The sequence below is a fragment of the Dermochelys coriacea genome, chromosome 3 (assembly GCF_009764565.3).
Source record: "Dermochelys coriacea isolate rDerCor1 chromosome 3, rDerCor1.pri.v4, whole genome shotgun sequence".
In the NCBI taxonomy this organism is placed as follows: domain Eukaryota; kingdom Metazoa; phylum Chordata; order Testudines; family Dermochelyidae; genus Dermochelys; species Dermochelys coriacea.
This window is the reverse complement of record NC_050070.1, coordinates 161,353,937-161,642,294: the sequence shown is the minus strand read 5'-3', so window position 1 is coordinate 161,642,294 and position 288,358 is coordinate 161,353,937. Positions and strand designations below refer to the sequence as shown.

The 288,358-nt window shown below is 42.8% G+C and overlaps 5 protein-coding genes and 3 long non-coding RNA genes across 18 annotated transcripts; 4 read left to right on the top strand and 4 right to left on the bottom strand.

The window, feature by feature from the left end:
* Positions 1 to 16,715: 16,715 nt before the first annotated feature.
* On the bottom strand, positions 16,716 to 59,204 carry LOC119852993 (calpain-8-like). The gene is made up of 21 exons (XM_043511715.1): positions 58,902 to 59,204; positions 56,552 to 56,621; positions 42,246 to 42,364; positions 40,976 to 41,109; positions 40,460 to 40,628; positions 38,912 to 38,995; positions 38,111 to 38,196; positions 36,544 to 36,618; positions 35,292 to 35,452; positions 34,036 to 34,190; positions 32,043 to 32,054; positions 29,419 to 29,630; positions 27,788 to 27,824; positions 27,053 to 27,118; positions 26,025 to 26,082; positions 25,017 to 25,081; positions 22,224 to 22,292; positions 20,489 to 20,567; positions 19,634 to 19,750; positions 17,770 to 17,828; positions 16,716 to 16,867 (listed from the first exon to the last, which is right to left on the bottom strand). The coding sequence occupies exons 1-21, from the start codon at positions 59,139 to 59,141 to the stop codon at positions 16,844 to 16,846; spliced, it is 2,091 nt and encodes a 696-aa protein (XP_043367650.1). The 5' UTR covers positions 59,142 to 59,204; the 3' UTR covers positions 16,716 to 16,843.
* Positions 59,205 to 79,767: 20,563 nt separating this feature from the next.
* CAPN2 (calpain 2) lies at positions 79,768 to 132,108 on the top strand. The gene is made up of 21 exons (XM_038394368.2): positions 79,768 to 80,171; positions 84,579 to 84,648; positions 100,615 to 100,733; positions 102,371 to 102,504; positions 103,400 to 103,568; positions 105,694 to 105,777; positions 108,015 to 108,100; positions 109,042 to 109,116; positions 109,544 to 109,704; positions 110,446 to 110,615; positions 112,128 to 112,139; positions 113,014 to 113,225; positions 116,203 to 116,239; positions 117,481 to 117,546; positions 119,846 to 119,903; positions 122,476 to 122,540; positions 123,766 to 123,834; positions 125,300 to 125,378; positions 126,938 to 127,054; positions 128,521 to 128,579; positions 131,150 to 132,108. Exons 1-21 carry the CDS (start codon positions 79,875 to 79,877, stop codon positions 131,171 to 131,173), a joined length of 2,163 nt encoding a protein of 720 aa, XP_038250296.1. The 5' UTR covers positions 79,768 to 79,874; the 3' UTR covers positions 131,174 to 132,108.
* Positions 132,109 to 133,639: 1,531 nt separating this feature from the next.
* On the bottom strand, positions 133,640 to 202,700 carry TP53BP2 (tumor protein p53 binding protein 2). Of its 5 annotated transcripts, none has more exons than XM_038394364.2 (18): positions 202,410 to 202,700; positions 176,396 to 176,543; positions 170,909 to 171,022; positions 168,104 to 168,183; positions 166,652 to 166,753; positions 163,303 to 163,477; positions 161,467 to 161,648; positions 160,895 to 161,059; positions 160,318 to 160,555; positions 157,609 to 157,737; positions 157,005 to 157,153; positions 155,712 to 156,204; positions 154,522 to 155,294; positions 152,258 to 152,395; positions 151,205 to 151,338; positions 148,190 to 148,356; positions 144,137 to 144,336; positions 133,640 to 134,512 (listed from the first exon to the last, which is right to left on the bottom strand). In XM_038394364.2, exons 1-18 carry the CDS (start codon positions 202,434 to 202,436, stop codon positions 134,471 to 134,473), a joined length of 3,456 nt encoding a protein of 1,151 aa, XP_038250292.1. In that variant the 5' UTR covers positions 202,437 to 202,700; the 3' UTR covers positions 133,640 to 134,470. The 5 variants fall into 5 exon arrangements, with proteins under 5 accessions (XP_038250292.1, XP_038250293.1, XP_038250295.1 ...); XM_038394365.2 differs by lacking the exon at positions 202,410 to 202,700 and adding an exon at positions 202,092 to 202,306; XM_038394367.2 differs by lacking the exon at positions 202,410 to 202,700 and adding an exon at positions 202,103 to 202,302.
* Positions 202,701 to 204,160: 1,460 nt separating this feature from the next.
* Positions 204,161 to 216,980, bottom strand: LOC122459493. 4 transcript variants are annotated; one of them, XR_006280223.1, is made up of 3 exons: positions 216,849 to 216,980; positions 207,216 to 213,363; positions 204,161 to 204,832 (listed from the first exon to the last, which is right to left on the bottom strand). It is a non-coding gene; the product is annotated as an uncharacterized LOC122459493 (long non-coding RNA). The 4 variants fall into 4 exon arrangements; XR_006280221.1 differs by having other exon boundaries at positions 207,216 to 214,318; positions 216,849 to 216,971; XR_006280222.1 differs by lacking the exon at positions 216,849 to 216,980 and adding an exon at positions 215,979 to 216,017 and having other exon boundaries at positions 207,216 to 214,318.
* On the top strand, positions 216,854 to 249,144 carry FBXO28 (F-box protein 28). Of its 2 annotated transcripts, none has more exons than XM_038394166.2 (5): positions 216,854 to 217,393; positions 240,521 to 240,630; positions 242,043 to 242,181; positions 244,012 to 244,207; positions 247,401 to 249,144. In XM_038394166.2, exons 1-5 carry the CDS (start codon positions 217,178 to 217,180, stop codon positions 247,793 to 247,795), a joined length of 1,056 nt encoding a protein of 351 aa, XP_038250094.1. In that variant the 5' UTR covers positions 216,854 to 217,177; the 3' UTR covers positions 247,796 to 249,144. The 2 variants fall into 2 exon arrangements, with proteins under 2 accessions (XP_038250094.1, XP_043367646.1); XM_043511711.1 differs by lacking the exon at positions 216,854 to 217,393 and adding an exon at positions 223,731 to 226,032.
* LOC122459494 lies at positions 232,934 to 237,652 on the bottom strand. Its single transcript, XR_006280225.1, has 3 exons — positions 236,792 to 237,652; positions 233,545 to 233,560; positions 232,934 to 232,944 (listed from the first exon to the last, which is right to left on the bottom strand). It is a non-coding gene; the product is annotated as an uncharacterized LOC122459494 (long non-coding RNA).
* An 11,148-nt stretch (positions 249,145 to 260,292) lies between the features above and the next one.
* Positions 260,293 to 272,470, top strand: LOC119852667. Of its 3 annotated transcripts, none has more exons than XR_005291777.2 (3): positions 260,293 to 260,490; positions 265,178 to 265,358; positions 272,260 to 272,470. It is a non-coding gene; the product is annotated as an uncharacterized LOC119852667 (long non-coding RNA). The 3 variants fall into 3 exon arrangements; XR_005291778.2 differs by having other exon boundaries at positions 265,166 to 265,358; XR_005291779.2 differs by having other exon boundaries at positions 260,477 to 260,520.
* Positions 272,471 to 276,315: 3,845 nt separating this feature from the next.
* DEGS1 (delta 4-desaturase, sphingolipid 1) lies at positions 276,316 to 283,633 on the top strand. Its single transcript, XM_038396512.2, has 3 exons — positions 276,316 to 276,474; positions 279,139 to 279,881; positions 283,008 to 283,633. Exons 1-3 carry the CDS (start codon positions 276,393 to 276,395, stop codon positions 283,152 to 283,154), a joined length of 972 nt encoding a protein of 323 aa, XP_038252440.1. The 5' UTR covers positions 276,316 to 276,392; the 3' UTR covers positions 283,155 to 283,633.
* Positions 283,634 to 288,358: the final 4,725 nt, after the last annotated feature.

The window sequence follows — 288,358 nt, the reverse complement described above, 5'->3', positions numbered from 1 at the left end:
GCTGAGCTGGCTCCATGCTTGCCATGGTATGGTGTCTGCACAGGTAACTCAAGAAAAAAGGCACAAAACAATAGTCTGCCCTTGCTTTTATGGAGGGAGGGAACGGGGGCCTGACAATATGTACCCAGAACCACCCACAACAATGTTTTAGCCCCATCAGGCACTGGGATTTCTACCCAGAATTCAAATGAGCGGTGGAGACTTCAGGAACTGTGGGATAGGCTATCCACAGTGCAAAGCTCTGGAAGTTGATTGTTGCCTCAGTACTGTGGACACAGTCCGCCGACTACATGCACTTAGAGCATTTGTGTGGGGACACACACACTCGACTATATAAAAATGCTTTCTAGAAAACCAACTTCTATAAATTTGACCTAATTTTGTAGTGTAGACATACTCGTAGGCTAGTTCATAGATAAGGTGCCAATAGATGGCAAACCAACCAGTGGTGCTGGAACAGTTTTTGGAGTGGGGTTGCTGAACTGCACCCCCGCTTTACCCCTGTCCGAGACCCTCACCACTCCCTAGAGCTGGGGCTGGGAGTAGGGCCATGGCTCCGGGAAGGCGGGGGGAGAAGAATGCAAACAGGGATAAGGCGGCGGAGGCTGGGGCCACAGCTGGGGGTGGGTGTGGAGCCCCAGGTGTGGGGTCAGCGGCCGGAACCCTGCATGCAGGACCACATCTGGGCAGGACCACCAGGGCTGATAGTGGAAACCTCAGACATGGGGCCAGAGGCCAGGCAGGACCCCACATGCAGGGCAGGCAGCTGGGCGGGGGGCAGGGGCCAGCAGCTGGGGCACTGGGCACAAAACCTGGGGGTGCTGCAGCACCCCCCGCACCTCTACTTCCCCTGCCTATGAAACTAACAATGTGGCATAATTGCAGAGTTTTGTAGGACCAATAAAACTTGAGCACTACAAATGGCTTCCTCTTTACATCGGCTCTTAACACCCTTACTCATACTGAGTGGCATCTGCAAGTTGTCCATTGATTTCACTGGCACTACTCAAGGGGTAAAGTGATCCTCAGTGTGATTAAGGGTCTCCTAATCTCACCCTTGCAGTTTTAGTTTTCCATCAGTTGAAGGATTTATTAAAGGGTTTGCCAAACAGCTTGTATTCACTTACATAGAGTTAGCTGGTACAGAGCCTACCAGAATAATTTGAGAAACATTAAAAAAAAAAAAAAAAAAAAAAACCATTACAACTTGAGTGTTTCCCTGCTGTAATTACGAAGTACACTGTAATTCAGTTAAGAAAATTAAATTCGAAGTAAAATGTTTAGGGAGTATAGGTTAAAGGCAAGCTACAGCACAATTTTGTCTAACATCTGTATTATTTAAAGGTCTACTGGTGGTTTCAGATTGGTTTTAGTGTGTCTCTGGATGACTTTTATCCCCAGCCTTCTCCAGGAAGAACTCCAGTTGCAGATATCTTAATTCACGACATACACTTGATCACTTTGACTTATCAAAAGCTGCAGCAAAATATGCAACACATCCTCAGCTTAATACAAAGGGCTCTTCTCAAGGTTCATTCGGACCCTAGCTAACCAAATGATTCTAAAGGAGGCACCTGTTTTGTTCCAGTCTTCTATGTCCATCCATTCTGTATGCCTCACTCACAGATTCTAAATTTGGGTATGGAACATCTTCTTTTAGGCCCCATAAAATGGCCTCAGGCTAGGTAATCAGTAACATCTGAAGGAAATCAGACAACCAAATGAAAAGTACTTGACAAAGCAAATGTTTAAAAGGATCCCAATTGACAGCATTTTATTCACAGTGCTAAATCAAACAGTTGTATGACAAAGTGTGATCTTTCACTCAGGGAGTGCAGATGAAAATGTGTTTTCAAACCACAGTCATGTGCCTAATAAATGTCATGATATTATAGCTTGAAAACATACTTGTTACCTGATCAAACGCTTCTAAGTAAGTCCTTATTGGGCATCAGACACTAAAGAAGAAAGCCCTTTCAAATCAATGTCATGCTAATAGTGCTTATAGACAGGACCCCATCATATCCCACTACTTCCCAGGAAGCCAGGAGGCCCAACAGAACCAAATCATGGCAAGTGGCATATAGACACCCTCCTTCCCACTCCCTAGCAGCCTTTTAGCCTCCTTCCACCTGAAAGCATGGACCATGCTCAGTCCTCCTGCATCTCACACATTCACTATCTTGGACATAAAAGAGATGGTGTCAAGTTAAAAACAAAAAACAAAAAGTACAATTTCAAAAGTCCTCACTGAGTGACACTTACTATAATAGTACAGTAGCACCTTCAGATCGCAACCAAGATTGTGGCCCCATAGTGCTAGCCACTGTACATACTGTAACAGCATGGCACGTACATCTCCCAAGCACCCCTTCTGGTCAGGTGTGGCTGCAGTCTTTAAACAGTCTCTGCCTTGGTATCAGGCTGTAACCCAGGGCTTCCTCCCTGGAGGCAATGGTTTTGCCCTAGACCCAGCTGGGCCACTTAGTAGTTCAGATCCCTTGCTGGGGGCTTATTGCTGCCCAATTATAGGACAGGTTTCAGAGTAGCAGCAGTGTTAGTCTATATCCGCAAAAAGAACAGGAGTACTTGTGGCACCTTAGAGACTAACAAATTTATTAGAGCATAAGCTTTTGAGGGCTACAAAAGCTTATGCTTTAATTATAGGACACTTCTCCAGTGGCCTATTGGGGGGGGGGGGGGAAGAAAACCCAGGCCCACCCACTGCTCTGGGTCCCAGCCTAGGGACCCTAAGAATAGCAGCCACCCACCCTCCCATATCCCTTTAACAAAACTGCTTTCAGTTCCCTAGGCCACTTCCCCACAACCCCAGCCATCACCAAAGCTTCACTCTTACCTCAGGGCTCCTCTATGTTCAGGCCCAGACAACCAGCAAGGAGCTCTTTCTCACTCCCTGCCAGTACTGAGCTGTCCATGGTGCTGCAGTTCCCTTTTGCCAACCAGGAGTACCAGTAATACTCCTCTGGCTCCAGCAAAGAACTGACTGAGGTTTGCACTGCAGCTCCTTTTATACTAGCCTGCAACACTCTGATTGGCTAGTTCCTTGTTGCCTCTCCCTTATTGGCTGCTTCCTGTGCAGTCTCTATAGGTTGCTTGGAGGATTTAGCTCCACTGTTTCTTTCCTGGGATGAGTGTGGCAGGATCCTGAGGCCTTCAGCAGGGGACCTCTGGGCCTACTCCACCCCATCACACATACACATAATAAAAGGCCTTAAGAAGCCGAAACTCTCAATAGAAAAAAACAGATAAAAGGTAGGAGAAAGGAGATATTATTAACTCCACTTTATAGATAGGGAACTGAAGCACCAAAAGATTGAATGAAGGATATTATCCCTTTTTTAATCAGACGGGGAACCAGGACACACAGAGAGTAAGTGACTTGCCCAAGGGCACACAGAAAGTTAATGATAGAGCAGGGAATTGAACCACAATCTTCTGACCCCAATCCATTGCCTAAGGCACAAGAGACCCCTTCCTTTTTTTACTCAAAGACCTCCAATTTGGCTCATATAATTAAAAGTGATCAAAGTCCCTTATTATCCGAGTTAGCAATAATACCACAGAATACTGACAATGAATTGTGAATTTCCTATTCTGTTCCACCGTTATACAGTTTATTTACTTACCTTTTGTACTTCTCCCAGCTTGGACAGTGGAACTTGTCTAGTCAGCTCTTCTTTCAGGTTCTCATGCACTCACCAATCGTTGCAATGTTTGGGGTGCAGATGGTTTGGAGGGGGATGTACAAAAGCAATCAATAGGGAAAAACCTGTTGAACTGAAATTAAGATTGAAGAAGGTGGGGACCACTGTTCCCTCTAAGCTGTGCGCATGTGCACACAGATCCTAAACCCCACTCACACGGCGAAACACCATGCACGCAAAAATTTGCACAGAAGCATAATTTGCACAGAAGACATTTTTTGTGCACACGGCCTGTCAAAAATTAGACGGAACATTGGTGGGGACACTTTATTACTATTGGGATTGACCACACCTTCACTATTATTACGGTCATCACCTCTGGTGGCTCATCTCAAAGGATTTTGACTAATGGTGTTTACGAATTAAAGAGATAATTGCTTCTTTATCATTTTCTCTTGTTTTCCTCTTCTCTTACTCTCCTTTCCCCATTTAATTTACTCCGTGCTAATTCCCTCTGAAATCACATATATTTTTCTAATCTCCATTTCCACTGCTACTTCACTTCTTACTGAGCAAGATTTTCACAGCAGAAAGGTGTTACTTAATGAACAGTGTAACGTTCTTCCGGGCCTTCACTGACAGCCTAAAACCAACAATATTAAAGCAGGACCAGCTGGTCCTGGCTGAAGTAACGGTTTCTACTACCCTCTAGCAGGAACATGTGTGGAGATACAGCAAACTGCTCTTGGCCTGGGGTGCAATAGGGTAGTAAAATTAAAGAATAATCCTCACATGTGAGTAATCCCTGGTTCAGTGCTAATCATGCTTTCTGATTCCTAGCTAGTTCCGCTGAAAATTAATGAACAAGTATTATGTGCAATTAAATAGTAACAAATGGGAATATGCTGTAAGCTATACTGGATCAGCTGGCCATTGTGGCTCTTAAACCTCCAATGATCACATTGGCTTTGAGACACACTTCATTGCTGATGCACCTCTAATATCTCAGACACCTCCAACTTGAAATGACTTCTTGAAAGATGGTCAGGTAAAGCAACCAAAGTAAAGAGAAAGGGTCACCCTCTCTCTGACTACTGCCAGCATAGGGATTTCAAACCAAAATTGAGGTGGATGTCTCTAACATTCAGGTATTTGGGGGAGGTGTAGGGAGTGGTGGTCCTAGGACACTGCCCCATTGGGGAACTAAAGTGGGCAATCCCCTTCTCCTACAGGTGAAGGATTTTTGCCTGCAGAAGAGAAAGACCCCTGGAAGTCATAATTCTGCTGCCATCTGCAGCTGGACTATTCCAAAAGAGGTTTAGTTCTTTATCAAAATAAATAAATAAATGTCAACCTTTATGATTTTATAACCAGCTGAGTATTGTGCTTCCCTCTCCCATTTCTGTGCTTTCCTTTCTTTAAAGGCTTCAGCCAACATTTTAAAACCTGGGCGCACAAAAATAAGTGGCCTGGTTTTTCAGAGGTGCTGACTGCAATGGGACCTGTGGATCCCTAGTGAAAACTCAGCGCAGGTGTCTAGCTCTAGACACTCATAGGCTCCAAAGCGTATTAGCTTATCTCTGACTTGGCGATCACAGCATTGTGTTGCCTGGGCTGCCTACTGGACCTGTGTGCTCTGTGATGCTGTTGCCCTACCAGATTAGACGGGGAAGTGTGTTAATGCAAACCATCCAAGTGAAGCTAAAAGACACGTATGCTGCTTTCTGCGTGGTACCTCCTAGTGGCTTCACTGGTGATCCAGCACTCAGGTCTCTGAGCCACTGCTGAAAGTGCAGCCTGGGGGACAAGTCAGGTAGCTGATCACATGGCTACATCTGTGTCTTCACAGGCTCGTGAATACTTGTGAGTGGTGCTTCCGTCATCCTTTGTTCACAGTGCTCTGGAAGACTGAGAGTGGCCATGAACTAGTTAATGCCTGGCTGGCCTCACACCACAGGTCATGAGGTTAAAGCAGCTATAACGTTAGAAGGAGATTCTACAATGTGAACAAGGGAGACAATGAGGGAGTCCCTTTGGACAAGGGGGAAACAGTTTCACAACCATACCTACTGAAGAAGCTAAAAGGAGCCAGACTAGTCTAGCTTGGGTAAACACGAGATCCCGCTGAGATCGGAAGCAAGTGGGTGCATCTCCCACTGAGATGAACAGGAATTGTACCCATTTCTGCCAGGACTGGATTTGGACCAGACTGCCTCACAGAGATGCACTACTGTAGAAAAGGGTAATATCCCAGAACACTGCAGTGTCACTTGGAAGTTAGATTGTTTGGAACTACTGCAGTCCAATCCCAATGCTTTTTAAAAGTAGGTATACAGTGTAGGTGTAACCATGTCAGTCCCAGGATATGAGAGAGGTTAAGAGGGTGAGTAAACATCATTAGTAGTGGGGAAACTTCAAAAGTGAGGGCGGTTGGGTTCCTCTTGCACCCAAACACTCAGTTGATTTTATGAAATTTATCTGAATCTCCCGAGGCTGTAAAGTTGCACTGGGATTATGGTGTCAGGCTGAGATTTCAGAAACTGCCTGTCTGGGTTGGAAATAGCACAAGGAAGGAAGTGCTCATGTTCTTGCAGCACTTCCAGGCCTGGCAGGCAGTCTGAAACTATGTGGAAATGCAGACCCACCAAAAATTAATTGGAGTTAGGTTCAGCAGCATCCCTTTGAGTGAATGGTTGGGGGAAGAGGTTTCTGGACCACTCCTTTTCTGAGGCATAAACCAAGGTCTATAGCCTGAGATGACAGGGAAGATGAAGGAGAAGCCCAGTAATTCCCCATGGAAAAACTCTCCTGCACTATGCGAGCAATCACTTTACAGTGTGGGCTCTCCTTTGACTGCTAAGGCAGAAGCTGAGGCAGCTATTTGCACTTGCTGGACCTGATTCTCCTGCCGACAAACCAGCTTTATTCAGGGCCTGATTCTCCACAGTGTTGTACCTCACACCGTCATTCAGTCCTGTGCAAAGTTGGTGTAAAATGCTTCTTTGGTAGGAATTACTGCCATTTGAACTAATGTGACTACACAAATGTAAAACAAACTGGCCACAAGTGAGTATGGCCATCTGGACCTTGGCCAATATTTATAACACTCTACCCCAGCAACACAGAGAGAGATTTTGGCTTTGCAGGGCACCATGATGCATGGGGCTTCAGCACAGTCAATGGAAACATTCCTGCAAAGTATGGGAGGGCAGGAAGAGAGTGGATGGACTAGCCACTGCATTGCTCCCATGGATAAATTCTTCTTTGCCATCCTACATGCGAAGCGCTAGGAATCCCAGCCAGGCACAGTCAGGTTTCCCTACTAATACCGCGCACGTTACAAACCTGAATTAGCGAGCCCTTGCAACACTCCTGCCCTATGATCCCCATTATACGGCGAGAAGAAATGACATGAAGCGATGAAGGCACTCGAGTTACATGGAAGCTATAGGTGCTTGACAACAATGAAGCCACGGCCACACAACAAGGGATCAGAACTCAGGAGTTCCTGACTCCTAGCCCCAGGCTCAGTCCACCCCTAACCCTGGCCTGCATCCCCCTAATAACAGCTGCAGGCATTTTAGTCAACAAGCAAATAGGGCCAAGGGAGAAGAGGGACTGATGTGCACAGACACTTGTTTGGCTTGTCGTATGAGGAAGAGAAACAAGATGACCTCAATCATCTTTTTGCAGATGCAGCCAAGTGGCAAGGAGAAGTATATTCAATGACAAGGCTTACTTTTAAGCAGTTGTCTGGAGACCAGATACCAAGTACTGTGCTCAAAGAACAAATAAAAGAGGAAGTAGCTCCACTAGAATGGCCTGCCTCCTACAGATAAAGGAGGATGGAGTGCAGCACTCTGCCCAGTCTGGAAAGGTGAGTGAGAGACACAGAGATAGGTAGGAGGTGTATTGAAATGGGGGCATTTTGCCTGAGAAGAGGAGAGGGGCAGGAGGAGCATCCAGTGGATTTCTCTGTCTATTTGATTTACCCGGTCCTGTTGCGAGACACCTCTGTGATCATGCGTAACTGGACTAAATTGATGACTAGCGGATGTGAGCAGAAAGCTAATCCAGAGCTGCATGCTGTTAGCTTACTGTGCTGCGTGGCTGGTAAGGAAATGTGGGACATACTCAGGATTCTGTGCTGGGGGGAGACATTGGTTTGGCTCAACTGGCAGAGAGCACTTGCTGGAGAGAGCTAGAGCCTCTGGGAGCTCCATCCCATCCTAACTTCTCTCTGTCTAGACACACAGGTGCATGCAGATTATTACGCTGTTTTGTGAGGGATAGTAGCACTGTCACAAATCCCTGGCCCCGTCAGACAGTTGTCACTATGCTGTACATCATAGCCAATCAGATCTCCAGGGATGGAAGAGAAAGACCTAAGACCCGTTTGCTCCAAAAACTTAGACCCTGCTACTTGAACTAGAGGAGAATTTTTTTCTGTTACTGGTATAGGTCTATGGTCTATGGTATATGGTCTATGATACCTCAGTGAGCAGTTCATATGCATCCACTAGGGGGTAGTGGGCAGCTGGATCCAGCACCACCCTGGTTTTGGTCACACCCATTCTGCTGGGAATTGAAGTCTAGAGGGACAGCTGAGCATTAGAGGCTATCACAGCAAAGAATTCTGTGAAGGGGCCAGAAGATACCACCAGTTCACTTCCCACTTAAGAGGAAAAACTGATAAGAGGGTCTGTTAAATGGCCATGCGAGGCCAGAAGGCTGAAGAAGAAACCCCAGGAAGGGGAAGCTTGTTTAGTCTGGATTTTGTTATTTATTTGGACTTTTGCTCCTGGACGTCTAAGAAAGCCTGAAGACAGCACTCCCAACGAGGGGAAGTTTGGCTGGAGAGCCAGAAGCTGATACGCAACAGACCGTGTAAATCCTTCTGGGTCATGAGGGAAGTACCTTGGGAAGAGGTGAAAGAAGTGGCCTTGGGGCAAAGAAGCTGAGAGGGTTTGAGCCTTATATCAGTCATCCGCTTCTTTTTCAAGGTCCAAGGCTTGACCTCCCAATAGTGGGTGGGTAGGAGCTCCCCTTTCATTCCCTCTGCAGCAAGGTGGGAGCTTGTCGCATAGACACACACTAGCCAGGTCATTACAGTCCCTATAGTTACAGTGAGATCCCTTAATTGCCAAAGGGGCTGCTGGGTAGCTACAGTGTATAACACACTGCAATTAATAGAGAGGAACTCTCTCAAGGACAGAGATTTTACTGGACCTTAGGGAAGACAGCTGCAGCAGCACAGGAGCTAGCAAACAGAGCTCTAAACAGGGGAGTTTGGATTGTGGTGCTTGTTTGGGGTTTGCTTTTGCTGGGGGTGGTCTTTTTGGTGTGCCTTGTGTTTCCCAGATTAACAGGATTTAGGTGGGAAGGTGATGACAGATATGGAGGCAGCTGTGGGAGTGACTCCTGTAGTGGAAGACACATTGAGGATGACTGGATGTGGAAGCTGTGGTATGTACATGATCCTGGAGGGGGGAACCGCTAAGAGTTTTTTCTGAATGAAATGTCGTCTGATAGAGCTGATGGAAGAAAAGATCTGAGGTTTGGAGATGCAGGTGGAAAGTCTGGTTGAGTTTAGGAAGGGGTTTGAGCAGATGATGGAGCAAAGATATGAGGTATCAGAAGGGAAAAGCTCAGACTCACGGATGGAAGCAGGGCTGGGGAATTTTGAGGGGAGACTGGGTGAGGAAAGTGGTCAGTGGAAACACATGACTCAAAGAACCAGGCAGAGGAAAAGACGGGCTAGTGAAGGAGAAATAGAGCTTAGGAACAGGTTTGCAGAGTTGGAAAATGAAGAAGGGGCTCAGCAGGTACTTGTTGAAGGTGGAGAGGTAAGGAAGAAGAGAAGAGAGGCTAGTCCTATAAGAAAAGCGGAAGAGTCAAGGGAGACTAGACCAAATATGAGCCCCAGGAGGATACAGGATGGGTTGAAGAAGATTATAAGGGAAAATAGGAATGGAAAGAACATGCAGCCAGAGGGAACAGGGGAGAGACTGGAGAATAGCATAGTCACCAGGAAAAGGCAGGTCTATGTGATCGGGGACTCTTTATTGGGAAGAATAGACAGGCCTGTAAGTAGAGCTGATCCAGAGAATAGAAGGGTGTGCTGTCTTCCGGGTGCTAAGATACGGGATGTAGACCTGAGGTTGAAAAGGATCCTAAAGGGAGCAGGAAAGAATCCCCTAATTATACTTCATGTGGGAACAAATGATACGGCTAGATTCTCGCTGGAAAGTATTAAGGGAGACTATGCTAGGCTGGGGAAGATGCTTAAGGAAATTGAGGCTCAGGTGATCTTTAGCGGGATCCTTCCTGTTCCTAGAGAAGGGCAACAAAGGTGTGACAAGATTATGACTGTCAACAGATGACTTAGGCAGTGGTGCTATAAGGAGGGCTTTGGGATGTATGGCCACTGGGAGGCATTCACGGACAGAGGACAGTTCTCTCGGGATGGACTTCATCTGAGTAGGGAAGGAAATAGACTTCTAGGATCGAGGCTGGCACAACTGATAAAGAGAGCTTTAAACTAGGAATTAGGGGGAGATGGATGGGAGATGTCCAGGAAATCTCCACGCCAGATTTTAGCATTGAGAGGGAAGAAACCGAAGTAAGAAAGGATCCAGCTGTGGGTAGGAGAATGTATATAAGGAGCGAGGGCGGTGTGGATACTAGTCTAATAGGTTATACTGGCTGTAGAATGACTGTGCCTAATAGGGTACAAAATGTGAGCGAGGCCAAACAGCAAAAATTAAGATGTTTATACACCAATGCGAGGAGCCTAAGTAACAAAATGGAGGAACTAGAGCTACTGGTGCAGGAAGTGAAACCAGATATTATAGGGATAACAGAAACATGGTGGAATAGTAGTCATGACTGGACTACAGGTATTGAAGGGTATGTGCTGTTTAGGAAAGACAGAAACAAAGGTAAAGGTGGTGGAGTAGCATTGTATATCAATGATGAGGTAGAATGTAAAGAAATAAGAAGCGATGCAATGGATAAGACAGAGTCCATGTGGGCAAAAATTACATTGGGGAAGAAAACTAGTAAAGCCTCTCCTACGATAGTGCTTGGGGTGTGCTATAGACCTCCGGGATCTAATTTGGATATGGATAGAGCCCTTTTTAATGTTTTTAATAAAGTAAATACTAATGGAAACTGCGTGATCATGGGAGACTTTAACTTCCCAGATATAGACTGGAGGACCAGTGCTAGTAATAATAATAGCGCTCAGATTTTCCTAGATGCGATAGCTGATGGATTCCTTCATCAAGTAGTTGCTGAACCGACTAGAGGGGATGCCATTTTAGATTTAATTTTGGTGAGTAGCGAGGACCTCATAGAAGAAATGGTTGTAAGGGACAATCTTGGCTCAAGTGGTCATGAGCTAATTCAGTTCAAACTAAATGGAAGGATTAACAAAAATAAATCTGCTACTAAGGTTTTTGATGTCAAAAGGGCTGACTTTCAAAAATTAAGGAAATTAGTTAGGGAAGTGGATTGGACTGAAGAATTTATGGATCTAAAGGTAGAGGAGGCCTGGGATTACTTTAAATCAAAGCTGCAGAAGGTATCGGAAGCCTGTATCCCAAGAAAGGGGAAAAAATTCATAGGAAGGAGTTGTAGACCAAGCTGGATGAGCAAGCATCTCAGAGAGGTGATTAAGAAGAAGCAGAAAGCATACAGGGAGTGGAAGATGGGAGGGATCAGCAAGGAAAGCTACCTAATTGAGGTCAGAACATGTAGGGATAAAGTGAGACGGGCTAAAAGTCGAGTAGAGTTGGACCTTGCAAAGGGAATTAAAACCAATAGTAAAAGGTTCTATAGCCATATAAATAAGAAGAAAACTAAGAAAGAAGAAGTGGGGCCGCTTAACACTGAGGATGGAGTGAAGGTTAAAGATAATCTAGGCATGGCCCAATATCTAAACAAATACTTTGCCTCAGTCTTTAATAAGGCTAAAGAGGATCTTAGGGATAATGGTAGCATGACAAATGGGAATGAGGATATAGAGGTAGATATTACCATATCTGAGGTAGAAGCGAAACTGAAACAGCTTAATGGGACTAAATCGGGGGGCCCAGATAATCTTCATCCAAGAATATTAAAGGAATTGGCACCTGAAATTGCAAGCCCATTAGCAAGAATTTTTAATGAATCTGTAAACTCAGGAGTAGTACCGAATGATTGGAGAATTGCTAATATAGTTCCTATTTTTAAGAAAGGAAAAAAAAGTGATCCGGGTAACTACAGGCCAGTTAGTTTGACATCTGTAGTATGCAAGGTCCTGGAAAAAATTTTGAAGGAGAAATTAGTTAAGGACATTGAAGTCAATGGTAAATGGGACAAAATACAACACCGTTTTACAAAAGGTAGATCGTGCCAAACCAACCTAATCTTTTTTGAAAAGGTAACAGATTTTTTAGATAAAGGAAATGCAGTGGATCTAATTTACCTAGATTTCAGTAAGGCATTTGATACCGTGCCACATGGGGAATTATTAGTTAAATTGGAGAAGATGGGATCAATATGAACATCAAAAGGTGGATAAGGAATTGGTTAAAGGGGAGACTGCAACGGGTCCTACTGAAAGGCGAACTGTCAGGTTGGAGGGAGGTTACCAGTGGAGTTCCTCAGGGATCGGTTTTGGGACCAATCTTATTTAATCTTTTTATTACTGACCTTGGCACAAAAAGTGGGAGTGTGCTAATAAAGTTTGCAGATGATACAAAGCTGGGAGGTATTGCCAATTCGGAGAAGGATCGGGATATTATACAGGAGGATCTGGATGACCTTGTAAACTGGAGTAATAGTAATAGGATGAAATTTAATAGTGAGAAGTGTAAGGTTATGCATTTAGGGATTAATAAGAATTTTAGTTACAAATTGGGGACGCATCAATTAGAAGTAACGGAAGAGGAGAAGGACCTTGGAGTATTGGTTGATCATAGGATGACTATGAGCTGCCAATGTGATATGGCTGTGAAAAAAGCTAATGCGGTTTTGGGATGCATCAGGAGAGGCATTTCAAGTAGGGATAAGGAGGTTTTAGTACCGTTATACAAGGCACTGGTGAGACCTCACCTAGAATACTGTGTGCAGTTCTGGTCTCCCATGTTTAAAAAGGATGAATTCAAGCTGGAGCAGGTTCAGAGAAGGGCTACTAGGATGATCCGAGGAATGGAAAACTTGTCTTATGAAAGGAGACTTAAGGAGCTTGGCTTGTTTAGCCTAACTAAAAGAAGGTTGAGGGGAGATATGATTGCTCTCTATAAATATATCAGAGGGATAAATACAGGAGAGGGAGAGGAATTATTTCAGCTCAGCACCAATATGGACACAAGAACAAATGGGTATAAACTGGCCACCAGGAAGTTTAGACTTGAAATCAGACAAAGGTTTTTAACCATCAGAGGAGTGAAGTTTTGGAATAGCCTTCCAAGGGAAGCAGTGGGGGCAAAGGATCTATCTGGTTTTAAGATTCTACTTGATAAGTTTATGGAGGAGATGGTATGATGGGATAATGGGATTTTGGTAAGTAATTGATCTTTAAATATTCAGGGTAAATAGGCCAAATCCCCTGAGATGGGATATTAGATGGATGGGATCTGAGTTACCCAGGAAAGAATTTTCTGTAGTATCTGGCTGGTGAATCTTGCCCATATGCTCAGGGTTTAGCTGATTGCCATATTTGGGGTCGGGAAGGAATTTTCCTCCAGGGCAGATTGGAGAGGCCCTGGAGGTTTTTCGCCTTCCTCTGTAGCATGGGGCATGGTTGACTTGAGGGAGGCTTCTCTGCTCCTTGAAGTCTTTAAACCATGATTTAAGGACTTCAATAGCTCAGACATGAGTAAGGTTTTTCATAGGAGTGGGTGGGTGAGATTCTGTGGCCTGCGTTGTGCAGGAGGTCAGACTAGATGATCAGAATGGTCCCTTCTGCCCTTAGTATCTATGAATCTATGGAAGGTGCCAACCCTACCCAGCTGATCATTAGCACAGGTTTCTCTGTACATGGCACTTTTCATCTGCAAGGATCCCAGAGCATTTTATAAACCAGAGGTGGTCAAACTATGGCCTGTGGGACCCTCCTGCCCGGCCCCTGAGCTCCTGGCCCGGGAGCCTTGCCCCCGGCCCCTCCCCTGCTGTCCCCCCTCCCCCGCAGCCTCAGCTAACTGCGATCCCGGCACAATGCTCTGGGTGGGGCGGCTGCGAGCTCCTGGGGCCAGGCAGCTGCAGAGCCCGGGCTGACCCGGTGCTCTGTGCTGCACGGTGGCATGGCTGACTCCAGCCAGGCTCCAGCCACCGGTGTTCCAGGCCGCGCAGTAAAGGGGCAGGGAGCGGGAGAGTTGGATAGAGGGCAGGGGAGTTGGTGGGGAGGGGGGAGACGGACGTGGACAAGGGCTAGGATAGTCAGAGAGTGGAGAACAGAGGGGTTGAATGGGGATAGGGTCCTGGGGGGGCAGTCAGGAAGGAGAGGAGGGGTTGGATGGGTTGGCAGGGGGCAGTCAGGGGTGGGGATTCTGAGGGCAGTCAGGGAACAGGGAGAAGGGGGGGTTGAATGGGGGCAGGGGTCCTGGGGGGGCAGTCAAGAAGGAGAGGGGGAGTTGGATGGGGTGGCAGGGGGCCGTCAGGGGACAGGAAGAAGCGGTGGTTGGATTTGGCAAGGGTCCTGGGGGGGGTAAATCAGGAAGGAGGGAGGGGTTGGAAGGAGTGGCAGGGGCAGTCAGGGGGCAGGGAGTGAGGGGGGGTTGGATGGGGCAGGCCAGGCCTGGCTGTTTGGAGAGGCACAGCCTCCCATAACCGGCCCTCCATACAATTTCTGAATCCCGATGCAGCCCTCAGGCCAAAAAGTTTGCCCGCCCATTATAAACCAAGGGTAAAATGTTCTGTTCTTACATGCCAAACAACCCACCAAATGCTAATTTTGCCCTTATTGCAAGAATGGTGTTCCTGTGTCAAACAAATTCTGAACATTACAGGCAGCAGAGATCCCCACTTCAGTGAGAGAAGAATTTTGTCCTGTACCTGTATAGAGTTGTATAGAGTTCATTCACATCACTGGAACACAGCCACCTCCGGAACAGATCATGGCAGCTATTCTGTGCTAGCAATACTATAGATCAGATTTATTAGTGTGATGACAATTAAGAAGGGGAATGGAAAATAACTTCTCCAAATGAAGCTGCAGAATACAGTGAGTCAGGCAGAATGCAATTCTTCAAATTAGAAGTTGGCCAGTCAGGACGCTGGAGCTTTTAGAGAATCTTTAATTAATTAATGACCAAGAGCCCAACTAACAGTTCAAAGCAGGAGCAACTCCACTGATTCTAAAGAAGCTGCATCCTCTGTCACTGTTGTGCATTTGCTTCTGTGTGGGTTGCAGGTAGGACAATCCCTAGCTATTCTGGGGTGGGTGGGGCCCCGGCCTCCATGTGGAGGGGGCTGGCTTGGGGGACAGGAGGGAACCACCCCCCAGCCCTCACCAGCGGCGCAGCTAGGGCCAAGTCTGCACTTCCCGTGGCTGGTGAGTGCAGGCCCAGCCCTGCTGCAGTCCTTAGGGGATGGGGGCGGGGATGGGGCAGAGCCGGGGTGAGAAGAGGCAGGAGCAGCATGCAGCTGCATAGGGCACCAGGAAATGTGCATATGGGTAAGGATGGCCCTGATTGCAGGCCTCAGTTTCAAAAACTGGCACTTCCAGTGATTCCTTGTTTGGAAACTTTACCTCCAGCTGTAGTTACAAACCATCCTGCAGGCTCTTTCAGGTTTCTACTATGATGAGCTAATAGGACTCCTTCCCAGGCTGCACTCTCTACTTTTTTACCTATTAAATGTAAATATCCATTTTTGGACCGGCATGTGGATCACTGACAAGGTTTATCATCAACCAATGTGCCTACTGAAAGCACAAACCACATTGTTGGGGACACCGGGCACAGCCACTAGGTAACTCAAGGGGATGGAAGACCACGAGTGTCAATGAAGCCCCCCCTCACTCTAGGCCCTGGTGATCCCCCCCCCTCCCTTTTCTGCCCTGAGATACTCTCAGCAGTCATGCTGAGGATTTCACAACAGTTTGTTGCAGGCACAAACTGGCTGAAGCAAGATTAGCCAAACAGGACAAAAATGCTAGACAATGCTAAACAAACAACTCCATATATGGTGAAATAGATAAGAGGAAAAAGGGAACTGGCTGATATACTGGATTGGCTATATGGGCACTCAGGGCAGCTTGCTATTGGATAAGTATGCTAAGGAAAGAATGTATAAAAATATGTGTAACTGCTTGCACTGTTGTGCAGGATTTGAGGTTGTGGTCTCCCTGTACTGCTTGAAGCTTCAAATAAACTTTTCTACCTCTCCACCCCGTTGTGGTTATTGGGCAACGAATCCAGCTGTTGCTTTCCTCTGGCACTCTGTGCCGGCAACAACATTCTTTCCTTACCACCTTGCCCTCTCCTTCTCCTCCTTGAAAATATACAAAAAAAAGCCATAAATGAAACATGTTTTTGTAAAAAGGGCCTTCAGATTCCCTCCTCCTTCTCACTAAAACTACAATGACAGATGCAATCCTCCTTGTTTATTCTCAATCTGGAAGGGACTCGGGTGTTATGGTATAAGAACCTAGAGGGAATAGACTAAACCAGGTCACTAAATGAAGTCTTAGAGATGGGCCCAAACCAAACTCCTAGATTCAAATGCAGGATATGTGTGGATGCTTCAGAATCTGATACAAATTTTGTAGCTGATCCTTTCTATCCAGACCAGCTGTTTGGATCTGAACACTGCTGAATATTGGTGGGGAGCTGGAATTTGAATCTAAGTTATGCCCTTTGGGCCTATCTGTAGTAATTGTAATTCATGACATTTCAGTATGACATAAAAATACTCCTCAGGCAGAAAAAAGGTTTTTTGTTTGTTTGTTTTTTAAAGTATCATTGCAGTGTTTGTTTTCCAAATGGCAAGGGGTCATTTTATTTTCATTTTGGCTTAAAATAAGTTGCTGATGATTGAGAGGGGATTTTTTCTCCCCATAAGGGGGAGCAGGAGATTGAGAGTCACTCAGATACACAGGAAATAAATATCTTCCAAGCTTCCAGGCATATGAAAATCACAACACGTTTGCAAGCGTCACAGGGATCTCTACTCAATTCAGATGCAATGGCTCAAACCATTGTGCAGCACAGCCACTGTGGGAGGAAGAGAAAAAAAGGAGTTTGTCTAGAAGGTCCATTACATGTCTTTAGTGGAACTACATATGGGCCCTGAAAGGAAACACCACGGGACTTTGGGGAAGATTGGATCAGCATCTAAATCTCTTTTATGGGGTAAACCAAAACCCACAGATCCAATTGTTCTTGAACTTTGGGGAAGTTCAGAACTGGCTTCAAACTTTGCAAATAGGCCACTCTTGGGATGAGAGAATGCAACAAGAAGAGATGCATGATTTAAAAAAAAAAAAAAAATCGTGGAGCCAGATTTCTCCCACATCTTAACAGGATATGATGAACTGCCACTGGAATCACAGTGGGGGACTGCCATTCATTCTTCCACTTGGATTTTCCCTGCAGAGGAAGGACTGGGCCTCATTACTTTTGAACAACTTTGGTTTGAATAATGAAAACCCTCATTTTAAAAAAAAAAAAAAAAAAAAAAAAAAAAAAGACATGACATCTTAAAAGGTCTTTTCTAGGTGCTGTTAGGTCATTTTAGTTCACCCTCTGCCTGTGCAAGAATTGTTCCCTGCTGTGCATTTTCTAGTGGTTTGCTCCACTTTAAAAAGAAGAGAATGAAAATACCTATAAGGATTTAATCTCCTAGACAAATGGAGGCATTTTGAATAAATTCTCTCTCACTGTATGAATGATAAGTTCATTCTCTGGAACAACTGCTGGCTTAGCAAGGATTTTAGTAAGAACTTTTTGTCTGAAAATCTCTCTTCCGCTGCTGAATCTTCAGTAGGTCTCCTGTTTGAATCGCTATTTCATTTGTTTATAAAGCTGATAATGGACATCCTGAGGAAACATGTTTTAATTGTGACCAGTCATCACAACAGTTTAACCATAGGGTAGTTTGATGTAACTAGCCTTACCTCAGCCAAAGAGAGCTGGATGACTCCATTCTTGTCTTTGTCTAGGAGCTGGAACATTTCTGAAGAACAAAAGAAGGGAAGAAATAAAATATAAGTAACACAGTGTCTGACAAAATATGGAGACCTCCCACCATGGCCTGTTCAAATCTGGATTCAGATGCAAGTTTTGAGTCACAATTGGATAGGGGCATTACAGATTATTTCCCTCCCTTCCTCTTAAGTATCATTCTAAGCCACTGCATGGGATAGCATATCAGGCGGGACCCACTAGGACACATTCCGTGTTCAGAACAGGACAGCCACAAAGCACTGGCCATTTCACATGATATGTAGGGATTCACCCATGAATCTGAGATCTGACCCAGGTGTAGATAAGATAAGCTATATCACTGAAGTGAGCTGTAGCTCATGAAAGCTTATGCCCAAATATATTTGTAAGTCTCTAAGGTGCCACAAGTACTTCTTTTCTTTATATCACTAGCGTGAGATGACTAACATGGGGGAAGAGCACTGGAAACATAGTGCATGTGATTATAAGTCATAGGAAGACATCTCTATCAGCAATCCCCGAAAGAATCAGACTGTCCTTGATCTATTATTATACTGGGTGTTTCTTCAGAATTTACAACAACAGGAGGTTAGATGGCTACTCCTTTTCCTCCCTCCCATAATCCTAGAGTACAACAGCTTCTTAAGTGGCTGATTAGATACAAAATCTGATTTTTATAGCCATACAAACCCATGAAACTCCTTCACTGCCCTGAAACAAAAGCATATTCTAGATTTCCACTGTCTTCTCAATGTGAACACAGTTTATTTTTAAATTAACCAAGCCTCAATACAAGAGAATAATCTGCATCCTTGACCCTTTTACAGACAAAGGACTTTGAACTGGTGCTGGGCAAACCTTAAAAAGGGTTCAGAGGTTCATTTGAGATAAATGGCACCCAGAAATCATTTGAACAAGTTAGAGAAGTTGGTTTGGTTTCGGTTTGACTTTCAGGTGAAGATTTGGGCCAGTTCTTATTTTTAATCAGAACAGCTTTCACCTTCCCCATTTTGAAACTTTGCCATTCTCAGAACTCATTGGAGTTGCTAAATTCAGTGTGGACTAGAGAACCGAGGAAAGGGCAGGCCATGGTGGCAAGCCTCCAGCATGGATACATTTGATTAGCTGAGCTAGGGATGCCCAACTCCTATTCCCAGTTCTGCCCAGTGGCTTGCTGGTTGGCTTGAGGCAAGTCTCTTAACCTCTCTGTGCCTTCCTTTCTTCGCTTCTGAAATGGGGCTAATGGGGGTGCTGTGAAGATTAAAGAGATACGGCTTGCAAAGCACAGAGGGACAGATTTTTAAAGTTATAAAGTGCCTAAAGATGCAGATAGGTACTTAGTGAGATTTTCAAGACTAACCTAGGCACCTAACTCCCATTGAAAACCCCACTAGGCACCCATCTACATCTTTAGGGACCTAGAACCTTTAAAAATGTGTCTGCAAGTGCTAATTTATGGCTAGATTGCACAAACCTTACTCATTTGGTTGAGCATTTACTAACACAAATAGTCTCATTGAAGCCAGTAGCCTACTTGCATGAGTAGGAGATTCTTCCAGGGTGAGTAAGTGCTCCACAATCTAGTCCATGACTATTGTCTAGAAGAAAGACGATTAAGGTTTTGATCTGGACTGAATTCCTCCAATTTTTGTCTGGGCCTTCTCTATTGGTTTGCGAAGCAGAGCCAGTTTTGCTGGCTCCCTTACACTTCCACACGGTGCTCTGAACTCAGCACTCCGATTTAAACAAAAACACCAACCCCCCCCCCCCAACATTCAGCAGTTCTGCTCAGCTGCTTCGAAAGAAGGAACTTACTGAAGAGGGTCTCTAGGCGGATCATACAGGCCACAAAGCCGTCAAAGTCAATGGTCATCTTGCTGCCAGCATAGCGGATAGCAATGATGTTTTGCAACTTATTGTTGAGAGTGAAACCTGAAAGCACAGAAATCACTCAAGCAGCAGTTACATACACTTTTTAACACAGGTTGCACAGAGTTTTTGCAGCTGCAGAAAGACATGGCTGAAGGATTATGAGCTATTCCCGAGTTGTTGGTCTCCATTGTCTCTACCGTGTACTCTCCTTTCTATAGCCCATTGTGCTATGGTGGAGACAGGCGTAATTCTCCTCCCAAAGCCTTGACAAACTGCATATGTTCCACTTGTTCTGCAGAGTTTCTTAGCCCTATATTCCTTAGATAAGCACCTAATTAATAAGACTTACTGCACTCCTAGGGCCTGAGCCAAACAGCAGCAATTGCAGCAGAGTCCATTACCTACATAACACGCTGGTGTTGAGTTTTAGGGCTTGATTTAGGATCATGTTAATGAGACGTCTTCTGGCCTAATCCAGAGTGCAGGGACCCACCCACAGAAAGTCCCCCAGGAAAGAGCTTGCAGAGATACAAATCATCCACAGAAAAACTGCTCCTGCAGAGGGTCCAGAGCTGGCCAGCACCACCCAAGAAGTGGACAATACGGCCAAGGAAGAGGCGTGGCCAGGGGATATATGCAGGGATCAGGAAGAGAGAGTCAGTCAAGTCAATGATGTCACCATGATTATGAGGCTAGGAGGCAGGAGGGATAGTGGAGTAGTCCGAATGCCTCAATATTTTCATTTTTTTAAAATACGGAATACCACATTAGGGCATCCTTTCTACACGTGATATTTACCTGCTTCCTGGAGGGCATTTCGCATCTCATAAGCATCTATGGTACCAGAATAGTCAGTATCCACTTTCTTATAGATCTCCTGCAGCAGAAGAAAGAGGAAGTATTGAGTCTGCCTTTAGACTGTTAGGAGCCCTATCTGATTGACTGGGAGATGCATTGCTGCTGCCAGCCAATGCATCTTTTCTCTGAAAGTGTAAATTAGCTAATGGCAAACTATGCCCTGGGAAACTATTCCCAGTGGTCTGGCAGCTTGCCCATCGGCATGTTGTGCTGTAGCAAATAGACCTTTAAGGAATATCCCCCTCACTCAGCAAACACTGTAATATACAGCTTCCATTTTGGTTAGCACTTCAAAAGAAACAACAGGCAGTTCTCACAGCCAATTGATCTGCTAGCCAGCTCTAGCTGAGTAATTAGAAACTATTCCAGCCTGCAGCTCAGAGGGGAAACTGCATTTGGGGCATGTTTTCATTTACGCAGGCCATCTAATCATTGCATGCTGGTGATCAGAATGTGTCCAACCTGTGAGGAGCTGAGCACCTCCTCCTTGGCTTCAATGGGAAAGGAGGGAGCGCTGCACTTCACAGGAGCAGGCCTGTAACGTGTACCATCCCAAAAGCTTATCTTAAAGGGGCATTGTCAAGTAGATTAGGTCCAAACTTTGGCCTTCTTTAAACTGATTCTGCAGAAAATCTTCTGGAAATTAAACGTTCTATAAGGGGGGGGGGAGCACTTTTGTGGAAACTGACACTGCACCCTATATTTGTCATAGTAATATTATATAATTATGGCATAATTATGATGCATTTTGTACAAGGTAAGTCATGTGAGGTGTGATTGGAAAAGTTATGATTTGCTGAATAGGATTATCCTATATGTATGCATGTATCATTTTTGTATCTGACATTATTAATATTATGCATCTATTATGAATGTAGTTATATTCATAATAGATACATCATACTATATTATTGGAGCAGGACAGGATGGTAAAGCTCTGGGGTCCTAGGCTGGGAGACTGATGGTTATTTTGACTGTAGCCTCTATTGTTGGTTCATGCAGTGGCTGGTCAGAAAGCCTGCATGTAACTGCAGCTAGGTGCGTCCATATCTGTGCGTATGCTGGTGGAAGCGTAAGACCAGGAGCGTGTCTGCAGCTTGTCAGAAACACAGTGTGAGCAGGAGCCCAGGCTGGTGGGTCAGAGGGCTCAGTGGTACCCCAGTTCCAGGTGGCACCCAGGGGAAACCCTTCACAGAGGCATTTAAAACAAAATTTTAGTCAGCCCTGCAAAAATAGAAGTGCTTTGTATTCTACTGCAGCCGTTAATAAACTCTGTTCCAGAGCAGGTATTAGAGTTTGGTGCACAAGTGATTATGTTACACAGCACTACAACAGAGCCATGTTTATTTCAGCTGTATTAAAAATATAAGAGGTGGGGATGAATCCATATTTGCCTAGCAGGTAGGAATGAAATCACCAAGCAAAAGGAGTTGTTCAAGCTTCTAAAAAAAAGTGTTCCAAAATAGAGTGAGAGGGGCTGAGGTGGAAGAGGAATTGACTGTCTCTTTAAATCAGAAATGTATCTGAACTAGAGCTCTGATCAAAACTTCAAACATAAAAGGGGAAATTGGGACCTGTTCCTGACATTGGTGGTTTGGACCCATCTCTGTGTAAATCTGTTTACATTTTCATAGAGCTAGATAGGGGCAGGGAGACAATGAAATAACTTAGTTACCAAATATTTTTGAATCTTCAGCCAAAGTATCTTGAATTCTACAAGTCCCAAGGTGCCAGTCCCATTGATCTGGGTATGTTAAGGCCTGGTTCAAATTCAGAATTGATCAGTTTCTACCCATAGCAAAGAGGAAGAGTAACCAACACTGGTACAAATAAATGACCCTATTGCAATGTAATGTACTAATCATAGTAATTTTCATTTGTAATCCACCCATTGGAGAGCCACCTGCAGTTTTAAATTTGCTTAGCTAAGGGTGTGTTAAGAATTCCTGGGCTATCTGCAGTACTGTAGTGGATTGTTAAAAAGGTACTACACCTATTAGATTACACTCCCATTTCATACAGAGAAGAGTAACCCACAACTGAAAGCTCTTTTTAATAGATTAAGGGTATGTCTACATTATGATATTAGTTTGATATTATACAAGTCAATTTTTAGAAATCAATTACACAGTCGATTGCGTATGCCACACTAAGTGCATTAAGTCGCCAGAGTGCGTCCATGGCTAGCAGCAGCTTACAGAGCTGTGCACTAGGGGTAGCTATCCCCCAGTTCCCACAATCTCCACTGCCCATTGGAATTCTGGGTTAAGGCATCCCAATGCCTGATGGGGCAAAAATATTGTTGGGGGTGGTTTTGGGTACATGTTAGTTGCCCCTCCCTCTGTGAAAGCAATGGCAGACAATTGTTTCGTGCCTTTCCCCACCCTATGCGGACACCATTCTGCTTTCAGCAGATAGTGCAGTAAGACTGCTAACCGTCATCATCCACCACTTCAATGCTGCTCTGCTACTATTGTCTCAATAGTGAATTTCTCCATGTTGTCTGTCACAGGCTCCTGCATATGTGTGTTCTTCCTTGGGAAATGTGCGTGGTGCTAACCGTCATCCTCCACCACTTCTGCTGCCATACTACTCTCCTGAATCTACCTTGCAGGTCCTCTCATCGTTGTCTATAAATATCTATTCTCGTTGCATCAGTTGTCAGCCACCACTTCTGCTGCCACTCTGCTCTCCTGCAGATGCCATACCATGGCAAGCATGGAGCCTGCTCAGATCACAGTGGCAGTTATGAGCCTTGTAAACACCTCGCGCATTATCCTGCAGTATGTGCAGAACCAGAACCTGCAAAAGCAGGCAAGGAGGCAACGGTGACAAGAGTGATGAGGACATGGACACAGACTTCTCTCAAGGTACAGGCCCCAGCAATGTGGACATCCTGATGAATGACCTTACATTGTGATTGACCTTACAATAAGTGATTGATCTTACATTGGACGCTCATTAGCTATCAGGATCAGAGGCTGCCCTGGTCTATGCTGATTACAGCTGTGCTGAGCCAAGAACTTCTGACTGCTAAAAAGAACAAAGGTTTCAACTAATAAGAGATTCTGAATTAAAGTTTGTAGGTGACAAAAATTGGCGCAGTGGTAAATCATGAAGAGACCAGGTCACTGATTCAGAGCAATCTGGATCACTTGGTAAACTGGGCATAAGCAAACAATATGTAAAAAGTATACATCTAGGAATAAAGAATGGTAGCCTTATTTACAGGATGGGGGACTCCATCCTGGGAAGCAGGGATTGTGAAAACTGTTTTGGGGTAGTGGTGGGTTCAGCTAACATGAACACCCAGTGTGATGCTGCATCCAAAAGAGCTAACGAGGTTGTAGGATGCATAAACAGGGAACTTTCCAGTTAGAGTAAAGAGGTTATTTTACCTCTTTATCTGGCACTGGTGTGACCACTGCTGGAACACTTTGTCCAGTTCTGGCCCCCACAATTCAAGAAGGATGTTGGTAAATTGGAGAGGATTCAGAGAAGAGCCATGAGAACGATTAAAAGGATTAGAAAACATGCCTCCTAGCGATAGACTCAAGTTGCTCAATTGGTTTATCTTAAAGTGAAGGTTAAGGGGTAACTTGATTCGTCTACTTGGCTCTTCAGTCTAGCAGAGAAAGGTACAACACGCTCCAATGGCTGGAAGTTGAAGCCAGACAAATTCAGACTGGAAATAAGGTGTACATTTTTAACAGTGACAGTAATTAACCATTGGAACAATTTACTAAGTGTTGTGGTGGATTCTCCATCATTGACCATTTTTAAATCAAATTTTTAAATCTCACAGCTCCCATTGGCCAGGAGTGGTGAACTGTGGCCACTGAGAGCTGTGGGTTGCCATGCCTGCAGATGGTCAAGTTAAACAAATTGTCTCACGGCCTGCCACTGGATTACCCTGACAGGCCGCAGGTTACCACCACTGTTGTAACCCTAGTCCTCTGGCCATATGAAGCTCATCTACCACAGGGGGTATGCAATGGGACATAGGCATGCAAAGCCTTTCCCCATCACAGTTCCTCTGATCTTTCTCTGCACCTTTAGGGCTATACTGTGTAAAGGGAGAAGACCATATGGCCCCGCAGAAGGAAGTTCAGTGTGTATAACCACCATTGCACAGCTTCCCAAGCACACTGGGTGTATCTACCCTGAGCTCCCATTGCTGCACTAGGTGCATTCAGGCAGAATGCCCCTGCTGTGCTGCAGAGAAGACCAGACCAGCTGTGTCTAAAGAAAACATTAACATATGAGAGCTGCAAAGCTGGGATGGTGAAGATCTGACCACGTAAGGGTTAATGTCTCTGCCACACTTTCCTGAATTTTATGCCTACAGCAAGTAAAGGCAGATGCACTGGGAAAATGGGAAGTATAAATCTAGCCTTATCTAGTCCAAGTTCTTTGCCAGGGAGATCTAGGAACTTCAGAGAACAGTGACGTGACATTTAAAGGATACATCTAAGAGACTGATCATCTCTCTGCAGGTGTTTATGTTAAATCCATCACTTTTAATGTCTGCCCCTGAACAAAAACAAAGTCAGAAATACTTTAGACAAATATTTTCTGCAGCCTGCAGAAATACAGTCCACTCACAGTCAGCATCTGCTACTAGGGCAAATACACTTTCATTACTACCAACATTTCTTCTATGCACCTCCTCTCCCAACTTATTAAAAAAAAGTTAATATTTAGTACAGGCAAAAGGGTTTGGATTCAAAAAAATACCAGAGAGGAAAGGCCTGTTTATCCACAGAACATATACAGCATGGGTAATTGCAGTATATGCTTTTTGCAAACTGCCCTGGCAAGGATCTATGTTGCATCCATTGTAAAGAAAGAGCTTCTGTGTTTGCACTGAAAAAAAATTGATCTTTTGTAATCAATGTAGGTTACACAGAATACACTATAATGAACTGGGTAGCGTGTATGTGCAGGTACCCTCTACTGATAGAATTAGCGTTGCACATTCTACCATAAATCCTGTACTGCTAATAGAGATTTCCCCTTAGCCCATGTGGCAGATTATTGTGCTTTTGGAGCAGGAAAACCAGATTACATCTGTGTTGTCAATATAGGGGCCATGGTGTGCCACACAGCAGCACCTCTGGAGTCCTCCTTAGGCATGGATTTCAGACAAGTAGCTGTACAGTTTGTTAGGCTGGATCCAAATGTATAAACACACAGGGAGTGAGACCCAGTCACTTCTCCCAGGGCTCACCCTGACCTCTCTATTCAGATGCCACATTCCAGTCCCATTATTTTGGGGTGACAGTTATCTTACAGAAACATTTGTTATCCTGAACTGATCCCAGCAGTTTTCCTTTAACATTATTACTTGTTTACGTTCTATCAGAAAGGACCATGGTACAGAACTTCATTGTGAATCAAAGAGAGATCCTGTATGTCTTACTTGCAGCATCTGCCTACTAGCCTTGCTCAGTGTGAAACATCTAGTGTCACTTACTCTTTGCTAATACCCTATTCAGAACAGTTTGAAGTTCATTTGCAGCCATTTCACAGTCCTGGAAACAAGAAAAAAAATTCAGGTGATAACAAATGTTTGAGCATTCATTCAACTGAGCATTCATTCAGTGCAATACCCCTACAGACAACTCCACTTCTAATCCTTATTTTAAGGCTTGGGACTCCAACGCTAAGGTCTCCCATGTAGCCGCTCTATACCGACAAAAGTTTTGCCAACAAAAGTGCTACTGTAGACAAAGCCTGAGACACCACAGATATTTCCTTATACTTAGAATGTGAAATGAGTGGTATCTCAGGTACCACAGTGTGGCAACCCACTAAATGTGATGTGTCTACAAGCAACCACTGGCTCAGTTCCTCAACTAAGGAGATTCAGAAACACATCCAGACTTACAGAAACAAAGGGAAGCAGCTAAAATTCACCCATCACAACTCAAACAGGCTTCTGTGACTAAAAATTATGCTCTCACACTTAAAATTGGCCCCAAGTATTTGCTCCTTAAGAGCAAATCCAATGTGACAGCTACAAGCTAGTTTGTGCAGCAGGATCCTGCAGATGTTAAGGTCTCCTATGCAGTAGAGTGCGCAATACTACCCTCTAGCTAACAGATTCCTGAGTCCAGCAACTTCTAAACAACAACAACAACAACAAGGAATATAGTCCTAATATCTATTAGTACAACACTCCAAATTATGCACCGGCACCAGGTAGCTGACTCCCCAGGTAATTTATATCACCACATAGTAACATCACTCACTTCCACCATTCTTAAAGGGAGGCTACACCTTGAGAGAATCACATTCTGCACCGATATGAGGAATAACGTAGTACAACTGTTCTATTGTAAGGTATGTTAAATTGGACCAAAATGGTAGCTGAGAATTAATAAAAGGGGAAATCCATTCTATGCTTCAGAAGACTAGATAAACAAGAGAATTGGTACTCAAAATAGTTTTCTACCTCTGTACTAAGATGTCACTATCTTTTTCTCTCTTTAAACCACTCACCTCTCCAGAAAGGTTCTGAAACAGGCTCTTGAACTCCTCATCTATGCTGTTTTCATCAACATGAGGCTAAAGGGAAGAGATAACCAATAATGTGGTTTATTATTCCAGACACAGGTGCCAGGAAATGGATGGATGTGTTTGAACTTGCCAAACAAGATTTCCTAAATAAATGGCTTAATTCCATTTGGAAGATGAGCAGGGTCGGAGAGCTCGGGCTCAAGCCTAAGCCTGAACGTCTACACAGCAATTTTATAGACCCGCAGCCTGATCCAAGTCAGCTGCGGATGTTTAACTACTGTGTAGTCAGACCCAGATTGGAAAGGACTCTTGTGTTATCACATTAGGATCACAAAACAGATGGGGAGAAAATTATATTGAGCCTGTCTATAGCAATTAGACAGTTCCTTGGAGGTCTGCTTTTGAGATGTATTTTAAGATTCTTCTTCTTTATGGAAAGGATCACACTATACCATGGTATTATATTGTGCTTGGGTATATGTATTCTGAACTGATGTACTACAGCTCAGTTACACAACTGCATGGGCAAAGTTTGCCCCAAAAATGCACATGGAACCTGTAAGCCAGATAGATAGGGAAAGGAGGTTTTCAAATACAGGGCTTCTTTACACAAGTATGGATACTCTGAGTTCAGCTCAAGCCAACAGCAACAAAATCCCAGATCAAATGGCTGCTTGCCCAAGAAGCTGTTCATTTAGACCTAACTATGGCATTTACCTCATATGGTTTTGCAGCCACTACATCACCAATTTCCCTGAGGAAAAATAAAAATAAAAGAAATGACCAATCTAGTATTTACAAAGCAATGGATTCTTGTATAGGATTGCGGTTTCCAACATGGTAACTTGAGCTTTTCAGTCTGCAATAATCCTACCTCAGCACACACCACTACATTTTTAAAATCATGTACACCAGATGACCTTTTCTTTTGCTGTGTATTCAGCTCTCCAGCTTTTTCTTTCTACTGGCCACTTTGTAGGATATTTTATATATATATATGCTTGAAGATCATCTCTTCCCCCACACTTCTGATCCTTCCTCTGAAAACATCTGCTCAATGTGCAGTAGCAGTCAAAAAAGCTAACAATACTATGAACCATTAAGAAAGGGACAGATAAAACAGAAAATATAATGCCACTATATAAATCCATGGTACACCCACACCTTGAATACTGTGTGCAGTTCTCATCAGCCCATCTCAAAAAAGATATTGGAATTGGAAAAGGTGGAGAAGGACAACAAAAAAGATTGGGGTATGGAACAGCTTCTGTATAAAGAGAGATTAAAAAGACTGGAACTTTTCAGCTTGGAAAAGAAACAACTAATCGGGGATATCGTAGAGGTCTATAAAATAGTTATTTACTTTCTCCACACCACTCATGAAGCGTTTACACCTTCACATAACACAAAAACCAGCGTCACCCAATGACATTAATAGGCAGCTGGTTTAAAAAACAAAAACCACAAAAACAAACAAAAGGAAGTACTTCTTCACACACACAGTCAACTTGTAGAGCTCCTTGCCAGGTGATATTGTGAAGACCAAGACTATAATGGGGTTTAAAGAAAAAGTTCATGAGGATAGGTTCATCAATGGCTATTAGTCAAGATGGTCAGGGATGCAACTCCATGCTCTGAGTGTCCCTAACCTCCGATTACCAGAAGCTGGGAGTGGACAACAGGGGCTGGATCACTTGATAATTGCCTGCTCTGTTCATTCCCTCTGGGGCACCTGGTATTGGCCACTGTTGGAAGACAGGATACTGGGTTAGGTGGACCTTTGATCTGACACAATATAGCTGTTTTTATGTTTCCCGTAGTACTTTTTGGACAAAGAACTTTTACTCTGTAGACCCCGGGTGGTATTCAGATACTACAGTAGTAGGTGCTAGTACATAGTGGACAAGCCATTGCCCTATAATGTGGGCTGGAGCACCCACAGAAAAAATAGTGGGCCCTGCCAATCAGTTCTTCCTCCCCCCACCCTCGCCTCCAACCCACTGTGGATCAGCTGTTCAGTGGCAGGCAGGAGGCGCTGCGGGAGGGGGCAGAGCAAAGACAGGGCATGCTTGGGGAAGGGAGCGGAACAGGGTGGGAAGAGTGGGGTGGAGGCAGAAAGAGGGCAGGTGGAGCGGGAAGAAGAAGGGTGGGACTGAGTGGGGCTCGAGCATCCCCAGAGAAATGAGAAAGTTGGCACCTGTGTGTGGATGTATCAACTGACACAAGTAGCCCTTGAGTTGGGGGCCTTAAAGGTTCAACTCTCAAGTCTCCCATGTAGTGTGGAACATTCCACCTTGCTCCTTGCATGCCTCACCTTGAGCAGAGAGAATTATGAAGAAGATACATACTGAGCTTTAGCCTGTTTCTCAGAGAAAACTCTGAGGCAGAACTCTCCATCTTTGAAAGGCTCAAATGTGGATGGCACAATGAGGTACTCTCCTTGGGGCAGTTTGAGACGGCTGGAGACTTCGCGCAGGTTAACATAGGTGTCAGACCGGGCTGCTGGTTGGTGGGTTGTGAAGAAATCTCGGCTCAGATGGACATCTGTGTGATTTTTCAGCTGGCAAAAAATAACATTCTATTAAAAAAAATCAACTGGATAAAGTCACCAGAAAGCCTAATTTCTCAAGTTCTATTTCATTGTTTAAAAGCCATCCCCAGAACTTTATGCTAGTTGGAAGCATTATAACCTCTGAGTGCAGGCAAGGGAGACAAGCACGAATGTTCTGCCATATCAACATAAAAAACAAACCCAGAACAGGCTGAACAATAGAAAGGGGATGGTGCTTAACTCTAGCAGGATCAAACTTATGTGTCTCTAATGTCAGAGACAATAGCAAATAGTACCATGTTAATGTGCACTCACAGCTGGACAAATTTGTGGTGAATAAGTTGTTCCATTAATTTAGCACTTTCTTTTCATGAAAAGACTGATTTTTACAAATTTTCAGCCTATGGGGTGTTTACAAACTGTTCACTTTGACTATTCATGGCATGTGATTGGTCCCCTAAGCCACATAGGGCTGCCAGCCCTCCAGGATTGGCCTGGAGTCTCCAGAAATTAAAGATTAATCTTTAAAGATTGTCATGTGATGAAATCTCCAGGAATACATCCAATGAAAACTGGCAACCGTAAAGTCACATGCTGTTTCTGCTCTGTGACTGGAGGATTAATTTTTTTTTTTTTTAAAAAAGGAAAAGAGTGAATAGCAAACATGCTTGTTCTCATATGACTGACATTCATGAGCACAAAATATTCAAGAGGACAAAACCCTAGTCATGAGAGTGTTCCTATATAGCAATAAGGGACACAAATGTGAACAAGCCAAATGGCCATTCTGAATTCACAGATGTTTGCTAGCATTGCAGCTCTAGCACCCATGTGGCATGGCTAACTCTCAGATTTCTTCAGTCACCTGTTTCACCAGCCTCACAGCCTTATCTATTCCTGCTTCTGACAGTATCCATAATCCAAAACTGTGAATGAATGCAGGTTGTCCTTCAGCAATACTACAAACAGAATATTCTTTTTATTGGCTATATTATGTGAGCTATGAGCTGCTGCAATGGAAACTTCAAGCACCTTCTACCTCTAACAGTAGGCATAAAGATAACATGGCTTGAGGATTTCAAAGCCAACTAGGGGATTTGGCCACAAAACTCCCCTTCATTTCAGTGGGAAATGTGTGGCTAATCCCCTATCTGTTTTGAAAATCCAACTCAACAGTTCCATGGACTGATAATCTGGTTACACTCTACAGAGTTTAAGCAAATCAGCCACTCATAGCTGAATACAATTAAAAAACAAGATCCCAGTGCTAAATACACCTTTAGAAATCTCATTCAACTTACCTTTACTCCATAAACTTTTCCTTCAAAATGTGTGACTCATCAAGGCAATGATACAAGAAAGGTGGAGCATGTTTGACAGAGGGTGTGCAGATTGCTACACTTATAGTGTTTCTGGCTTGACTATAAAGCCAGGTCACAGGGTAAATGTGCTGAACTCATTTGGAAGGGTGATCAGATGTAACTTCTTATATAAAAGTACTATATTTAACAATAGCCCTAAATACTACAGCATCTCTGTTGTAAGCTATAGAATAATGTAATACCTTTTCTCTTTTTTTAAAGTAAAGATTGGGTTTTGGTATAATCAACTATTCAAACTAGATCATTTCTCCCCACCCATTCTGAAGCTAAGCTACACTGCAATGAAAAATTCAGAAATCAGATCCAGCATTTTTTCAATGTACAAGTTCCCATTTCCCTTAGTGTCTGAAGCTGTAAACAGAGCAGATAATTGGTACATAGCTGCACGTTATGTTCTTGGGCAAGAACAAAGGGGATGAAAAAACATAGCAAAATTGGCAGCACAGAATGCTACACTATAGTAATGAATATGACTCCATCTAGCTCCAAACACCCCTTTGTGGTCCTAATTTTAGAAATGGAAAGCCTCTATCTTAACATTTACACTTGATTGAGGAGAGAGTTGGATAAATTGAGGACATTGTGCCACTACCCTGCAAAGATAGAGGGACCAAAAAGAGTTTGATATTTCTTTAAATAATGTAAGCTGGGTTTTCCTCTAAGCAGGAAAGGAAAACACAATATGGACCCTGTTCTGCCATAATCTTTACTAGACACATAGATCCAATTCTGATCTTAGTTATATTAAGATCAATGGCAGTCACTGGAGTCACTCCATATTTAGACTAGTGTAAATGAGATCAAAATCTGACAGGGATGAAACCTCATCCTACAATTCCTTTAAAATGGCTATTCAGAAGGTGCAGTGTTGGTCTTCAAATATCAATTTATGATTAAAAAAAACCCCAGTCAAAGTTCTCCTGAAGGTTTGTGGTCAGTTTAGAAGGCACCATGCTTTAAGCAGCAGTCATATTAAACTCTCAACCCTAACAGGTGATGGCCATCTGGAGGATGGAAGTCTCCAGCGGAATGTACATACCTCTTTAGGGACCTGCAAAAGAGAAGTTAATAATGAAAAGAGGCTGCTTAGTATCTTCTCAAGTCAGTTGAGTGACATGTTAACTAATGCCACATTTTATGGACTCAGGTAGTGTGTCTTTCATTCCTATTTACAACCATTTAATGCAATTCTAGTCCATGCACAAAGTTTCCACTTGTGCTAGCACTGTTCCAAAGGAAAATTAGTTTCAGGATTTGGCCAAAATGTTCTGGTTTTTACTCAGTCAATGAGAGCTTAGTTCAAAATTGTTTTGAAAATTTATGAGAACAGGCATAAAATCTATTTGCCTGCCATTACCATGATACTGATGAAAAATGTAATGATATCTGTTTTGACTTGTGATTAAAATATTTGCCAGAAGGCAAACAGTTTTGCAAAGCAGTTTTAATCTGTGTAATTTAGCCCTTGATAAGTTAATAAAATAGCTAAAAAGCACTGCTGCAATTTGCACTTACGAGTATAGGACATGATTTTCAAAAGCACCCAAGTGATTTGAGAGCACAAATTTCAATGGGACTTGTGCTCTCAAGTCACTTAAGTGACTTTGAAAAAAATTCACCCATAGCCTCTTGTAGAATATCTTATGTCTAGTTTAGATAGGAGTGCATTGGTTGGAGACTCATACCGTATAAGAGTATAAGCCTGTGCACTCACTTGTAGGAGTTATTACTACTGTTGTCTTTCAATTAGCTTCAGTGACATGACTTATAAAATTCTACCAGGCAGGTAAGCTTCAGTATGCACATTCTCTTTTCTTGTTGTACACATTTGCTTAGCATTTTCCTGACTAGAGTAGGTCTTCCTTGGCCATAGTCTCAGCTGGAATAATATCCATCCATAGGCGAAAGCGCCAGTGGCAGCTTGTATCATGGATGAGTGTCAAGGTTAGAGGATTTAGCAGCCCTTCCTTTCAAGATAGAGTTCATTTGTTAAGAGTTTACTAAATCTACCCTCACAAGTAAAAGATTATAAAGTAGTCAGGTGAGTGAGATCTCCCAAGATAGGAATACACTATGGCAGAAAGATTGTGTTTTGGTCTGTCTGTGGTGATAGATAAAGTATAGAGAGCCATTCTTTAATGTGCAAATTCTAGAATGCAAATGGATTGGGTTGCCTGGTATCATGCAGATGGCATGGCAAACACTGAGAGCTAGCTGTGTGCACAGACACGTAGGCACCAGGGAAAACCCTTGCTAATTTTGTACCAGTGCCACATTTTCAGCCCTGAAGAAAAGCTATCCCACACGTGCAGGAGATAAGGGAAGCAAAATGCACAAGCTATTTTAGCAAAAGTTAGGAATTCCCATTAAAGACCTTTGCCCATGGGTTTCTATGCTACACTTCATGATCTCATATCTGCAGAAAAGCAATGAATGATATCAGCTGGAGTTTCCGATTTTTTGTTTTGTTTCCATGGCATCACAGAAGTTAGAGATGGAAAAGTCCTACTCCCATCTCTGGCCTCTGCAGAATTGTTCCCTACAGTATATTATCCAACTGTTTACACAGACAGTGGTGACGCAAGTGTTATATAAAACCAGAAACCAACAGAACAATACTATGGTAGGTAGTGAAGCTAACACAATTTGCATATTCAAAGAAAAATAGTTCAAGCCAACAGCAGGAACTAGTGATGGGCCTAAAACTGAACCATTTATCTGGAATCTCCTTCTATTATGAATCAGCACTGTTTAGGCTTTGCAAGAGAAAAGACCTGAATGAGACTGTTGATAAATTAGCCACCTCCATTTTTGCAGCGCTCGGTTAGAAACTGAATGGTACAAACCCTGAACCATTTATCTGAACAAACCCATGCTATGGGGTTCAGATCAAATGAGAGAAGGATTTGAACCATCTTGCAAAACCAAGACCTGACTGAGGTGATGCTGAAAAGTCAAAAGCCTCCCTGAGCGTTGCCCATCTCGAGGGGATCACAGCATTGAGTAACCCCTTAAAAAGAAACTTACTATACCTGATAGAGAGAATAGCCAATACTGAGTAGACCTTCCCCCATCTTCTTCTCTCTCCTGCGGTTCTTCTGCATAAGGCCCACCAGCACAGTGCTTCCCTCATCATCATCAGGCTCATCCAGCTTGATTTTAAACTGAGGATTGGTCCAGTACGTCACTAAAAAAATCCCAAGGGAAAAATGAAAGGAAAGAGCATTTGCTTTCACTGCCACTGAGCTCATGCTCATGAGAGATACAGAAATAGCACTTTGGAAAGACCTTCTTTGGGGTTCAGTAAAACCTTTCTATTACATTATATGGTTCCATTTTTTCCAGCTGTGCTGTGTATTTATTTAAGCAACAACAAATTACAAAGACATCTCCTAGGGAGTAATGACTAGCTGGGAAGAGCCAATGCCAGGAACACCAACTAGTCATTTAGCCCCAGGAAATGTCCTCTGCTGAGAGACTGTTGTTATAGGGCCAAATCCCAGAGGGCCTCTTCAGGTTTGACCTGAAAATGCAAGGCCAAATTACAACACTCTCTGTCTTTGCAGTGTTGAATTGTGACTGTATTGTGGCTTCCACAATCCACTGGCGATTAGTCCAGTGGAAAGCATGAGTAGTACAGACAGGGAAAGTGCATAAAGAAAAAAGAGACTGTACAGTGAATTAACTGCTCAAGTGAGGAAAAAACCCTGATGAGAAGATGGGTCTGAATCAGGTTTTGATTTAGACTACATAGGTTTGGGTTAATATCAACATGAGTAGAAAATAGATAAAAAAACCCTAGAGAAGGAACTTCAGATCCTAACCCTTCTGGCTTTTAACTCATTTCTAAGCTTCTGGTTCCAAATTAGAAAGAAAAAGACTTGACCCATTTTCTGAATCAGGCACTGATGCAACCCAAGATGGCAGAAATCTCATGAAAATTGCTGATCTAAGATTCCCAACCAGTCCCAATAATGGAAATCTCCAAATACCAGCTGATCTCATGAGATTTCAGCCAAAAACGGCAGAAATTTCATGAGAGCACTTGCAAGTTTTCAACTTCAAACCCAAACAGACAGCCCTGATTCAGCCTTGAGCCGAGACCCTGGACTAAACCAGTCCAGATTTTTTGCTTCACCTCTTTGATCCAACTATAAAAACACCAGAATATACACCTCCATGAAGCAACCCACACTGCTGCCTCAACAGTGATACAACATGGAACCTGTGTTGGAAGAAATTGTATCTATTTCTTCACCACACAAACAAGTTTCACCTGGGTCTTTACCTGGATAGTTCTGGCAGCCGCCAGCAGTAGAACCCCGTCTCCACTGACCATTGAACAAGGTCAGACTCCATTTATGAACCTTGTCACTTGTCAGGGCGTCAGGAGTCAAGTTGCAGATCTCAAGCCGTATAAACTGCCTTTGAAAATCTGAGAATGCCATCCTGACAAAGAGTCAATGGTGAATTCATGAACTTGAAACATGGCCAGAACCACTTTGAATTGATCCCTTCTCTAATGGAGCAGAAAATGGCAGAACCACAGGAGAATTCCCTGAAATTCAGTCTAATTGAACTTTGGAACTAAAATTGGCTTCTAGGAACCCCAACCACCCATTTAAGGCAACAACAGTTCTCAATGGCCAATATTCATTAAGGGCTCAACTGTGCCATCTTTGCTCATGCTGAATCATACCTTAGTACCCAAATAGTTTCACTGAAATCAGTGCAGCTATGTGGGGAATGAGCCAAACATCCAAATAATCCCAGAGATTAAAAAAATTGGCTATCCTTCCATTATTGATGTTTCTTACCCCCCCCCCCCCCCGATAGCTCAGCTTGGGCAACATTCTCATTATTACATTAGAAGATAATCAAGTCTTGTTGCCAGCTGCCCAGGAAAGCAGGACACTGCCAACAGATATTCAAGCACTTGTGGGGACTGACACCATTCCTTGCACTCCGACCGATTCTGATTTCACTTCCACTGGCATAAATCAGGCATAACTCCATCAATGTCAGTGGAATTAACATTGAATAAATCGACAGCAAAGAAAATCTGAATCAGATCCTGGACACAGCTTTGTCCGCAATTCTCCACTGTCTTGCACCTGGTGTAGCTATTTACATTTGTACAAAGAGGACAACTGCCATTCTAATTGAGGGTAGAGTTCTACAAAGATCAATTCAATATTAATCCATGTAACTGAATACTGGGCTGGATTTTCCACTCACTCCTGGTAAATAGATGCTACCAAGCTATAAAGCTGAACTTCCTCACTACTATTTAGGCAAAATCCAAGCCACAAAAATGTTGAGCATCTGAGCTACATCCTTGCCACCTCATGCTATAGAAACCCTAATATACAGGTCATATTTGAATGGGAAGGGAGATAAACAGGCTAATAACTCTCACACATCATGGCTGTGTTATTAACCCTTTGGATAGTGGTATTTTCCTCAACCACCATCCAAAGCAATGCTGTACATTTCCATGTACACTTTCCTAAGGATTAATCCCACTAAATGATTCTTACCAAAACTCTCCATCATCTGCTTGCTTATCCAGAGCCTGTTTTTGTTTGGGGTCAATATAATTCCATTCTGGAGCACTGCAGGCAAAACACAAAAGGCAATAAGTATAGTAGTTACATTTTACTTTATAAAAACTTCAGGGAGTTGCAATGTTTCTATACTTACAGAAGTAAGTATTTCCTTCAATGACTGGATCCTTTACTCATTCCAAGGACTGTGAAAAATGCAAATTAACTCTATATACAGTTGAAAATTTAGACAAGCTGGTCAATCAGGCTTTACATTTAACTGTATTTGCGGCAAATGAATCTCACATTTAATCATAACTACAAGATGCAAGTATGCACAGTTATCACTAGGACTATCAGGAAATGTTCTCTCAGTGTGAGATCTATTCTAATGTCTAAGTCTCCCAAGCAGAGTGGCGAAACCTCCATTTGGGACATTTTAAAACAAGAGTCAACAAAGAGCACTAGAAAAATATACTACAGGGAGCAATCCTGCACTGGTCACAGGGAAGGACTAGGTATCCAGTGCTTCTATTCCATCTCCATCATACTACCGTACAGTAGGCCAGATTCTGATCTGATCCCATGAAAATCTGGAGTAGCTTCATTGATTTCAGTGGTGATGATCCACATTAAAACGGGTGCGATTGAGATCAGAATATGGCCCTGTAAGTTTATATGAATCAGACTACTTTTAGGGTGAGCAAACCAGGTCCAATAAAAATAAGATTCACCCTAGAGCTTTGCTCAAGTTGCACACAAACTCAATGCTATAATTTCAGCCAACCCGGATGAGAAGCAGATATATCAAAATACTGCATGAGAAATTGTCATGGTATTTTCAACCTGACCAAACCCAAGAAAATCTTAGAAACGTTGTGACCATACTTCTCATGAGATACCAAGCCCACCTTCCAGCCCAGAGTGGTTCAGATGGGTATTCAAATGTTTGGGTGCTTAGCTGAACACAGTCTTTTGAGCTTCTCCAGCAGCAGTCAAACATTGCCCTTTCTTAGGCCTTGCAGTCCCATCGATGAAGTTGCACAGCAATTTGGCCCCATTGTGTTTTCTAGGAAATTGACTGAATACTATACTGGTATTTCACCAGCATCAGTAGCATACAGGCAAGAGGAGAGTCACCTTGCGAAATGACATGCGTCTGACTTCCTTGGTTCTGTTCACAGCAACAACTACAGACTACTCTCCACAAATAGAGAGCCCTGCCTAGGGTGACCAGACAGCAAATGTGAAAAATCAGGATAGGGGGTGGGGGTAATAGGAGCCTACATAAGAAAGACCCAAAAATCGGAACTGTCCCTATAAAATTGGGACATCTGGTCACCCTAGCCCTATCTGGGGTGAGGAGGTAAATGATGAGAACAGATCAATAGCCAGCACTGCTAATTTATGAATAATGCTTTATTTCTGACAAGTATCAATTGATTTAACACCTTTTCCAAATGTGCTGTGTGGCTTATTAACTGCAGATATTACCACTTTAATTTTTAAAAGATATTGGGACACAGTGAGGAGAGGGATGTCCCAGTATATAACAACCTACTTATCACTCCAGGCTCCAGTCCACTCCACTTCACCCCAGGGATTTCTAATCCTGACTAGCTTCTCTGGCTGCCCACGGTAGTTTACCTGTAGGATGCACAGCAAGCAGAGTCTGAGCATTATGTTAATTTACACATTATCCTGTAGTATGTGCTTTTACAGCTAGAGAAAACAAAAACAAAAAAAGACACCACCAAATGTCTCCCACCCCCATCATCATTTTACTCTCCCCTTCACCAACCCAGCACTACAAAAATAGCATTACTTACAGGCCTAATGGTGAGTCATACATTATATGGGTAACATGCAAGGATGAGCATCAGCTACAGCACAGCACAAGATGTGACATTTCAGAAGATTGTACCAATTATGCTGCTGCACTAAGTTATTTAGCAGAATCTCCTCTATAATCACAATAGCTTGTGATATGTAGGGAAAGCTTGTGAAACGTAAGGTTCAAGTGAGTTTATAATATAGTCAGTTAGTATAATGCAGGTTGCAGGCTATGCTAATTTGCTGAGGAAAACTGGTTTGAATAAGGTATCTGAGAGGTTATCACCAAAGGGAGAGATTTCAAGCTAAAGAACCATTACAGTCAGTCAATCTGTCTCTGTGGCTGTGAAGATATTAGCAACATTTTCATATAGAGTCAAATGTAGAGAGCCATCAGCAAGTTGTCAAAGGCAGTGTAGTATCACAAACTCAAAGTTATGTTGTTTGTTAGACTGGTAAATCATTCTGTGTGATGGCAAGTTTCATCAGCCCTGTATAGGTCAGGTTTACCCATTATGTATGAGCTTACCTCTTCTGCTCCAGTGAGAGAGTAAGCATGTCCCTTTACCAATTTCTTACTTGTGATAGCTTCAGTTTCAGCTGCACTGGTGATCTAGGGCAATAAAAATACTGTTCTATATTGCGCGCGCGCACACAGAGTTTTAAAGACCAAATTAATACAGTTGCAGATATCTAAATGGTATTCTAAAAAATTCAACAATACAAACTGTGTTAAACAGAAATGGACCCTAACCCTGGAGCTCTACTTTGTATCTCCAGAACCCCAATTCCAAACACATCTGTGACTTGGGGTGAGGGAGCTGAAATCTGAATCTAAATCCAAAATTCTCAATTTCAAATATTCAGGTCCAGTCCATTATAGAAAGAAGTTTCAGTTACAAACTTTTATGTGAACTCAGATCCAGAGCTCAGCTCAGTGGTTTTGGTCAGAATCCAGTAAGTCAATAATTATATTCACCAGAGGCTGAATTTAAGGGCTCAGTATGCCAAGATTCAGATATACAACACTGACCTTTTTACTGTGCAACTTTAAAAAAAAAAAAAAAAAGAAAAAAAAGAAGAGTTGAGGGACAAGAGGAAGAAACTAATTTGAAAGATGTGGGCTTCTTAACACCTATCTAATGTTTTCTATAACTGCTGAAACTGCTTATTACAGATGTCAGTGATTTATAGGATTGAGAAATGGAGCCAACTCCAGGGGAAAAGGGGGAGTGTGGGTCTCAAATGACTGACCTAGAGTACCTCATTTAAAAAAAAAAAAAAACAAAAAAAAAAAACACACACACACACACCACACTTGAAAGGCACCACAGAGCAAATGTAAGACATTCTCAAAAGAGTTTGAGTCTGTCACCTTCTCCCTATTTGGGTGTCTGGGGCTGTAGGCAGGCAGCATTTGAATCCTAACAGTAGTTAGGATTGCATTTTAGAAGCTGGATGAACCAGGCAAATTACTCATTTCTTTTCCAGTGTCAAAGGAATGTGGTCAGAGGGGAAATATCGTGGAGGAGTCTGAGCTGACATGTTGTCACTAGGTAAATAAGGCTTGGGGCAGATTGCCACAACTCTATGAGGGACTCATGCCATCACTGGTACAAGAGATGGTCAGGGAGTCAACATTAACCTAACATTTTTCAAGAAGTTTGTGCTGATAATAGCACTTTATACATCTCTAGCTCTTTTAATCCAAGGATCTCAATAGCCCCAAATAAATAAAACCTCACACAATTCCTGTGAGATAGCACTGCTAATCTATACCTATTTTACAGATGAGATGGTAATCAGAGGCAAAGTCAGGAATAGAACCCAAAAATATGATTCCTAGTTCCCAGCTCTAATTATTAGGCTCTTTCCTGAGCAGGGAGACATGATGGGTGGTTGCCCATTCAGGACCTGAACCAAAGCCCACTGAAATCAGTAGAAAGTCTCCACTGACTTCAGTAGGCATTGAAACAGGCCCTTCAATAGTAGCAATGCCTGCTGCTGACCTGAGCTTTTCCTACTACACAGATCAGAGTTCTGATGGTGAAAGAGTAAAATACTGGCAGTATCTCACATCAATGGAGCAGCCAAGCAATGACCCAGCTTGAAGGGCCTTCTGGATGATCTGGTATAGGTTTGGTGGGGCCTTCCTCAGATCGTAAGACTCAGCGATGCCTCCTGTGAAATCCTCAAACCCTTCTATACTGGAGCCTCCTGCGAGAGCCTCATAGGAGCCATTCAATCTATGGGGGAAAAAAATAAGATAACAGAGATGCAACAAGGAGCATCCAGCCAGTTTCCACCCCCCCACACACACATTTGCATTACAGAAATAATGGTGTAGAACCCAATCTGTTCCTGTACACATAAGTGTTACTTGTGAAACTAGTAGATAAAACATTTGGGGCAAAAGATTGGCAGTTCTCCCTGAAGTGTTTGTGGGAAACAAGAAATGGTGTGGAGAGAGGAAGGAGGAGGAATAAGAGACCGACACTAAGGCAGAATGTGTTGGGCCTGGCAACGGCATGGGTTGAGACAGTCACATTCCTTGCACTTATTATGGCCTCTCTCAGAATTAAACACCACTTACTTAGCATAGGCCTTCTCCAGCAGGGCACTCCAGAACTCATTGCCTTCCTCTGAGTGAAGGAAGAGCAGCTGCCCATTTCTGGTGGGCAGCCTGTCGTCAACAACAACATCCACCCATTCCCCAAACTGCCAGAACTAAGGAAAGAAAGAAAGGGTGGTTAGAGCGGTGTGCTACAGTTACCTTCCTGCTAAAAAACCTCCTGCCATTCTCTGCTTCTCACTGCCCCCTGTGCTATGGGACAGTCTCCCACTTCTTGCTGGCCATTCATCTTCTCCTCTTCATCTTCACATCCCTCATGAAAACCCACTTTGAGGAATCCTTCCAACACTGGGCTCCTCCCCACCGATTTCTCCTCAGTCTCCCCTATTTGAAAACACATCTGCATTTTGTCCCATGGATATTATGCTGCACATCATTTGGAACAGAGACCAATGTGTTTTCTATGCTCTGCTTTACTATGTTTTGTAAGGTTTTGGTACATTTACAAGCACTATGTGAAGGTTTATTAATAGGTAATGTTAATGCTGCTGTGGAAGGAACATCTAGAACATTCTCGTAGTGTGCTCCATGAAGTACTTTTGGTGTCCACAAAGAACTGGCTGGCAGCTGGGATGCCTTAAGGCCTAAATTTTGAAAAGTACTTTAGGGTGCCTAATTTGAGGCACCCTGAAGAGGCTTCATTTTCAATAAGTGCTGTGCACCCACCAAAAAAATAAGGCCCCCTTAAAAAGTACTTCAAGTTGGGGCACCCAAAAACACTGGTCACTTTTGGAAATGTAAACCTGTGTACTTAGCTAATATTTATTCTCTGTATAAGCAGCTGCTGGAGTTGCCACAAGGATGTTATGTGATCACAGATGAGGGGAGAGATAGACAACCAGACAAAGACTGGGAGGCAGCAGGCAAATCCACAGGACAATCTCCCTGTGGAGATGAAATGTGGCCTATACTGTGAAAAAGTTGGCACCTGATCTAGAACATTCTGCTCTAGATCACAGTGGTATTAATCTGGAGAACTTTCTTGCCACCATTGATGCAGCTCTGGGTTTACACAGGTGTAAGAACAGAATTCTAGCCCACTGAGTATGTATAATTGCATTTTGTTATAGTCTCCTCTATCCTCCCCCGCCCGGTCTATCTCACTTGCACACCTTAATTGCTGAATATCTAACTTGTCATCAGCAATGAGACAAGCTACATTTACCTAAATATTGGATCTTTCTTTTGTTCCTCACATTTTGATCCTGTTTGATGGATTAGCAAGAGTTACCTGGAAATGAAAGATCCCAGCGTAGTTCTTCTGGAAGCTCTGATCCTTGGGAACAATTCGATACAGGATTTCTTGATCTAAGGTAAGAGATGCAATGGCTGCTAGGAGCCAGCAGTCACCTGGGAACATTTAAATTTCAAGATAGAAATGTGCATCAATAAAATAGGGCCTTGCAGTTCCTTCATTTTGTCCTACACCACTAATTGAAATACCCTTTGAATAAAATGCCAAAGTAGAGTGCCCTTTGAGATCCTATTGGAAGTCTAGTTGCTGGATGGTTTTGTTTGTTTGTTTTTAAATATATCTATTTTGCTTATTTTTTGGGGGGGGGGGAGGAGGCGGCAGCAGATTCTCGCTTTTGTATTTTTACTACAGCTAGGCCCAAATCTTGATTTAAATGCTGCCAAAGTTTCCAGGGCTACTGACACAGGTGGATTTGGTATTCCAGTCTGGGGCCTGTAACAATGCGATGACTCACCAGCACAGCACCTCCTGCTGGTCCTCCTGGGAATTAGCTTCTGCAGGCCAATGTCTCACCTGCACTGGCCCCCATGTCCCTCTCAGACCCTGGTGTCCCTTTACCTTGGGGTGCTGCCCCCTGCAGTACTCCCATAGTCTTCCCTCCCAAGGGAACCCCCACCCTCTATCTCCACCTTGCCTCAGTGGCTACTGCCAGTCACCATCTAGCCCCTGCTCACTAGGGCAGACTATAGTGTGTAATCCAGTCATCATTGGCAAGGAGGGTTTGAACCTGCTACCTTTACCTAACCCTGGGCTGCACCTCTGCAACCCCAATATCTTTCCCAGCCTTTAGTAAAGCCTGCAGGCTGGAGCTCCCACACTCCTCTAGCTTTTCCCCAGCCCTGCTCCACACCAGGTACCTTTCTCTCCACTGCTAAAGAGAGACTCTCTAAGTGCCTGGCTCACAGCCCTTTTATAGGGCCAGCTGTGGCCTGACTGGGGCATGGGCCCAGCTGTGGCTGTTTCCCCAATCAGCCTAGGCTTTTTTCTCACCCCCAGCACTCTCCAACGGCTGACTTTTAACCCTTTGAGGGCTGAAGCGGGGTGACAGGGGGCCATTTCCAAGTTTTATTTGTGTTTAGACCATGTTTTTACATGCTTTTTAATGCCTTCGGGGAGCAATTTATGTGGCTGAAGCAATCCAAGATCTGGGCTTCCCACAGAATTTTAATTTCTGGATGATGGAAATACCATGGGGGGAAAAAAACAGAATTCATGTTCTTTCATGGCCCCAAATGGCTCCCTGAGGCATTAGAAAAAGATCAGGGAAACAAATACTATTTCTGAGATATTTGGGTTTAACCCAGCCTTAGTTTCATGTGGACACACATAGCAATATCATCAGTTGGTGTAAATCAGCAGCTGAGGATCTGGCCCAAATAGTCTAAACTGGTGTGTACTTTAACATCAGAGGGCAGCAGTTTAACTTCTTAAAAATTAGATAAGTGTATTCACCGTAGCAGAAGGTCCAACCAGTCCTGCGAGAGGCTGGGAGCCGCATGCCCTCGACTGTCACTAGCTTGAGATTAACCTTGAATGGGAATGAAGGTGGCCCAGCACCTCCCAGTATCAGAAGCCTAATTAGGAAACTGCTGATGGTTAAACTGCCCCCAGGAAGTTCTGAGACATGTTTGTACCAATTCCCATAGACGTGGCCATCATTTAGCAAAATGTAACTCTCAGACTAAAACATGCATAGCTCTCCTTAGCATTGTAGTTCATGTTTTAAGGCCTGGCTCTTAAAAAAAAAAAAGTTAGCTGATATGAGCGGAGATGAGAAAGATATCTCCCCACACACACACACAATGCTGGTCCGAGGGGTAAGGAAATGCCATACTGGTGTCACCATGTTTCCAGGATACCAGCATGCAGCATGGGAGTATTTCAGTACCACTTTGCATACATGCAGGGTCCATACATGTTGCTAGCACTGAACAGTAGTATCACACATGTTTTGCCCCACATGAGCACTGTTGAAGAAGCAGAATTAATCATGGTCCTTGTGGTAGTAGGGGAATGTGGTTGAGGAGGGGCTCCCACTGTGGAGAGGAAAAGAACAGCTTTTGAAGTGGGAATTTAAATCCTCATCTTTCTAGGTATCTTTGCTACTGGCTCCCCTGCCTCCCAGTTCCTTAGCTGGGGCTGCTGGCCTGCTCTGAAGCACACAGTGCTAGTTTTGAGGAGATGGCGGAGCAGCTCTCCTGGTATTCCTGCTATAACAGCATCCAGCGGGGAACAGACACAGCCCATTGGTAAGGACAAGTTAGAGTTCTCCCCATATGTGATGTCTGGAAGTGCCTTCTTTGTGTTACATGCCAGGCTGTTGCAACTATTGAAATAGAGCCTGCTCCATTAACTACTGTGTGGCAGCAGCTGGGAATTGCTTGACCTCAAGGATGGCCACCTTGGGAATGTTTAGTCAGCACAAAACTATATAGACTCTTCAATTAAATGAGAAGCCTTCCCTGTGCTCATTCTGAGTCTTACTGTAGTAATATAAGGTCCTGTTCCCCTAGGACAGCGCACGTGCCCACGGAGTAAAGTCCTTCACAAGAATTCCCCAGGGGAAATCTCTCTCTGTCCTAGCATTTAGGCGAATGCCAGGAATTCCATCACTCAGTCATTTCTACTTCCTTCAAAAGAGGCTAGATCACAAAAATATGGGGTCTTGCATGTTGTTCCAGTTAAGAGGAAAATTTTGTGATGGAGTCAGGGACTTTTGATACATCTTGTTTATTTACAAGGAGTGTACAAAGTCCAATTTCTCTGAACAGAGGAAGAACCAAACAATAGTTTCCTTGCTCACAGCAGTAAACCTCTTTTAGCCAGCCCCAGACTCAGTGGGGAGGGATAGCTCAGTGGTTTGAGCATTGGCCTGCTAAACCCGGGGATGTAAATTCAATCCCTGAGGGGGACATTTAGGGATCTGGGGCAAAAATTGGGGAGTGATCCTGCTTTGAGCAGGGTGGTTGGACTAGATGACCTCCTGAGGTCCCTTCCAACCCTGAGATTCTATGATAACCCCTCTTTCTAGGGTTCTCTCAGGGCCACACGTCATTATTGTCCAGATTGTGTGTGGAGCCTCATTCTCTGTCTGTATGTGTTTTTTTCTGCTTCTCCCCACACACACAAAACAATACCAGCAAAGCCCTCTGCCCACATACTATAAATTCCTGAGTAGCCTTTGGTGAGCCTTTGTTTTAAGCAGTGCTGTGTGCCTGTGCTTTGATTTGGAGACGACAATTCTTTCAGAACGACACTTAACTTTTTCTACTACCTTAAATGAAGAGCAGTAGTTACACCCACCAGCGTGCGACATGAGCTTTAATCCAAACAGTAAGTATATTTTAGATAGACATTAGGGGATGGCGTATCCACCCACAACTCACACCAAAAGAACCACAGTGCTTTTAAGTGGCACCATTTGTTAATTTTGGCACAAGTCTGTATGTGGATATTCTTATTTCAGAATAGAACACTCCTATTTAAAATGAAACTGTGTGATATCCATGCACAGCCTGGCACTGAAATAACAAAAAATGTGAATCAAACCCCATTTAGTTATTTTGGTACAAGTCTGTGGATAGATCAGCCCTCAATAAGGTATTCTCAGATAAGGAATCATGGTTCAACACTGACCTCAATGCTGCCCGTCAGACCCTTCTCATCGTGCAGGGTCCTACAGACTTGAATGTGGTTCAATGAGGGTGCTGGAATTAGCAATGTCAAGGCATTTTCAGGATTGAGCCTAATTAGATCAAAGAGCTAGGCTTACTTAGAATGTAAGCTTTGGGGGCAAGGACCATCTCCGTTTGTACAGTGCCTAAACAATGGAGTCCTGGTCTTGACTGAGGCTGTTATGTACCACTGCAATAACAATAACAATACACGGATAAAGAAAAGGAATATTTGTGGCACCGTAGAGACTAACAAATTTATTTGAGCATAAGCTTTCATGAGCTACAGCTCACTTCATCAGATGCATGCAGTGGAAAATACAGTGGGGAGATTTTATATACACAGAGAACATGAAACAATGGGTGTTACCATACACACTGTAATGAGAGTGATCCGGTAAGGTGAGCTATTACCAGAAGGCGAGAAAAACACACACACACACACACACACACACACACACATGCACCTTTTGTAGTGATAATCAAGGTGGGCCATTTCCAGCAGTTGACAAGAACGTCTGAGGAACAGTGGGGGTGGGGGGGGAGAGGAATAAACATGGGGAAATAGTTTTACTTTGTGTAATGACACATCCACTTCCAGTCTTTATTCAAGCCTAATGTAATGGTGTCCAGTTTTCAAACTGATTCCAATTCAGCAGTCTCTCGTTGGAGTCTGTTTTTGAAGTTTTTCTGTTGAAGAATTGCTACTTTTAGGTCTGTAATTGAGTGACCAGAGAGATTAAAAGTGTATTCCAACTGGTTTTTGAATGTTATAATTCTTGACGTCTGATTTGTGTCCATTTATTCTTTTACGTAGAGACTGTCCAGTTTGACCAATGTACATGGCAGAGGGGCATTGCTGGCACATGATGGCATATATCACATTGGTAGATGTGCAGGTGAACGAGGCTCTGATAGTATAGCTGATGTGATTAGGCCCTGTGATGGTGTCCCCTGAATAGATATGTGGACACAGTTGGCACCGGGCTTTGTTGCAAGGGTAGGTTCCTGGGTTAGTGTTTTTGTTGTGTGGTTGATGGTGAGTATTTGCTTCATGTTGGGAGGCTGTCTGTAAGCAAGGACTGGCCTGTCTACCAAGATCTGTGAGAGTGATGGGTTGTCCTTCAGGATAGGTTGTAGATCCTTGATGATTTGATGGAGAGGTTTTAGGGAGGCTAAAGGTGATAGCTTGTGGAATTCTGTTATTTTCTTTGTTGGGCCTGTCCTGTAGTAGGTACTCTGGGTACTCTTCTGGCTCTGTCAATCTGTTTCTTCACTTCAGCAGGTGGGTATTGTAATTGTAAGAACGCTTGATAGAGATCTCGAAGGTGTTTGTCTCTGTCTGAGGGATTGGCACAAATGCGGTTATATCGTAGAGCTTGGCTGTAGATAATGGATCGCGTGGTGTGGTCTGGATGAAAGTTGGAGGCATGTAGGTAAGTATAGCGGTCAGTAGGTTTCCGGTATAGGATGGTGTTTATGTGACCATCGCTTATTAGCACTGTAGTGTCCAGGAAGTGGATCTCTTGTGTGGACTGGTCCAGGCTGAGGCTGATGGTGGGATGGAAATTTTTGAAATCATGGTGGAATTCCTCAAGGGCTTCTTTTCCATGGGTCCAGATGATGAAGTTGTCATCAATGTAGCGCAAGTAGAGTAGGGGCATGAGAGCTGAGGAAGCGTTGTTCTAAGTCAGCCATAAAACTGTTGGCATATGATGGGTCCATGCGAGTACCCATAGCAGTGTTGCTGACTTGAAGGTATACATTGTCCCCAAATGTGAAATAGTTATGGGTGAGGACAAAGTCACAAAGTTCAGCCACCAGGTTTTCCATGACATTATCGGGGATACTGTTCCTGACAGCATGAAGTCCATCTTTGTGTGGAATATTGGTGTAGAGGGCTTCTACATCCATAGTGGCTAGGATGGTGTTTTTAGGAAGATCACCAATGGACTGTAGTTTCCTCAGGAAGTCAGTGGTGTCTCGAAGATAGCTAGGAGTGCTGGTAGCATAGGGCCTAAGGAGGGAGTCTACATAGCCAGACAATCCTGCTGTCACGGTGCCAGTGCCTGAGATGATGGGGCATCCAGGATTTCCAGGTTTATGGCTCTTGGGTAGCAGATAGAATACCCCTGCTCAGGGTTCTAGGGGTGTGTCTGTGCAGATTTGTTCTTGTGCTTTTTCAGAGAGTTTCTTGAGCAGATGGTATAGTTTCTTTTGGTAACCCTCAGTGGGATCAGAGGGTAATGGCTTGTAGAATGTGGTGCTGGAGAGCTGCTTAGCAGCCTCTTGTTCATATTCCGACCTATTCATGATGATGACAGCACCTCCTTTGTCAGCCTTTTTGATTATGATGTCAGAGTTGTTTCTGAGGCTGTGGATGCTATTGTGTTCTGCACGGCTGAGGTTATGGGGCAAGTGATGCTTCTTTTCCACAATTTCAGCCCATGCAAGTCGGTGGAAGCAATCTATTAGAAGTCCAGTCTGCTGTTTCGACCTTCAGGAGGAGTCCACCCAGAATCCTTCTTTTTGTAGTGTTGGTAGGAAGGTCTCTGTGGATTAGTATGCTGTTCAGAGGTGTATTGGAAATATTCCTTGGAGTCGGCGATGTCAAAAATAGGATTCTAGGTCACCACAGAACTGTTTCATGTTTGTGGGGGTGGTGGGGCAGAAGGAGAGGCCCCGAGCTAGGACAGATTCTTCCGCTGGGCTAAGAGTATAGCTGGATAGATTAACAATATTGCTGGGTGGATTAAGGGAAAAACTGTTGTGGCCCTTTGTGGCATGTAGTAGTTTAGATAGCTTAGTGTCCTTTTTCTTTTGTAGAGAAGCAAAGTGTGCATTGTAAATGGCTTGTCTAATTTTTGTAAAACCAGCCATGAGGAAGTTTGTGTGGAGGGTTGTTTTTTTACGAGTATCCAGTTTTGAGAGCTCATTCTTAATCTTTCCCTGTTTGCTGTGTAAGATGTTGACCATGTGGTTCCGCAGTTTCTCTGAGAGTGTGTGGCACAATCTGTCAGCATAGTCTGTATGATATGTAGATTATAATGGATTTTTTATCTTCAGTCCTTTTGGTATGATGTCCATCTGTTTGCATTTGGAAAGGAAGATGATGTCTGTCTGCAAGGCACTGAATTTAGCCGTATGAAGTGGAAATCCATCAACTTCATGAAAAAACTCATACAGATACAGATAGACATCATCTTCCTTTCCAAATGCAAACAGATGGACATCATATGGACAAAATATCTGTATAAAACTTATCTGCTCACCATGTGCCTTCAGGTCATATCTGTTTAGTTTACAGATGCAAGAAAGTTTTTACTATTGTGATCTTTACAGAGCTAACCAAGCTAGGGCAGTATGAGCTGGATTCTATCTGTCTCATACATCCCAAGCATGCCCTTGTGTCCTGAGGTCGCACTGCAAGCACCCTGCCTCAGTTTCCCCTACACCCAGGCTTCTCAGTAACTCCACAAAGGCCAATAACAATGCCCCTTCATGGGGTCTGGTTTATTAACATAAATCCCAAGCATGCCCTTGTGGCCTGAGGTCGCACTGCAAGCACCCTGCCTCAGTTTCCCCTACACCCAGGCTTCTCAGTAACTCCACAAAGGCCAATAACAATGCCCCTTCATGCGGTCTGGTTTATTAACATAAATTTATTAACATAAATTCAAAATAAAATCTCTTCTCCCTCCCCCTCCCCTGCATCTCACACTGGGCACTGCCCCTCCTCTCTGAGGTTTGTCTATCTAACACTGAGAATGGAATGGAAGTTAAGGATAATCTAGGCATGGCCCAAAATCTAAACAAATACTTTGCCTCAGTCTTTAATGAGGAACTTAGGGATAATGGTAGGACGACAAATGGGAATGAGAATGAGGATATGGAGGTAAATATTACCACATCCGAGATAGAAGCCAAACTTGAACAGCTTAATGGGATTAAATCGGGGGCCCAGATAATCTTCATCCAAGAATATTAAAGGAATTGGCACATGAAATTGCAAGCCCATTAGCAAGAATTTTTAATGAATCCATAAACAGCTGTACTGTACAACTGGAGAATTGCTAACATAGTTCCTATTTTTAAGAAAGGGAAAAAACATGATCCGGGTAACTACAGGCCTGTTAGTTTGACATCTGTAGTATGCAAGGTCTTGGAAAAAATTTTGAAGGAGAAAGTAGTTAAGGAAATTGAGGTCAATGGTAATTGGGACAAACTACAACATGGCTTTACAAAAGGTAGATCATGTCAAATCAACCTGATCTCCTTCTTTGAGAAGGTAACAGCTTTTTTAGACAAAGGAAACTCAGTGGATCTAATTTACCTCGATTTCAGTAAGTAAGTAACCATCTGATATGGTTCCACATGGAGAATTATTAGCTAAATTGGAAAAAATGGGGATCAATATGAAAATTGAAAGGTGGATAAGGAACTGGTTAAAGGGGAGACTACAGCGGGTCACACTGAAAGGTGAACTGTCAGGCTGGAAGGAAGTTACTAGTGGAGTTTCTCAGGGATCGGTTTGGGGACCAATCTTTTTATTACTGACCTTGGCACAAAAAGCAGGAATGTGCTAATAAAGTTTGCGGATGACACAAAGCTGGGAGGTATTGCCAATACAGAGAAGGACCGGGATATCATACAGGTTGATCTGGATGACCTTGTAAACTGGAGTAATAGTAATAGGATGAAATTTAATAGTGAAAAGTGCAAGGTCATGCATTTAGGGATTAATAACAAGAATTTCTGTTATAAACTGGGGACAAATCACTTGGAAGTAACAGAGGAGGACAAAGATCTCGGAGTATTGGTTGATCACAGGATGACTATGAGCTGTCAATTTGATGTGGCTGTGAAAAAAGCTGATGTGGCCTTGGGATGCATCAGGCAAGGTATTTCCAGTAGAGATAAGGAGGTGTTAGTACTGTTATACAAGGCACTGGTGAGACCACTGTTCCCTCTAAGCTATGTGCATGTGCGCACGCACACAGATCCTAAACCCCGTGTACACGGTGAAACGCCGCATGCACAAAAATTTGCACAGAAGCACAATTTGCACAGAAGAAATTTTTTGCGCACACGGCCTGTCAAAAATTAGAGGGAACATTGGGTGAGACCTCATCTGGAATACTGTATGCAGTTCTGGTCTCCCGTGTTTAAGAAGGATGAATTCAAACTGGAACAGGAAACGGCTACTAGGATGATCTGAGGAATGGAAAACCTGTCTTATGAAAGGAGACTTAAAGAGCTTGGCTTGTTTAGCCTAACCAAAAGAAGGCTGAGAGGAGATATGATTGCTATCTATAAATATACCAGGGAGGGAGAAGAATCATTTAAGCTCAGTACCAATGTGGACACAAAAACAAAAGGATATCAACTGGCCATCAGGAAGTTTAGACTTAAAATTAGATGAAGGTTTCTAACCATCAGTGGAGTGAAGTTCTGAAACAGACTTCCAAGGGGAGCAGTGGGGGCAAAAGACATATCTGGCTTCAAGACTAAGCTTGATAAGTTTATGGAGGGGATGATATGATGGGATAGCCTAATTTTGGCAATTAATTGATCTTCGACTATTAGTAATAGATATGCCCAATGGTCTGTGATGGGATGTTAGATGGGGTGGGATCTGAGTTACTACAGAGAATTCTTTCCAGGATGTCTGGCTGGTGAGTCTTGCCCACATGCTTAGGGTTTAGCTGATCGCCATATTTGGGGTCAGGAAGGAATTTTCCTCCAGGGCAGATTGGCAGAGGCCCTGGGGGTTTTTCGCCTTCCTCTGTAGTGTGGGGCATGGGTCACTTGCTGGAGGATTCTCTGCATCTTGAAGTCTTTAAACCACGATTTGAGGTCTTCAACAGCTCAGACATAAGTTAGGGGTTTGTTACAGGAGTGGGTGGGGAATATTCTGTGGCCTGCGTTATGCAGGAGGTCAGACTAGATGATCATAATAGTCCCTTCTGACCTTAAAGTCTATGATTCTATCTTAAAGTTTGTAAGCTGGAGCCTTTTGACCCATCCCAGTCTCTGCCCTCAGCCTACCCTGGGATCCTTTAAACACTCCCTGCTCTTTTCTGAGCCTTTCTACCTGGAGTCTTCTCACAGCATCTCTTCCCAGGCTTCTCTTCTGGTTTGGGCTCCCAGCCCTTCCTAGCTTGAGTGTTTTTTTTCAGACCCAAATCCTTCTTCCTGGTCAAGGGTCTCCTGCAGGACTCTCCTGCTCACTGCTGCTCTGCTCTAGCCTCTGCCCCAACTTCTTCTTCCCTTCTGGCTCTTTACAGAGACCAGTTGCCCTCTATCCACAAGGACAAGTGCCTGTACAGGACCTTTACTACTGGCAATAAATGCACCCGAAGGATTCCAGCTTGACTCTCAGATCCTAGGTTGAATTTGTGATGCAGGCAATATGCAATTTTTTTTACTTGTGAAGTGAGCAAATTGATCTCTCAAATTGTAAGAAGAAATAAACATGAAATCCCACAATGTCATTTTTATAATTACTTTGACTACACCCTACATTTAAACCAAATTGTTCCTTCTTCACAACTGTACCGTGCTAACTGATGTTCTCTTAGAGCAATGCTGTCAGCTTCCTGGTTTGATAAAATAATCTCAGTGAATGCTAAATCTGTGGTAATCTTTGTGGCACCTTAGAGACTAACAAATTTATTTGGGCATAAGCTTTCGTGGGCTAAAACCCACTTCATCAGATGCATGGAGTGGAAAATATAGTAGAGAGGTATAAATACACAGCATATGAAAAGATGGGAGTTGCCTTACCAAGTGGAGGGGGTTAGTCCTAATGAGCTAATTCAATTAAGGTAGAAGTGGGCTATTCTCAACAGTTGACAAGAAGAGGTGGAAATTACTTTTGTAGTGCTAATGAGGCCAATGTAATGAAGGTGACCCATTTCAAACAGTTAACAAGAAGGTGCGAGTATCAGCAGGGGAGAATTAGTTTTTGTAGTGACCCATCCAGTCTCAGTTTGGACACTATAATTAGGCCTGAATAAAGACTTGTTTTTGCTGATACCGACTAACATAGCTACCACTCTGAAACCTGTGGTAATCTTGGAACTCGACTCAGATTCCTGTATAATTATATGATATTTGCTCACCTGTGCTGCACTCATGGTGACTATAAAATAAAATCCAAAAGAAATATTTACTTAGAGTCACACAGAGCTTCTTTCGTTAATGCTAAAAGTGTCTAAACTGGTAAGAATTTAATTCTCTAGTCAATGATCTAATCAAGTAGAGATGGACCCAAACTGAAAACCCATCTTGGAGGGAGGGAGAGAGAGAGAGAGGAAGAGAGAGAGACACTCCCCAAATTAGCTATCAGAAACCACATAGCCTATGGAGATGGGCTTTATGAGGGTTATAAACATATTATACAGTGAAACCTGTCACAGAAACCACTAGTATTAAGCAAACTCCTGTGTTAAGAGGCCAAAAAGAATCCCCAAATATACGGAGTACAGTTCAGATCCACCGTTATTAGAAGACATCTCTCACAGCTAAGTTTTTGCCTGAATGGGCACTTTATCTATGCATATATAATTGTTACACATAGAGAGAAAGTGTGGATGGGACAGATCTTCAACTGGTGTAAACAGGCATAGCTCTATTGGCTTCGATGAAACTACACCCATGTATACTGGCAGAGGATCTGGTCCTCTGTTTTTGAAGCGTGTACAGTGCTTCAGGAGCCTTCAGGATGAACGGCACTTTATACATGCAAATGGCATGGATCTGGAAAGCTATTTTAAGTGTATTTTTTATCCCAGTGGATGTAAAATACTATTTATTTTTCAAAAATAAATCTCTGCCACTTGCTATTTGAGGCCTTCAGCAAATAATGTTGGGGTTAACTTATTTGGATAGCTATAAGGAAACTTCACAGGTCACCTTTAAATAATAGAGTGTGTGTGACTCTGCATTTTAAGTTGTAACGAGGCCATCAAAATTAAATGGTTCAAAGAGTGCATTTAAAATATTTTCAGTCTTTTAAGTTCCCATCAAACTCACCACGCTGATATTCATCTAACTTACGCTGTTGTCAACAAAATAAAGTTTAATGGAGTGAGACTGTAACTCTGGATTTCCTGCTTTTGTTCCTATAAGCCCAGACCTGTAGTGTTCTTTTTAAAAGCAAAACATGTCACAAAGAAATATAAAAAATGGGGTTTATTCCCTTAAGGGACTAGTCACACAGTTGACTTATGTAAATATGTAACCAAGGTTTGTTTCAATAAAAGTGTTTTACATACAGGGCTTAATAAATCAGCACTTTGATATTCAAGCTATTAGATTAAATAACAAAAAGGTCCACTGCGGCCTCAGCAGTGTTAAGCAACTACCACCTGAACATTAAAAGATATGCTCCTTGGTTATACTCCAAACTCAAGTCGATTTTATTTATGTATGTATGTATTTTTATAAAGGGACAGAGTACTGTGGAGCTGATAGAAGTGATTCTATTCAGAGATGCAAGCCGCCCTCATTATATTATTAGCCTAATTTTCTACCCTTCCCACAAGCCAAAGAGGATTGTTTTGAGAGATGGGCTCAACCCAGACAATTTTGATTCCGATTTCAAGAACCTCCCCAAAAGTTAGAGGGTGATCAGCTCCCAGAGTTTGGGGTTCTGCCTACAGGACTCTGTTTGGAAATCTTAGAAACATGCCCCACCCCATAGTTCAGAGGAGGGGGATTAGTTTTGGCCCATCTTTATTATTCCTGCTATGTGATTTACTTTGGCATTAGTCCATGGTGAAAGTTTCCGTTTACAAAATGCCGCAAGGCCATCAGACTTCCACGCGGCGGCTGAAACGAAGAAGGTAAAGAAGGAGCTGGAACAATTGGCCCTGAGGGAGCCTTCATTCTATTTAAGGTGTTAACTAAAACGATGTTTGTTATGTCTGTATGTCAGACTAGACAAGGCTGGAAGTATGCTCCAGTCCCTTAGCTTGTAAACTGCCATGGAAAAGAGGTTTGTATTCTGGGCATGTAAAAAAATCCACATCCATTACAGAAACTTCATAAACTGTGATGCTGACAAGAAATGAAGCCTTTACTATTCTTACTGAACAACCCTCTGAAAACGCAGTAAGTAATCTCCTATGCCCAGATCCATAAGTGAGTAAATATTCTGGAGCAAGTATAGGATTGTGCCTCTTATTTTTAGCAATTGGAACACACCACACTGAGGGATTTTCTAGCAATTGCTTTAATGGAGCTGTGTTTACTGGGGCAGCACTTGTATCATTTACTGTCAATGACTTGCAGAAATGGCATGAATCTTATTTGCAGAATTGATGAGACTGAGATAAGGTTAGAACTACTGCAGTAAGCACCTTGGAAGGGAGGGAGCTCAGATGCAATCTAACTAATCTATCAAGTTCTTATTACAGGGCTTTCAGAATTTTAGGCTGTGTGTGTTGGCAAGAAAGCCTGTAATGAATGCTGCTGTTTTCCAAAGATGGATCTTATCAGTTGGGCAGCAAAGAAAGAAAGCAAGCATGTGTTGGGTTAGAATAAGGCCTTAAAAAGGAATTTAAAAAATAGTTAAAGCTCCTATTAAAGTTCTATGTAAAGCAGCATTGGAAAAGCGGGTAAGGAAGAGTCAGCTTTGCTGTGATGGGTGATAAAACGTCTTCCAAACATTAATCAATGTTGCTCTGCCATTCAAGGAGAAATGTTTGATGCCACCTTGCCCTGCTATACTTAAACTGTGTGCCTGGTGTATGGTCTCCCTTTTCTTTCTCCAATATTTGCTACTGTTCTGCACCAAATGCTGTAGAAATAGAATGTTCAACATGAAATTGGAACAAATTACTTGTTAAGGGTGACCCTGCTGAGCTGATGTGCTCCGTTAATTTCTGAACGACGTGGTCAGCATTCCTAACTCATGGCCATGACCAGATGGATTGTCCTGCCAGTATGTCGATCTGGCAGATAATAGCACTGACCACTGTTGTTCAGGTTGTAAAACAATTTCCATTTTAACCCCTTGTTCTCACACATTCAGACCTTTCGGAAATATTGAGTTTCTGGGATGAAATTGTCCATGCTCACTACCTGCTCTAAGGTGAAATTGTTTGGAAAGCCTGAATAAAATCCCCCAATTATTTTAAATATATGACAAGGTTTTTAAAAAACAAACAAACAAAGAAACACATTTTTATTGTAAAGTTATGACAGGGTTAAAAACATCCCACAAACACATATTTTTCCCTAATATAAAAAATTCTTACATTTTTTAAGTGATAACTCAAAAATAGCTGAACTTCAAACTTGCTATATAAATAAGAATGAATGAGCATTGTATGTGCTGCTGAGTTTGGGGGGAAATGATATAAAAATACCTCCTGTTGATCATCAGCAGGGTTTGAACCTGAGACCTTCAGCACGGATTTCAATTATTTGATCTAAAAGAGTAATTCCATTAGCTGATAGAAGTAGTAGGTCTTGCCCTTTTGCTTCTATGTAGCGCAGAATGGAATACAGTTAGCTAGTGTGTTACATGGTTTTTCAAATAACAAAAGGTATTTTCCTGTCTCTCAAACAAGCAAAATTCGGCTCAATTACTCTACTCACCCAGGATCCCTTGGCGAATGTCTGTCCGAGTGGCTCCTCCAACTATAAACTGAGGATTGGTACATAACTCCTGAAAATAATTTTGTTAAATTCATGTTAATCATGGCAGTCTAACAAAAGCTGCAGTTTGTTTCTGACCTATATTATTTCAATTCAAAATCCAGAAAAAGAAGAAATGTAAACATTTCCAATGTATTTAAAAGATCAAGATTTAAAAAACACATTGGAAAAATATTCTTTGCCTGTGTTATTAGCAACATCTCAGGTTATAGATTTCAGAGAAGCAGCTGTGTTAGTCTGTATCCACAAAAAGAAAAGGAGGACTTGTCGCACCTTAGAGACTAACAAATTTATTTGAGCATAAGCTTCCGTGAGGTTTCTGTAGCTCACGAAAGCTTATGCTCAAATAAATTTGTTAGTCACTAAGGTGCCACAAGTCCTCCTTTTCTTTTATCTCAGGTTATGAAAACTCAGCTGAACTTTAAATTCTAATGTACTTTACACTCTTTGAGCCAAATCCCGACACCCTTACTCAGTCATTTCTGCCGTTGACATCGATAAGAATTTTGCCTGAATAGGGAGTGAGTAAAAACTGAGAAGGAACTTCAGGATTTGGCCTTTTTGTTTACTCTGCAATTCATTGGGCTCAGTCAATTCAACTAGGTTGCTCAGTTTCACTTCCTGGTACTCAGGCACTGGCATCCTTCTGTTATTTGAGCTAGTGTTTGAACTTCCCACACCTATTTTCAATGCACTGAAAGAATACACATGCAAATATTTCTATTGCTATTAGCTTTTGTAATTCTCCCACTTTTTTAGAATCTTATTTTGGGGCCAGTCAGGGATTTTAAGTTAGAATGTCTTTTCTCTCCACTGCAAGTCTGAATAGCCCCTGAGTTACAATTAGGGATGAAATTGTCCATACTCACTACTGTACTCGCTCAAAGGTGCAATTGTTTGGAAAGTCTGAATATAATCCTCCAATTATTTTAAACCTAGGACATAGTTTAGAGTCTCCCTACTCTCTCCAAGGACAAAAGTCTTCACTTGCTCTGAGCACTTCACATGAGTTTCTAAATGAAGGTGATAAGCAGCATATAGAAGAGTTTTTGGGGTATAGGTGTTAAGAGAGAAGCTGAGATTCTTTCCCAGTGGGAGCTGGGCCCTGTTGACAGAGAGCTTGCTTCAGAATACACATCTTTGGATGGTGGGGGAGCCAAGGTGGGCCTTATGATTTATGCTGCCCCAGCAAGAGAGGTTCCCGCAATGCCTGAGAGGAGAACTAGTCCATGAGCTGGCTCAAGTGCCAAATTAGGAGGCTGTCAAAAAAATAAGGAGGGTAGGGTGGAGACTTGTAATAAAAAACATTTTAGTGCAGCAAGTTTTAATTTTTCATTCATTTGAAAATTTTTGCAAATTTTTTATTTTGAAATTTTCCTTTTTGAATTTTTTCATCTTAGAGGAAGTTTGTGTTCAGTGTTACAGTTTCACTCCCCCCCGCCCTTCCCCCATGCACACACATTCTTTTTTCCTTTTTACCAATTTTTCCTTTTGAAGGAAAAAGGGAGAGGGAAAGGGAGAGAAACAAGGGAAAAAAGAAAACCCAATATACAAAACAAAAAAAGCCCCAAACCTCTACATTTTTCATTTTCCATCGACAACACTAATTTTTTTCTATGAAAAAGCCCATTTTTTAAAATTAAAAATAAATTTCATTTAAAACATTTCAACCAGCTCTTCAAATTATGGTGTTTTGGGGGTTGGAATTTTTATTTTAGTACAAGCCTAATTTTCCTGGAGTAATGCCAGAAAGATGAAGTGAGCTGTAGCTCACGAAAGCTTATGCTCTAATAAATTTGTTAGTCTCTAAGGTGCCACAAGTACTCCTTTTCTTTTTGCGAATACAGACTAACACGGCTGCTACTCTGAAACCAGTAATAAGCTTTAACTGGTGACAAATAATTCCCAGGAGGTTTGAAGGTTCCATTTGGATAAGTATCAAAAGTTCAGATGCTTTTCTCAATTGAACTGAAACCTCTCAAATGAGCAGAGTGGTGCTGGAAATCTTACGAGAACAGGCTCTCCCTCAACATTTCTGGGGCTTCTCCCATCCCAAAGGGCTTGAAGTTGGACAGCAGCCTTTTTTATGATACTCCATTACTTTCACTTCTGGTTAGAACCGGGGAGATCACGAAAGGTGGCAAAGAATGAAAGGAAAGGCTATTCTATGCCTTTTCTAGACTTAAAGAAAGTTCCAGCTCAGGTTCAGTTTGGATTTTGGAGTGAAAGTTCAGGTTGAATCTGATTTGATTTGAATCTAGTAAAACATGTAATGATTAAGCTCTCTTACCGTGGGTCGCTTCCAGACAATATCCTGCGTTTTAGGGGAATACGGCCCCAAGTCCCTATAGCCCAGGGCAGAAGGACTGGCTGGGAATTCTTCATCCTTAAACAGAGTGCCAGACTGCAAGCACTGCTGCCTCAGAGCCTCAAAATCCTGATTTAAATACTTCACTGCCTTCCCATTGGAGCCAAACCCTTCTAATACAGCTCTCTCTTTGGACAACTTAGCTGCGACTCCTGCCATCATTTGACTCCAGCGTGGTCGTGTGTGTGTGGAAAGGACAGCTCCTATCTCATGAACAAGAAGAGATGAATATAAGTGAGCGGTCAGGTAGGGTGGAGCGAGTGAACACATTAAAGAGTCCAGCACCTTTGGAGGGAGGAGGCACAATGCAAATCAAATATGTACTCAAGACAAGAGGAAAGAGAAGCTGGGAGGAGACAAAGAACCTGGGGCGATGACTCACTGTAGATTCTGGCTTTCATTATCTTCTCTATTTCTATAAAAGCCTCAGAGTTCCCTCTCTATATATATGTTTAACAGAGGGCAGGGAATAAGAGGGAAAGTGTTTTAATAATTGTATCAAGATAATGTTGAAGTAAAAAGAAAACAGTACAGAGTTTAGGCATAGAAGTTTCTGGTTATCAGGGAATAAGGTACAGATTATCAAGGGGTGTGAAGTTCAGTTTAGGAGTGGGTGGCATAAGGAATACATAATCTGCAATCTCCCTGATTGGGGGTAAAAGTTTAACAGTTTCAATGTAGACATTGAGATATGGGGGTATGTTGTCCATATAATGGCTATGTTCATTATAGGTGTGGAGTATAATGAGCGGATACGATGATGAGGATGGATCTACCCTCATTTGGTGGGATTTAATGTTCAGTGAGTTTATGGTTCCAGTTCATATGGTCCAATGAAAAAAAAAAAAGTCTCTCAGTCCCTTTCCCATGGTTGATGCACGATGTTGTACCAGCTCACACCTCCTGGTACTGTCAGTGGTCGGTGATGTGTTCGATGTAGATATCCCTGGACCATCGGATTGTGTCCGAGACCATGAGGCACCGCATGAGCCGTGCGTACCATCGACCGATCCCGCAGGTCCGCAGCATACACTCTTTGCAGGGGTCCCAAGCACCCAGGGCTCCGACAATCAGGGCATCCATCTGCACCTCGTAGCCCTTCGCTCTCAGGGTGTCGGCCAGAGGGGCGTATTTTTCCAGCTTACGAGCTCAGGATTCGTGGAAGGCCGGGATCCTGTTCTCAAAGGAGACTGTGATGTTGATGAGGATGATCTTTTTCTGGTCCTTGTCGGTGACTACCACGTCAGGTCGCAACTGGTTGTCCGTCCCGGGGATGGTGGAGTTCATGGCGACCTCCTCCAGGCAAGGTGCGATGGCTTTCACCAGGCGATTCTGGATGGCGTTGTGGCACAGCTCCCAGGCTCTGGAGTGGGGCTTGCAGCTGCACAGGACATGGGGCAGGGTCTCGTTGGAGTAGCCGCACTTCCTGCAATGCTTGTCTCGGTTCCCATGGCAGACGCAGTTAAGCCGGGCGCTGTGGATGAACCGCTAGTCGGCAAAACGGGTGAAGCTGCCCCCGGCGAGGAAGTGATTGCTGGCATCCCACTTGCTGGTAAGTTCGAAGACTTTACGCTCGTCTGCTTTACGCTTCAGGGTTTCCATGTACAACGAGTGGATGGCCGCCTTCAGGTCTTCTCCAGCATGCCCCAGAGCTCGGGGTGAGGATGGTGTTGTTGTTGGACCTGATCTGCTGCACCAGGACTCCCAGTTCCTGGCGCTCCTCGCACCACTCCCAGCGGCAGCCGATGCGCTTCACCAGGCGACACGTGGCATTGCGAGCGCGGGACCACAGCGAAGCAATGTCGCCACCGTCCCGTCCAAATTTGCCCAGAGAAACTGAGGCACATAGCACTTAAGTGATTTTCCCCAGAGCACACAGAGAGCAGAGCAGAGACAGAACCCTGGAGTACTCATTACTGGTCCATCTTAGATTTGACCGACAAGCACAAGATGCTGCCTCTCAACATCTGAAGCTTGCTGTTTGCAACATGTAGGTAAGCCTATTTTACTGGGCCATACCTCCCAATATTGCCAATGGCTAAAGCAGGATGCAGCACCTCTCAGGTTTGGCCTGCCGTCCCTCTCTGTCTGGAGAAGTAGAGGAGCCAAACCTGAAATGTCATTGCAACCCTGTGTACCAGGTCATAATGCCACTCAGTTTGGGGCCCCTCTCAAATAGGGGGCCTGGGGCAAACTGCACTTCAACCAGGACAAGAGGCTTTCGAGGGTCTAAGTGGGACGGTTCTATAAAACCTGGGGCTGCTGGGAGGTCTACTGGGCAGGGTATATCACTGCCCCGTACTGGACAGAATGTCGAAGGACGCTAGACTCCGGCACTGTCAGGGCACACCTTCTACTGGCACTAAATTAATTCACAAATGCATTTCTTAAAAAAACAAAACAAAAAACAAAAAAAACACCAAAACACATCACTGCATCTCATTAGAGCAACCCCACTAAAAGCCAGAGACTGTGTTATCATAATTAGAGATGAGTGCAAATTAAATACCAGCTCCCCACACCCTTAAACTCTGGGGGAAGGAAGAGCTGGGGCCTGATTCTCAGCTTGCAGGTGGCCTCTCTCTGTGTAACGGATCACATCAAAACCCTGGCTCTAAACACCTTCACGTTTTGAAGTGTCTGAATCCCAGCTCTGATCACAGTGCATGTCTTTCCATCCCCTTTCCCTGGTATGCTGCACAGGACTCGTGCTGTGATGCTAAAAAAACTGTGTAGATGTTCCAGGCCAGGCTCTGAAGTCTAGGGTGGGGGAAGGCTGCAGAGCCCAAGCTCCAGCCCGAGCTGCAACAACTACACAGCTGTTTTTAATACTGTAGTGCAAGCCTGAGTCTGTTGACCAGGGGTCAGAGACTCGCTGCTGCAGGTTGTGTGGACATAGCCTATGATTCCAAGGCTGGGAACTTCCTCATACCCATTGTCTACAGGCTATATGGATTCTCTATTCTTACATTCAGTTTTGGGGGGGTATTGGCAGCTCCAGGCTACAAATCTCAATTGCACTGTTCATTGAAATGCAGTGTTCTCTGGGATGTGTGAATCATCATTTAGGTTGAGAGACCTTCACTTCCTCTGTGTTCTTTGGTGAGCAGGCAGCTCCACGCTGCAAATATATTAGCGTGTGTCACTTATATTACATGCTGTCTACATTGTAACTCCTACTGAAGTGGGGGACCCAGTTGTAAAACCACAGCATGTTTAAAACATAGTTTATTCCCGTCGTGCACTGCATGACTGAACTGTCTTTTCCTCATCTCAGTGCAGTACCATGTTGCAATAGATCCACCACGTTGTTTTTACAGGTAGACAGGATCTTAAAGATGATCAGCTGCATGTTGCAAGCTCAGAAAACAGAGCATTTTCCTCTGCTCCCTCCTCCGATAGAAATGCTTGTTGTGATGTTATCAGCTCTTAAAGGGAAACAGAATCCTGAACTCAGGGGCAGCAGGGCAGGTACATTTTCCAATATTTTGTTTTTAGAAAGTATTGTAACAAACCCATGGGATTTCCTGGTTGTGTGACCATACTGCACACCATGACCCCTTAGAACTTCATGGAGGCAGCAGGGATAGAACACAGATCATCCTACAACCAAAAGCCCTCCCCCTACCGCTTCAACAAAAGGAGAATCTCCACAATCAATTATCAGTAGAGGGTCTATGATACAGTTGAACAGTTTTGATTCTGTTCAGTGGAGGAAAGTGATGTACATGCATTCTAGCCACTTCATTATGGTAAATATCCTAGTGCAATACCAGACTATACATGTAGATTTAAAATTATAATTCAAAAAATCATCTACAGTATAAATCATTGAAACTTTTAATAGGAGAAAGAGCAACCTGACCACAGAGACACTGTTTCCTATACCTAGTGCAGTGCTTTATCCAATTCTGACCATACCATGAGAATGCTAAGAGATGCTTTGGGCATGAACCGTTAGATTTCTTCACCTTTGCAGCAAATGATGTAGTTCATGATCTTACACTTGCTGAAAAAATTCCTCACTGTGACACATTAACTGTATGTGAAATACAAACCACCACATTGAATTCTCATTGCCGGTCTAGCTTTAATGGACAGAAGATAGGAAATGTAAAGCTGAGACTGATGTTACCCTTTGCCTCATGCCACTGCAGCAAGAAAAGGAACCTAAACAGGGCGAGTTACTAACCATACATTTTCTGGTTGGTATCCCTTTGGTGTCCCTATATTGCTTGGAACGATCAATTACTTTATCCCAGACACAAACCTCCTGCACTTTCCACAATAGCTGATTAGCAGGGAAACTGGTCAGGGACTGGTTAAATGTGCCTGTTTCAACAAGCCAAATGGAAACACATTTGCAGGGTCCATTTGCCATCCTCTGAGGATTACAGGATCAGGATTCCTCTGTTGCTTACTCTCTTAGCCTTCATGTCAGGGTCAGGACAAAGATTAAGTTTCATTTCCTGTTTCCCCTTTAACTCCCATTGTAGATCCCCCTGCAGGCCCTGGTGATCTCATGGGGATTCGGTCAGTGGGAATCAGGGGCCTCCCGAACCAGGACACCTCTCTAATTATTGTGCTCAAGGTCTGAGCACTTCTGCCATTGGGCACCTTCCGATTCAGTAAAGATGGGTCAGCTGATGTGGGCTATGTGGGGAAGAGGAATTGGTTATGGTTTTACAGGATGAAAATAAGCAATAGTTAACTGAGCTGTATTTCAGGAAAACTTCCCACAGGGGAAATTTATAAGATAGGAGTATAGTTTCCCAGGGAAGTGGTAAAAGCCCCACCACTATCTACCATACGGAACAATCCTTCATGGACAGGGAGATGGACTGGGTGACCTGATTGTTTTGTTTCCACCTCAAGCTTCTGATTCTAGTGATAAATCCTAAATTTTGCACTTCTCCCTTTGCAGGATTGATCAGTGTCAGCACTGTCTATTGCCAGAGTAACATGGAAAATGATACACGAGCACCACCTAGAGGCAACAAAGAGGATTAAAAGGAGATGATCACTTATTGCCATTCAGCGATGAACAAATCAAGTCAGGTTTCAGAGTAGCAGCCGTGTTAGTCTGTATCCGCAAAAAGAACAGGAGTCCTTGTGGCACCTTAGAGACTAACAAATTTATTTGAGCATAAGCTTTCGTGAGCTACAGCTCACTTCATCGGATGCATGCAGTGGAAAATACAGTAGGGGGATTTTATATACACAGAGAACATGAAATAATGGATGTTACCATACAGACTGTAACGAGAGTGATCAGGTAAGGTGAGCTATTACCATCAGGAAAGAAAAAAAACCTTTTGTAGTGATAATCAAGGTGGGCCATTTCCAGCAGTTGACAAGAACGTGTGAGGTACAGTGGGGTGAGAGGGGGGAAATAAACATGGGGAAATAGTCTCTGGTCACTCGATTACAGACCTAAAAGTGTCAATTCTTCAACAACAAAAACTTCAAAAATGGACTCCAATAAGAGACCGCTGAATTGGAATTAATTTGCAAACTGGACACTATTAACTTAGGCTTTAATAAAGACTGGGAGTGGATGTGTCATTGCACAAAGTGAAACTATTTCCCCATGTTTATTTTATTTAATGGATATATCTAGAGCTGGTCAAAACATTTTCACTAAAAAAATGGCTCTTCAGATGTGGGAAAAATGAAATGATTTTTGTGTAATTATTTTATATCATTCAAAATCGTCCAGTTTTTCATCAAAGTAAAAAAATTGCTTTGAATCAGTTTTGAAAGGATTATCTTTTTTGCTCCTTCTCTTTTTCAGGGGGAAAAAAGGGGAGGGAAAGGAGGGAATAAACTATACCAGGAAACAAAAATAATAGTTTCAACCAACATTTTAAAAACTATAAGCTGTTTAGAATGAAACTAAAATTGTTTAATTTTCTTTTACATTTTTGGTAGAAATTAATTGCCATTTTTCAACCAGTTCTAGATACATCCTTTACAGGGGAGATTTAACTGTAGCAAAATTACTAGTGTAACACTGCTCTCCACTGGAGGGAATCAGAGCAGTTTAGCAGTGGTGTGGCCCTGTAGTGAAGAGAAATTCTTTTATTTTGACCAGTAGGGAGGCAGGAAAACATGAGATCTATCTCACTATTACTACAGAGTTCTGAACGGCCCATACTAAGCAGCACAGGAAGAACCATGAAGTTCCTTAATGGTCCCGGGTATGGCTCTGAAAGTTTTTTTCCATTGCAATCTATGATGATCCAATATATTTTCCATACCAAGGTATGAGGGAGTGTAAGATGCCATTAAACCAGTGAGGTTTTATTCCATGCAAATCCAAAAAATGGTGTCCATTTCTTAGACCTGGCAGGGGAAGAAGTTGGCTTACTTGCACCAGTAGCACTCATGTTCTGGTTGCAATTATGTGACAGGCTGAAGTTGCACACCACATCTTGGCTCATACCCCAAACTGACAGTACAATGGCATTACAATGCAGTAGTGAAGTGCAAAGAAGGGCTGCACTTTTAAAGATGACATACCTAAAGCTGCCAACTCTTGCAGTTTTGGCCAATATCTGCATCCATGCATATGTGTTTGAGAGACTGAGGGGCTGACTGCCTTGTAGTGATCAAAACACTTTCTCTCCCAATAAAACTGATCCCCTAACATCAAGAGAAAAGGAGTACTTGTGGCACCTTAGAGACTAACACATTTATTTGACGATAAGCTTGAAGTGAGCTACAGCTCACTTCATCAGATGCATTTTTCTTTTTGCGAATACAGACTAACACGGCTGCTACTCTGAAACCTAAGATCAAGAGGTGTTTGTAAACAGAGTACAAAATGGCTGCCACACTCCCCAATACTGCTGGCTAAAGGGGGCTGTAGAAGATGGTTGAACAGGCTGTATGTAGAGTTATATGTGCCACAGCTGCCGGACAAAATCAGAGAGGTATACACAAAACTCAGTTCCACGTTGTTGCCTTTTTGCTGAAAAAAAAAAAAAAAAAAAAAAAAAAAACCACACAGTGCTGATTCGTGGCAGCTATACTCAGCTTTACCACTAAGTGGAGCCACACACATTTTTAAAAGCAGTCATAACAATTACATCCTACATTGCGGATGAGCCATGATACAGCGTAGTTAAATTCTAGGCTCGCAGGAGGTCATCTCATCTTTTTGTCCCCATTAAGCAGATGAACTTCTTGCACCAGTGACTGATTCTTTAAATAGGCCTAGTCTTTCACAAGGTAGTTGTTCAAATGTTCAGTGCTGTCTAGTGAACAGGTTTGTGGACCTAAACCTGTCTCTAATACTGTGCCATGTACCTGTGGTGTTTCACTGGACCTGGTGTGGTCTTATGCAGCTGTCAACATGAAATAGAATACCATCATTTAAGCGTGCAGCTCAGGGACCTTTGAGAGAAGAGGTCTTTCGTTTGGCCACATAGGTCATAAAGGCCTACAGTTGCTTCTGCTCCAGTGGCATGTGACTTCAAGGAATTTGAATTTGTGGTTTGATAGAATATGTTCAGCTGCAAAGAAGATTTCTTCCTTCATTGGGTCAATTTTTCTACAGCATTTAACTGTGCTTGCCAGTTGCCACAAAGCAACAGCAAAAGCTACTGGAGAACCCAGCAGTGAGCCTTCTGGGGATTTTGGCTCAGCTGCTGTCCTCATGTTTGACTGAATACACACACATACTTTGAGTCAAAGGCAAGCCAGCCACATTCTTGGCGTCTGACTTATAGCAAAGGTTCTGAAGGCTTCCTCTGATATAAAGTGTTTAACGAATGCATAACGTATGCCACACTTTCGCATTTGGTAGTAGTTGCGGTTTACATGGTCTTAAGTGAAGGATAAATGTATATGGAGCTAAAATCATGTGTAGTACCTCTTAGTATAGTAGAGACATTTGAATTCTAGAAGATACAAAGGCAGCACCAGATGCACAGAGTGATGCCCTAGGGCCACAATATTAAAAATAAACTTTTTTTCATATTTTTCAAGAAAACCACCCTGTAATACAAATTAGGTATTTTATGATCCTTTTGCATTATTACTGTTTGAAAATATTTTTATTTCATCAGATAGTTCTGAATACATCCTTAGTAGATACATGTCTTGGGATGCTAAGTTTTAAAGAAAGTCCATCTCTAAAAATATAAGCCAGATGATCACTGAACACAGAACATGGATGCAACGCAGAATGTTAAAGTGTGTTCAGACAGTGCACAGAATATTAATACTCTTCACTGGAAAGTGAACTGTGATTGGCTTCAAATAATCCCTGACTCAGACAGAAAAATATGTAACAAATGGTTTTAATTTCCCCTCAGGACAAAACAATATTACATTGGCAGCAACTGGCATATTAGCATGCAGCTCAAATGAAGAAACTGCCTAAATATGTGTCAACTTCTGAAGCTAAACAAACTGTTCCATCTTGTATTTAGCTGTGACGCTCTGAGTAAGTTTCCCAGACCTGAAGAAGAGCTCTGTGTAGCTCAAAAGCTTGTCTTTGTCACCAGCAGACAGGGCCAGCTCCAGGCACTAGCTTTCCAAGCAGGTGCTTGGGGCGGCATTGAGAATGGGGCGGCAATTTGGTGGCAGCTCTGCTGCTCTTTCGGGCATGGCGGCATTTCGGTGACGAGTGCTTGGGGCGGCACAATTGGTAGAGCCGCCCCTGCCAACAGAAGTTGGTCCAATAAAAGACATTATTTCACCCACCTTCTCTTGCTAGTACAAGGTACAGTCAAAGCGTGTTTGGCAGGGAATTAGCAGCATGCACGTTAGAAGCACAAAGGAGAATGGATAGATTAATAAAAACAATCGCAGTAGTAGATCTTCTTCAGTCACCATGAGCAACTCCAGTCCTGAGTGTAATTTATGGCTGTAGCCATATTAGAAAAGGTCAAAGGAGGAGGAAAAGGGTGAGCAGGAAATTGCAGAGGGTATAAGGTGACTGAGCTCAGATTTGGACTCTCATCTCTGTATCTATTCTAGGTTTGAATTGCTTATTATTTCACTTTCAGAAGGAGAAACTATAAAGGAGCATTTTTCAAACTTCAGGTTGCAACCCAGTACTGGGTCACGGCATGTCAGGCTCTGGGTCGCTCTGATCAGCACTGCTGACCAGGTCATTAAGAGTCCCATTGGCAGTGCTGCCCAGCTAAGGCAGGCTAGTGCCTACCTGTTTCAACACCGCGCTGCGCCCTGGAAGTGGCCAACAGCGGGTCTGGCTTCTAGGCGGGGGGCCTGAGAACACACACTCCCATTGTCTGGGGGTGGGGGGCGGTGCCTGTGGGCGAGAGTCACGCGAAGTGGCTTGCGCGCCTCCACCTAGAAGCCAGACCTGCTGCTTGCCGCTTCTGGGGCACAGCATGGTCTGCAGTGCTAGGACAGGCAGGAAGCCTGCCTCTGCACCCCAGCTGTGCCACTGACCAGGAGCCACCGGAGGCAAGTCCACACCCCAACCCCACGCTCCAATCCCCTGCCCCAGCCCTGAGACCCCCCCAAACCGGGAACCCCTTCCTGAACCCCAAATCCCTCATCCCTGGCCCCTACCCAGAGCCTGCACCCCAAGCCCAGAGCCCTGACCTCCTCCCACACCCCAAACCCCTCATCCCCAGCCCACATCCCCAGTCCAGAGCCCTGAGCCCCTCCCACATCCCAGTCTCCTGCCCGAGCCCACAGCCTGAACCCCTCATTCCTGGCCCCACCCCACAGCCCTCACTCCCACACCCCAAACCTCTGTCCCAGCCCTGAGCCCCTCCCACACCCCAAACCCCTCATCCCCAGCTCCGTTGGGTTGAGGGCATCAACAATTTTCTTCAACTGGGTCTCCAGAAAAAAGTTTGAAAACCACGGCTACACAGAGTAGTGAACTGGCTACTGTGTATTGCTGCTCTCTGCTGGATGGAATCAGAATTGCTCAACTGTATGTCATAGGTAAAAAGAAAAGGAGGACTTGTGGCACCTTAGAGACTAACAAATTTATTTGAGCATAAGCTTTCGTGAGCTACAGCTCACTTCATCGGATGCATTTGGTGGAAAAAACAGAGGGGAGATTGATATACACACACAGAGAACATGAAAGAATGGGTTTATCATACACACTGTAAGGAGATTTCAGAGTAGCAGCCGTGTTAGTCTGTATTCGCAAAAAGAAAAGGAGTACTTGTGGCACCTTAGAGACTAACAAATTTATTAGAGCATAAGCTTTCGTGAGCTACAGCTCACTTCATCGTAATGCATCCGATGAAGTGAGCTGTAGCTCACGAAAGCTTATGCTCTAATAAATTTGTTAGTCTCTAAGGTGCCACAAGTACTCCTTTTCTTTTTACTGTAAGGAGAGTGATCACTTAAGGTAAGCCATCACCAGCAGCGGGGGGGGGGGGGGGGGGAAGGAGGAAAACCTTTCATGGTGACAAGCAAGCTAGGCTATTTCCAGCAGTTAACAAGAATATCTGAGGAACAGTGGGGGGTGGGGTGGGGGGGGGGAGAAATAACATGGGGAAATAGTTTTACTTTGTGTAATGACTCATCCATTCCCAGTCTCTATTCAAGCCTAAATTAATTGTATCCAGTTTGCAAATTAATTCCAATTCAGCAGTCTCTCATTGGAGTCTGTTTTTGAAGCTTTTTTGTTGAAGGATAGCCACTTTCAGGTCTGTAAATCGAGTGACCAGAGAGATTGAAGTGTCCTCCAACTGGTTTTTGAATGTTATAATTCTTGATGTCTGATTTGTGTCCATTCATTCTTTTACGTAGAGACTGTCCAGTTTGGCCAATGTACATGGCAGAGGGGCATTGCTGGCACATGATGGCATATATCACATTGGTAGATGCGCAGGTGAACGAGCCTCTGATAGTGTGGCTGATGTGATTAGGCCCTATGATGGTATCCCCTGAATAGATATGTGGACAGAGTTGGCAACGGGCTTTGTTGCAAGGATAGGTTCCTGGGTTAGTGGTTCTGTTGTGTGGTTGCTGGTATTTGCTTCAGATTGGGGGGCTGTCTGTAAGCAAGGACTGGCCTGTCTCCCAAGATCTGTGAGAGTGATGGCTCGTCCTTCAGGATAGGTTGTAGATCCTTGATGATGAGTTGGAGAGGTTTTAGTTGGGGGCTGAAGGTGATAGCTAGTGGCGTTCTGTTATTTTCTTTGTCGGGCCTGTCCTGTAGTAGGTGACTTCTGGGTACTCTTCTGGCTCTGTCAATCTGTTTCTTCACTTCAGCAGGTGGGTATTGTAGTTGTAGGAATGCATGATAGAGATCTTGTAGGTGTTTGTCTCTGTCTGAGGGGTTGGAGCAAATGCGGTTATATCGTAGAGCTTGGCTGTAGACAATGGATCGTGTGGTATGATCTGGATGAAAGCTAGAGGCATGTAGGTAGGAATAGCGGTCAGTAGGTTTCCGATATAGGGTGGTGTTTATGTAACCATCGCTTATTAGCACCGTAGTGTCCAGGAAGTGGATCTCTTGTGTGGACTGGTCCAGGCTGAGGTTGATGGTGGGATGGAAATTGTTGAAATCATGGTGGAATTCCTCAAGGGCTTCTTTTCCATGGGTCCAGATGATGAAGATGTCATCAATGTAGCGCAAGTAGAGTGGGGGCTTTAGGGGACGAGAGCTGAGGAAGCGTTGTTCTAAGTCAGCCATAAAAATGTTGGCATACTGTGGGGCCATGCGGGTACCCATAGCAGTGCCGCTGATTTGAAGGTATACATTGTCCCCAAATGTGAAATAGTTATGGATGAGGACAAAGTCACAAAGTTCAGCCACCAGGTTAGCCGTGACATTATTGGGGATATTGTTTCTGATGGTTTGTAGTCCATCTTTGTGTGGAATGTTGGTGTAGAGGGCTTCTACATCCATAGTGGCCAGGATGGTGTTTTTAGGAAGATCACCAATGGACTGTAGTTTCCTCAGGAAGTCAGTGGTGTCTCGAAGATAGCTGGGAGTGCTGGTAACGTAGGGCCTGAGGAGGGAGTCTACATAGCCAGACAATCCTGCTGTCAGGGTGCCAATGCCTGAGATGATGGGGCATCCAGGATTTCCAGGTTTATGGATCTTGGGTAGCAGATAGAATACCCCAGGTCGGGGTTCTAGGTGTGCATCTGTGCGGATTTGTTCTTGTGCTTGTGCTTGTGCTTTTTCAGGGAGTTTCTTGAGCAAATGCTGTAGTTTCTTTTGGTAACTCTCAGTGGGATCAGAGGGTAATGGCTTGTAGAATGTGGTGTTGGAGAGCTGCCTAGTAGCCTCTTGTTCATACTCCGACCTATTCATGATGACGACAGCACCTCCTTTGTCAGCCTTTTTGATTATGATGTCAGAGTTGTTTCTGAGGCTGTGGATGGCATTGTGTTCTGCATGGCTGAGGTTATGGGGCAAGCAATGCTGCTTTTCCACAATTTCAGCTCATGCACGTCGGCAGAAGCAAACTGGATACAATTAACTTAGGCTTGAATAGAGACTGGGAATGGATGAGTCATTACACAAAGTAAAACTATTTCCCCATGTTATTTCTCCCCCCCCACCCCACCCCCCACTGTTCCTCAGATATTTTTGTTAACTGCTGGAAATAGCCTACCTTGCTTGTCATCATGAAAGGTTTTCCTCCTTTCCCCCCCCTGCTGCTGGTGATGGCTTATCTTAAGTGATCACTCTCCTTACAGTGTGTATGATAAACCCATTGTTTCATGTTCTCTGTGTGTGTATATAAATCTCCCCTCTGTTTTTTCCACCAAATGCATCCGATGAAGTGAGCTGTAGCTCACGAAAGCTTATGCTCTAATAAATTTGTTAGTCTCTAAGGTGCCACAAGTACTCCTTTTCTTTTTGCGAATACAGACTAACACGGCTGCTACTCTGAAACCTGTCATAGGTAAGGCTACAATTTAATCATGGGCATTTTTAGTAAAAGTCATGGACAGGTCATGGGCAAGAAACAAAAAATCATGGCCTGTGACCTGTCCGTAACTTATACCATAAATACCCTTGATTGAATCTTAGCAGGGGAGCCATGCTGGGGGAAGCCCATGGCACCACAGCTGGGGGGACCCTGAGGTGCCCATGACACCAGTGGCCAGGGAGGGGAGCCCTGGGGGGGCCAGCGGCTGCTCCGGGGTCGCTGCTCAAGCAGTCCCCGGGGCCAGCTGCATCGGCCACTGCTCTGGTGGTCCCGGGGGACAGCTGCTTGGGGATGCCAGAGCAGCAGCCGGTGCAGCTGGCCAAGGAGCCGGGACCAGTCCAGTAGTGGCTGGTGAGGCTGGCTGCTGGGCCCCCAGAGTGGCTGGCTTCAGAGCCACTCCAGCAGCAGTCGGTGTGGCTGTCCCCAGGGCTGCCTGAACAGCTGGCCCTGGGGCCACCTGCTTGGAGTCAGTCACACTGGCCTCTGCAGAAGTCATGGAGGTCACACAGAAAGTCACAGAATCCACGACTTCCACAACCTCCGTGACAAACATGGAGCCCCAGTCATGGGTATATCTGTGCTTACAGCTGCATATAGAAAACTGACACCACACACTCAGCTGGCACAGGCATAAATAGCAGTGCAGATAGTGAGGCACTGCTTAGGTGAGTAGCATACAGACACACAACAACCTTCGGGTATGTACCCTACACGATTCTCTACATGTCCAAGCAGCGCCTCTCCATCTACACTGTTATTTTAACACTGCAATGTCCCGCTGCTGGAGCCTTTCCCCATTGCCTCCACCCTACCAGAGCATTTCACTGCCACATGTAGCTGCACACCGCAGTGTGGCTGGAGCCTGCTTTTCACTGCAGCATGTAGCTATACATACCCTACACACCATTGCAAGTGCAGGCAAGGCCAAAGGCCCTATAATGCTACCAGCTAAAGAAAATTCTCTAGAGAGGAAGCGGTAGAAGCCTGTAACTTTGGCACAGGTGGATCCGAGTTATCTTCCTGCTGCTGCTGCTGCTGCTGAATATCTCAGTGGTTGTGGTGTGCAGTGTAGTGACAACCAGAAAGTCCATCCAAGGATTTGTTACAACATGAGTATGCCCCTCCATTATGTTGAGCAAGATCTCCTATTCCAGTCTGACCAGTATACTTGTATTTACCTTTAATGAACTGTTATTTACCTTTCCTTTGGTTTAATTGTATATCTTTTGTCCTTAGGGTTAATGGCAATTATCAGCTGCGACCCCTTTTGCCTAAAGGCTGTTGTTCCTTCTGCATGGGAAGTGGAAGTGCTCACTTCCTCTTCTGGTAAGCAAGACTCTTACTTGTCCCCATGTGACTCATCAGTTCAGCCAAACACACTTGAAGAACCACCCACAGGCTTTGGATTTAAATACATTGAGAGGAAAGGCAGGGGCGGCTCTAGGTTTTTTGCTGCCCCAAGCAAAGAAATTTTTGCCCCCACCCCCCCTTTTTTTTTTTTTTTGGCTTTTACACACGTTTGCACTATGCAATGTTTTTTGTTTTGGTTTGGGGTTTTTTTGACTGTTTAAAATTAAAAAAAATATATATGAAAACAGAATTTGTAGTTAGTGAAATAAAACAATTTCCTACTAGTGTACTCATTTAATTTTAACAAAAAAAAATCACAATTACAAACAATTTTGGTTCAACTATATACTGTAATGAAAAACATTAGTGTCTTCCAGTGCGCCCAGTTTCTCATAAAAGATTTATAGGAAGTAAATTTTTCTGGTTTTTATACTTGCGTAGTCTTAATAATTCAGTGAAATCTAAATTTTTTGCAATGGTACTTTCAATTGAAATTAATGCGAGTCCTGACAAACGCTTTTGAGACATGGTAGACCGCAAATAATTTTTAGTAATTTCAGTTTTGAGAAAGTGCGCTCACCAGAAGCCTCTGATACTGGTAATGTTAAAAAAATGCGTAATGCTATAGCAGTGTTTGGAGTGAGGTGCTCAGGGCTGTACATCCCGCCCGTGGGCCCCCAGCCCGATCTCAGACCCAGCCCACCCCTGCAGAGGGGACAGTAACTGACAGAGCGACTGGGGGGCAGGTTAGCCATGGGGAGGGAGGTGGACCAGGGCAGTGGGTCCCGCTTGGCTACGGCTCCTCCGCAGCTTGTGACACGTGCAGCAGGGGCGGGGGGAGGAGCTGCATCACTTTACTCCCCTGGCGGCAGAGGGCCAGGGCAGGGACTGCCCCTGGGCCGGGACCCCCACGCTGAGCCCCCCGCCCTGCCCCATGCAGGAGCTCTTTGGTTGATTGAGTGGGGCCAGCGGGAGAAAAAGGACAGCCAGAATGCCACCCCTGGAAACGTGCCGCCCAAAGCATGTGCTTGCTTTGCTGGTGCCTAGAGCCGGTCCTGAGGAAAGAGCTTCTCACGGGCAGAGTTTCAAAGGCAAAGACTTCTCTAAGCTAGAGCTTCCCCCTCCTCTGCAGGGCACAGGAGAGAGGCCGAGACCTGCCTCCTAGAAACCATGCCCCTCAAGACAGAAATTCTTAAGAGCTTACTCTACGCAAAGTCCCTCTGGAAGGAGAAATTCACTTAACTGAGCTTATATGGGGGCTTTGTGATTCATCATTATACAACAGAAATTGTAAGCTATTCTCTCTCTCTGAACTTGCACTGAACTCAGCAGCAACAGAGGTGGGAAACCAGACTCCAGGAGATACAACAGACCCTCTACCGGAAGATGAGGCAGTTAGTATGCTGCAGTACGGACCCAGCACATAAGAGAACGCTACCCCTCCCCGACAGACACGCACCAGCAGACTGAGCCTGAACAGCAGCACTGGTGTGGCTCTGGTCCAACTGCCCCTTGCGCAGCACAACTTTTGTGGGGAAGGGGCCTGCCCCTTTAATGGCGTAGTCTCCTTCACCTCACACACACCCACCCACCCGAAATAGCAGCCGGGAGGCACTAGTAGTGCAGCTCTGAGCCCAGCAGCCCATCCTCATCCCCAGGAACAGTACTAGGGGCGCCGGGTGTCTGGTTTTAGACTGGAGAGTCTGGTCGAAAAAGGGACCTGACAGCGTCTGAGCAGTACTACTGACCGGTCACCAAAAGTCTGGTTACCTGACTGTCCACAATTGGCTTCTGTTCCGCTGCTGGAAGGGTGGGAAGAGCAGCTGCTGGCGGAGCTGGCGGAGCATTTGAGAACTTCCTGGCTCCGGCAGAGAGTGGTACCAGCAGCCGGCTCCAGGGGGGAGGGATACTGAAGCGTGGGGCATTTGAGGAGTGGGGCCGGTGACCAGGCTCACTATCCAGGCCCCCTTGCCCTTACCCTGCCCCTGGCGTGCTGCCCCCTGTCCTGTCCCAGTCAACCCCAGAACATGAGCTCTCCCTCCCTCATCCTGCTCCAGTCACCCCTCCACTCCCAGGACATGGCTCTCCCTCCCCCATCCTGTCCCAGTCACCCCTACAGTGCTGCTCTCCCTCCCCCATCCTGCCCCAGTCACCCCTCCACCCCCAGAGTGCGGCTCTCCCTCCCCTGTCCTGCCCCAGTCACCCCTCCCCCTCTAGAGCCCTGCTCAGCTTTCAGAGAGAGAAGATGAGGAGAGCAATGAGCGGGGGAGGGGCTTGAAGGAAAAGGCAGAGCCAGGGTGGGGCCTCAGCAGAACAGGTGAGGCAGGGCAGGGAGTGGGGGAGGTTCTGGCCCTCAATGTCCAGTTTTCACAAATTAGAAAATTGGTTACCCTAAACAGTACTGGGGTGGCTCTAGCCCAGCTATCGTGCTGCACCAACAGCAGCTGGGAGCCACCTGTGTAGGGGGGTACCTACACAGCAAAATGTCTAGCACCAGCCCTGTGGGAAGCTAAGAGTCCAGACTCCCTGTAATCTCACTCCATTGCTTTATCTCTCACTCTACAAATAAAAATCCACTGTAGCACTGGCTTCTCATGCCCTGATTACAGACTAACAGTTTCCTTCAGCAAGTAGCAAGTTCCCTCTCTGTTTGGGGAAAGTTGGCAGTTCAAATGGCCAGCAGTGGTGCAATCACATGGAAAAAGTGAAGCCATTTAACCTCATGAATAAGGAAAACAACTCTGGAATTCAGTCACCCCTCCCTTCCCTTCTACATGTCAGCATGGCTCCCATCACCAGCCACCATGATCACAAAGCTTTGGGCTCCACCTCACCAGCTGCAGGGCTGGTTATTGTTAGCTCCTTTGCAAAGCCCTGAATGGATTTTGCAAGCATACAAATGACAAACCGGATTAATGCTGATTTGAGAGCAGGGACTAAAATGGAATTTCAAAGCAGTTAAAATTTATTAACTCTGCCACTCTCCAAATGGCTTGAATCATTCAAATAAAGAATCCAACTCATCCTAAAAGGCTTGTGTTACTTTGAGTGTTTTACTCCCTTCTGTGGGCTGTCCGTATTGTAACTGCAGACAGTGTAGGCCAATGCTGTAATCTTACTTATGCAAAACTTTCTTTCATCCCAGCAAGAGTTTGGCCTGAGCCAGGACTGGACCCAACTTGCAGGCTGGCGTCTGTGAGGGTTTAGGTTTGGCAGTGAAAGAGTGGGCGAAGGCAGTTCAGAGAGCTGGAATTGGGAGATTTCTAAATGGGGAAAGGCCGGATAAAGCATTTAGGATTTTGCTTTTCCAATTCCTGGAAGAGAAATAAGCATTTAAAGAAGAAAAAAAAAAAAGTCACGGTTTTATTTTAGTGCCCTGAATGTGAACACATCAAAGCAGCTCTTTGTCTAAATTGAACTTTATGATTCCTCCACCCAAACTGGGATTATACTTGTGGTTCAAGTTGCAGGAGTAAACAAAGCAGTTTTAGCAAGGTGGATCTGCTTAGAGACAGGTGTGGCTTGGTGTCTTTTATCACTCTTCAGTAGTGAGACAAGAGGCTGAATTCTGTGTGGATTTATGGCACATGCAACCTCAGCTGTCACTGGGACTGCACAGGGTGCATATCATCAGCAAGTTGGCCTAAAGAATTGGTAAGGGGTGCTGTGATGGGGTGTTCACCCCACACCACGGCTCACAAGAGACTATTTGACAGGATTGGCTGCACTGGGTAAGGTGTAAACTGGCTATACAGCCTTAACTGAACCTGACCCAGCTGGGCAGGAGGAGGCAGGACTCTTATAAAGCCAGAGAGAGGAGAGGCTAAAAAGGCTTCTGCAGGGGGAGAGAGTCAGCAGCAGCAGTAGTAGTAGTTATTATTATTATTATTATTATTATTTTATTATTATTATTATTATTCAGGGTGAAGAGAAATGAGTAGGAAGAAGCCTAGGGAAAATAGGCACAAGCATGAGACTGCATAGACCTTAGCTGCTGATTTTGTGGTCCCTGGGTTTCTTCCTATTCCTTTCTTGCATCCCTGAGAATAACTGCTGACTCTCTCCCCCTGTAGCCTCTTTGTGCTCACCTCTCTCTGGCTTTATTGGAGCCTAGCTGGGGCAGGTTCAGTATAGCCAGCCAACCTCACCCAGGTGCAGCTCCTCCTGTCAAATAGCCTCTTGTAATCCATTTTAACCATTTCAGGGGTGGTGTGGGATGAGTTCAGTCGCTTGTCCATTCTGCCATTCAGAAACAGACAGTACCCACTGTGCAGAGCATCATCTTTGTGCTGGCTTTATACTGTTCCATAAAGCATGTTGTGCCTGCATTTGACTCAGGGCTTGTCTACACTCACAGCTGTAGCACTTAGTGAAGACACTAGCTATGCTGGGGAGACAGCTTCTCTCTGAGAGGTGGTAGCTTCATTGCTGGGGGTTAGCTTGGTATAACTACCTTGCTCGGGGGGTGGATTTTCAGCTAATGTCCCATGTCAGGTGGCACCACTAGCAGCCGCTGTCTCGAGAGTCAGAGTAGCTGAAGCCCTTCGCTTATAGCCACGCTACAGAGAGGACTAATAGTGTGTGGAAGGATGGACTGGGGTTAAAACACTGTACTGGGATTCAGGTGAGCTGGGTTCAATTCCTGGCTCTGCCACAGACTTTGTATGTGATCTTGGGCAAATTACTTACTTTCCCTGTGCCTCCATCTATAAAGTGGGCATAATAATACTTCCTTTCTCTGTTTAGACCAGCGTTTCTCAAATGCAGCCACCAGCGGCTTTTCTTGTGGCCACAGCCTCCTGGGTGGTTATGGGGGGCAAAGCAGTGGCCCCTCTCTGGAGCTACAAAAGCTGGAGGAGCAGGTAGCCAGTGAGTTCCCTACCTTCCCAGGAGTGGTGGAGTCAGGCTTCATCCGTGGCAGGTTCCAGCTCCAGGGTTTTGGGCTCCATTCCCCAAGCATATCACCTCTAGCCCCCACTGCCTTCCCAAGTGCCCCACTGCCCCTGGCTCTGGCTGCCTCTGTACCCACTTCCCCATCCAGGGCTCAATTTGTCCCCAGGATTCCCAGGGTTGTATAAGTCTGCTGTGAAAAGTGATATTTGTGTGTTTGTTAATATCACTTTTCACAGCAGACTTAGTAGCTAGCAAGTCTAAAAAAAAAGCAACCAAAAAAAGCAAAAGAAAAAAGTCAAGAACATGCAAAGCACCTTATTTTTGTTTCTATTCTGTTTAGATCCAGTAGGAATAGAGATAACTGTACATTATTTTTATTATTGAGTCTGCAAAAAAAAAACCCTACATAAATAAATTACAATGATTTGGACATGGATATGTGCATATTCATTTGTTTTTCCTAAAGTTAATTGAGTATTTTAGGAAAAATTGTCAGAGCGGCCACCAGCAAGAGCTGGTGGTTGCACTCTGAGGCCACCAAAAAATGTACTGTGAGAACCCCTGGTTTAGACTGTAGGCTCTTCAGGGCAAGCACTGGTCTCTTATTCTGCACTTGTACAGTGCCTAGCACAATGGGGCATCTGCTGGAATCTCGAGGTGACACTATAATATAAATAATTAACAATAACAGAGGTAATTGTAGATATTTCTTGCTACCTGGATCTCCAGGAAAGACAACAGCACAAAGCAATGGGGGAAAGGACCATGCCTGCCATGTGTACAGCTAATGTTCAGTTTGCTCCTTTTCCTGGGTATTTTGTACAGTATCAATAGAAAATGTTTCAGGATTTAAGGATCCCCTCAAAACGTAGCTCATCAAAGGGAAAGGTGATACTAATCCTCCAGAGCCTTAAATTCCAGAGGATCCCAAAACATGTTACAAAATATAAGCATTGCATCACCCATTACTGTCAAATACAGCCAGTTTTGGAGTGGAGGAACTAAAGAGGAAATGCAGTAAAGAGAAGTTTTACATTCCGTACAAGCTGTACATTTATCCCATTTAGTTTACAGGGTAGAGGCCTGGGCTTTGGTGCCCAAAGGTTTGAGTTTTATTCCTGCTGACAACCCAGGCCAGAGATCACGAGAAAGTGATGGGTATGGGATTTTTACTCCTGCGGACCTCAGATACTCAGAATAAGCTCCCCCTGACAGTCAGAGTGTGTAACACAGTGGCGAGGTGGGTCTTGTCCCCTTCAAATGGCTGATCCATGCAGTGGCTAAGAGCTGATTCCTACCAGCTAAGGGGTCACTCCTTTAGTTCAAATGGCAGAGTTCTGTGCTTTGGAACAAAAAGGTCCCAGATTCTGTTCCCATGTTGAGGGCCAGTTTTTGAAGACTTCTGATCGAGGGAGGAGGCTGTTCAAAAAAACAAAGAAAAGGGCATCTGCTTAAGGGGGATGACAGGCACATCCCCGTTAGGAGGATTGCACCTTACCAAACAGGCAAGATGTAACTGTCAGTAACACTAGCTGACAGATGCGAACACCCAGGCAGGATGCATCACCGCCCTCTAGTAAATACCCTCATAGGGACACCAGGGGGAAGCTGCAGCTTTAAGCACGAGCCACACCCAGCTTTTGCTGCAGATTTCCCCCCTTCTGATGGCTCACCAGCGGTTCTGGCTCCCAATACCGCTGCTGCTGTTTACTTCAGGTTTCCTACGTCTCTGCTCAGCTGGAAGGTTTGCACGTTCATGTTCCCCACAGGAGAGCAGACGGCAGCAAAGCACCAGCAGCAGCGGGAGAAGGCAAACATGGCTGGGATTGCAGCTAAAGTAGCTAAAGAGAGGGAAACAGCCAGGGGCTTAGGCTCCAACGCAAAGGCGTTTAAGTACCTCAGGCAGGACTTCGAGAGGCTGAGGAGCGAGTGCCTCCAGGCTGGGAAACTCTTCCAGGATCCATCCTTCCCTGCGGTTGCCTCCTCTCTGGGGTACAAAGAACTGGGACCAAACTCCCACAAAACTCAGGGCATCACGTGGAGGAGACCAACGGTAGGATACCTGCGTGCTGGGCCCCCTGGACAGCAGGGAGGAGGGAGAGAGAAGAGGGTCAACGTGAAGGGCAGGGCAAAGCCATGCCGTTGTCCGGAATAGCAGGGCCGGCTTGGCTGGTGCGGGGAGGCGGCAGTGGTAAGGGTAGCGCTTCCCCTGGATGGGCGAGGTCCCCCCCTGCACCCCTAGGCAGGGGAAGTCCTGGGGGAAGGAAGCTATTTCTAAATGAAAGAGTCAAAAGACGCTTTCTATAAAAAACTGAGCTGGACTTTTCAGTGCATCATGGCAGCATGAGAACTGCAGATGGGCTCAACCCTGATCTTAACCTCCAAACTCTGAATTTTAGGGGCGAGGGGAGGAGGGATCCGCTCTGAATTTTGCATTAGGTCCTTTACTAATGAGCCAAACCCAGTCCCTGGGATGTTACTACCCCAAAGTGGCTGGGGATTTGGATCAGGATCTATTGGCATCTGTAGCAGGAAGAGAGATTAAATTACACCTGACTAGGTTATAGAAACTCTCTCTCCTTAAAGGGAGAGGGGGAAGTCACATGGATTGAAGGTCCCTGGCTAAGCCGCACTACCTGACAGCTGTTTAGCCAGGGAGGATGAATGCACTCTTTCCAAGCTCAGCACACACAGCAGTGAAAGCCTGTCTATTGATTTGAACCCTTTTCCCCATCCCATAGAGAAGAATGCACATTACTGGTTCCTGCTCATGGGCAAGGGATGCACCTCTGAGCTGCCTGGTGTTGTCACACAGCCAAGATATGAGGGTGCAGATGCAGGCGGTTAATGGCTCACTGATGTGTACCAGGCAAAGCTAAAAAGTTCCAGTGGTTCGGTTTGGATTTATTCAAAACTCTTTGGTCTATAAAACTAGCTGGAAGGTTTGTGGGAACTGTGGAAATATCTGGGCTTGAAATGCTGAGGCACAAAAATGAACAGAAAGGTTAAGTGAAACTCTGTTTGAACTTCCAAGAGATTCAGTCCAGTTCAAGGGCCAGAGTCACCTGGTGTAAGGTCAGAGTAACTCCATGGGAGTCAGAGGAGCTATATTGATACAAACTTGGGCCCAGATCTTCCTCTCACATCAATTTTATAATTATGCCAGATATCTTGCTTGTCTTGAGTTCAATACAGGAAATCTTTTTTACTTTTAAGACCGGAGCCAGTATTTGAAGCCAGCCAGAGCCATGGCTGGTTTTCAGTGCAAAACTCCATGAAGGGCAAAACACACAAGACTCTGCATTCACATTCCATTGCCCTCCCACTATGTTTTTTCAGTTGAAGACAGCTTTTTTTTACATGTAATAGCCAGTGGACTGTTCTTAGCTGTTAGTTGATTCATTTGTTTGCATTTCCAATCTACATAACTCATGCCTGTTTACGCCTGTTTGATATGAACAAACCCTGCTGAATTAATCCATGTCCCAACTCTCACACCATTCCCACCCTGAGATCCATGCCCTACAGCTACACAGGTCTCTTGTGAACTATACCTGTCAAGTTTTGGAGTTGTTACAATGGATTCTGTCCCCATCACTACCTATTTCTTTTCCTTCTCTTCATCCTACTAATGTTGCTTGCTTCATTCTTTGTTTTCCAAATCTCTGTGATAGTCTTTCCCATGTTAATGTCCCTATTTATACACCCCTTCCCCCCGCCCTCTCCAGATACCCTTTCCTCTACCCTGACTGATACAGGGAGGTTATATTTTCCTGCCAGCTGTCTAGCATCCCTTACCACTTTGTTTAGTGCCTATCTTTTGTAGAGGTATAGCTGAATAAAGCTAGTCAAAGATTCTTCGCAAAGGGCCACATTCATCCTTGGTGTATTAGGAACTCATTAGTGAGGAATTTGGCTCAAAGTGCCCCCAAAGAGCATTGAAACAGCTCCAAGAACAAATGGAAAAATCCTTCAGGGTAAGAGCCAAACAACTAGAGCCCAATCAATATGCTATTTTATGAAGGGGCTGGTCACCAAGCCTCTGTTTACTCAGGGAACCCGCTGTGGAGTGGCCAACACTGTACAAAGTTTTCTCTGCTGCTTATGTTTTGCCTTAGAGCCTACACCACCTCTGCAGACAAGCATGTTAGCTTTGAGTACCCTTGTGATCGGTCACCGCAGAAAGCTGCTTTTCTTAGCACAGGGATGAGTTGTCCAAGACATGGAGGCTGTTCTATACAATGTGCCACTCAGCCTTCATCCCCGGCAACTTAAAGCAGCTTGTGCTTACTATGCAATTGCCAAGCACCCATTCAGATCCCAGCAGAGTCCTCTCAGCTGTTAATCCTTCCAAAGCAGATATGGGTTCCCCGCAATTAATAGTCTCAGGGTCCTTCAAAGATTAGGCATTAAAATCTTGTATGTATAGGCCTAAAATTGTGCCTGTTGTAAAAACAGATATTTGCCTGGTTTTCCTTGGCCACAATTTCCCTTCTCCATTGTTGTGCTGTGTTACCAGGGCTGGCTCTAGGCACCAGCAAAGCAAGCAGGTGCTTGGGGTGACACATTTGTAGGGGCGGCATTTGGGCCATCCCCTTTTTTTTTTTCTTTCTTCCCCACTTCAGGGCCAGCTCTGCCGGCACTCACCCAGGTAGACGCTGTCCCAGCCCCAAGCTGCTGCCAAAGACCAGGTGGAAGAGCCACAGCGGGTGGCCAAAGCTGGCCCCGGGACTGGGGTCCAACAGCAGCAGCACGGGGGTTGCCCTGGGACTGCTGTGGTTTGCGCCGCCGGCAGGCTCCGACATGTGGAGGGTGGGACACTTGGGCTGGGGTCCGCCCTGTGGGGTGCACGGAGGAGCTGCCTGCAGGTGTCGCAGGGCAGCCGCCCCCCAGCGCCGCAGCAGGGGTTGGGTGAAGTGGCCCGAGCCACCCAGGGGCTGTGGCAGGGCGGCCAGGAGTAACAGCAGCAGGGCCATAGAGGGGACCGGTGCCCAGGGTGCTGCTGTGCAGGGCCTGCATCCTGCTCTCTGGGGTCCGCTCCCCGCCGGCCGCTCCCTCTGGGGCTACCCTGTCCCGGCTCCTCAGTGCCCTGCCGGGGTGGTCCCCCTGGCTCTGCCATCCTGATTCCTGGCCGGTCCTGGAGGCAGAAGCCCCGGCTGGAGGGACCCTGGGCTGAGGTGTGGCCCGGGAGCCTCACTGCTTACCCTGACACTGCCAGTACCGGACCGGCTGGAAGCGAGGGATGAGTGGGTGGAGTCAGGGCCCCCCCTGGGTGCCGGGAAGGAGTCGGGTGGATGCAACCTCCGCCCCTGCCAGTGTCATGAACCGGATGCTGATGACCCGCCCTGGGAGCAAGTTACCAGTGACCCAGGGCTGGGGCGGCGGGTGGGGTGTGGGGCTGAGAGCCCAGGGCTGGGGCAGTAGGGGGCTGCGGGTGGGGTGGAGGAATGAGAGCCCAGGGCTGGGGCGGCAGGGGGGTGCAGGTGTGTGGGGGGGGTGAAAGCCCAAGGCTGGGGTGGCAGGGGGGAGCGGTGCAGGGAGGGCACTAGTGTGGGGAACCCAGTGCTGAGGTTGGGGGCAGCCCACAATTTTTTTGCTTGGGGCAGCAAAAAATCTAGAGCCAGCCCTGGCTGTGTTGGTGCACCAGCCCCCACCCCCCTCATCCCTTCCATCTTGACACGATGGTATCCTCTTTATGTAATGGTTTTGATATGCTTTGCAATGGAGGGGCAATCATAACTAAGGCTACGTTTTAGTCACAGGTATTTTTAATAAAAGTCATGGACAGGTTATGGGCAGTAAATGAAAATTCACGGCCTGTGACCTGTCCATGACTTTTACTAAAAATACCCCTAACTAAAACTTGGGCCAGGGACTGTGGGCACTCTGTGGGAGTGGGCCGTGGGTGCTGGGTGGGAGGCGGTGCACGGCCCGGGACCCCTGCTGGTGCTGGGGTGGAGGGAGGGGTTGGCAGGACTGGCAGCCTCCCTACATGCCTCTGACTGGCATGTCCGTGCAGCTCCTAGGGGGAGGGGCAGCCAGGGGAGCTCCGTGCTCTGGTCCTGTCACAGTGCCATTTCTGCAGCTCCCATTGGCTGGTAACCATGGGGCTGCTGCCTGCAGGGAGCCCTCCTGGCTGCTTCCCCTAGGAGCTGCACGGACATGACAGTAGGAGACTCCACCTGCCCCCCCAACAGGAAAGCACCACCATGCACCCCAAACCCCTGCCCCAGCTCTGAACCCCCACCCACACACCCAAACTGCTGCTGGCCGCTGCAGAAGTCACAGAAAGTATGACTTCTGTGACCAACACCCAGCCTTAATCGTAACACACCATGGCTGCAAACATACAGAAACTAAGGTGGTCAGTAAGGAACAGACTTGGGATCTCCAGCATCTCAAGTACACTGCCTATCCCATGTCTGTCTATTTATTAAGTACTTTATGTATTTCATTCCAGGAGCTGTGTTCTAATCCACAGTTTATTGTTGGAGGTGCCACACGCACAGATATCTGCCAAGGAGCCTTGGGTAAGACAGAGATCACCTGTTTGATTTTCAGTTGTGGTATCTTAACATGCTGTCCAAGTTCCACACCGTTAGTGTTTCATGTTAGACTCTTAAATAACTGTTTAGTTCTCTCTCCAGTTTCCACCCCCTTGCCTTTTGCCATCTCCCCTTGTATTGTTGATGACCATGTTTTATCTGACCTTCGCTGAAAGCTCCTCCAGATTGGATTCTGTTTTCTTTGTCCATTGTATGCAGCATCACTGTCTGAATTAATAATAATATTTGTGACAAGTGGCAAACACTATTATGGTGGGATTCCATGTTTCTCCTTCATGTGATGGGTCAGGGTGCCGCCTTTATTGTTGATGGCTCCGCTAATGCCCTGGTGGGGGAGGGAAGGGGAGTGGAGAAGGGACCCAGGCCTGCCCTGTACTCCAGGTCCCAACCCAGGGGCCCTATGGACAGCAGCTGAGCACTTAGAGCTACAGTTCTTTCCTCTAGGCTACCTCCCATTCTGCCCCGTCAGCTTCTCGGGCTTCTTACCCTCTCTCCCCTTGGGCAGTCCCTCTGCTCTGCTTGAGCAGTGTTTCCCTCTCCTGGTACACTGATCCTTTGGTCAATAACAGTGCTCCTCCAAACTACAATCAGCTCTCCTCCCATCTGACTGAAGCAGGGGTTTTTATTAGGTCTCTGGCAGGACCTTAATTGGCTCCAGGTGCTCTAATTAACCTGTAGTAACCTCTCCTCAGTCCACAGGCTCTAAGTATCCTGGTGCGCTTATACCTCCCATCGATGATTATCCTGCTGTCATCTGGCCCTGCTGTATCAGATACTACAGTTAATTTTCTATTCTGTATAGGTTCTAATACTACGCTCCGCTCGTCACTGTAGTGTCTGAGCACCTTTCAGTAGTGCCTTAAGTGATGTGACCAATAGCTGAAGTGTGTGGTTTGATGTCTCATCCTCTCTGCAATGTGCAGTGGGGTGTTTTGGTTTTTTTTTAACTGACAAACAACTGTGCAGAGTGCACTAGTCCTGCAGTTTAAAAAAAAAATTTTCAGTGAGGAAGGAAATGTTATATGCAGTTTCATTGGGTAAAGAAGCATTTCTGAGCATTTCCTTAGGAACCACCTCATGATGGACCTTCTGGTGTATTGACCCATTTTGATTTTTAAAACACTATCAGGTTGGGGCTCAGGGGTGTGGTGGCCTAGTATGGTCTCATCTTGACATTTCTTCCTTTTCTTTCTGTCCAAACAGTCAACACTCTCATCCAGCATCGCAACTCCATTCACGACTGCTGTGTTATTTATTATGTGTATTGCCTTAGCACCTAGGAGCCCCAGTTATTGACCAGGATCCCATTGTGCTAAGCACTGTAGAAACACAGAACAAAAAGATGATCCTTGCGCTGAAAAGCTTTAATTCCTTCTGTTTGGCTGCCCTAACACCTGCATCACCTCCATGCTGCCAAGATCACCTTTCTTGTTTGTTGTGATGATCACATCACTTTCACACACATACATCTGAGACCCTCCTCTAGCTCCCTATTGAACTGCATAAAGTTCAAGCTTCTTGTCCTCATCTTCTAGGCCCTTAACAACTCTGCTCCTCCTTCTACACTCTTTTGTCTCCTGTTACATCATCCCTTGCTGCCTCTGCTTCAATCAATCAAATCACTAAATATTGTGGTCTCATCCCTCGAGCACACTATGCAGTCTGCCATGACTGGCATGTCCTTTGTGCTTCAGAGCAAATACAGATTGATTTAAATCAGCCTTGCCCACGGTCTGCCTGTAGTTAAACCATCTATGGCTGGACAGTGTCTCTTTTTAAAGATCTTGGCCTCTCTTTCCTTTGGTCACTTATTTAGAATTGTCAGATTTTTTTCAGTCTGAATGACTGACTAATTTTAAGTTAAAGGAGAACAACAAAACAAGAAAGAACAAATGTCAAATCTCAGAATGGCAGCTGTCCCTGCACACAGGTAGGCTCCTGAGAAATTTAGAAGGTGCAGTACAGAGAAAACAAAGCCTCGAGCACATATATCATATCTCTGAACAAGCTGGTGTTAAGCTAAAATTAACAGAAGGGAATGTATATCCATCCCTCCTGAGAGATATGTCTATTATTGGGTCATTCCTGAGCTGCCTGACACTGAGCTTATGCAACTGCAGGTCCAACCGGTTCCAGGAGTAAAAAGTTCAAGGTGAACCATGGAGCAAGGCGAAAGGGTAGGGAGTGGCTATTCCAGGGCGGGATCTAAATCCTGCAGTGAAAAATCTCAGTAATCTACTCCAGCCCCTCTGCTCCCACCCCAGGCAGTTAGCACTGCTAGGGCTGAACTCACCAGAGGAGAGCCTCTAGGCCAGACTGCAGTACTGCACTGGCTTGTGGTGTCAGGCAGGTGCTGGCAGGGGGGAAGAATGTGGATATGGGCAATGCTGCAGGGGAGAAAGAAACTGATTAATGAGGGAGTAGATGATGAGGCTATGGGGTGGAATGTAGTCCTGATTTTTTGTGTGGTGCAGGAACTCTGCCCTGACAGATGTGATCCCTTTCCCTCCCCTCCCAGCATGTTTCTGTATAAAAGGCGACCTCCATCTGGCATGACCTCACAAGTCCAGTGTATGTGAAGTCAAAAGTGCAAGAACATCTTTCCCACTGGTTCCCACCCCACTGCTTTACTCTGCTGTAATATACTTATCTATAGAGAACGCTTTTTTGATTTCAGTTTAAAGTGATAAAATGCAACTAACTGAAGGGAAAACTCTAAGAATAATTGTTTAGTACAAAATACAAACAAAGGGACGAACGTTCCCAATATTTGCAGTTGAGTTTTCACTATTGTTTTTTCAATTGGAATTGGCAAGCAATTAAAGGCCAAAAGCATTAAAGGTTGCTTTTCAGCAGAACAATGTGGAGGCAAGACACCCTACATTGTTCATTTCAGATCCTACTGCTGCTGTTTTCAAGTTATGGTTGTAATTTTTGCACTAATGAGGAAACTGGGTTTTGGTTCATTTCAGAAAGGAAGCTGTGATACGTGGTGGCAATCAGAGCGACTTCCTACTAATAATAAGTAAGATGCAATTTCTGTAAAGAGTCCTGAAAATCAGAAACCCTACTTACATTGTGACAGACCTCTGGCCACCTATGGCGTCACAGTTATGATGACACTGCACATCATGACCATCTAGAAAGTCACCGTTACAGCAGGGATAGAGAACTCCAAAACCACAAGATCCTACCTCTTAAACTTAAGGAGCATCTCTCTTATTTGCTCACAGTATGGAGTGTATTGTTGAATAGTTCTAATTTTATCCAGTACAGGGCTGTGATACACACACTCACACACTGTAGCCGTTCATTACAATGTAAAATATATAATACATTAGGTTCTCAAAAGCACCAAATATCTCCCCTTTAGGGTTAGTTTGTTTTTTCAGGAGAGGTGCTTTTATTATTTATTATTCCACAGTTCTTACAGTTTTGGCGACAATTGTATTTAGTTCAGCAACATCAGATTGAACATTACTCAGCTATGGTATTTGGCTAAAAAAAAGCCATCAAATGGTATGTAGTGACTCATTGTGGCAGAAGAAAGGAAACAATGGCCATTACATAGAGGATGCTTATTCATTCTTTACAATTTTTTTTCAAAAGGAAGTCACCATGGTATCACAACACTGGAGCATATCCAGCATGGTATCTCTCATCTGTGTTTAGACATAAATAGCTCCTCCCTAGAAAAAAAGTTTGAAAAATATAACAAAAATCAGATAGGGCTAAGTCACAAAATTAGATGCGTGTTTTCCGGATCTGGCCCGCGGGCTCTAGTTTGCCCTCCCCTGCCTTAGAAGGTAGTTTAAATACATACTTCCACTGAACCTCTGCAAATGACTCATGGGGGACTGCTGACCCCCTCATCTCTCTATATTTTAAGGAAGAATAGTAAACTCTTATAATTATTAATGAATAATCAGTCACAAGTGAGGTATATTAATATTTCTAACACTTATGACTATAATCTAAATTAACGCACCAAGAGATAGGTAAAGATAAGATGAGGAATACTGAGCCCTATATACAGGAAACACAATAACAAAAATAACGGATTCCTCATACGTATCGCAGAGGACACTCTATGCATAGCATGCCTAGACAGATGTGGGGTTAATTCTGGTGGAATCACAGCAGGATTTCTGTAACCTGCCACTCCTTTCCTAGAGGTTTATTAGACAGTCTGTTCTTCTCACACAAAGTCTCTGCCACCCCTTGGGCTTGGCACTCCTGTCTCTGCCCAAGGACGATCTCTATCCAAACCTGTCAGATAGCTAAGCTTGTAAAAGATGCCCGTCCCTGGATTCCAAGGGTGATGGAGCAGTGTTTCCTAACACATGGCTAAAACTCCATATTCCATCACCAGGCTCTTTACTTGTACAGTCTTCAATTTACTATGACTTAGTGGGCTAAATTTCCAGTAACCGCTGGAGTAGTGGGGCCTGAACAGTAACAATCTTCTACTCAAGGTGGTCCCAGTGCTCACATCCCTTCCACACATGGAAACCATCAAAGGCTCCTGCTACCCTTCACTTCCTGGGTTTTGGGAAAAGGAAGCATGTTGAGTGTCTGGTATACACACTTCTAGAGCCTGAAAAGCCCCCATAGAGAGGATCCATGGGTACAGGTTCCAAGTTATGTCAGATCCAACCCCCGCAAGCCCAGGGAAGAAGGCAGCATACATTACAACAGACAGACTCAGAGAAGTTTACAGTATTGTTATGCATCCGATGAAGTGAGCTGTAGCTCACGAAAGCTTATGCTCAGATAAATTTGTTAGTCTCTAAGGTGCCACAAGTACTCCTTTTCTTTTTGCGAATACAGACTAACACGGCTGCTACTCTGAAACCTGAATATTGTTATGGTTAGAGTGAGCTCACCCCCAGGCTCTTGTATTTGCATTGTGGGTTGAGCAATCATGAGGGAAAAAATGCTTCCTGACCTGAACCTCCACAAGCTAGGAGTGTAGAACCTGCCTCCAGCTGTCCCACCCAGCCCACAGAGCACAGGCAAGGGGACCAGCAGTAGCTTTGCCTGGTGTCTTGTTGTACTCCACTCTCAGAGACCGACAGCTTTATCTACCTCCCCAACCAGGCACTATACACACTCCCGGCAGCCCCTGCACTCTTCTTATTATTCAGGCTGATCTAAGTCTTGGCACATGGCCATTAGCTGCGAACTAAGTCTGGTAAAAGGTGTCTGGCCGACTAAGAACCCTGGAGGCTGAAATCTTTTCTGCATGCAGCGCCAACACATATGCCTTAACCCTGAGCAGGAGGTGGATGAGTCTCCAGGACCCATTCTGTGTCTGGACTCTCTATAGAGATGGCAGAGCCCAATTAATGTAATGGTGGGTATGTACGATTTGCAGATCAGTCCACAGGAACGAAACAATCAGCACAGTTCACGCTGGTTGTCAGCCAGGCATTGCCCTTCAGTCACTGCCAAAACAGGACAGAGTTGCACTGTGTACCACGAGGTCAAAGCTCTGAATTCCACAAGGCTGGGATGTTTGCTTTGTCTAAGTGTTGCTTTCAGTGCTTTGCACTACAAACAAGGGCGCAAAGCCACTGCATACTGCAGTGAAGATAACCCATCCCAGCATGAGGGAACAATGGAGCCAAAGCCCAAAAAGAAGGAAGGGAATTAAAACACATGACTTTGGCTACTGTGGCTTTTTTTTTTTTTTTTAATGTTTCCACATTCAGAAGGGGAGTTTCAGCTGGGGCTATTCCTTCCTGTGTCTCCAAATGCACATGAGGGAGGAGGAGGAGGAGGAGGAGGAGGTAGGGTGGCCAGACCAGAGAGCACTCTATTGGTTGAAAATGTGCTCAGAAATCTCTGCAGTAAAGCTCAGCTGTAATAAACCCATGTCCCATACAGACATATACCATAGCCATTAGCAGGGATGGAACCTAGGACGTACCTTCAGTGCTGAAAGCAAAAGACCCTAAAGGAGTAAAGCTGTTAGCTGGGCATATGCATCAGGCTCTTAATTTTGCTGGGCTCTGTCCATCAAGAGAGACATGATCTCATCCGCCCCCTGATCACCAGGCCCACCAACAGCAATTCCGGGCCCCAGGGCAGAATAGTCAATGGGCCCCCAGGCATGCACAAGCCACGCCCGTGCGGACTTGGTCCACCTGACATTTGGGAGATTCTGCGCCTCTGCTGGCTGGTGCCCAGCAAGCTGCCGGTTGTGATGCTGGGCGTGCTCTTCTGGCACAGCCAGGGCTTTCATATGCCCGCCCAGTAGGGTTGCCAACTGCCTAATCGCACAAACTCAAAGTCCCTTGTCCTACCCCCTGCCTGCCCCTTTCCTGAGACCATGCCCCTGTCCTGTCCCTTCTCTGAGGCCCTGCCCCCTGCTCACTCCATCCCCCCTCCCTCTGTCACTTGCTCTCCCCCACCGTCACTCACTTTCACCAGGCTGGGGCAGGGGGTTGGAGTGCAGAGTGCAGGCTCTGGGAGGAACATAAGAAGATAAGAATGGCCCTACTGGGTCAGACCAAAGGTCCATCCAGTCCAGTGTCTTGTCTGCCGCCAGCAGCCAATGCCAGGTGCCCTAGAGGGAGTGAACCTAACAGGTAATGATCAAGTGATCGCTCTACTGCCATCCATCTCCACCCTCTGACAAACAGAGGCTAGGGACACCATTTCTTACCCATCCTGGCTAATAACCATTAATGGACTTAACCTCCATGAATTTATCTAGTTCTCTTTTAAACCCTGTTATAGTCCTAGCCTTCACAACCTCCTCAGGCAAGGAGTTCCACAGGTTGACTGGGTGCTGTGTGAAGAAGAACTTCGTTTTATTTGTTTTAAAAGTGCTGCCCATTAATTGCATTTGGTGTTCCTATGATATAAGAACTAGGGGCCAAGTAAATAACTTTTCCTTATTCACTTTCTCCACACCATTCATGATTTATATATCTCTATCATATCCCCCATTAGTCTCCTCTTTTCCATGCTGAAAAGTCCTAGCCTCTTTAATCTCTCCTCATATGGGACCTGTTCCATACCCCTAATAATTTTAGTTGCCCTTCTCTGAACCTTTTCTAATGCCAGTATATCTTATTTTAGATGAGGAGACCACATCTGTATGCAATATGCAAGATGTGGGTGTACCATGGATTTATATAAGGGCAATAAGATATTCTCCATTTTATTCTCTATCCCTTTTTTAATGATGCTTAACATCCTGTTTTCTTTTTTGACTGCTGCTGCACACTGGATGGATATCTTCAGAGAACTATCCACAATGACTCCAAGATCTCTTTCCTGATTAGAGGAAGTTTGGGTGCAGGAGGGGGTGAGGGATGTGGGCTCTGGGAGGGAGCTTGGGTGCGGGAGGGGGTGAGGGGTGCAGGCTCTGGGAAGAAGTTTGGGTGCGGGAGGGATGCAGACTCTGGGATGGAGTTTGGGTCTGGGGTGTGGTCTCTAGGCTGGATCAGGGGTTTGGGGTGCAGGGTGCGGGCTCTGGGAGGGACTTGGGTGCAGGGTGTGGGCTCTAGGCTGTGGCAGGGGGTTGGGGTGCAGTGCTTACCTCTGGCAGCTCCCAAAAGCAACCAGCACACTCCTCTGGCAGCGGCTTCCAGGCGGGCGGCCCAGGAGGTCTCTGCATGCCGTTGCCTGCAGATACTGCCCCAACAGCTCCCATTGGCTGCAGTTCCTGGCCAATGGGAGCTGCGGAGTTGGCACTCAGGGAGTGGGCAAGTGCGTGGAGACCCCCTCCCCAGGGGCTGCAGGGTTGTGTCGGCCGCTTCTGGGAGGTGTGCAGAATGAGGGTGGGCAGGAAGCCTGCCTTAGCTCCACTGCACTGCCGGCAGCGGTGGTCAGGGACTCCTGGTGGCCGCCGGGCCCTTTTAAATCACCCAGGCCCATGGGCAATTGCCTCCTTTGATCGGCGGCCCTGCCCATCACCACCATATCCTACCAGCATACTTGTGCTCGCAGCCTTTGTTACTATTTTATGGCTAGTAGGAAACAATTTATCACTCTTTATTGTATATGATAGTGATATGGGGTGGAGCATCTTAACCAAAATACCAGTCCAAACTATACCTGTCAGTGGCTCCAGGATTTTAGGAAGAGCTCTGATCTTCCTTAAACCTCCTTTCCCTTTCCTCTGGGCTAATAACTTCTTTAATTGTCCCTGGTGGAGACAGAATGAGCCAGTGACTAAAACTCTCTCAGTTCAAAGATTAAGAAAGAAGAACTTGTGTAAAAACAAGATCCTCGGTGTGGAAGAAATTTCTGGGGATTCTTTTCCAAGTGCATCTGAACCCAAGCGGAGCACGTGACTGTTTGGGGATTCCTTGGTAGAAAAACAGAAAAACAATGGCACTTCTGTACAGACAGGCCGTGTAGGGGAGAACATGAGGCCTCTGCATTCATTAGCCTAGAGGGCTGGTTGCAAGGGGCCCTGTAACCTTTCCCTCCACAAATAGGATCATTTTGAGGCTCTGAATAACCCAGGCAGCAGGGGACAGAGGTGTTTGTAACTAATTGCAAACTCATCCAAGGCCAGAAAGGACTGTTATGATCATCTAGTCCAGAGGTGGGCAAACTATGGCCTGCAGGCCACATTGTTATACCAATAAAATAAAAACCAGCAGGATCTTATTAAAGGGAATAAGGCAAAATGCCATATTTATTGTGAATACACAAAGAATCATAGTAAGCAGTTAGTTACAGCTATAACATTCCATTCCATTTCATATTTATTCACATATTCATTCATACACACACGCACAGGTTCTGCATGGTTGTTATCATAGTTACCAGCCTTAGAGTTGCTCATGCCAAGCCACTGTCCAAGTGGCCTGGACATGAGGAGGGAGCAGGGCCTTGTCAGATGCACATCTGATGCTCCTGGAAGTTGGTTTGCAGAATCAGACCCCAAAGTTCTCAGTTTCTAGAGTCCATTTTTATAGGAATTTATTCCTATGCCAGCCTATGGGAATTGGTTCATCATGCTGTTGCTGAACCAATCAGCATATGGCACATTCCTGACGGCTCCGTGCTCCCAGATGTTATCTTGTTCTTTGATTCTCCCATCCTTGAGGCTGTTGGGTGGATTCCAGTCTGCCCTCCGGGGGTCCTCTGGTTGTTTCCACTTGACGCCTTCTTCAGCTGATGGACACTGGATTCTTAGGCTGGCACCTCCCTGATCATTCATTTATTATCCACACCAAGCATCCATCCACATACATCCTCCATCTCTATTTTAATCACAATTGTTAACAAAGCGAGATGAATACAACAAAAGGGTGGGGAGTCTCTGTGTGCTGTTTCTGTTGTTACAAAGTATCACTTTGAGTCTCTGTGTGTGTGTGTGTGTAATTGTTGTTACAAAGTATTGCTTTGAGAACAGACTCTGTTTTAGGCTGTACTAACACAATTAGCAGCTTGCAAGTTTCACACAGAGAGGGAGAGAAACAGTAAAAATAAGAGACCAAAAACCAAGAAACCTCTTAATTAGTAATACCCTGGAATTTAAACTGTGGGGAATCAAACTAATTTGTGATTTTAATACAGAACTTCTTTAATATGATCCACCATAACAACATCTGGCCCGTGGGACTGTCTTGCCTGGCCCTTGAGCTCCCAGCTGGGGAGGCTAGTCCCCGGCCCCTCCCCTGCAGCCTCAGCTCGCTGTGCCGCCAGCGCTCTGGGCGGTGGGGCTGCGAACTCCTGCTGGATAGCACAGCTGTGAGAGCCGACAGGTGTAGTGTATTAAATTGCTTCCCATAGGAATGCTACTTACGGCTGCCAGTCCTGGTGCTCTGAGCAGCATGGTAAGGGGGCAGGGAGTGGGGGGGTTGGATAAGGGGCAAGGGATCCCGGGGGGGCAGTCAGGGAGCAGGGGTGGTTTGATGGGGTGGAGGTTCTGGGGGGGCATGGTCTGAGACGGTTGGATAGGCATGGGAGTCCCGGGGGGGCCTGTCAGGGGGACGGGGGTGTGGATAGGAGTCAGGGGACAGGAAGCAGTGGGATTGGATAGGGGGTGGGGTCCCGGTGGGGTGGTTATGGGCGGGGGGGTTCCCAGGAGGGGGCAGTCAGGGGACAAGGAGCGGGGGGGTTGGATGGGTCAGGGGTTCTGAGGGGGGCAATCAGCGGGTGGGAAGTGGGAGGGGGCAGATAGGGGGAGGGGGCCAGGCTGTTTGGGGAGGCACAGCCTTACCTACCCGGCCCTCCATACAGTTTCGGAATCCCGATGTGGCCCTCAGGCCAAAAAGTTTGCCCATCCCTGATCTAATCTGACCTCCTGTTTAGCACAGGCTAGAGAACATCCTCAAAATAATTCCTAGAGCAGAGCTTTTAGAAAAGCATCCAAGCTTGATTTAAAAATAGTCAGTGATAGAGAATCCACCATGACCCTTGTTAAATTGTTCCAATGCTTAATTATTTTCACCATTAAAAGATTACACCTTATTTCCAGTCTGAATTTATCTAGCTTCAACTTCCAGCCATTGGATCTTGTTATACCTTTCTCTTTTAGATTGAAGAGCTCATTATTAAATATTTGCTCCCCATATAGGTACTTATAGACCAGGGGTGGGCAAACTTTTTGGCCGGAGGGACACATCAGGGAATAGAAATTGTATGGTGGGCCATGAATGCTCACAAAATTGGGGTTGGGGTGCGGGCTCTGGGGTGGGGCTGGGGATGAGGAGTTTGGGGTGTAGGAGGGTGCTATGGGCTGGGACCGAGGGGTTCGGAGGGCGGGAGGGGGGTTAGGGCTGGGGCAGGGTGTGGGAAGGGGTGCAGGTTCCAGCTGGGGGTGCGGGCTCTGGGGTGGGGCTGGGGATGAGAGGGGTGGTGTGCAGGAGGGTGCTCTGGGCTGGGATCGAGGGGTTTGGAAAGCAGGAGAGGGACCAGGGCTGGGGCAGGGGATTGGGGCATGAGGGGAGGCTCAGGGGTTGCGGACTCTGAGCAGCACTTACCTCAAGAGGCTCCCGGAAGCAGTGGTATGTCCCTTCTCCGCTACTACATGGAGGTGCGGCCAGGTGGATCTGCACACTGCCCCGTTCACAAGCACCGCCCCTGCAGCTCCCATTGGAGCATGTAGGAGCCAGAGCGGGGCCATGCCACAGCTTCCGGGAGCCACATCATGCAGCCCCGGCAGGAGCGGGGCTGAGCTGCATGGTGCAGCCTCGACCCAGTGCCCGGGCCGGAGCAGGGCTAAGCTGCTGGTCCAGCCCCTGACCCAGCACCCCAGCCGGAGCACTGGAGTGCAGCTCGGGGGCCACCTTAAAAAGGCTCATGGACCTTAGTTTGCCCACCCGTGTTATAGAGGGTAATCAAGTCACCCCTTTGCCTTCTCTTTGTTAAGCTAAATGGATTGAACTCTTTGAGTCTATCGCTATAAGACATGTAAATAGCCTGTTAAGAATGTATTTCACACCCCAAATGCCTTGTGTCCATATCCTCTGCCCATTTCCTGAGCACTGTGGCGTTCCAAAATGGATCTAGAGTGAATGGAGCTCTGTTCCTATTATGACTTCCCCTATACTTCATCTTTACATTTTTAAGGAGTCTGCATGGGCAGTTGGCATTTTGTGAGGCAGAACTGATGAAGCATCTTACAGAGGAGACATGCACTATGCTCTCTCATGGGAAATTGACTTCTGCTCTCTGTCATTGTACTTTAATCTACAGCTAGAGTCATTCCAACTGGAAGTGTGTGCTTGGTCTTTATCTGGAAAAATAACATCCCAGCTAGCAGGGACTCCTCTATAGCAACAGAGCTGGCCATTGGAGCTCGGCTAAGGGGTGGGTTTTAAGGTTTATTTACGTTTCATGCCATTTGGTATAGGAAATGGGAAAAGGAAGAGGGACTCAAGCCTGCAAATTATTTTAAAAACTCACCGCTTCCAGCTCTTCCGTGAGACGTACTGAGGGATAAATCCAGTCACTGTGATCTATTGACAGAGAAAAACTGCAAAATAGAGGGGGTGCAAGGAAGTTACAAGATCCCCGTACTTCTCAAAAGAATGGTGTTTGTGCTGCAGAAGTTAAGCTTGTGGCAGCATTCAATGGTGGATTAAGGCTAAATGACCCCACCCCAGACTTCCTCCCAGACACCCATATGAACCCTTCTCTTCATCCCGTTCACAAGTCTTTGATCTTCTCTCCAGTGGTGACATCTAGCCGTCTGACAGCCATTGGTTACCTGCTGCTCCATCCAGCCCTCTCTTGCCATGAGTCTTGGACCCCACAATCCCCAACAGCCCTTTTGTTCTCCAACGCCTTATCTCAAGGCTCTCTTCTATATTGGGGGTGCACAGTGAGAGGAGGAGCACTACTTATTTTAGAGATGGGGGAAACTGAGGCATAGACATTAAGTGTCTTACCTAAGATCATAAAGCAAGGCAATGGCAGAAATGGGAATGGAACCCAGGAGTCCTAACTCTTAGCTTCCTGCTCTAATCAGCAGAGCCTTCCCTTGTAGGCTACAGGAGAAAAAAAATCAGTTGGAAAAGTGCAGTCAAAGGAGCATACCCTGGAACTCAGCTCTTTGGGATCCTGAGGCTCTTTAAAAGCACTAATCACCACATTAATATGCTGCTCAAAGAGTCTGTGATTGCACATAAAGGTGATCTTTCACTATTGAACTCATGTTTATTATTTCCTAGAGTAACTGCAAAAATAGATAATTTGCTATTTGTATAGAGTCAGTCTCCTCTCCCTCCCCTCCGCGAAAGCATGTTTTTCTGTCTGTCTGTCAGAAAAGTACATCGCCGGTACTGAATGTGAGGCTCCAGCCTGCAGCCAGAGTGTACGTTGGCTTCATCCCAGAGAGGGCAGAAAGAAACAGGGTTGGCCTTCAGACCTTTTCTGAGTCGTGGGTGGCAAGTCTCGGAGGCTGGAACTTTGGGCTGGATCAGGAGGGCTTCAGTGAATTTCCACAGAGACAAATAAGAAATGTTGGGAGATTGAAGGACCTTGGTTTATAAATATCATTTAGGAGGATGCTGTATATGGGAATTTGTGAGAGCGTCAGTCCCTAGGGTTCAGAGTAGCAGCCGTGTTAGTCTGTATTCGCAAAAAGAAAAGGAGTACTTGTGGAACCTTAGAGACTAACAAATTTATTTGAGCATAAGCTTTCGTGAGCTACAGCTCACTTCATCGGATGCATTCCCCTAGGGTATGTCTTTGCAAGAGCAAATCTGCAGTCACTCATGAACTGGAGAGGAGTGGAGGGGGAAACACGTCCTCTGCTTGCCTAGGCAAGTACTGGCCCTACAAATGAGGAACATGATTGGAGCTGCTACACATGCCTAGAGCCACCATGTTTTCTTCCTCCCTGTGCTACTACATTCCCTAATTTGTAGATAAGCATAGAACGGCTCGTTTTCTGTAAAATACATAAAATGCATTCACGTGGTGGAGCTTGTGGTATCTTTTGCCTTTTACAAAACAAACAAACTAAGAAGAAATCTGGGCACAAACTGAGTCCCTAAAAACAGTATTTAGTAAATACCCACAAACACAGAAGGCAGTGAGCCCCTCTACGGGGTTCACAACAAACTATTCAAAGGGATACAGAGCTAATATCCAACTACTTTCAAACTAATTGAGCCCACACTGGGGTTCTGCATTTCTTCCAGGAACAGTGGAAAAGGTGTCCATGGTCCATTGTAGACAACAATGTTAAGTTTCAGAGTAGCAGCTATGTTAGTCTGTATTCTCAAAAAGAAAAGGAGTACTTGTGGCATCTTAGAGACTACCAAATTTATTTGAGCATAAGCTTTCGTGAGCTACAGCTCACTTCATCGGATGCATTCAGTGGAAAATACAGTGGGGAGATTTATATACATAGAGAACATGAAACATCACAAACAGTCCATTTCCACCTCTTCTTGGATACAGTGCAGCAATTGCATGGAAATGGCCTACAATTATGCTTATTTCTCAGTTATGCCTAGAGGAAAAAGTGGTGGCTTAGATTGAACAGGGAAGGAGACTCTTCATTCCTGAATAGGTCAGGCATCTAATGTACTGAAAGGAGAGAGAGCCCTGCAGGCCTGGAGAAGCCAAGGAATCATCCTGCTGACTCAGCAAGGTTAACTAGCGTTATCTTTGCAGCGGAAGGACACAGGGTGGTAGTGATCTCAGTCCTAACGGAATCTTCTTTTTAAATGCACATATTGAAGCCGGTTTCATTCATCGCTAATGTTTGTTTTATCAAGGATGGGCCAAGCCACACCAAATTTGTTGTGTAATGTACGGCTGGGTGCTGTTTAAAGGCCGCCCACAACTGACAATTTCAGCAGACAGGCGTAGAATTGAATGGGCCATTGACTGTAAATTACCCGCCACCCCCACCCCTTGAAGGTGTGTCCCCAGCTCAGGATTGAGGCACATTGGCAGGGCAGTGTATGCAGAAATTTGCAGTGCTGCTACCTGTGCTGTGGTTTGACAGAGGACTTCACTCGCCAGGGCTGGCAATCCAGAACCTTTCATCAGAATCAAAGTCACTTCATGTTTTGTAAAGGCTGCTGTCTTCTACTGCAGTGGTGATTGCTGTCATGCTGTCGGGAGTGGTTCATAACTGTGGGTGCCAACCTTGGGAAAGACTGTCAAAAAGCAGGGCAGACACCCCAAACTGGTTGTATGTTCTCTAATTATAGTTCACCAACCCAGTAACAAATGTGAACTCCTGAAGCATTCTAACAGTGTGACTATGGAGTCACAGAGAGTCCCCCTGGGCATTCCAGTGTATCTTGTCACCCAGGCAAGCTGGACTTAGTGATAGTTGGTTGCTATCCATCAAAGATCACAGAAGATTCAGGTTGCTTCCAGTTCCAAGAGACCAGTCACTTACCTCAGGTCAACTGGTATCTCCGATCTCACACCAAAGATAACGCTTGTAGCCAATCCTATAATAAAGTAATTAAGGATTTATTAACTAGGAAAAAGAAATGGAGAGTTATTTACAGATTAAAGCAGGCAAACATATGCACAAATGAGTTCCGAAAGGTGACAGAGTTGTAGTAATCTGTCAGCACGGAATGTCTCTTAGGGCTAACCCAGCTTGACCCTGGAGATCTCTGCTTGTTTCCTAGCTTGAGCCCTGTGAGAGTCCAACAGCAGGAGATTAAAAAATTTCTTGTTCGCTATCTCGATTTCCTTCTTCCAGAATTCAAGCTGAAGGGATGAGCCCTTTTGCACATAGCATCTTCATGGCTGTGTAGGGGCAATTAACAAAGTTTTGTATTACAATGTCTCACAATGGCCCATTTAGTTTTGGTAGAAGGGATCAGCTCTTGTCCATCAGGCAGGAGTGACAGGCTGACTGTTTCAGAGCAAACATTTTTTACAGTTATAAAGCAAAAACTTAAATATTACCTTATAGCATGTGATAAAGATATTACAAGTGAGATTACAAAATGCTTGTAAATTGCTGCATGCATTAAAGTCCATGTTGTTAGAAGTTCAGTACCCATACTGAACCATACTAGCACACAGATGTGAAAGACTGGTTTCCAGCAGTAAATTTGTCAGTGCTTGGCTGAGGCCTAACACCTTGGCAAGAGCTAGCACCTGGTTTGCCAGCGTCACGGCTGCATTTCAGTGATGGGTCAAGTGATGCTAGTGCAGAAAGTTTGCAATTATTTGTAAAGTTTGTCAAGCGCATTGAGAGGGGCCATGCATGTTGGTTATTTATCACCACCATCATCACTATAGCTTCCATTCATTAAGAAACAAAACAAGATTTTCTGTCAGACCCAGGACTTGACCACCTGGTTATAGCCTTGAAGGTCTGATCAGTTATGTCAAGTCCCTGAGCTCCGAGAATAGTAGAAGCATAGAATGAAGCAGAGGTGAAATCCTTCCCTGATCCTATCCTCAGACATATAGAAATTTCTTCACAGTACAAGAACTAAGGGCTAATACTTTCTGGTGTATTCGCAGGTGACTGCTGGCTGCTGGCAGCCATTGCATCTCTCACCCTGAATGAAGAGATTCTGGCCAGAGTTGTTCCCAAAGATCAGAGCTTCCAGGACAAATATGCAGGAATCTTCCACTTCCAGGTACCTGCCTTCTGCCTTTTGCTAAAGAGTCAAATACTGACAGAATGTGAGGAACATGGTGGGCCGGATCACCTCGTGTAAATTGGTTTAGTTACATTGAAGTTAATGGAGCTGCACCAATTTACACCAGCCGAAGAACTGAAACGGCATATTTTGGTTACTGTGTCTCTCAAAGATCAGTGGTGGTCTGTCAGACTGGAATGTGGGTTTCATTCCAGTCCTGTAGTGTTTGTTGTCCAGCTCCACTGTGTAGTTCCCACAAAAGGCCATTCCCTCCACTCTCACTCCAGAACAGAGAAGTGAAGCATCTCAGAATAAGGCAGGATTCTTCCAAGGACCCCTGCCAGACTGATCCTGGATACGGAAACCATTATCTGTCTGGGGAGTTAAACAGAAGTTGCATCCGATGAAGTGAGCTGTAGCTCACGAAAACTTATGCTCAAATACATTTGTTAGTCTCTAAGGGCCACAAGTACTCCTTTTCTTTTTTGCGAATACAGACTAACACGGCTGCTACTCTGAAACAGAAGGAGGTACTTCCAACCAAGATCATTAGCATTAGTTGGCCAGCTAGAGAGTTGCAGAGGAATTTAGATTTCCTCACACTAGGAGTAAAGGCCTTAGCAGACCTGGCTTCTTTTGGGAAGTTTCCCAAGCAACATTTTGACGGGGTGGAATGCTGGCTGAGTCAGTACCATGTTTCTAAGCAGGTGCTTCTAAATATTCAGCTAACAGCCCTTTCACTGCTTATCATAACCCAAGCAGTAATACAACCGCAGTTAACACTGTCTGTTGTAACCAAGGTATCGCTTGATGTCTATGGCAGAGAAGCACAAACTTGTGGCAAACAAACTTCAAAAGCTTAAAGCAAGTCAGTTTTTCACAAGACACCTGAAAGCTCATGCTTACCCAACCCCTGAACTTTTCAAACTCCTGGGGCCTTACTCTTCTCTCTCCTACACTGATGTAAATCTGGAGTAACTCTAGGGAAATCAATGGAATCTCATTGGTATAAAACTGGAGTTAGGGGCCCTTCAGTTTGCAATGTGGGGTGCTAATCTGATAAGAACAAACTTTCCAGAACTTCCTCCTATCAGTGGAGCCAGAAATACGAGGAGAGCCATTTCTTGTGCACTGTTTTGGCACTGACACTTTTTTTCCCCAAGAGAGCCCAGTTGTGTGAGTTCTCCCGATCTTTTTGAACTTTCGAAAAGTCTCATCCTGGTTCAGGTTGAGGCTCGAATGAAGGATCTGCTTGACTCTGAAATGCATCCAAACTAATTTATCCATCTCTACAGCAAAGTAAGCAAGAAGAACTAATCAAATAACCCTAAAGCCCACAGTACAGCTAGTATTGTGCCATATAGTTAGCCACATAACAATATATACTTTACATGTTCAAAGCACAAAAAAAATCCATACAAGACTATTACAATGAACTAAAAGCTCAAGAAAAATGTTTAATGAGTAGCCAGGCAGAGAACAGGGAGACAAAACCAAGGAGACTAGAAGAGAATACAAGAGAGGACATGCACTGAAACAAGAATCAACTGTGAAGGTTCTGTCCAGGGCATGGCTATGTAACCCGCGCACCTAGCAATCAGCAGCAACCAGGTCCTTTTCATTCTCTCTTTCAGTTCTGGCAGTATGGGGAGTGGGTGGATGTTGTTGTTGACGACAGGCTGCCCACCAAAAACGGGGAGCTGCTCTTCCTTCACTCAGCAGAGGGGAGCGAGTTTTGGAGTGCTCTGCTGGAGAAGGCCTATGCCAAGTAAGTAAAGGGCCAATTTTTAAAAACAAAGGAGACTTCTTCCTTTCTGCTTCACCTTTTGACCTCATCATGCCTAAGCTAATATCTGGTGGAGTATCTGTCCTTTATCTGGAACTATATGGAGGTAGTGTCAGTCTAATTAGTCTTCTAGGATACATACCACTGGCTGCTTCAGCTGATTGTATAATGTGGGTTTGAGACAGATGCTACAGGTTGTAGCTGAAAAAGCTAATGTTTATGGTTTCTTCTGGGGCCAAACCTTTTCTCTGTAGTTTATCTCTGGTAGTCTAGGTTATGGAAGAAACATTACAAGTGTCCCAAGGAGGTCATGACTGAATACCAGTCACACTGCCTTATTATCCAGCTGACCTCTGGGAAGCTCATGGTATTCCAGTTCAGTGTGTACACATCTCTGATTCATGATAAGGACACCCAAGTCTGACGTTCCAGTCTCAGGAAGGACAGGAAAGAACCCTTGCATATAATAGTGGGAATCTTATTCTGAGTGTACAGGGCCAGAAACCTTGACTTTAATGGAACTATGCTGACTTATACCAGCTGAGGTATAAAAGAGTCTGAGGTCTAATTTCTATATCGAACCTGGGGGCAGAGGGGGCACGTGCTTGGTTACATACAGTCTTAAGCATTTGTCATTGCATGTTTGGGCATATCAACCCATATTCCTGACATATAGCATGTTAGTTCCTACGTGTGGCTTTTCTGCCCTGAAGAGGTAGGAAAGACAGAGATGGAGAGGATAGATCCTCAGCTGGTATAAATTGTCATAGCTAAATTGAAATCAGTGGAGCTCCATTGACTTCTTAGCTATGACATTTATACTAAGTGAGGGGCTGCCTTAGAGAGAAGGTTGAAACAGTAAATGTCTTTTGTGCAGGGTGAATGGGTCATATGAGGCTCTCTCTGGAGGATCCACCACTGAAGGCTTTGAAGATTTCACCGGTGGAATTGCAGAGTGGTATGAGCTGCAAAAGGCACCACCCAACCTGTTCAAAATCATCCAGAAAGCTCTTCTAAAAGGCTCCCTCCTCGGATGCTCTATTGATGTAAGTCAGTCCAGCTCTCTACCAGACTGTTGATATCCCTTGCAGCAGGAGTAGATAGGGAGCAATCAGCACATTGCTGTGCTCAGGTACCACACAACCCTTGGGATTCTCTACTCATGCTGCTAGCTCAGGGAGGTCAGCTGTCCTCTATTTCATGGCTAGAGAATTTGACCCAGGAGTATTAGGGGCAACATAATCCTCTGTGGGGTCAGATCACAGAATATGGAAAACTCAGCCATTACTGATCAGCGATTTAGTGGCATGTAAGAGCCAGAGATCTTTTTTTCTCTGGAGCTAGAAGGATAATTTATTAACACCTCTGATATGCTCAGATTACATGGGAGTTGGATTTAATGGCATTGTGTACCACATCCTTGCTTTCCACTGTGCATCAGAGACCTGGATGGGTTAAATAAATCCCACTGGTTTGACAGGAAGTTATTCCTGGCCCTGGATTTTGGGAAAGAAGGAATCTTAGAATACTTAGGCAGGGATCCCAGCATATTGCTGTTCACAACGATTTCTGCAGAGCTGGACTGCAGGCCACTAGCATTGCAGTAATCTCTTTACCTTATTGCTGCAGAAATTGTTCCCAAGTGTTGCATGAAATCCAGGCTGAAACAGGGAAGCTAGATATATTGGCAGTCTTTTAAATGGCTCTAACAGAATATGCCCACTGCCAAAATCTCTGTCATCATGGTGTGTACTTTATCTGTATATAAACAAAAAAAGAGCTTCAGTACTTCAAAAACATTTGAACATACCCCCTAATTAACACAAAGCAAAGAATGTCTAAAGGAAATAGACCAGGAAAAGAAAAAGGCCTAAAGACAGGCACTTTAAGCCAAAAATGTATCTTTAGTATCATAGATTGAAGTTTAGATGATATTAAGCACTGTATGCTTGCTAAGTATTGTCAGTACGGGATAGTCAACTCTCCTAGGGATCATGGATCTTATTTCTTTTTAGTGGGAGGGTAAGTAGTTTAAAAACCTCCATTCACAACATAAACCCAAATATTTCCTCCAAATTTTAGTTAAATCCAAGAGCTACAAGAGAGAGGAACTTCACAATGGGAAAAATAGTTTGCTAAGCACAGTGCACTTCCCTACTCAGGATTTCCCTGCATTTTCTAGATCCTGTTTTTCTAGCATGCAGTTTGATAAGCATCTGACATCTGGTTTTCTACCCCAGAATGATCCAGGTTTTCAAATCTCCTAGCTGGGAAGAGAGAGACTAAAAATACTGAGCTCCTTTGTTGAAAGGTGTTAGAGAAGTACAAAATGGTTTTATAAATATTTTAATTAGTTCAACCTCAGAACACTCCTGCAAGGTAGGGAAGTTTTATCCCCATTTTACAGAGGGGAAAACTGATGCTAAACAACATGCCCTAGATTACCAGCAAATTGGTGGCAGAGCATGGATAAGAACCCAGGAGTCCTGAATTCACAGCTCCTTTGGTGCACACTAGATAACGTACCTTAAAAATAAAAAATGGTGGATTTGCGGCCAGCTCCTTTTAAGACCTTATAGCTCGTAGACAGATTTAGACAGCTGTTGAGTGAGGATGAACGTTCAATGTGCAGCAAGATGCACAATGGGCAAGCTCTTGTCTCCTTTGTTCTTCTAGCTCTGCCATCTCAATGAGCAGGGGTCCGAATGCTACTCTTAAAAACCTGAGCTACTTACACAGCATTGCACTAAAATGTGTATCTATGATATTCATGCTACTTACCATGAATTGTGATAGTGTAGCATGAATTGTGAAACTTTATGTGTGTCCTATGCACACCTGTGGCCACTGGGAACTTCATGGGCATGTCAGGAAGTAAACTACTATCCTGCTACCAAAGCAGAAGCTCTTCCAGAGCTCAAGGAGAATGTCCGTTAGATGCCAGCTGTATGGCACAGAGCTGAGTTTAGATTGCATCCACTACGAGAGCACACTGAGACACATGGACACTGGCTGCTTTCAAAGCTCTGTTCAAACACCCAATTGATCCTTCCAGTACCCCTGTGCAGCAGCTAAACTCTTGCTCTAAGGGAGCTTTATAAAAGCTGTAGTTTGTTGTATCCTCAGACTTGCAAGCAGCTAATAAGCACCACTGAATTGCTCTGTTTCCAGATCACAAGCGCCGCTGAGACCGAGGCAGTCACTTCTCAGAAGCTGGTCAAAGGCCACGCATACTCCGTTACAGGAGCCGAAGAGGTAACTTCTTTCGCGTTGTCCACGGATTGTATTTGCCTGGTGTCCCGCTTGCTTGCATCACAGTCACATTTCACTGTTGTTGTTTTTTTAACCTGTTGGGTAGGTTGAAAATTTTCTGCCAAACTAGTTTTTGACAGAAAATTGGGTTTTGATTTGTGACAATTTTCACAAATCAGTGTCTGCTCTCCATCGCAACTTTCAGCTTTTCATTGAAAAAAATCAAAAACTTTTCAGCTGAAAACAAAACTTTTTGGGTTTGGCAAGAAACATTTTTCACCCCCTCCCTCCCATTTTCTGACCATTTCTATCTTTGCAGTGAGAGCCTATATACCGAAAACTGTTGAGTACAACTGCCATCTTGTGGTTAAATTACCTCACAAACATTTACAGTACACAGGATTTTTAACATCACTTATTACTTACTGAATGCTCTTTTTTATTTAAAAAAAAAATCCTAAAACAATGTACATAAAATTGGGTGGAGAGAACAAAGTTCTGAGTTCTCTCTGCGTTTGGAACAGTTAGCCATTTTGCATTGTTCCAGTGTTCCCCAGTGGACTGGGCGTTGCTGAGGCAATACACAGAGTCTCAGTGTGTGCTGGGTTAATGTGACTCTCCATACTTCTACAAACAGCTGAGTCATTTTTCAATCAAGGTCAACAGGCTTGGGGGAAGGAGGCACTTTCCCCTAGTCACCCAGGAGAATGTTCCCTCACACACTATCCCTGTGTTTTAGACTCACTGGGCCTCAGCCTTTGGAGTATTATGTTTGGAAAATGGCATCGTCCTAGACTGTTCTGTTACCGCTTTATAATCTTGGAGCATGACACTGTAAATTGTCCATGCACAGAGCTCTCAGTGGGAAATCCAAGCCCAGCACACTGTACTGTGAGTGATTATTAGTCTACTCTGAGTAATGAGGCAGTTCAGAGAACAGCAGGATGCACGTATGAGAGAAAGAGGAATGCATACCCAGGGGAACGACATATTCATCTCCTGGTATAGCTGCCCAGCAGCTCCACTGGAAGGACTGATGTTCTCATTGTGTGAAAGACATTTATCTGTGTAAAAGAAGGTGAATTGCCTTGCTCAGTAAAGGAAAGATGGGAGAGGATAGAAGGGAAGCAGATGGATTATGGAAACATAAGGGCCCTTGCCACTGATTTTCAATGGTCTTTGGATCATAGCCCTATTTATTACTCCTGAAATGTCCCTGCCTCTCAAATGAAAGTGGTGTCAGGCCCTGGCATGCTGCATCCAGGCTGATGAAGCTAAATGGGAATTGGCAGCATGCAGGATTGCAGCTAGCCTTTGATTGTTGGCTCTCCCCCTCCCAGTGACGGAAGTCAGTGGGGAGTTCTTCTGTTCCTGACTCAGACATTAAGAAGGTTGGGCCAGGCTTTAATCTTTGGAAATATCTCCAGGCTCTTCCTAGAGGCTGTTTCACTTCAGAACCCCGTTAACCTTCTCAGACCTCAGGTCCACGAGTAACCTCCACAGGCTTCTCTGTGTTGTTTCAGCTACTGCATGCACCCTAGCGCACAGGTCCTCATGAGAAAGCATATCCATTTTCTTGGCTTCAAGCTCACACCCACTGTGCAATTCTCTGCTTGAATGAATCCGGTGCCTCCCCCCAAATAACACTGATTTCTGGTTGGGATTTTTAAAGTTCCAAGAGATCCTAACCCTGATGTCCAGAGTGTTTGTGGTGAGGAAAGAGCCTGTGGCAGTTTTTACAAGAACAGGAGCAGTCACCCCAGTGTCCTGTATGTAGTCAGTTGCAGGTATGATTCTGAATACATGTGGGGGACAGAGCGGTTGAGTAGGAAGGTACCATTTTTACTTAGGCGCTTTTTAGAGTAAAACCACACGGTAAGAATTGCTGTTGCACTGTGAATAACCTCACATTCCCTCCGCAGCTCCACTCTTTATTATTAAACCCTCTTAGATGTGTCATTCTTCCAGCACAAGAATGATTTTGATTGCCCCCCAAGCACACAAATATTTGATTTGCACACAATCTAAATTTCCTGTCTGCATGCATTAGGTAATCAAAGTTTATCCAAAGCCAATGTGGCTTTATGCCTCTCCAACTAAATAACCAGGCGCAAAATTACATAAATAGCTAAGGAATGGAGTGCAAGTATTGCATTTCAACCACTGTGCTTTCTTCTGTGTTTATTACAACACAGGTTCCCTGTGTAACTAAGTCCCTTCTGCACTTCTAATCCTATCAGGTGAATTGCCGAGGAAGTATGCAAAAGCTGATCAGAATCCGAAATCCCTGGGGGGAAGTGGAGTGGACTGGAAAATGGAATGATAAGTGAGTTAAAGGTCTAGGGGACTTATACATTGTAAGAGGGTGTTCATTCCAGTGGCATGGCTAAATTTCCACTGGGAATTGCTTTTTCTCTACCTGAAATTCCCCCTGAAGTTACAATTGGACCCAGTATTCTGTACTTTTTATCCTAAACTGTTGTGTGGTGTTGCTTTGTGCTGTTTAAAAGGACCATAGCTTTCCCCACAGAGACTTTACAGTATGCTCTGCTCTCTTTATAAACCCTATTGTAACATACTCTCATGTAAGTTACAGTATTTTGGCTACAGTATAGGATTACTATAAATCCTTGAGTCATTTCCACCTTGCATGACTAAATACTTGGATCCCAGTAAGGTCTTCTACAGAAAAGATGTCTTTGTAAAGTTATACAATTCTTGACAAAGAACTTAATATTTGCTGCTACACTGAAAACATAGATCTGCTCTCTTCAGTGGTAGGAGATCATTCGTCCCAGTTCCTCCTTTTCCAGGAATATCCTACTGATTGACAGTTCATTAAAGCAGTCATTCCTTAAAGGCACAATGCCTAACTTTTCAAAAGTGTCTAATGAGTCTGGGTGCCTCCATTTTTGAGTCATCCAACCTAAGACACCAGGCAGGATCCCGATTTGCAGGAGACAGGCAGGTGCTCCACACTTACTGGAATTCAGGCACCTTTAAAGCATCTCAAGCTGGGCCCCTATATAGTGAGGCACCCAAAATCACTAGGCGCTTGTGAAAATTTGTATACGTCTTAACTGTACATGATCTAAATTGCTACCATACTCCACTGAGTTTGGGAGTTCTGCTGAGCTGGGCACAGTAGTATATTGCAATCAGATGGAGCCACAGGAGAGAGAAGTGACCCCATCAAAGTCACTGCATTAGGGATGGACTTTGAGCTATCATTTGACAATTAAGCAAACTCCCATCTTTATATTGTAGCTGCTCAAACTGGAACAGCGTTGCTCCTGATGTAAGACAGCGATTGACCAGGAGACATGAAGATGGAGAATTTTGGTGAGAAGCTCTGGGTTTTTGAACAGCAGGGGAGATTGGTTGTTTTCCTTCATTTTTTAACATAAAGTACCGTGGGCCAACAAACAGTGACCCACATAAATAGGCCTGGGAATAATATGGAAGCATACAGCTATCTGCAAATCTGAGCAGAGACATTGTAGCCTATCCCATTGGATGTGGGGTCCAGGATCTGGATCACCAGAAATTTGATGGATCGGTGTAGTGGCCGTATAATCAATGTAGGAGTGATTTCCATCACATAATACCAAAGGTGTCCACAATGGCTGGATAAAGCACCTCATCAGCCTGGCCAACAACTGTAGTGTTAGGTCATAGCTAGAGTTATTAGAGGGAGGATTAGGAAAAGTGGCATGTGGGAAAGTCTCCCATTCTAAGCAGAATTAGTGTGTGTTATTGCTCTTCACAGGATGTCATTCAGTGATTTCCTGAGACATTACTCCCGCCTTGAGATCTGCAACCTGACTCCAGACACGCTGGCAAATGAAAAATACAAGAAGTGGAGCCTGACCAAGCTTGATGGGAACTGGAGATGTGGCTCCACTGCTGGGGGTTGCAGGAATTACCCAAGTAAGACCTCCCACGTGCTACTTTTGCATTCACAGAAAACACACATGGACTTATTCTAGTTAGGATTTCCTTAGGGCACAGGGAGTTCTATAAAGTCCCCTTAGTCGGGGCAGCTCACCCTTCAGTGTAGCATCTATGAAACTCCCATTTCTTCTTTCCTTGGCAATTTTTTAATTTTCTAGATAGTTGCCCTTGGCTTAATCCACTACTTGTTTAAAACTCTCAAACAGCCCCTGCCAAACGCCAGCTGGATTCATCTTTCTCCAGGGCTGTGTCTAGACAGAGAGCTATGAACGAGTGGTCTAAGCATGGGACTGGCCCCCGGGAGCTTGGGGGAGTCTAATCCTGGTTCTCACGTTGGCTTCTTTTGCAGCCTTGGGCTAGTCCCTTAGGCCAGCGTTTTCCAGTATCCACCAACTATGGGTGCCTCCGTGATAGAGTGCTCATCTTGAGACACCTAGAACCTGATTTTCAGGGGTACTGAGTCCCTGCAACTCCTATTGACTTCACGGGAAATTGGTTTCAACGAGAGCCGCAGCGGCTCATCGTCTCTGAAAATCAGACCACTTGCATAGGGACATAAATCTGGACAGTGTTGCTGTTCTTTTCGCACCCCAGTTTGAAAGTTTAGGTCTATATCTTCAAGGACATGTCCAAGCTATCGTGGCTGCTGAAAAATGTCAGTGTGGGCTGGTTTCAGAGAAAGCTCTGAGGGGTTTGTGTCAAACTCTGTTTTCTCAGATACTTTCTGGATGAATCCGCAGTATTTGATTAAGCTGGAGGAAGAAGATGAGGATCCCGATGATCCTGAGAAGGGCTGCACCTTCTTAGTTGGCCTGATTCAGAAGCACCGCAGGAGGCAGCGGAAGATGGGGGAGGATATGCACACCATCGGCTTTGGGATCTACGAGGCAAGTAGCGCAATGCACATACACATGCAAATTCCTTGAGGGGAAGAAACTAGAAAAAGTTCCCAGAACTTCAGGAATGGGTAGGGGTCATCAGTGAATTCCCTACTGCCTAATGCTTCAGGACACAAAGTCATATGCAGCAATGCCCGTCCAGCATCTGGTACATCTAGCCACTCTGAGTGCCAGCTGCTGAACACTTCCTGTGTACAGGGGCAGGGGAGGGGGTTAAACAATGAAAAGTCAGAAGTGCATTCTGGGTTCCACTCATCTCAGCCTTTTCCAGTTGATCAAATCATGGGGAGTGGCGACAGAATGGGAGTGATTCCGGCAGGGACCGGGACACTAGTTGGGGATCAGAGCTAGTGTGAAAAAGATCAGCCCAGGAGCAGAGCCAGTGAAAGCATGTGTAAGACTAGCTGGGATAAAGGACTACAGAAAGGGGCTGGCATTGGTGTGTGCATCTAAACCAGCTCCACCTCTATTTCCTAATAAACACACACAGGCTCACTGGTACGTCCTTTAAACATAGTGTCATCTAGGGCCTAAATCCCCAAGTTCTATTCCAAGTTGTACCACAAACTTGCTGTATGAGCTTGGGCAAGTTACTTAATGGTGTTCTGCCTCAATTTCCAAGGCTGGAAAATAGATGTCACACCACCTGCTCCACCTGGGCATTGTGAGACTTAAAGCAAGTTCAGGTTCTCTGAGGAAAGTTGCTAGACAAGTGCAAGATTAATTAATTATGGTAATGCCAGTTAATGAACAGCCTGGTCCCTCTTGTGATTTTTTGGGGGGGACAACAAGCAGCCCATTCTACAGAAGATTTGCATGCAAATCCCAGAGGAAAAACCCTGAACTGGGTGCTGCTTGAAACCTCCTGCTGTTTGGAATTGTTAAAGCCTTGGCAGTTTCATGCCAAGGCAAGTGAGCCAGAAAACAGCAGTATTCCAGATTTCATTCAATAGGAGAGTGGACAAGGGGATAGAATGACCTAGGTTTGATGTGCAAACTAAACATGTCCAATGAAGAGCTTCAATAGAAACCACAGTTTCTCATCTTTGATTTAGTGGGTCAATTTGCAGAGACAATAGTGCCCACCATGATGTAAGAGGTCTTCCACTCGGATCATGACAGAGCATTGCATGATGGGACCTGTAGTCTCCAAAGGCCATATTGCTGTTTTAAGAAGGAGATGGCTACTAATGGCGCCATTTTATACAGATTAGGTGTAGCCCTCAGGGTTCTGACAAGTTGCCACATGTTCTTTAATTGGATAAAGCTTGGGTGCCCTGTTTTAATACAAGACAGAGACTATACCTCAGCTACCCGTATTGAGTATAGTCATATCTATTACAGTGTATTTCACTAGATATGTGTCAGAGAGGTGCAGAGTGAAGTATCAGCAGAAAAATGTCATTACCTTGAATAATAGTAATAATTATCTGACCTTTCTGCTAGTTTCCTTTCAATGAACAAATGAATAACTTGTGTCCCTTTCTGCTTTTTCTGCAGCTGCCCTTGCAGGTATGTAATGGGCATTTTCTCTTTCCTCCATTCTCAGTGGTTAATGTTCATAGACGGGGCTTAATGGCATGGATAAAGAGAGAGCACTCCACCGAACAGACAATATTGACCTTGCTAAGTCTATAAGTAGATCTTCCAGATCTGAAGCTATTTGTTTTTGTTGTATTGCTACTCTGCACATGGGTAGGATTCTTTGCTGCACAAACCCAGCAAACCCCCTTGGATAGCCTATTTTCTCAGGCTTGCACAGGGACCAAATTTGGCATAAAATGAATATTCCAAATAACAATTTTCTATTGTCCCTTTTGGTCCCTATTGTCAATTGCATCTAGTTAATACAAGCCTGGGCTTTTGTGTACTATGACTATGTTTGAGGGCAATTGCAATAAGATTGATTTCCTGGACACTAACAGCTCCTAAAATTATGCTCTGTTGTCCTAAACCAGTAGACACTGACTTGTATCAAGTATAATATTAACATACACACATCACGTTAGCAGAGAGAGAGACCTTTAGATATCCCTGGCTTTCCAGGGCAGGGGGATGTGAAAATAGCACCTAGCACACGTCTTTAAAATCCTAAATATTTTGCCAAATTCCTCCCCAGCTGTGTAACATATCTAGAATTTGACAGCCCAGGGTAAAGGTTTTATTGATCCTCATTTGGGATAACCTGCGTAACATTCACTATCCCTCAAACTCACAAGTAAGGTGACCATCGCAAACTCATGCCAATGAAACCTATATACCATGCCAATACTTATTCTCTCTCATAATTCTGTTGCATTGATCTTTACCCAAGAAGGATAACATGTTACTGGTCTGTTTTCACCTTCTCTCTGAACTGAAATAACTCATTATTTGTTTGAATAAGTTTTCTGGCCAGACAAACGTTCATCTGAGCAAAAACTTCTTCCTGACGAACAGAGCCAGAGAAAAATCAAACACCTTCATCAACCTCCGAGAGGTACTAAACCGATTCAAACTGCCTCCAGGAGAATATGTCATTGTGCCATCCACTTTTGAACCCAACAAGAATGGGGATTTCTGCCTCCGAGTCTTCTCTGAAAAGAATGCAGATTCACAGTACGTAACTAATGCACTCTCTCTCTCCTCCTTATGGTAATTCAGAAATATTATCCAGATAAATCTGATGTCTCTGAGGGACTGGATGGCCCTGAGAATTGCTAATGGGATCCCCTTAGCTCATTGGTTTAAATGTAGAATGATCAAAAATTGCTACTATGCGACAGCTCCGCTTTGGCCCATGTAAGAGGAGTTTGTGGTTTTGTTCCATTTCCCAGTGGACAGGTATCTGCATTAAAGGAAAACCCACAACCATTGGCATCCTTGTTGAGAGCCTCATCTGAGACACCAATGATCAAAGGCACCATGGTGTCTAAATTACCCTCTGATCTCTAGTGATGGTCTCTTCTGGTTTAGGACTGTTTGCAGGGAAGTTTCTTGTTGTTGTTAATCACATTTATTGCAGTAGTGTCCAGGGTCTAACCAAGATCAGTCCCACTATGCTAGGCACTATAAAAACACAAAGTAGTAGACAGCTTTGCCCCCCCCAAGTAGACAAGTCAGACAATGTGTAGAGGAAAGGGATGTAGCAAACAAGCAGAGTGATCAATGTGACTGTGGCCAATGTCATGTTAGTTCCACAGCTTGCAAAGGCAGGTTAGTTAGGAGGGGATTAGCTCAATGGAAAGACAGAGAAAGGGAGTGTGGTGAGGGGGACAGAGCTGGTGAGAACAGGAAGGGAGGTGAGTCAGAAAGGTGCAAGGGGCAGATGTGGAGTGATACTGAGGTGAAGTTTGCATTGATTCCCCCTCTTATACTGGATGAAGGACTTCAGTTTCCAGGGTTGTCAGTGCAGCATCTTTAAACTCAGAATCAAACACTGTCTTACTGAAACCAGCAGGGCCCAGCTAATGCAAGACAAGCCCTGTCTTTCACTCACACTGCGTACTTAATAATCCAGAGTGAGCATCTAGGCCAGAGGTGGGCAAACTATGGCCCTGGGGCCGCATCTGGCCCTCCAGATGTTTTAATGCAGCCCTCGAGCTCCCATCAGGGAGTGGGGTCCGGAGCTTGCCCTGCTCCGCGTGGCTCCTGGAAGCAGTGGCATGTCCCCACTCCGGTTCCTAGGTGGTAGGGAGCAGCCAGGGGACTCTGCATGCTGCTCCCGCCCCAAGCGCTGCCCCCGCAGCTCCCATTGGCCGGGAAACATGACCAATGGGAGCTGCAGGGGCGGCACGCAGAGCTGCCTGTCCACACCTCACCGCGTTGGAGCTGGAGAGGGGGACACGCCACTGCTTCTGGGAGCTTCTTGAGGTAAGCGCCGCCCGGAACCTGCACCCCTGACCCCCTCTCACAGCCCAACCCCCTGCCCCAGCCCTGATTCCCCCCCCCACCCTCTGAACCCCTTGGTCCCAGCCCAGAGTACCCGCCTGCACTCCGAACCCCTCATCCCCAGCCCCACACCCTCAGCCGGAGCCCTCCCCCTCTCCCAAATTTTGTGAGCATTCATGGCCCACCATATAATTTCCATACCTAGATGTGGTCCTCAGGTCAAAAAGTTTGCCCACCCGTGATCTACGACGACAGAGCATCAGCCTGAATTCCAATTTCCTCTTTAACATGGCAATAACTTTAATTCCTCTTGAATCCAACCCATTATCAACTTCTTCATTGCTTCTGAGCACCAGTGAGAAGAGTTCTAATTAAATGCTGCAGAAGGTGAGGGGCAGATTTCATATCAATCCTGGCAGCGTAGGTGCTGATTATTGAGCAGGAACCAATTGAGTCTTACGTGTTAAAGAAAGCACTCAAGAATAGCAGGCTGGGCTCTCTGACTCACGGAAATGTTAAATCTCACAATGAGATGTACATTTCCTGTTGCCTCTAAAGCCCAATTGCAAGACTAGTGCCCACAAACAGACACAAATTAGTCATAAGAGGTGAGCTCATACCTTTGAAATCTTGCTGGGAAAAGGCCCAGAGAACTAGCCCAGCTGAACGTCTTCCTTGATTAAAAATATGAAACGTCAAACATGACTGATTCGAAATGGCACCATTTGGGAAGTACATGGAATAATCATGATTCTAAAGAGAAGAGAAGAATTTCAAAACTGTCACCATGTGAGGAAGGGATGGCTCAGGGGATTGGAAACGTGTTAGGAAGCTTTTCAGCTCTAGGCTTTTCAAACCCTGTATACAAACACAAAAGGCCACTTATTCTAGGCCTGCACGTTACATGGCCCCCTGTGAAAACCGGGTCTCCTGCCACATTGTTTATTTTCAGCCTTCAAGTAGCTATTCAGTTTTAGTTCTGCCCTCAACTATAATTCACCAACACTCCTTCCCCAGGTGATAGATCCACACAAGTAACAGCACATGAGCTGAATAGAACTTTTCTCCTCCTTTGGTTTGCTGCATCTTGTGTACTAACAGAATGGGATGGTCTAATAATCTCAAGGGAGGAGTAGGAGCCAGGGACTCCTGAGTTCTAATTCCAGCTCTGACTCAGATTACTTCTGAAGCCTTGGATAAATTACTGAAACTCTCCGTGCCTATTTCCTTCTCTCTGAAATAGGGAAGTTAATAGATATGGGTTTGATGCAGGCATTAGTGGGTGGAAAAAAAAAAAGATCTATGTACAAGGTCAGACTAGATGAGCATACTGGTTCATTCTGGCCTTAAACTGAATCTTCTCTGAACCTGTAATACTGCCTCATAGGAGTGTTGCATTGTTTGTAAAAGTAAAGTGCTTTGAGGGTGAAATGAACTAAAAATTATGTTGTCATAACTGGAATAATGTTAATGGCACTGGTTTGCTTGAAAGTCAGTTTCTGTGGGCAGTCATCCACAAAAATCAATGTTTGGGCCTTTGCCTCAAACATTAGTATTATTAACTTGATTTTCAATTAATATTTAAATGGATTTTTCTAAAGCTTTATTATAGGAGTTAAAAGAACTAGTATTGAAGTAAAACTTCTGCTTAAGCTAGTTTATTTTTTATTAGCTTGTTTTAACATCAATCCTTTTATCTTTCTAGGATTGTAGATGATGAAATTGAGGCCAATATTGAAGAGGTAAATTTTCTCCCCTCCCTCCCCCTTAATATTGCTAATTGAAGCGATCTTATCACAGACAAAAAGGCAATAGTTAAGGATACGATTCTGTCATGAAGGTCATGGATTCTGTGACTTGCCGGGACCTCCGGGACTTCTTCTGGGGCAGGGATGGAGCAGCAGTGCCTGGGGTTAGGTCGGCGCCCTTGGGGCAGGAGCAGCAGCGGGCCTAGAGAAGCTGCCAGCGGTCAGCCCTGGTGCTGCTGGGGCAGGAGCAGCAGCCCCCAGGCCCACCAGAGCAGTAGCCAGGGTTGGGTTAGCCCCTGCAAGCCCCTGGCAGCACTATTTCTCCTCTGCCACCCTCCTCCGGCTGGGTATTTTTAGTAAGAGTCAGGGACAGGTCGTGGGCTTCTGTGAAATTTTGTTTATTGCCTGCAATTTGTCCGACTTACTAAAAATGCCTTTGACAGAATCTTAGCCTTATTGATAGATCACGCCTTTTTTCCATTTACTGAATGTGTATTTCTGACTCCCCTGTCTCTCGAGCAGCACAAAACATTCACAGCATTGTAGTCCTTTTCTATTAGTCCATAATCCGTCAAGAACTTCTGTTTCATCCTGAACCCAGATTCTTGGATGTACATGCATAGCTCCCAGTGAAGTCAATGAAAACCTCAGAAGCAGCTTTGCCCTTACCTGCAGCAACAAAACTCAGCCTGTTCAGATACCAGATCAGATACTGTTCATTGAAATGATTCAAGCCTAGGCAAACAGGCTTCAGTTTTCAAATGTAGACATTAATCCATATTTGAGTAGAGGAACCCAATCCAGCAATACGTAGTCATGTGACTAGTCCCATTGACATCATGAGATGGCTTGTGTAAGGGATGCAGCATTATATGTACAGTTTTGTAAGCAAGAGCATGTCCTAGTAGTTAAAGCAGGAGATTACTTAATTAACATGTATGTAAATCTTTGCAGGAGTGGGATCTTAATGTTTTACTTATATTTCTTTAAACAGACACTCTGGGGTTCAGTTTAGTCCAATATTTGGTTTTGTTTAAAAAAAAAACAAACAAAAACAGACTCAAGGGTAAAAGTTAGATTTAAAAAATTCTTTCCGTTGCAATAATCTGGAGCGTTGCCTGTACCATAGCTAAGGAAATGCATTCATTTAAATATGATTGCTAATGAAACAGCATTTCCGATACAATGTCCCTCCTTATAACAGGTTGATTTTTACCATTTGAACCCTTTTCTAGAGTGACATCAGTGAAGATGATATTGAACCCAGTTTCAAAAAACTTTTTGCACAGTTGGCTGGAGCGGTGGGTATTTCTCTTACATATTCTTATCCATTATTATTAGCGTACATGGTTCTCCACAAATCTTCTGCGTCTTCTGCCCCAAGAAGCAGTTTAACTCAGATGTGCTGGCCAGATTTGAAAGACATGCATGCACAATTGTGCATGCCAAATGCCACAGGCAATTGGTCTCTGTAATGGGGTTTATTCACCACTCCGGTGCCTCCTTGTGGCTGAAACTGAAATTAGCTCTGGTAGCCAGTGCACCCTCCTCTGGTGGTTTCTCACTGCCATCACTTTTGTTCCCAGACCCACACCACTCCCAGGACTGAGGCGTCCTCTTCATGAACACTGCCCTCTGGCTGTGCCACCCTCTGAGTTTCCCCCTTCTGGGGGACAATGTCACAGTCTCTGAATCCAGCCACTTCCTCAGTGGCAAGTGGGGGCAGGGGGAGTCAGGCCCGCCCACTACTCTGGGTCCCAGACAAGGAACCCTGTAGATGGCTGCCACTTGCTTCATCCCCTCAGACTCCTCAGTTCATTTCCCTGGGCCACTATCCTACAGCCTCCAGCACCTTCTTCCCCTTACCTCAGCACTTCAGCCTGCCAGTCTTAGCAGCTAGCCAGCTCTCTCTAGCTTCCCGGGTCCCTGCTGGCAGCACTGCTCTGTCCAGGGTGCTGGCACCCCTTCCTCCTGCTAAGAGTCTGAGCTTCCCTCATCAAGCTCCAGCTAGATACTGCCGTTGTTCTGTAGCTCCTCTTATATAGGCCTGCCCGGCCCTGATTGGCTGCTTTCTGCACAGCCTCCCTAGAGCTCCATTAACCCCTTACAGGCCAGTGTGGGGTGGATGTCCCATCACAGTCTCATATAGCCCCCAGCTAAAGAACTTACCTCTTTGGGTCAAGCTCTTTAGATTCTTGCCTTTAGCTCTGGAAGTTCCTGGTTCAGCTCATCCAGCAATCAAGCATGCAAAATATGCAAGTTGCACATGCACTTTTGTGCACCCTCCTGAGCACATGCCCTTCTGAAAATGTGGCTTATGGAGTAAACAAGTATGACAAGGTACAGGGGCAATATCTGGTCTCCAGAGAAAAAGGCTCAACTGAGCTTTCCCTTTGCCTCTTGCATGGGTGCTCAGAGGAAAGAGTTTCCTGGCTATACACCCAGGGCTCCTATGAGTGGAGCAAACCCCAGGCAGGGCGAGTTACTATTACTCTTTTTATGTTACATTATCTTGTTTAGACTTACTCTGGTTAAGCCCTCTGCTGATAGCAGAAACAAGCGCAGGTGCAGAGTCAGGCGCCTAGCTCAGTGGTTCTCCACCTGGGGTACGCATACCCCTGGTGGTACGCAGAGGTCTTCCAGGGGGTACATTGACTTAGAGATTTGCCTAGTTTTGCAACAGGCTATAAAAAAAAAGCACTAGCGAAGGCAGTACAGACCAAAATTTCATATGGACAATGGCTTGTTTATATTGCTCTATATACTATACACTAAAATGTAAGTACATTTATATTCCAATTGATTTATTTTATAATTGTATGGTAAAAATGAGAAAGTAAGCAATTTTTCAGTATTAGTGTGCTGTGACACTTTATTTTTGATGGCTGATTTTGTAATCAAGGAGTTTTTAAGTGAGGTGAACCATGGGATCCACAAGACAAATCAGACTCCTGAAAGAGGTACAGTGGTCTGAAAAGATTGAGAGCCACTGCTTTGGAGAAGCAATGGAATCCAGACTTGGCCAGTGAGATCAGCACAGAAAGGTTTCACAGAAGGACTTCAACTCCTTCCATAAAACCCACTCCAAGACAGAGTGTGCTTGGAGCACGAGAGGTGATGGGAAATTTCAGGGGTAAAAGCTAGACCTGGCAAACTCATCAGAAGGAGTCCTGAGCATGCCCGGTAACTGCTGTTAGCATATGAGGTGCTAGCCAAATTTAAACTGTCTGCATTTTCTAAGCATTGCAGAGCTTTTGATTTCATTTGTGCAAATTTTATTCAGTCTGGGTAAATGCAATAGATCTTCTAGCTAACCCTCTCATGCCCTTCCCTGTTACATATATTCCACATCTGGCTTGGCTTACTATGACTATTTTCTAACAAATTTATTAGAGCATAAGCTTTCGTGAGCTACAGCTCACTTCATCGGATGCATCCGATGAAGTGAGCTGTAGCTCACGAAAGCTTATGCTCTAATAAATTTGTTAGTCTCTAAGGTGCCACGGGTACTCCTTTTCTTTTTGCGAATACAGACTAACACGGCTGCTACTCTGAAACCTATGACTATTTTGTTACAACTGTTTTGTTACATTTCCACAGGATGCAGAGATCTCTGCTTTTGAATTATGTAATATCCTGAGAAAAATCATGGCTAAACGTAAGTGTCTTCCTCTCCTCTGAGAATACATTGTCTCTGATGGCCAGTAGTAGGTTAGAGACAGAGCACCCACAACTTCCAGAGAAGTCAAATGTGCAGACATCGATCCAGTCCTGTGCTTCACAGAGATCTCAAACTAGCTGTGCCCCTAATTCCTGAGACTAAACACTCCAGAGCTGCAGGAGAAACTCTTGGTAGTCTGAGCTCAGGACTTCTCAACACCACACCTGCACGAATGAGGAATACTCCTTGTGCACCAGTGTGTGTATAGGTGTTACTGGGTCTGGTCAGATAGAAGCTGGTTAGCTCAAGGGATTGGTAATGGACAAGAGCGTCACTATCCTCTAGTGCTTTGAATCCAACCTAGATTGATACTGATGTGAAATAATCAGATTATGTAAATCACATTACTAAAACCAATGAGCACACATGCTGCCGGATTCTGAATAAGATGCAAGCAACACCGAGAAGCACTGCAGAAGCCTTACTATGAGTGAATTACAATGATCAGGGTTGGTGTCAGGTGTCAAAGGCATAAACTGCTCTTGCAAGTTCCTTGTGAAATAATTATGGTCACGGCCTGCACAATTGAAAAAAATCCACCTTTCCCTGTACCTAAATCAGTCACAAACTGGCACGTGATGCCAACTGGATTCCAGTGATTACAACAGAGGTGGACTGTGGAGACCATGTTGCTGTCCTTAAAGGGCACTGGTTCAAATGAGAAGTTGTTGGCCATAAGATTTACTTAAAGAAAAGTGAATCTGTTGCTTTCAAGCTGAACCAGCATCTGAGAGAACTTTGTTTGGGGAAGGGTAAGAGTAGGGAACTAATGTGAAACACTGAATGAATGGGAATGTTAGGACACTTACAGCTCCTCTTTCTGGTTTAGAGAGGGGGTAACTTACATAGACCGCTGCCTATTTTAAGCCTCCAAGGTCAGTGACAGCACAGCCAACTGTCTAGGGCTTCTCTCAGTGATAATGAAGGGGCATTTCTAATCTTGTTTTTCTTGCACAAAAAGGGACTCAGGACTTGTTACTGGTTTAGTCTCCCCTTGGACACTGATCAAGTTCAGGGAGATAAAAGCCCAACTGATTTTTACAGACATCAGCCAAATAGACAGGGAGGTCCCTGCTGTGCTTTATCTCCCTGGATGCACCAGCGTGGTATCGATGGTCTTTCCTGTATAACTGAGCTCAGTTTCCTTCCCCTTTCCTTCAGTCCCCACAGGAGCACTTATGTTTACTGGCAAAGGACAGGACCAGAGAGTCTTGGTCTCTGCAGCTCACATACAAACCAATTTCTGCGTGGAGGTTCTGCTTGGAAAATTTCCCAGCAGCTTTTACGCTTAGGACTCATGGTCAATTGCAGCCAAGGGCTGAGGATGCTGATCATGGGCACTTTGCCCACCCCCTTCATTCCAGTCATGTGCCCTGCCATTGTACAAAATGAGAACTTTCCTGCAACCCTTTGCAGAGGGTCCTCGTCTCAGTTGACAGACCCTCACAGTCCCTGTCCTGCTTGTAGACAGCCTGCTGTTTAGCATGAAGCCACTCTGTATTCCATGCCAGTAAGTCTTGTCCCCCTATCTCCCAGCATCTGCTGTAGGCACATGCTGTGTCCTTCGTTGAGAGAGAGCAGGATCCAGCAGCCGAGAAGACAGCTTTCACTAAGAGGGCCTGCATGGGGAGACAAGGAGGTTTCCATCAAGCAGGTGGGAGATGATAGGATTCTCTGGAGGCAGGAGTCCTGCCCCAGGGTCTCCTCCTAGCACCCCCACACTCTCCCTACACGTTTCACACCAGTCACGTAAAAATTAACCAGCCCCCTGGCAATGTCCAGCTGAGAACTAGCCAGTTTTCTAAGGATTAAAATTACATTTGTTAGGAGCTGGAAGCAGTTCCTAGGACTAGTGGGTAGCACCACCTGCATATTACTGTAGGGACTGGTTGTGAGCGTATGTCTGATTTTGCCCTCTAGTAGCTGCTCCACAGAAAAGATGAGGGTCTTGCTAACAGAAGCTAAAGGAATTTCACTTTGATCCGATCAGGAGAGCCTTGTATTTTTGGAGCTGAAGGCCCAGGGTTCTGTTAATGGCTGCGTGCATACGTGTGCATGCAGGTAGTAGTAATGTTACCTCCCTCCAATGGGCCTAGCACAAAGCATAGAACGACGCTAGCCTGGAATCAAGCTAGAGACGGCTCATTACCCCATCTAAGCCCAAAGGAAAGGTTCAGGTACAGACACAGAATTACTGGCTATTGAACAGTGGACGTAGTAGAAAAGACGCTATAGCACTGAGCTTTCTAGGCACAAGTTGTTGCTCTACACAGCATTAAAAGCCACCCAGACACAGTTGGGTTCCGAAGCACTCTTCACTATCTCTGTAGACAAACCTACAAAGTCTAGCTCCGTATCTGCACTGCTGAACTTGTTAGGAGCTGATGGCTTCTGCAGTTGAAGACAGGGAGGCCCACTAGAGGTCTCCCAAACTATTTAAAGGGTTACTGTCCAATTCCTATACACTTCCACATGTAACTAACCTGTCTTCTGTCCTCTTTCCTTACAGGCCAAGATATTAAATCAGATGGCTTCAGTATTGAGACATGCAAAATCATGGTTGATCTGTTAGATGTATCCTTTGATTGTATTAGCTAGACTGTGTTCCTCTATCCATGCTGAAATGGATCCAGTGGGGGAGCGGGGATGTCCCTATCAATCCATCCCTTCCTACCCGCAACCCCTGCTGGAGGGAAGGCCAGATCTGCTTGTGACAGCCCCTCTTTAAAAGACTTTCCTGCATAGGGACTATACATGTTAATAGTACTGCCAGTTAATGCTGAATCTACAGTATCTCTAGCAGTGGGAGCCTGTATTTTTAGAGCAAAAGGTCCTCTCTGAATTCCAGCCTTGATGCTACTTGTGTGGTCTGGCTGGCCACAGCCTAGGAAAAGATTGGTCCCAACATGGCATCAGTATCATGGGCTCATTTAGAGGACCTAAACCTGCATATTAGAAGTGATGAAATCAGTACATTCAATCCATGTCAGATTTGGCCAGAACATAGTAAAGTCACAAAGATTTCACGGTTAAAAACAAGGAAAACAAACTAGAAGCACAGTCCCAGAACTTCTCCCTAGATGACGCACAGTTTTTCTGAGCCCAATGCCCTAGGAAGAAATCTACCATGATAGCCATGCTCAGTTTCACTGGCAGGAGAGGGGAAGGGGTTTGTTTGATCTTTTAAACCATCGCAGGTTTGAGAATAATATGGTTAGAAAAAGAAAAATACTGAACAAAATGAAGCTCTCCTGCAATTTGTTGTAAAATGTGGCAGAGCCCAGAATTCCACTCTTGTAGTTACAGTAAGAGACAGATAGTGATGTTGGGATTCTTTTGTTAGGGGTTTTCTGAAGAACTACAAATTCTGTCAACAGTAGCTCTTGATTTTGGTTATGTCTCTGTTTCGAATCCAGACATGGTATGACTCGGATTCCCATCAATATATCTCAACCACCACTGCGAAACAGAATGGCATCCTCTTGGTACACATACTGAATTGTTAGCGATTACCTGTGGAGGCACTGAAAAGGCTTGGGGAAATATTCAGAGATTCAGATTTAATTCATCCAAACAGCGGATTTAGAAACTTAAAACTCAGCTGAAGAAACAGAGGAAGAGTCCCTAGATCCTGCAGGATGAGCCATAATAAGCCATGCATCACAAGATGATTTGCATCCTTCTCTAAATTTGACATCAGAAAAACAATGTTGAGATTATATTAAAGCAAACTTAATGTAGAGGAGGGAAAACATTTCTTTCCTGCCTTCCAAAGAGGTTACCTTAACTCTTCCTGCAGTCGGATGGAAGCGGTAAACTGGGACTGAAGGAGTTCTATATACTCTGGACAAAGATACAGAAATATCAAGTAAGATGATCTCTGTAGAAGGGAACATACAATATACTACTCGTGTGGATGTAGACTGGTTTGTTCAATGGCTGTTGGAGCACTGTGGGTGTAAATCTATATGTATATTGTGGGTGCAGTATATCTATCTATATGGGCAGTTCTGAGCACATACCATTAAACAGAAAGGTTGAGTTCTTCAGTAAAAACCTGCACCCTTGCCCAGTTCTGTGAGGCACTGAACTGCCTCCACTCCCACTCAGTCAGTGGGAGCTGGGGATGCTCAGCTCCTGACAAGAGGGACACAGCATCTTGCAGGATGGGGCTCAGTGGGATTAGCGTGGCCTTGAGCATCACAAGGCCATGGCGCACACAGACCACAAATGCAGAACGTAAAGGCAGGATCGTTTCAGTCCTACCCTTTCCTCATTGGGAATTCCTGCCCTTACTTGCACATCAGCTTCGCCTGCCGCTCAAATTTTAAAAAGTTATTTTTATAAAAATAATAGGCCTCCAGAATGGCCATGGAAAGCAACAATAGATAAAAGAACCAAAGTATTAGACTTCTGTTATCAGATAACTCCACATTCTACAGCTGGGGACCGCACCAATGGCAACCCCAAACACAGGGAGCTGGGACCCTCCGGCTGGTTCACTCTCTGTGACCAGTTTAAAAGGGGGGGCGGATCCTCAGCTGGTTTAAGACAATTTACACAAGCTGAGGATCTGCACCCTGGGATTTTAAGTTGTAAAGCCCTAGAGACAAGTCAGCTGCTCTTTAGAATTCTTGGTGGAGCCACCTCTGCTCCGGTGACTGCTCCTCACGTTAGCTCCACCTCCCTCCCACATCCTTAGCCTTTCCACTTACAGGTCTGATAACTTTGACACAGGACTGAATGCTAGACAGTGCCTGCTTTGTCAGTGGTTCTGCAGTCCCATATTGTATTTACCCTGCGATCACCACACGTTCAGGTGACTTCCTTGCGTCTCCTCCCTACTGTATGCTGCACTGAAAGGATTAGCTATGGCCCCATTTTGGCCAGGTCTACATGACAGCCCTATAGTGGTATCACTATGTCACTCAGGGGTGTGAAAAATCTACACCCCGAGTGATGTAGTTATACTGACCTTAGCCCCCCACGTAGACAGTGCTATGTTGATAGGAGAGCTTCTCCCAATGACATAGCTACTGCCTCCTGGGGAGATAGAGTATCTGCACCGATGGGAGAAGCTCTCCCATAGCAGCGTCTTCACTAAAGCACCTTCCCCAGTGCAGTTGCTGTAGCTCTGTATGTGAAAACAAGCCCTACAAGCAGTTGTGTGACTGACACTAGTTAAATCAATCCAAAATCCATGTTAGGTTTTGTTTCTCAGGAAAGCACAGAGACTGCTTTCCACAGGCATTTATCTGACTTCTGGCTGAAGCCAAAATAACCAGCTCTTAATTATTGATGATCTCCAAACACTAGATTTTGTGTTTTTACAGAAAATCTATAGGGAAATAGATGTCGATCGCTCTGGTACCATGAACTCTTATGAGATGCGGAGAGCATTAGAAGAAGCAGGTATTTCTATTCCTCTATAGCTGTATTACCCAACATTTATCTACCTGTATGTAGTATAGGGTTATGCCGCTTCAAGTCCCTTATCTAGACCAATAATCAAAGTCAATAGGTGCTGGTGTAAATACAGTGTAACCATTTCAGTGATCTTTGCCAGTGACCCTGGCTTATTGTGTACACTCGTGTCTCTCTCTCTCTGGTGGTTGGCCACGATCTCTGGCTATACACAGCAATAGGGGCACATTAAAAGTGGCCCAGATGAGTGGCTTCCTGTTTGGGGCAACTCTCACTTAGGACCTGGCACAGTAGGATTATGAGTAGGCCCTTAACAACCAGGATCCACAGGCTGACATCCTTTAGTGACAGAGTTGGCCAGGTTGCCCACGAAGAGGAGGCAATCAATGCAAGCACCTCCTCTGATGAATCACCATTAAATAATAATACTAAGCTCTTCTATAGCACTTTTCATCTGTAGATCTCAAAATGCTTTACTACAGACATCAATATCATCCCCATTTTACAGAGGGGGAAACAGAGGCATAGAAAGGGAAAGCGACTTGCCCCAGGTCACCCAGCAGGTCAGTGGCAGAGCTGGGAATAGAGACAGGTCTCTTGAGACCCAGTCCAGTGCTCTGTACACTGGATTCTTATGTCCACTGCACAATGACTATAAGGGGAATAAAATTCACAAGCCCAGAATGAACTGGCACCCCGACAAAGCTCCTCATAAAAGCACAACATCCACTGAAGATCTCCATACCACAGCTGGGTGCTGGAAAACAGCATCAGCACAGCAAAATTACACTATAAACCAGCTTCAATAGAGTGAAAGTACATATTCAGCTATGGATGGGCTAGTCTCAAGAGTCAGAGTTTGAATGCTTATCTAAACTGCTGGAGAGGTTCACAAGGCTGCAAAGCCACGGGTTCTACCAACAATCCCACCTGAGCCGTCCTAGAACCACCCCTAATATCCCCACCTGCTGTTGTGTTTGTGTGGGTACGGTCAGATATCACTGTTTGGCTTCCTTGGTGGAAAGACTGCTTTCCCTTTGGGGGTCTTGGGACCAGTAGGCAGCAGTTCTGTGCCCCTCAAATTCTGAATGATCTTTGGGTAAGACACAGCCCACACTTACTACAGTACAGAGCTACTCCTTACCATCAACCATTCTTCTCTGACTGGTCCACAGAAGACAGCCACTCCCTCTAAGACAGTGAATCAAAATAAGTTCTGCTAGCCCTCCTGAGTACATGGCGTAGGCTCAGCCAATCAGCACTAATACCAAACAACTTAGAAATGCCCACAGAAAAACAAAGTAACCCATCATAACCAACCAGCTCAATAGTTAAAAAAGCAATTTGAAAACTAGACACAGATGTGACCAAGTAGCCAATATAGATATGAAAATTTTCCAACATTGCTCCCAGTTTGCAAAGACTTTGTGATCTTAAAACAACTTAAAAAACAAAACAAAACCATACACATTGCTCCTGCTATTTCACCAACATCTGATTGCATTATTAGCTGGCCAAATGTCTTCATCTTTTATTTTGCCCTGTAGGGTTCAAGCTGACTTGCCAGCTGCACCAAGTCATTGTGGCTCGTTTCGCAGATGAGCAGTTTATCATTGACTTTGATAATTTTGTCAGGTGCTTGATTCGACTGGAAACTTTGTTCAGTAAGTATGTTCTTAATAAATCTTCACATTGTGAGCAGCCCCTCGCCTTGCTGCATTGTATAAGGTCCAGGCTTATTCTAACACAAGGCTCCTGGCTTTGCACCAGAATAAATTTGAGAGAAGCTGAGACTCCAATCCTACATTCTGATCTGCGCAGAAAGACAGCTGAACTTTCCTCGGGTGCAAGGATCTGTCTGCATAGATCAGACTGCAGGATTGGGCTTAAAACATTTTGTTACAGGCTTTAGTTACACCCCACGGCCAAAAACTAGATTCATAAGGGGAATTTAGGCATTAAACTGTTTAACATCTAGCTTTCCCGCTGCCTAGTGGAATTCACAATCCCGAGTGGCCCAGGCTTCCCATGCAATGCAGGGGGAGAATTAGATGCCTAAAAATGGGATTTTCAGCATGCTGAGTGGGATCTATCAGTCTGTTGAAATTGTTCTACTTGTTATGAAATACTTAGTCATTCGGCCAGAGAGCACAAGAATGACTCTTTAGTCAGTGGTTGCAGCTCGAAGACCAGGGTTTGAATCCCAGCCATGAACCGGCCAGAGTGAAATTTTGACCCCTGGTCTCCACCTCTTGGATGAATGCTTTAACCACTTAGCTTTTGGATGGGGGGAGGCACTACCTCCACTGTGTTTTGTGTGGGACTCAATCCAGTAGGAGTGCTCGTAGGTGCCAGTGGGAGCATGCCTACTGAATCAGGCCCTGCAGGCGAGACAGGCGTGAATACCTAGCTTGTGAATTCTTGTGGGGCTTAAGCCTGAGTGAGGCATCCAGCTGCTCAGTGGTGTCAGGACTTACCTGGTTTTGCACATGCTCACCAGCAGCAGTTTAGGCACCATAGGAACTTACCACTCAGATAGCATGGGATTTTAGGAGCCTCCAGGGTTAAGCGGCAGCTGAGCTCTGGTTTTCTGAATGCCGGTGGTGGTTAAATGTTGGCGTTATGTGGCCTAAAGTGGTAGTTGGGCACCTACATCCCCCTTGTGAATGGCACCTCCGGTGCGCTAACATGACAAAAATAGAAAGCACTTCAGTTTGCAGTAACAGCTTTAAAAGAATACTTATTTTCACAGGCAACTCTCGTTACCAGTGTTCTAACCGTATGATGGACTATTAAAATAATTTTTCAAACCATTTAACATTATAGTCTTTATGTTGCTTGTTTACTTTTTGCATTTCACTCAGCTTGAACTAAGCAGCCGCTAGTTTTCATGCACTAGGACAAAGCTGCACTGTTTTTGCTGTAAATAGTGGACTATTTAAAAAAAAAAAGGAAGCAGCTTTCATGAGATTTCTCTCGGTTTGGTTTTCTAAAAGGTTGTTTTCAAACCCTCAATTTGTCCCTTTGTCTCAGATTTAAACATTCATAGTCGCGACATAGTCGAGATTCAGCTTCTGGTTCCCACGGCTTTCTTCATACACACATCTTATTTCTCTCTTCTCTCCGACAGAAATATTTAAGAAATTGGATGTTGAGAAAAGTGGAACAGTGGAGATGAACCTTATCACTGTAAGTTAATAAGTCTGCTTGGATTCAACAGCACAGATCTGTGGCTTGCTGAGATGGTTTAGGAGAAAAATGCTCATTCAGTTCTAAAAGCTGTTTTCCCTGGTAGTACTGGATCTATACATTTGGGATGGTTGATGTACTCTCTAGTGTGCCAGTTTCAAACAGAGTTGGGAATCTAAGCACAAGAAAGATTTTGGTATCTTCTGTGCCAAGAGTTCTTTGTGCATGTGATTAAAGAAGGTAAATCTCTCTCTAATCCATTTATATCACTCTCTACTTCCTCATATTGGCCTCTTCTAGTAGGGATGCTGGAACAATTTGTAGAATGGGGATGCAGAGAGCCATTGAACCAAACTGTAAACCCTGTATATAATGGAAACCACTTCAAGCCAGGGCATGTGGCAGCACTCCCAGCATCCCTAGTTCCAGCACCTATACTTTGTTAAATAACCTTATATTTTACTGGGATGAATTTTAATTGCAGCCTGCCTAGTTTACCCCTGGGGCAATTCTGTGCCAAAAAAATTCAACAAAATTAAAAATTCTGTGCACAATATTTTACAAATCTGCAAAATTCTGCATATTTTATTTGTCAAAATAATATAATCACACCAGTTTCAATTATTTTTGGTCATTTATTTCAAAATACCTGTGGGCAAGTATGGCTGTAACAATACAGACAACAAAAAGGATTAAGAAAACGTTTTTTGACAAATAGATTCCTTACTAGGCATATTAATACACAACTCTGAATACTACTGCATTTAAACTACAATACAGAACCTCATTTCCTTCAGCCCTCAGAAGCAGTGCAAAGGCTTGGGCGAGTCAGGGATAATGGAGGAGCTGAGGGAGAGGGAAGTAAATTTCTGGGAAGGAACCTGGGTATGAACTTGGAGGGTTGTGGGGTATGGGTGGGAAAAGTATGGAACAGGGTTTGTTTTTTTTTTTTGGGGGGGGGGGGGGAATTGTTATGGAGCTTCCCCCATGCAGACTCTGGCTGACCCCCTAGCCTCTCCCAGTCGGGCACATCTTCCTGTCCCCATGTGTTCCTGTACCCCCTGTCCTTAGTGTCTTTCCATCTTCACTCAGACACCCATTCCCCCCATGCCCATGTGGCTCTGTACTCCTGTACCCCATCCCTCTGTCTCTATGTAGCTCTGCACCCCCTCCCAATCTCCATGTGGCCCTCCGCCTCCATTCCCATTCAGCCTCTGCCCCAGTTTGTCCTCCCACCACTAGCCCTTATGAGCCCATCTGACACCACCACCACCCAGCAGCCCCATGCTATCTGTTTCCCCATAACCACAGTCTCCTGACCTGGCCTGACAGGCGCTCCGAAGAAGGCAGGCGTTTTCTCTTCCCTAGCTGGCTGGGAGTTCCTGCTTTGTTCTAGTGCCACAACACCTTCTGGTGGGCAAAAAGCAGAACTGCAGCAACATTTCAGCAAAAGCTTTTTTCTGCACAAAAAATTAAAAATATGCACAGATAATTAATTATGCATGTGTGCAGTAGTGCAGAATTCCCCTAGGAGTACTAGTTCTCCTATTTTCTAGTTTTTCCATCAATAGTAGGTCATTGTGCATTCCATCTTCCCAAAGTCCTCTCATGCCCCCACCCCTATAATTGTATCCTCTACCACTTCTAATCTCCTTCAAAGGGGATTCAGCTAATGTAAACTAAGGCCACTTTACTTCTGAATGAGTACGCACACATGGGTTTAATGCACTTCGCAGCTTTAGTTAATTCATCTTAATGTCCCTGCAGAGACAAGTCCTCAGCGTATGAGAAGCTCATGTTGCTCCCAGTAATTTGAATGATACTTGGAGTAAGGTTGTTATCTTCTGGTGACAAAATCAGTTTACATTACTACAAGAGAATAGCTGAAGTTGGTTAATTTTAAAAGGTGTTTACAATTCAGACCTTAAAATGTGACATGAACATTTCAGGCACTTCAGTGCATAAGGATGCAACTGATAATATTTGTTCTACATTTCATATGCATTTGTAACCTAAACAAAAAGTCTACAACTGTAAGGCATTCAGGAAACATCCCACAATGTCTTCTATAGCAGTGGTTCTCAAAGCCGGTCCGCCGCTTGTTCAGGGAAACCCCTGGCGTGCTGGGCCGGTTTGTTTACCTGCCATGTCCGCAAGTTCGACCGATCGCGGCTCCCACTATCCGCGGTTCGCCGCTCCAGGTCAATGGGGGCTGCGGGAAGGGCAGCCAGCGTAGCCCTCGCCCCATGCAGCTTTTTGCAGCCCCCATTGTCCTGGGGCGGCGAATCGCGGACAGAGGGAGCCGCGATCGGCCGAACCTGCAGACACAGCAGGTAAACAAAGCGGCCCGGCCCGCCAGGGGCTTTCCCTGAACAAGTGGCGGACCGGCTTTGAGAACCACCATTCTATAGGATTAGATTTTCCTTCTTTGCACTAAATATGTTCTTGTCCAGAACCCATCATCTCAAGAAGTTGATGACATACGTCATCTTGCTAAACTTGCATTGTGCTTTATGTTTTACGGTAGATGAGGACAGCCCTTAATTCATGTTTTTCCTTCTCTCCATTAGTGGTTGTGTTTTACTAGCATTTGAAGTAATAACTGACCTCAGCTGAAGACATCTCATGGAATCAAGATAATGCAAAAATGTTCATACAACTTGCAACAACACCCTGACCCCACTGTATCCCAACATCAACCTGTTCCTTACATTTATAAATGGAGATGTTTAAACTAGGGTGTAGGAGGTGATAGGTAGAATATTTTGAAGTACCTGAAAAACCAAAACTCCAACAATATAAAAGTTTGCAGTCTCATTATATATACACACAGACTGGATATTTTTAACTACCTTTATAAATTCAGTGTGAAAGCTCTAATTTTGTATACAATTCTTCAGTTCTATTTTTGACAACTTTGCTTAATTGATCTGTTTTACATTTAATCAGGAAGATATTTAAAGTGCAGTTAAATGTGACTTCTGAGGAACAGCAGTTTTCACTGTAAAACAGTTTTCACTGTAAATTGTTGGCATTTTTAAGCTGCTCGGGAATAGTGGCCATCTTATTTAAAAAAAAAAAAAAAGTAAATGGGAGGTCTGAATAGAGAAAGCAGTAGGGGCCCATTGCCCTTCAGGTTTTCACCTATTAGAAGAACTATTCCTTTTGAAATTAGAGCAATAATTTCCCTTTTAAATATGGGCAATGTTGCCTTTTAAATAGGCAACACACTGAATAAACTTCCTATTACAATCTTGCTACCCCTTAAATGCATTGGTAATCCTGTTTCATACATGAAAACCATAGCATTCTTTGGGTTAACCGTATTTTGAAGGATTGGATTAAGTAGTTTATGGCAGTTTGACCAGCAGGAAACCATACACATAGGAGAGGACAAGATCCTATTAGTCTGATATTTGATCCCCATACAAGAGGATTGCTACCAGTGAGATCTGGGTCAGCAACCAAAGACTTCAAGGGGGACAAATGCTGCCATGTATGGTAGGGAACATCACTGGTTATGAATAATTTAATAAAACCCCTTAAACCTTACAAAATGAATGTAATGTAATGTAATGAATGTAACATTATTTAAATAAGTATCAGAGAAGTGAAGGCAACAATAGAAATAAAGACAATTCAGGCCTGGTCCAGCTGGAAGGTGTTTCTTTATAATGGGGAACAGTTGGTGCATAAAGCCCTGATTGTCAGAATAATTTGGGGGGGGTGGGAAACAGCAGGGGACGCAAGCTTAGGTTCACTGCAACATGTTTTCTATATGCTGTGTATTTGTTGTGTAATCACAGGTTACATGTTCTTTAAAGTCTGCTGTAGAAAGCAATGCTGATAATTGAGATACAGGAAAGGCATCTATAAAGTACTACACTGCATACCGAAGGCATGAAATTACCAAGTATCCAATACATGTACACAGCCCCCTATTAAAAGCATAAGCATGAGATTATGAACATTAACAGGACTTCAATTTCATGACCAAGTCGCATTTACTATCATCTAAACTTGCTGAGGAATTGTGTGGCAGTAGAGCCTTTGCTTGTGCACGTTAAGTCTTTGCTCCACTGCTGAGCGTGGCTTTCCTACTACAAGCCCCCATGTGTTGGTAGGTCTTTTCAGTTGGGCAGTGGCACTCCTATTTATCCAGCAAGGGTCTGACAGCAGCAGCCCATGCCCAGATGACCAGCAGGTTTGATATTCTTGCCTATCAAGGATTCCAGCAGGGCTTCTGTTACTTGCATCTTTTGTTCAACATGCAACCACGCATCAGCTCACTAGTTCGAGCAATTAAGCTCATTGCTCCAACTAGGTAAATGGTTACTATACATCATTGCTAAACTACGTTGGTCCTAGAGGTTACAAGCACTTTTGCCCACTGCCAATCCCGAGCCATCCAGTGCCACATGTTCATGTCAGTCTGACAACCCTTTTCACCAGATCTAATGAGAGATCACACATTCACAAAGCCATCTACAGTACAATTCCCAAATCCTGAGCTGGAGTAGAAAGATCACAGTGCAGAGTGTGGGTCAGAGAACTTTTTCAATTTGTATTTGTAGATTGTAGTGATTGTCCAGGAAGTTCATGGCCTCACAGACTCCTTTCCTACAAGGGAAGGTTATTGAGCCTCAAGTTTTATTGACATTCTTTAACAAAGTTATGAATAGTACAGTAATATCGCCTACAAGATTATCCTAGTGGAAAAGGCTAGTTAGAAGTAATTCTTCTGCTATAAAAAACTTTCCATTTAAAATATATCTGTATAGAGTAATTAAAATTTACTTAAGAAGATCTAGCAGTCACTTATAACCTTCATGTTATTCCTAGAACTAACAACAGATATGGCTGCATAACAGGTTAGATGAAATTTATAAGTCAAAGAATGTTTTCGACACTGATACCGTAATAGTTGAATACTGGCATATTCCAGGATGTTATAGTGTATTGTGTTTATGTATCTGCATAGCAGGTTGAGATTTCTCATTGACATGCTAATGCAGATGTCAGGGATAGAGTTGGACATTAAAATGTCAAAGAATTAAATCTTCAGAGGAGACACCATTTTAATCATATCACAATTAACAAAAAATAAAAACACATGATAACAAAGTTTAAGTTTTATAGGCTACAGAAAGTTTCTACGCTTAATTTTCAGTTACAAAAAAAGACAATAAATACAGGATTTTTTTTGGGTACAAACAGATTCTAAAACTACATTACCTCTAATATAGCACAAAGTATTTTGAATACATGGAGTTCCTAAGATGCTACAGCGTTTTATAGTTATTGCTCAATGGACTGGTCAAAAGTTCTTCACTGTTAGACACACTGTTTTATCTTCATAACTTTAACTCAGCTACTTTAACAAATACTCTGCTTACAGAAATGTGCTTTTGGGTATTTTGTGGGTAGCTTGGATGACTAATTTCCTCCACTAGGAGCAAAGCCAAAGATAGATTTGGAGAAAGCCAGTTGTGTGGAACATGAACTCCCTCACTGAGTAATTGAAAAGTTGATTGCATACGATGCCCAAAATTTAAAAAAAAAAAAAAAAAAAAAGTGTATTCTGTTTCTGTATGTATGTGCCATTTGGAAAAGCAGAGTGGGCACTAGTTGAACATTAGGCTTGCTTAGGCCAGATGTAGCACAGTGCCATTTGCTTGTAAGCAGCATTTCAGCTTATGGAATGCCCTCCTCCATTTGTGAATCCATTGATCCTTCATTTGTTTTCAAGCACATTCTTCATTGCTTTCAAGTTACATTGTTATTAAAATAAGTCTCATGAAATTGGAACTAACACAAAACGAATGATTTCTTTTATGAAAGTGATAAATCACCCATGATTAGAACTTCATAACTCAGGATTCTGTGCAATTTCATGCCAAGCTTCTTTGCCTCGGTTTAATCCTTGGGTACAGCTGTGGGGGAGAAAAAGGAATAAAAAGATTTTAAAAATGTTAATATAATGGAGTAGAAATTCTTAAATTTAAAAGGAAGTAAATATAGACAAGTATTTCTATCATGAATACCAAGAGCCACTGGTGTCTAATTACATGCACACCCACACCCACCTACCTTCAGTGACAAAGGAGTACTTACATAAAATTCCCAGAGAGGCAACTTAAAAAAAAAAAAAAAAAAAAAGTGGCAATTGCAAAGTTTTTTTTTTTAAACTTTCTCCAGGCAAGCATAAAAATATCACAGGGATGTATCAATTGTGACAACTCAGTAGCAGAGTAATAGAAATGTCAAAAGCAATACATTGAAAAGCAAGCAATTCTAAATTATCTAAGCCCTTAGGAACATTCAGCCCTATTCAGATAGGCTGTCGTGCAATAAGTGAGCTCTACTGTGCGGTGAGCTTTAGAAGGTATTTCTATTCAATTTTATAAACAAAAGAAGAGATCAGGGTCTACAGTCTATTTGATTTCATTCATCTCAGTGCATATCAAACAGCTTTTGACTGGCAACAGGTAATCTGAAAAAAGAAGAAAAAAAAATCTACCCATATGTTATAGATATCGCTACCAATTGTCTGGTTCTGTGAGGAAAGTCAGTATGACATTTTCCCTGCTTTGATCACTGAATATTGGTCAACACCCCTTTAAATGCCAGGCCCCAAAACAGGTTTAAGATCTTCTGCAATCCAAACCAATCATATATCCATATGTATCAAACAGTGTCTCAGTGTTGAATACAGCAAGTTCCTATCACAGTCAGTAAATTGCTTCTGAAGAGAAGAATTGTACACAGTTAGCCACCAGAACTCAAATCCATTTGGTCATTTTTCACCATCAGCGGAGACGTGAAATCAGATATTAAAGCTACCAACAGATCAAGTCCGTTAAAAATCCGACATTGCCCAAAGAGTTTCCATTTTGCATAGACCTAGTCAACATCTGTATTATAATTAGGGTTTGAAGACTTGTAGCCACTATCTTGCCATTCATGTAGGATTCAGCAGAGTTCTCACATAGCCTGGTAAGTTTCACTAACATGGCTGGCAAGAATAATCTTCCAGACAGAAAGTATTGAAGCAGATGATCATTAATCCTAGACTCACCAAATGCACTTAACCTCAAAGGGGAAAGCAGCTGTGATATCATACAAATGAGGAAGCATGCGTCAAACTACTGAATCTCTCTCTCTGGGCTAAACACCTGGGCCTGAGTTTCAGGCAATGCCACGGATGTTTGCAGTGTCCAAGCACTTTTCTCAGAGGCCAACAAGGATCATTTAGTTATGGGCTTGTCTACACTACCCACTGGATCAGTGGGCAGCAATCGATCCAGTGGGGGTAGATTTATTGCGTCTAGTATAGACGCAATAATTGACCGCTGAGCACTCTGTCGACTCTGGTACTCCACCAGAGCAAGAAGCGCAAGCGGACTCGACAGGAGAGCGTCAGCTGTCAATTTACTGCCGTGAAGACACCGCGGTAAGTAGATCTAAGTACGTCGACTTCAGCTACGCTATTCATGTAGCTGAAGTTGCATATCTTAGATTGACCCCGCACAGTAGTGTAGACAAGCCCTATGAATACTCAATTGATTGAAGACTGAATAGGCAGCTCCAAAACTTTAATGGCTAGCATGTTTAATTCTGTGTCTTCTCGTCCTTCCAGAGAAGGGGACAGGAATTCCACTGTGGTGAGGCTCAAAAATAGCTAAGAAGCTTGCAAAGGTTTATTGCTTTACAGATTTTAAATCGTCACAGGAGAACAGAGGTTTCTTGTGTTCTCACACCTGTGCTCTTGCTCAGCCTTGGAGGGGAAACAATTGCTGCAGTATCGCCACAGGCACACAGTCCTTCCACTGGAGGAGGAGAGACATTTTGTTTCTGTTCCTGACCTCTTCTTCAAATGCCCCCAGAAGCAGTGGAGTCTTTTGCAGAGCTGCTACTTCATGGAGTGCTCCCTCTGTCCCCACAGCTTGGCATGAACAGCGTGCCCCTCCAGAACTGATCAGGGTTATCTCTTAATCCCGAAGCCCCTAGACCAGTGATACTCAGACCTCAGTGGATCCCAGAGCCAAATTAGCAATCAACATTACCCAAAGGAGCTACAATACTGGGAACTCATTGTTTTCTTTACTATTTTTATGTATTATATAGAATTTTAATCACAGCAAAATGACCAAGTATTTTACAATTGGTTAACAACATAGTAAAAGCATCCTGGGCTACACTTACATTTTATAGCTCTCTAACAAATAGCTGTAGCTGCAGAGGAGCCAGCAAACAGAGCTGTAAACAGGGGAGTTTGAGTGGGAGTTTGTAAGGGGAGTTTGTATTATGGTGCTTTTTTTTTTGCTGTGGGGGGTGGTCTTTTGTTGTGGCTTGTGTTTCCCAGATTAACAGGATTTAGGTGGGAAGGCGATAACAGATACGGAGGCAGCTGTGGGAGTGACTCGTGTAGTGGAAGACACAATGAGGATGACTGGATATGGAAGCTGTGGTATGTACATGATCCTGGAGGGGGGGACTTGGTAAGAGAGTTGTCTGCATGAAATGCCGTCTGATAGAGCTGATGGAGGAAAAGATCCGAGGACTGGAGATGCAGGTGGAAAATCTGGCTGACTTTAGAAAGGGGTTCGAGCAGATTATAAAGGAAAGACATGAGGTATCTGAAGGGAAAAGCTCAGACTTGCAGATGGAAGCAGGACTGAGGAATTCTGAGGGGAGACTGCTGCGTGAGGAAAGTGATCAGTGGAAGCATGTGACTAAAAGAACTAGGCAGAGGAAAAGATGGGCTAGTGAAGGAGAAATAGAGCTCAAGAATAGGTTTGTAGAGTTGGAAAATGAAGAAAGGGCTCAGCAGGTGGTCACTGAAGGTGGAAGAACAAGGAAGAAAAGAAGAGCAGCTAGTCCTATAGGAAAAGGGGAAGAGTCAATGGAGACTACACCAAATACGAGCCCCAGGAGGATACAGGATGGGTTGAAGAGGATTACAAAGGAGAATAGGAATGGAAAGAACTTGCAACCAGAGGAAATAGGGGATAGACTGGAGAATAGCACCGTCACCAGGAAAAGGCAGGTCTATGTGATTGGGGACTCTTTACTGAGAAGAATAGACTGTAACCAGAGCTGATCCAGAGAATAGAAGGGTGTACTGTCTTCCAAGTGCTAAGATACGGGATGTAGACCTGAGGTTGAAAAGGATCCTGAAGGGAGCGGGAGAGAATCCCCTAATTATCCTTCTTGTGGGAACAAATGATACGGCTAGATTCTCGCTAGAAAATATTACGGGAGACAATGCTAGGCTGAGGAAGACGCTTAAGGAAATAGAGGCTCAGGTAATCTTTAGTGGGATTCTGCCTGTTCCTATAGAAGGGCAACAAAGGTGTGACAAGATTATGACTATCAACAGATGGCTCAGGCAGTGGTGCTATAAGGAGGGCTTTGGGAAGCATGGCCACTGGGAGGCATTCATGGACAGAGGACAGTTCTCTCGGGATGGACTTCATCTGAGTAGGGAAGGAAATAGACTTCTAGGATGGAGGCTGGCACAACTGATAAAGAGAGCTTTAAACTAGGAATTGGGGGGAGATGGATGGGAGATGTCCAGAAAATCTCCACGCCGGATTTTAGCATTGAGAGGGAAGAAAAGAAAGTAAGAAAGGATACAGCCATGGGTAGGAGAATGGACATAAAGAGGAAGGGCAGTGTGGATACCAGTCTAATAGGTCATACTGGCTGTAGAATGTCTGTACCTAATCAGGTAAAGAATGTGAGCAAGGCCAAACAGCAAAAATTAAGATGTTTGTACACCAATGCAAGGAGCCTAGGTAACAAAATGGAGAAACTAGAGCTACTGGTGCAGGAAGTGAAACCAGATATTATAGGGATAACAGAAACATGGCAGAATAGTAGGTCTTGACTGGGCTACGGGTATTGAAGGGTATGTGCTGTTTAGGAAAGACAGAAATAAAAGGCAAAGGTGGTGGAGTAGCATTGTATATCGATGAGGTAGAATATAAAGAAATAAGAAGCAATGGAATGGATAAGACAGAGTCCATCTGGGCAAAAATTATATTGGGGAAGAAAACTACTAGAGCCTCCCCTGGGATAGTGCTTGGGGTGTGCTATAGACCGGTGGGATCTAATTTGGATATGGATAGAGCCCTCTAATGTTTTTAAATGAAGTAAATACTAATGGAAACTGCATGATCATGGGAGACTAACTTCCCAGATATAGACTGGAGGACGAGTGCTAGTAATAACAGGGCTCAGATTTTCCTAGATGCGATAGCTGATGGATTCCTTCATCAAGTAATTGCTGAACCGACTAGAGGGGATGCCATTTTAGATTTGGTTTTGATGAGTAGTGAGGACCTCAGAAGAAATGGTTGTAGGGGACAGCTTTGGTTCAAGTGATCATGAGCTAGTTCAGTTCAAACTGAAAGGAAGGATAAACAAAAATAAATCTGCGACTAGGATTTTTGGACTTCAAAAGGGCTGACTTAAAAATTAAGGAAATTAGTTAGGGAAGTGGATTGGACTGAAGAACTTATGAATCTAAAGGCAGAGGAGGCCTGGGATTACTTTAAATCAAAGCTGCAGAAGCTAACGGAAGCCTGCATCCCAAGAAAGGGGAAAAAATTCATAGACAGGACTTGTAGACCAAGCTGGATGCGCAAGCATCTCAGAGAGGTGATTAAGAAAAAGCAGAAAGCATACAGGGAATGGAAGATGGGAGGGATCAGCAAGGAAAACTACCTTATTGAGGTCAGAACATGTAGGGTTAAAGTAAGACAGGCTAAAAGTCAAGTAGAGTTGGACCTTGCAAAGGGAATTAAAACCAATAGTAAAAAGGTTTTATAGCCATATAAATAAGAAGAAAACCAAGAAAGAAAAAGTGGGACCACTAAACACTGAGGATGGAGTGGAGGTCAAGGATAATCTAGGCATGGCCCAATATCTAAACAAATACTTTGCCTCAGTCTTTAATAAGGCTAAAGAGGATCTTAGGGATAATGGTAGCATGACAAATGGGAATGAGCATATTACCATATTCGAGGTAGAAGCGAAACTCGAACAGCTTAATGGGACTAAATTGAGGGGTCCAGATAATCTTCATCCAAGATTATTAAAGGAATTGGCACATGAAATTGCAAGCCCATTAACAAGAATTTTTAATGAATCTGTAAACTCAGGGGTTGTACTATATGATTGGAGAATTGCTAACAGAGTTCCTATTTTTAAGAAAGGGAAAGAAAAAAAAAAAAGTGATCCTGGTAACTACAGGCCTGTTAGTTTGACATCTGTAGTATGCAAGGTCTTGGAAAAATTTTTGAAGGAGAAAGTAGTTAAGGACATTGAGGTTAATGGTAATTGGGACAAAATACAACACGGTTTCACAGAAGGTAGATCGTGCCAAACCAACCTGATCTCCTTCTTTGAGAAAGTAACAGATTTTTTAGACAAAGGAAACGCAGTGGATCTAATTTACCTAGATTTCAGTAAGGCATTTGATACCGTGCCAAATGGAGAATTATTAGTTAAATTGGAAAAGGTGGGGATCAATACGAAAATTGAAAGGTGGATAAAGAAATGGTTAACAGGGACACTACAGCGGGTCCCACTGAAAGATGAATTGTCAGGCTAGAGGGAGGTTACCAGTGGAGTTCCTCAGGGATCAGTTTTGGGACCAATCTTTTTATTACTGACCTCGGCACAAAAGAAAAGAAGAGTGCAGTGTGCTAATAAAGTTCGCGCATGATACAAACCTGGGAAGTATTGCCAATTGAGAGAGAGAGAGAGAGACAGGGATATCATACAAGAAGATTTGGATGACCTTGTAAAGTGGAGTAATAGCAATAGGATGAAATTTAATAGTGAGAAGTGGAAGGTTATGCATTTAGGGATAAGAATTTTAGTTATAAGCTGGGGACGCATCAATTAGAAGTAACGGAGGAGGAGAAGGACCTTGGAGTATTGGTTGATCATAGGATGACTATGAGCCGCCAATGTGATGTGGTCGTGAAAAAAGTAATGCTGTCTTGGGATGCATCAGGCGAGATATTTCCAGTAGAGATAAGGAGGTTATCCAAGGCACTGGTGAGACCTCACCTGGAATGCTGTGTGCAGTTCTGGTCTCCCATGTTTAAAAAGGATGAATTCAAACTGGAGCAGGTACAGAGAAGGGCTACTAGGATGATCCGAGGAATGGAAAACTTTTCTTATGAAAGGAGACTTAAGGAGCTTGGCTTGTTTAGCCTAACTAAAAGAAGGTTGAGGGGAGATATGATTGCTCTCTATAAATATATCAGAGGGATAAATACAGGAGAGGAAGAGGAATTATTTAAGCTCAGTATCAATGTGGACAGAAGAACAAATGGATATAAACTGGTCATTGGGAAGTTTAGACTTGAAATTAGACGAAGGTTTCTAACCATCAGAGGAGTGAATTTTTTGAATAGCCTTCCAAGGGAAGCAGTGGGGGCAAAAGCCCCATCTGGCTTCAAGATTAAACTCAATAAGTTTATTGAGGAGATGGTATGATGGGATAACATGATTTTGGCAATTAATTGATCTTTAAATATTCATGGTAAATAGGCCCAATGGCCTGTGATTGGATGTTAAATGGGGTGGGATCTGAGTTACTATAGAGAATTCTTTCCTGGGTATCTGGCTGGTGAATCTTGCCCATATGCTCAGGGTTTAGCTGATCGCCATATTTGGAGTTGGGAAGGAATTGTCCAACAGGGCAGATTGGAAGAGGCCCTGGAGGTTTTTCGCTTTCCTCTGTAGCATGGGGCAAGGGTCACTTGCTGGAGGATTCTCTGCTCCTTGAAGTCTTTAAGCCACGATTTGAGGACTTCAATAGCGCCGACATAGGTGAGAGGTTTTTCACAGGAGTGGGTGGGTGAGATTCTGTGGCCTGCGTTGTGCGGGAGGTCGGACTGGATGATCATAGTGGTCTCTTCTGACCTTAAATATCTATGAAAAACTTGCTAGCTCAGGGGTGTGAAAAATCACCCCCCAATTGCAGGAAGTCAGAGCCCTTTAAAGCACTAGTGCGAACAGGCTCTGAGCACTGGGAGCTGTGCTGTCAAAGCTCTGTCGCAGGAGCATTCCCGCAACAGCACTTTGAAGTTTCCAGTGTAGCCATGCTGAGTATTATGGTCCTAGACCAATGGGACAACCCTCCACATACACAGACCTCGCATGTTGCATCTCTGCTGCCTTCTCTTTCCTTTTCCAGACTCAGGACTGTTCCTGAGCTATTGCTAATGCACAGGGGTGGTACAGTGAAAGTGAGACCAGCCTATTCAGTTTCACTCTGCTTCTCCTGCTGAGTACACTGATCCTGAGGAAAGGATTGGTGCCATGCCTTCCTCCACTCATCTCCTGAAGACAAATTAGGAACACCAGACCAACCCTTTTTAGCCTGCTCTTAGGGAAGGATCTCTCCTAACCCCTACAAAACCCAATCCCACACCCACTCCCTTCAACGCTTCGAAAACACACCAGAAGAGTAAAATGATTTTAGAACAGATGAAGAAAAAACTAGTCTCCTTCCTTCCCCTTCCATTCACCAGTAGCTGAAATAATATCCCCCTCTCCGTTAGCCCATTTTAAACAAACACTGAATGGGATGGTAGGAAAGTAACACTACAGCCAAGAAATTAAATCCCCAACTGTTTTGTTGAAATACTATTTGTCAAAAAAGAGTGTTTTGCCACGTGACCGTATAATATGAAGGGCCCTTCCTACTGGTATAAGAACCAAGGGAAGCTGGATCAACAACATTAGTCACCCTGTACTCCAGAACTCTACCTTTCAGAGGCTATGTCTTCAAAGTTAAAAGTGCATTTTTATTTGAGATTGCTATCTCTCTGTAAAATCTTAGTGGAGACACACAACTGTGTGTTTAACTTCAATGTAGTCAGTCAAAGCAAACACCAGGTTGGATTAGCTACACTTAGGTAAAAAGCCTTTTATCCATTGAGAGCTATTTTGGTGTAAATCTTAATGTAAAAAACAACCCCACACACACACTGGGTGGGGGGAGGGGGGAGAAGTGAAGAGATAACCAGAGTTTTTCTTTATGGCTGTACGCCACAAACACAGCCTTCAGATTCCAAGGCATTAATGCTGTTTGAGAAAAGACTGGAAGCATGAAGAGATGTTCCTAAAAAATACTAGGCCAAGCAGAGGAGGTATGTCAGGAAGACTTTAAAACATTATGAGTAGGCCTGTTCTGAAAGACACAGGAATCCAGTCTTCATTTCCATCCATTTGTGAAACTCTGAAAATCGTAGCCAGCTTGTCTGCATGGATTATCTGTATGAGGTACAGCCTCTTTGAAGCATCAATCAGCTGAAATTCAGAGCAGTTAAGATGTTCTTCCAACACTAAAGTATTATCTCCTGCAGCAGGGATACTGGACATGGATGAAAAGCTTAAATGGGGAGAAGTTTTAAATAAAGAGACAGAAGTGTCCATCTGCTACAGTTTTCTGGGAATCTGGGTGTTTGGGGGAGAAGAGAGACAAAAATGTGTTTCAAAAAGAGAGCTGCTCCATTTCCCCATTAATAAGTGTTGTAAAGAATAGAACAGAGTGGGATGAAATCACCAGCACCACTCACTTTAACATGGATTTCTGTGATATGCTTCCATTTATACAACAATTGCTGCACCAGCAGAGAATTATAAGTAGTATTTTTCCAGCCTCAAAATATAGAATACATTTGGGAAAACTAGTTAACCTAGAAGGCAGAGACTGATAAGAATGGAGGCACCTCTGATCTACAGGAGGCAAATGTGTGAATCACATCCCAGGACCGACATCTCATTCTCATCAACCTGACAATTTCTTATTAGAACAATACTTCTCAAATTGCATGCTGCAAGGCTTAAATTGTCATAATGTATGGATTAAAAGATAAATTTACTGAAGTTTCAGTGCACAAAGAATTGTCATTTGTTTTCTTCTACTTCTAGAAGAGATTTCATGACAGCTGACACTAACTGAATAATACAAGGAAGACAATAAGAATCTTTACAGGTCTTGCTTTTTTGACAGCATGATCTCTCTCTTCCAAACTGGAACTATTTTAACTGTAGAATATTGTGGCATGCCCGGTCCTATGAGATCGCTCCAGGGATAATTAAAGGGGAAGATGCAAGATGCGCATTTAGAGTATAGGCAGGAGGGCTGGTGGCTCACCATAAGTGATCTCCATGGGAGCAGAAGTAGACCACACCCTTAAACCAAGTGTCAGATTTGCAGTTGACTATGCTTAATAAAATGGCTGTATTTGAGATGCCTTTTTCCAGAGAGAATCACTCTCTGGAAAAGAAAACACTAACTCCTGCTTTCCCCATAGCAACTGAAAGGCCTTTGGTCAAAATGGAGTTTCAAGTGTAAGTCACCTGTTCAGTTGCAAATTAGTAATTATCTTTTTTGAGTTGGTAAGACAAGATTGTATGTGCATGTAGAATCAACACTAACATACTGGTTACATGACTGCTTTTCCCATACATTTAGTTTGTACTTCAATGATCACAGGACTAACTAAATATCAAGAGCAACTCACCCCAAGCAGGTTGCGTGGTATGTATCCTTCCTTGTCATTTAGCCGTGCCCACCACCACTCAATTTCATCTTCATCTTCCCGGCGTAGTATTGTCATGCAGTCTCCTTCTTTCATGGACAACTCATCATCATTCTGTGCGTCATAATCCCAGAGTGCGTAGATCACCCCTTTGTTCATTATCCCCATTTTCTCCTGCACTCCTGGAACATGAAAGACAAAACAAAGCAGCTCAACCTAAACTGGATCTCAATGTCATGGACACTTGGGAATAACTGTTGTACCATATCTGACAGCCAAACAAGGGATGTGCACAAGAAAAAGTCATGACTCCTATCAAGTTAGCTACCTAGTTATCAGCAACCAAATAATGTGTTCCTGAAAAACTATTAAAGGAGTAAGAGGCATTAGAAAACTTCAGGCAATTTCAAACATATGTAATCGCCTACTTACATTACGCTCAAGAAGCATTAGCTAGATAGAATAGACAAGTCCAAGAAATGGGCATATTGTAAAGTCAAAAAACAAAGGGTGGGGGAGGAGACTAATTTTAACATTAAACAAAAACAAAAAACAATAATCCAGGTTATGTAGTTTCAGTCAACGCACCTCTAGTGTCCAGAGACAGGCATTCCTAAAAAAAATAGTGCTTATGTAAAGAGCCATTGCTTCCTGCAGTGTTTGAACAGGAACAACCAGTGTGCCTGTTGGCCCTTGAAAAGATGGAATTCTGGTAGCAAAGTTCCCCCAGCTAGGAATGGTGAAGCAGCTGATGAAAGATCACATGACCTGGGAATCAGGTGATTACTCCAGCGACTATATAAGCTCTAGGCACATTTCAGAGAGCAGGGACTAGGAAAGAGCTGGTGTGGGTCTCTCTGCAGCAATCTGCGAGGCAATTTGACTGGGGTAGAGCCAGGATGTCAGAGAAGGGCCAGCAGAGCTCCTGGCATAGAGGCAGCCGAGACAGGACTTCAGGAGCACGATTACACAGAAGCCCTGATAAAAAGATGTGGGGAGCTTGAAAACAAAGGTGAAGGGTTGAATTCCTTTTTAAAAACGTAATAAATCAGACCCCAGAGGGAGATTTTAATTTGGAACAACATTTGTGTGGTACACAAGTACCTCTGGGGCACAGCGGAGGGGGGAGGGCTGAGGCATAGGGGTGCACTGCAGCAGTGCAGGAAGTTAACCATGGCACAAGCCTCTCAAGTTACACAAAAGGAGCCTGTCAGCAGGAGGTTAACCCCAGTAAATTACGTAGGCCCAGCTCCCCTGTGCCAGAGCAGGTGCTCCCATTTCCCAGGTAAGAGGGTGGGGCAGCATTGGGAGACTAAGGGATCCGGAAGGGACCCAGGAAAAAGAGTACCAGTGAGTCAGAGCAGGCTACTTTAGTCAGGACAGGCAGATGACAGCTACCAGGGGACCATGGACAGTCCCAGAAGGAAGCTGGAGGCGATTCCTGGGGGAAGGCTGAAGGCAGGGAGAGCACCAAGCTGGTTTTGCTGGCTGACTTTCCCAAACCAGAGAGCCAGGGCCAAAGGCACGAGGAGGAGCAGAGGGAGTTGCTTGCTAGCTTGAAGCTGGAACCAAGGGCTGATGGCAGGGAGGAGTTTACCGGTTGACATCTCCAGAGCCAGACAGCTGGTCCCAGAGGAACTGAGAAAAAGGGTCATGAGGAGTGAGTGATGCTGCTCTGGCAAGGAGGCTCCCAGCAGAAAGCTGATGGAAAGAGCAGGGATGCACTCCAGTTTGAAGGGCTGGGGCAGCTATCCTCGTACAAGGACAAGAGAGGACTGCACTGGAGAGAGCTAGGATGTGGTGAGGGACACTGGGACTGTACATTGCATGTACTGTTTGGACTATGCTAGGGGAATTTTGCATTATATGGGGGTGGGGCTTTTATTATGGATTTATGTGCATGGGACTTTTGTAATAAGTGACTCCCTCCCCCCACCCCAAAGGCTATATTTATGCTTGGGAAGATGCTTTGGACTATGTCTGAAAAGCTGAGGGAAACTGAGGCAGGTGCACCTGTCATGCTGTGGTCTGCCAATGGAGGGCACTCTGGGCACAGCTGCCCTTCTTACACAGCTATAGGCGCATGCTTCAGGCAAGAACATTAATACATCTCAGTCTCGTGTGCGTGTATTACTGATTCACCATTCCTTGTCAGAACTTTCAAATATAACTCTACCAAACCCATTTCACCTTTCACAGGATTCCTTAACAATGTCTGCTAAAGAAAGGTTTGTGTTCAGACTAAGGCCCTCGTTTTCACCATCTACTTGACCTTGCAGTGAAGTGACTCCATTGCATATGGACTTTAATTATGGTCTGTAGCAACATGCAGTGATATTGAACACAGGATTAGGATCTCAAAGGATTTGGCAGAAAGAGAAGCTAAGTTGTGAGGGGAAAGAATTGTAAGTCAAAACATAAGAACACTAGAGGCAAGACAAACTTACAGGTAATGGACATGGGTTTGTTTAATTGCTTTCTCTCCCCCCCCCTCCCCCCCAGTTTAATCAGTGTGTAGAAATTACTCTTAAAATGAAGATGGGAAAGCCAGCAAATCTCAACGGGGATAAGATTACAAGCATAAGTAATTTAGTTCTGCTTAAGCCTCTAGTCTTTCAGCCCAGATTGAATTAAATGTGGCTAGATGTGCTGAAACAGCTTTACAAGTATTGTAATTTCTTTGCAGCTAAAATGGATCAGGTGAATATTCTTCAGGACTATATATTAACTGCTTCACTGCTGTCCAGTACACTAAATACACTCATCCAGTTTATATGCGGCCTCTGTGCTCGGTCTACTGTGGCACCCAGAGGGTCAGATTTCAATTCAACATCCATTCTTTAAAAAGCAGCATGTGAAAAGGCAAATGGAAGGAATATTCTGAACTCACTCCTTGGCACCAGGAATCAGATTTTCCCAGTCTATGAACTTATCATTGTTGTAGATTACCAGAAACATCATATTAATAGGTTTTGAAGTCCAAAAATAACCAGACATCAAATACATAAGCAGTGTCTTACTGCTTGATTAAAGATCCTAGTTTTAATCTGTAAAAATGGACCGTGACCTAAAATTTTGCCACTACAGAACAGTCACCCTGAGGCCTATCTGAAAGGACCTCTGTGACCTCAGTTTAAATCCTACTTAATTGGGTTCCCTACTTTCAAAAGAACACCTTTATATTTGGAACCAAGTGACTCCTTGGTTAGCAATCGCAATCCAATGAGGACAGCTGAATAGACATGGAACTTTGAGACAACTGGCTTAAGCAGCTTGCAGAAGTTTGTACGAACTACTGCCTATGTTCTACGTATAACTAAAAAGCTGTGTTTTTACTATTGTCCTCCAGTCAGTCAGTCTCTCTCACACACACACACACACACACCCCTCCCCCTAAAAAGACAGTCGACTCTCTACTGATCAGTAGACTGGAGACAAGAGAAAATACATTTGAATTTTCAACACAAATGTGTTAAAAAAGCTTGGGATCCTCAATATTCAATATATTTCCCATATTGTGCAGAATTCAGAAAGGACAAATATGGCTGTACTTTTGAACAGTTACTCCCTCTAGCCTTACTATTTGAACAGGACTTAAACATCCTGCATTGTAATTATGGGGTAACAGAATACAGGAAACAGTATGGAATCAAGTTTAGAGCACAAAACCTCTGACTGATCAGAAACTTGACAAAAAACTTTCTTGCTTCCGATATTCATTTCTAATAAGTCTAGCACGTGAAAGCCAACACACAGTAGCCTTTCAGCAAACACTAACAACCCAAGGAGGAGAACTCTGTATTCACTTCAGTTAGCACATGTTGGTGAATTCAGGCAGACTTTTCCCAGTGGTCTTTGGAGGGTTTTCCCATTGGGTTATCTCACTCAGCTTCTCCAATTAAACCAAAGTATCTTCTGCTCAACAGGCCTTGTTCATTTCAGGCTAGCCACACTTCAGTGATTGAACCTAAAAAACATACTGAAAGGCCCCAGGGAGCAGCTGGTATTCTTCAGAACTGAACTCTGAACACATACCGTACAGAAACTGAGAGCACTGGGTGTAGCCTTCTTCCATTTCTTCACATTTGTCTGCAGCCGTCTGCATGTCACTGTAGGTCATAGCAAACACAGCAGCACCCGATTCCACTAGGAATTTGCACACCTGGACGTTGTTGCAAGATGCTGCGCAGTGTAAAGGGGTCCTACAAATTGGGGGAGAGGAAGAATGATCGTTAGGTTCAAGACATCTTTTCAGTGTCTTATTGGGTATGTCTACACTGCATCTGGAAGCAAGCCACCCACCCGGACAGACTTGTGCTAGCAGGGCTCACACTAGGGTACTAAAAATAGCTGTGGAGATGTAGCGGTTCAGGCTGGAACCTGGGTTCCGAAGCCTGCAGGGAAAGGGGCTTTGGAGCCCGTGTCACAATGTCAAAGCAATGTCTTCGCAGCAGTTTATAGTGCACTAGAGTTGGTGTACTTGGGTTAGGAGGCTCGCTCCCAGATGCGGTGTAGATATACCCATTGACTTCTTGGGGCAGACTGCTTTTATGCATAATATAGCAATAGATGTTGTACCGGTAAAGACCCCACATGTGAAAATGAATTTCTAGAGCCAACAGTAGCTGTATTTCCCAGATTACATCAAATTGCCTCCAAGTGGATGCAGCACAACTACCAGTACCTGGATACCAATAGGAAAGAGTAATCATGCTAGTTTTCTGCTCTGTCAAATTACAAGAATGTTCATTAAGACAGGTAAAGCCACCTCAAGAATCCTACTGAATTCATGTCTCAAGGACCAGACAACTAACACTGGGGCCTGGCTCACCTAACTACAAAGTCCTGCCTTCCATTGGTCCTAATTATTTTATTAGGTGTGTTTGGATTTATTATCCTGGGTTCTAGGCACTTTTGATATAATTAGAAGTACAACAAACAATGGTAAAGCCAGCAGCTGTCACATGGGCCTTTATTAGCAAGAAATTCTTCTCCCCTAAAAAAAAAAAAAAAAGGTCTTCAGTGTCTGATACAAGAAAGATCCCCCCTTTCCCCAACCAGTCACTCGAGTAGAGGACTGACAAGTTTGCAAGGCTAATACACTCACTGTCCTATGCCCAGGGTGGGCAAAAATGTAGGTTTTCACTTTTGCAGGGGACATTTGCAATTTGGGCACACAAGCTCCTCCTCATACAATTAGCTGCCTCAGCTAAAAGATTTAAAGAATTATAGAATCAGAGGACTGGAAGGGACCTTGAGAGGTCATCTAGTCCAGTTCCCTGCACTCATGGCAGACCATTCCTGACAAGCGTTTGTCTAACCTGCTCTTAAAAATCTCCAATGGAGGAGATTCCACAACCTCCCAAGGCAATTTATTCCAGTGCTTAACCACTCTGATAGTTATGAATATTTTCCTAATGTCCAATCTAAACCTCCCTTGCTGTAATTTAAGCCATTGCTTCTTGTCCTATCCTCAGAGGTTAAGAAAAACAATTTTTCTTCTTCCTCCTTGTAACAACCTTTTACATACTTGAAAACTATCATGTCCCCTCTCAGTCTTCTCTCTACCAGACTAGACAAACCCAATAGGTCCTGTTTTCTAGACCTTTAATCATTTTTGTTGCTCTTCTCTGGACTCTCCAATCTGTCCACATCTTTCCTGAAATGTGGCGCCCAGAACTGGATACAATACTCCAGTTGAGGCCTAATCAGGACAGAGTAGAGCGGAAGAATTACTTCTTGTTTTTTTGCTTACAACACTCCTGCCAATACATCCAGAATGATGTTCACTTTTTTTGCAACAGCATTATACTGTTGATTCATATTTAGCTTGTGATCCACTATGACCCCAGTACTTTCCGCAGTACTCCTTCCTATGCGGTCATTTCCCATTTTTTTATGTGTGCAACTGATTGTACCTTCCTAAATGGAGTACTTTGCATTTGTCCTAATTGAATTTCATCCTATTTACTATAGACCATTTCTCAAGTTTGTCCAGATCATTTTGAATTTAATCCTATCCTCTCAGATTGGTATTGTCCACAAACTTTATAAGCGTACTCTCTATACTGTTATCTAAATCAATAATGAAGATATTGAACAGAACTGGACCCAGAACTGATCCCTGCAGGATACCCCTGGTTATGCCCTTCCTAGCATGACTGTGAACCACTGATAACTACTCTCTGGGAACGGTTTTCAAACCAGTTTTGCAGCCACCTTATAATAGCTCCATCTAGGTTGCATTTCCCTAGTTTGTTTATGAGTAGGTCATGCAAGACAGTATCGAAAATTTTAGTAAAGTCAAGATAGCTTGCAATGTTCACTTGAAAAAAAAAAAAAAAAACCACACCGATTCTCCTTGACAGTCTTTTCCACCCCAGTGGGATTCTAATATTAATTTTCAAATAACAAAACGAACAAGAACAAGTTTTCTACACCAAGTATAGCATTACTATAGCCAATGACTATAAGCCAGAAGCATTATAGTCAGGGTCTTTTTGAGCCAAGTCCTCTTCAACCTCAGGATTTTCTGTCCTCCAAACTTCCCCATTGTGGGTTATGCCCTTCTTCCTCCTCTGTCCCACTCAAGGTGGTAGCCAAACTGTGTGAGGAAAACTGATCTAGCAGAGGTTCAGAAGCTTACGCTGCAGGGCTTCATCAACAGGCCATATTTTCACCCTGTCTATATCCTTACTTGACACCTCACCAGGAATTGCTTCTGCCCAACCAGGTTCTCCAGCAGGAAAAGCATCACTAATTAGCTCTGTAATATCCCAGCACTTTGTTTAGACAGGAGCGAGTAATTCTCATGCTCCATTCTCTTTCAGTAAGACCACCTCATGCTGCAACAGTTGAAATCCCACCTGTCCAGAACTCAGAGCTTCATGGAGGAAATGCTTCCAGCTCCCGTCTGCTGTACAAAAAGAAGGGTGCCAAGTTCGAGTCACACTCCCATAAAATTGATTCAGGGCAGCCCAAAAGGAGCTGTTCTTTGGCAATGATTTTTCACACTAATACCACTTAAAAGAAACTGAAGACTGTCCTTACCATCCATCACTATCTGCAGCATTAACATTCACACCAAACTGTACCAGAAACTTTACAATCTCTGTGTGACCAGCACACACGGCATTGTGAAGTGCTGTAATTCCTTCATCATTGGGCAGGCTGGGATCTTCAACCTACAGGGCACGGAAAAAGAAGCAATTCACATTCAAATGCTTTTGTCTACAAAACTATTGTCCAGATGGAACCATATATGACAGACTGTCATCTTGTTTTGAAAGATTACTTAAGAGCGAAGTTTCTGTGATGGATATGGGCAATAAGCAGTAACTAAATCAGTGGTTCTCAAACTTTTGTATTGGTGACCCCTTTCACACAGCAAGCCTATGAGTGCGACACCTGTTATAAATTAAAAAAAACTTTTTTTTAATATTTAACACTATTATAAATGCTGGAGGCAAAGTGGAGTTTGGGGTGGAGGCTGACAGCTAGCAACCCCCGAGTAGTAACCTTGTGACCCCCTTAGGGGTCATGACACCCAGTTGAGACCCCCTGAACTAAATGAATACAAACCCCCACGAAGTCTCACAGTGAATTTGAGTTAAGTACACATGTAACAGTCAAACACAGAGAATGGATTACAGGGAATACTTGCAGTGTCCAGATAATTTAGTGAAAAGCAGCATTACAGAATTGATCAGAGCTAAATTTTAGAGAGGGATGGGCATGGCAACTTTTTGGCATTAGGAGTCAGGATTCCTGAGTATTTCACATTGAAACGTAAGCAAGGTAAGTAAGTGATTTGTATTTGTGTGTTATCAAGTCATTTGATACATTATAGATTACATATTGTCAGAAGTGGTCAAGACATACTAAGGACAACATGGCAAAATTATTCTCTAAAAAGACTTAACATTGAATATCCAGAACCAAACACTGTGGATATGTTGCCAACTGAACTGGCGCATCAGTGGGACCATCTCTTATAGACCTGATACCATCTTCTCAACATTTAATGTCAAAAAGTCTATCTGTACATTTCTCAGTTTGTAATTTAAACTTCAATTTTAATCACATTTCTTATAATATTTTTACCTCATAAATGATTCTCTGCACAAGGTCAAATTCTCCCTCCAAAGATGAATCTAAAAGCAATGCAAGGGGGTTGAATTTCACTCTCATTCCATGGGCAATCCTGTCGGAGCCAGTTTTACGTAAATTCGTCCTCTTCCCCTGGGGGGTGGGGGGGAAAAAATATAGGTTTTAGGAATTCTTGCCTAGGTGGAACAAGAATACAAAACTGATATACTACCTCAATCATAAGTTTCTACCATTGTTCTCAGTGTATGAAATCTAGACTTAAGATGTCCCAAACCACTACTCTTCCTGAACAGCACTGCACAGATAGCTAGATACATAATGGGGAGATTTTTGCCAGCCTCTGAAGGCTCAGATAAGGGCCACTGCTGGAGATTAGATACTAGACTGATGGTCCAGTCTAATACAGCAATTCCTATGGTCCTAACATAGCAAAATCATTAAATCAGAAGCCAACTAAAAATACTAACAAGATAAAATATTATTGAATGAGTGCATTTTTGTATTCACAGCATTAATCTGTCAAAAGCTATCACAGTAACTAGAAGGATGAAAAATTAGGATTCCAGACATATTTTTAATACACTGGTATAAGTTATAGTCCTTCTGGTTTTCAACAAATTATTAAAAACTTGTTAGTAGGGATTATAGAAGCAAGTCATCCAGCTACATTAAAGAAAATTTTAAAGGAATCCTGTAGAACCACATTTAGATCCAAGTTAACATTTTTACAGCTGTGTTGGAAACAATTTTGACTTTACCCTTATTTTAAGCCCAACACACTATTGTTGAAAATGAGTATGTTAAAAACAGCAATATCCCCAGCTGCCTGTGCAGCAGCAACACACACTATTCATAGGGTTATGCAAATTCCTACTGACAGATGTCAGGGCAAAAGATGTCAATAGAAGTGAGTCATGTTGGCTTCTGTTCATTTAAAAACACAGGAACAAAACAAAACATTCTGCAGATGGAGAACCAATCTATGATCTGCAAGTGAATTGATACTACTTTGAAATTTCCAGAAAAATAAATTACAAAAAGCCAGGATTTTTCAACAAAAAACACCAAACCAAACAGCCTGTCAAGAAATGGGCTCAACTTCTTGACTCGTTTCTTCATATCAGTCTAGAATCAGTATTGCAAAGAGAAAAGTTTCCAAAATACATTCAGAATGGCCTCAAAGGTGATCAACTGAATTGAGTTCTTGGGATTTGAGAAATCCTGATTGTTCAAGTTCTTCACATCTGCAAGTTTTCTGTTGAGGGCTTTTTTGGGGGTGGAGGAGGGAGGGGGAAAGTAACTGGTACTCCATGCAACATCAGAAGACAAAGTGAACTGGACTGAAAACTATTAGCTCCTCTGCTTTCCAGTTGACTTGGTGGAATCCCACTTTTGTACACCAACCTATTGTATGTTATTTATAATGCGTGAGGAACTGAAAACATTTAACATTTCTGTTCTAAACCAGTGGTTGTGAGGCATGTTTTGTCATCTCAAAATGGGTTTTCTTACTGTTTATTTTAGTAGCTCGTAAGTGGCACCATTAATCCATATGGGCTCCATATGGACTACACTGATGGATGTAGATTAATTGGAATTGTAGATTTCAGAGTAGCAGCCGTGTTAGTCTGTATTCGCAAAAAGAAAAGGAGTACTTGTGGCACCTTAGAGACTAACAAATTTATTATTGGAATTGTAGAGAATCAGAAAAACAACTAAACTTCAGTAAAATGGATGCAAGTAGCTTGTGCCAATTTTAGAATGAAAGTTAACTATAGCCCTTAGCACCAAGTTGTTTAGATAGTACACTTCCAATATACAACATGATCCTGGACTAAGCATATTAAGCTCCACCAAGCATCAATAATAATGTGGATATAGATTTCAAGAAGCATTTACCATTTCAAAACCACAATTTTATTACCTCTAAAATGGAATTAGCTTTGAGTGAAATGGGAGATTTATGCTGAAAGAGCTGTTTTCACAAATCCTAGGAGGAACTCTAGGTTTTTCTGTGTTGAGTACTATTTGAAATTTTTAACCAGAGTAAATACTTTTAGAGAAGACAGGATATCAATACAGCTAGACTGGACACTGAAAGAGGGACCTATAACCTGCTAAGGCGACTATTCTCCCACATGCCGGTAGGAAATCTCTACAGCCTACTATACAGTGCAATGCACAGCTTCTATTGGTGAAGCCTAAAACAACCCATGAAGTAATCAAATCTTAGGCTAACTAGAGAGGCTGGTACTTACCGGAGGTAAGGAAAACTGTCCAGTGACTTCAGGGGGTTGCATACTGAAGGAGTCCTCTCCCAATCCCTCTGGTTCTCCTGATGGGTAAGGAGGTGGTGGGTATGGAGGATATTCCTCCATGTAAACTTCCAGTGGTTCTGATGACTCTAGACTTGGTTCCTCCATTTCAGACTGCATGAGTGCATCACTGTCTGACGTTACCTCAGGCACGCAATCTAGGCCTACTGAAGGCAGAGGCACTTCATTCTGATCTGTGCTTGTGTTTTCTGCTTCCTCAGTGATGGCTGGTTCAGGTGTGGAAGGAACCACTTCTTTCTCAGATTCTGTGCTTAGATAAGGGTTCTGGATTTCTGCTGGGCTTTCAGGACTGGCAGACGTGGAGGTTTGTTTAGATGGATATGATGGGGTTGAGATAGTCTCCATGGCAGCCAGAGTGGTTCTCTGATACAAAAGCTTCTGAATATTAGGCCCATTTGGACCTTCTGGCTCAGTAATAGAGCTACGCTTCTTCAGTGGCCTTGGTGCATTAGAGAGCTTCTTCCTTAGGGCCTCCAAATCGGCATCACTCTGATTTCGGTAAGGGTTGGATAAGAAAGGCAACAGTTTGGTTGGGCTGAGCGGGCGAGGAATTCGTTCAGTTTCAGGATTCTCATGGGCAGAAGCTATTGTCTCCATTTCGGGCTCCGGACTGCCTTGGCTATTTGAGTAGACGTTCTCCATCTGCTGTGATGGATTTTGTGCACCGGTTCCAGCGATCACAGGCTTGCCGTACACTGATGAGCAATTCAGAAAGAGAAAACTAAGTATCTGACCAACAAAAAGAACTATCTACTACAGTGAGAAGGTAGAATAATCGTATCCTTTTGAACCTGCTAGAAGTCAGCCTTGTCCTACAGATATTAAAACAACACCTCCCCAAAGTTGGAAGAAAGGTATTGTTTGAGAGATCAGGGTAAGAGGACAGATACAGGTAACCATATTTTACACAAGCATCTTTTGGGGGGGGGGGGGGGGAGTTTGATGCTGTGGACTTCATTACTGTTCTCTCCACCAGAAAAACATTAACCTTTAGTAGCCAACGATTTATATAGTTTCCATATCCCTCTTGATTCCCCAAGAAAATGATATACACATTACAGTTCCCATGGAATTTTACAAAAAAGGGAAGTGAAAGACATCCACATCCTTACTGCTTGGGAAGTGGGGGCCTCTGGTCTGTGCCCTTGTCAAGGCGCTCTGCACTGCCTGCTGAAAATTCTTCCCAGGAGTCTGCTGCTGCGTGTACATGCTGTATATTGAACTAGCAGCCACGGTCTGTGGCTTTCGAAATGATGGAAGTGGGGTTTCTTTGGATGGCTGAGGGGTGAAAGGTCTCACAGCTGCTGCAGGTGGGCTCTCTTGTTTAGATGAGGAAACAATTTGGTCCTGGCTAGCGGTGGGACCACTGGGAGGCACAGAGATTCGTTGTTGGATCTGCTGGGAATTATGAGGTGGCTGCTGGGCTGCTGACTTCTGTTTGTTCCCCATTGTTACAATAGCCAAAGGCAGCTTCTGTGGATTTCCATCAGGCTTAGTATCAGAAGAAGGTGGTAGCTGACTGGCTTGACCAAAATAAGGCAAGTTTATCTGTTTTGGTTTAGTGGGAACAGGCGGTGGTACTTTCGTCACATTTTTGTTGCCAATCTGCAAGACAAAAAAAATATAGCTGAATTAATGAAAGTCTAATCTGGCACTGTGTTAAAGAGGGTGTTCTAACAGATCTGGTGGAAAAGACACTGTAGACAGCACAATAGCTACAGATGTGATTATTTCTGCAGTGCTATATATGGTCTCTATTGTTATTCATAAGACTGCATGAAATACCAAGATTTGAATTATTATCACAGCTGTACACAATCCCTGAATTGGCCACAGAAAGTCTTAAATATCTGGCAGTTGAAAGGGTCTGTTAAAAAGTGATCAAATTATGGTGGAATCACAGTAGTTCTGTAAGACTAGCTAGGATATTTACTACAATGATACATTTATTCTAACTTCTGTATCCTCTCAATTTTCATATGTAGCAGCTGAATTTTTAGTCACAGATTACTTAATCCTGTTGTGATTTATTTAAGATCTAAGGGGTGCTACCAAATTGTGTAAACAGATACTAAAACCTAAACAGTTTGTTTTAAAGCATAGGTTCTGTATAGCATCTCAGCAAGGAAATATTGATCACGTGCAAGCAAAATGTGAATAGCACAACTACTTGCACATGATAAATACTCAGAATAGGTAGAGGGTGTTGATTTTGAGAGCTACCTATTCACATTAGAAGCCTACAATTCTCCTCTAGTATTCCCTAAAAAGAACCAGGGCCCTTTCACAATTTTTTTTATGGCAGTGTTTGTGAAGCTGTGCAGCAATCATTAATAGAAGGATTTCCTGGAATGCAGGAAAATGAGATAAGTGCAAAACTAGAAGAGGATGCATTTTCTGCATACCTGAGCATCTCGCAGGAGGTCTTCACTGCTCTGGTTTTTTCTCAGCGAGCCCAATGCTGGCCCTCCAGTGGGCTGATCCACAGAATCAAACATTGAGAAAGGACGCACTTTCTTCTCCTTCTCTCGCAGGAGAGTCTCTCCATCACCAGCTGAAGGAGAGGAAAGGCAGAATTAAGGCAAATATCTGGAATTCATTTGCATCAATAAGAGGCCCATTTTACTCTTCTGTCATTGTATGGACTTGTATAGGGAAGCTTTTATATAATCCTACCCCGCACCCCCATGCCATACTCTAAAGACCCCAAGAAAAAAAAAAGTTGTACATAAGATGCAAACCAAACCAAACCAGACCAGGTCTGCGGGCAATATTCTCTACCGTAACACCACCATAGAAAATTAGGTGCCTTAAAAACAAAAAACACCAAACGAGTAGATTGTTAGTGGTTTTTGCAGGTTACTGTAGCAAACATACGGTCTTCAATTCTATTACAAAGTGAATTATAGGCATCAACTCGTAAATGTTTGTTAACTGGTTTCTCACCAGTGTATAGATTAGCAAATATGAATAAAACATAACTTTCGTACAAGACAAATAAGAACTTACCTTGCCCTTCATTAGTCACATTTCCTTTTGCTGAAGGAGAGACTGGTCCTTGGCTAACCAAGTTATCTGCATTTGAATTGCACCATTCAGGGACAGATGGTGGAGGTTTTGAACCTGGGATTGTAGGGCCTAGCATGTAGATGGAGGAAAGAAACAGTTTTAACTAAAACCATTTTCATTTATTGACCATTGTTCATTAGCCTCTTCATTAAATGAGATTCCTCCAGCATATAATTTAAGATAAATATCACTCTAGATTTCTCAGGCTTTTTTAAGAATCCATTGCAAGGCTTGGACACATTTTGCCTCCAATTGCAACATAAAAAGTTAATCCAACTTTTATATTTCCAAGAGCAGTGAAGTTCACTAATGTCAGTATTTGCCTGCATTTTGGGATTGTAACTTTTAGGCAAAATCCCCTAGACTGCTGTTTTCACTGGCATGCTCCTGGTTGCTATGCAACTTTCCTTGGCTAATAAAATATAGTCTGTAAAACAAGAAACTGGGGTGGGGAAGGAAGAGGGATTTAATGCAAACTACAGAAAAATATGATGCATCAAAGCAGTAGTAAATCCAGCTAGTGACATTCAAAACAGTAGAAAAACCATCTGTATATTCAGACACTGAATTAGAGAGGGATGATCTTTAAATTCACTGGAGCAGATATAAAGTCTACTTCAAAAACAATTAAGCTGATGCACGGATCTTGTTCTTAGTTTCAATATTGTAGAAGTAAACAGTTTCACTATGTATTTGCAAGATAAACACCCTTCTAATGCAGTAGAAATCCAGTTCAAATATTAACAGAATAACTTTTAAGACAATTTTTGTCCTGATCTAAAAGATTAGAAGAAGATGTACTACCTCTTGGTAACCAGTGACTATGACCATGCTTGAGATCAGATATAAACTAGAATGAGTAAATCTCATGCAGAAGTAGCACAGCACTGCACATGGCAAGGTTTCACTACAGAGAGCAAGGTTAGCAGCCTATTTGATGTCTAAAATTAAAAGCCCACGCCTCTTCAATCAAGAAGCCATGGAACCAGGGATCAGCTGATTCCTGGGGACAACAAATGAGAAAACAGGGGCAGGAGAGAGGTCATAGGTTCAAGAGAAGGGAATCAAAGGGGGAATACAGGACAGAGCTCTGGTGATTAAAATTTAGGTTTCACTACAGCCAAGTGTGATGCCATGTACCAGATTCTTCGTGGCCTCCTACTGGAGGCCCCATGGTCCTACTACACATAACCACAGGAATAGAGCAACCAAGGTGGGTCCTCCAGGGTTGCCTAGAAAGGCTGTACAGAAGTATCCAATCAGAGCCCAGCAGGGTCAGATAAATGGGAGTTGCAGGGCCTTGCCTTAGCGAGTCAGTTCCTTGCTGGGACCAGAGAGAAGTGTCAGGGTGCTCTTCTCCAGCCACAGGAGCTTGAGGGACTATTAGAATTTGGTAGTGTCTGCATTTGCTTAAGCTGGGAACGAGAGGTCCTGAGAACTTTAACCAAGATAAAGGGGCCAGGTGGGAGGAGGCCCAGGGAAGTAGCCGCAAATTGAAGTGAGCAGTATGTGGCTGCTGTTACAGGGTTCAGGGCTTGGAGCCCAGAGTAGTGGGCAGGCCCAGGTTCCCCCACTCAAGAAGTAGCATAAACCCTCAGAAGGAGACAAGGCTTGTTTGGAAGTTCAAGTAAAGAGCTGAATTTAAAGGGCCCAGAGCTAGGGCTGAAGACTCCGATGAGGGTAGATAAATAGCACTGTTGGACTTGTTACCCCTGAAAGGGTTCATTTTGATTGTGTGAGCTGGCCAAAGGGCCGAGGCACTGTAGACCCCTCAAAGTGAGAGTGTCAACCTAACGGGTCACCAGGAGAGGGGGAAAAAGGATTGCAGTATTACATACAGCAATAAGAGGCACTCAAGAGGTGACAGTCCCCATTATACCAAGGCTTGAGTTCCACTCCAACAATTTTAGTCTCTACTTCCAAAATATTTGCTGAGCAGTGAAGGACGTTTGCACCATTTCTGTGCAATGACTATTTCTTAAATATTAGTGATGGGGAAGGAAGGAAGAGGAGCAATGAGCACTGCACAATTCAGCCTCTTTCCCTCTTTTGTGATATGTTGGGTTTCTCTTATGCATCTCTCTCTCAGGGGTCTTGTGTCCCTGTGAAAGCACAAAGGATGTTTTTACATCTCTCAAATTTTTCCACGTTGACTGGTTAGAGGTAAAGTAAATGTCATCTCATGGCAAGAATTGCATGGAAAAAAATGCCAAGCCCACAAGCACTCCTTTTACACCAGCAGGAGGAACGAAAACCAGAAATCAAACTCTTGCTCCCTACATAGCAATTTGCCACCAAAGGTCAGCCTGTTTCTCCTCCACTCCACCAATGACTGAACATTAGTAAAGCATCAGCCAGTGTTACAGGTTTTATTCCCCAAATGCGTGATAAAGGATCTTGGATTGCTTCATGACCGTGTTTAACATCTTCAGGATTCCCACCAATCTGCTAGGGTACATAGATGCTGAACTGGTCTCCTTCTGTGTAATGGCAGTAAAATCGCTAACCAACGGAGTCATTTTAATCTAGCTGTAATACTGTTTGGGGTGCTAATGTAAAGACAGAGTAGAAGAAGATGAAAGTTTAAAAAAAAAAAAAAGCAGCTTTTGTGGAAGGAATTTAATAGAAACTGAGAATTAGATAAATTACCAGCAGAAGCTTTAGCTTGAGAAACACCCGCAGCTCTCATATTCGGCAGAGTTTGTGTTTTCAGCAGACCATCGGGTGCCTGCAAAGTTGGGATCCCATCTGGAAATGCAGGTTTCACTAGAAGTTCAGGCCTGGAGGCAACACGTGGCATGGTGGAGGACTGGATATAAGGACCTACCGCTGCCACGCGACTTGGGGCAGATACCACCTGCTGGGGTAGATTCCCATCTGAAGAAATCTAAATAAAGAATGCAAGTAAAAATAATTGAATATGGCAGTACACACCACAGGAGTCAGGAAAGAGGCATAAAAAAGCAGTAGCACTCTCTTATTAAGAGTAAAGTTTCTTTACAGTCCAAGTAAATATACCAGGGCTATCTAATAGCAGCACAAAAAAAGCTCTTGCCTTAACCACTAAGTAGGTTAACACCAACGCAGCATGAAAAGCACTTTAATAATACAAGACTATCACCACCAAGGGATAGAGAAGAACAGCCTTTCCCACAATCAGGGTCTTGACTTAATATTGTTTGGGCAGCAAAGTAAACAGGATCATCATCAACTATCCAGCCCTTACCGGTACATTCTCCTTCTGTTGCAGTGCTGCCTTCTTCTTCCACAGTCGATCTCTCAGCTCATTAACACGCTTATCCATAACTGCCACCTCTGAGTTGCGCTTGTTTAAACACTCCCTCTGTTGCTGCAGCTTGGCATTCTGCTCCTGGTTCAGTTTGTTCCTCAACTGAATATATTCAAGGGGGGGGGGGGGGGAAACAAACCAAGAACAAAAAACAGATCAGCATTCAGGATGAAGACCAGGAGGCACTTGAGGAAATAAACAGAATTCTAAAAGGTAAAGTCACACACACAAATTGAGGTTACTTTTTTCTTTCCCCCCCCCCAACAATCTGTTGATTAGTCAATTTTGCTTTAACAATATATACACAACCTGTTCAATACAGTATATTCCACCTGTTACCTTGAATGTGATAGATATGCTGCTCTCACAATACTGAAGACTGTACATCTCATGCAGTTGCGTGGCTTTTGGAGGAATGGAAATGTGCTGTATTTCTAAGACAAGTAGTGGACCTACCAACTTTTAGCCATTACTGAAAGTTCTCATTTGCAAAGCAGATTTGCCATTACCTGCAGCTCCTTGTACAGTCGGTCAAGCTCAGCTACAGCAGACTGGTTGTCATGGTAACCATCAATCCGGCCATTCTTCAGCATCTCCAGTTGTCTGGTAAGTTCCTCTACCTTTGACACAGCCAGTACCAGCTCTCGCTGCTTTTGCTGGAACAAACTGTTCATCTGTTCAATTTCCTCCACTAGAAAGGAAGAAAGCACAATAGCTGCAGCTGAGAAAGAACCAAATGTGGGTTGCATCCAAGGCAGCAGTTAAGGGAACAGAGAACACCCTGCAATTCTTCAGAACAGTGCTGGAGCCAGGTCTACAACAGGCAGTTACAAATCAATTGGACACATATATCCTTTATAGGTGCTTCTTAGACTAAAGTTAATTTGTTTTCTGGGTCTTTGCAAAATATATAGTAAGGAAAGTTAGTTCCAGTAAATCCCAAATTTAACATTAATTATGTGCATCAAATGCATTGGTGAGAAACAACCAAAATAAATATTGCTTTGATCATTTGAAGTACAAACTTATCAGGCTGAGTTACCAGGAGGAAGTTAACTCCAGCATCATGCAAGAACTGCTCAAGGAAATTAACCCTGTAACACTCAGGTAGGTGCTTTTACGATATGCAGTCTTATCGTTAGATAGTATGAATGACTGGGTATATATCCAAGTTATTCAATATGTCATCAAATCTCTTGGGATCTCTGAATGGACTTACAAGCTTATCACAAATAGCATCCTATCGAGACACTCCAAATCAGGAATTTCTACTATCTGAACCCATTGTGTTAAACTTTAAATATTGTCTGTCTTATAAGTAGTTAATTAGACATGACAATTAAAAGGACTACCAAGTATCAGAGGGGTAGCCGTGTTAGTCTGTATCCATAACAACAAGTAGTCGGTGGCATCTTAAAGACTAACAAACAGATTTATTTGGGCATAAACTTTCATGGGTAAAAAGCAAAAAAACCAAACTCAGTTCTTTTGATGCATGGAGTGAAAGTTACAGATGCAGGCATAAATATATGGTCACCTGTAACATATATTCTCCCAACAGTTTCTCAACTTTGCTTATTTTGTCAACCCATTACTGCCTTCCACTCATTATCTGATGTCTGCTCATTGCATTATCTTTGAGTTATACTATAAGCTGCTCAGCCTGGGGCCTAGCTTTAATTTATCTCTGTAAAGCACAATGTGCATTTTTGACATGAATAAGACTATTTTTCTTTAAACTCTGCAGTAAAAAAGTCTCATTGCACAATACTATATATAGAAGGGGAAAGAAAATAATTTGATCTCATATGAATGGCCAAGATGCGACACCCCAAAAAGTTATTTGGTGGCAAGATAGTCACAAAAGTAGTATTGCAAAAAAATAAACTAGAGTCTAAGAAGCCAGCTCCTGTTCAAAAGGCAGTATGGATAGTATGCCGTGCAGCATACAGAGCTTTTTTCAGGGATGATTAAAGAAGGAGGATGTAACAGTCTAAATATTTAAAAGGTTATTAATATCAAGGATGGAAAAAATATTTAATGTGATTCAAAGGAAGTTTAACTAGGATGAAGTTAAAGACAAGATACTAGGTTGAAGAATAGAGTTTCCCAGGGATGTGGTGGGAACATTGTTTGGACATTTAAAATGAAATTGGACAAAAAGATAGAAAAATGTACTTTAAGCATCAACCCACCATTTGCAGGGAGATCAAAGGGATCACCTAACAGATATTTTAATAATATTTTTCAGATTTTTAAAAACATTCAGTTGATTGACTCTACACAGGAACATTTTAACTGAAAAGCTTTACATTTTAAAATGTGTCCTCTCTAGAGCGGCTCACCGAGTTTTCCATTGCTGAGTCTTTTCTGCTCCACATGGCCTTTGAGTGCTCTCACTTTCTTCAACTTGGCTTCCTGATTCTCAGCAATTTCCTTTAGTCGCTTAAGTTTTTCCTTTTCAGCAGCTTGCTGTTGCTGTCGCTGATCCTGCTGTTTCAGGAATTTCAAACGCTGCTCCTGCACGTAGAGAGAGGAAGCAATTTAGCAATTATATTTTGAATAGGTTATAGGCTTGATCAAGGTAATGTATTGATGGATATAATCTCAGATGTAGTAGTTTTAAGAGACAAAGTGGCATGTCACGTATTGCATATTAAGGTTCTATCCCATAATCAGATGTCAGACGTCTCAGATCAGGAAAGTAATGATCACAGCTACTACAACAAAGGTGACTGGCTTTGCTTACAGAAGTGGGAAAGACTTCACAACCAAGAAAGAAGCACACAGCATAGAATCCATGTGCTGAACTGGCCACATCCATTCTCCAACAGCAGCCTTGGCAGGAAAGGTGCATTTGTCTCTCCAAGAGCTATAAACCAGAGTACCATTGATGCTGCACTAGAAAAGCATTTCCATATCTTAAAATGTATAACTCTATGAACAATTGGATTAAAGGCAGAGGGACCATTATATCATCTAGTCTGATCTCCTGTATGTGACAGGCTAAGAGATTTTACCCAGTTACTCCTATATTGAGCCCAATAGCTTGTGTTTGACTAAGTCCTTCCAGAAAGGTATCCAGTCTTGATTTAAAAGACTTCAAGACACGGAGATGCCACTGCTTCCCTTGGTAGTTTGTTCCAGCAGTTAATAGAGAATAGATACCAGGGGTTATACAAGCACCCCATCAAAATATTATGGCCCAGATTTTCAAAGATGACCAGTGTGTTTGGGAGTGGGTGCTCAGCACTTGGGGGGGGGGGGGGAGAACCTCAGGCCCCTTTAAGGCATCTCAAATTGGGCAGAATTTGAGACACCCAAAATCACTAGTCATGTTTGAAAATATTGGCCTTTAATGATCTTGAAGAAAAAAGGGCCACGTGGGTCACTTTCATAGTTAACCCAAGTAGCACCTGCAGTATCCTATGTTGCATCAGTTTGGTGGTATTCCCGAGCATGTGGGGGAAAAACAACTAGTAAACATCACAGCCTCACTCTAGAACAGTGGTTTTCAGCCTTTTTTCATTTGTGGATCCCTTAAAAAGTTGCAAATGGCAGTATGGACCCCTTTGGAAATCTTTCAGACAGTCTGCAGACCCCACATTGAAAATCACTGTTCTAGAAAGCATAAATTGGTTTATTTTCTTCAGAGATGATCTGACAGGATTCAGCTGGAAGGTGGCCTTGAGCACAAATGAAAGGAGTAACTGAGCAGGAATGGTGAAAAGACTGGGTGTGCAAACAACTTAGACTTCCTAATAATCCTCTAGGAAAGAAAGAGGCATCCCAGGTGAAACAAATTCTTCTGTAGGACATCCAATAGACAACTTATTTGCAAGGTGCAGGCCACATAGAAAACCTGCCTGATAGATAGTCATCCAGATTATTTATGCAGATGCTGCAAGACAACCACAGGGCAGATTGAGAAACTGTGTACATCCAGTTTTTCCTGTTTGATTTCCTTTGCAATAAGTATTTACTATTTTTGTTCTTGCAGATGTCATCCTGATTTAGATTTATTGCTATTTCTAACACTATCGGCTATTCCCCTTTATTTTTTGGCTGGTTATTCATAGTTGTTAAATGTTTATATAACCAGGTGATAGTTATAATCGTCTAACAGTGATTCATTCTTGATAACACGACACTATTATCGCTAATCTGGCGGGATTAGGGACACAAAGCTTTGCTGCTGATTAATTTACCCAGGCAAAGTCGGTGTTTGTTGGCAGTGTTAACTTCAAGAGTAAAATCCCAGTCACTTGTTAGAGTTAGATTCAGCTCAGAGCTGACCATGACATATGTTAATATGACCGTGCTTCCAGTCACTATATCCCTGATGCGTGCCTACATGTGATATTCCACACCACCTTGTACTGCCAAATGCAAACAAATTCAGACCAAGTCTCAGTGGATATTTTTTAAATGTGCAAGATTTGGTATTAAAAGCTGTTATACCTCTTCACATTTGCTCTAGCCGAGTTATGAAACTGGCTTCGAGCACCCAACTGAGTAAGACTTACTGAAATTCCAGTAACCTTACCATTGGTATGGAGAACCAAGAGTTTCAATACCCATATTTAAACTTTTCATGCATTAACCTGTAGAATTCTACAGGCCAGTCTGCTGATTCAGATAATAAAATGAGGGATGTAAGCCAAGGAAACTCTGCCCTCCCATGTTCACTGCCTATTGTCATAGTCCACTCTTTATTCCCTCTCCCAGAAGCACCCCACTCTCCACCCACCTAACCTCCCAGTCTAGCCCTGCAGGCACAAAGCTGCTCTCTGGTCCATGCTGGTCCTACTCCAATCACAGCTGTGGCAGACAAAGACAGGCCAGTGGTGACCTGACAGCAGAGGGAGGCAGGGTTACTAGCAGAGAAAGAATGTTGGGATGAGACAATCTGCCCAGGAGCTCCAATACAGCTCTTCTTCTCCAGTACAGCACTCTCCAAAGCACAGGAAACACGTCAGGATAGGCCAGTGTGTGATGGGTTCACAGACAACGGCTCATCAACTGATGGTGACATTCCCAAGAGCAGTACGTCTTAATGATCCCTTAATCAAATACAACGTTTGCACCCTGATTTTGCACACGAGTGTTCAGAATGATTTTTGTTGATTCACTAGTTCCCCTTGTTCCATCACTAGTTTTGTTGAACAGGAACTGAGGACTTAGTCTGTAAAGACTTTTCTAGTTCCTTTTTATCATCAACTATAGCCAGCCCATCTTTTCCAGATGGCTGCCCTAGGAAGCCAGACATGTTGAACTCTATAATGAAAAAGCAAGGTAGTTACAGGAGAGTATTACACCAAGAGAAAAGCATGGTTCACTGATGAAATCCAGTGGATAGCTGGTGAATATACATAGCAAAATGGAGTTGGCAGAGCCACTACAATGAATTACAACATTGATGTTATGCTCTATCATCTGAGCAAGCTGTGCGATTGATTTAATCAGCATTTTATTTTAAATCTGTTGGCTATTTAAAATGTTGTAGATCAACCTCTGACCAGAGAATACTGGTAGGAACAGAACGCTTATTGAGATTAACATCCAAATGTACAAAAGGGAGCCGGCGTACTGAGAGTACTCAGTAAAATGGGAGGGGGCGGGGGGGGAGGGGGAGAAGAGGACTCTGCTGATCTTTTGTTCCTGAACTGTAAACAAAACATATTTCAAGTGTACCTTGTTAGCCAACATCTGTTGTTGAGCCTCAATTTGTTGCTGTTGGCGTGATGCCATTTCCTGCAGTTCAGCCAAAGTCATATCCATTCTGGGAACACTGATCTGCAAGTGAAAATCCAAAGTATGTTAAATCTAACGTTTTCAGACTTTGAAAATGTGTGTTCTGTTCAGTTATTAAAGAATAAAGGCCTTTAAAAAGAATATATTGTGTCAAATTTATCTATCAGTGTCATGAATTTACAATTCATCCCAGAGGATTCCTTTTAAAAAAGTTTTTTTTGTTTGTTTTGTTTTTTTAAATAAAAAAGATTGATGCCACTGTGGCTCTATTATGAAATACCTGGCCTGTTTGGTCATCTTTCAGTAGAGCATATAAAGCAGCAGTTCTCAACCAGTGGCCCGTGGGCTGCTTGCAGACCAATCAGCACACAGCTGCGGCCCATGTGACATCCTCAGGGTCATACAGGTAGTATATATATTGTGTGGATGAGGACCACATGACACAAGGAGCTGCATATGTGGCCCGCAATGGTAAATAAGTTGAGAACCACTGGTATAATGGCGCTGTACAAGCTTGTAAGATACTGAGCACTCTAGCCCCAACCCAGCAAAGCACTGGGTGAATAGCCCATTGAAATCAAAATAGCACAATGTGTTTGTATAAAAAATAATTTTATAAGAACCCATCTGGATTAAGATCAGCATGAACTAAGTGCTTTGATGGATGCACAGCACCTTGCAGGATGGATCCCTGAGCGTAGAGAAATCATCCTACAAAGCAGTCTAAGATCAATTTGTTTTCTGGAATCAGAGTTTAAGTTACAATTTGAAGTTGGCCCAATTACCACATGATGTAACTGGCACACACTAAACCTGGATTTGGGAACTTGCAGTTAAGATGGCAGTGGTTTCAATTCTTAAGAAACTGATCAACTGAGCTCAACTAGAGGTATAGAACCAAGATGAACAACTTTTTGGCAATATTTGGGGAAAATAAGCAATAAACTAACAGGATAAATGAAATTTATCCTTTCTTTCTGCTTATTGGGTGTTAAGAGAACTATCATTCTGCAGATCTAATGCAGACGACAGGAATCTGATTGACAGCACTGAAGCTGAAGTGCTCTGCTTGGCCACAGAACAGGTACACACTAGCGCAAGCTTCCTCAGACTGCCTTTGCCACTGTATCTCAACCTAGTGGGGATGATATGTAGGAACTGGGTAGTTCAGTATATTCCTTTCCAGTTCTTAACATCTCTACAGAGACTGCCAACAAGGGTGTGAATTGTGATAGTGTTTTTGTGGAGTGGACTGACCGCATATTTCCAGAGCGGCCACCAAAGATCCAGCAAAATATCTACCTTTGTCTGCCAGGTTTGGATTTGCATCAGTGACTCAGAACGAAAAGCTCTGCTTAATTGCATTAGAGAGACTTTAAACTGAATGCTTACCCCATTCTCTAATCGTCGATCACCAGGCACTTTTACACCATTTCTCTTTAAGCTTGGATCCTGTGGTCTCTGTCCACTCCCTAGATTAACACACATACTAGTCAAGGAGAATGAAACACTTGAAATATTTGCACTGCTTCCTTTACACACAACGTTCTTTGCAAAGGAGAGGGAGTGCATTTTCTTTCAGTTTAGATTGAGAGACTTTCTGGTTTTCTTCCTACCCTTATCAACACTAAAATAAACTTAACTGCAGACCATGGATGTTTTACTAAATGGGTTGTTACAAGGTTATTCCCACCATTGGTGATATGGAGAGCACTATAAACACGTCTTACTTCTCTCTTCATGGAAATTACAACAGTCAAATCCTAAATGAAAATTAAATCTAGCAGTAGGCCAGGAAAATCTACTGCATGAACTCACTCTCCTTATCTCATAAGCAAAGAGGTTGACTGTTTCAACAGTAAAAGAGGACACTTCATTCTCATTACTGGAAATCTGTACTTCACATGGACAGATAGATAAGAATTCGAAAATGCAGCCCAGTCAGCCAAAACAACAGAGGGAGTTTATTCTCTACTCTGGTGCAGGGATGATATGTATACCTGGTGGTTTATCTTGGCAAAAATTGAAAAAAAAAAGTCAAAAGGTCCCTTTATTGTGAATGACAAATCATCTATATGCTATTAAAAAATAAAATAAAAAGACGTTATTTAAGTCATTCAATAACCCAAGTCACTATTCTGAACAGAGAGGCATTTATTTTTTAAACAAGAATTCAGGTAGAAGTCTCACTTTGTAGCACACTTACCAGGGTGATAAATGTGATGAAAGTCTGCCCCCATTTAAGTCTTTGGCCAACACCCGCTGCCCCATGCCCGCCCCCCCATCACTTCATTGTGACAAGAATTTCACCCCATGATTTTGGGGGTGGAGGGAGGGACGTGATAAGGGGGTTAATTTTCAAACAATGACTAACAAACATTTTACTGATATGGGTTATTTTCATCTCTAATTACAAAGTTTTTTTTATTATGGTATATATATACACACTTATAAAATATACTTAAAAATCAAGGGCTCACATACCATATACTATTTTGCTAATCTGAATGAATATGACAAACTCCAGGAGATGAAACCTGAAGTAGCCTGGCCCATACACAGGTAATGCCTGTATAGGGCATGATCTAGACCAAAACGCAGTGAACCAAAGCATTTTGGAATGATATTTGGATGTTGCTTTTAAATTAGTGTCACTGGGAATTGCCTAAAATATTAATATTTACCATTTGAATCTTTGGCTAGATACTTACACTTGTAGGGAAAATACACTCATTTTACACTGGATCTGTCTCCAGGTTTAATTCAATCCAATACAGTTACTGCCACAAGAATTATCAGGAAGCATCTTTATCTAAAAAACTATATTCTTGTTCAATTCTACGAAAAATGTTTACATAAAGACAGTGAGAGACCAAGTGCCAATATCATACCTCACCCTATGCCCCCGGTATGCTGAAGAAAGAAGCCACCTTTATGCAGCATTTTGCAAACTAACATTATGTCCACTCAGAGCTTGGTACTGGAAGACTTATTAAATGTGGCAGTGTGCTTGCTTCTATATGGATACAGCATCTGGCCAAGTTAAGGCAAACTAAAGTCAGACAGACACACACCCCCTTCTCTGCTCTGAATCCTGATTAGTTTGGATTAACAACTATGCCCACCCACCTAAATTGTAGAGGAAGGATCTTATTAGATAAATGTGGTCTAGAATAAGCTTTTCATTCTCCTCATTCTATCAATATGAAATTTCTTGAGCTTCAAGATTTGCTTACCTAATTTATATCATATGGATTTTAAATGAACACTTGTAGTACCATCTCAGTTGCTAAAAGAAATCTGAAGACCAAATGGCAAAAAAAATAAAATAAAATAAATAAAAATCCCCAAACTATCACTTCACATTCATGTAAAAGTAAACATCTTAAAGGCTCTACAGGAGAGAATTCTGATGATTATGAACATTATTATGTAAACCGAATGATGTGTGTTTTTATATGCTTTATCAATTAGAATCACAAAGCAATTTTATTAATTATCACAATTTTAAGAATGTGACAGACAAGTGCATTCAATTTGACCACCAAAACATGCACAGGCTTATAAATGTCTGGAAAGGGTAAAATATTACATCTTTTAAATTTGCCAAATAATATTTACTAATTCTGCAACACAGCAGTAAAATATTCTCCAGGTAAAACCCACAGAATACAGATTATAAACAAATGGAGGAGGAAATGGGCAACAGTCACAGTAACTATAATATAGGGCTAGGGTGCCGGTACTTTTTGGGGGAATATCGAAGTCCTGTAGGGACTTTGCTACTGCCAATCTATTTAACACTGAACGCTCTCATATACCATGGTGATGGATAGCTGTATAAAATCCACAGAGATAGAAAGTAGTTTGGCAAATATGGGTTTCTGTAGATCATACAAGAATTGGGGTTCTGGGGGCAGGGGAAGGGAAAAGAGGAGGAAACAAATTAAACCATCCCAATTCTGCTTGAAACTTAATAGAAGTCATATTTTGTGTACGTAGTGAGTAAGTTTTTTGGCAGAAGCATTTTCTTGCAGGCAAAATGAAGGTCAGACCAAACACTGTCCCTAAGGATCACTGGCTCTCTGTTAGAGAGACTGTAGTCATAATACATGCATCAGTTAACCTAACCTTAAAATTGCCTGAAATTAGTTTGTTCTTTTAAGTCAGATTTGAGCAATTCAGATCACCACATACCTGTTTCCCGACTAGGGGGACGATCATGGCGAAGGAAGAAACGAACCTCGTTTCTCTGGACATCAAAGTGCTGCAGAATATCCAACATCCGCTCATTATCAGCTACAGGGCGCTCTGAAAAAGCATAACGCCAGTACAGTAAGACCTCTTTCACATCCCTCCAATGCTTTTCATGCCTTGCATAAACACTCACCATAAACACTATGGAGTGGGTGGGAGAAAAAAAAAATCCCCAAAACTTTAACTGACAACAACAACAACATGTAAACATAGGAGTTGCACAGAGTGCGTTCCTGAAAATGCATACACACCTCTAAAAACAAGGAAGTAACCCACAAAAATCTGGTGCTATGAAAGAGGAGTGTGCAAATTGGCCTCCCAGGCAATGCTGCAACTCAAGTGGTTGCCAAGAGATGGTCTATAGCAGGCTAGTGCTATATTTTGAAATCATTTGAGCTTTTTAACATTTCAAGGAACCAATTTTAAAGTTGCTTTTCCTCCAATTCCATGGTACCTCAAATGATACTATTTCTCCATTCCTTTAAAATGGCAACCAAAGGACAGGCAAGAGGCCAATCATATGGAGATGCTTTTGCTACCAATGCCACTGTGAATTAGTGTTAGTGGCCAAACAAAGAAAGGGTGGCCAAAGAAAGGATTCTTCTTCCCTTAATTATACCAATAGATGGTGACTCACTGCTTGACTGCAGCTTTAGGCGCTCAAGCTCAGGTAAAGACTTTTGGGTTAAGTATTCAAGTACTGTTTTTCAGGATAAAAACAACCCAGGTCAAAATTTGCAAGCTTGTATACTTGAAACTATCCGCCTAAATCCATAGCTAAAAACCATTCAACCCTTAAGAGCTTATATCAATAAGAGAAAGTTTTTTTAAACCCTTTAATATATTAAAATCTTCCTAATAACCTTTGAATTTTAAAAGGCACACAACACAAAACTCAAAATACATATATATTATTGGACTCTAATGATGTCTCTTCTATGCCCTCCATCTACCTGTTCTCTCTCTCTCCAGCATATTTTTCTCTTGCAATTTTACCACTCTTTCATGACTGGGGGTTTAGAGGTGGAAAGTACTTAGATTGACTTAGGATCCTTCTGTCTTTGCATGTGAGCAATGATTGATTTATTTTTAATTCTCCTAGATTAACCATAAGTGGTTTTTATTATTTAAAAGAATAAATAAGAATAGCAGCATTGTCTGAAGCCTCATCCACACTAGGAAAAAAATCAGCTTGTGTTTACAATGAGTTAGCCATGTAAAATCCTAGCATAGACACAACAAGCTGTAGTTTTATTTCAGTGTACTCAACTGAGGTGAACTTGAGTTTAGGATTCATCTTGATAGAGCTGGTCAAGGTAAGGCTACCTTGCTCTGTCTATACTAGGCTTTTTACAACAATAATATATTAATAACTCGTTGTGTAAACAGTTTTTTTTCCCGAGCATAGACAGTGTCTGAGATACAACAGTAAATTCCAAATATGTTGAACTTCCATTATTATTTATAATGTATATATTACGGCAGCACCTAAAGGGCCCCAATCAGGATCAAGGCCTCATTGCCCTGGGTGCTGTACAAACCATTTCAAAAAGACAGTCCCTGACCTGAACAGCTTACACTCAGAAGACAAGAGCAAATAGAGGGTGAATGATGTGATATAACATACAAGTAAGTGTCATAATGATGGAGGCAATTTTTTGTTGCTATTGGATTTAGAATCTACGGTTTTTAAATTCAAGGCAGAGATAAGGCTGAGAGGAAAAATGATTTAAGTCAGGAAGCATTTCATCTTGAATACAGAGTTTCTTTTTTTAAGCCTAAATCTCAGAGGTAAATGTTAATTTTAGACTAAAGGAATTTATGGTGTTAAGCATGAATGCCCACTTATAAAACTGAAAGTGAACACAGATACAATAGTATCTGAATGGCTTCTTTCACAATATAAAAAGGGTTTCTTTAAATCAAAATTCCTCAGCTCTGTTGAAGTCATCTAGGAGGGAAAATTTCTGGAGTCACTGTCAGAAGAGATTAAATTTACAGTGTAGGCAACTAGGTCACTGTTACAGAAAAAGCAGTCTCCCAGCGGTTACTTGTCTAGACAGCTAGAAAAGCTCTTCATCCGCTAAACCCCAATGTAAAAAAGGTACCTCTGTCAAATTCACATCTTCTTAAACAAGGAATATTTAAAAGACTGATGAGGCACATTCCTAGCTAACTGGGCAATACTTCAATCAGAACTGCGTAATCAAAAGCAAGATACCCTTTATACAAGAATACTGTCAACACTTAACTGGTAAATTCAAGGAAGGTCAAAACAGATTTTTCAAGTTCTAATAGAAATCAAAAACACAAACTACCCAAGGACAGGACAAAGAGGATCATTCAGAAGTCTTCTGTTTTCACTTCTTTCCTTGTATCTAAAAGCCACACAACATACATACTCCTTCCTTTTAATTACTTTTCTTGGTAATTAAGGAAGTAGAAACAGTTTTCCTGGTCAAAACCAGTGATCTAATAGCAGGGTATATGCCGCCACACAGGGGATAACAATTTATTAAAGCTTGGCCTCCTATTCCTCAAACCAAAAGAGAATGGGAGCACTAGTATGTATAGCTCCTGCAGAAAGAGCCCCTTATGTTAGTTTCCAGCAAATCTACTCGCCAACATTCATAGCAAATTTAATAGGCTCCAAGAACAGGAGCCAAAACCCCCTGAACCAGAGAAAAGTTTATTGTAACTTGTGGCCAGACAAAAGAGGAGGAGGAGGAAGTGATACCCAAAGAGTACCCCAGTAATTTAAATTTGAAGAGCCCTCATTTTTCAAGATGCACCTCATAGTTTGTGTTTCTTCAGCTGCAGTGGAAGAGCCTGTCTCAGTGTTTGTTTTTTAAGTCACTTTACAGTTTTAATAACTGTATATTTATATAGCTGCCTGCCACTGAAAGCAATTTTTCTAAGCTGTCTAGCTCAGGGGTGGGCACACTACAGCCCACGAGCCAGATCTAGTCCCTCGGGGACTTTGATCCGGCCTGTGGGATTGCCAACCGTGTGGCGCTGCACCACTCTGGGAAGCGGCCACACCACGTCCCTGCAGCCCCTGGGGGTAAGGGGGCAGAAAGCTCTGCATGCTGCTCGTGCCTGTGGGTACCTCCCCCAAAGCTCCAATTGGCCAGGAATGGTAATGCTCTAGATAAGCAAATATAAATGCTCCGCCAGGCCGGAGCCTGAACCCCTCCTTTACCCTAACTTCCTGCCCTGACCTCCCTGCCGCATCCCACACCCCAACCCCCTGCCCTGAGCCCCCTCCTGCACCCCCCAACCCAAGTCCCCTACTGCACTCTAACCCCCTTCTCTGATCCCCCTCATACACCTCGCACCCCTCCTCTGCCCCAACACCTTTCCCTGAGCCCCTTCCTGCACACTGCACCCCCCTCCCACACCCCACACTCTGCTTGCAGGGCAGGGGGCTGGGGTGTGAGGGCAATTTCCCCACCCAGATGTGGCCCTCGGGCCAAAAAGTTTGCCCACCCCTGGTCTAGCTCCTAAATCTCTGCAAAATAAAGTGGACATATTTTGCACAGCCTCATCTTAAAGGTGAGAAGAGTTGAACAGCAACTTTCTCACAGGATAAAATGTGATGCACTTGAAATAACTGCAGTTGGCCACTACTGGTGGCACAGTAGCTGTTTTGGATCAAATATATCCCTTTCTAAATGTGTTTCTAATTCATACTGCACCAAAGTGTTTTTTTGCCTTACACCATTTTCAGTCATAGATTAATAGATTCCAAGGCCACAAGTGGCCATTGTGATCATCCCATGTGACCTTAGGCCATAACAGGCCTTGGAATGTCTCAAATTCCTAGAACAGATTTTTTTTTGGGGGGGGGGGGGGGATTTTCTTGATTTTAAAATGGTCAGTGATGGAGAATCCACCATAACTGATTGGTTTAAAATGTACACCTTGTTTAAATTATTTGTTAGGAAATGCAATTTGAAACATGCAAATAGCTTTTATATTTGTGACCAGTAAATACTGGTTTTGTACAAAGGTAAGGAAATGCTTGTGTGAAAAATGAATACAAAATTCCATTAGTAAACACAAATGTTCCCAGAAGAACATAGGATAGTAGTTCAGTTTTCCCCCCCCAGAATCAATTTCGCTTGTCTCTCCTTACAAAAGGGAACACTCCACAGATACCAGGTTTATTTTTATATGGCTTATGACCACAGCTGTACAAACAGCATTTAGACATCACAAGGATAGAGTGACACATAAAACCACACACACAGGTAATTGCTTTATTTCTTGTTTCTGCATCTCTCCTCTGGGAGAGTGCATTGGTCTCTGTTACCTAGTCTTTAAAGGGTCTCTCTCCAGAGTACAACAAACAGATACAGCTAATGACTGGATTTTACAAATAAAACTCCATACGTTTTATGGCCCTGGGTCTGCAAAACACAGGGGAGAAGTCCCATTGAGCTCAAAAGGACAAATGTGCATAAGTATTTGCGGGTTGAGAGCCTAGATCTAACCGACCTGCAGACTCCAAGGTTCTCTCTTTCTTAGCTAAAAGCAAGTATACATAGTTCTCTTCCAGTGAACTGTACAACACCACTTGGAAAATAAATTTAAGAATTCAAAGTAACAAAGCAACAAAGTAAACCAAGAACTTGATTTCATTTGTCTTTCTTTCTGTACTTCGTGATGATTAAAATGAAGTTGTACAATCAGTGAATTATACAATAAAAAAATACTCTTAGAAGGTCACTTTTAAAATTGGATGCGTGTTTTCTTTTGCCTATTTATGAAGGCCTGGAAGATTTTGTGTGTGTGTGTGTGTGTGTGTGTGTGTGTGTGTGTGTGTGTGTGTGTGTGTGTGTGTGTGTGTGTGTGTGTGTGTGTGTGTGTGTGTGTGTGTGTGTGTGTGTGTGTGTGTGTTTTTTAAACCATAATAATAAAAGAATGTGTTTTAAAGGTTAGAAATATGAGGAATATCAAGTCTGATCTTCCCTGATTTTGCTAAGGAACCTCTTCAGGCTCTTGGAGCATGAGTATTGTTAATTTTCAGGACTTAAAAATTCAACTCCCACCTTTTCATTTAACAGTCATCATGTCTCCAAAGTGTTCATGAGGCACTGGAATTACATAGACCCCCAAAACACATTAATCTATCTGTTTAAAACCCTTTCTCCTCTCAGTTGCTCAGCCTTCAGTCTCCAGACCTGCAGGATGTCACATTCTCCAGTCACCAGAGAGCCTTGCTATATGCTTATATTTCCAGTGAAGAGATTAATGGAAAGGAAGGCAAATGGTAAACACTTCAGGGCAGGGACTATGTTTGTACAGTGCCTACCACAATGGGATCTTGGCCTCTAGGTACTATGGTAATTTAAAAAAAAAAAAAAAAAAGAGTAAAAGCAAACGATGGATATCAAATGATCACAAAAGCTGCACGTCTCATACCTGAGCCAAACCACACTTCAGCCAGGTGGCAGTCACTCTCACCAGGCTCTTTACACAGCTCCACGACATCTCTGCAAGTGGTTTCAGGTGTAATTGGCACCTCAGTGAAGTGTTGTTCATTGTTACTGAGGTACACAGTAAGAAACATCTGAAAGAGAAAGATAATGGCACACAGTAGAATACAAAAGGTAGGTTGCATGCCACACCCAAGTCCTTATTATTAAGCTCATCACTCTCAGCCTAAAGCACTTGTTACCATTCATTAGTGATCACTGAACATACACAGTCCTATCAATATCACAAAAATTCACAGAAAAGTACTGAGCAAAATGAGATGCTAGGGAAGTCATTTCCAGTTTATGTAAACAGTTTAACTGGCTACACGTCTCAAACGATCTGTACTATATATTGCATCTGCATCCCTTTCTGAGATATTAGAGTTGTGAGGGAAAAAACACACACACAAATTATATATATCTATATCTATATCTATATATAAGCCTGTTCTTTCAGGCCAAGAGTTGAAAGAGGAGATGTGAAGTGTCAAAATTCTCTCTGCATCACTCTAAGGTAACTACGCACTGCACAATGATTTGATGTAGAAGCAGAAATAGTCCTCTACTGTTCAGAAGTGTTCTTAACCAGAAAGAACTTCTCATGAAGGAGAACAAAGATAGTTAAAGTCTGGAGAAAGATCACTGTCATTTCTTATCCAGTAGAAGCTAATATTTTGGATTTATGTAGCTAGCACTTGTCACTTGAGGATCTCCTACAGATAGCACAACTCAACTTATTATGCCCTTAAACATTCCCTGCATGAATACAAGGTTCCCTGCAAATGCAGTCAAATGAAATGTGCTTCAAATCTCTTCTGGCTTCCTCTCTTAGCAACTCACTGTTCTTCAATTAGGATTATTCAATATGAGAAAAGTATTTAATAAAACAGCCACCTGCTCCTCTTTGCTGTTATTTCTCTACCCTCTGCAATAGGAAGCTCAGATTTTTTTTTTTAAATTAAGAACTATAGCCTAATTTTCAGTGAAGATTACTTCAGTGGGAGCTGTGGATCAGCATCTCTGAAAACAAGGCAATCAGTTTGTTGTATATTACTATTTTAGAATTATAAATTTAAGAAGCTGACTCAAAAATTAAATAGGTTTATTTTGTTCCTGGAGTTCCTCTGAATTTTGATTTCAGCACTAGCTGAAAGACAACTTCCAAAATCATAAATCTCAAAATGTCTTCACAACAGCAATTACTCTGTTAAACCAATTGAACATTTTAACTGTAGGTCTCCTAGCAAAATATGTTCCAAGTCAACAAAAAGACTGGATCTTGGAAGCCAGTCGTGTTTATTCTCACCCCCTTCCCCAAAGCTATGTTAAAGTCATATGGGGTAAAAGTGGACAGGTGAAGATTCTTTATGAACAACAGTTTAACGATTCAAAATATGCTGGGCCTGAACTATGACTCAAGCAAGGAACATTTCCATTGTACCTTTCCCTCTAACTTTAAAAAGGGAGCCATTACAGCATATACTTATTCAGTTGTTTTCTGTAGATACAGTAGGTCAAACTCACACCTGGCATCACTAGAGACAAATTTGGCCCATCATATTGAGGACTTAAAATCTTTTGAGGAAAGGATGAACATAGTTTAAGGTGTGCATTTGTCTGAGAAAAATCCTGTTTACTTTGTCAATGATCTTTCAAATGCCTGGGTTCCTCCCCCTCAAAACAAGTAGCGGCAGCCATCTTATTTACATGTAAAACTGTCAAATTAAAGATATTCTAATACTTTAATGGACTTCAAAACTACAGTATACAACATTTCTTGTTACACAGTCACCTGGAGTGGGTATGTTGAATTGCTAGCTCCTAGGCTGTCTCTGCACTGGAGTACTAAACAACTGGTAACTAAACTAATGGGATTGCACCCACGTATCAAAGCCAGTCCGTCTTCAGTTCCTGGTACAGCTCCCTGAAGCAATGGCATCTGAGAAATTTCAAAAGGCCTTCCGCAAGCAGTAAGAGAGCTAAAAGGAACTGAGGAAAAAGAGCTTGCAACTCCCAGAATTCCTAAGGGAACTCCCATAAATCCCCGGCACCATTTCTTAGTCACTGCATCACAGTGAAAGCAAGGGAAAAGGTATGTGGGATGAGCAACAGAATGGGAGAGAAGAGACCAGATAAAAGGGAGTAGGGAGAGTGTGTGAAACGCACAGGTGGTGATAATGAATGTGTGGTACTGAAGGAATGGGGGGGTAAAAAAAAAAAAAGGAAGGAAAATGGGGGGTGAGAGATTGTACTCTTCAGTTTTAAGATGAAATTCAGGAAGTCATTTGTTTCCCACACACAGAAAGAGAGAAGGAAGTTGTGAGCCCTGAAGCCCCTTCTCCTTCCCTCTCCCACCCTTGGCCGGAAGCAGCTAGTAAGTTCGTGCGACGTGCCAGCAGTGTATGCAGCCACACAGCCTAGGACTCTTCGTTTAAACGCTGAGCGCTATTGGGGGCACGTTTCCGTGTAGACCAGAGGTGTGTTACAGGCATGCTACAGCAGTTAGCGTACCATATGTATCTAATGTGGAAAAGGCCATCATGACTCTTTGTGCAGTTTATGGGAAAGTGCCAATGATGTGTCACTGGTAGTTTGGTTCTATTTAAAGCTTTCCAATTGAAGCTTTGAAGTTCAACTGTAAATTTACAACAATGCTCCACAACAAAAAACTCTAAAACACACATTTTTTACACACTATTTTAAGGAGAGTTTGAAGGTGGGGAAATGACATTCCACCATGCAGAGCTACCATGTAATCAGAGACAGAACCAGAAACCAGGAAAAACAGTTTTGTTTTCCTTAAGCTCAGCCAGCTTTGCAGCTGCAGTGAAAACCTGGAGTTTTACAGGAATGTACAATACACCACCTTTTGTAGCATTAACAATGACTGCCCCAACCACTTCACACTTAAAATGCACACAAAACTATCTGCAAAATGTGCTGCATCTGGGGACATTTGTTTTCAGTGATTCACTTTCAGCAGGGAATGTTTTTAATTAAAACAAGCATAATCATGGGTATTATATGGAACCTCAGACAGCCAACCTAATACAAGATTATTCACTCCTCAAATGAGCATAACTAAATCCCACTGCTAATCTTGAGGTTTACATACACAGAGGCAACTGTTCAGAAAGGGTCACAAGTTGCCCATCTATACCCTGAAAATCCCAGATAAACTACTTTACCAGGGTGTCGAACCTCCCTTAGCAATGACTATGTCCAGAATATTTGTATTCGATGACAAATTGAAAGTGTATTTCCAGATGGACATCAAGTAATTAACTGAAGTGTTTGGATCAGCCCCAAGGATATAGTAGGGGGCATGGCCTACCCAACTACCTGCTGCTCTGATATGAGCCATCCCTTCCCTGCTATTCAGCAGCTCCCACACAGGCCATCTACTGCATTACAGAGGAGGGACGAGAAAGCAGCACTGGCTGCTCCATTGCCTGGTAGGCTGTATAAACTCCAAGAAGAGCAAAGTAAGAGCTTGCCTGGCTCTGCCTGAGCCTAAAAGGGAATATGGCTGCCTTCCCTATCACTGCAACCTACGACAGCACAGAACAGAGGAAGGGAGAAGCTAAGAACTAGAAACCTTTTACAGCTCCCTGATTGACTGCTTTGGCATGGGTGGGTTATAGTAGCCTGGTGGCTGCTCTAACTGCACAAGCTGGCAAGGCTCCCCAAGAGACCACACACCAGCAGGGGATAGCTGACACGTAGCATGCACCAGTCACTCTCTCAACCCAACTCTTGACATGCTGCTCCACATCCCAGCATGGCCCCTAGGCAGAGGCTGTGGGGAGGGAGGCATGGGAGTGAAGTAAACTGGCACCATACCCACTGGGGAATCACCAGCAAAGGATGTTTGGGTGCTCTGAAAAACCTAATTGGCATAAATGGACCATAAGAAGCCAGAGAGACTGCCCCAAAGTACTGGCTGTAGCCCTTGACCTTCTTGAAATATGTTTGGCCCCAAAACCTCAAGAAATTGGACACCACCTCTCCAAATGGGCATGAGTTACTATGACAAAAGAAAAGCAACAGGTAAACCAAACCATTCAGTTTGAAGAAGTGGAGGAGAACAGTCAGATCCTCAAATGCTATTACAGACAATATCCAATGAGGCTGAAAGCTCTGACTATTGCAAGTAGTTCTGTGCCAAGTTTAATCTTGTTTTACCTTTTGGGGACTGTTTTTCAGAAGCGTTAACCCATCAAAACTCCAACTGAAATTCTCCGTTTTGCTAATATCCTCCATTGTGATAGAGATATGTTACTTCTGGATGTGTCTTGCAGTTCAATTTCTAGTTTGTTTGGACACCTAAAGACAGTCTCCTCCCACATATATATCCATTTAAATATTGGGGGAAATGCATTCTGGTCACTAGCGGGGACAGGATCAACCATGCTCAACACGTGTTGGCAGTATAAAAAGGACTGATCATGGACACTTTGCCTTGACTACACCAATGTCTAAGATGTGTAGAATTATGACTGGTCAGATGCCAAAAAATCATTTTCTAGCATAGACAGGACCTATTTGGACTTGAGTGTACAGAGTGTTATTTGCCATTTATTTTGTTCTACTCCTTGGACAATCATGACTGAATATTTTGTTTGTGATTTATGAAGGGGTTTTAAATGTAAAAGCATTGGATCCCAGCAGTGTAGCCTGTGACATATTCACCAGATGCCAGAGATGGGTGGTAGATCTAGCAATGCAGGTTCCAGCATGGTTTACCAGACATTTCAGCTGGCAGTATTGTCCGGCCTAGAAAATAAACTTTGTAATTATGGCTCCTCCAGCAAAGGAAAGACTTTAATCTGACGCATCAAGGACACTGGAGGAATGACTAACATGTGCACATTCAGCCAGAGACCATTTTTTGAGCAGGCATACGAATCTTTAGAAATGCAAGTGAAGTGCACAACCCGCAAGTGTTGAGATGGCAAAGCAAAGTACATATTTATAAATAAGAACTTTTCACATCTCTACAAAAGAATGGACCAGATTCAGAGGCAAATCTAATGGAATCCATATTGGTGCAAGTTACACCTTCTAGTCCCCTCATCATGAGTTACAGCATCTGATTCCAATCCATGTAATTTACACATCATCATCTTCTCTGTAATAACCCACTACATTTGAATCGTAACACCTACTGAAGAGGCCGGAAAGGGAGGTGGTGCAGCAGGACAAGCAATTAAAAAGAGGATGTAAGAAGGTATAATTAAAGCAGGCCACACCCTACGTTAAATTTTCACCCTCTTCTGTTTCATCAGCATGCAAGTTATGCTCACATAAACTTCCTGGGATTCACCTCTGAATTTGCCCCCCCCTTTTTTTTTTAAAAAATTCATTCAGTGACAGTATAATTTCAGACAAGCTCTTTTATGTGTAGTTTAATACAGCATATATACCGTTTCCCAGCTCTAACATTTGTGGCTAACTATTTCTATTTCTTGAAAAAAGTTGCTGAGCTCTGCTTAAATGCAGATCTATATGCCCACAAGGGATTTTAACTACAGCTTTAAGATCGAGGAGTACTTGTGGCACCTTAGAGACTAACAAATGTATTTGGGCACAAGCTTTCGTGGGCTAAAACCCATAAACGTTTAGGCCCAAATACATTTGTTAGTCTCTAAGGTGCCACAAGTACTCCTTGTTCTTTTTGCTGTCACTTTAAAAAACAGAATCAGTTTTCCTAACTGGTATTAAGCAAAAGTTCAAGTAGCTGAGAAGATATTTGCATTACACAGTTTATTTGCTGTTCAACTGAGCAGATATGGTGGTATGCGGAGGACCAGCTGTGTTTTCCTGTGTCAGAGGATATTACTATAGTGATTAAAGTGTACTGGAGAAATTAAGGGAAAAAGAAATACACTTGTCTTTTTAACCTGGCTAGAGATGGACCATTGGTCTGACCCAGTATGGCCGTTCTGCAGTTCTTAACTTTGGCAGGGTCCCTTTCTAAGGGCCTGGGTTTTCCTTTCTCTACGCTCTAAAAAAGAGGGTGGCAAAAAATCTTCAAATTTGTAAAGTAGTTCCATTACATAATTTTGCATCAACATAATATTTTAAATGCAATCTTCAGTTATATCAAATATTTTAAATCCCTATGTGCATGTGTTGACTGGAAAACTCAATTATTATGCAGCTTCTCTGACAGCTTAGGTAATTTCTGAAATTAACCTAAGTAAAAAGGACAGTCTGTACTTTCACACAGGTTCTAGTCAAAGTTCTTATGCAGCCTTTAATTAGCAGCAATCCTTTGAGACAAAACCACGCACATTATAAACCTATACATTTCACATAAAACACTATATTCAAATATGGAGTTCATTAAGGGCCTTACATTCCCTACATAAATAATGTTTGTAGCATTGTTGTAGATGTGATAGTCCCAGAATATGAAAGAGAAAAGGTGGGTAAGGTTATATCTGTTGTTGGACCCACTTGTGTTGGTGAAAGAGACCAGTTTTTGACATAGAAATGTGTTACTTCTGGATGTGTCTTTCAGTTCAATTTCTTGTGTTTAGACACCTAAAGACAGTCTCCTCCCGCAGATATCCATTCAAGAATGGGGAAAAACGGGTTTTGGTCCCTGGTGGGGACAGGAACAACCATGCTCAACACCTAGTGGCTTTTGAGCTTGTCTCTTTCACCAACACAAGTCGATTCAAGAAAAGATTATCTCACCCACCTGGTCTCTCTACAAAAATAATGAAATTCAGGGTTAACACTTTAACCTAGCCCTGTTTTGCCCAGGTATAATGCATCACAAATGGTATAAAAGAGGCAATAACACTCTCCACTTACATAGCACCTATCATCTAAGCACTTTACAAACAAACAATAAGCCTCAACACAAAAACAGGCAAGCAAGTAGTCTGCTCATATTACAGATGGGAAAACTGAGGCACACAACTAATTGGCAGAGATACAAGAACCCAGTAGGCCCAAGGGAACACTACCCCTCTATAAAAAAGCATGAACTATTTTAATATTGTGAATCAGTCTAAGCAAATGATGTCATTTCAGCATTCAACTCTGAGGTTTTTCTGCTTTGTGAGTTTAAGACAGACCCTTAACTTTAATATTCTTAAGCCACAAAAAGATAGTTTTAAATTCCCTAGATATTTATAGCAGCACTAGGAAATGGTGTTGGAGAAACATTTCATGGGATACAGTTTAATGTCCCATCAAAATGAGATAAATGAAATTCTTCAGATTAATAGTGATGTGTAATAGAATCACAATCTAAATTAGACAGCAAGCTCTTCAAGGCAGGGACCTCTTCTTCCCCCAATGATTCCATGTACAGTGAGAATGTATAAGAAAATTTTAGCTGTATTCTAGAAAGCCATCATTTCAGAGGTGCAGTAGCTGCTTTTAAAAACAGTGTGGGAGGTGGAAGAATTACAAGAGCCAGATTCATATCCTGAATTAAATAAATAGTAACAGAGTTATTTTCAGTTAGAGTACAAAAAACAGAACAGTAATGTCTAATGTTTTAGGGTAAATAAGAACACTAGCTATTAAATTGAAAAAGCAATTTGTATGAGAGAAAGAGATAGATATAACTACTTCCAGGCAGGGATCTTGCATCCAAAGTTTCAGCCTGGAGTGAGTTTTTACAGGCAAGTAAAAACCCCTTTATAAAAAAAGTCCTGGACCTTACCTAGCCCTGGAAAACACAAACACTGATGCTTCATCTTCACAAGCCAGCCATGAAGAAATCAGCTATTAAAATGTCTCACATTTCTGCTGACTTGACTGCAACTTTCTAAACAAAAGGCAGCTGGTACAATGGCAGGTTTTTTATATTCTGATCAACAGAATTCCACATTGGTACGTAGTTCTAGCTCTCAATTTAACAGGAGAGAGGCAGCAACTAAAGCTGATACACCAAGTTTGTATCAGTAACAAAGGGATTCCTTTCATATCAAGTTTCAGAGTAGCAGCCGTGTTAGTCTGTATTCACAAAAAGAAAAGGAGTACTTGTGGCACCTTAGAGACTAACAAATTTATTAGAGCATAAGCTTTCGTGAGCTACAGCTCACTTCATCGGATGCATTTGGTGGAAAAAACAGAGGGGAGATTGATTGTGTGTATATCAATCTCCCCTCTGTTTTTTCCACCAAATGCATCCGATGAAGTGAGCTGTAGCTCACGAAAGCTTATGCTCTAATAAATTTGTTAGTCTCTAAGGTGCCACAAGTACTCCTTTTCTTCTTTCATATCAAGTTATATAGAGACATAGATACTAAGGTCAGAAGGGACCATTCTGATCATCTAGTCTGACCTCCTGCACAATGCAGGCCACAGAATCTCACCCACCCACTCCTGTGAAAAACCTCACCTATGTCTGAGCTACTGAAGTCCTCAAATCGTGGTTTAAAGACTTCAAGGAGCAGAGAATCCTCCATCAAGTTACCCGTGCCCCATGCTACAAAGGAAGGTGAAAAACCTCCAGGGCCTCTTCCAATCTGCCCTGGAGGAAAATTCCTTCCCAACCCCAAATATGGTGATCAGCTAAACCCTGAGCATATGGGCAAGATTCACCAGCCAGATACTACAGAAAATTCTTTCCTGGGTAACTCTGATCCCACCCATCTAATATCCCATCAGGCCTATTTACCATGAATATTTAAAGATCAATTAATTACCAAAATCACGTTATCCCATCATACTATCTCCTCCATAAACTTATCGAGTTTAATCTTAAAGCCAGATAGATCTTTTGCCCCCACTGCTTCCCTTGGAAGGCTATTCCAAAACTTCACTCCTCTGATGGTTAGAAACCTTCATCTAATTTCAAGTCTAAACTTCCTGGTGGCCAGTTTATATCCATTTGTTCTTGTGTCCACATTGGTACTGAGCTTAAATAATTCCTCTCCTGTATTTATCCCTCTGATATATTTATAGAGAGCAATCATATCTGCCCTCAACCTTCTTTTAGTTAGGCTAAACAAACCAAGCTCCTTGCATCTCCTTTCATAAGGCAAGTTTTCCATTCCTCGGATCATCCTAGTAGCCCTTCTCTGTAACTGTTCCAGTTCAAATTCATCCTTTTTAAACATGGGAGACCAGAACTGCACACAGTATTCCAGGTGAGGTCTCACCAGTGCCTTGAATAACGGTACTAAAACTGCAGAATGGTAAAAAACTGCGGAACCACCTGATCAACATCCTCTACAGCAAACAGGGAAAGATTATGAGAGTATCCAGTTTTGAGAGCTCATTCTTAAAGAGCCAACCTTCCATACAAACTTCCTCAAAAAGAAAAAGGAGTACTTGTGGCACCTTAGAGACTAACAAATTTATTTGAGCATAAGCTTTCGTGACCTACAGCTCACTTCATCGGATGCATGAAAGCTTATACTCAAATAAATTTGTTAGTCTCTAAGGTGCCACAAGTACTCCTTTTCTTTTTGCGAATACAGACCAACATGGCTGCTACTCTGAAACCTGTCATTATGCAACAAACTTCCTCATGGCTGGACTTTACAAAAAGTAGACAAGCCATCTACAACACACACTTTGCTTCTCTACAAAAGAAAAAGGACACTAAACTCTTGAAACTATTACATGCTACAAGGGGCCACAACAGTGGTTCCCGTAATCCACCCAGCAATATTGTTAATCTGTCCAACTATACTCTTAGCCCAGCAGAAGAATCTGTCCTATCTCGGGGCCTCTCCTTTTGCCCCTCCACCCCCACGAACATGATACAGTTCTGTGGTGAACTAGAATCCTATTTTCGACGTCTCCGACTCAAGGAATATTTCCAATACACCTCTAACCAATGTATTAACCCACAGGGACCTTCCTACCAACACTACAAAAAGAAGGATTCTGGGTGGACTCCTCCTGAAGGTTGAAACAACAGACTGGACTTCTACATAGAGTGCTTCCGCTGACGTGCACGGGCTGAAATTGTGGAAAAGCAGCATCACTTGCCCCACAACCTCAGCCGTGCAGAACACAATGCCATCCACAGCCTCAGAAATAACTCTGACATCATAATCAAAAAGGCTGACAAAGGAGGTGCTGTCGTCATGACTAGGTTGGAATATGAACAAGAGGCTGCTAGGCAGCTCTCCAACACCACTTTCTACAAGCCATTACCCTCTGATCCCACTGAGGGTTACCAAAAGAAACTACAGCATTTGCTCAAGAAACTCTCTGAAAAAGCACAAGAACAAATCTGCACAGACACACCCCTGGAACCCCGACCTGGGGTATTCTATCTGCTACCCAAGAGCCATAAACCTGGAAATCCTGGACGCCCCATCTCCTCAGGCATTAGCACCCTGACAGCAGGATTGTCTGGCTATGTAGACTCCCTCCTCAGGCCCTACGCTACCAGCACTCCCAGCTATCTTCGAGACACCACTGACTTCCTGAGGAAACTACAATCCATCGGTGATCTTCCTAAAAACACCCTCCTGGCCACTATGGATGTAGAAGCCCTCTACACCAACATTCCACACAAAGATGGACTACAAACCATCAGAAACAGTATCCCCGATAATGTCACTGCTAACCTGTTGGCTGAACTTTGTGACTTTGTCCTCACCCATAACTATTTCACATTTGGGGACAATGTATACCTTCAAATCAGCGGCACTGCGATGGGTACCCACATGGCCCCACAGCATGCCAACATTTTTATGGCTGACTTAGAACAATGCTTCCTCAGCTCTCGTCCCCCAATGCCCCTACTCTACTTGCGCTACATTGATGACGTCTTCATCATCTGGACCCATGGAAAAGAAGCCCTTGAGGAATTCCACCATGATTTCAACAATTTCCATCCCACCATCAACCTCAGCCTGGACCAGTCCACACAAGAGATCCACTTCCTGGACACTACGGTGCTAATAAGCGATGGTCACATTTGCACCAAATGCATCCGATGAAGTGAGCTGTAGCTCACGAAAGCTTATGCTCTAATAAATTTGTTAGTCTCTAAGGTGCCACAAGTACTCCTTTTCTTTTTGCGAATACAGACTAACACGGCTGCTACTCTGAAACAGATCTTGGGAGACAGGCCAGTCCTTGCTTACAGACAGCCCCCCCAACCTGAAGCAAATACTCACCAGCAACCACACACCAGAAACACTAACCCAGGAACCTATCCTTGCAACTAAGCCTGTTGCCAACTCTGTCCACATATCTATTCAGGGGACATCATCAAAGGGCCTAATCACATCAGCCACACTATCAGAGACTCGTTCACCTGCGCATCTACCAATGTGTGATATGCCATCATGTGCCAGCAATGCCCCTCTGCCATGTACATTGGTCAAACTGGACAGTCTCTACGTAAAAGAATAAATGAACACAAATCAGACGTGAAGAATTATAACATTCAAAAACCAGTCGGAGAACACTTCAATCTCTCTCATCACTCGATTACAGACCTAAAAGTTGCAATTCTTCAACAAAAAAACTTCAAAAACAGACTCCAACGAGGGACTGCTGAATTAACTTAGGCTTGAATGGGAGTGGATGAGTCATTACATAAAGTAAAACTATTTCCCCATGTTATTTCTCCCCCCTCCCCACCCCTTACTGTTCCTCAGACGTTCTTGTTAACTGCTGGAAATGGCCCACCTTGATCATCACCACAAAAGGTTTTCCTCCTTCCCGCTGGTAATAGCTCATCTTACGTGATCACTCTCCTTACAGTCAGTCAGTCAGTCAGTCAGTCTCTCTCTCTCTCTCTCTCTCTCTCTGTGCGCGTGCACACACACACTTCCTCTGTTCTGTGCTGTGCTGTCATAGGTTGCAGTGATAGGGAAGGCAGCCATCTTTGCTAGATATTCCCTTTTAGGCTCAGGCAGAGCCAGGCAAGCTCTTACTTTGCTCTTCTTGGAGTTTATACAGCCTACCAGGCAATGGAGCAGCCAGTGCTGCTTTCTCGTCCCTCCTCTGTAATGCAGTAGATGGCCTGTGTGGGAACTGCTGAATAGCAGGGAAGGGATGGCTCACATCAGAGCAGCAGGTAGTTGGGTAGGCCATGCCCCCTACTACATCCTGGGGGTGGATCCAAACACTTCAGTTAATTACTTGATGTCCCTCTGGAAATACACTTTCAATTTGTCATCAAATACAAATATTCTGGACATAGTCATTGCTAAGGGAGGTTTGACACCCTGGTAAAGTAGTTTATCTGGGATTTTCAGGGTATAGATGGGCAACTTGTGACCCTCCCCACTGTATTTTCCACCGAATGCATCCAATGAAGTGAGCTGTAGCTCACGAAAGCTTATGCTCAAATAAATTCGTTAGTCTCTAAAGTGCCACAAGTATTCCTTTTCTTTTTTTGCAAATACAAACTAACATGGCTGCTACTCTGAAAACTAAAACCTCCTTATCCCTACTGGAAATACCTCTCCTGATGCATCCCAAGACCGCATTAGCTTTTTTCACGGCCATATCACATTGGCGGCTCATAGTCATCCTATGATCAACCAATACTCCAAGGTCCTTCTCCTCCTCCATTACTTCTAATTGATGCGTCCCCAGTTTATAATTCTTATTATTAATCCCTAAATGCATAACCTTACACTTCTCACTATTAAATTTCATCCTATTACTATTACTCCAGTTTACAAGGTCATCCAGATCCTCCTGTATGATATCCCGGCCCTTCTCTAAATTGGCAATACCTCCCAGCTTTGTAACATCTGCAAACTTTATTTTATTAGCACACTCCCACTTTTTGTGCCGAGGGCAGTAATAAAAAGATTAAATAAGATTGGTCCCTGAGGAACTCCCTCCAGCCTGACAGTTCACCTTTCAGTAGGACCCGCTGTAGTCTCCCCTTTAACCAGTTCCTTATCCACCTTTCAATATTCGTATTGATCCCCATCTTTTCCAATTTAACTAATAATTCCCCATGTGGCACGGTATCAAACGCCTTACTGAAATCTAGGTAAATTAGATCCACTGCGTTTCCTTTATCTAAAAAATCGGTTACTTTCTCAAAGAAGGAGATCGGGTAGATTTGGCACGATCTACCTTTTGTAAAACCGTGTTGTATTTTGTCCCATTTACCATTGACTTCAAATGTCCTTAACTTCAAAAATTTTTCCAAGATCTTGCATACTACAGATATCAAATTAACAGGCCTGTAGATACCCAGATCGCTTTTCCCCCCCCCTTTCTTAAAAATAGGAACTATGTTAGCAATTCTCCAATCATACAGTACAACTCCTGAGTTTACAGATTCATTAAAAATTCTTGCTAATGGGCTTGCAATTTCGGGTGCCAATTCCTTTAATATTCTTGGATGAAGATTATCTGCCCCCCCCCCATTTAGTCCCATTAAGCTGTTCGAGTTTCACTTCAACCTCAGATATGGTAATATCTACCTCCATATCCTCATTCCCATTTGTCATGCTACCATTTCCCTAAGATCCTCTTTAGCCTTATTAAAGACTGAGGCAAAGTATTTGTTTAGATATTGGGCATCTATCTGGTATTCCCTAGCCAGCCAGTTCAGACTCTGTATTTAGAGATTAAGGTAAATAGCCTTCCTTGAAGAAAAATACATGATCCTGGCTCCTTTCATATTCAGCAGTTCACTTTAATAAGTTAAGACTCAACAGAAGTATATAGATAAGTTTAATATTTACCTACAGCCACACCTGATACACAAAGTATGATCCTTCCTTCTCAGCCACCGCACACACAGCTCAGTTTATATTGCAGTGGCACTTAGCCATAACTATGAGAAAGGAAGTTATGATGCAAGGTAGGAGTGGTACAGTAGGAAATACTGTATAATTGTTAAGATTATTCTGGTTCTAAATAAAGGACAGCCCTTCTTCCTTTTAATTGTATTGCAGGATAATAGAACTCTCGACCTTTAATCCAAAAGACACAGTAGTCTATACTCTCTAAATTAGGTTAAATTCTCATTGAAGAGATACATGTTCCACTTTCAGAGAGATAAAAACTTGTTTTCTATAAATACAGGGAAACAGTAAAGAGGAAGCTTTTTTAAGGGTCGAGAACAGTGAAGACAGTCTGATTTTGGAACACCACAACGTAGAGAAAGTACACGATGAATACACTGATTTTTGCTATTTTAAGTTTTCTTCCCCCACATCAGTGACACTGAGAAGTAGCTGGAGACTGTGTGACCAAAACCCATGGACTTAATTTCCCTAGCAAAATACAGTTATAATTGTAACACAATGTGCCCCGCCTACTTCACAGATGACAATTTGTGTATTCCAGCAAATCTCTTTCAAAATCTCAAGTGCGTCTATACATCTAAACAGTAGTGATCCATAATTATAGCTTAGATACTACCTTCATCACGATGAAGTGAGCTGTAGCTCACGAAAGCTTATGCTCTAATAAATTTGTTAGTCTCTAAGGTGCCACAAGTACTCCTTTTCTTTTTACCTTCATCACAAGCTCTCTTTTTCTGCATCATCTAATTTGGCCATATTAAATTTTCCGAAGTTTGTCAATCTAGAATTGTTTAAATGCGTTAAACCACATTAGTTTCCTAGTCTGTTCTTTACTTATGCTACTCCCAGGAAGGACAAGAGGTAGGAACCCATTAAAGGGCCATTTACCAAAGCTGTAGTCAAAACTTTGAACTACTCTACTCTGATCAAATATGAGCATTGGGATGCATGTGACCAAGCATAACAGAAAAAGGCATTCTTCCTTTTATTGTCAGCTCTTGAACTGAGCAATTTACAAGAATCTTGAACTCAGAAGCACTCGGTTATTAAAAATGTATTCTATTAGAATATGTACAACAGAACATGCAGGCCAGACTATCTATAAAGCAGGACATTAGGAAAAGCGCAGTTCAAATAAAACTTCAAACATGAACATTTTCCCTTGGTACTCCGTGAAAGTATTTAGCCAAAAGTTATACCTACATAACTGTGGTACTTCAGTTTTGTATCTGAATTTACAACCAAGCATACCTCGGATCAAGGCTATCTTTTAAGGGTGATTATATTTTTGGACCACCCACAACCGTAATATCAGTATGGAAAGCCAAATGTTTAACCTGAACTGGGGTTTGTAACTGTTTCAAAGCACTTTTTATAAGTGTTCTATTTTCAGATTTTAAGAGTTACACTGGCTATGTGATACAGAGAATAAGGGTTTGTCTATATGCAGTTTTGTAATAGTTTAAATAAATTGGTAGAAAGAGTGATTTAGTTAAATTAATGTTATCCCCTAGTATAGATGCAGATATTGGCATAAAGGGGTCTTACATTGCTACAGTTCGTTTCAATGAAGCTTGACTGAATCCAACATAACTGAATTCAATCAACATAACTGAATCCACACTAGGGGGCTGAACCAATTTGATTAAAATTAGTTTTTCTACTAATTTAGTTAAATCAGTGCAAAAAACCTGGGTGTAAACAAACCCTACATGTTCCTGAGATTGTATGACAGAACATACAACTCTTTTCACAATGACATCTATACTTGGAACTCCCTTCCTGCACATGTTCCCCAAGAGTCCACTAACCACTTCTGCATGTCCTCTTAGTGACAACTAGTCAGCCATTTTGTAGCCTTAACACTTAAAAACCTAACTAAAAACGGATGGCATGAAGGTTTGATCTTCGGTCACTGTTTGAACTGTACAGTCTGTCTAAATAAGAACTCAATACTCCTACTGAAGTCAAAGAAAGACAGACAGACCAGTCCTTTGGATCATATGCCCCTTCTGGCAGACCCTGCATTGCTCAACCCAGTCTGTGTTCAATCCTATCATGCAGTCAGGGTTCAAAGAGCAATTAATATACTTTTCATCCGTACAAACTCAATACCCCTCCATTTCTAAAAACAGATACTGCACTCTAAAACAGAAGGATCTAACTTACTCAACACAAGCAAAGAAGTTTGCAGATGCCTCTCGCCTCCCTCTGTTAAGTACTGCAACATACTCTGCATGGAACAAATGACATCTAAGGATAACGAATGGAGTTATGAAAGCAACAGCCATATGCCTGAACGGTCTTGCTCTTCTCAGCTGACATCAAACTCATAAGGAGTCTGTGTTTTTTTTTTTTTTAAACAAAAACACAACACTGTTCCTGAAGCTCAACTGCCACGCCACTTCCACTGAAATCAGTGGTGCTGTTATGTCAACAGCCTTCCTGGATGGCAACTGGCCAGCAGAAAGGCTTTCAAAGAGTTCCTGTGGGATGCTATTGTAAAAAAACTCAATTGTTCTCACTGGCCTTTCTAGGCACACATGTTCCCGCAATGAAAAAAAGAGCTAAATGTTTCTCAGTGTCCATAGCAAATGAATAAAGTTCCATACCAGCTGTGATCTGTACATAAACTTTATTTCAGGAAGCCCAGTGGTGAGATGGCAGCACATTTAACCCAATGCTTCCTCTGAGGAGACCAGACTATCATGGAGAGGTGGCAACTGTACCACACACACTTTGCTATTTGCTGGTGAGGGCCAGCTCTAGGCTTTTTGCCATCCCAAGCAAAAAATTTGCCACCCCAAGCTCCGAGCACGCAACTGCACAAGCAAAAAAAAAGGTGGCCAGAATGCCACCCCTAGAATTGTGCCACCCCAAGCATGTGCTTGCTTTGCTGGGGCCTAGAGCCGGTCCTGTTGCTAGCTAACTGATGTCTGTGATACTACAGGGGGTTTAAAATATTTACTTTTCTCTTTTCCATCTCACACTTAGAAATCACACGGATAAGAAAAGATGACTGATGCTTCTGCCTCAAGCAACAGCAATACCTATAACCCAAAACCACACGTAACTCTAGCCCATAAATCATAGCAAGGTCAGGTGGCTATGGGGAAAAGTTTAGACTTACAGAAAGAGTCCTTTTAAAAACGTTAAAATGTATTACTGGCACGCAAAACCTTAAATTAGTGAATAAATGAAGACTCGGCACACCACTTCTGAAAGGTTGCCGACCCCTGCCCTAGCCCCACAACGGCAATTAGAGCAGAATAAGGCCGATGCGGAGTGCTTTAGAAAATCCTACTTTTAATGTTTAAAACATGCTACTCACTACACAAGCAGTAGCAAGGTCCGAAAGTCTCTATTAGTCCCTCCTCTATGAGCTACAATGAAACACAACCTCTTCCAACACCCACATTTCAGCTATATTTAAAAAAAAATTAAAAATGATTTTGAAGACAAAGGAAATCAGACCATTTATCAGAACACTGGACAGGAAATCAGGAGACCACAGTTCTCCCTCCAAGCTTTGCCAATGACATGTTTTGTGACAATGGGAAAGCCACTTAAAAAGGGACACAATTTGAATTTTTGTAAATGCATCAATATATTTTTAAATCAATTAATTTTCCATTGGAGCACTATTTAAATAGATTGAAAAAAAAAAAATTCTTTATTGAATGTCAGGACAAATTCCTGAGGATATTCTGCACCAAAAAAATTAAAATTCTGCAAATTTTATTTGTCAAATAAATGTGGAGGCTCCAGCATGGCATTGGGGAGCACAGGCTACTGGCTGCACAGAGGTGGGAGATCACTGTGTAGCTCCCCTCCGGGACATGGACTCGGCGGTGAGGCTGCACCCAACCCTGACACAGCACAAGGACAGAGCCTGGCTGCCTGAAACATACTGCTGGGGAGGGTCAAATGACCGCTCTTGTGGCTATCCTGTCAGAAAGTCATTTTTCTGCAGGGGAGCAAAGAAATCTGAAGGAACAAATTCTGCGCATATGCAGTGGTGCAGAATTCCTCAAGGAGCATTTCTTGTTGTTTTGATGTGTGTCTTTCGGACCTGAGAGCAGCACTTCTCCCTTTCCTTTCTCTGAGCAAAGCCTGCTTGTTGCCTGTTCTCTTTCAGTTTTAGATCTGTTTCTGCTGGTACAGGTGAACACCTCCTTCTGGGGCCTGGGAAGGAGTGGGCATGATCAACAATCTAGTGAAACTGACAGACAAAAAGCTTGCAAATACACAATGTAAACAAACTAAAAGATTTCTCTCTAATCTTTCAGTTATAATGATTTTAGACACTATTTGTAGCAATAGGTACAAAAAGTTTTCATATGGAAGTGGGATTTTCAAATTGACAGCACCCTCTAAGGTCTCTACCTCAGCTGCACCACCTGTAAAGTGATATAGCACTTACTCCACTCCCCTCCCATCCCCACCCCAACTGTTCACAAAGTGCTTTGAGATCTTCAGATTAAGAGCTGATTACTACTACTTAGAGTGATTACTACTTTCACATCCTCTGTTCACCAAAATAGGCATTACTGAACCACTCTTGACAAGAAGTGCAGCTAGTGAAAAAATTCACAAAACACAAGGATTGTTTCAGAGAGTAATACTGAGAATCTCCATTCCCTCTGTTTTTACCTTGGGGGTGGAGTGACAAAGCAATGTATTAAAACCAAACAAAGCTCATTTGATAATATATCTAAAGAAACACAACCTCATTGCTTAAACACAGTAGGTACCCGGGCACCAAGAAACTGACAGATAATTCCAGAAACTCTCCCTTAAAACTCAGCTCAAGAGAACTGTTAACTTTAGTTTTGCACTACTACAGCAAAACAGAGTAAGAGTCTAAATTTAAATATAAATTATGTGCTTAGTAGTTAACCTCACAGAATTGAGGAATCAAGGCTGAAGAAAAATTCTTAAACTTGATAAAATGAAGATGTGCCATTTTAAATGGATCTCAAAAGTATCAGAACTAGCTACAAGGTTGAATGTCTTACAGGAGGAGCGTAAGGGGAGCACTCAATAGAAAGCTGATTTGAAACCTCTTTTCAGCCCCACCCAGTCAGTCATGGTTCGAATCTGCTCAGAGGCAGAGTCCAGAATACAACTGGCTCAAGGTTCCCCTAGCATCCGTATATCAACAACCACAAAACCCTGCTGTTGTGCGCATGGAGAAGATACGATTATGTCAGACAATGACATTTTAATGACACTTGTGTGTGGCCAAAAAAAGGAAACTGATGTACACGAGTGTCCCAGTTAGTATGACTCCCAGGAGCGGGAGTGAGCAGCTGAGAGATTTATTCCCAGCTCTTCCACTGACTTGCTGCATGATCTTGGGCAAGTCACTTTGCTCTTCTATCTTAAATTTCCCTTTATACAACTCCTCGATCCACAGCAAAGAGTTCTAAATAAACTAACTCAAACAACTGCACCGAACAACTCAAAACATTAACATATCAGAAGCTTTTCAAGCCTTTGGATGGGAGAGCATCCCTATTATTTATTCCATTTCAGACACTATACAGTATAATCTAACTGGATCTCTCCCACAGAAGCTTTTCCACATCAGTTTCATGTTATCAAAAAACTTTAAAAAAAGTGCCTAGTAACTGTTCTAAAACACTGGGGGAAGACCAGGTTAAATCCATTCACGTATGTTTTATTCTCATAAAATTGATGTTATAAGTATTAAAACTGAGACGACGACAACAACAAAAATCAAGGAAAATTTTCTCTTTTCTTAAATGGCTCCCACAACACACTTACCTCAGCCTAGTTGTGTCACCTACACACAACCCTCTAGCAAAAGGGCCTCTTCCTGCTAATCCGCGTTAGAACCTATACCGCGAGTGGTTCTGTAATGTAGAACCAATGGATACAGAAGTATCTACTCAAATACCTGGCATAGCTACCTCACACTGATAAAAATAGAAGAGGGAGTGAGGAATGATGAGTTATATCCAGTTGCCATATAAAGAAAAAACAACATTCTTGATACTAACATCACTAAAAAAAGAAACTGGAGATTTCTAAACACATGTGCAAAACTGGCTTTGCACTAAATATTACTGTAGCACTATTAGTAACTATGAAACAAGTGGTGATGTCATTGGTGTTACTAATTTTAAACCGATTACAGGACTAACAACAACAAAAACATCGGTGATTAACAGCACAATAGGAATTGGTTTCTACCTTTTAATATTTCTGGTAACAAGGAATCCTCATGGATTACAGCAAGAGCATCATTTGCCTAAAATTCTCATCCAAGTGACAGAACTAGCTATTCTACACCATCTGCAATTCTCCCACATTCCAAAAGTTTGGAATTTTCCTCAAACAGGTGAGCAACAGTGGCTAAAAGCATCATATAAAAATATGACTATTTCACATGACACCAAAGAACTCTGTTGACAGTTACACACTATACCATCTTGACATCAAACAAAAGGCCCTGCCTCAAGCTCCTTAATCATCTCTTACTCAGGCAAAACTCCCAATAAGTTCAGAAAGAGGTTTACCTGAATAAAAAAGTAAGTAAGGAGAGTTAAAACAGGGCTTTAAGACAGTAATGCTGTGAAAGAGCAAAGAGTAGGATGGCTTAATGTGCTCGTGACCTCATGAATGTGAACACCTTCCAGACTATTAAATAACCCTCTCTTCGATACTAGAACTGACATTTGTGTCCATTCCCAGGGTAACAAAGGAACCCTCCAACCTCTTCCGCAGGGAGGTCACAGATGTGAGGAAATAAAGTTACTTCCCTTCCTCCTGATGCTATAACAGCCAAGCCAAGAAAGCCACTCTAACCAAGTCATTTTTGCAGTGCGTCCCACCTCCTTATTCACAGGGCCTTCCTTTTAAAGAGAGACAAGACCCTGTCCCTATTGAACAGGCTCAGCAAGCCCAGTGGCATGCATTGTGGAGATCCCCCAGGCAGACTGCTAACAAAGAGAGCTGGTAAACAAACCTGGAAAGCATTTTAAAGCCAACTTATCATCATCATCAATTTGAAATGAACACTGGGCACAGTGCCACTTTAAGACACCAGAATGAGGATAAACAAATACGTTATCTCCATTGTACCTGCCTCTATTAAAACTCCATTGACATCCATGCAAATTAATCTAGCGTACAGCTCTTCAAACAGGACCTTCATTAATAAAGCAGAGATCTCATCTGGCAACAGCCACAGAGCAAAAGAAATGTTTTATATGAAGTGATAATCCCCACTTCTCCCCATCTGATCCTCCAGTGGATTGACCCATGCAACAGTAACAGGAAACCCACAAGGCATTCACAGTCTGAATGAATTACTGATGAATTGACGGATCAGGAGAAAAACCATAATAAGTGATTTCCCAGGACTTCCACAGACTGATCTAGTGGGGGAGGGGGGTGGAGGGAAAATACAGATCACTTGTGATGAAAGCACTTAAAGAAACTGACGTACTGAACAAATTGTAATATACTACAAAATACAGATTTCAGGTGAATATTTTCTGGGAGAATAGGGTTGTTTGTAAAGAGGGACAACACAAATAAGTTTTATTTAAAAATTGTTTCACAAATTGAATAGGAAGTTTTTGATCAATGGACAAAAAAAGCCCATTGTTTTAACAAAAAACTGCTGAACTATAGGCTTACAGGAAACCTAGTCAGACATTATTTACTGTCATGATTCACAACAACAAATCATGACAGCTCATGGTCTGTAAAATGTGATGCACACCCAAGGCACTGTAGAGAAAGAAGACCAGCAAAACATGTTCTCAGAATTATTCAGCATTCTATGCTAAATATCCCTGAAGTTAAGACCCTGAATACCATGTATTAAATGATTTTATGAAATAATATTTTGGTAACATTACTAAGTGACTTGCATTGGCTAAAATGTCCAGAATTATATTTAATAGTTATCCAATGTATACCATGCCCTTAAATTAGGAGGCAAAGCCCCTGCCCTGGAGTGCTTACAATATAAGCCCCAATCTGACAATCAAATTCATACTAAAGTCAACTGGGTGTCACAGACACAGAAGTCTGGCTGCGTGGATCCCGTTGCTCACGAAAGCTTATGCTCAAATAAATTTGTTAGTCTCTAAGGTGCCACAAGTACTCCTTTTCTCGTTGCAGGACTGGAGCCTAAATAAGCAACACACAGATGAAGGAAGGTGGTTCAGGGTGAACAAAAACAACGGTTTATCTGCATCATAGTGTAGACAGACATTTTTTCCCCCTTATCTAACATTAAGGTAGTGAATACTTACTGAAGATGCATAGGTCTGTAAATCCCAAGTAGTTAAAACCAGATTTTTTCATAATACAATCGAGGGAAGTATTTTAGTCAAAGAAAACTGCACTAGATGGATCACTGATCTGATTCAGTGTGGTAATTCCTATGTTACTATTCAATGGAACATCCAAGGGGCCCTTGAATGTTTATTTCTTTAGAGTGCTCTAGCCACTGGGCTATGACATACTCTGTGGTGAGGGCGCTCAGCCTGTCCTGCTGAAGGTGTTCCACTGTGGATAAATAATTAAAACAAAAAAAGTTATTTGTCGAGAGTGCGAATTACTCTAACCTCGGTGGAAGCCCTAACCACTAGGAGGTAGGCGATGCAGGGTCTTGTCCTCTTTCGCCAAAGACTTTAAATAATTAAAGTCGAGAACAGCTTCAACAGGAGAGACTTAGGGCGATCTACATCAAGATATCCCATAGCCTAGTGGTTAGAGCACTCTGAGAAGTGTGGGAGACCCTGTTCAATCCCTTGTCCCCCTCACGCAGAGCGGAGAATGGTCTCCCACATCCCAGGAGAGTGCTCTAACCACTGGGCTAAAACTTACAAGGCAGGCAGGGGCATTGCCTTCTCTGTGCACCACCTCTTCCTCTATTTTGCACTGAGTGAGGCAGGCACCTGGCTCATTCTCACAGAAACAAACTCTGGCTGCTAAGCAACTTCACCCCAGGAGAGGGATTCGCAGTTGTAGCACACAGGTGCCCAAGTCTGGGTTTCAACAAAGGCGCCTATATCCATGAGAAGGATAGACATTTGGACACACCCTTCTCATTGGCATCTCCCACTGGCTAGCTTAGCCAACTCCCCATCTAGTGTGCAGGCTTCTGTAGAGCACATTCTGAAGCACCTCTCTCCTCCATTTATCATATAGGGAGCCTAGCGCCTAACTCAGGATTAGCGGATCAGCGTTGTTCCTCAGATTATCTGGGTGCCTAAATGTTGGTCACTGCAATGCTCTGCATCACAACACCTAAGCCCATTTGTAGATCCAGACCTTAGAGCTATTATGACCAACAAGAATTTCAGACTGAATTGAAGCTTCTGCCTATAACAGAGTCTGCATTAGCTCCATCTGTGAAACCACCCACCCCTTCAGCAAAGCTATTTATCCAGCATACATAATGACGCAAGTTATTTCCCAACATCTACTCATCTTTATGGTAAGAATGCAAAACACACAAAGGGAACCAATTATGTTGCAGAAAGATATGCTATTTTAGAAAATGTGCTAGCTCTTCATTGCAACACAACAGCAGAAATCGCACTCCCACAAGCCTTCAACAGATGGAAGGTGAGACAATTTTATATGGATCATTTAATTCTCTGACTTTAATCCTGTCACTACTTCTGCATGCATTTCTAAGGTGCCATCAGTTTACCTGTACGTAGAGGTAATTCATTACACTCTTGCTATGTATGCATTGCACTGGCTGGGGCAGAAGAGAGTATGAGACTGGTGCCAGGGAGTTCGGTCAGATTGTTTTATTGGGGAAGGAAGGAAGATAAGATAGGGAAGAAGCAGAGGAAAATATAAAAGTTACCACAAAAGGAATTTAAAAAGGGGGCTGGGGGGAGAAGGGGTTGGAAGATGCTTAAGGATCACCTTATTTCTCACTCAGCAGCATGGATGAAGATATTTATGCCCATAAAGAGTCCCACCATCACACCAAGAAGGAGACCGCTCTCCTAAAGTGTTATGCTTAGTACATTTTGGTTCAATGTCATTCCTGGTTGCTATACATTTAAACAGACTCCAAAAATCTCATCATTTAAATATGATTTTTGCTGGTACAAAACAGTGTTAGTCATCCCCAATTCTGCAAATACACTTGTGAATAACATTATATACATGAATAATCCCACTGAGTTCAGTGGGTCTATGCAGCTGTGTAAAGTTACTCATAACACATAGTATTGGCCCTGATTTTGCAGGCACTTATAGAGCAAGGCCATATATGCATGGAACACACATGCACACTGCAATCTAAGATACTTATAGGGAAGCATGAATGGAGACTGCTTTAAGCAAGAGAATTCCCAACACATTTTATTTACTTGTAATCTGCCATTTTAAGAAATAACCAATAGAGCCCCAAATTAACCATTGTTGGTTAATACCAAATATTCAGAGATACTATTACTTCTCACTTGGCCCAACTGGAACATGGGGATTAAGGACCTCCCTCTTCCCACAGTCAGAGGTTTTGTGCCAAAAGCAAAACCTTTCCATCCCTTCATTCAGCTTCAACTGTATTCAGTTTAGGCCTTGCCTTCACTAGGAACAAAGATGAATTTTTAAACCCATGTTAGAACCATAGGTTAGACAGAGCACTTTATATTTTAAACACAAGTTAGCTGGTAGGGGTCAATTCTAAAGCATTAAAAACACATCTTTTTACCTAGCGTGGGCACACCTTTAGTAAACTACAAAAGTCTCTTGGCAATTCCTACCTCAGTGACAATGGGAGAATATCCTGAAAGTGGGCAAAACCAGTTTATTTTGTGAACATGGGCACTCACCCTCTTGGAGCTTGGGCGTTTTAAAGAGAAAACGGATGTGGAAAATCTCAGGGCTGCATCAGGGGTCTGTGTCTAGACAAATTTAGGAACTCCAATTCACTAAGAATTCTTCATGAATTTGTTACCTGGAACTTGCAAGCTCACACTGAATAAATTAGAGAGAACAAAACAATTTCGCTTATTCAGTCCCTCCTCCTGCCAAAGGAGCCAGTTCCATCCATAACGTCTATAATTCTCGCAGAGAAATAAACTCCACGTTCAGGGATTGTTGGGCATCTGAAGACGATTCAGACTGGCGGGTGGTTAAATCCTTAATAAAAAGTCAGGAGAACTTTCTAATGCAAGAAGAAATGGCGGGTGGGAGGAGTAAGGGAAGCGTATGGCAAACCCTTCCCTCCAAAGGCTAAACGCCACTGTCCCTTTAAGCGTGTGGAATGTTTCACCAACAACCTACCTGTTCCCCAGCAGTTCATGCCCCAGTGCACGGCGCAGCCCCCAACAAGCCCTGCCCCGCAAGCCTAGCGCCTACCAGGGCTCGCCACTCTTATAACTTGGATAATGTTTTTACTGCACAGTCCAAGAGACACAGACAAGGTTTTCCATCCGGAGGCCAAAAGACCAAAAACATCAAGACACTTGATCGTAGCCTTTGATAGGCCAAGAGACTACCGACACTTGATCCTAACCTGGGGCACTTTTCCCTACCAGGTTCGCCCTTCTCCCCCGGAGGGCTCGTTACACTGATCTCAGCGTGAAACCGGAGCGAGCAGAAGAGCTGTAAACACTGGAGATTAGAGGTGGGAGGAAAAATCCCACAACACAAACCAGCCCAGATTCGGGCCAAACGGAGGGCTAATCTGATGGTCTCCCCCAGCTCCTCCGTCTCTGCCTCTACACTGGCAGGATCCATTTTCCTCTTCCGATGTTTACTGACGCTATCAGACCCTTCCCTAGGAAAGGAGTCAGCCCCATTTAATGACCCGAGTCTCCAAGCAGCACCGCCCCATCGTACATACTGAACCGGGGGGCGAGGTACAAGCGGCTGATTCCCCTCCCCCGAAAACCGCCAAGTTACCATGAAGGTACCGAGAGACCCTGGAGTCAGGAGCAAAAGGCAATTTCCAGTCCGAGCCCGAGCTTCCCCCTCTTCCAACTTTCTCCACGAAACTCCCTCTGGCCTGACTCTGCCCGCGCTTGGCCCCAGCCCACGTTGGTGCCAACGAGTCACATTCGCTGATCGCGGCGCCCCCGAGACTGAACAATACGGGATGGGAGCAGAGTCCAGCCCCAGCCCCACGTGTCCCCCTTACCCCCCCCCATTGCCCGCCCACGCACCCCCCGTGTCCGCTTACTGCCCCCCCCCCGCTCCTTCCGGCCGGGACCCCTGACTCACCGGCATCATCTTGGAGCCGAACCGCATGGAGGCGGATGGTGCCGGGTCGCCCCGCCCGAGAGCGAGGAGACCACTGGCTGGGGCCTGGGGAGGCGGAGCGGCCTGCGGTGCCCGCCGCAGCGCACAGGGGGCCGGGCAGAGCTGGGAACCTGTTGCGAAGAGGAGCCCGGCCTGCGCCGCACTCAGCCGGATCCCCGCCGGGCCCGCTCACCCCCAGCGCCGCCGCTTTGTCTCCTCAGCGACCCGCTCTCCCCCGCCGCCGGCTCCACTCTCCGAAACTGACCCCAGCGCTCAGCGATTGGCGAGGAGGAGCCGACAGCCCCAACCCCGCCCGGATCCCACCCCCAGGAGGGGCCGGCACAGGCGGGGCTGGCTCCCTCCTAAGCCCTTCCCCTCCCCCTCCCCCGGCACGCTAGGCAGCGGCGGGCTTTGCCTTGTGTGGGACGGGAGGGGAGCTGCCCGAGAGTGCCTTTTCTGGGGCTCATCCCCCTCCCTCACAGAGACCCCCCCCTTGAGGCCTCATCCCCCCCTCTGATGGGGCGTCCCTCCCTGCTGGCTCATCCAACTCTCTGGGCCCCATTCCACCCCCCTCTTTGCTGAGGTTCGCTCACTCTCTGGACTTCTCTGCCCCACCCTCCCTGCCTGTCCTTCGACAGGACCAGATGGACATTTTCATTATAATTCACTCCGTCCCTCGTGACAATCAGAAACCGCTCAGCCAGATTTGGATTTCACACGCGGTTGCTGAACCAGCCCTGCCTTGCTGACGTACTCCTGCGGCTCTTGAGGGCACCTGCAGAGAGTTTTAAGTTTTGCCTTTGGCATAATCACTTTCTCATTTCTCCTCGTATTTTGAGTGTGCCCATTCCTATGTATATACATGATAATGGATTCCCCACCCCTAAAGTATCTAGGTATGCATTAAATTCAAACCCTGCCCTGGAGGCAAGAACTGGAAAGTCGGTACTTACTGTTCCCCCCCTTATCTCTGTGATCTCACAATCTATTCACCCATAATCACTTTCAGAACTCCTGCTTAAATGAACTAAAAGATACCTGTGAATGCATCTAGTGTAGATGTTCCCCCGATTTTAAGGATCGTTGGAGGGAAAAGTGCAAGATTATCTCAATGAGTGCAGGGATTCCCACAGCCCCACTGACTTCCAGGGGTCTCCACTTTTGCAGAGGCCAAGGCTTAAAAACATCTTTATTGAAGGGATATGGCAAGATGATAACAAAATTTAAATCCTCATACTGTTAACAGCAATGCCTTAGGTTAATAAATTACAGTAACACCTATAAGTCCCAACTCAGACAGGGCCAAGTTGTTATAGGCACTGTACAAACCCACAATAGCGAACAGTCCCTCCCCTAAAAATCTTATAATCTAAACAGACAAGACATACAGGTGAAGGGGAAAACAGAGGTGAAGTGACCAGCCCAAAGTTGCAGAGCCAGGACTGGATCCCTTATCTCCTGACCTTATTTTGCAGTGTCTTACCCACTAGACCATGCTGCCTCCTATCTATGCTCTCCTTTTATTTTTTTCATATTACTCAGTTTGGCTAGTGATATTAAAACGGTTAATTTTACCTTTGTTTCTAGTTCGTTATACTTCCCAATTCTATTCTATTATGTCTAAGTTCAAAACTTTGCAGGGCAATGTTTAAATATAAAAAAAAACAAAAAGAAACCATATCTTTCCATGGTTTTTTTTATCATTTATTTTCTTTACAAAATCAAAGGCCCTACTTTGCAAATTGTACTATGAGTACAAGAGTCCACCTACACAGAGCAGCTTGAAGGATGGGGCATAAATTACTGGCCTAAATCATTTGGTAGTATAACTTTAAAGATCAAGAAAAAGGCTGGAAATTGAAGGTGTGGTAAGTCAGTCACCCTTTAGGACTTTGCAGAAAATGCTGGTCTTCATACCCATTATTTCTAGAAATTAAACATTTTTAATAATTTTAGACAGGAATCCCCAAATGCAAGGAGAATAACAATAATACTCAGCATATATATACCAGTTTCACTTTCAAAGTGGTGTAGAAAATTTAACAATATTATTAGAGCATTAATCCTCATAACCTGCCTGTGAAGTAATGAAGCATTTTTATTCCTGTATTACAGATAAAGAAACTGACATAGACAGAGTTTAAATTTTATTTTTTAAATAATTTTTTAAAATTACAGTTTTCTAAAAGCACCCTTTAAACATATGTATGTAACAAAAATTATGTCCAGGAAATCATATCCACATAACAAGTCATGGCAGAGCTGGAATTAGTTTTCAGGAACTCTTGACTCTAGTCTCAGCTCTGTACTCAGTCCATTAAAACATGCTATCTCTGGAGAAAAAAAAACACATAGGATGGAAAAGAGAACATAACACAGAAGAAGGCAGGACAGTTCACAGGGTGCTGAAGGGAACAGAAAAGACAAAAATTTAGAAACTGAGAAACTTGTTCCTGATTTTTCTTACATCTGTATAGGAGGAGGAAGCACCCTGGCAGATAGCAGGAAATTAATTGAACATATGGAAAGCTGCTCCTTTCTGCTGATTCTGTCATCTTCTCTAGGGCAGCCAGCTTGCTGCTGCATCAAGCACTTTACACACAGTGACACGCAGGCATTACACATCTGCAGGATCATCTTGGCAAACAGAGAGATGCACAAATATTTGTCCTTAAGAGCCAGTAGATTTCAAAGGTGGTGAAAAAGCTCATATAAAAATGTTGCCTAAATGAACAGTCACCTGAAGGGTGAAGGTGACTCTGGGACACACATCTTTCCACAATCTCTTAATAGTCAAATATCCCCTTCCCATGTGTTTGTTATTATAGATGACTGTACTACTCCAATGCATTTTTCATGGCACTAAAGACTGCCTCTGTGGAAGACACAGGAAGGGTGTACAGGCTTTATCACCCATCTGAAATCATCCTTTCAGACATGGCTAGTGCTCTGTTTGTAGCAATAGTAATTAAAAGTTCAAAGGCGAGTTAGAAAAAAAATTGCCAACTTTATTTAATAAGAGCTTAGCTAAACTGTGTGTATGAGAAAGGTGGAGAAAAGTTCAGGCTTCCAGAGAACTCCATCCTATAAACCATCTAGTAGGACATTGAGTGGCAACAGATCCAACCAATGAAACACAAATTTTGAGCATTACATCATCTACTCAGACTCTCACTGGACATACCAGGAAGACATGACACTGTTTCTTAGCAACTTCTTGGAGCTGCTGAAAGCTGGCATTAACCTTTTCATGGGTGTTAGTTACCACACTCCTCCCAGTTGTCTGATCAATTCTAGCCAATTTTTTAAATAATACAATAAATAATAAAATAAAACATTCTTGCCACAGATTTAGTCTATGTAGAGGCTTCCTAGCTCATTGAGTTCTGGTTGATACATTAGCCCTATTATCAGCAAGCCTGAACAATCCTTGGATTTTTTGGGGGGGTTCAGTAACAATGCTTACATTTTTCTGTGATTATGGGGAAGATTCAGCATGTGTTAATTTAGAAAACTGTGGCTTCCTAGAACTTCATAGCTGAACATATCACCACTCAGCACTTCATGACAACAGATCATCTTGCTTCAAAAGAATTAACTCTCTACCACTTGAGCTGCAGGATATTCTCCACTATATTGTACTGTCAGTGTGGAGCATTGTGGGAAGGCTCCTGAAAGCCACTAACAGTCAGCATAAACAACACAGTGTCTGCACTGACATTGCATCGACCTAACTACATCGACCTTGACTCTATGCCGCTCATGGAGGTGGAGTTATTAAGTCAGTGTAGCTGGGCAGTTACAAAATTTAAATGTAGAACACTTCCATAGTTAGGTCAACGTAAGCTGCCTTGTGTCAACCTAACTCTAGTGTAGCCCACACCTGATTTTTATCTTTTCTACACACAACTAAAGCCCCGCTGCTAAGGAGTTGGAGCCCTCATCAAGAGGTGGGCATCATTTGTTTCAGGTTTAGTCCTGGCTGTGTGACTCATATGCACTAGGCTTCTCACTGCCACCTAGCAATTCCTTTTAGATCAGGGTCCCCACTACAACAGAAGAGGGCATTACTAATCAGCTTTGCAGGCAACAGACTAGACAAGCATGAAATGAATTGTCCACAACAATATATTAATTCCAGGAAAGATCAATTTGATAGCTATGGAGCAGATCACTCCCTCCTTCAGAGAACCCAGTGGAAGGGGGGCTGAAAATTCTGCAAGGTTCATCTCACATAGTTTTCAAGAAATTGTCCCCCAGTGGGAAGGAGTCTGTGGGCTGCAGAATGGACATGGTGGCAAAGCCTCCTCATCCTGCATATCCAGGGGTTCCATGAAGAAGATAAGGTTAGATCCATGGAAGTTGGAGCCATCCTGCCTATGCAATTGCCTCTTTGTGATGCTTCTCTGGCCCCCACTTCTGGCAGCATAACTCTAGAAAGAGCCATGGTTCAATTGTCTGTGTCCCTATGCAGCTAGTCAGAAGCAGTAAGGGAAGGGATCTGGTAGAAGTTAATGCTTCTGGAATAGCTTGTATAGAGTCCAAAGGAGGGGTGACAATGCAGAAACGCCATCCCTATTCTCTTTATGCTTTTAGGAGGAATCCACTTGATATCAACCCTATTCACTTGCATAAGCAGAAGGGTGATCTGGGCTGCTAGTGGGCATCAGTTGTAAAAGTAGCCACTGGAGTCAATGGAGATTCACCCCTGCTATATGATAGGGACCTAATCTTTTGTTGCCCTGACCCATACCATATGGGTCCAAGAAATAAAAATCAGTTTCTTACCAGCACTCCTGCCTTTCACACCTTTGCCACACCTGTGACAACTCTATAGTTTCTGTTATTGAATGCATTCCTTCAGCATCAGATCAGTAAATTCTCACCTTCTCATCTTCAGATCTGTAAATTCTACATCTTCTCATCCTGCAACCTGTCAAATACTGAGTCCAAGTTGCTCAAGTGCATCTCTGCTGCTTCTCTCCACTGCTCTTCTAATCCTTTGCTGTATCTTGTCCATAATGTGTTGAAAAATCACTGCTAGGCTTGCCAGCTGGTTATACTGGGAGATAACCTCTTTAATGGCAATATGCTGAGTCTGATTCTTATGTCTCTTAGAAGAGAGTAAATAAGGAGTTAGTCTGTTGAAATGAATGGAATAATATCATGTAAAATGAGTACAGGAGCCAATTCAGGCCTGGTGTTTTACATTTACTATCCAGCACCACCTGCTGTTAAGTCTGTGTCAAGTCTAATATGATGAACTTGCTTCCAATTTTTCCTGGTGGCTGAGAGTACAGAGAGCCAGGAGAGGGCTGGAGGGTAGGGGAAAAGGGTTGCTGGAAGGAGAATGGTAAGAGGAGGGCTTAGTTAACCTCAAGAGGCTTAAGGCACACCACTGGAAAAAGAAAACCTGTATAATCCACACTGCTCTCACCCAGCTTCACTAAGCCACCAGCTGATCTCTATTGCTTCTTACAGGTATTTTTAATTTATATGCTCAATTTTTGGTATCCAGATTATTTTAGAAAAAAAATAGTGATACTTGGCCAGATCACCCTCCTCCCATAGAAGTTGTGGGAGGGACTAGATGCAGGGAGATTCTGGTTTTTTGATTGTGGCAGCAGAGTTTGCCCCTCAGAAGTTAAGAGGAAGGAGTTTACTGACTCCAGAATCTGCACCTTTCTAAGATCCATTTAGGTCCCAGGAGATGGGCTAGGGGCCAGGGTCAGCCACAAAGCACTGTCTCTGCAACAGCTCTGGAGCCCCATGCTACCCATCTGGTTACTTTTTGGAGCCAGATTCCTGTGGCCTCCACTACCCCTAGAACCCTTCCTCAAGGCATGCCTTGAACTGTATTAAATGGACCCCATTAATTGTCAATAGGATTAATCTAGCATATCCAATTCCTACCTCCTGCCCTCTACATATGGGGATCACAGGCAGTGCAAAGGACTCTCCATTGGGTCTGAGGAGTATTATAGAGGTAACTGTTTAATTCCATACCTCTGCTTGTTGAAGATCCACTCTGTGGAACAACTGAACCTACTCTCCTCAGCTGTAGTGCACTTTCTATTGCTCAATGCAATCAGTAAATACCTTATGAAGAATCTATCAGTTATTGTGCTTTTGGTTGGATGGTTTGGTTTTGTTGATGGATTTGTTGGATGGCCATTTGAAGCACTCCTGTGTGATGTGTCATAAATACCCACCTGAGATAAAAACAGGAATAGCTGTGCTGAAGATTATGCTGAACGAAAATCCAGACAGAAAATGGAACTCCATGTGACATTCTCACCCCAAACCAAACAAAAACTGTTTTTCTCAGCAATAGGAATGGCCAGATCACACAATGTTATCACACCTGAAAGAGCAAAGGCTTGTCTTATATTTTGTATTGTCATTTGCACCTGTACAAAGTGGGTATAAAATGCTACCAATCTGATCTGGTATCACATTAGACCCACTTAGCACTTATGTGAATGGCTACACAACAAAGCAGCATTTGATTCTTTGGATCTTTAATCGGAAAAGTAAGTAGCAGTAAATTAGACTGGAGAACTTTAGAAACCATTTATCTCATAACCTAGAAGATTATCTCTGTAAAGTGCCATGTGCTTCCATGGTGCAATACACAAATGTCAAATCATAATAACAACAGTGAGTAAGCTAATAGCTATTTACAAGTGAAGAGCCAGCAGCAACCAGAAGCTACTGTAGAAACTTGTATAGAGCTAGGCTGTAATATATTCTGCTCTTGGTTTGAGATTTCTGTGAAGATTTTAAATGGAGATTTCATAAATGCAGGGGATGAATTGTCAGTACCACTACACACACACAGCATTCATAATGAATATAGTTTTTCACTTCTTCCAACGTAAAATGAGATGAGTGAACTTCCATGAACCAAAGATTCTGCAAACCCTCTCAAGGTATTTGTTAGATTAAAATCCTAGTTTTCTTCCCATAACTCTACTCTCTGTAATTTAAAGCCATGGCTTTTTTCACAAGTAATTCAATATACAAATCAAACATTTTCCGAACTAAAGAATGCTTATGCAGTGTATTAAGGACAGAAGAAATAAATTTCCCCTACACCAGCCCTTCTTCCCCCCCCTCCCAAGTTGGTTTGACACAAATGGGTGCCCTGTATGTAGCATATATAGTGTATTTTTCCTCCCTCTCTCTGTTGCTTGCTTCTCAGTACTGAATTGTATTCACTGGACCAGATTCTCTCTGGGGTCTATGCCAACTTTTCTCAGCACAGACCCTGGCAGAAGGCCCTGTGCAACAGAAAGTCTGTTTGGAACAATTGAAGCAGTCCAAGGGAGCACAAAGTCCTTTCTGCCTGGAGGCACCATCTAGTCCCAGAAGTAGAGTTGACACTTGGCCAGTGAGGAGAAGTGGTTAGGCCAGCTGAGGAATGTGCTGAATGAGCACATCCCTTATTTAGCCTGTGACTGAAACTGCACAACCCGCAGCAGAAACCACAAGGTACTGATTGGACACAAACTGGTGCTCAATGTACATCCGAGCTGAGTATTCATGAGATGTGGAGAGCAACTTAATATTGAAACTTTATTCCTTCCCCCCTACCTACTGCCTCTCTCCCATTCCCAAGCACCAGTTACCTCCCTTAACTCACATGAGCATTCCAATGAAGTCAAGAGAAGGAGGAGACAGTGAAATCTGTTGTTTTGCAGCATACACACACAGAAGTTAGATAAAAACATAAAATACTCTTGCTTGAAGTTTGCAACAAACACTACTTTATTCTTAGAATTCAGAACAATAACAAATAAGAATCCAAAATCAGAGAGAGAGAAAGCAGGCTGCTCCCTAAAATGCAGAGGCACAGCTCACTCTGACCTTGTTTGTCACTTTACGCTGGCTGGCTACACACAGAGTGAATCTGATCACATGCTTCCCTACAGAGCCCTAGCAAAACCCCTGGGAATGTAAAGTGCTAGATCACAATTTTAACACAATTTTCAGAATACCACAAAATCAATGAGTTTTGGATGCAAAAGGAATGCAGGATCAGGCCCAAAATAGTTTTCTTTGGCCTATACCACACTTAAAAATGAGATAATCGTCACTCAGTGCTGTGAAAAATGTTGCATCAAGTACCACAGTTAGGTCAGCCTAACCCTCAGTGTGGATGCAGCTTGGTTCATGGAAGAATTCTTCTGTTGACCTACCTACTGCTTCACAGAGAGATGGATTAATTACATTGACAGAAAAAAACCTTCAGTCGATGCAGGGAGCATCTACATTAGGGTGCTACAGCAGCACAGCTGCAGTGCTGTACTGTGCCACTGTCGTGTAGACACGGCCTTGAAAGGTCTGCAGGTTTGGATCCTTAGTTAATATATTCTCTTCGTCAATTTACATATTCTCTTCATATATTTTCATATTGACATATCCTCCCAGTGCTCATCACCAAATGATATTCTATTTTGACTTCATGTTACAGCAACTTGCTACAAGATCAGGAATGGACTGTAATAATCCCAAACCCAGTGTGTAACTCTATTCTGGATGGCTCATACCTGCCTCTGACAGATGATTGATGGCCTGTCTTTTTCTTACACTTTGGCAACACTCAAACAACTTGTCATGCCAATAAAACCTGATTCGGCTGATGACCATCAAAGGCATTTCCTGTCTGTCCTTTTTAGAGCCAAATTCTTTTCTCAAATACATTAATGTAAATTTAAAGTAACATGCTGAAGCTAAAGGAATTACTCAGGATTTACACCAGTGTAGCTGACAGAATAATTGGGCCCTTAATTAGGAAATCAGTCAATCTTTTGCTGTTTTTGTGAACGTTCTAAGAAAACAGGTGGAGAACGAGCAAAAACCATGTAAGCTAATACCTCCTCCTATTTCTCCTTCCTATTTCTGTAGATACTGCTTCACTGTTTTTCTGACTCAATGCCTCTTTAGTTAATTGTACTTTTCCCAGCATACTGTAAGCACTAAATCTTTAGATCGTAAACCTTTCAGGGCAGGGATTGTTTCTTTTTTTGTGATCATACAGAGCCCAGCACCATAGGGCCTCAATCCCAATTGCACCCTTGAGTATTACCATATTTACTACTATTACTATTAAACAAGTGATAACTTCCTCTGTTGCACAACAGTATACACTGAACCCATCTCCCTCCACACACCAGACCTGTTCCTCAGCATTGGGCCTATCTGGAAATGAACTTGAATGGTTCAAAGGCCTTGGAGTGGCCATCTACACAGAACTGGATTTCACACCTTTGTGAATAAAGGCATGTAGTTTTCCAAACTGACCATAAGGTGTCCCCACAAATCCACTCCAGTTAATATGTAACTTTAGGGTTGGACTGTTCAGTACTTGATGGCAGTAAGCTGGATTTCCAAGGAACATCCAGGGTTATGCGGGAAGTGGTGTTGGTGATTCTATAGATGACACTCCTCCATTGAATCAGTATCAAACCAATGGCCAATTCGTTTTGGATCACTGTCTTGCCTTTCAGATGAGACATAAAAACAGTATCTGGGTAAATTCCCAGTTGGGTAATTGTGATCTATGCCCCTTAAACTCAGTTCTTATCTGTGGTCATTAGGCGTTTCCTACGTGTCTGGAGGCCTGCAGTTTTAATATTAACACTCCTTAGAGGAGAGGACCCTTTTGACCACAAATTCAGAGAAAGGTGGGCTCCAACAACCCTTTCTTCCTTACCTCATTTTGGAGGTTAAAGGTTTCTAACCCTGCCCAGCGTAGTTTGCATCAATTTCTCAAATACCAATCTTAAACCACCTGAATTGTGGAAAAACAAAATTTGTTGAAAAAAGAGATAAAATCAGACTGTGCAAAATAAACTGTTTGCATGACATGTCCAGCCTGACGCTGCGGAAGCTAATTAAGATCAGTCCAATCCATGTTGTTTTAATTAAGAATCACAATCTTACATTTATAAACATTTTCTCCTTCCCTGGCTAGTCTTTTTCTCCCTGTTCTGTTCCAGTCTGAGACCCAGCCCTCTGGTCTCTGGGTGGGCATGATACATCTCCCACCTGTTTTGCAATTTTGCTTTCCTTTTCAGATTTCTTTGATGTTCCTGACCTATTATCATATGCAACACCAAGCCCAAATGACATCTGTATTGATTAATTTATCTGTAATACAGTATTGCCTAAAGGCCTCTACCAGGTTGGGAACCTCTCGTACTGTGTGCTATATGGATACAGCTATCTAGTAAAAGAAGTCCCTGCCCCAAAGAACATACAATTTTAAAGACAAGCTACAACAGCTGGATGAAACAAACAAAGCAGGGAGTGTGTGAGGAAGGACAAGGAAACAGTAACATGATGTTTTTGCATACCACTACTTGTGTTTTGATCGTAGGTGTAACAAGCAGATGAGGGGCAGTGTTCTCAGTTTGCCATGCGCCTAGTCAGCTGGCATTGTTCTGTAGGCATGTTAATGGCTAAGCAGGTATACCTTGGTGTTCTGCAGAGTGAGGGTTTTACTGCCTGGGTCTCATGCCATGGCCAGAGTCATTCACTATTGTATTCACTCCTTTGAATAAACAGTTTAGATTCCAAATTTTTTTATATGTATTTTACATCTTAGGACTTGTACGCAGCCAAATTTGCACCAGTTTAACTGAAACTGGTTTACTTAAACCAGTGAAAACCCCTATGTGAACATGTATTTTGGTTTAAGAATGGCGGATTTTGGTTTAATTTAAACCTGTTCCCAATTAAACTAATGTAAACCAATATAAGCCACTAAAACTTTAAAAAAAAAACAAAACACCGTGCGTACAGAGGGTTGCACCAGTTTAATTAAGCTGGTGCAATTCTCACTCTAGATAAACTTTTGTTTCCAAATAAGCATCTTACCAAATCATCTGCATACTTTTTCACATTAAACATCGTGGCAGGAGGTGTCACCCTGAAAAGTTTAAAATGAATTGGACTGTACTATATTATATTTCTCTCCACACTAATTCTACTCTGTATCAAATACTGCATACAAAAAACAAAGTTAACAGCATGCTAGGGTTGCAAAGTCAAGCATTCAAAAATTAGGCAGCCAGGAGGAACAATTATAGGAAAAGTTTGTTCAGCCCCTGCAGCCGTTGGTTGGAGCATGTTCAGTTGCTCTGAGGGGCTGGCACATGGGCAGTTCGGCTGGCTTGGAGGGATAGAGCGTGTTCAGGGCAGATGAAATCTTCTCAGAATTCCTCTGTCAAATTCTAACAAGGCTAAGCATGGATGAACTGAGATTTTTCAGAGGTTTATAACTTGGCCAAATTTGGCAGATTTTCACAGGGACAGCAAAAGCCACATCTCTGACACGAGGGCAGCTCCCCTGCCAAATTTCATATCCCTACTTCCAAGTATGGAGGCACTGTAGTTTCTCAAAGAAACAACTGTAAGAATTTTTTTTTTAACGAAACAGCCTATCTTTCCCTAACTTCCTTCCTGGAAATGACTGAACCATTTTTGCTGAACGTTTCCCCAAAAATTCAGTGTGACATAGATAACCATCATCATGTCATGATGTTGCATTAGCCCTAAGGCTTATTGCAAGATTGTTTTAATGTTCTGCAAGCTCTGTAAAAATCTAGACAGGTGACAGCTCTAGTAGGATACAGAATATATATCCTGTATCAATTGTAAACACTGACTGCAAAAACTGCCAGTCTATGATTTGGCATGCACTAAAACCTTTATTACCTTACATGATACTTTTAGGAGTTACTGCTGGGGTGATGGGCTTCAGAGTTTCTTACTATGGGCTCAAATGGTAAGCCACTATTAAGGCTATATTGTGGATCATCTACAGATAAGGATGATGTATGTTTTTCAAGATTAAGCACTGGATCATTTACAAACTGACCATTCTAAAATATGATACAGAAAAAAGAAAACATCACAATGTGAATCAAAACTTAAGATTCAGCAGAGAGTCTGAGCTTTAACTCAGCAGACTAATTACTAATTATTTGCAAAACTATATCCTAAAAACAAACTTTTCAAGTTAAGCATTCAAAACAATTAAAAACACATTTATAACTAATGTAAATCGCTTTTTCTTCCTAATTTTGAAAATGTTAATGAGCTGTGTGACTGAACATGTGCAAAGTCACAAACCTATCGTGAATCTCCATAACTGGATTGAAACCACTAACGATTTGTCTTGGAAAGGCTGTCAGATCCTGAACTTATAGAGGAAAAAGGGAGGCCTTGTTCTAATATTGGCTTATAGTTTAAGACATTAGTGGGGGAAAACAAAGCAAAATGCCTCCAAATATGTACATGGCATATAATGTTCTGCTCCCAAATAGGAAATATTCATTTCAGGACACATTTTTGGAATGCCATTATGATATATATAAAGGCTTTCCCATTGTTTCTCTGCTGCTCCCAAATTACTCCTTCCTTAGCTGAATAGATCTTCCTTTGAGAAAGGCAGGTTCCCAGGATTGTCTTTGAACATCATAGAGTTAATCCCCATCCCCTAATCATTTACCTTAGTAACCAACAAACAACTAGTTACTTTTTAATCGTAGCAGGGGAAATCCACAGGGATTTTAGGCAGCTAAAAAGTCATTAGTTACAACAAGAACCATCATGACATTTTCTAGGCCCAAAGAAAACTATAGTCTAGGTCCTTTTATCCTAGCCCATCCCTTTTGGTGGCAGATTTTGCTGTTATTTCCATGAAATTTCATTAACTTCAGAGGTGTTACTTGTGACCAGAATTTGGTTTGTTCTGGCTATACTTTACCCTCTATATTCTCTGGATCCATAGGAGCAGTCTGAGAACTGCTCTAATTTGGGACAGCTAGCTAAGGTCCCCAATCTACCATACACTCTAACCGTTCCCTGTCCTCACCCAACCCACCTCTGCCCCACTGGCTGCGGAAAGGGTAACATCTAAACCAAATGAAAAATGAAGTGATGCTGCCACTTGGGTTCCTTGCTGAGGTACACTGACACCTCAGTTCCCTCACTTGTGGTGCTCTTCTTGTCCTGGTCTGTTGCTACTATTCCTATGGAATTCAGGAGGTGCTGTGGTACTCCTCAATTACTGCAGGCAGGCACCAGGAGCTCTTTTGTGGCTGCTAAAACAGCTCCTAGACCTGTTCCTTCTGAACACACCCTTTGGTTTTTGCTGCTGCCACTCCCCGGAAATGGGGAAAGGACTCTGACCACGGTGGTGGCTCCTCTTGCTCCTGCCTCTCCCCAATTAGCCATTGGTACTGACAGGTTGGGGCAAGATGGTGATAGGCTCAGAAAGGTGCTCATACCGCATATGGAAACATGTTGCCAGCTGGGGACTTGTGAATAGCCTCCTCTCTCTATGTGCTGCCTAAGGAGCACAAAGAATGGATCAAGGCAGAGAACTCCCCCATAATATTGACTGTGGTTCACTGACCTTTTGGAAACAGGATTTGTTCTATGTACCATGTATGACCTGAAAAAGAGCTCTGTGTACCTCAAAAGCTTGTCTCTCTCATCAAAAGAAGTTGGTCCAATAAAAGATATTACCTCACCCACCTGGTATGTTTAATATCCTGGAACCAACACAGCTACAACTACACTATGTATTATTAAAAAGAAAAGGAGTACTTGTGGCACCTTAGAGACTAACAAATGTATTTGAGCATAAGCTCCGATGAAGTGAGCTGTAGCTCACGAAAGCTTATGCTCAAATACATTTGTTAGTCTCTAAGGTGCCACAAGTCCTCCTTTTCTTTTTGCGAATACAGACTAACCCGGCTGCTACTCTGAAACCTGTCACTATGTATTATTGTGATACAAGCAGTGACAATCAGAAGTGGTCACCCATTTGTTTTACATGCACACACAACCCCATCTCCTATCTGTGATGGAGCAGCAGGGGGGACCCCATGGATGTTCAGTCTCTCTCCATTTTTTTTGCAGGAGGCCTTGGGGCCAAAGACAAGGTGCCTGGACAGCTAGCAGTTCGGAGAGGTAGGGTGGTCCAACAGAGCCTCTTAGAAGAAGAGCCCTACAAAGGGTAGATGGACACTTTCTTCAGAACCTGTGTGGGACAAACCTGGGGCAATCCTGGAGCTCTCTCAAATGCCCCCCACCCCACCCCACCCCCTTCAACAAGGGCATGGTGGAGGGGCAGCCAGGGGTATTTCAGCCCACAAAAGCACCGTCTGCTGGCTGAGGGGTCTGTCCACAAAGCCATCCCTTTTGTTCTCCTTCCTTGCCCCCTAGTTTGCTGCCTGTGGGCCTCGCACTGTGAGCTCTTTGGGGGCAGGCCCCCTCCTTCCTCGCCAGCGACACCCCGTAGAGCCAGCAGCTCCCTCGGGCTGAGGCGCCGGGCTGGATTTGCTGGCCCCAGAGGCTCAGCTCAGCGTAGATGACACCCCGCTTCCAGCCGCTCTCGCTCACCTATTGCCACCCCCGCGGCACCTCCCCGCTGGGGGCAGGGGCTAGTCACAGAGCGGGGTACACTGGGGTGCTCAGGGCGGCGCCCCCAGGCCGCTCCAGCGGCAGCACGGGGCCTGCAGGGGGATCAGGGCCGCTGGCGCCCAAGGGCCCGGGGGAGGTCGCAACTAGGGAAGGGGACGGGCCCAAAACGCCCCTGTGGGGGCGCCCCAGGACACCCCCACTCCCCGGCGCCCCGTTAGCGGCGCTCAGAGCGGGCGGGGGGCGGAAGTGCTGTCACAGGAAGTCCCCCCCCTCCCGCAGCCGAGGACTGGAGGGGGACAGGGCCCAAGATGGCGGCGGTGGCGGAGGAGCGGCTCCTGTCGGAGGGGGAAGGAGGCGCTATGGGCTCGGCGCGCCTCTCCCCGCCTCCGGCCCCCCAGCTCCAGGGGGGCCCGGCGCTCTTGGAGCAGCTCCCTCAGAGCAACACGCTGGTGGGGCTGCCCATCGTGGCCATCGAGAGCATCCTCGGCTTCCTCTCCTACGACGAGACCAGCCAGCTCCGCCTGGTGAGGGGCCGGCCGGCGGGGGGGGGGCTCCGTCGGGCGAGGGGGGCTGGGTCATCAGCTCCGCCTGGTGGGGGCGAGGGGGGCCGGGAAGCCAGGGCCCGACTGAACCCAGGGCCCGGCTGCTGGCGCCCCCCCGAGTCCGTCACGTCTGCCCCTGCTGCTGGGAGGCTGGGGGTGAAATACCCCCTCCCCCGCCCCACCTGGGTTTTGTTTAATGCAATAACTCAGGTCTGTCAGGAGGGAAACGAGGTGGGCGGAAGGGGAGAGGGGCCCACTGTCACCATCTCTTGCAGCCTGATGTTGCCCGCTGGCCCGATCTTACCTCAGTTCTGTGCTGGAGTTGTGGAAAAGCCAGGCAATTCCCCCCACACTGTCTTCTGTTCAGAAACTTCTTAGTTGGGGGATGCTTTTGTCCCTTTTCCCTTCCCACACACCCACCCCCCCGGAAACCCAAACCTCCGGAGGCATGCTATTTGTCTGCTCATCGGTTTCCTTACTTAATTGGTACCTCCATCTCCTTTATGTTTTTTAGAAATGGTAGCATTATGTTCCAAGACTGTTCCTCCTGTGAAATGCTTCCTTGTGGGTTTAGATTACTCAGTCCACATGTCCACTTATTATTTGTAGTACAGTGAGTGTACATGATCTATAGAAAATGTATAAGAAGACAAGAACTTTGCTGCAAAGAGCTCAGGCCCGGATCCAGTAAGGGACATAGGCACCACACTGTTCAGCATTGCAGCATCTAATGTTTAGAAAATCACAGGAACACAAAGCCTGGGTTAGGTGCCTAGGCTCCCTGTAGAATGAATGGGGAGAGATAGGCACCTTAGAATGAGATCCACAAAGCCAGAATGCTAGACTGGAAGATGCCTAAGATAGCCAATGGGAGATGCTGACCGCAAGGAAGTACGTAGCGCTGCTAGCAACCTGGAGAAGAGGTTGTCCTGCCGCCTGAATTGTGTGTGGGGCCTGAAACTAAATGGCTGGGGGATGGGCACCCCCCGAATGGTTAGGGCACCCACACAGGATCTGTGAGACGCCCAGTGCAAGTCCCCTCTGTTCCTGCTGGGGAAGAAGGGATTTGAACAGGGATCTGCCACCTCTCAGGTGAGCGGTCTAATCGTTTAGTTTATAGAGCTGTGGTGGGCAACCTGTGGCCCATCTGGGTAATCTGGTGGCAGGCTGGGAAATGGTTTGCTTACATTGACCATCCGCAGGCACGTCTGCAGTTCATCGTTTTCAACGAACGGGAGCTGCAGGAAGCGGTGCAGGCCACAGAGATGGGCCTGCCACTGCTTTCCACAGCTCCCATTGGCCAGGGATGGTGAACCATGGCCACTGGGAGCTGCGGACGGTCAATGTAAACAAACTCTCTCGCTGTCCGCCAGTGGATTACCCTGACGGGCTGCGTGCGGGCTGCAGGTTGCCCACCATTGCTATAGAGTCATTTTAACTCTCTTTCAATGGCCCAGTTAATATTTAATTATTCAATGGTTTTATTAAAGTGTAACAACTTCAATAGGTGAGACTGAGGAAGATCCATATCAAAATATTCCATAGCTTAGTAAGGGCATTCATATGAGTTGGCAGATCCCAGTTCAAATCCCCTTTTCCCCCTCAGGAGGAGAGGGCACTTGAACTGGGGTTCTCCAACATCCTGGGTGAGTACCTTATCCACTAGGTTAAAGGTTTTAAGGAATGTTCTTCTTCCCTTCCGCCCCCCCCTCCCCCCGATTGCCTGAGGTGCAGAATATGGCAGCCATGTCCAGAGGTTGCCTACCAGATCAGGTCTCTGAATGTGATTTAAGCAGCTGAACACCTTCTCTTTCCCAGCTTGTGAATCATTCTGGGGCTTAGGCAGGAGATAGGCATCTGAACCTTTATCATGAGGCAATAGTACTCAGGCGGGCAATAGGTACCAGGGTGCCTAGGGTGAGGCTGCAGTACACATGCCCAGAGGAAAAAACTTAGGTGCTGAGTGAGTTTAGGCATCTACAGGTTAGGTGGCAGCTGAATGGGAGTTTTGTGGATTGCAGTGGCACGTAAAAACAGGACGTAGGTGTCTGAGTACCTTTGTGGATTACACCCCTACTGTATCACTCAGACAGACATAGGTCAAGAGTTAAGGTGCAAAAAATGTGCAGAGATGTAACTGAGATCAGTGTACATCATGCTTGTAGTGTCTGAATAGCGAGGGAGTATAAATTCTGGATCCAGCCAATAAATTACTTGTTGTGGATTAGGAAGTAGAAGGATTAGGAAGCTTATGTAACCCTCGCTAAATTTGTGTGCCATACTGTTTCTATTTTAAGACCATGTAATTAGACTTTCTGTGTAACAAAACAAATATTAGAACTCTAATATGACAAACATATTTCAATAGTAATTTGGACTACATTTCTGGGAGAAATATTTTACAAAATCTGCCAGTATCCTAAAATGTGTTTGTCTGATTCTAATATTAAATTGAAAATCCTGGAGACAGGGCTCCGTTTCTGTTTATGCAGCACCTCACGTGCTGATAATCAGTAAGTATTTTCTTCCAGGATAGATTAAGTCCACCAATCCTCACTAAGGGGGTGTGTGTGTGTGTGTGTGTGTGTGTGTGTGTGTGTGTGTGTGTGTGTTATTTTGAAAGTAGGCTACATTTCAGACCTGCCCAGCTATGAAGAAACCTTAATAGCATCTTTGTATATACTACTTTGGCAAACTTCATTAGTATGGCTCATTATTAAAGAATGATGGTTAAAGTATAGTCCTAGGAATTGTGGGATTTTGCTTTCAATTCCGCCACAGTCTTTGTGTGTGACATTGCCTGAGCAATGTGACCCCTCTCTGCCTCAGTTTCCCTGTCTGTAAAATAGGGATAAGATTTACCTCACCGGTTTGTGAAACTAAATGAATGTTTGTAAACATGCTGAGATTCTTGAATGAAAGCAAAGTGTTATATTTACCTAGGGGGACTATTTTGTGATAGTGGACTGCTTTTATTGAGGGGAAAATAACTTTTTTTTTTTTTCCTTTTCTGAACTCAAAAATGCTTGGTTTGCAAAGAAATTGGTTATTATGGAGGACAGCTGCTATCAATAGAAGTGCCGGTGGAAGTCCTATTGTTGGAATATTTAGAGTTAGTCTGGATAAACCATTAACAAATATACTGTAGGGAATAGTACTGCACTGGATGAAGGATGAACAAAATAATTCAGTGGGTCTATTCCATCTTTAATTTTTGATTCAATGAAAGCGAAAAACAAATCCTTTCACCAAATAAGTTCCTCAGAAGGCATTTCTCTAAAGATAGATGGAGAGGATAATTATTCCAAAAGAGAGAGAAAGTACACTCCTCTTTTCCGACCATCCACTGACATCAAGAATTTCAGTGTAAACACTTCTGGCTTCTCCTCCTCCAGGAATGGAAATATATAATAATCTTCACTTTATCTGTCTGAGGCTATTTAAAGGGATCACTCAAAAACTAAAACAGTTCATTAAATGTGTTCAATCAGCAACCATGTTGAATCCAGTAAAGAGGAATTATGCAAGTTTTTAGTGCTGAATGGGAGCCGTAGAGCCAGTTCTAGACAATGAGATTCCAATATTTATGTTAAATCTTTTTCATAGTTCCCCAGAAATCTTGTGGAGTTCAGGTAGTAATCTGCTTTAAACTCTTCAACAAATGCTCAAGTATAAAGTAATAGTATTGATGTATACTTAGACTTCTGTAAGGGGTTTGACTTGGTACTGTACGACACTTTGATTAAATAACTAGAACAAAATAAAATTAACATGATGTGCATTAAATGAATTTTTAAAAAGTGGCTTAACGGACAGAGCTCAAACATTGTAAATGAGGAATCATCATTCAGTGGTTATTTTTCTGATGAGGTCCCGTAGGGATCTGTTCTTGACCCTATACTATAACATTTTTTATCAATTACCTGGAAGAAAACAAAATAATCACTAACAAAGTTTGCAGATGACCCCAAAATTTGGGGGAGTGGGACATAATGAAGAAGACAGGTCGTTAATACAAGATTTCTTGGTAAACTGGATGCAAGCGAACAATTTGTGTTTTAATACAGGTAAATGTATATGTTTAGAAACAAAGAATGTCGGCCATACTTAAAGGATGGGAAACTCTATCCTGGGAATCAGTGACTCTGAAAAGGATTTGGGGGTCATGGTGAATAATCAGCTGAACGTGAGCTCCCAGAGGCCAAAAGGGCTAATGTGATCCTTGGATGTATAAACAGGAATCTCAAGTAGGAGTAGAAAGGTTATTTTAACTCTGTATTTTGCACTGTGGCAACCAATGGTAGAATACTGTGTCTAGTTCTGGTGTCCAGAATTGAAGAGGGATATTAATAAATTGGAGAGGGCTCAAAGAAGAGCTATGAGATTGATTAAAAGATTAGAAAACATGATTTGTAGTTAGGCGTGTTAGAATTTGCTTTTATTATTTTGACAGATATCAACATTTAAGTTTTTTATTTTTATCAATGTAAAGGTTCACAGTTCCTCACAATTATGGGTTTTAAGATTTTTTTTAATTTTTATCTATTTAAATTATTACAGTTGTAGGAAATTGCAGGGGGTCGTGACAAACAATTATTTTAATGACACCAGACACAAATTCAAAAAATTAAAGCTTTATATCTGTAAAAACACATTGTCAGCATCACATGCCATACAAAACAAATACACTGTAGGGCTTTCAAGCGATTAAAAAAATTAATTGTGATTAATCATGCTGTTAAACAATAATAGAATACTATTTATTTAAATATTTTTAGATGTTTTCTACGTTTTCAAATGTATTGATTTCAGTTACAACACAGAATACAAAGTGTACAGTGCTCACTTTATTTATTTTTGATTACAAATATTTGTACTGTAAAAAACAAAATAAATAGGTTTTTTTCAATTCACCTAATAAAAGTACTGTTGTACAATCTCTTTATCATGAAAGTTGAACTTAAAAATGTAGAATTATGTACCTGCAAAAAAAAAAACAGCATTCAAAAATAAAACAATGTAAAACTTTAGTTTAGAGCCTACAAGTCCACTCAGTCCTACTTCTTGTTCAGCCAATCACTCAGACAAACTAGTTTGGTTATAATTTGCAGGAGATAATGTTACCTCCTTCTTGTTTACAGTGTCACCTAAAAGTGAGAACAGACGTTTGCATGGCACTGTTGTAGCTGGCGTCACAAGATATTTATGTGCCAGATGCGCTAAAGATTCACATGCCTCTTCGTTCTTCAGCCATCGTTCCAGAGGACATGCTTCCATGTTGATGACGCGCGTTAAAAAAATAATGCGTTCATTACATTTGTGACTGAACTCCTTGGGCGAGAATTGTATGTCTCCTGCTCTGTTTTACCTGCATTCTGCCATATATTTCATATTATAGCAGCCTCTGATGATGACCCAGCACATGTTCGTTTTAAGAACACTTTCACTGCAAATTTGACAAAATGCAAAGAAGATACCAATGTGAAATTTCGAAAGATAGCTACAGCACTCGACCCAAGGTTTAAGAATCTGAAGTGCCTTCCAAAATCTGAGAGGGATGAGGTGTAGAGCATTCTTTCAGAAGTCTTAAAAGAGCAACATTCTGATGTGGAAACTGCAGAACCCAAACCACCAAAAAAAGAAAATCAACCTTCTGCTAGTGGCATCTGACTCAGACGATGAAAATAAACGTGTCGGTTTGCAGTCCTTTGGAATGTTATCGAGCAGAACCCATAATCAGCATGGACGCATCTCCTGTGGAATGGTGGTTGAAGCATCAAGGGACATATGAATCTTTAGTGCATCAGGAATGTAAATATCTTGCGACGCTGGCTACAACAGTGCCATGAGAACGCCTGTTCTCACTTTCAGGTGACATTTTAATTAAGAAGTGGGCAGCATTATCTCCCGTAAATGTAAATAAACTTATTTCTGTTAGTGATTGGTTGAACAAGATGTAGGACTGAGTGGACTTGTAGGCTCTAAAGTTTTACATTATGTTTTTGAGTGCAGTTATGTAACAAAAAATCCTACAGTTGTAACATGCACTTTCATGATAAAGAGATTGCACTACAGTACTTGTATGAGGTAAATTGAAAAATATATTTCTTTTATCATTTTACAATGCAAATATTTGTAATAAAAAATATAAAGTGAGCACTGTATATTTTGTATTCTGGCTGTAATTGAAATAGATATATTTGAAAATGTAGAAAAACATCCAAAAATATTTAATAAATTTCAAGTGGTATTCTATTGTTTAACAGTGCGATTAATTGCGATTAATTTTTTAAATTGCAATTAATTTTTTTTTTAGTTAATCACTGAACTTAACAGCGATTAATCGACCACCCTAATATACTTAAATAAAACTCTTTAATTCTCAAGCAGCTTTTTTTTTTTTTTCATTTTGCCTGTCTGGAAATTCCATTTATTATCGATGGAAATATTTTTTCATTGGTTTGTATGTCTGTTGGAATGTCAAATAAAAAATGTAGCCCTTCCAAGCCTGCTTATATTGATAGACTGAAAAAACTCAATCTATTTAGTTTAACAAAGATGGTTATGGGGTGACGTGATCACAGTCTATAAGTACTTACATGAAGAAAAAATATTTAATAATGGGCTCTTCAGTCTTGCAGAGAAAGGTATAATGTGATCCAATGACCGGAAGTTGAACGTAGACAAATTTGAAATCAGGTGTACATTTAACAGTGAATGTAGTTAACCATTGGAACAGTTTACTCAGGGTCATGGTGGATTCTCCATTATTGACAATTTTTAAATCGAGATTGGATGTTTTTTTCTAAAAGATATGCTCTAGGAATTATTTTGGGAAGTTTCTATGGCCTGTGTTATACTAGAAGTGAGACTAGATCAGTGTTTTTCAAACTTTGGGTCGGGTCACAGCATGTCAGGCACTGTGTCGCTCTGGTCAGCACCGCAAACCGGGACGTTAAAAGACCCGTTGGTGGTGCTGCCAAGCTATGGCAGGCTAGTGCTTACCTGTTTCGACACTGTGCTGCGCACCGGAAGCAGGGCAGCAGTGGGTCCGGCTTCTAGGCAAGGAGGTCACGGGGCTCCGCGTGCTGCCCCTGCTTCGAGTACTGGCTCCGCACTCCCATTGGCCAGGAACCAATGGAAACTCTCAACCAGCCAATGGGAACTGGGGGTGAGGAGGGATGCGGTACCTGCAGGCGAGAGTCATGCAAAGCCGCTTGTGTGCCTCCGCCTAGGAGCCAAACCTGCTGCTGGCTGCTTCCGGGGCGCAGCATGGTCTGCAGTGCCAGGACAGGCAGGAAACCTGCCTCTGCACCCCGGCTGCACTGCTGACCAGGAGCCACCCGAGGTAAGTCTGTGCCCCAACCCTGTGCTCCAATCCCCTGCCTCAGCCCTGATCTCCCCCCCCCCAACCTGGAACCCCTTTCTGCACCCCAAATTCCTATTCCCCAGCCCCATCTCAGAGCCTGCAACCCCAGTCCAGAGCCTTGACTCCTCCTGCACCCCAACCCTGAGCCCCCCCTTCCCCAACCTGGAACCCCCTCCTGCATCCCAAACCCCTCATCTGCAGCTCTGTTGAATCCTGGGCATCAACAATGTTCTTCAACTGGGTCCTCAGAAAAAAAGTTTGAAAAACCCTGGATTAGATGACCAAAGTGGTCCCCTCTAGCCGTGGAATCTATGAACTGACATAGTGAGTTGGACTTGCTTACATAGATCACTTCAGTCCTTTCTATTATCCCTGGATCAGCACTCTGGAGGATACAGATGTTCTAATTTCAGTTACTCTTTTGATATCTGTGTATTGCCCCAGGGGACTGATGCAATTAGATTTTTCTCAGGTGAAATATATTGGAGCCAGATAAACTGAAAAGAAGATGTAGGCTGAGTGGAAGAAGGACAGGGAGGGCACAACACTAGCAAATCTCTTTAGTACAATGGAGAGGTTGGCTCTAGGCATCCAAAAGGAGCATAATTTGTGTTAAAAGCCATAAAGCTTGTAGTTCTGTCATTAAAGGTGGAAGTAAAGGAGCATCACCTGTTTGTGATGTCTGTCACTCATCAGGCAAGACCGAGATCATCTCGCTCCACAAGAAAAACATTCACTATGCTTCATATTGCAGAGTGCCATCTGCTGTCATTTAAAGCACTGTATATAAAATGCAGCTGATTGGTTAAGCAGGGAAATAAATCTAAACGTATGATGTCTAAACAAATAGGTATTTGGAAATACAATTCAACAACTAAGGAGTCTCATGTCTGCTCTATTTGCACTAAGCCATAACTTCAAAGTACCCAAGTTTTACTCCAGACAGATGAATCGAGGGGAAAACAGTAGCTGACCATCTGTCCTTCAGATGAGGGTCCCTTCAGGGCCTGCTTTATGCATTTCCTTTCTGCCCATATCTAATCATAAGGAAGTCTTGAGGGTTTGATTGAAATTACACCCTGCTGGTCAAGCTTTTTGAAAAGATCTGGTAATCCTGTTGGTTAGGAAACTTGCACATCTTCCATCTTAAAAAGACTTCTGTTCTCGGGTTTCAATGACTCTGCAACAACTCTGTCCGATTACCTGGCTATTGAAAAAGACAAGGATGAAGAGGAAGGGATATTCTGAGAAGGTAATCAATATCCTGATGGCATTCAGAAAGCATTCCACTAATATTCTGGGTTTAAGTAAAAATAAAACACTGACAGATACTGCTTTTCTTTCTATGAACGCTTTGAATGTGAGGCAGCATTGTATAGTGGTTAAAATGCTGAACTTGGATTCTATTCCCAGCTCTGCCATTGGCCTGCTGAGTTACCTTAAGCAAGGTGCTGCACCTCTGCTTCAGTTTCACCCTCTGTTCATATGAAATAAATATCATGATTTCCATTGTTAAAGCATCTAGACAGCTAGTGTTAAGTGCTATATAAGAGCTTGGTATTTCTGTTCTGACAGCTGAGCTCAGAAGAGATATTCTAGGCCTGAGATTTGGGAATTGACACTTGGAGGACTCAGAGTAGCAGCCATGTTAGTCTGTATTCGCAAAAAGAAAAGGAGTACTTGTGGCACCTTAGAGACTAACAAATTTATTTGAGCATAAGCTTTTGTGAGCTACAGCTCACTTCATCGGATGCATATGATGCTGTAGCTCATGAAAGCTTATGCTCAAATAAATTTGTTAGTCTCTAAGGTACTTGGAAGAATGGCATTTTTGGTGAAGGGTCCTCTACTTGAACTTGCTACTTTTGTTGGTCTTCAAGGGTCTAGGTTTGCTGACCTTCAAGCCACAGTGATGGCCCATCTTCTTACTTAGGTTCTTGTCTTTGGTGGGTTTGTGTGTGATGGACATTCTTGTCTGAAGGATTGGGTTGGGATGATCTGGCTGTAAGTTATTTTTTTTGAACTAGTTTTGGGATGGATTTGTTGCTGCCAGTTGTAGACAATATGTTTGATTGTGGTTTTTTAAAATATATTTAAACATAAATGGATCTAGAGTCTTGAATAATGGACCCTTTTTTAAACAATGGGACAATAAATGTCTACAACTTCAGTTTTCTATACAGCTGTGATATCCTGGAAATGAGCTCAAGTTCAAGATACTGCCACAGCAAGGGTGGTTGGAGTGAATAATCCAGAATTGATCTCCACATGTACTCACTGAAGACAATGTTGTCATGAACTCTGGCACTTATAACCAACTTCATAGTTAGCAGGTTGTACGGCATACTTCCCTTTTCTGTCTATATCCAAAACATAAAGAAAAAATGGTGCAAGCTGTACACTAGAGCTTTACTATTCCAGAACTAAGAACTTCAGGAAATCTATGGCTGTTCATTTTACTTCATTGTAGAATTTAAAATAAGGCCTTGATAATTTCTATAACAAGATGGCTCAAATAATCTGAAACAGAAACTTTATAAAGTATAAGGGAGCCCCAGGCTGTGGTGCAGTGTATCTAAATATTTTGCATACTTTCTCTCCCATATGATCTCACTGCTTGTCAAATCTCTCTAGTGAGGATAGGCAGATGTGATCTGTGCTGCAAAGGAAAAGCTGCTAAATCTGTGAGATTGTGTCAACTGCTTCAGTCGTCTACAGAACAATTAATGAAAATATATTTTTAATTTCTATAAAGCTTTCACATGGTTGCTCTGCATGTGGTGACTTACCATTATTCTTTCTAGTTCCAATTCTTGTTTTCATTGAGATTTTTCTGAAAGAACTTTAAAGTGCTCAGTTTGGTGCATGGAATATATATGACAAGTTTGAGGTCTGCCGCAGACTTATGATAGTAGGAAAATCCTCTAGTGAGACTTGGTAAACACGATCATTATGAACAGATTAAATTTACATTTTAAAAGTAATGATTGTTTTGTCCATTCAAATCACTTGCATTCAGAAACTTTCTTGAGGAAATAGTATAGACCATTTCAAACATAGTAATGCTATTTTGCTTGCTACTGCTGGCTAGAGGAAAACCCTTCTGTTTGAGACTAATCTTCCTATGATGATTCTCCAAACTGGTCCTTGAAAATAATTCCTGGCCACATCTAACAAAGTAGCAACTGGCAAAGTAAAGGATATTTTTTTACTAATTCATTCAGTTTCATATTTACTAATACTTTTAAAATGGAGGCTAAAACTTCCAAATGGAAATGTAAATTTTCTGTTGTGCAATATAATATAGAAATTGTGTTTTAAATTGGGCTCCGTCTGTCACGGATTCCGTGACTTTCCACAACCTCTGTGTCTTCTGCAGCAGCCAGAGTGGTTGACCCCAGGGCCGCCCAAGCAGCTGGCGCTGGGGACAGCCACACCGCCGCCAGCCACTTGGACGGCCCTGCAACCAACCATGTGAATTTTTGTTTATCACCTGTGATCTGTCCATGACTTCTATTAAAAACACTCATGACTAAATAGTCGCCGTATGTTTTAATGAAGGAGGATGGGCTTTATCAGGTATAGTATATAGATTCAAACATTCTTTTCTCAATTGCTGTTGGCACTCCTGATCAGTTTGCATTCAGATTCAAACTTGTGATAATTAGCACAACTGAAGCTAAGTAATATACAGGAATTAAGTTTACCACAGCTGATTTTTTTCTGTCTGCAAAAGAGAGATGCCTGTTCTTATTTTTACCTATGTAAGGTTAATAAACCCCATACTTAAATATCTCAATTTATCCTGAGTGCAGCTCAGATTACTTTTTGAGGGCTACTGCCTGGGGGATAACTGAACACACTAGAAAATATTTTTTTATATATATACCAGTAGATGTCAGTATAAACTTCGTTATGAATATTCTCACATATCTTGCAATGAATCTGTTCACAAAAATTGTATTAAGATTATTTCTTTGTCTGTTGTACTATTTTAATTAAACAATGACAAACTTCACAATGTATTTGCCAGAAAAATCTCTATCTTTTATATAAAAAGAAAAGGAGTACTTGTGTGCATCCACTGAATGCATCCGATGAAGTGAGCTGTAGCTCACGAAAGCTTATGCTCAAATAAATTTGTTAGTCTCTAAGGTGCCACAAGTACTTTTTTTGAATAGAGACTAACATGACTGCTACTCTGAAACCTATCTTTGATATACTAGCTTTTGCCATTTATATAGTAACACTAAGATTCAAGCTTCTTATATTTGAAACCAGAATTCTTTAGGTGGTATTTTAGGTATTCATACAGCACTATGTAGGTGACTCCCTGCTTCTGGACCAGAGTAATACTTCTGAGAGGTTGTCTTGGAACAAATATGGTTTAATTTAGCTGCCATAAAGTTCCCTTCAAATTAAAGGGTTGATGTTTGAAAAGAAAAAAAAAATCAAACTGACTACTTAGCTGACTTCATCGATGAGTGTGGGGGAGAACTGCACTAGAATTAAAGATCAGTGGTTCTTCATGTTACCTTTCAGGAATCCTTTTTTCGCATGGATCTTCCTAGTCTTCAGCAAATACTAAAGCGCACAGAGCCTGAGAGGGCAGCATAGTATACTAGCTCTTAAAGCGTTAGACTCTCAATGATTATGCACTTTTTGATTCTCTAATAGTGCCCCAGATTTTATCTCAATTCTTTTCAGAGACAAAATAATAGTGACTTCCACCTAGCTTTTTCCATTCTGTTAAATACAGAGAACAAATTTTACTTCCTGTAAATCTTTCTGCAGCTGTCCCGTGGCCAGTGTACTTGTTAATAGGAAAATGTGAAAATTTTCAGAATATATTGTAAATACTGACTTGAAAATCTTAAGCCCAAATGTGGGCATGTGTTCCTGAAGATAAATGCGGCCTTATATTTAAGAGGTGTTTATTCTTGTAGTGTCCAAAATGGAACACAAGTCTTTTGGCTAAGATTACAGGTTCATAAAACGGGTGCTCCAGGCTTGTTAAATAGAGTTCTTTTTAGTGAAAATACCAAATAAATGTAGTGTTGAGACTGACAAACCAGTAAATTCAAAGTCGATGTTGATGTTTCAACCTTAGAAGTTAAATGTAATGGGAAATGCAGTTGAGTCAATCCTAGACTTATGTGCTGAATGTTCTCACTAACCACTATGGGGGCTTTTGGCACATACATTTTAACTTATCTTTAAAAAAACAACACATACGCGCATGCAAATACTTCTCCCCCCTTCCATGGAAATATTGTGCTGTTTTGTGCCTACTAGAGATTGAGCTCCTATTGCTGATGATTAATTTTCAGACATCTAGCAAATTGAACTGCTAAGAACTTTCAGAGAAGAGCAGCTAGTTTTTAAATTCTTTCTTTAAAAATATATTTCTCTGCTGAATGCTCTCCATTCAGCAGAGAAATGTGGGGGGGCATTCAGCACATACATGTAGTCTTAAAAGAATGTCCACTTCCCTTTTGTAGTCAACCTTTGAAGAGGCAATATCAATTATTTATAAGCTGAAAACATGACACGTTAAAATACACCAGTTGTTATTTATATACTGGCTATTCAGTTTACAAATATCTTATAAAATATATTTAAAAATCTTCAACATGTTGGCTTTCTGTTTTGTAAAATATCTGTTTTGTGCTAAGACCTAGACTCAGTACTGTGTGATCTTTGTAATTAAAGACTCCATTAGAAATGGAGAAATATTTTTTGATTAAAATAATTTTATTTACACTTTTAAGGAAGCATTATTGACACTGGTCAGTTTAAAGTGAACAGAAATGTATCTGAGATGCTTTAATTCTGCATCTCATGGTTTTTGTCTTAATAAAATTTTCCACGTATACGCTTTTTTAAATTTCAACTTCTGGCTCATAAGTCTTTGGCATTTTTGAGAGATGAAAGTATTTATATGACCCATTGGAACCTCTCTGTACATAAAGTTCAGCCCAGGTACACATAGGTGCAGCTCCCATTGAAGTCAATAGGAATTGTTCTTGCTTACATCAGGACAGAATTTGGCCCAGTGATATTTTTTGTATAAAGCCACAAGATGATAGCTAGTGGCAGCATAGCTCATTAAGGGACAGCCATATAATGGGAGTAGCCATCCCTGTGCTTTCTCAGGCATCTCCCAGGATTGTAGCCCGATCTATAAATTATGTATTAATTATATTGATTACTTAAGAATTCCCAGTTTGATGATTGACAGGTTCTTGTCCCAAGATCAGGCCCAGTATTATTAAAATTACTATATGGTTGGGAACCCAGATGTGCACAGCTGCAACACTCTCACTGGGCCTCTTCTATATTTACAATAATTTATTAATATATTTAGCAAAGTCACAAGCACTAACTCAGTAAGGTAGATGGAGAAAATACAGAAAGTACATCTGAACATCCATACACCATCCCTTGCAGACCAGTCTGAGATGTTGGCCATTACCTTCTTCCTCACCATTGCCTTCCTCTTCGTCACCAGAGGCCATCATTCTGACACCTCCCAAAGGCTACATCTCTCTCTCCCCTATTGTACACAGGCTGGGATACAGCTTTTTATAATATGCTGATGCCACCATGTTTAATGCATATTCAGTAAGGATTTCTCTCCTCTTCTTTCTTAACGCTAATAAAGTTGGGGTGCCCTTCTTCTATAGGTTAGTATATTAATGATCTCAACTTATTATCATATATGCCAGTTCATTGCCCTGGCACTCTTGTGTTTGGATGTTCTTTCAAAAATTTTTCAAAAGCTGGTGTTGGCTCATGTTTCTATGGTTGGTTCATGTCATGAAATTACCCCTTACAATCTATTATTTCCAGTTCCCCAAAACTTAGGGGTTACTATTGGGCCACTTATCTATGCCAAAGTTAATTGGCCTCAAGCCTTATGCTAACTGCTGAAGCTAATAAAGATTAATAAACAGGATATAGGCCTATAGGTTCCTTGCATTACTGCTGAATATAATAAAGACAGAATATGATGAAGGCAAGGCAATGAATATAATAAAGTCCTCCACTTGACAGGACTCGTTAACAATCACCCTATCTCACAAATTTAGGGCCTTATCCTTTGCTTAAACCTGTGCTTTTTACATAACACAATAGATGAGAGATAAAGGGGAATTGCCACCCTTGGGGTGTAACAAATTTTGACCCTGTGACCTTGCACTCAAATTGACCATAAAAAGATCTTTGATGTTTGGTTTTACACAATACTGACCATCTCCACTATATGTTACCCTTCTCATAAGAGAATAATGCTTGGTTAGCCTGCTAGGCTACCAACGACGATGACAATGGATTCTGTTGGTATCTTCTTTCTGGCCACACAGCGATGTGTTCACCTCAGCCATATCATATCTGCCAATGTACTGATACCCCTTTTCAGAGCAATAGGACATCAGTGGAATTTCCCATGTTGGGTGATATACTACCAGAAGAGATACTCTGATGCATTCATTGTAGACATTGTCTTCAAAGTGACCTACTGAATGGATGGCTGCCAGGTGACTGGACACATTCTCATCTGGACTGAATACTGGCAAAGAGGCTGTGGATGGGATAGACAAGGTTTTGCCATGATGTAATCTTAGTTAAATAACAAGAGTCTTAATTAGGATGCTGTGTCACAGATCCCATACCTGAATTGCTTCCAGCCGCACTCTGGCAAGAATCAAATAAGTGGCTCTTCCTGTTTCATGTTTTAAAAAGTTTTAACAACTGCTAATCCTTGATTTAAGAGTGGTACCTTTCCCAATTCTAAAATTATAGGTTATTACCTAATACCAACTATGATGGTGTTTAACACGTATGCTCTATGCAGAACTGACGTATGATATACTTACTCATGGGGGAATTCTGCGCCAAAAAAGAAAAACTCTGTGCACAATAATTTAAAATTCTGCAAATTTTATTTGTCAAAATAACACTACATAATCACGCCAGTTTCAAATATTTTGGTATTTTATTTCAAAATACCCATCAGCAAGTATTTCTGTAACAATATGGGCACACACAAAAAAATTCCCCCAGAAGTAGAGAGTTAAAGAAACCCCTATGACAATCCTGTTCCTGTTTCTCTGCCCCATTATACCCCCCAGAGCCCAGCTGGAGGGCCAGACACACACAAACACTCTCCTTCAGAGTCCAACTGCAGTCCCACCCAGCCCAGATACCTACACTCCCTCCCTGCCCAGAGCCCATCTGCGGGGGCCTCCATTGGCCTGACACCTTTTCCCTTCCCTCTCCCGCTCCAGATCCCAGGGATCCAGAGGGAGAAACAACAACCTAATGCTCGGTCCCAGGCTTGCATGGAGTTTCCTGCGGGCTGCACTCTCTTTTCCTCAGGGCATGCTGGGAACTGCAGCTGCTAGGAAACCACTAGCTCCCTCTCCCTCCACAGTAGAGTGTCTTTTATGTGCAAGCTGGGCTTTGCAGAGTCCAGTGGTCCCTAGTGGTAGCTATGAGCACTGCAGCCCATTTCTGTTGGGGGGGAAAGGAAATTCTGCATGCACAACTTTAATTTCTTCAAAATTCTGCATTGTCCAGTGGCTGAGAATTCCCCCAGGAGTATATACTGTACCCATTACTACTCCAGGTCTTTCCCCAGGTTACTAAAGGTGACATGGTTACATCCACTAACCTATAGCTGAGGGTTACTCTCATAAAAAAACAGACTTCCACACAAACTTCCTCGTGGATGGACATTACAAAAACTAGACAAGCCATTTACAACACACACTTTACTTCTCTACAAAGGAAAAAGGACACTAAACTATCTAAACTACTACATGCCACCAGGGGCCACAACAGTAGTTCCCTTAACCCACCCAACAATATTGTTAATCTATCCAGCTATATGCTTAGCCCGGCAGAAGAATCTGTCCTATCTCAGGGCCTCTCCTTCTGCCCCACCACCCACATGAACGTGATACAGTTCTGTGGTGACCTAGAATCCTACTTTCGACGTCTCCGACTCAAGGAATATTTCCAACACACCACTGAACAGCATTCTAACCCACAGAAACCTTCCTACCAACACTACAAAAAGAAGGATTCTGCGTGGACTCCTCCTGAAGATCAAAACAACAGACTGGACTTCTACATAGATTGCTTCCACCGACATGCACGGGCTGAAATTGTGGAAAAGCAGCATCACTTGCCCCATAACCTCAGCCGTGCAGAACACAGCACCATCCACAGTCTGACAACTCTGACATCGTAATCAAAAAGGCTGACAAAGGAGGTGTTGTCGTCATCATGAATAGGTCAGAATATGAACGAGAGGCTGCTAGGCAACTCTCTAACACCACATTCTAGAGGCCATTACCCACTGAGGGCTACCAAAAGAAACTATACCATCTGCTCAAGAAACTCCCTGAAAAAGCACAAGAACAAATCTGCACAGACACACCCCTAGAACCCCGACGAGGGGTATTCTCTCTGCTACCCAAGATCCATAAACTTGGAAATCCTGGCCGCCCCATCATCTCAGGCATTGGCACCCTGACAGCAGGATTGTCTTGCTATGTAGACTCTCTCCTCAGGCCCTACGCTACCAGCACTCCCAGCTATCTTTGAGACACCACTGACTTCCTGAGAAAACTACAATCCATTGGTGATCTTCCAGAAAACACCATCCTAGCTATTATGGATGTAGAACCCCTCTACACCAACATTTCACACAAAGATGAACTACAATCCGTCAGGAACAGTATCCCTGATAATGTCACAGCAAACCTGGTGGCTGAACTTTGTGGCTTTGTCCTCACGCCCAATTATTTCACATTTGGGGACAATGTATACCTTCAAATCAGCAGCACTGTTATGGGTACCCACATGGCCCCACAGCATGCCAACATTTTTATGGCTGACTTAGAACAACACTTCCTCAGCTCGCGTCCCCTAAAGCTCCTACTCTACTTGTCTACAGCCAACTCTGAGATACAACCGTATTTGCTCCATCCCTCAGACAGAGACGAACACCTACAGCATCTTTATCAAGTGTTCTTAAAACTACAGTACCTGCCTGCTGAAGTGAAGAAACAGATTGACAGAGCCAGAAAAGTACCCAGAAGTCACCTATTACAGGACATGCCCAACAAAGAAAGTAACAGAACGCCACTAGCCGTCACCTTCAGCCCCCAACTAAATTACCTCTCCAGCGCATCATCAGGGATCTACAACCTGTTCTGAAGGATGATCCCTCAGTCTCACAGACCTTGGGAGACAGGCCAGTCCTCGCTTACAGACAGCCTCCCAACCTGAAACAAATACCAGCAACTACACTGCACACAACAAAAACACTATCCCAGGAACCTATCGGTGCAACAAACCCTGTTGCCAACTCTGTCCACAAAACTATTCAAGGGACACCATATAAGGGACCTAATCACATCAGCCACACCATCAGGGGCTCGTTCACCTGCTCATCTACCAATGTGATATATGCCATCATGTGCCAGCAATGCCCCTCTGCCATGTACATTGGCCAAACCAGACAGTCTCTGCGCAAAAGAATAAATGGACACAAATCAGACATCAAGTATTATAACATTTAAAAACTAGTTGGAGAACACTTCAGCCTCCCTGGACACTCAATTACAGACTTAAAAGTGGCAATACTTCAACAAAAAAACTTCAAAAACAGACTCCAACGAATAACTACAGAACTGGAATTAATTTGCAAACTGGACACCATCAAATTAGGCCTGGATAAAGACTGGGAGTGGATGAGTCATTACACAAATTAAAAACTATTTCTCCATGCTAATTTCCCCCCTACTGTTACTCACAGCTTCTTCTCAGCTGTCTGAAGTGGGCCACCCTGATTACCACTACAAAAGTGATTTTTCCTCCTGCTGATAATAGCCCACTTTAATTGAATTGTCTTGTTAGAATTGGTAAGGCAACCCCCATCTTTTCATGTACTCTGTGTATTTATGTATCTTCCTACAGTATTTTCCACTCCATGCATCTGATATGGTGGGTTGTAGCCCACAAAAGCTTATGCCCAAATAAATTTGTTAGTCTTTAATGTCCCACAAGTATTCCTCGTTGTCTTTTACCTAGTATACTCTTAACAATTTGATAGGATTCCACTACTGGAATGGGGGAACCAATTTGACCATGGTGACCCCTTTTAGATACTTTTTTTTTTCTAACGTATATTTGTACATTGATGTCATTAGCTCAGGCAATAACCTCAATACTGTCCCATGTTTTGATTATTAGTCTTCCCCAAATTCAGTATACTGCCATTTGGGGATGAGGTCATATTGCTCTGAAGATGACACAAGTGCACCAAACAGTATCCTTACAACGGGCTGCTGCTGTTGGTTCCAGACCACAGTTACTACCGAGTTAGAGTTCACCATCTGGAGTTTTACAGAAAAGTCCTTTTTCTCAGCTTCCTTCTTATGGTAGTCAAATATTGGAACTCACAATCTGCATTTAGTTGGCCAGGCATCTGACCAAACCAACTATCAGGACACCAGGGCTGCTGCAGAGGAGGCATAATGCTGTCAGCTACATGGTCCATGAGCCAGTTTTGGCTTGGGTCTCGTTGCCTCTGAGGATCGTTGCTGAATACCTGTAAAGACATGTCCCTTTCCTGGTACAATGTTGTGGGACTTGATGTTATGGGCAAAACCACCAGCTTTTGATTCGATAATTTAATTCCTTCACTATTCCTGAAAACCTGAGGCGTCTAAGGGATCCTGTTTCCATCATGCTCCTTTTGTGGCAAATAACTTAGCTTAAAGGGTTCATTATACATTTACAATGATCTATTGCCTTACAAACGCTAAAGCGAGATATTGATATAAAACAACCAAGTGCTTCTCCATATGTGAGGGTTAAACAATCTGAGCAGTGAACCCTCAAACAATACAAGAATGACACAAATTCTACAAGGGCAAAACCCAAAACAAATAAGTCAGCAAGATTTCTTCCCAGTATATTGTGCAGAACAGAAACACACTCACTCACTCTCTTGCTGGGGTGATTATCTTGATAACCCCAACACCATGTTACTTTAGCTAGAACCTGTTTTTTTTAAGTATTTTCTTTGTTTCTTTATGATAACCAAATATATATTGTAACATTATAAAACTGCTCTAATATAGTAATGTTATATAGTTACATTAATATTATAGTGGTTTGCTCAGTGAGCTCCTGAATTTTAATCTGGGTCCTGACAAACTCCAAATCAAAATTGTATTTATATTTATATATATTAATTACAATTAATTTTTTCATTGAGACAAATATACTTATATTTGACTGACATTTGCAAAAATGGAACTACTATTGGTGTCTTATAGGAACATGCACATGGTGATCAAACCCTAATTCTAATATTGAAACTGTGTGGTACCATCAAATTATTTTCCTATTAACTTCTTTATTCACACCTTTGCGCACAAAAATGTTGTTGCAACAATTTATCAATCTAGTCACATGACATAAAACATATAACCATCAAACAAACAGGTAATCCCAACATACCACCGAACCATAACACCAAGGGAATAAACATTTTTGCTTAGAGCAGTGGTTCTCAACCAGGGGTATGCGTACTGGGGATACACAGAGGTCTTCTAGGAGGTACATCAACTCATCTAGATATTTGACTAGTTTTACAATAGGTTATGTAAAAAAAAAAACAAAAACAAAAAAAAACCTAGCAAAGTCAGTACAGACTAAGATTTTAGACAGACAATGACTTTATTATACTGCTCTATATACACTGAAATGTAAGTATAATATTTATATTCCAATTGATTTATTTTATAAGTATATGGCAAAAATGAAAAAGTAAGCAATTTTTCAATAATAGTGTGCTGTGACACTTCTGTATTTTTCCGTGTGATTTTGTAAGCAAGTAGTTTTTAAGTGAGGTGAAACTTGGGGGTACGCAAGATATATCAGACTTCTGAAAGGGGTACAATAGTCTGGAAAGGTTGAGAACCACTGGCTTAGAGCAAGTCCAGGAAACCTAAAGTTTGAAATCATTAATTGTTCTGGGTTTACCCCTTGGTTAGCCTATAAAATAAGTTTAACAATTTTATCAGGAGCCAAATGTGTTTTCCTTGAGTCTTTAAATCCTAGATTAAAACACAAGTGAGTTAAAAAGAAAAAATATTAATATATGCTTTATTATTTAGGAAATATAAAGGGAAAATTGCAATTAGATAAGTTGAACAATTTACTTTGATGATTTAGGACATATAATAACAACCATAGTTTATATTGTGGGTAGCAAAGTTTGCTACATTTTGATTGTTAGAAGCTTCAGTGCTTCCTTAAAATAATAATTGCTGTGTAAAGCAGAAAGATTATACTTCCTGGCTTTCATTCCCTTGTTGGGTAAGTCCAGAACTGCAACTAACTAGCTACCTATTTTTGGAATAATAATGCACAGTTGATTAGTTAAATTAGGAATATGTTCATTAACAACTTGAGCCACAATTTGGCTAATAAAAACATGCAAGTAACAACAATATAAATAACATTGAATTTCACCCTCTCTTTTTCCTACTGTCTCCCCCACCACTTACAGGTTAGAGGGGTAGTAAGCAGGGTTTGCTTTACCTTGTACACATACATTAAACATAGTCTTGTCTAAAAGGATGCTGAACCTTGTAATTAGATGTTTTATGGGTCCCTAATTTTAATATTATTTTGCCAGATTCAGGTTAGAAGCAATTTGCTTTGCCTGCTTCGCCTTTTTTTTTCCCAGACACACATCCCCTTCAGCTTTTACAGCAACGTGTTAGCTGTTGGTGGTTTTGTTACTGAGGATTATTTAGAAATTACAAATTAAAGGCACAGAGACTGTTAGCCTGGCAGGTTACAGGATATGAGCCACAAAATGCATTATTATGGTCTCTAAGATCTGCAGGGAAGCAAAGCTTTTGGTATTTTCTGATAAGTGGAGGGTTTTTCCCTTGTTTCTTTGATACTTTTTGTTCAGCCATTCCTTTATATTACTATTTAATTTAGTTTCCTGGATTATTAACACCTTGCTTTGGTGGAAGTTGGCCTTATACTTACCCTTCTCATTTTCCATTTGAGTAATTATCCCCAATAGGCATTAAAGCATTGTAACATAGGTTCCTGTACTTTCCCCCACTATATTGAACATATCACATATTAAACATTACATTGAACATATGATCAAACCCCACAAGTTAGGGTGACTAAAAATAGCCTAGCTATGTTTCATTCATAAAAAACCTCCAGGATCTTTAGTATATTTTTATGGTGTATTTTGGTTAACCACATCTGGGTCCCCAGAAGTCTCGTCTGACTCTATTTTACTCACTTTAACCCTAAATTGTACTGATTAGCCTAATACCTAATTTCTAACAGTGCACAATAAACACTTAACACTATTCATATGTGAAGGTGTCCCTCCTTAAATAATTAACCCCTCAATAACCAGTTTCAACAATTACTTGAACAAGTCCCAAGAAAAACACAGAGAATAAGTGTTCTACTGTCTCTCTCTCTCTCTCTCTCTCTCTTCACTCGATGGCTAACATGCTTTTAGCTGATATTTACCCTGTCAGGACCCACCGAGCAGCCCAGGTACACGGATCAGGACACAGTGCGGGAGAGCTGAAGGGACTGAGATAAGGTAGCACGAACCTGTGCAGGTTCTGAACTGCTGTGGCTTTCCTGGCGGCAATTAAAACATAAATCAAGTCTCCTGCCACCTCAAAGTGTGGATCACTGGGCCCCAATGCAACTGTAATTTCAACTTCAGGTACCTCTACATTACTACACAATTCAACTTACAAAGCCCCCTTAATATGTGTATAAAGGAATCCCATTTTTGCGAGATTCTAAATCCTAATGACTAGTCAATAATATCCAGTGAGGATGATATCAGAGTGCAATGAGACTGTTGTTCCACATCACCCCACATGCATCCTTACACAGTTACAATTTCCATGGAAGCCTAATGGTGGGAGACAAGTGGTTACCCACGAGGGTCCTACCCTGCCTATGGCATGCCAAGTGAGTCTGATGGTCAACACCAATACCATGTTAATTTAGCTCGAACCTGTGGTTTTTTTAGATTTTTCATTGTTTGTTTATGATAACCAAACAATATATATTGTTACGTTATAAAACATTTCCATAAGGTTGAAAAGTCTTGCCTATGAAAACCGCTGCCACGCAGTGGGACTATTCCCAAAAAAGTCCAAGATCAGTCTCTGTCCCACTGCACTCCTTCAGACTTCTCTGAGAGAAAATGCTCTGGCGAAAAGCTTCTAGATATGAAATTAACTGCAAAGTGGTGTTTTATCATCTATGATATATTAAACAACTTTTGAAATATCCGGTCCTACCTCTCTTTGGAGGATATTGCTGGGACCATTAGTGGACATAAATAACGAGTCTTTAAACATGATCCTTTAAACTGAACTGCTGCTAACTTTTATTAACATGAAGGAAGACGTGACACAGATTTGAATGAGTGTTGAAGTTGCCTTTTTTATAACAGGATCAGTAAAGGGCAAACAGTTTTATTTTGCATGTAGTTGACATTTTATCCAATTTAGGATTAGTTTGCAAATCAGAAAGAATAAAAACTAATCTTGCACCACTGAACAAGCACAGACTGACTAATCATGAAAACAATGTTTAGTTTGGTTTGAGACATTTGAAGTTTCCTTTGTTCTGTATTTTAAAAATAGGTTTGTAAGCGAATGGACTTGGTCTGCCAGCGAATGTTAAATCAGGGATTTCTGAAAGTGGAAAGATATCACAACTTGTGTCAGAAACAGGTTAAAGCACAACTTCCAAGGTATGTGCCAATTACAGCTATGGATTCCAAATACTATATCTTAAAACACGTAAGTAAGAACACAGTAACATCATTTCTTAAGTGTAAAGCTAAGACTGTAAAAGTTTACTTCAATTATCTAGTTAAATTAATATGTTTTAGAAAAACATTGACAATATTTTGGCTGTAATTGTAATTAACTGGTTTAGTTGGTAAAATTTCATGGGTTATTTTTCTTGCAAAAAACTTAGCCCAACCCTCAAGTCTGTTTGTATAGATAAATGTTATCCTATTTTGTTTTGTATCCTGTTTTGCTTCCCAGCATGTCAGGAACTGAAGTGCTTTCAGAAGAGAGAGGAAGTGTCCAATATCACACAAAATCAACTCCTCTGGCAAATCTAGGAGCTATGATAACTTGCTCCATAAGGAGTGCCAACTAACATACCTTAGCTAAAAGGATTTTTACCTACCTGTGCAACTGGGTAGACGTGAAACACTTTTTTCATGTAACCTGGGATTAGAAAGGCATGATCTAATTTTGCATGTTTTCTTTTCATGTATTTTTGAGCTAAGGGCCAATCAGCAAGTGCATGGACACAGTATCCACTAACATAATTTGGAGCTGGATCATGGGCATTAGAAGACAATGTTTGTCTCTGAGTGAATGAGAGAAGCTGCCTCTCACTTCTAAAACCTGATAATTCAGCCTAATTTATTGTCATGATTTAAATGGTTTAATTTTATTTCATGATTGTTACCCAGCATCAAAAAAGCTTGAACAGTCATCAGTTCCCTCAGCTCAGATGAAGCTTGGGACTGAGCAAGCATGGAGGCTGAATTGCTGTTTATTAGTGGTGGTGGTGTTTAGGTTAGTTGCCAGAACACAAATGGGTAGTGATGACAAAATCACATTGAAGCACTCTGCCCTGCTGCATTGCTTTAAGACTACTCCTTCTAGTCCTTTAATATTTTTAATCTTGGAATTTTTTAAAAACTAAGATGCCTTTACATATACATATAATTTGGATAATTTTTTTTCACAGTAATGATTCAAGGAGAACCAAATTTGACACATAGATCTAAAAATTATTCCAGTGTTTAGCAAACGTGCAGAGTCATTTGCTAGCTGGTTCTTTCTTGACAGCCGCAGCAATCTCTTGAGAAGGACAAAATTACTAGAAGTAGCTGTATTTCTTTCTGAGTCTCAGCAGGTAAATGGCCATGTGATACAAGATTCAGAAACTCTGACTAATACACCTGATGCTGACTGTTGGATCTTGATTTACATCTGGGCTCTTTTCTGTTTTCTCTTTTCTTTTCTGTTAGAACAGAAGGATTTAAAAGAACTACTGTTGCAATACTTCAGTTTTTGGTGGCTTAAATATTTCCAAGTCTGTGGTGTCATTTAATGGTTTCTGTGTGCTTTCTTCTAGGCGAGAGTCAGAAAGAAGAAACCATTCATTAGCTCGCCATGCAGACATCCTTGCTGCTGTAGAAACAAGGCTTTCTCTGTTAAATATGACTTTCATGAAATATGTGGATTCCAATCTCTGTTGCTTCATACCTGGAAAGGTAAAATATAAAATTGCTTGCTTGTATGAATGTGTGCTGTTGCTAAAAAATCATATTCTGCAATTTCAAATTATTAACAGCTGTAGCTGCCTAAAAATGTAGTATAGTGCATCATTCTGGATGTACTTAGACATATTATAGGGAGCCTATGTATTGTAATGGCTACCCTATGAATAGGCTTGTCTGAATGAGTTGGTTTTTGGCTTTATATTAATGTTTCAACATAGAAAAGGCTATTTGTTTGTTTTAAATTAACTCGGGATGCCACTCGTGGATCATATTTCTAATAATAAATGTGTTCATTTAAAGAAATACTTTAAAAATGCTTGAATTGGTCACCGTTCTTTGCAGGTTCACTTTTACTGTTCATATGTGTGCTACTGAGACCTTTGAAGAGATAGAACTCTACTTACAGTTTATTCCTTAAAAGTATGTAGATGCTGTATGTAGAGGTTGAATAGTCCAGACTTATAAACTGTAAACACCAAACTGGAGGCCATTCCACCACAAACTCTTGTCACCCAGATTATCCTGTGCAATATTTTTGGTACACTTCTGAAACAAAAAATGTATATTTAATGTGTTCCTAACACCATCTGTTGAGTATCAGTTGATATTACGCATTTTAGGCCAAAGACAAATTAAACTTGAGTTTTTTCTGTAGATGAGAGGAACACTTGTTTTTTCCCTAAATATAGAAATACCATTGGCATATCTTGTATAGCTATTTTAGAATATATTATCTGTGGTGGTGCAGCACCTAGCTTATATGTTAGACCTAAACAAAACAAGATGGTATGTCAAAATCTAAGCATATGTGTTCAGCTGTCATGTAAATTTGCTATTTATTTCCACTGCAGTGTTTCATAGAAACATAGAATATCAGGGTTGGAAGGGACCTCAGGAGCTCAAAGCAGGACAGGTCCCCAATTTTTGCCCCAGATCCCTAAATGGCTCCCTCAAGGATTGAACTCACAATTCTGGGTTTAGCAGGCCAACGCTCAAACCACTGAGCTATCCCTCACCCCATGTGTATGTGACACAATAGATTAAGCTAGTTATACAGACACTAGCATGGTGTTCATAATCACATCTGTCATTGGCAAACAACTTCAGGTGTCTTATTTCCCCATCACTATTGTATCTGAGTGCCTCGCAAGCATTAAAGATTTTGTCTTAGCACTATATCTGAGGCTTAGTCTACATTAGAAAATTTTGCTGGCAAAAACTATGTCAGCTAGGAGTGTAGAAAAGAATCATACCCTTTAGCCAATTTAGCTATGCCAGCAAAATTCCTGGTGTGGATGCAGCTATGCCAACAGAGTGCTTTTGCCAGTATCGACTGCTTTGCTAAGGTGTTCAGTGTATTTGCTAAGAATTTGCTTACAAGTCTCCTTGGAGAACTAAGCATACTGTACTGAGTATAAACTTTATGGGAGAGATTTTAAGGCGTGTACTAATAGTAGATGTAATAAGAAAAGAAAAGTTGCTAATTGCTGTCCAGGTTACTGTGGAATGCTCCATTACATTTCATGCAGTGGTTATGCAGATTAGTTCATAAATTCAAAAATAACTATTATAGTAAATTTACTGAGTAAAAGTTTCTAAAGATACAATGACAACTCAGACTCTGCCTCCACTGTAAAATACAGCATTTCATTTCAGGTGATTAGTATAAAATTAGGAAGAACACAGCAACAGACTAGTGTAATGGGTATGAAATACCTACCCATCAGTAGATCAGTGCTATAATTTCAGACTATACCAATAAGTATCTTAATTTTTTCCCTTGAACTTAACAGAACATCTAATGGTTCTTAAATATTTTAGGTGATTGATGAAATTTATCGTGTGCTAAGGTACGTAAACTCGACAAGAGCCCCTCAGAGAGCCCATGAAGTCCTTCAGGAATTAAGAGACATCTCATCCATGGCTATGGAATACTTTGATGAGAAGATTGTTCCAATTCTAAAAAGAAAGTTGCCTGGATCAGATGTATCAGGTCGTCTTATAGGAGCTGCCCCAGGTATTACTTTCAACCTCTAGTATTTTTAACTTTTTATCTAGCTGTTTTTGTCTATCATGTTGTCGGAGAATTCACAACATCCCACTTTCTAGAAAGCATTCACTCCCTTGTTTATTTCCGTCAACAGTGGAATACCCCCATTATAATTCAGCCTCCTGATGAAAATTAATTTTGCATCCTAAAGACATTGAGTATGGAATAAAGAAAAGGAGTACTTGTGGCATCTTAGAGACTAACAAATTTATTAGAGCATAAGCTTTTGTGGGCTACAGCCCACTTCATCGGATGCATAGAATGGAACATATAGTAAGAAGATATACACATACAGAGAAGGTGGAAGTTGCCATACAAACTGTGAGAGGCTAATTAATTAAGATGAGCTATTATCAGCAGAAGAAAAAACCTTTTGTAGTGATAATCAAGTTGGCCCATTTAAACAGTTGACAAGAAGGTGTGAGGATATTTAACGTGGGGAAATAGATTGAATATGTGTAATACTGGGTGGCTGGGTCATTACACATATTGAATCTATTTCCCTATGTTAAATATCCTCACACCTTCTTGTCAACTGTCTAAATGGGCCATCTTGATTATTGCTACAAAAGGATTTTTCTCCTGCTGATAATAGCTTATCTTAACTAATTAGCCTCTCAGTTTGTATGGCAACTTCCCCTTCTCTGTATGTGTATATCTTCTCTGTATGTGTGTGTATGTCTATATGTATATCTTCTTATTATATGTTCCATTCTATGCATCTAATGAAGTGGGCTGTAGCCCGCGAAAACTTATGCTCTAATAAATTTGTTCATCTCTAAGGTGCCACAAGTATTCCTGTTCTTTTTGCAGATACAGACTAACACGGCTGCTACTCTGAAACCTGAGTATGGAATGTAATTGTTTGAAAATTTAAGGAGGCTTTGTTTTGCTAGACTTGAATATATTTTATAATTATGCATAGTGTGTATTCATTAAACAAATACTTTTGTGCCAATAATAAATGAGACTTTATAATCATACTTGGTTGAAATTTGGCAAACAAAGCCACAATTCAAGATGTTTGTAGTTTTATTAATAGGATAAACAAATGAGATAGCTTAAGTTATTGTAGTACAAAGAGAAAGCTAAAGCACCCACAGATTCTTTATGTAACAAGAACCCAAATGTTTTGTTTTCAAATGAAATATTCATAGGTGTTTAGTCTGTAACATGGAAAAGGCCTCTTGGCCCTGTAAAATATTAAACTGGATAAGTTAACACTCAAACTGGCTTTTTTTTTGTTTGCACGACCAGTTACATTTTTCATATAACTTAATTTGTATGGGCCAAATGTTGAGGCAGGCTGCTGATCTGAGCATATAATGGCCAAAAGTAGCAGAAAAGATGCATGTCCACTATTCTGTGTAGGATATCTGTACAGGCTCAGTCCCAACACCTTAGGTTACTAACAGATGTAGTAAAGTATCCATCACTTGGAGTTTTTAAATCAAGTTTAGATGTCCTTCTAACATCTATGCTGTAGTTCAAACAGAAGATTTTGGTTGACAGTGGAATCTAATTTAAATTCTGTAGTTCATGTAGTGCAGGAGGTCAGAATAGCTTACAACGGTCCTTTCTGGCCTTAACTTGAACACGGATGAGACTTCTACTGAGAGTCTCTGCTAGCAAGTGTTTAGGGGAAGTGGAATGAACAGCACCCACTAATGGCATGAGCTGCAGATTGGAACATAGCACAAGTCCCCATGGCTCAAAAAACATAGGACACATTGATGTAGCCTACTATCTCCCCATACCTCCACAATGCTGTGATCTGTAACAACACTTGGTGCTTAAGGATTCAATTCTCTCCCCACAATGAAATTGAAACTCCTTTGTTCAGGCTATGCTGCCTTTTTCAAGATTTGCCTTATCTCTGTAACAGATTTCAGAGTAGCAGCCGTGTTAGTCTGTATTTGCAAAAAAGAAAAGGAGTACTTGTGGCACCTTAGAGACTAACAAATTTATTTGAGCATAAGCTTTCGTGAGCTACAGCTCACTTTGATGAAGTGAGCTGTAGCTCACAAAAGCTTATGCTCAAGTAAATTTGTTAGTCTCTAAGGTGCCACAGGTACTCCTTTTCTTATCTCTATAGTAACATAGGTAAAGTCATTCATATAGACTGATGCATTTGAGTTGTTCTAGGCTTGCATAACCTTTCCAAAAGAGTGAAATACTGCTTTAAAATATTTAAACAAAACTTACATGATTATAATAGCTCTATCATGTCAATTTACAGTAGCTGTTCTTGAAAAAAATTACTTCAAGTTTCTTGAGTCCTGGAGGACTTGAAAGAATAGACTGTGCACACTCAATGGTGGCTACTGAATTTTCATGATTTTCCTCTTAACTGTCACTTTTTTAAAGAAACTCAAACATTGCATCAAGCTGACAAACACAAAAAAAATTCAGAATTAAGCTGAGTTATCTTTGGATCATACTATTAATTCCTGGGTATTGCACAGATATCCAGTGGGTGATCTACCGCAGTGGTTCTCAAAGCTGGTCCACCACTTGTTCAGGGAAAGCCCCTGCCAGGCCGGACTGGTTTGTTTACCTGCCACCCTTCCCGCAGCCCCCATTGGCCTAGAGCGGTGAACTGCGGCCAGTGGGAGCCGCGATCGGCCAAACCTGCAGACGTGGCTGGTAAAGAAACCGGTCCGGCCCGGCAGGGGCTTTCCCTGAACAAGCGGCAGATCGGCTTTGAGAACCACTGATCTACTGTATGTCTTGCAGTAAGCCTAGTCAAAGTGATACCTGGTTTTTTGGCTTTGTGCATGTCACACCTTTGATATCTTAATGTAGTGGTTTAGAACATAATTTGATATTCATATTTTAGGCAAAAAATAGTTTTTCTTTATTCAGGAAGTTGAAAATCGCTTATGCTTTGACCTCTTAAAATCTGAAACATTGGACTTAATTGTGCCCTGACTCATATCATGTGCAAGCCATTGTAAGGTCATTATAAAGTCTCATTCATTTACTATATATTGAGTATCTGTAAATACTATTTACATGTTCACAATTTTACAAACCACTAATTATTCAGATTCTGGATTGGTCAACAGAATTGAACAAAGGGTGTAAATTGAGGCATAGTTTGATACATTTTGTTTAAACACAATGCAGAAAAAATAATCTTAAATCACTTTTTCTGAAGTTCCAGGTCCTTCTGCAGCCCTAACAACAATGCAACTATTCTCCAAGCAAAACCCTTCAAGGCAGGAAGTCACCAAACTCCAGCAGCAAGTCAAAACGAATGGTGCAGGTGTGACTGTTCTAAGGCGGGAAATTTCAGAGCTTCGCACCAAAGTGCAAGAACAGCAGAAACAGCTCCAAGACCAAGACCAGAAACTGCTAGAGCAAACCCAAATCATAGGTGAACAGAATGCCCGATTGGCTGAGCTTGAACGCAAACTGAGAGAAGTAATGGAAAGTGCAGTAGGAAGTTCTTCAGGTTCTGGTTCAAATGAGGAGTCCCTTAGGAAACGGAGAAAGGCAGTTGAATCCATAGACTCTCCTAGGAAATCCAAACGCCTTCGAAACAGAAAATAACTTTGGAGTAAATGACCCCTCCAGAAGATTACACTGCTTTAGTAGCCCAAGCAGATTTGCTTGTCTGGATACTGTGATTAGCAGCATGGTGTCATTTAGGCTGCTGGCTCTTCAAAACACCACATAGACTTGAACAGTAACTTTCTCTCATAGTTGAGACTTTTTTCCCTCTGCTTCTGTCTGGGTGGGCCTAATGCACAGGATCTTTATAATTTGCAATAGATTTGTACTAACCAGACCTGCTCTATCATGTTTTGAAGAGTTAACCTTTTTTCTGTGCAGATGATATGTGTTAAAGTAAACTTATTTGTGTTATGCATATATTCACATAAGAGATCTTAAATAAATCCAGTCTTGACTGATTAGAAAGTTAAGCGTACAAACAGATGTCCTGTTCACTTGAAGAAAAGACCTACTTTTTAAATCTTGTTTAAAAAAGTTGACTTTTTTGTTACAAGTGACCTTGTCTGGAATGTCTGAAAAGTAGTTAATACTTTTTGGAATCTATGTAACGAGTAAAAGTGACTTCTTATGCTACAGTATTGGCTATATATTTTTGTAAACTTATGAGCAAGGGACTTCTATCCAATTTTCACATACACACCCTAGTTCTAAGTCTCTGGAGCCATATTCTACAGTTGCATGAATAGCTGCATGCATTGCTTAGTCAGCTCGCTAAAAGCACTTGCCTGGAGTTGCTCTTAAACCTCTACTTTCCCAGAGTTGTAGAGCAATTTCTTAGTCCTCAGCCATACCTTAGCATCTGCTTTCAGCACAGCTGCTTTCTGACAGTGAGGAGGTCTTGAGTCCACTTGTCAACCACTTGCAGGAAAGGAAAGTGTATTTAAGCAAGCCTACTTGCTGCTTCCACTACCTGTAGATTGCAGATACTCAAGCTAAGCCAAAGCTTGAGAATTCAGCTGTTTTTGCCTATGGGTCCTCTGGTTCATAGGCCAAAATGAAACAACTATTGGACAAAAGTTATCTGTTCCTTTAACAAAACAAGCTTAGTGGGACACAGTTTGAGTGAAACATTGTATTATGAAAAAAAATTAAACTATTTCATGTTGTGGAAAAGAGCTCTCTGTAATACTTAACTATATTCTAGTTTTCCTTATCCTAAAAGGTAAATCACTTCAGACAAAAAAGCTTTAATTTCTTTTGCACTTCTGTTTTGAGCTTGTAACTGGAAAAGCATGTCTTGCACTGTTCAGTCTTTTGATTGGTCACTTTAACAACCTCAGAGTTGTTGTGTACAGTGATTATTTTTTCCAGTTGTATATTTTTGGAACCTTATACAAATATCACTGTCCTTGTTTTATTTTAATGTACTAAACTATGTAGCTTTATCATTCGACTTATGTTTTCTTTTAATCAACTGTTGCCTTGGGTTTAGGTGGAATTAAATTCGGGCATCGCACTGAAAAATGCCACTTACTGGTGGTAGTTTAAGATTTTGGGAAGTACCATGGGTTAAAGTGCAAGTTGAACACTATTATATCTTCTATGCCTGTCCACACAATGTGGTTCTTGTATTCAAATTAACCAAACAAAAATCAGACTTTGTTCTGTCAACTCTTTTGTGATAGTTCACTTTTTCTTTAAATTTAATTAATCCTAGGTTTTATTTCTTAAACACATTTAGCTTATATCAAATGTTTCCCGTGAAACATACCGTTACAACTTAATGTCTAGTTTTTGGCAGAGTGTTTAATTTTTAAATAAACTTGTTTTGCTAGTTCAAAGATATTTTACAATGGGTTGTTTCCTTAAACAAAACGTATTAGCAATGGGTAAACTTTCACGTATCAATCTGGAACAAATTTTAATAGCAGATGGCCTTACTTTTAGCTGTTCTTTAGTCTGTAGAACTTGGTTTTTGAACTATAACACTGTTATAGGAGAAAGGCCTGTTGGAAAAACAATTGTCAATGAAACACTTGAATGTTCCTTCATTTCTAAAATGATTTTTGTTATAACAAAAATTAGCATGATTATCATTTAATAGGTATAATTACTCTACTCTATGCATTATGACTTGGTACACATGCTTTAATTTGTTTAATGGGCTTATTCCTTTAACAGGTTCTTGTTTAGAAAGATTTAACCACAAATAAAGAACCTATACAGTAATTGCATTCCTTGAATAGGCTTGTTCATATGCATTAGTTTAAGGTTTCACTAGTTTTAGTTTCTTCTGCCCTTTCCTATCATAAATTGCACAGCTTTTTCTGAAACTAATAGGAGTTTCAAGCTGATTAGCTATTAACATTATGCTAACTAAAATCAGGAGCGGTGCCAAGTTGAATCCATTAACGATATGCCTATGCAGTAGGTCATTGTTACCCATGGATCCCTGTTTAACAGATAGTTTTGCATCACGTTTATGTACATTAATGAATAATAATGAAGGAAAATAATGTTGAGGTAAATTTTGTGTAGATGGAATAAACTTAAGTCTTACCTGATCAGGAAGCTTACTATAAACATTTAATCACTTGGTATAAATGGTAAATAATTGTTCTTGTAAAATAACTTCTTTCACTAATACCTTGTTGCTGATACTGAATTAAATGAAGTATAGGGGAAGTATTCTTAGTATAAACAAGGTTATATGAGTTTTCCCAGTATAGCTATACGGACAAAACCCTCCTGGTATAGATGCAGTCATACCTGCAGAAGCACTCTTGCCAGTATGACTGCATCTACAGGGGGGCTTTTGCCAGCATAGATAAATTATTAAAACAAAGCACAAACAATCCACCCTTAACCAACATAACTATGCCACCAAAACTTTTAAGGGTGGAACTGGCATTAGTTGTGAATCATTCTTCTCAAGTCTAGAAAAGGCCAAAGCTTTGTAACTAAAAATTGCTTTTTTATGAAGTGCACTTATAGTTTTCTACTATTCAAGTCTGCAGTAGCATGCATTTGGATATTACTGAAAACCAAATATACTGCATAATGCTTCTCTTTAGCAAATTTTTTCTTCAGGTATAAACGATACCAGCAAGCTAATGTACTTCCTCTCCCAAGTCAAATCATGCTATGAAATATTCCCCTGAAAGACTTATCCTGAAAACAAGAATTGTGTAATTCTCAGATATTATCAAGCTTCTTAGCTTCATTCCAACTTATTTAACTCAGCATTGCTTAAGGAGAAACCTGCAACACAGGTGAGCAGTGGCCAGGTTAATACAGACTCTCATGAGGTGAGTGTTTCACAATAGATAAATATTTGCATATATTACTCTAATTCTCCATTTCTTTCAGGTTTCTTAGTCATTAGGTATCTAAGAACATAAGAACAGCCATAGTGGGTCAGACCAGTCCATCTAGTCCGTTATTCTGTCTCTGACAGTGGCCAGGACCAGAACTTTAGGAGGAATGCAAAGAATAGAGCAGATAGCGTGATTCACCTCTTTCTTCCCCTCCTGGCTTCTGGTAGTCAGAGGTGTAGGGTAGCTCTGAGCATGGGGTTGCATCCTTAACCATCCTGGCGAATAGCCTTTGATGGACCTATCCTCCATGAATTTATCTTGTTCTATTTTTAATAGAGTTATACTTTTGGCTATCACAACATTCCAGGGCAATGAGTTCCTCAGGTTAACTGTGGTTGTGTGAAAAAGTATTCCTCTTGTTTGTATTAAATCTGCTGCCTATTAATTTCCTCAGGTAACCCCTGGTTTTGGTATTGTGGGAAAGAGTAAATACCACTTCTCTTCACTTTTTCCACACCATTCATGATTCATTAGACCTTTATCATATTCCCCCTTCCTCATCTCTTTTCTAAACTAACCAGCTGCATTTTTGTAATCTCTCTTTGTATCCAAGCTGTTCCGTACCCTTGATAATCTTTGTTGCCCTTCTCTGAAACTTTTTGGGTTCCTTTATATCCTTTTTGAGATGGTATGACTAGAACTAGACACAGTATTCAAGGTGGGGGACATACCAGGATTTATATAGTGGCATTATATTTTCTCTCCCTTTCTTAATAGTTTATACCATTCTGTTAGCCTCTTTAACTGCTGCTGCACGTTGAACTGAAGTTTTCAGAAACTATTCATGGTGACTTCAAGAACCTTCTTGAATGATAATAGTTAATTTAAAACCCATCATTATATATGTGTAGTTGAGATATTTGTTCCAGTGTGCATTACTAATCCCTTGTCAATGCCTAACTTTATTTTGTTATCCAGTCACCAGTTTTGTGAGATCCCCTGTATCTCTTTGCAGTCAGCTTTGGAGTTAATAAAATTATTCAGGGTAGTTATCTGCAAAGTTTGCCACTTCACTTTTCAACATATTCAATAATAACTGGAAAAAGAGTGACCAGCACATGTCTCAGTACTGATGGTTGAGGGACCCTGCTGTTCACCTCACTCCATTGTGAAAACTGACCATTTATTCTACCCTTTGTTTCCTGTCTTTAAACCAGTTACTGATCCATGAGAGCACCTTCCCTCTGATCCTATGACTGTTTCCTTAAGAGCCTTTGGTGAGAGACCTTGTCAAATGCTTTCTGAAAATCCAAGTACTCTATATCAAGTGGATCACCCTTCTCCACCACATGCTTGTTGACACCCTCAAAGAATTCTAATAGGGCTACAACCACCTGTTCAGAGTAGAAGGAAACTGAAGGCAGTGTAGTCCTCAGATTTTCATGGAGTAGCTTTTTTAGAACTATAGATATAGTGACTTTATGAAGAGAAGGTAGTTGTTTTTTAAAGTTGAAGCAAGTTTCCTATTTGAAAATTATAAATTTTGTAATTACTCAGTTTAACACATACCATAACTTTCCCCAAAAGACACTATTCTTCCAGAAACTGCATGATGCACCTTATTCCAAACTAGTGTGTGTCTGGGGAAGTTTCGTAAAAATCAGAGGAGTTCTGAAGTTACATTGTGTCAAATGTGCCTGAAATTCACTTTTGAAAACAGTTTGTTTTGGCTTGTCTCTTCAAAATGGTATGGTGTACGCATTCCACATTTGTTATGATTGGGTCTGTGGAGTAGTGCTTTTTATACTTTTTATAGGTAGGTGGGGGAAGAGTTCATTGTAGTTTTCCAAAGAGATACAACTAAACACCTTGTAACTCCATGCACTGAGAAAGTGGTTAACTAAAGCAGACTTGTAAGGAGCAGTGGCATGCTGATCAAGGAAGCCCTGAAGAGCAAAGAGCTAGCAAACACTTGCCTGGCCTTCTGGAAGCTAGTAGGAGCTGGGAAACAAACGTTACTGTTTAAAAACAAAAAAAGACAAAAGTGATGAGCTATTTGTATTTTCCTCCTGATGGAAATTTAACCTTCGTTTCTTACTGAGTTTTCAGGGACGTCATGAAGAGAGACCCTATTTGTTAGCCGAGGTGGAGAATGGCAGTGCACAGCGGAATGAACTTTAAAGGGAAAAGATGGATCACATTGTTTTTTTTTTTTCCTGTTAGTTATGACTAGAACTGGAGCCAGAAATTCATGCAGAGTGCATGAACAGAACAAGGTTATAAATATAAATAGTTTTAGCTGAGGGAGGGAGGAAAGATGGAGGAACAGGTAACAGCAGGGCATGTTGTGTGAAGAGATGAGTGGTGCAGGGGGCGTGGAAGAGTGGACTAGAAAATTGGGAGAAAGACAAGAAAATGTAGAGAGCCTGATCAATATTAAAATTTTACACCCATACAATTTTCTATCTATGAAATCAAGCACTCTGTTTCAATGCAGATAAAAGCTGCCAGCCAACATCTACAGACTTGCTCAAGTCTTCAGGAGAGAAGCCTGGCTATTAAGATGCATCATAAAAGACCTGATAATGAAGTTCCTGTCCTAGAAACCTGATCTACCAACCTCATTTAATCTGACATGCATTTTAAAAAAAATAAAATTTTCAAACTCAAGAGCTAATGTTTTAATGGAGTCTAGCTGATGCCATGAAACAGCTGTAGTTGGGGTTTTTTTTATATACAAATCTTGCACCTTTTTTAAAAAAAAAAACAAAACGTTAAACTGACATGAAATAACCACTAAAGGATGCAGCCTATTCTCCACTGCCACATAATACCTAACCACTAGTTCACCCCACCTAACCCATGCTAGGTATATATTAAAAGTTTTGTTGCAATAGGTATGTAGATCAGTGGCCTGATTAGGTGTGATCACTGACTGACACAGTTGTGGTGGCAAAAGCTCCTAGTGTAGATGCAATTTATACCAACAACTACACTTTTACTTATATTGCTTATTCTGCTCGGGGAACTGGAGTAAGCTATATTAACAAAAGCACGATTTTGCTGGTATAAGATTATTCACTCTTGTAGTGCTTTAGTATACTGGTACAGCTCTCACTAGCAAACTGCTCCGAGCGTAGACCTAGCCTCATACAGCATACCCAAATTTAACTTTGCAAAAGCATATGCAAAGGTCAAAATATTACTAGGTTGTTGCACATGAATTCCTTGAATAAGAAATGACATTTTATAATCTCTAGTAATGTTTTGACCTTTTAATGGATATTATTTCTTAATCTATCTGGAATTCTTCTTTATCACCTAACACTAGAATAGCCCTGTTCATTCCTTCTCTTTAACTTTTTATTTTAAATGTAATTTCTTCAGTTTTTCACTTCTGCAAGTTTTAGGTATCAAAGTTAAATGTGGACGAGTGGCGAAGGATTAAATAGCAGTGAGTAACCAGCTGCATTCCTTAGCAGTTCATATCCAGATACTGTAAGATTTATATTTTTAAAGATATAAAAATACTGTAAAACATCAATATTGTTTAGGTGGTGATTGTACTCCACTGAAACATTGGTCTTAATTTTACATGTAATTCTCAAACAAATCATCATGTTAGATACCATGTAAAATAAATTTAAAGACATTAACACCATCTTTTCAAACTTTTGCATCATCTAGTTGCTGCAGAATCTTAATTATCCATAGTGCTTGAGCAACAATATATTTGGATAAGTATGGGATCAACTGAACACACTTGTAGTTGGGTAGATAGGTAGGTTCAAATGAAAGGAATGTTGTCACCAGGACTAAAGTCTCAGTGCAGTGGAGTTTGCTCTGATAAAACAGCAATCTAACCATCTGGATAAGCACACACATTGAATAGATAAGTATTATTTAATTCAAAGGAATGTCTCTTCAGCATGAGTCAATATGGGCTGGTCTCTACACACACACACACATATATTACTTGGACTGGTTTAAGTAAAAATCAGTTAAAATAATTTAAACTGGTGCAAATGCCTGTGTAGACACTTAAGTGTATTACAACTAATATCAATGTGGCTTAATTTGGTGCTGACTGGTTTTATTACTAGTTAAACTAGTACAATCTCTTTATGAGATCTCTCTATATACCAATATTCCCTTGCTTCTCATACTAATAAGGTATACATTTTGTGATGTGTATTTCATCACTAGACTGGACTTGTTAATAAGCCTGACCCTAAAATACATCCATCTGGCACTTCCAGTTTGGAGAAATTGTGGTTATTAATATATAAGTTCTGAAGACAATATTCTCTACTACTATGAGGGGATTGATTGGAAAATTCTGAAATAGGTGACATTCTGACTTAAAGCAGAGAGAACTCATCACCTGTCCAATAATTATTGAGAAGCAAATTTTTCATCTTTCTGCTGACATAGGCTCACCAGCTTTTTCCAAAATCAACATTTGAGTTAGGACACCAAAGTTGATAGGATAAATTTTCAAGTGAGATGGGAACCACCATTTTACCTTACTGATAGTATGCAGTCGTGGTTTTAGATAAGCCCTTACACAGACATTCTGTGTTCATTGCTTCAGAGCTTCATTTGCATTTGAAGACCTCTAAAGAATCATTTTTGTAAAGCGTATAGTGAAAGTAGATTTGCTCTAGGAAGCATACTGGGATTAAGTGTCTATGCTGGAAAATGATCCTTTGGAGAGGGAAGAATGTAACAACTTTAGCTAATAAAGAATTTAATCAGAAGAAGAAAGTCAGCTAGGGCAACAGCCATGCTACCTTTGCTGATTCATACACATAAGTCAGTGGGGCTGCTAGAATTTTTCAAGCAACTCTGCCCTAGTGCTTGTTTTATAAAGATGATACTGACCATTTTTCCATTTATTTGCTTGTGACCTTGAAACATGGAAGCTTTTAATAACTATGTTGTTATAGCCATGTTGGTCCCAGGCTACGAGAGAGAGAGAGAGAGAAGGTAGGCGAGATAATATTGACACGCTTTCGAGCTACAGATGGTTACCTTCTCTAGAGCTGAGGAAGACCTCTGTGGTGTTCAAAAGCTTGTCCCTTCCACCAATGGAAGTTGGTCCAATAAAAGATATTATCTCACCTCTCTCGCATCCTGGGACCAATGTGACTATTACAACAACATTGAAATGTTTAATTGCACTATGTGCATCAGGGATCAAGGGATGCAAATAGCTTCTATGCTCAAGCTATCTGATTGTGTTAATCATGAATACAATACCTTGGGAAATAGAATTTTCCAAACTGCCTCTCAGATAAAGCCCCAGGATAATGAACATACCTTCAGTTTGCAAAGAGATAAAGAATGTTTGTATTTGGGTTCACAATCAACATTACATAGGAATATTTTAAAAAATAGTTTTTAAAATTTAATGTCAGGAAAATGTTTCTACTATTAGGATTAGTAAAATCTAATTATAAGCTAAATGATGGACATGAGCTCTTTGATACTTTCTTGTAATTAGGAAGTTTTACTGCATTTTCAAAACTATAAAGCCTTCAACTTTTGACAACAGGAGTATACAGTAGACTACATAATTTGGAAAGGGGTATGTAGCCTACATAGTTTGAAAACCACTGGAGAAAGGGTACACAATCACATTTTGGAAAAACACAGCAGCAAAATATATATGCAAATAAAAAATAAAATAGCCCTCCCCTCCCCCTCATTGATGAAAACATCTCACAGGTAATAGTGCTTTGAATGCACCACCTCACCCACCCATAAAAGCCCACTCATACTTTGGATCAGTGAGCAGCAGCCATCCACGTGTCTCTATGCAGATCTGTCTCTAGCCCAAGACAGATGCTTGCTTGGAGGAACCATCACCTAACCTAGTTGAGTGGTTCATCTTTAGGGGGCTGAGCAGATAGAAATTAACTGAAAACTACTCAGCTCTATTGCTGTCTTCTCTCACTACTAAATCCTCAATCAGCACTATCTCTTCCTATAGAAAGGAAGTCAAAATACTCCAGATTTATGAACAAAACCTTGGAAAAGACCTCTTCAGTCTGGGACACCACTACCCCTGTTCCCCAAAATCCAAGTTTGTACATAGTTATGGTGATTCCCCCAGTGTCACTAAAGGAATTGTGGGTAGTTATCTTATGCAAATGAAGATCTCTATGACAGCGCTTTTCCCTTTTCACCAATCAAGGGAGGTGAGCGCTCTTTCCTCTCTGAAGCTTCTGGTCATAACAGGATTTACCGTGTGAGACCTGCAATTAAAATATACCAACCAGCTCAGGAAAACATCTTCTTTCAGTTTAATTTCACCCTGCATCCTAACACTCCCTAAACCCAGCACTGTTCAGGGGACACCAGCGCTTCCCAGGGCACTAGGACCTAAATGGTGTCCTCTTTTTCTCCAGCCATATGACTTTTGGGAAAGAAACAACAGGGAAGAGCGAGCCACAGACTGAACCCAGGAAAACAACTACAGTAACTTGTCACTTAACATCCTAGTTATGTTCTTGAAAAATGCAACTTTAAGCAAAATGATGTTAAGCAAATCCAATTTCACCATAAGAATTAATGTAAATGAGCCGGGGTTAGATCCAGGGAAATTCTATTTGCCAGACAAAAGACATTGTATACATACACAGTATAAGTTTTAAATAATTTTAAACAATTTAATACTGTACTCACCAATGATGATTGTGAAGGTTGGTTGAGACAGGGGCATAGCAGGGTTGGGGTGCAGGGGCTTGCCCCTGCTCTGCCCACTGTGTGGTCCAGCCAGTGAGTGGGGTGGGGGAGCAGGGGCTTGTCTGCTCCCCAGATGGAATGCCAGGTGGGTGGAACAGGGCAAGCCCCCGCTCCCCCACCCCACTCCCTGGCAGGAGCGCTGGGCAGGCAGAACGCGGGGAGCCAAACAACATTATAAGGGAACATTGCAGGACTCTAAAGGAGTATATTCTCTAATATGTCAGGGACCAAACAACATTAACTGGGACGATGTTAAGTGAGGAGTTACTGTACATAAAACCCATTCAGACAGGACTGATGACCACTGATGATGTCATTGGCCTGTTTTCTCCAGTTTTAACTCTGAATATTGCATCACCTGTGCTTACTGGCTGATTTCGTCAACCTCTCCTGCCCACTCGCTTCCTTTATCTTTTCTGCTAACTAAGCCTCTGCTAATATAATCCCATTGAAAGGATTTAAATAACAAAAGAAAATAAATGTGGAACTACTATGATATTTATAGTCACTACATTGTTCACTGCTTATGTGTTATATATCTTTTTTTCTGCTTTTTGTCTTTGGGGCAGCAACATCGAGGAGTCCAGTGGCACCTTAAAGACGAACAGATTTATTTAGGCATAAGCTTTCATGGGTTAAAAAAAAAACACTTCTCCTCTGATACTTTGGGGCAGGATCTGTCTCTTATTCTATATTTGGACAGTCCTAGCACGATGGGGCCCAATTCTCAGCTGATTACTGTGCTAAATTAAAATAAAAAGTCTGAGCCTGAAAACTTCTAAATCTTCTACAAGTGGCAGGTGGCTTAGGCTCAACATTACTGAAAAGTACACAGCTGAAGATAAGCTGGTCCCAGAAGGGATCAGAATCTATTCAACACCCTCTACAATGTTATCGTGAGACAAGAAGGCAGCAAACCACCACAGAAAATCTGTAAAGCTGGCACCAAGTTCATCCATCTATCCCATTATGAAAAACACTATAGGCTGGTTTTCATTCCTCTGCAGAAGCACCTTTTGGCAGGAAAATGTCCCAAGTGGTGATTCCTAAATAGTTTAGCTATGTTATTTGGGGAAATCGTGTCCTTCTATCCTATTTATCTCTTCTTCCCTGTATCTTTCTCCTTATTGTTCATTATGTTCCAAAAGTCTCAGACTGGAGGAGAAGTCAGAAAACAAAATGGAAAATGTGTTAAAGCTTTATGAATGGCCTCCCATGCAGTTTGCTCCACCTGAGATGCCTTTTAGGGTCTCTTCAGGATCCAGGGTCCCTGTCACTATGATTGAATAATGAATTATTTTTACATTTATGTTTAAACTATTAATAATTTAGTGCTTCAATACAACTTTGAATGCAGCTCCTCTGGAGTGAGGATGAAAAGTGCATGGCTGAACGCCAAGGACAAGTCTGAGCTGCTTTTGATATTCGTAGGAAAAGAGGAGCAGACCAAATGTCTTGGACTAGGAAAACATTTGGTGATATGTTTTCTAATTTTTGTACTTGCAAACAATGCTCTATGACCATACTTCAGTGATCATCTTTTCCCCTATGTAGTTCCAAGATAGTAGAAATTTGTACAGTTGTTCATGCTCTTTATCCCCACATTCAACTCAAATTCAAAAAGGGGTAGTGCCTTTTTTCATCTGGGAATCTCATTTGTGGAAATCTCTCCTTAGATATGTCTGCTAGACTCCTAATGATTGACTTCAAAACTAGACACAGGTTCTTTCCATTTGAGTCAAATAATTTTTGATAAATTTTCCTTCTTTTCTCTCCCTCTCCCCTAACATCTCTCATGTTTTGGTTTATCTTTTACTTATTTTGTTTGTTGGTTTGGAGTAATGATTTCTTGGCCATTCTGGATTAATTTTGTGGAAGTTTGTACAGTGTCCAGATGTGTGTTAAAAATCCATACCTGAATATGTATTGTATTACATTACAATGACCCAATAGAGTAATAGTTCACATTTTTATACCGCCTTCCATCTGAATATATCAAATTTCTATATGCATATTACTTAAGCTATTAAAACATCTATGTGAAGTTTTGCATTACAGGGAAACTGAAACACTGCAAGGAGTGACTTGCCAAATCCCCCAGAAAGTCAGTGGCAGAACCTCCAATTTAACGTATATCATGGAACTCCCACTCTTATGCTGTAAGCTCTAGATTGCAGCAGAGAATTTCCGCCCCTATTTCTTATGGACTTAAAGATAGGGTTACATATTACCCAGTTTACACAGACAGCTGCAGCGGCACAGGAGCTAGCAAACAGAGCTCTAAACAGGGGAGTTTGAGAGGGAGTTCTGTTGGAGGAGAAGATAGTTGTACTTGGTTTTGTATTTTTAGTGTTTGTGTGTGTGTTTATGTAGGGGTTTTGTGCTGGGAGAGCAGCTGAGCCTGATTAGGGGGTGGGGCTTTGTGCTGAGAGAGCAGCTGAGCCCTGCTTAGGGGGTGGGGCTTCTGACTAGGGGCCCTATAAAGGTAGCCAGCCAGTGGCACAGGAGCTAGCAAAGAGAGCTTTAAACAGGGGAGTTTGGATTGTGGTGCTTGTTTGGGGTTTGCTTTTGCTGGGGAGGAGGAGGGTGTGGTCTTTTTTGTGTGGCGTCTGTCTCCAGATTAACAGGATTTAAGTGAGAAGGAGATGACAGATACAGAGGCAGCTGTGGGAGTGACTCCTGTAGTGAAAGACACATTGAGGATGACTGGATGTGGAAGCTGTGGTATGTACATGATCCTGGAGGGGGGAACCGGTAAGAGTTTTTTCTGCATGAAATGTCGTCTGATAGAGCTGATGGAGGAAAAGATCTGAGGTTTGGAGATGCAGGTAGAAAGTCTGGTTGAGTTTAGGAAGGGGTTTGAGCAGATGATGGAGCAAAGATATGAGGTATCTGAAGGGAAAAGCTCAGACTCACGGATGGAAGCAGGGTTGGGGAATTTTGAGGAGAGACTGGATAAGGAAAATGGTCAGTGGAAACATGTGACTCAAAGAACCAGGCAGAGAAAAAGACAGGCTAGTGAAGAAGAAATAGAGCTTAGGAACAGGTTTGCAGAGTTGGAAAATGAAGAAGGGGCTCAGCAGGTACTTGTTGAAGGTGGAAGAGTAAGGAAGAAGAGAAGAGAGGCTAGTCCTATAGAAAAAGGGGAAGAGTCAAGGGAGACTACACCAAATATGAGCCCGAGGAGGATACAGGATGGGTTGAAGAAGATTGTAAGGGAAAATAGGAATGGAAAGAACTTGCAGCCAGAAGGAACAGGGGAGAGACTGGAGAATAGCACTGTCACCAGGAAAAGGCAGGTCTATGTGATCGGGGACTCTTTATTGAGAAGAATAGACAGGCCTGTAACTAGAGCTGATCCTGAGAATAGAAGGGTGTGCTGTCTTCGAGGTGCTAAGATATGGGATGTAGACCTGAGGTTGAAAAGGATCCTAAAGGGAGCGGGAAAGAATCCCCTAATTATCCTTCATGTGGGAACAAATGATACAGCCAGATTCTCACTGGAAAGTATCAAGGGAGACTATGCTAGGCTGGGGAAGACACTTAAGGAAATTGAGGCTCAGGTGATCTTTAGAGGGATCCTTCCTCTTCCTAGAGAAGGGCAACAAAGGTCTGACAAGATTATGACTGTCAACAGATGGCTTAGGCAGTGGTGCTATAAGGAGGGCTTTGGAATGTATGGCCACTGGGAGGCATTCACGGACAGAGGTCAGTTCTCTCGGGATGGACTTCATCTGAGTAGGGAAGGAAATAGACTTCTAGAATGGAAGCTGGCACAACTGATAAAGAGAGCTTTAAACTAGGAATTGGGGGGAGATGGATGGGAGATGTCCAGAAAATCTCCACGCCAGATTTTAGCATTGAGAGGGAAGAAGATGAAGTAAGAAAGGATACAGCCATGGGTAGGAGAATGTATATAAGGAGCGAGGGCGGTGTGGATACTGGCTGTAGAATGACTGTGCCTAATAGGGTACAAAATGTGAGTGATTCCAAACAGCAAAAATTAAGATGTTTGTACACCAATGCGAGGAGTCTAGGTAACAAAATGGAGGAACTAGAGCTACTGGTGCAGGAAGTGAAACCAGATATCATAGGGATAACAGAAACATGGTGGAATAGTAGTCAGGACTGGACTACAGGTATTGAAGGGTATGTGCTCTTCAGGAAAGACAAACAAAGGTAAAGGGGGTGGAGTAGCATTGTATATCAATGATGAGGTAGAATGTAAAGAAATAAGAAGCGATGCAATGGATAAGACAGAGTCCGTCTGGGCAAAAATTACATTGGAGAAGAAAACTAGTAAAGCCTCTCCTACAATAGTGCTTGGGGTGTGCTATAGACCTCTGGGATTTAATTTGGATATGGATAGAGCCCTTTTTAATGTCTTTAATAAAGTAAATACTAATGGAAACTGCATGATCATGGGAGACTTTAACTTCCCAGATATAGACTGGAGGACCAGTGCTAGTAATAATAATAATAATAATAATAATAGGGCTCAGATTTTCCTAGATGCGATAGCTGATGGATTCCTTCATCAAATAGTTGCTGAACCGACTAGAGGGGATGCCATTTTAGATTTAATTTTGGTGAGTAGCGAGGACCTCATAGAAGAAATGGTTGTAGGGGACAACCTTGGCTCAAGTGATCATGAGCTAATTCCATTCAAACTAAATGGAAGGATTAACAAAAATAAATCTGCAACTAGGGTTTTTGATTTCAAAAGGGCTGACTTTCAGAAATTAAGGAAATTAGTTAGGGAAGTGGATTGGACTGAAGAATTTATGGATCTAAAGGTAGAAGAGGCCTGGGATTACTTTAAATCAAAACTGCAGAAGCTATCGGAAGCCTGTATCCCAAGAAAGGGGAAAAAATTCATAGGAAGGAGTTGTAGACCAAGCTGGATGAGCAAGCATCTTAGAGAGGGGATTAAGAAGAAGCAGAAAGCATACAGGGAGTGGAAGATGGGAGGGATCAGCAAGGAAAGCTACCTAATTGAGGTCAGAACATGTAGGGATAAAATGAGACAGGCGAACAGTCGAGTAGAGTTGGACCTTGCAAAGGGAATTAAAACCAATAGTAAAAGGTTCTATAGCCATATAAATAAGAAGAAAACTAAGAAAGAAGAAGTGGGGCCGCTAAACACTGAGGATGGAGTGGAGGTTAAAGATAATCTAGGCATGGCCCAATATCTAAACAAATACTTAGCCTTATTAAAGACTGAGGCAAAAGAGGATCTTGGGGATAATGGTAGCATGACAAATGGGAAGGAGGATATAGAGGTAGATATTACCATATCAGAGGTAGAAGCGAAACTGAAACAGCTTAATGGGACTAAATTGGGGGGCCCAGATAATCTTCATCCAAGAATATTAAAGGAATTGGCACCTGAAATTGCAAGCCCATTAGCAAGAATTTTTAATGAATCTGTAAACTCAGGAGTAGTACCGAATGATTGGAGAATTGCTAATATAGTTCCTATTTTTAAGAAAGGAAAAAAAAGTGATCCGGGTAACTACAGGCCAGTTAGTTTGACATCTGTAGTATGCAAGGTCCTGGAAAAAATTTTGAAGGAGAAATTAGTTAAGGACATTGAAGTCAATGGTAAATGGGACAAAATACAACATGGTTTTACAAAAGGTATATCGTGCCAAACCAACCTAATCTCCTTTTTTTTGAAAAGGTAACAGATTTTTTTAGATAAAGGAAATGCAGTGGATCCAATTTACCTAGATTTCAGTAAGGCATTTGATACCGTGCCACATGGGGAATTATTAGTTAAATTGGAGAAAATGGGGATCAATATGAACATCAAAAGGTGGATAAGGAATTGGTTAAAGGGGAGACTGCAACGGGTCCTACTGAAAGGTGAACTGTCAGGTTGGAGGGAGGTTACCAGTGGAGTTCCTCAGGGATCGGTTTTGGGACCAATCTTATTTAATCTTTTTATTACTGACCTTGGCACAAAAAGTGGGAGTGTGCTAATCAAGTTTGCAGATGATACAAAGCAGTGAGGTATTGCCAATTCGGAGAAGGATCGGGATATTATACAGGAGGATCTGGATGACCTTGTAAACTGGACTAATAGTAATAGGATGAAATTTAATAGTGAGAAGTGTAAGGTTATGCATTTAGGGATTAATAACAAGAATTTTAGTTACAAATTGGGGACGCATCAATTAGAAGTAACGGAAGAGGAGAAGGACCTTGGAGTATTGGTTGATCATTGGCAGCTCATAGTCATCCTATGTGATATGGCTGTGAAAAAAGCTAATGCGGTTTTGGGATGCATCAGGAGAGGCATTTCCAGTAGGGATAAGGAGGTTTTAGTACCGTTATACAAGGCACTGGTGAGACCTCACCTAGAATACTGTGTGCAGTTCTGGTCTCCCATATTTAAAAAGGATGAATTCAAACTGGAGCAGGTACAGAGAAGGGCTACTAGGATGATCCGAGGAATGGAAAACCTGTCTTATGAAAGGAGACTTAAGGAGCTGGGCTTGTTTAGCCTAACTAAAAGAAGGTTGAGGGGAGATATGATTGCTCTCTATAAAAATATCAGAGGGATAAATACAGGAGAGGGAGAGGAATTATTTCAGCTCAGCACCAATGTGGACACAAGAACAAATGGGTATAAACTGTCCACCAGGAAGTTTAGACTTGAAATCAGACGAAGGTTTTTAACCATCAGAGGAGTGAAGTTTTGGAATAGCCTTCCAAGGGAAGCAGTGGGGGCAAAGGATTTATCTGGTTTTAAGATTCTACTTGATAAGTTTATGGAGGAGATGGTATGATGGGATAATGGGATTTTGGTAAGTAATTGATCTTTAAATATTCAGGGTAAATAGGCCAAATCCCCTGAGATGGGATATTAGGTGGATGGCATCTGAGTTACTATAGAAAATTCTTTCCTGGGTATCTGGCTGGTGAATCATGCTCAGGGTTTAGCTGATTGCCATATTTGGGGCCGGGAAGGAAATTTCCTCCAGGGCAGATTGGAGAGGCCCTGGAGGCTTTTCGCCTTCCTCTGTAGCATGGGGCATGGTTGACTTGAGGGAGGCTTCTCTGCTCCTTGAAGTCTTTGAACCATGATTTAAGGACTTCAATAGCTCAGACATGGGTGAGGTTTTTCATAGGAGTGGGTGGGTGAGATTCTGTGGCCTGCACTGTGCAGGAGGTCTGACTAGATGATCAGAATGGTCCCTTCTAACCTTTATCTATGAATCAATCTATGGGTTTATAGTTCCTCAAAAATATTATAGCTGTCTTTATGCCACTACTATTACACTATTCTCCTGAATATAATTTCTGCATCAGTTCTAATGTCATAGTACCAGAGACTGTGCTCTCATCAAGACAAGTTATGCACACATCAAGTTATAACTGTGTTTTTAATTAGTCATTTCCTTAGACTGAAACAGGAAGCATGAGAAAAAGGTTCTGCAGCAGTAACTGACTACATTAATTCTTCAATGGAAATTAATGGGAAGAATATAACAAGAATAAAGACATATACCTGAAGATAAAATAATCATTTCCCAATTTCAATTCTGACTTGACTGGAGTGGCCACTATGTCGCAAAACGTTACAGGTAGAACCAATATTGCATAACACTTGATGTGTGTAACTCCCAGTTTTTAAGAAGAATAAAATGTGAATCTATAGCTCTAGGATTTCATGTGTACAGTAGAATGGCTAGCAAATAATGCAGTAATGGAAGTGTGGGTGGAGGGAAACAGAACAATAATCAGAAAAAAATTTTAAAATATGGGTGTCATTTAACTTATTAGTTATTTAAAATGTTATTAAAAGTTAGCCATACAAAACTCATTCCACCAAAAAACACAATCATTTCCTTTTTCCACATTCAGGAAGAACTACATCAGCTCTCTGGAGTTAAGGAAGGAAGAATATCATATTTAGAAATAATGAAGTCTAAGAGCTTCTCCACTTAACTTCATTAGGTCGTAGGAGCTTCTCTTGAATGTGAAATCAGAAAAGGCTTGTGCTGGCAGCCTGGACCTCTAACAGTCTTTCAGATGTTGTTGGGAGAAGGAATTACAGATTAGGCTGTCAGGATTCCTTCCCCACACTGAACTCGAGGGTACAGATGTGGGGACACGCATGAAAGACCCTCTAAACTTATTTCTACCAGCTTGGGTTAAAACTTCCCCAAGGCACAAAGTCTTTGCCCTTGGATTAGGTAAACACTGCCACCACCAAGTGATGTAACAAACAATCAGGGAAAGGACCACTTGAAGTTCCTATTTCTCCAAAATATCCCCCCAAGCCCTTACTACCCCTTTCCTGGGGAGGCTTGAGAATAAACAAGATGAACACAGACCAGCTTTGGATTTTTAAGACCCAAAAAAACCCAATCAGTCTTAAACAGAACTTTATTAGAACAAAAAAAGATAAGAGAACAACTCTGTAAGATCAGAATGGAAGATAATCTTACAGGCAGTCGGATTCAAAACACAGAGAATCCCTCTAGGCAAAACGTTAAGTTATAAAAAGACACAAGAACAGGAATACACATTTCCTCCAGCACAGCAAATTTTACAAGCCAAAACAAAGAAAACCTAACGCATTTTCTAGCTAGATTACTTACTAACTTTACAGGAGTTGGAGGGCTTGCATCCTTGATCTGTTCCTGGCAAAGGCATCACACAGACAAAAGACTTTTTCCCCGCCTCCAGATTTGAAAGTATCTTGTCCCCTCATTGGTCATTTTGGGTCAGATGCCAGCCAGGTTACCTGAGCTTCTTACAGGTAAAAGGACTTTGCCTCTGGCCAGGAGGGATTTTATAGCACAGTATACAGAGAGGTGGTTACCCTTCCCTTTATATTTATGACAGGCTCAAATATTAACATTACATTTGTGAAATTAAGGAGTTTTTACATAGTTAACAGTAGCACAGATATTGAGGTGCCTGGACAAAAAAAATATTTGGGAAAAAACAATACAAACGCTTGCAGGATCAGTAAACTTTTCTATGCATGAGGCCTGGACAAATGATCAGATTTTTATTTTTTTTAAACCCCAGAAAGGGGAGAGAACAGGAGTACTGGTGGCACCTTAGAGACTAACAAATTTATTTGAAAAAAAAAAAAAAAAAGAGGGAGTACTTTTGCAAATACAGACTAACACGGCTGCTACTCTGAAACCTGTTAAAAATTTATTTGAGCATAAGCTTTCGTGGGCTACAGCCCACTTCATCAGATGCAAGGAGAGTAATGTTGCTTTCTGTCTACAGGAAGAGTGAAGTCCACCTATGGAGAATGCCCTATCAAGGTTCTTTCTTTTATTTAAGATCCCTAACAGGGTCTTGTAAAGGAGTGAAAGATCACAGCTAGGGGTTTTCACACTCTGTGTGTGCTACAGAGAGGGCATCTGAATTGTGACGGATATGACAATTTTCTGCAATATCTTTACAAACTTTATTGAATTAAGTTTAAGTATCTTTGGAATCCTCTGTATTGACTACAAAGTTTATGTATTATTGTGAACCATAGGAAATGTTATGAACTTCAGACTGGGGGAGACAACAATGGATTTTTGGGACAGAAAGTATTGACTGGGACAAACAGTACTGACTGTTTTTCCTGGGGATTTCTAGAGAGAGGCAGTCTAGCTTGCTGTTATCACAGCATAGGCAGGGAAACGCGCAGCCTGGAAAAACCCTGGTTAGGAGGGAGAGAGATAAGCTAAAGATCAGGCAACAAAATGCCTATGTATTAATTATATTGATTACTTAAGAATCCCCAGTTATCACTTTGAGGGTTGCCAGGTTTTTGCCCCAAGATCAAGGCCAGTATTATTCAAATTATATAGTTGGGAACCCCGATGTGTACAGTTACAACACTCGCACTATAGAAACTCTTTTATATTTACAAATATAGTGTAATACATTTAACACAGTCACAAACACCCCAACTTAGTAAAATAGAGATACTACAGAATGTACATCTGCACATCCATATACTCACACCATCTCCTGTAGAACAACCTGAAATGTTAGCCATCATCTTTCTCATCACCATCACTGTAGGGACAGGATTTTATAACTGTACTATAAAAACTGATGTAAAATTTGAATTAATTCTGCCAGCCACCCTTTTTGAATAACAGAAAGGAATGACTGTCTGAGACTGGGATCTTGTTTCTTATATGCATTATAAACTTCCCTATAGTCATTTCTTTGGTTTAAGGTTTAGTGAGTAAAAGACAGGATCTTGTATTGTCTATGTTAATTAAATTAAAGGAATGTTAAAGGCCTGAGCCACAATGTAAACTGCTGGAAATGGCCCACCTTGATTATCACTACAAAAGGTTTTTTCTCTCCTGTTGGTAATAGCTCACCTTACGTGATCACTCTCCTTACAGTGCGTATGGTAACACCCACTGTTTCATGTTCTCATGTATATAAAATCTCCCCACTGTATTTTCCACTGCATGTATCCGATGAAGTGAGCTGTAGTTCACGAAAGCTTATGCTCAAATACTCTAAAGTCTCTAAGGTGCCACAAGTACTTGTTTTCTTTTTGCTGATACAGACTAACATGGCTGCTACTCTAAAAAATGTAAACTGTTTTGATCACAAGATTTAGTGAAGTTTAATTTACAATGTATTCTGCTGAATATAAAATACTGCTGTCTTCTCCATGAGAGATTGTTTGTGTGAATGAGGAATGCATGTGTCAGGAAAAGATAAGGTGTGACAGCCATCACAAATGTCCAGACACTAGGAGACAATCAGAAAACATCCATTGTATCCGATGCTAAACATGTTAGCAGCATTGATGGCCTCAGAGGTGAGGCAACCACCCTGGAAGGCAAGACAACAAATAGGAGATAATGATGGGAAGCCTGACAATAACCATCAAATGATAACAGTGGAAAACCTCAAGATTACTACCACTTAAGGACTAATGATTACAGGATGACATTGCAAGATGCATGGACTCAAATGGGAATTTACAAGTATAAAGCTGGAGTGTTTTGCCATGAAACCCTGGGTTCAGTCCTGCCAAAATCTCAGAGCATCAGATCGCAATCGACAGTCTAGCTCCTCACTCATGGTCAATCTAACTGGCCATTAGATTGACTCGAGCTACAACAGACTGGTAACTATAAAAACATCAACTGGCAGGACTGTGTGCATGGTGTGTGTGTGTGTGTGTGTGTGACTGAAATTCTCAAATATGGCAAATTTGCCTTCTCTCTTATAAAAGATCCCCTATGCTTCTTATAAGTATAACATCACCTTCCCCATCATCACCAGTGACCATCATTCTGGCACCTCCCAAGGACTACATCTCTCTCTCTACTGCCCCCAGGCTGGGATGCCACTTTTATAATATGTTATGTTGACGCCGCTATGTTTGATGGATTGTTGTAAGGGATTTTCCCCTTCCTTATTTGTATTTCCTCACCTTACTAACATTGGAGCGTCTTTTTTCTATAGCTTAGTATATCCATGATCTCAACTTATTTATCATATGTATCAATTTGATACCATAGCCCTTTTGTGATTAGGTATCATGTTTGTTATTTCTGTCCTAACTGGCTATTTCGGTTCTTTCCAAGTTCCAAATTGTGGTGTACCTGTTTTAGTTTAAAAGGGTACGAACTTAGGAAAGCCCTTACACTAACCTGCTTTAATGTATCCTCTATGTTAAAGGTCACAGCCATACATGGACCTTTATGCTTTAGCTCATCACCATCTATCTAGGTCAGGGGTTCTCAGACTGGGGGTCAGGACCCCTCAGGGTGTCGCAAGGTTATTACATGGAGGGGTCGCAAGCTGTCAGCTTCCCTCCCCCAAACCCCACTTTGCCTCCAGCATTTATAATGGTGTTAAATATATTTAAGTGTTTTTTAATTTATAAGGGGGGTCACATTCAGAGGCTTGCTACGTGAAAGGGGTCACCAGTACAAAAGTTTGAGAACCACTGATCTAGGTGAAAGGTCCTAAACTTATGTACGCTAACTTTGTCTTAGCTCAACATATAGGACGTGGCCTGTAGGTCCCTTGTGTTACAGCCAAAATATACTCTAATGTAAAGCTATATAATAAAACAAATAATCAAACTTATAAGAAAAGATATATAGGCAAGCAAGCAGCCTAGACTTAGATGTATTTCATGTACCTGTTATGTACATCAGTTCTTTGCCAGGACACTTCTGTGGTTGACTCATGTACCTGTGGTCAGAACTTCCCCTTAAACTCGATTTTCAGCTCCCCAAATACTTTGGGTTTTCCGTTGGGCAGTTTATCTATGCAAAACTTATCTGTTCAACATTCATAGGCCTCAAGCCTAACACTAACTTGCTAAAGCTAATGTCTTACAGGATACAGGCCTGTAGGTTTCTTGCATTACTGCTGAACATAATGCAAAGCAAATTTGTTGTAATTCAGCAGGGAAAATGTTTGTTTGCACACATAGCCGAACAAAACAAGGATTTTCTTTGACACCTTGTGGATATTTGGGAACTTTGTTTCACTCAAGGGGACATAAAACTCATACAATTTTTCTCAATTGTATTTTTCCTTCAAGTTGAAATTGCATTGGAGATCAATGAGCTCCACTTGTAATTCTTGCAGGGGTCTCTCGTAGTCAAATGACAGTGGGCATGACACCAGCTCCAGCGTCTTCTCTATCTTCTCAAAGTCAGAGAATCAACGAGAAAATTCTCCGTGCAAGTCACTCAACATTTTGCTGTACTTTTCTGTCTGCTCCGGCGCCACTTCCAAGTGTTTCAGTGTTGGAAAGTGAGCGAACGCTTTGTTCTGAATTTTTGAAAGCAAGACTAACTTGACTTTGAAAACTGTCACACTAGAATACAATTTGTGTACAAACACATTCTTTCCTTGCAGTTTCACATTAAGTTCATTTAAATATGCCAAGATATCCCCACCAAAAGCAAAGTTGCACACCCAGTTTGAATTCTTTAATTCAGGGAAATCATTTTCTTTCCCCTGCATCTCCAGAAAAATGCGACTTTTATCTCTGAACTCCCAAACTGCTGCAATTCCTTTCCTAGCCTGAGCCAGTGGACATTTGTATGATAAAGTAAGTCCTGGTGTTCGGTGTCAGTGTCTTCAAGAAGGGAAATAAATTGCCACTGATTAAGTCCCCTCGCTCTTATGTAGTTCACTATTTTCACTATTGTGTGAACAACATGATCGATTGTTCTGGGCCAAGGTGCTCGAAGCACCACAGGCCTGGCAGGAGTACTCTGAGAAAAACAAGGCTTACACACAGCTGTGAGTTACTGGTTTTACTGAAGGTTAGCGACCCACTCGCAACGGGGACTCCAAGCGTTGCAGTCACGAAGGCGGGGAACCCAGCACACTGGAGTTCTGCCTGGGACGGAGTCCAATGGAGGGGCAAACAGTCAGCGTTAATAAGCACTACACAAAAACAGCTCATGAATATAGAATTAGGGGGGGCTTTCCCAAAGAGGGGCTTTCTGCTACCTGGCGAAGGGCCATGCAAAGCAGCTGTGTCCTTCAATAACTATCTATGTCCTACAGTAACCTCTCCGCTCGAGAAAGCGGAAATTGCCTACTAGGCCATAACAAAGTCTTCTGCAGTCCCTTACATCGATGTCCAGGACATTTTTGCAGAGGCCCTCCTGATGTATAATACAATGCAGAAAAATCACCTCTTTATCAGGGTCATCGTCTTTTACTTTGTCCTGAATTCTTTTTAAAAGTCCTACGTTTTTCCCAATTAAATTTGGTGATCCATCTGTGGTTACGTTTGCCAGTTTACTCCAGGGGAGCTTCAGATGTTCAAGGCAGCCAGACACCCTCTCATATAAATCCGATCCCTTAGTTGTGCCTTTCATTGATTCCATTGATAAAAATTTCTCTGTGATTTCAAATTTGTCATCAATTCTTCTGACAAAAAAAATCAATAATTGTGCTGTGTCCTTAATGTCAGTGCTGTCATTGAGAGCTAACGGAAACAACGTAAAGCCCTGGGCTTTCTTGTTCAACTCAGAAGCCAAATGTTTATCAATCACTTCTACACAGCGAGTAACAGTTGTTCGTGACAAACTAATGTTCTCAAATTTGTTTTGGTAGTCCAGTCATAGCATGCCAGCAACATCAATCATGCATTCTTTCAGCAAAAGGCTTATTTAGTTTAGCGATTTCAAACGCCAGAACATAACTTGCCTCTGAGGTGGCTTCCTGAACTGTAGCCTGTTGCACAAATATTTAGTTGAGCTTTTAAGTTTGTGGTGAGTTTCTCCACTTTTCTTGCCCATTCCTCAGTTGTTAAATTGCTGCCATAATTAGGATGTTTTGTTGAAAAATGGCAATTCAAACTGTACTTCTACACTGCGATGCTCACCTGACAAATCAGGCATACAGCCTTCTAGTTCATGTTTGTAAAAAAATATTTTGTATTCCATTCTTTGTTAAAAATCTGACACTCACTGTGCACTTTTCTTTTCTTTTCTTTTTTTTTTTTTGCAGCACTCATTTTTGAAAGGGAAAAGAAAATCCTCACCGCTGCCCTTATTTCAAACTGCTGTTTTACAAGATTGCACGCACTTCACGCAGGGCCTCATTTTCAAAAGAGCAAGGGACTGATGTAGCCAGCATCGCAAGATATTTACGTGCCAGATGCACTAAAGATTCATATGTCCCTTCATGCTTCAACCACCATTCTAGGAGACATGTGTCCATGCTGATGACGGGTTCTGTTCAATAACAATCCAAAGCAGTGTGAACCAGTGCATGTTCATTTTCATTATCTGAGTCAGATCCCACCTGCAGAAGGTTGATTTTCTTTTTTGGTGTTTCAGGATCTGTAGTTTCTGCATCGGAGTGTTGCTCTTCTAAGACTTCTGAAAGCATTCTCCACACCTTGTCCCTCTTCAGAATTTGGAAAGCACTTCAGATTCTTAAACCCTCGGTCAAGTGCTGTAGCTATCTTTAGAAATCTCACATTGGTACCTTCTTTGTGTTTTGTGAAATCTGCAGTGAAAGTATTCTTAAAATGAACAACATATGCCAGGTCATCATCCAAAACTGTTATAACATGAACTATATGGCAGAATGTGGGTAAAACAGAGCAGGGGACATTCAATTCTCCCCCCAAGGAGTTCAATCACAAATTTAATGAGCGCATTATTTTTTTAACGAGTGTCATCGGCATGGAAGCATGTCCTCTGGAATGGTGGCTGAAGCATGAAGGGACATACAGAGGTTTAGCATATCTGGCAGGTAAATACCTTGTAATACCAGCTACAAAAGTGTCATGCAAATGCCTGTTCTCACTTTCTGGTGACATTGTAAATAAGAAGAGAGCAGCATTATCTCCTGTAAATGTAAACAAACTTGTTTGTCTTAGCGACTGGCTGAACAAGAAGTAGCACTGCGTGGACTTGCAGGCTCTGCAGTTTTACATTGTTTTGTTTTTGCATGTAGCTATGTAACAAAAAAAATCTATATTTGTAAATTGCACTTTCACAGTAAAGAAATTGCACTACAGTACTCGTATGAGGTGAATTGAAAAATACTATTTCTTTTGTTTATCATTTTACAGTGCAAATATTTGTAATAAAAAATAATATACACTTTGATTTCAATTGCAACACAGAATACAATATATATGAAAAAAGTAGAAAAACATCCAAAAAATATAATGTATTTCAATTGGTATTCTATTGTTTAACAGTGCGATTAAAAATGTGATTAATTGCAATTAATTTTTTGGAGTTAATCGCGTGAGTTAACTGTGACTAATCGACAGCCCTACTTTAAATCCTTCTGTAAGACTTGTCTCTGCTATGATGTCTACAAAACCCAGCTTTCATAGCGCGGCAGGTGACAAGCTGTGACTATTCTCCTTTTCCACTTTCCTTGTCCTATTCTCTTCCTCACTACCACTACTTCACTTAAAAAAAATGCACATAGCTACCAATGCTATGCCTGTACTTCACCAGATTCATTTGTTCCTATGTTGTCTCCACATGTCCTATCCTTTGTCTGTGTATGTTTTGAGACTGAAAACCTTGCAAAGCAGGGATTGTCTCTTTTCTGTTTCTACAGCACTAAGTGGTGCCCCCAATCCCAAGTAGGGCCTTTGGTCACTACCATAGTATAAATATTAATGATAATAAAAACCTACCTTGACTGGCTCCTTCTGAACTTTGATGGATCCATCATAGTACAGGAACTTTGCAGGTAGGGCATGACACCTCATTGTATGATAATCAGTTCTCTGTATGTTTAAAAAGAACGATTTTGATTATTTTCATTTTGAGTACAAAGTACATTCATTCATTTTGAGTCAAAGTACAAACACAATGGGCACATATTGTTCCAAGACAATGTGCTTAGGTTCACAACAGACTTCAGAATCTTTGCATTACCTGACTTAGCTTCCTAGTTGCTGCCCATCCTCTCCTTTGGGGACAATGTTCTGCCAGACAACTAGATTTGCATTCTTTAGAAGCAGATCACTTTCCCTGCTACTGCACAGTATCTGTACTACGTACACCACTCTCAGTCCTCCAAGACTCAAGGCTTGTCTTCACTGCAGCGTGAGGTCAAGATATAACTCAAGTGTGTTACCTCAACCGACTCCGGAACTAACACAGCAGTGAAAGCAAACCTCAAATAGAGACATACACCTTTCAACGACAAGACAAGATTAATAATATTCACAGCAGAGTTAACTCCTATTGAGTTAGCCTAGCTTGAGTGTAAACACTTGACATTATGAAAAAAAAACAAAAACCCAAAATCCAACCAACAACAAAAAAAAACACTAAACCACTACACACCAAAATAAACTCACTCAAGCTGCACAGGGTGATTGTACCAGCAGTCCAGGGTGTTAGTATTTGCAGTGGAGTCCGAACTGCATCTCTAGCTTCAGCATCAGTCTTACTTGAAGAAAAGGAGGACTTGTGGCACCTTAGAGACTAACAAATTTGTTAGAGCATAAGCTTTCATGAGCTACAGCTCACTTCATCGGATGCATTTGGTGGAAAATGCAATCTCCCCTCCGTTTTTTCCACCAAATGCATCCAATGAAGTGAGCTGTAGCTCACGAAAGCTTATGCTCTAATAAATTTGTTAGTCTCTAAGGTGCCACAAGTCGTCCTTTTCTTTTTGCGAATACAGACGAACACGGCTGCTACTCTGAAACCTGTCTTACTTGAGCGTCAGCCCATGCCACTTGACAGGCCAGCTACCTCAACTGTGACTGACAGAAACGTGTTTTTATCTCGTGGTAGGTCATGCGCGTTAACCTATCCCATTGTAAAAACACAGAGGAGACAGGGCACTCTCACTTTACTGCCAGGTGAACTAGGCGAGGTCAACCCCTGGCTGGGATCTAGTGCTGACCTCGCCTAGGTTCCTCAGGGTAAAATACAAGGGCCGCTGTCGCCACTCAGGATTTTACAGTGCGATAACGATCACGCCTTCCTTATCTGGCGGTAAAAACATCACCTTTGGGTCTGTGAAGCCAAAGCCCTTAAAGCACCACTTACCTGGAGCCAGCGCTTTCCCTGCGGGACAGAGTTTGGTTAAAAGAAAAGGAGGACTTGTGGCACCTTAGAGACTAACAAATTTATTAGAGCATAAGCTTTCGTGAGCTACAGCTCACTTCATCGGATGCATTTGGTGGAAAAAAAAAGAGTTTGGTTAGAGGCCCCATTGGTGTCATGCACCTCAAGCTAACCGGGCCGTGCCTACAGGTATCCATGAGTATCACAGCAACACGCCATGCCTGCACAGCATCGTGTGTGCACATAGGGATCCCCCCGCCCCGCGGCATAGCGCGTGAGCACCGTTTCAGAGGCTGGGAAATCAGTCCGGGACCGGCCAGGATGGGAGGCTGCTTTGCTGCTGCCGGCCAAGCGCCTCGCACACACTGGGGGGCTTCTTGCATCCCTCCAACCTCCCCTGCCCCATGGCCACCCTCTATTTCAGGGACTCTCTGCAGCCCACGGCTCTGTATGGCCCCCATTATTTCCCACCCCAGGTGGGGGGGGGTGACGAGGGGACGCGCGGCGAGGAGGACACGCCAGGCCAGCAGAAGCGGGGCTTTGCGGGGAATAGGGAGGCAGCCGGGGGAGCGTGGGGGCGGCACGAGGGAGCGGTGTCTGGGGGAGGGGCGATGGGGACTCACTCCGCTGCTGGGGGCTCCCCCTCTACCCCCCGCCCGCTGCCCGGGGCGGGTGACATGCTGACAGACCCGGCCTCCCCCCGGGGCGGGCCACGCTCGCGCCGCGGCTACCCCTGCCCCAGCCAACTACCTAACGGTCCTGCTTCACGAGGCTCCCGCCGCCGCCTACGTCACGTCTTGCCCCGCCCCTTGGGGCCCCGAATATTATCTGCAAACACCGTTATTTAATCCGTTAAAAGCTTAGTCAATATTCGTAGAACGCAAAGGGGCGGGGGGGGAATCAGTAAAAACGGGTTTAGCAAGGGGTGGGGGTGAGCCCATCAAGCGCCGGCCAATCAGCAGCAGCGGGGGCGTAGCCGGCGAGACACCTCCTCTCTATATAAAGGGAGCGCGGCACAGCCGCTTTCTGTCCGTGTGCCAGTCGAGCCAGCGAAGGAGGTGCCCGGGCGGGCGGGCGCGCGCGATGGGGAACGCGGTAGCTCGGGAGGATTTTGAGTGGGTTTATACGGACCAGCCCCACGCCGATCGCCGCAAAGCGATCCTAGGTGAGCGAGGGGCCCGGGCAGCTTCCCCTCAGCGCCGGGGCGTCCTGCTGGCGGCGCGTGTGTCTCCCCAGCCGGCTCGCTGTCGGAGCCCGAGGTGCCCTGGGCTCTACCCGTTCCGGCGCGGGGGGAGGGCCTGGTGCCTCCCCACAGGGCACCCGTCGCCTCCAGGCTCGCCGTATCCGCTGGCAGCCGGACTCGCTTGTCGCCCTGCGCGCGCGGGAGGGGCGCTGCCTGCGGGACGGAGCGGCCCTGTCCAGGGGAGGCGGCGTGTGTGCGCGGAGGCCTCGGGGGGGGGGTCCCCCCCGCGCCGAGAGGGCCCGTTTCGGGGGTGGCGAGCCTGGTAAAATGGCTGCCGAGGAAGGGGGGGGCAGGCGGGTGACCACCGGGTCGGCCCCTTGAGCCGGGCTCGGAGGCCGAGCTCTTCAGGCGCCTCGAAGGGCCCACCCCATCCGTGACCGCTAGACACCGCTCCGCCCTGCGGCCGTTGGGGGCGGGGGGGGGGGCAGCGCGATCACCGCCAGGACTCCCCCCCCCCCCCGCCCTGCTGAGGGGGGCGAGACGCCTCGCTCGGCGGCCCGCGAGCAGAGCCCCGGAATGAGGCGTTTCTGGCCTGTCCAGAGGCCGGAGTCAACCCTGCAGATCCGCCCTCCTGGCCGGCGGCTCTGCACGCGCACGGGGAGGCTCCTCGCCCTCGGAGTCACTTTGGGCTGTCTTCCGCTCAGCTGATTTGGGGGAGGGGATTGTCCTGTGGTCAGACACGCATCATATTGTCATGCCTCTCTCAAGTGCACTCGCCGCCTCTTCCCAGCTAACGGGCTGGAGGGAGGACGGGCGGGTCGCTTCCGGTAACGTCTCCGGAATATTTCTTGTTAAAACTGCTTGCCTGGGAAATGGTACACTCCTGCACCTCTGAAGGAGAGGAGGAAGAGCCGTTTTTGTGTTGTGATCTTGCTGGCAGAACAACTGTTTGAGATGGAAATCGTGAAGCAGGCCGCACTGTTGGGCTGTGTACTATAGCGATGGATGTGGTCAGGTCTATGAAACTGACGGTGCTTGTAGGGTGGTGGGAAGGGAAATGGTGACTATACTACTGTGTTTCCGAAAAGCAGACCTTGCCCCACCCCCTGAAGTAGGGGTCCGGCATGTAGAACTACTTAGGGAGAAGTCCACAGGAGACTTAAATAGGACTTCTGATCAGGTGTTACCAGATGAACACTTCCCTTTTTAAAATTGGGGTGTTTTTTCAGTTAACACTGGCAATGAGCCCTTGTATCTGAGTGCTTGTCTACACAGCAGTAATGCAGACAACTGGGGTGTGATTTCTAAAGTGCACTAGTGTGTTGCGCATTAGTTTGTCCATGTGGACCCTGCTGGTGTGCACTATAGGTTCCTTCCTGTGTGTGAATGTAGTGGTCATTGAAGCAGTGCTACATTAAAGTGCACTAGGGAATAGTAAAGAAACATTACTTGTTAGTGCGTGTAATTTTTTGGCCATCTACATAGAACTCAAATTGCTAAAAAGAAACACTACATATAAATTATGGTGGGTCTACATCTAACTGATGGGTGGGGATTGGCTTCACTTTCATTTCATTTTCTTGAGGCTGGGAAACACTACTATACCAAATGCAGAGGTTACTTTTTAAACCCTAAAGTGAGCATTAACCCCCTGAAGTGGACAAAATAGTCAGTACTCTGACTAGTTTGTGACTAGCTTTATAATGAGTGGTCCAGATTTGCCTAAATTAGGTGTAGCTTGCACAACCAAGTCATCCCAAGAGTGGGATGTGGAGGGAGGGCAATTTTACTAGCTGAGGTTCTGTTCTGGGAAGGTAATACTAAGCCTCAGGAAGTTGTATCAAGTTTTTGACCACTGTCTCCTTGTCCATGACCACTTAGAGTTAGGGCCTTCTGCAATTTGGGTTGTCTGCCTTGTTTTGCTACAGCTTCCCTGGCTGTACCTATGGTAAAAGCTGGTGTAGAGCCTGAAATAGAATATCTGGCAGCTGTTGTGATGGATACAACTCTAGCAAGGACTATAAATCTTAGGTGGATTGTGTAACAAATGCTGCTTGTACACTCTTGGTCTTAAAGGAATATTGGTACAACTAATAGTGCTTTCAGAAGCTTAATTACTGAAGTAAAAATGACAGTTCATAAATAGGAATCTTTACATGTCTGCCCAAGACGAGTCTGAAGTTGCTTATCTTTAATTTTCTCATCCCTAAAAAGGGTATAATATTTGTGCCTCAGGTGTAGGATTAATTTTAAATCTGTAGCAAACTGTGGAATTGCATGATAAGTATTAAGAGGCTTTGGGTTTCTAGATGAAAATAACACCAAGTTCCACTAAACTACAGCAGCACTCTTTGATCTTGCTCAATATTTCAGGCATACACATGCCTACAGCATTCAAACAATTCCCAACATGTACATGCAAACTACTAATGTAATTGAATTGCCAAAAATGTAGGAAGACTTGAGTTGAGTGGACTCATTCCTTAATGAATGGAATCCATTTTGGGGGTGCGGGGGGGGGGGAGAGAGGGTGTACTAGTAAGCTGCTTGTGTGGCTGAGAACTTTGGCTCTGCTAAAGTGTACTTGACATTTTTCTCTTTGCATTAACTTTGCATTTTTCTCTTTGCATCTTCTCCCCATAACAGTTAAACATCCAGAAATAAAAGCTTTAATGAAGCCAGACTACAACTTGATCTGGGTGGTTGTACTGATGGTTCTTGGGCAGTTGATTGCATTTTATCTAGTTAAAGACTTGGACTGGAAATGGGTTATGTTCTGGGCGTATGTTTTTGGCAGCTGCATCAGTCACTCAATGACTCTGGCTATTCATGAGATCTCTCACAATAGTGCCTTTGGCAATTGCAGAGCTATGTGGAATCGGTGGTTTGGAATATTTGCCAATCTTCCTCTTGGCCTCCCATACTCTATATCTTTCAAGAGATACCACATGGATCATCATCGCTATCTAGGAGGTGATGGAATTGATGTGGACATTCCTACTGACTTGGAAGGCTGGTTTTTCTGTACTCGTTTTAGGAAGTTCATATGGATTGTTCTTCAGCCCTTTTTCTATGCTATTCGACCTCTCTGCATTAATCCCAAACCAATTTCTCGATTGGAAATCATCAACTTGTTGGCTCAGCTCTCTTTTGATGTTGTAATATACTACTACTTGGGAATTAAATCAGCCTTCTACATGCTTGCAGGATCAATACTTGGACTGGGGTTGCACCCAATTTCAGGACACTTCATAGCTGAACATTATATGTTCTTAAAGGGACATGAGACTTACTCCTATTATGGGCCACTTAATTTGCTCACTTTTAATGTTGGCTACCACAATGAACACCATGACTTTCCTAATATTCCTGGCAAGAACCTTCCATTGGTAAGTACACTTTCAAGAATATATAAAGCTAATGGTAAAAACAAAACTTATGTCAGTGCTTGTTTTAGTTTAAGGGTTGGCGAACTTTTTGGCCTGAGGGCCACATCTGGGTATAGAAATTGAGGTTGAGGGGCAGGGGTTGCTGGCTTCAGGCTGGGGCTAGAAATGAGGTTCAGGGTGCAGGAGAGGGCTCTGGGCTGGGGAAGGGGGGGTGAGGGCCCTCCAGGCTGGGACTGAGGGGTTCAGAGCAGGAGGGGGGATTAGGGCAGGGAGTTGGGGCACATTTCCCTTCTCTGGCTCCTAGGTGGAGATGTGGCCAGGCAATCTCAGTTGTGCATTGCCCTGTCTGCAGGCACTACCCCTGCAGCTCCCATTGGCCACGGTTCCCAGACAATGGGAACTGCAGGGGTGGGGCAATGTGCAGAGCAGAGCCTCCTGGCTACCCTTATGAATAGGAGCCAGAGGGGGGGCCATGCTGCTGCTTCCAGGAGCTGCACAAAGCAGCCCCTGACCCTGCTCCCTGGCTGGAGGGGGGCAAGCCTGAGACCCCACTCTCCAGCGAGAGCTTGAGGGCTGGATTAAAACAGCTACCAGTGCTGATCTGGGCTGTAGTTTGCCTGCCCCTGTTTTTAGTTAAATTTTTGGTTGAAGGAGGACACTTAAAGTAGCAGTACCTAAAGTATCCACTAAAGACTTAAAACTATACTATGTGAAATTCTGTTATAACAATCTTAAGTGTTGCTTCTAATTGTCCTTCCCCATCCAGCCTTGCAATCTGTTTCTTTTCTATTTGTCTACTGGGAAATGCTTGACGGCACGTAGCATACTTTTGTTTTTGTAGTAATTCAGTTTCTCTCCTTTTGGTTTCTGTTTCCAACACCGCAGTAGAAGAGAAATACTCACTATAAAACAAATGGGAAGAAACAAGAACAGTGAAACTACAGTCTTTAAAAAGACTGCATTTTAGTTTGAGCATTTCTTAAATAAAAGCTTGCATAGCTAGTCTGATCCTTCTGCTTACATAGGGATGCTTCCCTTGACTATTTTTTAGCAAACTGATTAACAGCTTCCTGTTAATAAGCAAAAACTAATGTTTACCTCAGACTAACATTTGGGGAGTTTCCAAATTCTTGATGGATCATCCTACCACAAACATTAAGTAAAGCTTTTTTTATATCTGCATGCTAATTTAACTGCACCCATACTGCCACAAATGCAGTACTCTGGCCACATCTCAACTGAGAATTTTCTCACTAGTTCCAACTGGTAGCTTCCTCTGAAGCTGCAATTGAGACCGTATCTGTTTTTTGTCAACTTTACTATCTCCACATGTGGAGATGCAGCTGTTTAGCAATTTTAAGACTTAATTCCTATGTCCTACAATGGAATCTGAGAAATCCTTCAGGTAGCCATTATGCACAGGTAGCCATTATGTCTTCAATCATGTTACATAATTTCTTTCAGAGTAGCAGCCATGTTGGTCTGTAGTCGCAAAAAGAAAAGGAGTACTTGTGGCACCTTAGAGACTAACAAATTTATTTGAGCGTAAGCTTGTGAGCTACAGCTCACTTCATCAATGTAGCTCACAAAAGCTTATGCTCAAATAAATTTTAGTCTCTAAGGTGCCACAAGTACTCTTTTTGCATAATTTCTTTATTTTACATTCCTAAAGGTTGTTGCAGTTCAAAAAATAGCAAATAGTAAAGTTGCATAACATATTAACATGCCCTTTGGAATACTTAATGCAAACCACACTGGGGGGAGGGGAGGAACTGGCCTTTCTGCAGGTTTTGAACTGGGAATATTTATTCCGCCTCTCCCTGTGGAATCGTTAATGATATCTTAATGGATTTCTACCTTGGCTGATCTACTCTCTGAGAAGACCAGTTAGAAGATCCATATTTCAGTGTTCTAAATTCAGTGGCCAGAAAGCATTGATAGTCTCAGATGATCTGAAGTTCCTAGGCTGCTTGCTGTACTATATTGATAGGTACCGGGAAAAGGTACTTCGTCAATAAGTGTCACAAGTTGCCCTGACTATTAGTCTTCAGTTTCAGAGTAGTTCATCAGCTGTTACTGCACCAATATATCTGCCCTGACTGATTATAATCATGGGCTTCAAATGTGCTAATTCCAAATACCTCATGCCAGACCAGTTGTCTCCATATCAAACCCAGACTTTCAAGCTTTTTCTCTCCTCTCTTCCCTACCCACATCACCATTTCAGCTCTGTGCCAACTGCTTGATTGTTCCCAATTCAGGACCCAGTCAGTTGTCTTCAATACTTTGGTCCCCTTGCTTCTAAACCCCCTTCTGTGTATATAACTCCTTGGACCATTATTAGGTGAACATGTGTTTTATGTACCAAGTGTCGCACAACTCAGCCTTAGACTGAACTAGAACTATGTACACACTGCCACCTTCCTGAATGACTCAAGTTACAACAACCTAACACCAGTGTGGACAGCACTGTTAGCAAGAGAATGTGTCCTGATGACATAGCTACTGCTGCTCTTGGGAGCTGGAGTGATTAAGTTGATGGGAGATCTTTCTCCCATCTGCTTAGTGTCTGCACTAGCAGTGGTGCAGCTGTGCCACTGTACACTCTGTAGTGTAGCTGTAGCCTCATCCAGATAAGCAAAAGCAGACCAGTGGCCCTTTTGGGGGGAGGAGAAGGAGGAGGAAGAGAAACACACTCTGGACAAAGCAAGAACTGTGACTAAATATCCCATGTAGATCCCATCTCTTAGTTTAGGAGTACCTAAAAGGCCTTCCCTGCAATCAGAAATTAAGCAAGCAGCTGGCTTGGGCATTAAAACAGCTTTGCCTTCTCACAACAATACATGTTAAAACTCTGATAGCTCTACACTGGGTGAATAAAACTTACTAAATAAAAAACCACACAGGTTTATTAAAAATCCATTTAATCTTAAATTTAAAACTGACAACCTATAAGGTCTAAATTTTATAATTGGCTAATGCTGCTAAAAGTAAATTTCTTAGCACTCCCAGTTGTTTGAAGACTTTATTCTCTTCTGCTTCTAGAAATACTGGCAGAAACACTGGAGGGGAAGAAGTCTTGAGCTTAAACAAATATGAATAAACCTTAATTTTTTTTCCTCTTAGGTGAAGAAAATAGCAGCTGAATACTATGATCATCTTCCACAGTATAACTCCTGGATAAAAGTACTTTATGACTTTGTGATGGATGACACAATCAGCCCTTACTCACGCATGAAAAGGAAATTAAAGGGTGATGTGAAACAGGATTAAACTTCTGCCAACCAAAAGACTCTGAAAAGCAAGATCTGGGATATTTTCAAGTAGCCGGTACAAGAAATTCTTGCTAAAGAAGTTTATTTGTATCCTGAATTAAACTTCAGACATCTACAAGAATGCATTGGTGTATCCTGAAACAGACCTTTTCAGACTAATTAGACTACCACTAGCTAAACATTCTAACAGTCATTGGTGTAACTAATATACAAAACACATGATTTAATATGCTGAATGTATGTGTAAAATGGTACTTAAGTTTGTTTTAGAATATGTATTTCTTGTACTCAGACACCTGTTTCTGGCTTGTCTGTTTAGACCTATAAAAGATACTTCAAAATATTTACACTTCTGGCTTGTCCTGTGCTGCCCATTCCATGCTTACAACTTAGTCAATTGTAGTATTAAAGTTCATACTTTAAGTTAATCATGTTAATTCTAAGCTACCTTAAGTCATTAAATGTGGTTTCAACTTGTTTCTGTCTCTGAACTTCTGGGGGGTGGGCAGTAGGGGAGAAAATAACCATCTAAACAGCAGTTAATCAGTGAGTGAATCTGCCTTGATGGCTCATTCACTACTGAACCACTGCAGTGGCAGATCCAAGTTTTATCAGTAATGACAATTATACTACCACTAGTATTGAAAACTACTTCATGAGGCTGAGGTCGAAGGAGGAGAGCATTTTTTAGAGTGGCAGGCACTCCCTGCCTAGTGTACTGATTTTTGTGGAGCATATTCTAAGATGCCTATCTCTTCCCCCATTCATTGAGAAGGGAGCCTGGGGGCCTAACTCAGCTTTGGCAATTCAAGGGTTTCTGGGACTGTTTAGGCATCTGACATTAGGTGCTGTGATGCTCCGCATGGCAATGCCTGAGTCCCTTCAGGGAACCCACCCTTAGGGCTGCCCTTATAATTGACAGATTTTATGACCAATACCTATTTCATCTTGAAAATGAATAATTCAGATAATGGGGAAAATATCACCTGAGGTATACAGATGGCTAGGTGCCTCCTGAACAGGGAAATATAGGTATTGTAACCAGTTTCTTGGTCACTTTTGCATATTTAATGACCTTAGTTAAAGAATTAACTAAACTGCATTAATACAAAGAAAATGAGTACTTGTGGCACCTTAGACTAACATTTGTTTGAGCTTAAGCTTTTGTGAGCTACAGCTCACTTCATTGAATGCTGTAGCTCACAAAGCTTATGCTCGGATAAATTTTAGTCTCCAAGGTGCCACAAGTACTCATTTTCTTTTTACAAATACAGACTAAGAATGCTACCTGCCTTAATACAAAAATCTTTCCCATATATTGTAGGTTAGTATCTACTTAGAAGTATGGCTGGAGAACAGGAAGTGGGATCTGTAAACTTCTGCATCTTCTAATCCTGGCTCTCGTTTTCACTGCCTAGCTCAAAAAAAAAAAACCTGAGCCATGTTCTGTGAAGAATTGATATAAAAACAGAAAATTACATTGATGCACCTTCTGCCATTTTAGAGTGATCATTTATAGGACCAGATTTCTAAAGGTACCAAGAGGGCTTTTTCAAAAGTGCCTATTTGCACCTTTTAAGAATCTGACCTAAAACAGCAGTCCTAAACTTGCATCTCTGTCATAACAGCTGGAGCCAAACTTCTAGCCTTCATTAAGTGGTGGTTTGTACAAGGGAGGCTGAAAGACTATTTTGGCCTGTTTCCATTCTTTGGTTGCCCTTCTCAAGCCACTCTAAAAGGGCCTGATTGTTAGGGGAGTAGATGCTTATTTTCTGAATGTTGGCCTTGTGATTCTGGGTATCCAACTTGAGTCACTTTTGAAAATTTAGGCCCTGTCTGAATTTGGTTAATTCATAAATATCAGTGGCTTAAATTTACAGCCTGCCTACAGAAGTTTAGGTACTTATAAAGAATTAACTTGTTTGGGGCCTATGACAAAATAGTTGGCTTAGTGTACCATGTAACTGCAGTCACTTTTTTCAACTATGCATTTTTATAGCTGTATAGTCAGTTAAGTTCAGTACTTAAAGGTAAACCTATAAATAAATGCTTTTGGATAACACTGGAAAAGTGGCTTTTGTGCTGGATGCCTTGCTAGTAAACTAACTTTCATTGGATTAAAATGTAAGTTTTATATCTAAACCTTAAGTCTAGCTTAACCTCCCCAAAGACTTTTATAAAGGACAGAAATATGAAGCAGTTTGAAAAGTAAAGGGTCAGCTTGCTTTTAATTAACTTTTGGAAGCAGATGGGCATCTGGAAGACTAACATTTGTGTGTGTGGGCAATGAAATTGTCAGATAAAAATGTTAACTTTTTTTAAGCAAAATTATTAGCTAATGTATTTGTTCAATGCCTTTCTGGCTGCTGTTACTTTTTTTAGCAAGTTTTTAGGGTGTGTTTGTAGGGGTTATTATCTAAACTCTTCTGTGCTGAGAAGGCTCTCCGGTGCCTGAATGGGGGATGGACCATCTTCATTAAAACCTTCCCCCTACTTGATAAAAGCTATCTGCTGCTGCTTTGAGTAGTGTCCCTATGCCTGCTTGCTCCACTGTAAGTGTGCTTGCAGCCCTGTACTGCTTATCAGGACTTTAGGAGCAGTATCTGTTAGGACCACAACGGTGCTGTCTCTCCTTGTGCTGCACCACGAGGCTAGTCCACACATGTGGGCTAATGCATCTCAGTTCCTTCTCAACTGCCCTTGGCTAGAGATGGAGCCATTAGCAGTTCATTAAGACTATTGTTTTAATCTACATACCTATAGTTAGTCTCCTAGATATAGTTCTAGGGGTTTTTTCCCTCCCATTTTATCCTTTTAAAAAAAGGAAAGACTTTATTTTTCTTCCCACTTTTTCCCCAAGAGGGTATGCCTGTAAAGAGGCTATCCTCGTCACAGATAAGTACACTCAGTCCACTTGCTGCCTCAGGGACAGCCACATACAATAAAAGTGTAGCCTTCGCCAACAACTCGGGCCAGGATCCCACAAAGACAGAGCTCTGCCAGAAGATTATCTTCATCAAGGTAGCTCTCTGAGCCTAGTTGGGTGCTAGATGCCAGTCCTCCCTACAGCCTTCTACATATTAAGGGCTGTGGGTCAAAAAAGCAGACTACAAACCCCTTTCACAAATGATCTGAGAGAGCCAGAAGCCCCCATAGTGAGCACCGAGATGGTGATCACTTATGACTATCTTGCTCAATATCACTGACACCAAGGCCATCTCAGTCTGACACCTATGGCTCACAGAGACTGCCAGCAACAGGTACTGCTGGCAGGCCCATGGACCCAATGGGCATGGGCACTGACTCCAAACCAACAGACAGGAGTAAGCACTCCTCTAAAAAGCTGCTCCTGGTATGCAAGCCTGTGTCTGTACCATCAGTGAAGGCTCAGCAGAACGAAGGACGTACCCTACATCTCACCTGGGGATTTTCAGCCTCAAGGCATAGCTCCTGCTTGGTTCCAAGACCTAGAAAGCTCCTCTTCAAGAAAGATACAAGAGGTTCTGTCACACAGTAGAAAGTCCTTGACATACATACCTGCAGAAATGATCTAAGATTTCAGAGATGGTGCACATCCCAACAAATCTCCCCAACATCCATGACTCTTCCACACATCCTAGACCAGTCATGCCCAAACTTTTACTCATGCGCCGCCGCCGCCGCCTCCCCCCCAGTAATGGAATGTGTCTGCACCCACTGGAGCAGGGGCCAGCAGCTGGGTCAGGGCCATAGCTAGGGCAGGGCTCAGGGCAGAGTAGGTCAGGGCCAGGATGCTGGCCCAGGCCCTGCTTTGCCCCTCCAGGCATTCCTCCCCTGTGGGGGTGCACTTCACAGTTTGGGGACCACTGTCTTAGACTATGCTCTAACCTAAAATGGTTCAGACTTCCTCTAAGCTCTCTGAGGATCTACCTAGTGGCTATTGTAGCCTTTCACCAACCTGAAAAGGGTTACTCAGTGCTTTTGCACCCAACTACAAAAAGGTTCCTCAAGGGTATAGTAAACCTCTTCCTTCAATCTCAACTTCCTACCCCCACATGGGACCTGAACCTTGTACTGAAAGGGCTGACGAGGCCCACCCCTTTGAACCCATGGCTACCTGTTCGCTAACCTGGTGGGTTTTTTTTAATAGCACTGGGAGACCTGTCTCCCAGCGCTGGTGCCATGACTACACAACCACGTGTAGCACTTTAACGTTGCTAGTGAAGATGTGCCCTTAGATAACCTCTCAGTTTCACATTAGTCAAGTTGATTCACCTTCCAGTCTTCTTTCCCCAGCCTCACCAAGACAATAGGAATGTTATACTACATACCCAAGATGTCAGGAGAACCCTGGCCTTCTACCTGGACAGGACAAAGGCCTTCAGGAAGTCCCCTAGGCTTTTCCTCTCCATGGCGTAGAGCTCCAAGGGCTTAATCATATCCGTCCAAAGACTGTTCAAGTAGACTTGAACTGTATCAAAAATTGCTACCAAGTTCGCAGTGTGACCCCTCCACATGCTATTCATACGCACTCCACAAGGTCAATCTTATCAGTTGCCTTCTTTAAGAATATCTCTATCGCAGAACTCTAGAATGGCAAGCGGTGCATTAGTCCACACGTTCACAAAACACTATGCAATCACTACAGACTCCACCTCTGATGCCATCTTCGGCTCCATGGCACAGTCATCTGTAACTGACCTGACTCAGAAGTCTCGGCCCTCCAGACGGGGTACTGCTCAGGAGTCACCTACAGTGGAGCACCCATAGGACACTACTCAAAGAAGAAGTTACTCACCTTGTGCAGTAATGATTGTTCTTTGAGATGTCTCCCCTATGGGTTCTCCACAACCCCCCTCCTCCCCACATCATCAGAATTCTTGTCATTGACCCTGTAGTAGAGAAGGTACTGAGGGGAATTAGCCCACATGCACTGACTAGCCTCATGCAGGTTCCTATGTACATGTAAGGCCAAAACAATTGAGGACTTGAATTTCTCTGCATAGACTTTTAAAATGTCAGAGCACTTTGACCATTGCTCTCAACCCAGATGCCCTACTTTTATGTAGAAACTATCTGATGTTTGGCTGTCAGCTTCCAGACCCCAATTACAAATTATATCACTGCTAAAATAAAGGTAAAGGGCTCTAGCAAGATGGGGCCCTCTGCAAATGCAAAATATTGCCTTGCATCCTCTACTTTTTTCCTTCTCCAAGTGCTTAT

What these genes read in the sequence shown, in the direction of transcription:
- LOC119852993 (XM_043511715.1), bottom strand. Translation starts at nt 59,141, where the DNA reads ATGATGGCAGGAGTCGCAGCTAAGTTGTCCAAAGAGAGAGCTGTATTA. An exon ending in CTGGGATCTTTCATTTCCAG is followed by an intron (nt 41,110 to 42,245) that starts GTAACTCTTGCT and finishes TTCTTTCCTTAG; the next exon opens with TTCTGGCAGTTTGGGGAATG. An exon ending in GCAGATGATGGAGAGTTTTG is followed by an intron (nt 35,453 to 36,543) that starts GTAAGAATCATT and finishes ACTCTTTGTCAG; the next exon opens with GATGGCATTCTCAGATTTTC.
- CAPN2 (XM_038394368.2), top strand. Translation starts at nt 79,875, where the DNA reads ATGTTCCCCACAGGAGAGCAGACGGCAGCAAAGCACCAGCAGCAGCGG. An exon ending in GAGAAAAATCATGGCTAAAC is followed by an intron (nt 119,904 to 122,475) that starts GTAAGTGTCTTC and finishes CTTTCCTTACAG; the next exon opens with GCCAAGATATTAAATCAGAT. An exon ending in TGGAGATGAACCTTATCACT is followed by an intron (nt 128,580 to 131,149) that starts GTAAGTTAATAA and finishes TCTCTCCATTAG; the next exon opens with TGGTTGTGTTTTACTAGCAT.
- TP53BP2 (XM_038394364.2), bottom strand. Translation starts at nt 202,436, where the DNA reads ATGCGGTTCGGCTCCAAGATGATGCCG. An exon ending in TGTGACTAATGAAGGGCAAG is followed by an intron (nt 157,154 to 157,608) that starts GTAAGTTCTTAT and finishes CCTCTCCTTCAG; the next exon opens with CTGGTGATGGAGAGACTCTC. An exon ending in TACCACGCAACCTGCTTGGG is followed by an intron (nt 134,513 to 144,136) that starts GTGAGTTGCTCT and finishes TCTCCCCCACAG; the next exon opens with CTGTACCCAAGGATTAAACC.
- FBXO28 (XM_038394166.2), top strand. Translation starts at nt 217,178, where the DNA reads ATGGCGGCGGTGGCGGAGGAGCGGCTCCTGTCGGAGGGGGAAGGAGGC. An exon ending in AGACCAGCCAGCTCCGCCTG is followed by an intron (nt 217,394 to 240,520) that starts GTGAGGGGCCGG and finishes TTTTAAAAATAG; the next exon opens with GTTTGTAAGCGAATGGACTT. An exon ending in GTTGCTTCATACCTGGAAAG is followed by an intron (nt 242,182 to 244,011) that starts GTAAAATATAAA and finishes TAAATATTTTAG; the next exon opens with GTGATTGATGAAATTTATCG.
- DEGS1 (XM_038396512.2), top strand. Translation starts at nt 276,393, where the DNA reads ATGGGGAACGCGGTAGCTCGGGAGGATTTTGAGTGGGTTTATACGGAC. An exon ending in TCGCCGCAAAGCGATCCTAG is followed by an intron (nt 276,475 to 279,138) that starts GTGAGCGAGGGG and finishes TCCCCATAACAG; the next exon opens with TTAAACATCCAGAAATAAAA. An exon ending in CTGGCAAGAACCTTCCATTG is followed by an intron (nt 279,882 to 283,007) that starts GTAAGTACACTT and finishes TTTTCCTCTTAG; the next exon opens with GTGAAGAAAATAGCAGCTGA.